The 288,358-nt window shown below is 46.0% G+C and overlaps 3 protein-coding genes and 1 long non-coding RNA gene across 16 annotated transcripts in view; 2 read left to right on the forward strand and 2 right to left on the reverse strand.

Moving 5' to 3' along the window:
• Window positions 1-53,776: 53,776 nt before the first annotated feature.
• On the reverse strand, window positions 53,777-87,885 carry ATP6V0B (ATPase H+ transporting V0 subunit b). Its single transcript, XM_068239553.1, has 8 exons — window positions 87,667-87,885; window positions 81,194-81,242; window positions 71,405-71,488; window positions 65,322-65,399; window positions 62,899-62,968; window positions 59,144-59,195; window positions 56,444-56,634; window positions 53,777-55,293 (listed from the first exon to the last, which is right to left on the reverse strand). Exons 1-8 carry the CDS (start codon window positions 87,731-87,733, stop codon window positions 55,267-55,269), a joined length of 618 nt encoding a protein of 205 aa, XP_068095654.1. The 5' UTR covers window positions 87,734-87,885; the 3' UTR covers window positions 53,777-55,266.
• Window positions 87,886-87,965: 80 nt separating this feature from the next.
• Window positions 87,966-199,547, forward strand: LOC137520947 (uncharacterized). The gene is made up of 3 exons (XR_011021973.1): window positions 87,966-88,035; window positions 157,427-157,452; window positions 199,186-199,547. It is a non-coding gene; the product is annotated as an uncharacterized lncRNA (long non-coding RNA).
• On the reverse strand, window positions 159,715-210,855 carry LOC137520946 (riboflavin-binding protein-like). Its single transcript, XM_068239555.1, has 7 exons — window positions 210,563-210,855; window positions 202,858-203,015; window positions 199,210-199,309; window positions 182,916-183,044; window positions 181,202-181,310; window positions 163,653-163,894; window positions 159,715-160,201 (listed from the first exon to the last, which is right to left on the reverse strand). The coding sequence occupies exons 2-7, from the start codon at window positions 203,000-203,002 to the stop codon at window positions 160,165-160,167; spliced, it is 762 nt and encodes a 253-aa protein (XP_068095656.1). The 5' UTR covers window positions 203,003-203,015; window positions 210,563-210,855; the 3' UTR covers window positions 159,715-160,164.
• A 67,593-nt stretch (window positions 210,856-278,448) lies between these two features.
• MAST2 (microtubule associated serine/threonine kinase 2) overlaps window positions 278,449-288,358 on the forward strand; it is a 292,830-nt gene continuing 282,920 nt past the window's right edge. For all 13 annotated transcript variants that reach the window (XM_068239556.1, XM_068239565.1, XM_068239557.1 and 10 more), the window contains exon 1: window positions 278,449-278,642. In XM_068239556.1, the coding sequence (XP_068095657.1) occupies window positions 278,529-278,642 (114 nt within the window). In that variant the 5' untranslated portion in view covers window positions 278,449-278,528. The remainder of the gene's footprint in view (window positions 278,643-288,358) is intronic.

Below are 288,358 nucleotides of genomic sequence, written 5' to 3' on the forward strand. Positions count from 1 at the left end.
TGGGGTCTGAGGGCATTCTGAGGGTGTGGGCGGGTGATTGAGTGCCCTAGGGGCAGATAGGGGTCTAATCTGATAGGTAGCAGTGACAGGGGGTGATTGATGGGTAATTAGTGGGTGTTTAGGGTAGAGAACAGATGTAAACACTGCACTTGGGAGGTGATCGGACGTCGGATCTGCGAGCGATCTATTGGTGTGGGTGGGTGATCAGATTGCCCGCAAGGGGCAGGTTAGGGGCTGATTGATGGGTGGCAGTGACAGCGGGTGATTGATGGGTGGCAGTGACAGGGGGTGATTGATGGGTGGCAGTGACAGGGGGTGATTGATGGGTGATTGATAGGTGATTGACAGGTGATTGACAGGTAATCAGTGGGTTATTAAAGGGGAGAACAGATGTAAATATTGCACTGGCGAATTGATAAGGGGGGGTCTGAGGGTAATCTGAGCGTGTAGGCGGGTGATTGGGTGCCCGCAAGGGGCAGATTAGGGTCTGATCTGATGGGTAACAGTGACAGGTGGTGATTGATGGGTGATTGATGGGTAATTAGTGGGTGTTTAGAGGAGAGTAAACGCTGCGCTTGGGTGGTGATCTGATGTCGGATCTGCGGGCGATCTATTGGTGTGGGTGGGTAATCAGATTGCCCGCAAGGGGCAGGTTAGGGGCTGATTGTTGGGTGGCAGTGACAGGGGGTGATTGATGGGTGATAGGTGATTGGCAGGTGATTGACAGGTGATCAGTGGGTTATTACAGGGAAGGATAGATGTAAATAATGCCCTGGCGAATTGATAAGGGGGGGGTCTGAGGGTAATCTGAGCGTGTAGGCGGGTGATTGGGTGCCCGCAAGGGGCAGATTAGGGTCTGATCTGATAGGTAACAGTGATAGGGGGTGATTGATGGGTGATTGATGGGTAATTAGTGGGTGTTTAGAGAAGATAACAGATGTAAACAATACATTTGGGAGGTAATCTGACGGCGGGTTTGCGGGCGATCTAATGGTGTGGGTGGGTGATCAGATTGCCCGCAAGGGGCAGGTTAGGGGCTGATTGATGGGTGGCAGTGACAGGGGGTGATTGATGGGTGATAGGTGATTGACAGGTGATCAGTGGGTTATTACAGGGAAGAACAGATGTAATGAATGCACTGGTGAATTGATAAGGGGGGGTCTGAGGGCAATCTGAGCGTGTGGGCGGGTGATTAGGTGCCCGCAAGGGGGAGATTAGGGTCTGATCTGATAGGTAAAAGTGACAGGTGGTGATAGGGGGTGATTGATGGGTGATTGATGGGTAATTAGTGTGTGTTTAGAGGAGAGAATAGATGTAAACAATGGATTTGGGAGGTGATCTGATGTCGGATCTGCGGGCGATCTATTGGTGTGGGGGGGGTGATCAGATTGCCCGCAAGGGGCAGGTTAGGGGCTGATTGATGGGTGGCAGTGACAGGGGGTGATTGATGGGTGATTGATGGGTGATTGACGGGTGATTGACAGGTGATTGACAGGTGATCAGGGGGGATAGATGCATACAGTGCATGGGGGGGGGGGGTCTGGGGGGGGTCTGGGGAGAATCTGGGGGGTGGGGGGTGATCAGGAGGGAGCAGGGGGCAGGGGGGGGGGTATAAAAAAAATAGCGTTGACAGATAGTGACAGGGAGTGATTGATGGGTGATTAGGGGGGTGATTGGGTGCAAACAGGGGTCTGGGGGGTGGGCAGGGGGGGGGTCTGATGGGTGCTGTGGGCGATCTGAGGCGGGGGGGGAGAAAATCAGTGTGCTTGGTACAGACTAGGGTGGCTGCAGCCTGCCCTGGTGGTCCCTCGGACACTGGGACCACCAGGGCAGGAGGCAGCCTGTATAATACACTTTGTAAACATTACAAAGTGTATTATACACTTTGTATGCGGCGATCGTCGGGTTAACATCCCGCCGGCGCTTCCGTATGGCCGGCGGGATGTTGCGGCGAGTGAGCGGCGACAGGCGGAGGCGGAGGATCGCGTCACGGATGACGCGATCGCTCCGCCCATGCCCAAACAAGGACCGCCGCCATTTGTCAATACGGCGGTCCTTGCGGCGTCTGCTTCCCGGCCGCCATTTGTCTATACGGCGGTCGGGAAGTAGTTAAAGAGAATCTGAAGTTAAAATAAAAATAAAAAACAGATAGTCACCTAAGGAGTGGGAAGGCTCTGGGTCCTATAGAGCCGTCCGGTTCTCTTCATGGTCCCCACGTTTTAGCGCTGGATCCCCAGTTCAAATCTCCCGCCGCGGGAGGCTTCAGAAGAGCCGAGTGCTCCCGAAGATCGGCAGCTTTGTGCTGAGCACACGCAAGTGTATAAGAGAGGGCGCTTGTGCGTGCGCAGTACAGAGCGGCCTGAAGCCCACCTGAAGCGAACAAGAGCAGTCTACAACCGATTGGTCATAGACTGCTAACTGGGGAGCCTGCAAAGGAACAAGGGGACCGTGAGGAGACCTGGAAGGCTCTATAGGACTCAGAGCCTTCCCTCTCCTTAGGTATCTGTTTTTTATTTTTATCTTCACTTCAGACTTCCTTTTGTAACGATCGGTGAAGCACAGAGAGGATCTGATTACCAGTGATCTGCAGAACCACTGGGAATACAGATGTATACCAGATTATACGTGATCTGCAGTATCACTGATAATCCGATATACTAGCTAACCTCTGTTCACCTGAGTAGAGTGTAGTGTTTTGATGTAACAGTAACACTTAGAGGACAGGGCCTCAGTACAGTAAGGCGTACTGTACAGATTCCTTCCGCAAACCTGAGCTCTCCAAGGCGGGAGGAGTCAGGCTGCCAGCGGGAAGGATATACTGAAAGTAACCCTCTGGCGGAAGGGTCACTTAACAGAACGAGGAACCGCCTCTAACAGTAAGGTCGGTTCTCGAGGTCGGACAAGCCAGGTCGTACACACACGGACAGATAAAGTACAAGATCAGGAGGCAAAGGCAGAGTCAAAGTACAGGCAGGGTTCAGCAACGGGGTATCAGAAATATCGGGGTACAAAATCAGGAGGCAGAAGCAGAGTCAAGGAACAAGCCGGGGTTCGGCAACAGAGTATCAGAAATATCGAGGTACAAGATCAGAGTTCAAAAGGGTAGTCAAGGCAGGCAAAAGTCATAACAAATAAATACAATCAAACTAGTACTTTAGCTATCAACAGAATCTAGCTAAGTGTAGGATTACAGCTCCAGCTGGTCCCGGCACACTTGCGGATCTGACTACGGATCTGGGTGCTCCCACATATGTGATCGCACGCCAGACAAAGAGCAAGTGAACAACCAGCAGTATATATACTCTAGGACCTTTCCAGGACCTCCCTAATTGCTGGTCCAATGAGAGCAGTGGAATTTGTCAGCTGACCCTTCTAACTGCTATTTAAACTCTGCCTCTGTGCTCGCGCGCGTGTAAGTCTGAATCTTGGTGGACTATCAGTCCCAGCCACACCAGTACTGTCATGCAATGTATCTAGTGCAGGGGCCGCCTCTGATGCGGATTCCGCCGTTACCAATGCGGATTCCGCCGCTCTGCCTAAGCGGCATGCGGCGGTTTTTCCGCGTTGTGACGCGCTGCTGAACGCGGAAACAGCCGCCTCATTGTGAGAGACGGCGGCTCTTCCGCGTTTCCTCACAGTACCCCCCTCCCGAGGAGTGGACCCTGGACAACTCCCACCAGGTTTCTCTGGATGTGAGGCATGAAATTCTCTCCTTAATTCGTCTGCATGCATGCGCGTCCCCGGTACCCATTGCCTCTCCTCAATGCCGTACCCTTTCCAGTGTACGAGATATTGTACTGAGTTTTGCACAACACGTGAATCTAAAATCTTTTCCACCTCATATTCAGGTTGGTCATCTACCAACACAGGGGGAGGAGGAGCGGAACCCACCTGGACCGCAGGTTTGAGTAGGGACACATGAAACGACCTTACGCCCCGCATGCTGGCAGGAAGATCAATGGCGTAAGTCACGTTATTGATTCTTTTAGTCACTGGGAATGGACCCACAAACCTGGGACCCAGTTTGGTAGAAGGCTGCTTCAGGGTCAAGTGACGTGTGGACACCCAGACTAACTCCCCTGGCTGAAACTTCCATTCCACGGATCGTCTTTTGTCTGCTTGACCCTTCTGACTCTGGAACGCCTTCTGCAAATTCCCCTTAACAATTCCCCAATTGTCCCTAAGTGATCTCTGCCAATCCTCCAGTGCTGGAAATGGGGATGCCACGACTGGAAAAGGGGAACATTTGGGTGATCTCCCTGTCACAATCTGGAATGGAGGGAATCCAGATGAGGAATTCTTCAAATTATTTTGTGCAAATTCCGCGAAGGGCAAAAATTTTACCCAGTCAGTCTGTGCTTCCGCAACGTAACATCTTAGGAATTGTTCCAAAGACTGGTTGATACGTTCCGTCTGCCCATTAGTCTGTGGGTGGTAGCCTGACGAAAAAGACAACTTCATGCCCATTTGGCGGCAAAATGCCCTCCAGAAACCAGAGACAAATTGGACTCCCCTATCCGACACAATGTCTTCCGGAATGCCATGCAGCCGGAAGACGTGAATGATGAACAACTCGGCCAGTTCCTGAGCCGAGGGGAGTCCTTTCAGGGGCACAAAATGGGCCATCTTGCTAAAACGGTCGACTACCACCCAAATGACCGACATTCCTTCAGACCTGGGCAATTCTCCCACAAAATCCATGGACAAGTGGGTCCATGGCTCACTCGGGGTGGGCAAAGGCTGCAGCTTACCTACAGATGCCAGCCGGGAGGGTTTACTCTTGGCACAGACCGCACACTCCCTGACATACTCTTTGCAATCTGTTGCCAAAGAAGGCCACCAAGCACACCTGGCAATCAGATCCTGCGTTCTAGCAGCTCCAGGATGACCAGCATTCTTATGGGCGTGAAAGAGGTGCAGGATTTGTAAACGAAAGGGCAAAGGGATAAACATAACCCCTTCGGGTTTTCCCTCAGGAACGTCCTGCTGAAATGGACCCAAAACCTCCGTCCAATCCTCCCAAGTCTCTGTTGCGGCTAACACTAGTTCCCGCGGGATGATAGACTCAGCAGCGGGTGGCTGTGCCGTTTCTGGTTCAAAACACCGGGAGAGGGCATCTGCCTTGACGTTTTTGCTGCCTGGGGTGTACGTGATTATAAACCTAAACCTTGTAAAAAACAAAGACCATCAGGCCTGACGGGGACTCAATCTCTTCGCCCCCTCGATGTATTCCAAGTTCTTATGGTCGGTGTAAACTGTGATCGTGTGTTCTGCCCCCTCTAACCAGTGGCGCCACTCCTCAAATGCCAACTTAATAGCCAGAAGTTCCCGGTTGCCTATATCATAATTTTTTTCTGCAGGTGAAAACCTGCGGGAAAAATGAGCACATGGGTGTAATCTGCCCTGCAACCCAGACCGTTGCGACAGCACCGCCCCCACCCCAACTTCTGAGGCATCAACCTCCACAATGAAGGGAAAGGACGTGTCAACATGTCTCAAAATTGGTGCTGAGCAAAATAATTTTTTCAATAAAGCAAATGCCGCCACGGCTTCAGGAGACCAGTGGTTGGTATCCGCCCCTTTTTTCGTGAGACTGGTAAGGGGGGCAACTAAAGTGGAGTATCCCTTAATGAACCTCCTGTAATAGTTTGCGAACCCCAAAAATCTCTGCAGGGCCTTCAACCCCACTGGCTGTGGCCACTCCAACACGGCTGTGACCTTGGCAGGATCCATTGAGAGGCCCGAGGTGGAAATTACGTATCCCAGAAACGTGACCGTGGTCACTTCAAATATACACTTTTCCACCTTCGCGTAGAGCCTATTCTGTCTTAATTTGTTTAGGACAAATTTTACGTGAACCCTGTGTTCGGAGAGGTTATTGGAATAAATTAGTATGTCATCGAGGTATACCAACACGAATCTACCCAAAACCTCCCGGAATACCTCATTGATTAATTCTTGGAAGACGGCTGGCGCATTGCACAACCCGAAGGGCATCACTAGGTACTTGTAATGCCCGTCGGGTGTGTTGAAGGCCGTCTTCCACTCATCACCCTCTCTGATGCGGATTAGATTGTATGCCCCCCTCAGATCCAATTTAGAGAAGATCTTTGCGGCTGTGACTTGCGTAAATAAATCGTCTATCAAGGGTAACAGATATCGATTTTTTATCGTGATCTTATTGAGGCCCCGATAATCAATACAAGGTCGGAGACCCCCGTCTTTCTTTTTAACGAAAAAGAAACCGGCCCCAGCAGGCGACCGGGAGGGCCGGATGAACCCCTTGGCTAAGTTATCACGAATGTATTCCTGCATAGCCATCTTCTCTGGACCGGATAAGTTATACAGATGACCCCTAGGAGGCATACAACCAGCACGGAGATCAATGGGGCAATCGAACGGGCGATGAGGGGGTAACTGATCAGCAGACTTAGGACAAAATACATCAGAGAACTCTGCATACTCTTCGGGAACCCCCTCCACAAGAATCTTGGTCCGGCCCAATGTCACCTTCCCTAAACACCGTTGGTGACAATGATCGGACCATCTGGTTACCTGACCCGTAGCCCAGTCTATGTGCGGAGAATAGATTTGCAGCCACGGCATGCCTAAGATAATAGTGGAGGTAGACATGCGTAACACAAAAAATCGTAACTGTTCCCCATGCAGTACCCCTATGGCGACCTTCACCTCCGGGGTCTGTGACAGTGGGCGATCCCGTTGCAGAGGGGAATCGTCCACTGCCGTGACCTGAATGGGGGGACTCACTGGAGTGAGGGGAATACCCAACTCCTGAGCAAATTCAAGATCCATAAAATTAGCCGCTGAGCCAGAATCAACAAACGCTTCAGTGGCTACGGACTTATTCTCCCATGTGATAGTACAGGGGAGAAGCAATTTTTTCTCTTTAAGGGGTGAAAATTGTGTGCCTAGGGTGTCACCCCCCACTACTCCTAGGCAAACTCGTTTCCCGACTTGTTAGGGCAGTTTCGCACCCTATGCCCTGCTGCTGCACAATACAGGCACAGCTGTTCCGTCATTCTCCGCCGTCGCTCCACCTGGGTCAACTTCGAATGACCAATCTGCATTGGTTCGGGCGGAGGCAAGGCCGGAGAGGGTGAGACAGGTGGAGAAGGTGTTACTAGGGGTGTAGCGGATGGTGCCGCGTAAGATGTCACCCTGACGCGGTGACTACCCCTAACCTGCTTCTGATGGCGTAACCTACGATCAACTCGAATGGCCGATGATATGGCCTCATCGACTGTCTTGGGCTCGGGTACAGTTAACATTAGATCAGAGACTTCCTCCGACAACCCAGACAGGAAGTAATCCATCAGAGCAAAGTTATCGAATCTAGCGGTGACTGACCACCTACGGAACTCTGCCGCATAATCCTCGACCGAGCCTCTGCCTTGCCGCAAAAGTTTGAGCTTCCGCTCAGAGGGCGCGGCAAGGTCAGGGTCGTCATAAATTATGGCCATGGCCTTAAAGAATTCCTCCACCGAGGTCAGGGCAATATTGGTAGAAGGCAGGTTGTATGCCCATGACTGGGAGTCACCAGCCAGCAAAGTTTTAATAAAGGTGACCCGTTGGGTCTCAGTCCCCGAGGATCGGGGTCTTAATTCGAAATACGATAACACTCTACTCCTGAAATTCCGAAAGTCAGATTTGTGGCCGGAAAATTTATCAGGTACAGGCATGCGAATGTCGTCACTAGGAGGGGATCGCACTGAATCAACTGACGTCTGGAGGGTTCGCACTGAGCCTGATAGGGCATCGATTAAGGCTTTGTGCTGGCCCAGTGCTTGATGGATACTGTCCACCGAAGTGGCAAGCACAGTCAGAGGATCAGCGCGTGATTCCATCTGTTTTTTGGTCTGGCGTTCTGTAACGATCGGTGAAGCACAGAGAGGATCTGATTACCAGTGATCTGCAGAACCACTGGGAATACAGATGTATACCAGATTATACGTGATCTGCAGTATCACTGATAATCCGATATACTAGCTAACCTCTGTTCACCTGAGTAGAGTGTAGTGTTTTGGTGTAACAGTAACACTTAGAGGACAGGGCCTCAGTACAGTAAGGCGTACTGTACAGATTCCTTCCGCAAACCTGAGCTCTCCAAGGCGGGAGGAGTCAGGCTGCCAGCGGGAAGGATATACTGAAAGTAACCCTCTGGCGGAAGGGTCACTTAACAGAACGAGGAACCGCCTCTAACAGTAAGGTCGGTTCTCGAGGTCGGACAAGCCAGGTCGTACACACACGGACAGATAAAGTACAAGATCAGGAGGCAAAGGCGGAGTCAAAGTATAGGCAGGGTTCAGCAACGGGGTATCAGAAATATCGGGGTACAAAATCAGGAGGCAGAAGCAGAGTCAAGGAACGAGCCGGGGTTCGGCAACAGAGTATCAGAAATATTGAGGTACAAGATCAGAGTTCAAAAGGGTAGTCAAGGCAGGCAAAAGTCATAACAAATAAATACAATCAAACTAGTACTTTAGCTATCAACAGAATCTAGCTAAGTGTAGGATTACAGCTCCAGCTGGTCCCGGCACAATTGCGGATCTGACTACGGATCTGGGTGCTCCCACATATGTGATCGCACGCCAGACAAAGAGCAAGTGAACAACCAACAGTATATATACTCTAGGACCTTTCCAGGACCTCCCTAATTGCTGGTCCAATGAGAGCAGTGGAATTTGTCAGCTGACCCAGCTGGTCAGCCGACACCCTTCTAACTGCTATTTAAACTCTGCCTCTGTGCTCGCGCGCGTGTAAGTCTGAATCTTGGTGGACTATCAGTCCCAGCCACACCAGTACTGTCATGCAATGTATCTAGTGCAGGGGCCGCCTCTGATGCGGATTCCGCCGTTACCAATGCGGATTCCGCCGCTCTGCCTAAGCGGCATGCGGCGGTTTTTCCGCGTTGTGACGCGCTGCTGAACGCGGAAACAGCCGCCTCATTGTGAGAGACGGCGGCTCTTCCGCGTTTCCTCACACCTTTAAAGTTTATCCGAGGTGTCTGAAAGCACAAAAAGCAAATCCCTAAGAAGAGGGAAGCTTCTGAATCCTATAAGGCAGAGGTAGGGCACCTATAGGTCGGGAGCCAGTTGTAGCTCTTTTGATGGCTACATCTGGCTCACTTACAAATCAGTAGGGGTTGATTCACTAAGCTACACTGCTCAAGCAGGGCAGCTAAAGGTGGCCATACACTGGTCGATTTGCCATCAGATTCGACCAACAGATAGATCCCTCTCTGATCGAATCTGATCAGAGAGGGATCGTATGGCTACCTTTACAGCAAACAGATTGTGAACCGATTTCAGCCTGAAACCGTTCACAATCTGTTGTGGTGGTGCTGCTGGTGCTGCCCCCGCCCGCCCGCATACATTACCTGCTCCGCCGGCGCGACTGCAGTCTCCCGGTCACCGCTGCTCCGTCTGCGCTCTGGTCTCCAGGTCCGGCATGCCTCACTTCTTTTAGCCCGGCAGGAAGTTTAAACAGTAGAGGGCGCTCTACTGTTTAAACTTCCTGCCGGGCTAGAAGAAGTGAGGCATGCCGGACCTGGAGACCAGAGCGCAGACGGAGCAGCGGTGACCGGGAGACTGCAGTCGCGCCTGGCGGAGCAGGTAATGTATGCGGGCTCTATTGCGTCGGTCGTCGGGCACTCGAACGCCGCTAGCGATGCGCTCTTTACCCGCGGGCGATCGACGGTTATTTTCCGCACGGCACGATCGACGGGATCGGACGAAATGGATCGAAATTCAGCGTGTAGCGTGAACGATTGGCAGCAGATTCGATCCCAGTGATCGAATCTGCTGTCGAAACGGGCGCAAATCGGGCCAGTGTATGGCCAGCTTTAGTGTGACAGCGCAAGTAAAATTTTCAGAGTAAGCATGCTACTGCTGTAACAAGCACTACTGACATACTCGGGCTCCTCAGAAACGGCCACTCCAATTGTCCCACCCTGGATCTTGTCAGGTCCAGTGACTTTGTAGGATGAGATCCCTGCACTTTGATTGGCCCAATAGGCTGCCTGTTACTTGACAAGCACGGCTGTGCTGTGACTGAGCGAGTATGGCAGCGCCTGCACAGTAAGCTGGAGCCGCTTGTGTACAAGCAGTTCCTTGCCACTGTGCAGGTGAGGCAGTACTCACATGAGTGCTTGTGCCGAAAGAAGAGCATGGCCCAATGTTCCGGTGGGTCCCTGGCAGTGGTGGAGGTCCAAAAGACAGCAAGGGAAGCCTCTGGACGCCTGTGCAGTAACGTCCTAATGACGTCAGAGAGACCACGTGATCCGCGCGGTGGAGTGCAGAAGAAGTCAACCCGGAACCCGACCTGGCGAGGATGGCTGTGCCAGCCCAGTGGAGAACACCGGAAGCCACCGGAGCTGCAGCAAGGTCACAGGACGGCTGCCACAGGCTGGAGGAAGCCCCAGGTAAGTGGATCTTTTTTTCTTTAAAACGCTTGGATCACTCCTTTAAGGTTCATTGCTGGGAAGACAACACATTTCAGCACTATGGACAGCAATGATTTCATAATGTAATACAGGGAGCAAGCAGGGCTGAACATCACGATTTTGAGGTCACGAACATCACTACGAACCTATCAATCAGACAGGATGGAAAATCTAGGTTGATTGGGGGCAGGGGAGGAGCGATGGACAATCAATTGGCGATATTGTTGTATTTAATCGAACAGTGTAATGCTGCAGTTAAATCAATTTGCTGCGATCGTGGCGTAGGGGCCATGGTCGCAGCAGTCACCTGTGGGCCCGGGCCCCTGAGGGGCCTGCTCGTCCTCCCCACATCCTGCATGGGGGAGCGCAGATGCACGTGCACCGGCAGCAGCCACTGAGGGGTCATCAATTTCTCACTTCGCCGCGATCCGAGCGATGCATCTACTTACTTTTTCCTGTCTTGCTTCCGCTGTTACTGTGAGATGGAACGCATTGAACAGTAAGTAGTAAGTAGGCGAAGTGAGTAATTAATGACCTCTCAGCGGGTGCTGGTACGTGTGCCGCTGCATTCCCCCTCTGCCTGGCTACCTATACTGAGGTACCTATTCCTGGCTACCTATACTGGGAGCACCTATTCCTGGGTTACCTATACTGGAGCACCTATACCTGGCTACCAAAACTGGGGGCCCCTTTTCCTGGCTACGTATACAGTGGGCACCTATTTCTGGCTACCTATACTGTGGCACCTATTCCTGGCTACCTATACTGGGGCACCTATTCCTGGGTTACCTATACTGGAGCACCTATACTTGGCTACCAAAACTGGGGGCCCCTATTCCTGGCTACCTATACTGGGGCACCTATTCCTGGCTACCTATACTGGGGCACCTATTCCTGGCTACCTATACTGGAGACACCTGTACCTGGCTATGTAATGTAGGGAGTGGGGGGGGGGGGCAGGTCCAAATTCCGCATCAGGGCCCTGAGGTCTCAAGCTGCACCACTGGCTGGAATCTATTAAACAATGATGTGCTGTGTGTGGTAGGAATTGGTTCATTCTGAATTGATTCCTTTCAGGAAAGGAATTGATCGTTTTGGAACACTAGGTGGGAATCGGTATGGGCCAGATATGATGCATACAGAGTCCTTACACAGGGTTTGAACTGAGAATATATGGCATGAGATGAAGTGCAGCGTAGCAAACCTTTTTATCGTCATCTTATTCCCTGTATGATGAGCCATTTACCCAGCTTCTAAGGCCCATGTAGAAGAGTTTTTCTCACTTAAGATGAAATGACTTAGTTTGCCAAGTCTTGGTGGTTTCTTGTCGGCAGACAGCAGAACGCAGACAATCATGTACATCAATTAGTTGTCAGGAACAGCGTCAGGAAAAGATGTTGTTTGTCTTGGTGACAGCTTGGCAGAAAGCTCCCAATTTGTTTTTCATAGGCAGGTGTGTGCAATTACCCTGCAAGAAGAGTCATTCATCATGCAATCCGCATCCACGATTCCTCCTAACAAAATGAGGTTTCGGGGGCCTGGAGGGCTCTGCAGAGCTCTCATCATTTTTAAACAGAGAGCAGGGGTTCTGCTCAACAGAAATTGCACTCCAGAGTCCGACACTTCAGAGGATGCTATCTTCCCGCCACTGCTGGTCCTTCCGTAACTTCCTCCGTCATTTTCCTGTCTCTCTGTCTTGATTTACCGCCATTTATTTATATCATCCGAACAGCTTTCTGCTTGCAGAACACAGCTACGCTCCCTAGATACAGTTTGATTCAGACAGAAATATATAACATCAAAGAACCTCAGACATAAGCAGTGCAACAAATAGTATGACTTAAAATGGACAATCAGAAGCGAATCATTCTGGATTCCATGCAAATTTAATGCAAATGAGCATGACATTGGGCCAATGAAATGCACTTCCTGATTATTTTGATTGGCCCAAGGCAAGCTACATACAGCATGTATAAAATGTGCATGCAAACCAGAATTATTAGCATTTCATGGACCATCTCCAGACATGACTACATGGCTGGAAAAATCAGAAGAATTAGTAATATGTAGTAAATAATGTAAACCGCAGGAACAGAGATGCCAAAATGGTAAAACATAAATGTATATTTAAAATGATAAAAATAAAGGAAAGCAACACTTACCTCCCCATTGAAGAGTCAGTAAGATAGTATCTGTCCGCCACGGAGCCCATGATTGCTATGAGCCAGTAATCAGCTGCTGCTGCTTTTATTTCCTGAAGAAGAGGGCTGCTACCCACGAAACGTGTTGCAACCTTTGGAGTATTTATTAAATGTTTGCTTTGATGATATCATCTTACTGAATCTTCATTGGGGAGGTAAGTGTTACTTCCTCTTTTTTTATCTTTTTAAATAAACATTTATGTTTTACCATTTAGGCGCCTCTTCCTGTGGTTTACATTATCTCCAGTCCACCATCGGTGGAGGGATCTATCCCCATTTCCTCCTTTTCCTGACTACAGAGAGTGGCATTTTAAACCCTTGAGGAGACGGGTATTGGTTTCCCTCCTGTCTGAAAAGTGGTTGCCTTTTCAGTAACCCACACTTGTGAGTATAAAATCTATATACTGTACTTCCTGTCATACCCCCCTTGGCTTTGACATACTGGTCTATAGAGGGCTCTCAAACTCTCTCTCTGTTCCTAATATGTAGTAAATGATGGCAAGGAAAGTTGAACAATGTGAATTGTTTCCAAGCCTTTGACAGTCCGACAAAGGCTTTTTATAAGTCGAAAGCTCACTGTTTATCCATCTCTAAGTTAGCCAATAAATGGTATCATCCTGATTCAAAACTTCTTGCTATTGCTGCAGTGTTAAAGGGACTCCGAGCAGCGCAGAAACTATGGAAAGATGCATATCATTTTAAAGCTCTCTTTCTCCTCCTTCCAATGATATATAAACCGCCGCCCTACGCCTTTTAGTTTTCGCTATTTTCGCGATTGAAATTGCAGCGGCCGCGATTTCGATCACGAAAATAGAGAAAACTAAAAGGCGTAGGGCCGCGGTTTATGTGTCGCCAGAAAGAGGAGAAAGAGAGCTTTAAAATGATATCCATCTTTCCATAGTTACATTGTATTACACCGGGCGACTTTTTGGCAGCTCCATTCAGCAGAAAAAGTCGCCTTGTGTAATACAATGTAACTATGGAAAGAGGAGAAAGAGAGGAGAAAGAGAGCTTTAAAATGATATGCATCTTTCCATAGTTTCTGCACAGCTTGGTGTCCCTTTAAGGTGGCCACACATCAGGTGACTTGGCGGCCAATCGACCATCCAATTTGATTATTATAATCGAACTGGATGAAAGTCGGTGCTGCAAAGTGCATGCCTGACCGACAAAGTGACCAATTTTGGGACAGAAATCGGTCCCATTGTCGATAGAGCATGCTGCAAGATGTCGGGCCAAAGTTGGTTGGTCAGGTGCACGGTGGGAACGGCGTGCAATTTCCCCACGACCGATGAAACCATCCGCCGCCTCGTCACTATGTCCCCCCCAATGCCCACCATGGCAAAGTGCATATATTACCTGTCTGCGGCCTCCGCTTTTCCCCCGCTACTCCGGGTGCATTCTCTTTTTCCACATACACACATGTCCCACATGATTTCCTGGTAAGGGCGGACATGTGACGTCACATAAAAACAAGGAACACCAAGAGCCCCAATAGTGTAATATGTACTGGTAAATGGTTACTAGATAGAGTAAATATTAATACTCACAAACCAGGGTTACCATTAGGCAACCACTGTAAAGGCAGGTGGTGAGATTTTCCTGACCCCACTCAGGAATAAGAAGTCGCTCTCTGTAGATGAGAAAAAGGGGGTTCAACCCTCCACCCAGGGTGGACTCAATATTATGCAGGAGAACAGAGGCGCCAAGAGGATAAAAGGAAGCTAAATGAGCTTAAAAACCAAATTCTTGGTAAATAGAGGAGGTAGTGGTGGACTTACCTCCTCCAAGTAGACACACAACGACTGTAGTAAACACAGTAAATATATTTTATTTATGAACTCCAAATATGCAACGCGTTTCGCAGGTTTGATCCCGCTTCATCAGGCAATAACAACGGAGCAATAGCATATGTGGTCAGTAGAAGAGCCAGGCACTTCTACTGACCACATATGCTATTGCTCCGTTGTTATTGCCTGATGAAGCGGGATCAAACCTGCGAAATGCGTTGCATATTTGGAGTTCATAAATAAAATATATTGACTGTGTTTACTACAGTCGTTGTGTGTCTACTTGGAGGAGGTAAGTCCACCACTACCTCCTCTATTTACCAAGAATTTGGTTTTTAAGCTCATTTAGCTTCCTTTTATCCTTTTGGCGCCTCTGTTCTCCTGCATAATGTGACGTCACATGCGCATCCTTACCAGGAAAGCGCAGCGCACAGGGTCGATTCCGGATCGATTTCAGCATGAAATTGATCGGAAATTTGCCTGTGGTGTATGGGCAGCTGACAGATCTCTCTCAGATTCGATGAGAAAGAGATTTGTCTCTTGGTCGAATCTGCCAATAGATCGCTAGATGCATGGCTACCTTTATTCCACCTATTTAGGCATTCCTGGGAGATCAGGGTAGAAGAAGGCATCATATGCTCAGCCCACTTTATGGCTATGCACAGATATGGGTGTACATATTAGCGCCCCGCCGGTGAGCTGGGCGCAGGATGAGCCAAATGACAGAGGGAGAAGTCATTTGGGGTCTGGCGATCGCCGGATATATTTAGCATTTTATATCCTCTATAATAAAATCTCTGTGTCCCTGCGTGTGCCTCCTGTCTCTGTGTAGCGTTGTCCGTGCTGTTTGCTACTGCGCATGTGCGCTGCACAGACCCACAGACAGGAGGCCGGGGACGGGGCCAGGGAGCCGAGCAGGCGGCGTGTGAGCGGGCGGCCGGGTGTGCGCCGTGTGAGTGGGCGGTCGGATGTGCGGAGGGTGAGCGGTCGCCGGTCGTGCGCCGTGGCGGGTGAGCGGGAGTGCGCTTGCGGCAGCGGGAGGCGGGCGCACGCCCAGAAACACAGACCTAGAGCCCGTTTTTTAATGGGCTTAGGTCTACTAGTATATATATATAAAGAGAGAGAGAGAGAGAGAGCATTACTGCTTGATACATATAATGCTAAGAAAGCTGGGCCTTGGGCAAGGTTGATGACTTGGCTCCCCCTGCTTGCCATCTGACCATCCTAATGGGCAGGGTTCAAGGAGAACATCATGAGCCCACCTCCTTCTCTAGTGGTGAGCGAGGCTGAAGTCCTGCAACTCCTGGCAAGACTAAACACCAGGAAAGCCCCTGGACCGGACGGTGTGTCTCCAGCCTGCCTGAAAACCTGCTCCAGGCAACTCGCTCCCGTTCTCTCCGCCATCTTCACCAAATCACTAAGCGAAGGAATAGTCCCCAGATGCTTCAAGAGGTCGACCATCATACCTGTCCCTAAGAAACGAGCCTCGGAGCTGAACAACTTTAGGCCGGTAGCCCTTACATCCATCATAATGAAAACTCTGGAGCGAGCGGTCCTTTCCAACCTCAAGACCTCCACCCTGCCCTTTCTAGACCCCCATCAGTTCGCGTACAGGGCAAACAGGTCCACTGACGATGCAATAAACATCTGCCTGGAGTCCATCTATGACCACCTGGACAGACCAGACACGTACGCCAGAATACTACTCCTGGACTTTAGCTCGGCGTTTAATACGATTTGCCCACACATTCTACAAGGAGAACTAACCACACTTGGGGTGCACCCAAGCCTGCGCCTCTGGATCACAGACTTTCTCACCAACAGGACCCAATCTGTCAGGCTGGGTGAGATCCACTCACAAATTATGACCACGAACACAGGGGCCCCTCAGGGCTGTGTCTTGTCTCCACTGCTGTTCTCCCTCTACACAAACAATTGTAGATCCAAGGCAGATTTGGTCAAGGTCATTAAGTTCGCCGACGACACCACCATTGTTGGTCTCGTCACCAAGGACAACATCCAGGAGTACTGTCAGCAGGTGGAGAGAATCTGTCACTGGTGCAAGGAGTACAGGCTAGTGCTCAACGCGGCAAAAACTGTCGAGCTAATCGTTGATATCAAGAAATCCGCTCCCACCCCACCTCCAATTCACATTGATGGTACGGAAGTGGCCAGAGTGCCCTGCGCCAGGGGCGGCGCCAGGGGGGTGCTTGGGGGTGCTCGAGCACCCCCTAGAATTGTCCAAGCACCCCCAAAGCACCCCCTGGAGTGAACTGACTTCAGGCGTCTAAAAGACGCCAAGTCAGTTCACACACCGGCAGCACGGAGCAGCAGGCAGGGCTACGGTAAGATGGCCGCCCGGAGCCCTGTTCTGCAGACTTCGGGCGGCCATTTTCCCGTAGCCCTGCTCTCTGCATGCAGGCAGGAAGTCTCGTGGTGACGTCGGGAAGGAAGAGGATCGTGGGCGCGCGGGCGCTGCGCGCCACAATGAGGTCGGGACTCGGGACAGGAGGTCGGGAAAGAAGGTCTTCTGGCTGTAGGTGAGTAAATGGGTTTTTCTTTTCTTTTTCAGGTGATGCGGATTGTGCATATTGGGGTCATATCTGCTACGGATTGTGCATATTGGGGTCATATCTGCTACGGATTGTGCATATTGGGGTCATATCTGCTACGGATTGTGCATATTGGGGTCATATCTGCTACGGATTGTGCATATTGGGGTCATATCTGCTACGGATTGTGCATATTGGGGTCATTTCTGCTACGGATTGTGCATATTGGGGTCATATCTGCTACGGATTGTGCATATTGGGGTCATATCTGCTACGGATTGTGCATATTGGGGTCATTTCTGCTACGGATTGTGCATATTGGGGTCATATCTGCTACGGATTGTGCATTTTGGGGTCATATCTGCTACCGATTGTGCATATTGGGGCCATATCTGCTACCGATTGTGCATATTGGGACCATATCTGCCACCGATTGTGCATATTGGGACCATATCTGCCACCGATTGTGCATATTGGGACCATATCTGCCACCGATTGTGCATATTGGGACCATATCTGCCACCGATTGTGCATATTGGGACCATATCTGCCACCGATTGTGCATATTGGGACCATATCTGCTACCGATTGTGCATATTGGGGCCATATCTGATAACGATTGTGCATATTGGGGCCATGTCTGATAACGATTGTGCATATTGGGGCCATGTCTGATAACGATTGTGCATATTGGGGCCATGTCTGATAACGATTGTGCATATTGGGGCCATGTCTGATAACGATTGTGCATATTGGGGCCATGTCTGATAACGATTGTGCATATTGGGGCCATGTCTGATAACGATTGTGCATATTGGGGCCATGTCTGATAACGATTGTGCATATTGGGGCCATGTCTGATAACGATTGTGCATATTGGGGCCATGTCTGATAACGATTGTGCATATTGGGGCCATATCTGATAACGATTGTGCATATTGGGGTCATATCTGATAACGATTGTGCATATTGGGGTCATTGGACGTGTTTTTTGTTAAAATCTGCTCACATTACGTGTATTTTCTTGAGAAAACCTGCACAATTATGTGAATTTTCTGGGAAAAGGGTCACCAAAACTTGGGCCCTCTGTCTTTGCGTTGCACTTTTAAAGGGAACCCGAGGTGAGAATAATATTGAGGCTGCCATATTTATCTCCCTTTAAGCAATACCAGTTGCCTGGCTGCCGTGCTGGTCCTCTGCCTCTTATTCTTTCAACCATAGACCCTGAACAAGCATGCAGCAGGTCAGGGGTTTCTGACAATATTGTCAGAACTGACAAGATTAGCTGCATGGCTTGTTTCTGGTGTAATTCAGTTCACTACTACAGCCAAATAGATCAGCAGGGCTGCCAGGCAACTAGTATTGTTTAAAAGGAAATAAATATGGCAGCCACCATATCACTCTCACCCTGGGTTCACTTTAAATTACAGTTAGCCCCGCCCTCATCCGGTCATGGCCACACCCATTTTTGGCGCGGCGCGCTTCGCGCGCCGCAGGTCGTCAGCTCCCCCGGAAATTGGTCCAGCACCTGCATAGCACCCCCTAAAAAAAATTCCTGGAGCCGCCACTGCCCTGCGCCCATCTCCTGGGCACCACCATCTCCATCGACCTCAGCTGGAGGCCCAACATCACCGCCAGCCCAACAGACACTCTACCTCCTTCGTCAGCTGAGGAAGTTCGGCATGGCCCCAGAGATCTTGACCAGCTTCTACTCCGCCACCATTGAATCGATTCTCTGCTCTTCCATCCTGGTCTGGTACTCCGGCTCCACCGCCAGTGACAAGCTCACACTTCAGAGGGTCATCAGGGCAGATGAGAGGGTCATCGGAAGACCTCTCCCTGCACTCGACCTCCTACACAAGAGAAGGCTGAGAGTGAGGGTGCTGAGGATCGCTAATGATCCCTCTCACCCAGGCCACCGCTACTTCTGACAGCTCCCATTGGGATGGAGGCTTCGGGCCATCTCCACAAGGACTGCCAGACACAGTAACTCTTTCTTCCCCTCAGCCGTCAGCCTCCTTAATTCCCTTCACATACTCCCTTCAGCCAACAAAAACTAATTGTTGATTGGCCAGTCTATGACTTTTGAAACCGTTACGAGCAATGTGAAACCGCTGGCCTAGTATGTAACGCAATTGTATTACAATAATGTAGATGTAACTGCTTGTCCTCTGTGTATAGTGTTAAGTGTCAACTTTCTGTTCTTGCTGTTCTATACTACCTATCGTTGTTCTCTGAGCTATTATGTGCTGTGCCAAACCCAATTCCGGGCATGACTCAGTCGTGCTTGGCGAAATAAAGAATTCCTGATTCCTGAACTAGGGGGGAGCAGCAGCTGGGACTGCAGGGGGACCCAGAGGTGTGGCCAGGCCCCAACTACTAACCTTCCCTCCAGTGGTATAACTACAAATCATGGGCCCAACCAGAAAAACTTTGATGCCCCCCAATGTTCACACCCATCCTGCAAGGGTTGTAAAACAAGTGTGGACATCATAACCTTGACACAACTGTAGTCACAAAAACACCTGATCTGAAGGATGGATCTCTTTATCGGAGGTAGTGAAATAGTAGATGGGGCCCCCTTACAGCTCTGGGGCCCCCCTGAAGTCGCAGGGGCTGCTCCCCTCTAGTTGCGCCCCTGCTTTCCTCTCTCTGATACGTCAGATCAGAAGATCCTGATGGCCACACTTGTTTTATGACTCTTGTATGATAGACACCCATGCTGTGTGCGTCACCAAGGGGAGGCAAGGAAGTAGTTGTGAACATTAAGGTGGCCCTCATGATTTCTAGTTACACTCCTGCTGATGGAGCAACATGAACTGCCCCAATAAATTTGAGAAGATATGATTGTTTTGATTTAACCATAAAGATACTACCCCATTGGCATCATAGGTGGCTACTGTGTAAATCAGGATGGGCGGTGCACCCACAGTCTTTCATTCTTCTTTTTTGCTGTTTCTTTCCCTCTCCTGCTTTTCTCTCGTCTCTCATGCTGGTTATGTGGTTTACGCACTGTCGGAGGATGTCATGGTCGTTACATTTATATTGGTGTAATATTCTGTTGACAAGCACTGCATGCCAGATACCAGTTACAGGATCTGCTGACGTTCTATCATTTTATATTTTATGTGCTCCTATATATATATATATAAAAGACCACTGTGCTGGTACACCAGAGGTGATATGTAATTTATTGAGATGTGTTATGCTCTTCTGAAATTATCTGGAGCTACATGACCTATTGTTTTTAAAGGATCACTGTAACGGGGGGGGGGGGGGGGGGGATATCCTGTGCCTCCAGTCCCCGCCGCCAGTCTGTCCTGCTGAGCCTGCGCAGTAGCGCTGGATTTCACAGCTCAGCCATCCTGCCCCACCAGGCCACCTAAAGGGAGAAGGGTTATGGCGGCTGACATATTTATTTACTTTTAAACAATACCAGTTGCCTGTCTGTCCTGCTGAGCCTGCGCAGTATGCTCCCGGTGATGTCAGCGGGAACAAGGACGCGTCCGCGCAGGCGCAGTGGTTTGCGACATTCAATTCATAAATTCTGGAAGCTAAAGGGGCACTACAGCGAAAAACTGTAAAATTTAAAATATGTGCAAACATATATAAATAAGAAGTACAATTTTTCCAGAGTAAAATGAGCCATAAATTACTTTTCTCCTATGTTGCTGTCACTTACAGTAGGTAGTAGAAATTTGACAAAAGCGACAGGTTTTGGACTAGTCCATCTCTTCATAGGGGATTCTCAGCAAGGCTTTTATTCTTTATAAAGGATTTAAACAATGATGCTGGCCAGCTTCCCTGCTCCCTATACAGTTTTTTGGCAGTTGGACAGAGCAACTGCCATTCACTAAGTGCTGTTGAAAATAAATATATCCCTGAGAATACCCTATAAAGAGATGGGCTAGTCTAAAACCTGTCGCTTCTGTCAGATTTCTACTACCTACTGTAAGTGACAGCATTATAGGAGAAAAGTAATTTATGGCTCATTTTATTCTGGAAAAATTGTACTTCTTATTTATATATGTTTGCACATATTTTAAATTTTACAGTTTTTCGCTGTAGTGCCCCTTTAGCTTCCAGAATTCATGAATTGAATGTCGCAAACCACTGCGCCTGCGCGGACGCGTCCTTGTTCCCGCTGACATCACCGGGAGCATACTGCGCAGGCTCAGCAGGACAGACAGGCAACTGGTATTGTTTAAAAGTAAATAAATATGTCAGCCGCCATAACCCTTCTCCCTTTAGGTGGCCTGGTGGTGGGGCAGGATGGCTGAGCTGTGAAATCCCGCGGATCCGTTGCAGCATGACAAGTGTCCTATGTATAACAGGCAGGGCCGGTTTAAGCAACAATGGGGCCCCAGGGCAAAATAAACCTGGGGGGCCCCCAACATATACCCCGGAACAAAAATCGGCATTAGGGGACCTTTTTTGCAGCTGGTATAGTCAGGGTGTGAAGTCCCAATCGGTCAGAGCTCCACATTCTGGCTATCCCAGCCTGCATGGGGGACAAGGGGTTAAAAAGTTTCAGGAGGGGGGACCCCACATTTTTTTTTTTTAAATTCCTACACTCTAAACATAAAAAAAAATTGGGAAAATAGGAAAAAATGCCAGGGATCTTCATACAGCCATATTGCGACTGTATAGCGATCCCTGGCCAAAGCACTGCGGCTGCGTATAGACCCCCTGGAAACCCCGTCAGAAAATTTATTGCGCTTTCGTTTGATGCCTGTAAAATGACACTACCGTTAGGTTTGCTACTAAAAGTGACATTTACCGCATTTAAAAGTATACTTTTTTCCTTCTAAACTTTAAAATCGATTTTCTCAAAAACTATAAGGTCTTTTTGAAAAATTGTTTTTTCCTCTTATTCCTAACAATCTCCTTAACATATCCTGCAAATTTAGGGTTTCTAGCATTTAAGGTGGATTTGCTATTAACCATTAAAGTCGACAGGTTTTTAAATGTGTTTTGTTTTTTTCCTTTGAAACTTTAAAATCGATTTTCTCAAAAACTATAAGGCCGATTTGCAAAAATTTTTTTTCCTCTTGTAGCCACTGGGGGCCCCTACAAGCTCTGGGGCCCTGGGGCAGCTGCCTCCTTTGCCTTAATGGTAGCGCCGGCCCTGATAACAGGAGCCATTGATAAGCGTTCTCTGCTTAGCAATGAGTGGAGAACTGACAAAACATGTCCATTCTCCGCTCTAGTGGGAACACAGCCTAATGGCGGAGCATGCAAGCTTTCTTTTGTGTTTAGTCTGTAAATGGTGTTTTTTTTCCCTCCTTTGTGCAGTTGATGTCATCAAAAGACGCTCCATAGAGTTTCAGAAGGCTGAGTCTTCTCTTTACTTATTCATCTTGTATACAGGCCATGAATAATAGAAAGTCTTGCTGCTTTTATCTCTCAGTGATAAAACACAAAGGACAAATAGGCGTAAACACATATGAGCGCGGGAGAGTAGAGTTGGGCCGAACGGTTCGCCGGCGAACGTGGTTCGCGCGAACGTAGGTGGTTCGTGTGCGGGTACCGCACGCGAACCTTTTGCGGAAGAAGTTCGGTTCGCCCCATTATGCACTGAGGGTCAACTTTGACCCTCTACATCACAGTCAGCAGGCCCAGTGTAGCCAATTAGGCTACACTAGCCCCTGGAGCCCCACCCCCCCTTATATAAGGCAGGCAGCGGCGGCCATTACGGCCACTTGTGTGCCTGCATTAGTGAGAGTAGGGCGAGCTGCTGCAGTCTCTCATATAGGGAAAGATTAGTTAGGCTTAACTTCTTCCTGGCTGCATACCTGTTCTGTTCAGTGAGCCCTCAGCCCACTGCATACCTGTACTGTGATCCTGCCACTGCATACCTGTTCAGTGATCCTGCCACTGCATACCTGTTCAGTGATCCTGCCACTGCATACCTGTTCTGTTCAGTGAGCCCTCAGCCCACTGCATACCTGTACTGTGATCCTGCCACTCCATACCTGTTCAGTGATCCTGCCACTGCATACCTGTTCTGTTCAGTGAGCCCTCAGCCCACTGCATACCTGTACTGTGATCCTGCCACTGCATACCTGTTCAGTGATCCTGCCACTGCATACCTGTTCAGTGATCCTGCCACTGCATACCTGCTCTGTTCAGTGAGCCCTCAGCCCACTGCATACCTGTACTGTGATCCTGCCACTCCATACCTGTTCAGTGATCCTGCCACTGCATACCTGTTCTGTTCAGTGAGCCCTCAGCCCACTGCATACCTGTACTGTGATCCTGCCACTCCATACCTGTTCAGTGATCCTGCCACTGCATACCTGTTCAGTTATCCTGCCACTGCATACCTGTTCTGTGAACCCGCCACTGTATACCTGTTCTGTTCAGTGGACCCGCCACTGTATACCTGTTCTGTGAACCCGCCACTGTATACCTGTTCTGTTCAGTGGACCCGCCACTGTATACCTGTTCTGTTCAGTGGACCCGCCACTGTATACCTGTTCTGTTCAGTGGACCCGCCACTGTATACCTGTTCTGTTCAGTGGACCCGCCACTGTATACCTGTTCAGTGAACCCGCCACTGCATACCTGTTGTGTTCAGTGAACCTGCCACTGCATACCTGTTGTGTTCAGTGAACCTGCCACTGCATACCTGTTCTGTGAACCCGCCACTGTATACCTGTTCTGTTCAGTGGACCCACCACTGTATACCTGTTCAGTGAACCCGCCACTGTATACCTGTTCTGTTCAGTGGACCCGCCACTGTATACCTGTTCTGTTCAGTGGACCCGCCACTGTATACCTGTTCTGTGAACCCGCCACTGTATACCTGTTCTGTTCAGTGGACCCGCCACTGTATACCTGTTTAGTGAACACGCCACTGCATACCTATTGTGTTCAGTGATCCTGCCACTGCATACCTGTTCTGTGGACCCGCCACTGTATACCTGTTCTGTTCAGTGGACCCGCCACTGTATACCTGTTCTGTTCAGTGGACCCGCCACTGTATACCTGTTCTGTTCAGTGGACCCGCCACTGTATACCTGTTCTGTTCAGTGGACCTGCCACTGTATACCTGTTCTGTGAACCCGCCACTGTATACCTGTTCTGTTCAGTGGACCCGCCACTGTATACCTGTTTAGTGAACACGCCACTGCATACCTATTGTGTTCAGTGATCCTGCCACTGCATACCTGTTCTGTGGACCCGCCACTGTATACCTGTTCTGTTCAGTGGACCCGCCACTGTATACCTGTTCTGTTCAGTGGACCCGCCACTGTATACCTGTTCTGTTCAGTGGACCCGCCACTGTATACCTGTTCTGTGAACCCGCCACTGTATACCTGTTCTGTTCAGTGGACCCGCCACTGTATACCTGTTTAGTGAACACGCCACTGCATACCTATTGTGTTCAGTGATCCTGCCACTGCATACCTGTTCTGTGGACCCGCCACTGTATACCTGTTCTGTTCAGTGGACCCGCCACTGTATACCTGTTCTGTTCAGTGGACCCGCCACTGTATACCTGTTCTGTTCAGTGGACCCGCCACTGTATACCTGTTCTGTTCAGTGGACCCGCCACTGTATACCTGTTCTGTTCAGTGGACCCGCCACTGTATACCTGTTTAGTGAACACGCCACTGCATACCTATTGTGTTCAGTGATCCTGCCACTGCATACCTGTTCTGTGAACCCGCCACTGTATACCTGTTCTGTTCAGTGGACCCGCCACTGTATACCTGTTCTGTGGACCCGCCACTGTATACCTGTTCTGTTCAGTGGACCCGCCACTGTATACCTGTTCTGTTCAGTGGACCCGCCACTGTATACCTGTTCTGTTCAGTGGACCCGCCACTGTATACCTGTTCTGTTCAGTGGACCCGCCACTGTATACCTGTTCTGTGAACCCGCCACTGTATACCTGTTCTGTTCAGTGGACCCGCCACTGTATACCTGTTTAGTGAACACGCCACTGCATACCTATTGTGTTCAGTGATCCTGCCACTGCATACCTGTTCTGTGAACCCGCCACTGTATACCTGTTCTGTTCAGTGAACCCACCGCATCAGTGCGCATACCTGTGCAGTTAAGTGAACCCACCTACCTACGTGAGTGCACGCAGTGTGATATACCACTCCGTGCATACCCAATATGGACAAAACAGGTAGAGGAAGAGGAAGAGGTAGTGGCAGAGGCAGAGGAAGGCCACCCGGCAGGTCTGCGCGAGGTCGTGTAAATGTAATTTCGTGTGGACCTGGCCCACAGTACAGTGCTCGGAAGAAGGCACGTCCCATCACCTCCCAAGATTGTCAGGACGTGGTTGAGTATTTAGCGACACAGAACACCTCATCTTGCTCAGCCACCAGCGCTACTACTAGCACCACTTCCGCTGCATTTGACACTTCGCAAGAATTATTTAGTGTTGAAATCACTGATGCACAGCCATTGTTGTTACAGCCAGATGAATTTTCACCAGCTAATATGTCTGAGTTACGCGGCAACACTATGGATGTAACGTGTCAGGAGGATGAAGGACCTACTGATGGTGCAAGTTTGGATTTGTCTGAGGCAAGCGAAGCTGGGCAGGATGACTACGATGATGACGGTAATAGGGATCCTCTGTATGTTCCCAATAGAGGAGATGAAGAGGGGGACAGTTCAGAGGGGGAGTCAGAGAGTAGTAGGAGGAGAGAAGTTGCTGAAAGAAGCTGGGGCAGCTCTTCGTCAGAAACAGCTGGTGGCAGAGTCCGGCACCATGTATCGCCACCTATGTACAGCCAGCCAACTTGCCCTTCAGCATCAGCTGCTGAGGTCCCCATAGTGCCCACATCCCAGGGTGGCTCAGCGGTGTGGAAATTTTTTAATGTGTGTGCCTCAGATCGGACCAAAGCCATCTGTTCGCTCTGCCAACAAAAATTGAGCCGTGGAAAGGCCAACACTCACGTAGGGACAAGTGCCTTACGAAGGCACCTGGAGAAAAGGCACAAACAGCAATGGGATGGCCACCTGAGCAAAAGCAGCAGCAGCACACAAAAGAAAAGTCACCCTCCTTCTCCTCTTCCTCCTTCAGGTGCATCATCTGCTTCTGCCGCTTTCTCCCTTGCACCTTCACAGGCACCCTCCTCCACTCCGCCTCTGCCCTTGAGCGGTTCCTGCTCCTCTGCCCACAGCAGCAGTCAGGTGTCCGTGAAGGAAATGTTTGAGCGGAAGAAGCCACTTTTGGCCAGTCACCCCCTTGCCCGGCGTCTGACAGCTGGCGTGGCGGAACTGTTAGCTCGCCAGCTGTTACCATACTGGCTGGTGGACTCTGAGGCCTTCCGTAAATTTGTGGCCATCGGAACACCGCAGTGGAAGATGCCAGGCCGCACTTATTTTTCGAGAAAGGCCATACCCCAACTGCACCGTGAAGTTGAGAGGCAAGTGGTGTCATCTCTTGCGAAGAGCGTTGGGTCAAGAGTACACCTGACCACGGATGGCTGGTCTGCCAAGCACGGGCAGGGCCGCTACATTACCTACACAGCCCATTGGGTGAACCTGGTGGTGAACGATGGCAAGCAGAAAGCGGCGGACCAAATTGTGACACCTCCACGGCTTTCAGGCAGGCCTCCTGCCACCTCCTCTCCTCCTGCTACATGCTCTTCGCTGTCCTCCTCCTCCTCCTTGGCTGAGTGGCAGTTCTCCTCTCCAGCTACACAGCCCCAGCTCCGCAGGGCCTATGCTGCATGCCAGGTACGACGGTGTCACGCCATCTTAGACATGGCTTGTCTCAAAGCGGAGAGTCACACTGGAGCAGCTCTCCTGGCTGCTCTTAAGAAACAGGTGGATGAGTGGCTGACCCCGCACCACCTGGAGATAGGCAACGTGGTGTGCGACAACGGCAGCAATCTGCTTGCCGCTTTGCATATGGGGAAGCTGACACACATACCCTGCATGGCACATGTCATGAATCTAGTGGTTCAAAGATTTGTGGCAAAGTACCCTGGCTTAGCGGATGTCCTGAAGCAGGCCAGGAAGTTCTGTGGGCATTTGAGGCGCTCTTACACAGCCATGGCACGATTTGCAGAAATTCAGCGTAAAAACAACATGCCGGTGAGACGCCTCATTTGCGATAGCCCCACTCGCTGGAACTCGACCCTGCTCATGTTCTCCCGCCTGCTAGAACAGAAGAAAGCCGTCACCCAGTACCTCTACAACTGGAGTAGAACGAAACAGTCTGGGAAGATGGGGATGTTCTGGCCCGACAACTGGACACTGATGAAAAATGCATGCAGGCTCATGCGGCCGTTTGAGGAGGTGACCAACCTCGTGAGCCGCAGTGAGGGCACCATCAGCGACTTAATTCCCTACGCGTACTTCTTGGAGCGTGCTGTGCGTAGAGTGGCGGATGAAGCTGCGAATGAGCGTGACCAGGAACCGTTACGGCAGGAACAGGCATGGGACCAATTTTCATCAGACCCAGCTGTTTCCTCAACACCTGCGGCAGCACAGAGGGGGGAGGAGGAGGAAGAAGAGAGGTCGTGTGCAGAAGACGAGTCAGACTCAGAGGATGATGAGCAAGGTGTTTCTTTGGGGGAGGAGGAGGAGGAGGAGGAGGGGACAGCGGCAGGAGAACAACCGCAGCAGGTGTCGCAGGGGGCTTGTGCTGCTCAACCTTCCCGTGGTATTGTTCGCGGCTGGGGGGAGGAGGTTGACTTACCTGACGTCACTGAGGAAGAGCAAGAGGAGATGGAGGGTACTGGATCCGACTTTGTGCAGATGTCGTCTTTTATGCTGTCCTGCCTGTTGAGGGACCCCCGTATAAAAAACCTCAAGGGGAATGAGCTGTACTGGGTGGCCACACTACTAGACCCTCGGTACAGGCACAAAGTGGCGGACCTGTTACCAACTCACCGGAAGGTGGAAAGGATGCAGCACATGCAGAACCAGCTGTCAACTATGCTTTACAATGCCTTTAAGGGTGATGTGACAGCACAACGCCAGCAAGGTACCACTGCCACTAATCCTCCTCCCGTGTCCACGCAGTCAAAGACAGGACGCTCCAGCGATCTCATGGTGATGTCGGACATGCGGACGTTCTTTAGTCCAACGCCTCGCCGTAGCCCTTCCGGATCCACCCTCCACCAACGCCTCGACCGGCAGGTAGCCGACTACCTGGCCTTAAGTGTGGATGTAGACACTGCTGTGAACAGCGATGAGGAACCCTTGAACTACTGGGTGCGCAGGCTTGACCTGTGGCCAGAGCTGTCCCAATTTGCCATCCAACTTCTCTCCTGCCCTGCCGCAAGCGTCCTCTCAGAAAGGACCTTCAGCGCAGCTGGAGGCATTGTCACAGAGAAGAGAAGTCGCCTAAGTCACAAAAGTGTTAAGTACCTCACCTTTATCAAAATGAATGAGGCATGGATCCCGGAGGGCTGCTGCCCGCCCCAAGACTAAGTCAGTCCCCGCACACACAGCATCTCTGCCTGCACGCCGTGTGACTGGCTGCCTGGCCTGCCCCAAAAAGACTAAGTCGCTCCCAGTCCCTCCACACAGCATGTCTGCCTGCAGGCCGCTTCACTACCTTCTCCGCCACCACCAACAGGGTCCGGGACTCCAGGCGGATTGCTGAATTTTTTAGGCCGCTGCTAGCAGCGGCCGCTGTAATAATTTTTATGGTGCGTGTACATGACTGCCTAATTTTTCTGGCTGCACTGAGGGCAGCTGCAACAACAAAAGAAAAGGCATGTACATGCGCCCATTCCCCTTCGTGATCATTACCTTGCCGTGGTGAAGGGGCTTGCGTATCACAATGAAGCAATGACCGGCGCCTAGATGAGTGTCTCGGGGGGCACACAAAAGATAATAAGGTCGTTGCTTCATTGTGGTCAGACCAAATTTGATCAGCTGGACAGTCACTGTTCTGTCATTCAGCTACATCAGCCAGGCCGACCATATGGGCTGTAAAGCCACCAAAACCTGCACTCTCGCCATGGTGCGCACCAGTCCAGCACGGCCGTCACTAGTACAAACAGCTGTTTGCGGTGCGTTACACGGTGAGTTTGGTGTGTCAGTGTGAAGCAGTACCTTAATTACACTACCTGATTGATGTATACACATGCAAGATGTTTTAAAGCACTTTAGGCCTGTCATTTAGCATTCAATGTGATTTCTGCCCTTAAAACGCTGCTTTGCGTCAAATCCAGATTTTTCCCGGGGACTTTTGGCGTGTATCCCACTCCGCCATGCCCCCCTCCAGGTGTTAGACCTCTTGAAACATCTTTTCCATCACTTTTGTGGCCAGCATAATTATTTTTTTTTTTCAAAGTTCGCATCCCCATTGAAGTCTATTGCGGTTCGCGAACTTTAACGCGAACCGAACGTTCCGCGAAAGTTCGCGAACCCGGTTCGCGAACCTAAAATCGGAGGTTCGGCCCAACTCTACGGGAGAGATTGTGAGGCTTCTGTGTGTGTCCTCTCCTCCCCTCACCCCACAGGTTATCTTGTGAGGAAGTCCCTGGATAAATATCAAATTAATAATTTGGCTGATCATTTTTTTTCATACCTTTTTAATCAATTTTTATTGAGTTTTAGATTTTCAATCAAAATTGAAATCGTATGTTGGAAAGATTGTTGGAAATATATTCACAACATGTTCCAACATAAATTTTATTGTATTGGCTCACATAAGAACTCATGTTTGACAACTCTCTTACACTTGTGGGGGTCTTTTTATTTTACTTTGGTTTTTCGCATGTTGAACTTCTGATGAAGCCCCTCTTTTTGGAGCGAAACATATTAGATTGATGGACTTTAAATTCATTATGATCACTGACTTCACACTGTCCAGCGGACCAGTGTGTTCACTCCTAGCTGGCACTTTGGTAGATGTCAGGGAAGATTAGCCTTTTCTGTGAGTGTCTTACAGACTATACATCAGGGGTGGCCTTAGGCATGTTCCATCTACACGTACACAGGGCCAGCATTCCCACTGTGGTTGGGGTAGCCAGGGGGTCACCACATGCACTAACCTAGGGACGACCTGGACACTACTGCTGCACACATCACTGCAGCGCAGCAGGTCACAGTGATGCCGCTTCCATGTACTGTGCCAGCACCTAGTAAAGGCACTGTCTGCAGTCTAGACATCTATGAGGATTATTTCATTAGCCCAGCAGAAGCAAAAAGGAATTGCAAATTTGAGCAAAAGTTTAATATTTGTGTCATGAGCACAAGGTGGCTATGCAGTGTCCACCATTTATCGTGCATAATTTGCCATACTGAAATTGACGGGCAAAGTGGCCACTGATTTTTTTTCCCTGCCCAGGGCTACCACAAGCCTAGAGCTGCCCCTGCACACATTGTCCAATTTCTAACAGTTTTTGACCCTTTTCTTGCTAGTAGCTTTTTCCTGCATAATTAAGGCTACACGCTGCAGCACTGGTCCTCTGACCATTGGACCTACTCCCATTCAACTTTACAAATTTAGATGCCCGGGCAGGATTAGCCGTTAACAGGCCATTACTGTAGGTTTACAGTGTTTGTATATATTTATTTACTGTGTTGGTCTTTTGCTACTCACAAGATAACAAGTAGGCCTTCTAACTGATTCTCACGTTTTCTCACATTTATCACTTGGTCTATTAGAGCCTTCTAACATTGTTACAATTCAAGTTGTGTTTTATCTCATGTACTTGGGGCAATTCCATGTACTCATAAGGTATTCATTCCCCTAGTACATATTGTCGAAGTGTTTATAGAAATGTATTCAGCTGATTAATTCAACCATTTTCTGAACACCTGTTTTCAGTCAGAAAATGCATTGAGGTAAAGAGGGGTGAGGTTTGTTAGTGGATTGATAATGATATGACCTGTGATCATTGCAAAGTAAAATCAAGGAAATGGCCACTTGAGTGTGATTGGGTGTTTCTTGATTAGCCAGTGTGACACACAGCAGTCTGTGAAGTTTTATCTGATATATTTGTCAGGAAAAAGCTGCAACTAGATAATAAAAACATTCAAAACACTGTGCCTGTACAATTCGTTCTTGGAAGAAAAAATCCTTTTACATACATTCTCACAAATGTGTGAGTACACAAAAGTGAGTACATTATTTTATCATATCTTTTCAAGGGACAAAACTGAAGATCTGCCACTTTGATACAATTTAAAGTAGTCAGTGCACAGCTTGTATGCAACAGTGTCTCTGGGCATGGAGTTCACTTGAGCTTAAAGGGGAACTGAAGTGTAACGATCGGTGTAACACAGAGAGAATCTGATTATTGATGATCTGCAGTATCACCAAAAATACAGATATATACCTGATTATTGATGATCTGCAGAATCATCGATAATACAGATATATCACTAACCTCTGGACACCTGAGCGATATGAGTGTTTGGTGCAACAGTAAGGCAGGGGTCACACTTGTCAGCTTTCATATGTGTTTTCTGCACAGAAAAACTGTTTTCAACTGAGAACTCATGTTAATCAATGAGCTAGGTCACACTTGAATGCAGATTTCGCTCGCAGAAAAAAAACTGACATCTTGCGCAATTTGTCAGTTTTCTCTATAAATTACATTAGCTGTTGTAAGGTAGAGGTCACACTTGTCTTTCAGTTTTCTGAAAAGTGTAGAAACTGAAAGACAAATGTGACCCCTGCCTAATACTTTGAGGAAAGCACCTGAAGAGCAGGTACAAAGGCAGTAAGGAATACTGCACTTAGAGAACCAGGACCTTCCAGTAGCCTGAGAATCTCCCGGGGGGAGGAGTCAGGCTGGGAGTAGTAAGGACCAGAGAGTGAGTGACACCAATGGGTGGATGTCACTGACTGATCTGGGAACTATCTCTAAACTGGGGAGATAGCTCTCAAGGTCGGGCAAGCCAGGTCGGCAACACACAGTCAGATAAAGTACAAAGACAGGAGGCTGATTCGGTAATCCTAAAGCACGCAGGGTTTGGCAACAGAGTATCAGATATAGCGAAGTACCAAATCAGTGATCAGAAGTTTGGTCAGGAAAGCAGAAGGTCATAACAGATAATATACAATGCCTAGTCTTGGGTGTGAGCTCCGTGATCATCAACACCCTGGAACTAGTCTGACATATAACAGGATGGTAACACAAATCCCTAGTCTTGGGTGCGAGTTCCGTGATCATCAACACCCTGGAACTAGTCTGAAGTATAACAGAATGGTAAATACAGATTCTGACAAAAAGGTCTGAGTGCTTCCAGGTAGTGATCGCATAGGCAGACAACCAGTGAATGACCAGCACCCAGTATATATAGCACAGCGCTGTCCAGTGCCTCCCCTAAGTGCTGGACCAATGGGAACTGGTACAAGCGTCAGCTGACCAGCCTGGTCAGCTGATTCCCTTTCTGGTTGTCATAAAAGTTCTGCCTCTCAGCGCGCGCGCGCGTCCTTCTGAACCTGTGTGGACTATCAGTCCCAGCCACACCAGACATATGTTGTGTACCACCCGCCGTGCTGGACACGGGACCAGCCGCACCGCTATCAGGGCATGCGGCGGTTTCTCCGCGTTCGGCCATACTAGCAGATGTAGGCCTACGCGTGCAAACCGCCGCGTTGGACGCGAAATCAGCCGCCTTGTTCTGAGCACATGCGGCGGCTTTTCCGCGTTTTCTCACATGAAGAGAGAAGTATATGGAGGCTGCCATGTTTATTTCCTTTTAAGCAATATCAGTTGCCTGGAAGCCCCGCTGATCCTCTGCCTCTAATACTATTAGCCATAGCCCCTGAACAAACATGCAGCAGATCAGGTGTTTCAGATCTGATAAGACTAGTTGCATGCTTGTTTCTGGTGTTATTCAGATACTACTGCAGAGAAATAGACCAGCAGGGCTGCCAGGCAATTGGTATTGATTAACCAGTGCGGCCTATCTGGACGAGCTTCCTCGTCCAGATAGGCACTGCTGCTCCTGCCGCATGGTGCGCGCGATCGGGCGTGCTCCCGCCGCTGTTGCAATCTTACACTGTAGTGAAGCAAAACTACTTACAGTCGTTCCGAACGATACTTTTAGCCACTCTGCTGTTGAGCTACTCGCACTGGCATTTTCGTACGTTGGGTCAGCTGCGCGCTTTAGGCCAACGTATGACAAACGCCCCCACACACAATTCCCGATTCACCGATCTAACTTCCCCACAGAAAAAATGACGCTTTCTATCCAGAGAGCGCGGTATTTCTGCCCTCAGGAAACTTCTCCTCTGCTTTTTAGTTCCTGGATGCAAGATCGTTCGCATCCAGGACTTTTTTGACTGTAGCCATCTTGTGGCCAAATAGTAAACTGCACCCACATACATTTTTAATTAAACAATTATATTATTTTACATTTAAAATCAGCAGTTTCCCTCCCACACCAAAAATTACCCGCATACATTTTTTATTAAAAAAAAATTAAAAAAAAATACAATAAAAAAAAACAAAAACAACATAGTTACCCAAGGGTCTGAACTTTTTAAATATGCATGTCAAGAGAGTATGTTATTATATTATTTAAAATTATAAGCTTATAAATAGTGATGGACGCAAATTGAAAAAATGCACCTTTATTTCTAAATGAAATATCGGCACCATAAATTGTGATAGGGACATCGTTTGAATGGTGTAATAACCGGGACAGATGGGCAAATAAAATACATGAGTTTTAATTACAGTAGCGTATATTAATTTCAAACTATAATGGCCAAAAACTGAGAAATAATGAATTTTTTTCATTTCTTTCTTAATCTTCCTGTTAAAATGGATTTAGAAAAAAATAATTCTTAGCAAAATGTACTACCCAAAGAAAGCCTAATTAGTGGCAGAAAAAACAAGATATAGATCAATTCATTGTGATAAGTAGCAATAAAGTTATAGGCGAATGAATGGGAGGTGACCGTTGCTCGGATGCGTAAGATTTTTGGCACTGTGGTGCTGAACCGGTTAAAAGGAAATAAATATGGCAGCCTCCATATACCTCTTGCTTCAGTTCCCCTTTAAAGGAATTCTGTGGAGTGCTGGAAAAAAGAAAAACTAACACTTACCTGGGGCTTCTATCAGCCCCCTGTAGCTGTCCTCCTCCTCCGATCACCCGTTCCCCGCCGCCGGCACCGGTCTAATTGCGCTTCTAATGCGACTGCGGCTGCGCATGTGCTCGCTACCGCTCATGTCTCAGGGAGCTTACTGCGCAGGTGCAGTAAGCTCTCGGAGCCGCAAGCAGGAGCGTGCACTAATCGTCTTGTTAGACGAATAATTTACTGGTGCCGGCGGCGGGGAACGGGTGATCGGAGGAGGACGGTGCGGGATATGACAGCTACAGGGGGCTGATAGAAGCCCCAGGTAAGTGTCAGTTTTTCTTTTTTTTTCCAGCACTTCCAGGCCCGGCCCTAGACCATTTGCCGCCTGAGGCAAATTTTAAAGAAGCCGCCGCAGGAAGTGACGTCAGTGGAGCGCACGCTGGAACAAGGAAGGTGAGTGATCCCCGCCCGTTGCCTCTTATAGCTGCAGCCAGCCAGCGACCTAACAAGCTGGAGGGGAGCGGAGGACGGGGGACCCAGGCGAGGGAGGGGGGGGTCCGACCCCCCTCCCCGCCGCTAGGCCCAATACCCCCTTCCTGCCCGCTATCCCCTCCAGTTCGGGCGGCCCCCCCCACCCACGGACGGGCGGGTGCCGCCCCCCCAGAAATGCCGCCTGAGGCAAACGTTTCACCCCGCCTCATGGGCGGGCCGGCCCTGAGCACTCCACAGAACCCCTTTAATGCTAGGTACACACCATACAATTTTCTGGCAGATTTACCTACCAGATCGATTATTTCCAACATGTCCGATCTGAATTTTGTTTGATTTTTCGATTTTCCGATCATTTTTTAAATCGTTTTTTCAATTGATTTTCATTCAGTTCTATGAATATTGATAAAAAAAGATCGGAAAATCAAAAAATCGATTGAAATTCAGATCAGACATGCTGGGAATAATCGATCTGGCAGGTAAATCTGCCAGAAAATTGTATGGTGTGTACCTAGCATCACAGGTTACCACTGGAATCTACAGGGTGGGCCATTTATATGGATACACCTTAATAAAATGGGAATGGTTGGTGATATTAACTTCCTGTTTGTGGCACATTAGTATATGTGAGGGGGGAAACTTTTCAAGATGGGTGGTGACCATGACGGCCATTTTGAAGTCGGCCATTTTGAATCCAACTTTTGTTTTTTCAATAGGAAGAGGGTCATGTGACACATCAAACTTATTGGGAATTTCACAAGAAAAACAATGGTGTGCTTGGTTTTAATGTAACTTTATTCTTTCATACGTTATTTACAAGTTTCTGACCACTTATAAAATGTGTTCAGTGTGCTGTCTAGAGATGTCGCGAACCTCCGATTTTCGGTTCGTGAACCCCGTTCGCGAACCTTCGCGGAAGGTTCGGTTCGCAGAAAAGTTCGCGAACCGCAATAGACTTCAATGGGGATGCGAACTTTGAAAAATAGAAAAAAATATGCTGGACACAAAAGTGCTGAAAAAGATGTTTCAAGGGGTCTAACACCTGGGGGGGGCATGGCGGAGTGGGAAACATGCCCAAAGTCCCGGGGAAAAATCTGGATTTGACGCAAAGCAGCGTTTTAAGGGCAGAAATCACATTGAATGCTAAATTGCAGGCCTAAAGTGCTTTCAAACATCTTGCATGGGTATACATCAATCAGGGAGTGTAATTAGAGTTCTGCTTCACACTGACACACCAAACTCACTGTTTGCGTAGTGACGGCCGTGCTGGACTGGTGCGTGCCGTGGCCAGAGTGTAGGCCGTGGCGTTTTTCAAGCCCATATGGTCGCCGGGCTGTGTTAGCTCAATGATAGAACATTGACTGTCCAGCCCGCAGTGCAGCCAGAAAAATTAGGCAGGCATGTACACGCACCAGAAAAATTAGTGTAGCGGCCGCCGCTAGCAGCGGCCTTAAAAATTCAGGAATACGCCTAGAGTCCTGGGCCCTGTTGGTGGTGGCGGAGAAGGCAAGCGGCCTGCAGGCAGAGATGCTGTGTGTGGGGACTGACTTAGTCTTCGGTCGTGCAGTAGCCCTCCGGGATCCATTCCTCATTCATTTTGATAAAGGTCAGGTACTGAACACTGTCGTGACTTAGGCGACTTCTCTTCTCAATAACTATGTCTCCAGCTGCACTGAAGGTCATTTCTGACAGGACGCTTGCGGCAGGGCAAGAGAGAAGTTGTATGGCAAATTGGGACAGCTCTGGCCACAGGTCAAGCCTGCGCAACCAGTAGTCCAAGGGTTCATCGTCGCTTTTCGCAGTGTCTACATCCACACTCAAGGCCAGGTAGTCGGCTACCTGCCGGTCCAGGCGTTGGTGGAGGGTGGATCCGGAAGGACTATGGCGAGGAGTTGTACTAAAGAATGTCCGCATGTCTGACATCACCCTGAGATCGCTGGAGCGTCCTGTCCTTGCCTGCGTGGACTTGTGAGGAGGAGGGTTACTGCCAGTGGTACCTTGATTGCGTTGTGCAGCCACATCACCCTTAAACGCATTGTAAAGCATCATCGACAGCTTGTTCTGCAACTGCTGCATCCTTTCGGCCTTGTGTTGAGTTGGTAACAGGTCCGCCACTTTGTGCCTGTACCGAGGGTCTAGTAGCGTGGCCAACCAGTACAGGTCATTCGCCTTGAGTTTTTTGATACGGGGGTCCCTCAACAGGCTGGACAACATGAAAGAGGACATCTGCACAAAGCTGGATGCAGACGTACTCTCCATCTCCTCTTGCTCTTCCTCAGTGACGGGACGCAACTCCTCTTCCTCCCCCCAGCCACGAACAATACCACGGGAACGTGGAGCAGCAGAAGCCCCCTGTGACGGCTGCTGCGGTTTTTTCTTCTTTCGCCGCCTCTTCCTCCTCCACAGAAACACCTTCCTCATCATCACTATCATCAGAGTCTGACTCCTCTCCTTCCCCACACGACTCCTCTTCTTCCTCCTCTTCCTCCTCCGCCCTCTGTGCTGCCGCAGGTGTTGTGAAAACATCGGGTTCGGATGTAAATCGCTCTCACGACTCCTGCTGCTGTAACTGTTCTCGTTCATGCTCCTCCACAGCTGTATCCACCACTCTACGCACGGCACTCTCCAGGAAGAAGGCGTAGGGGATCAAATCGCTGATGGTGCCCTCATCGCGACTCACCAGTTTGGTCACCTCCTCAAAGGGCTCCATGACCCTGCATGCATTTCGCATCAGTGTCCAGTTGTTGGGCCACAACATCCCCATCCTCCCAGATTGTGTCCTTGTACTGTAATGATACAGGTACTGGGAGACGGCTTTCTCCTGGTCTAGCAGGCGAGAGAACATCAGCAGGGTGGAATTCCAGCGAGTCGGGCTATCGCAAATCAGGCGTCTCACCGGCAAGTTGTTTCTACGCTGAATGTCCGCAAAGCGTGCCATGGCCTTGTAAGAGCGCCTGAAATGCCCACACAACTTCCTGGCCTGCTTCAGGACGTCCTCTTAGCCTGGGTACTTGGACACAAATCTTTGCACGACCAGCTACCACGAGTCCAGATGTTCCTTCTTCCTGTTCATGAAAGAGAGGACCAGCAGTACATGGATGATACACATGGAAGAGGGGGCTGCACATGGAATGGGATGCAGTTCATGGATGATACACATGGAAGAGGCGGCTGCACATGGAATGGGAGGGGCACTGCTGCACATGAAAGGGGAACCACAACATACATGGCCAAGGGGCACAAAAAGTATAAATTCAGCCTTGCGCATGGTTAAATTCTAGCTTGAGCAGTACAGCTAGGACTACTGATACATCCAGACAAAGTTGTACAGCCTGAGCACATTATGTGACTGCTTTCAATGACAGCTTGGGGTGTTATAGCAATATATAACCCCATGGCTTGGGATTCTTTCTTAGGTTGGGCAAATTCCTTCCCTGACAGGTACTTTACCTACATTTCCTGGTGTATTTCGCTATCTTTTTTCCCTCCAAGTTGTTGCAGTTGTTATACAGTAAACTTGTTAGTTTGCGCCTCCTTGCTCTCGGCAGCCTCTGCTTACAAACTGTAAAGTGCATTGCAAATCCAACCGTCAGCATCTAATGTTGAAATTTGCTATAATTGCCATAATTCATAAGCTTGCAAGCTCTGCTCCTACATTTCTTCAGCAGGTTCTGGGTATGCGTTCCAAACCAAGTGGCCATATTGGTGAAGGTGGCCACTTTAGATTGTGAGCTGTTGAGAATGATCACTAGGGCTTGTTCGCTTTGCTAAACCCAATCACCCGGCGATCTCACAAGATGATTTTTCAGCAATAGTTCTTCGCAATTTCACTCAAGCAATGAGAAACGCATTGCGATTGCTCCAAAAATGCTGCAGTGAGAATACTCACATAAAGGTTACATTGATACAGCGCCCTGCTGATCACCAGTGATCAGCTAAGCCAACCCGCCCCCCCACACACACACCTGAAAAAAACACCCCAGTGTGAACTAGCCCTCCGGAGCCCTCTTTCCATATTGCGCTGCACTCCTCCAGGGCCTGCTGCTCTTCCAGAGCAACGGTCAATTATTGAAATGGCAATGCAATCTACTGTATGCAAAAATCATGCTGGACGTTTTTGCAATGGGTCTATATTAACTGGCCCATAGAAAATCAATGCAGTCCTTAAACCATCCATTTTGAGTCTGCAGCCCAATCTGCCACAATGGGAGGCAGCAGACAGTGTAAACGGGCCTTTTTCATGACTACACGCTCTGCAAAGCACTGTAGAAGAAGCCAACACTGTACACAAACACATATTAATATACCAGGTCATGGTGTTTTCAGGAAAAATAAGATAGTTAGAACCGGACACTTTGTGCTCACTGCTCAGTGCTCCACAAGACAATTCCATAGTTACTGTATGAAACGCCTTAAATTAAGTGAGGGACATTAAATATACAGATAATCCACTTACAAAAGGAAACAGACACTCATTATGCAGGAGTTAATTAAGTGCTGGGCCGAAGGTAAGTATTGTCTTTAATTGCCTGGGTATGAAAGGCAGCATTGTAACATTTTATCTTCCCTGCCCAGGAGTTGTGAACACAGGGAGTGGACTGTCTATACATATGTGTCTGTCTGTGTCTCCCTCACCTCATCTGAACTTGAGGCACCTTTTACATGTACTGCACCACATTGCATTGCTGTACTCTCCCCCGCTGCAGCTCGTCGCAGTGGCCATTAAATTCTCGCCCAGTTGGGCTGCACGCACTCCCGCGGGCCGCCGCCGGCCGTTAGCCCAGCGATCAATGAATGGGATAATAGATCCCATTCATTGATCGAAGCCCCCCGCAGAAAAACAGACAGCTTCTAATCAGAGGCTGCGGTTTTTCTGAGTTACAAAACATTCCCAGTCTTCATTCTTCTTCCTGGAAGCGTAGGATCACGCTTTCCAGGACTTTTTCACTGTGGCCAAATAGTAAAACTACACACACACACACACACACACACACACACACACACATCCATTTTTTAATAAATAAATACATTTTTTTTACATTTAAAATTAGCTGTTCACCTCCCACACCAAAAATCAACCACATACAATTTTTAATACTAAAAAAATTAAAAAAACAAATTAAAACATAAATAGTTACTTAAGGGTCTGAACTTTTTAAATATACATGTCAAAGGAGTAAATTAAAATAATTTTTTTAAGTATGGGCTTGTAAAAAGTGATGGACGCAAATTGAAAAAAATCACCTTTATTTCCAAATAAAATATTGGCGCCATACATTGTGATAGGGACATAATTTAAATGGTGTAATAAGCAGGACAAATGGGCAAATAAAATACATGGGTTTTAATTACAGTGGCATGTATTAATTTCAAACTATAATGGCCAAAAACGGAGAAATAATATTTTTTTTCCATCTCTTTCTTAATATTCCTGTTAAAATGGATTTAGAATAAAATAATTCTAAGCAAAATGTATCACCCAAAGAAAGCCTAATTGGTGGCGGAAAAAAACAAGATACAGACCAATTCATTGTGATGAGTAGTGATAAAGGGGAATTTCTTATCAGTGAGGGTCACACTGTAGTCACTTCCTGTCTGAGTCAGGACTGAGTCAGCCACTTACATACCTGATATTTAACGCTTTCAGGCAGAGAAAGAAAAAAAGGAACACAGCATAGTTATCTGTGTGCTAGGCACTGTACATACACATGTCTATCTCATTATGTCACATTTCAGTTGGGGTATCCTTTAAGTGGTTAAAGTCAGTGAGGCACGACGCACTACCTGCAGTGCGACGCGATAAAAGTCTTCCGGATGCCACAGAGCACAAGCTGCAGTGCCTTACCCCGCGATTGCCGGAAGTGAAGCAGAAGTCGAATGTTAATTTTTCTTCTTCGGTCGCACAGTGGCTATAACGCGCACTATTTCGGCGTGCAGTGGGATTGTTCGGTATTGCACCGTTACTGCAGTGCACAAGTATAAAAGGACCATGAGCTTCTTGTAAAAGCAGCAACATCTTCTACATTAGAAAACAATAAACCATCAATCTTATGTTTTTCTTTGGAAACACCATAACCTAAATACATGAGATAACAGAGATACTGGTTATATGATGCATACAAGTGTAACAAATTAACCTGATTATTTTGAAAACTACTCATCCCTTAAACTCTTTAGGACCATGGTAATTGAAATCTATGCCCTGCTTGGGACCTATTATCCCTGCCAGGGTGTAGATTTCAATTACCGCCCCGCACAGACCTTTCACTACCGCTGATCACGCCGTTCTCCCGTCGCTGCAGGTCACTCACTCTGCCGTCGCAGAGTGGGCTTCATCGATGTGTGACCAGCGAGACATCGGTAAGCCCCATTTTTTAATACCAGCAGTCTCTGGCCCTTAACTGGTTCATGTTCCATGTTTTTTACCTCTTAAAGGAGTTATCAGGGAAAAAGTAAAAATGAGCTTTACTCACCTGAGGCTTTCTCCAGCCCCTTGCAGCCGACTGTTCCATGCTGTCACCTCCGCTCCCTGCCGCTATCCCGCACTCGCCACTCGGTATTCAGGCCGACCGCGTGGTCGGCCTTACTGCAGTAGTTCTGCGCCTGCACAGTTCGCCGCAGCCCACATGGCCATGATTGACAGCAGCGCTTTGCACAGCCGCAGTAAGGCCTGAATACCGAGCGGCAAGAGCAGGACAGCGGCGGGGAGCGGAGGTGACAGCGTTGGACAGTCAGCTACAAGGGGCTGGAGAAAGCCCCAGGTGAGTAAAGCTCATTTCTTCTTTTTTCCCTGATAACTCCTTTAAAGTGAACCTAAAGTCAAGTAAAAAAAATGAGATCAACTCACCTGGGGCTTCCCTCAGCCCCCTGCAGCCGATCGGTGCCCTCGCAGCTCCGCTCCGATGTCCCAGAACCCGCCAACGAACACTTCCGGTTTGGCCGTCACCGGCCGACAGGCATGGGAACGCGAGTGATTTCGCGTTCCCAGCCTGTATATCGCCCCCTATGCTGCTATTGCGGCCAGGAGGAATAGCAGCATAGGGGGCGATATACAGGCTGGGAACGCGAAGAATCACTCGCGTTCCCATGCCTGTCGGCCGGTGACGGCCAAACCGGAAGTGTTCGCCGGCGGGTCCTGGGCCATCGGAGCGGGGCTGCGAGGGCACCGATCGGCTGTAGGGGGCTGAGGGAAGCCCCAGGTGAGTTGATCTCATTTTTTTTTACTTGCCTTTAGGTTCACTTTAAGGTTCCTGACATTGTTGACTCTTAAGCTGTGTCATTTTGATACAGCTGTAACTTTTTAATTACCTATGCCACCTTAGTGATATATATCTTGTTTTTTTCACTACAATCTAAGATTTATTTAGGTAATATTTTTCTCCCAAATCTATTTTATTTTAGTCATTTTATGGGGAAAAATTACTGTATATTCTGGCATATAAGACTACTTTTTAACCCGTGAAAATCTTCAGAAAAATCAGGGGTTGTCTTATATAGAGATGGCTCGAACCTCCAATTTTCGCTTTGCGTACCTCGAACGCCAACTTCCGCAAAAAATTTGGTTCGCGCAAACTTTTTGATCCGCAATAGACTTCAATGGGGAGGCGAACTTTGAAAACTAGAAACATTTATGCTGGCCACAAAAGTGATGGAAAAGATGTTTCAAGGGGTCTAACATCTGAGTTTTTGCATGGCGGAGTGGGATACACGCCAAAAGTCCCAGGGAAAAATCTGGATTTGACGCACAGCAGCGTTTTAAGGGCAGAAATCACATTGTCTTGCATGTGTATACATCAATCAGGGAGTGTAATTAGTGTACTGCAGGGGTGCCCACACTTTTTCGGCTCGCGAGCTACTTTAAAATTTGCCGAGGCCAGGAGATCTACCAACGTCTAGGCACGCCCCCCCCCCACCCCCCGCGTAGGTTAGCCAGGTATATGTGCCTGCAGCATAGGTTACGTGCCCTCAGTATAGGTTAGCCAGGTATATGGGCCCCCAGTGTAGGTTAGCCAGGTATATGGGCCCTCAGTGTAGGTTAGTCAGGCATATGGGCCCTCAGTGTAGGTTAGCCAGGTATATGGGCCCCCAGTGTAGGTTAGCCAGGTATATGGGCCCCCAGTGTAGGTTAGCCAGGTTTATGGGCCCTCAGTGTAGGTTAGCCAGGTATATGGGCCTCAGTGTAGGTTAGCCAGGTATATGGGCCCCCAGTGTAGGTTAGCCAGGTATATGGGCCCCTAGTGTAGGTTAGCCAGGTATATGGGCCCCCAGTGTAGGTTAGCCAGGTATATGGGCCCCCAGTGTAGGTTAGCCAGGTATATGGGCCCCCAGTGTAGGTTAGCCAGGTATATGGGCCCCCAGTGTAGGTTAGCCAGGTATATGGGCCCCCAGTGTAAGTTAGCCAGGTATATGGGCCCCCAGTGTAGGTTAGCCAGGTATATGGGCCCTCAGTGTAGGTTAGCCAGGTATATGGGCCCCCAGTGTAGGTTAGCCAGGTATATGGGCCCCCAGTGTAGGTTAGCCGGGTGTATGGGCCCTCAGTGTAGTTAGCCGGGTGTATGGGCCCTCAGTGTAGTTAGCCGGGTGTATGGGCCCTCAGTGTAGTTAGTCGGGTGTATGGGCCCTCAGTGTAGTTATCCGGGTGTATGGGCCCTCAGTGTAGTTAGCCGGGTGTATGGGCCCTCAGTGTAGTTAGCCGGGTGTATGGGCCCTCAGTGTAGTTAGCCGGGTATATGGGCCCTCAGTGTAGTTAGCCGGGTGTATGGGCCCCCAGTGTAGGCTAGCCAGGTATATGTACCTGCAGGCAGTCAGAGGAGAAGAGGCGGTGAGGAGAGACTCTGGCAGGCCAATGGGATGCAGGGGAGAAGCGGCGGCGAAGAGAGAGGCGGCGCGGCCGCTACGTCATGGCTGGGGGCGGCGCCGGGTACGTTACAAGCACGCATGTTGCAGGCTGCCCGTCGCCGCCCCCAGCCATGACGTAGCGGCCGCGCCGCCTCTCTCCTCCCTCTCTCCTTGCATGCATCCTTATTGGCCAGCAGCTAAACACGAGCTGCTGGCCGCAACAAATTTTATGAGACGCGGCCGAGAGGCCGCGATCTACTAAGAAGGCGGTCGCGATCTACCGGTAGATCGCGATCGACCTATTGGGCAGCCCTGGTGTACTGGTTCACACTGACAGACCAAACTCACTGTGTAACGCACCGCAAACAGCTATTTGTGTAGTGACGGCCGTGCTGGACTGGTGCGCACCATGGCGAGATTGCTCTTCCTCAGTAATATCAGGTAATGTCTGACAGCCTTATCAACTTTTGAAGGTTCTTTTTCTACCATTGTTAAAGCTTACATCTATTTTTTTTTAAATTACTTTTTCTGCAGGCTGTTCAGTACCTTTAATGAGAATCTGTTATGGAGGGCAAGTCTGCTATTCATTCAACTGTGTGAAACTTTCGATGGCACTTTCTTAGTACAATGTTGACCACGGGTAATGGCCGGGGAATCGGTTCGATTCCGGTCCAGAGTGGGAGAAACGGCTACCACCACACATCCAAGGAAGGACCCATTGCGCTGTATAAGTAATGTACCTGCCCTGACCATGCTTTGCAGACCAGGCATCTGTGGTCAGATGGACCCTTGACCCAACGCTGTGTGCCAGAGATGACACCACTTGCCTTTAACGAGAATCTGTTATGGAGGGCAAGTCTGCCATTCATTCAACTATGTGACTGATAAACAAGTTTCCATATTACTTTCTCAGTACCATGGTGACCACGGGTAACGGCCGGGGAATCAGGGTTCGATTCTGGTCCAGAGTGGGAGCCTGAGAAACGGCTACCACCACACATCCAAGGAAGGCAGCAAGCACGCTGTGGGCAAAGGAGCAGGAATGGCTACCACCACACATCCAAGGAAGGCAGCAGGCATGGCATGCAAGTCCCGACTCAGGGAGGTAGTGACGAAAAATAACAATACAGGAGGACTTTCAAGGCCCAGCTCAGGGGTCGAGTGGGGCGTGGACGCGCGTGGACGGCGTCCACTTACTATTTCCCTAGGGTGGACGCCGTCCACGCTGGCTTGTGTGGAGGGAGCAGCGCAGTGGAAGGAGAGCTGTGAGCAGCGGTGGAGAAGGGGGCAATCTCCCCCCTTCTCTCACCTCAGGGCTCTCCTTCCCTCGCTCTCCCCTCCACAAGTAATGTGCGGGCAGCCGGCAGCGGGCGGCACTTACCTCTCCTCGTTCCGGCGCCGGATCTGCGTGCCGCTGCTCTGGTCTGAACCAGACCAGACTTGCGGCATGCAGATCCGGTGTTCCGAAGACGAGGAGAGGTAAGTCCCGCCCGCTGCCGGCTGCCCGCACATTACTTGTGGAGGGGAGAGCGAGGGAAGGAGAGCCCCGAGGTGAGAGAAGGGGGGAGATTGCCCCCTTCTCCACCGCTGCTCACAGCTCTCCGTCTTCTCTGCGCTGCTCTCCTCCTGCTGGGGGACACCTGGCTACCTATTCTGGCACATATACCCCCTGACTACATATACTGGGCACATATACCCCCTGACTACATATACTGGGCACATATACCCCCTGGTTACATATACTGGGCACATATACCCCCTGCCTACATATACTGGGCACATATACCCCCTGGCTACATATACTGGACACATATACCCCCTGACTACATATACTGGGACATATACCCCCTGACTACATATACTGGGGACATATACCCCCTGACTACATATACTGGGCACATATACTGGGGACATATACTCCCTGGCTACATATACTGGGCACATATACCCCCTGGCTACATATACTGGGCACATATACCCCCTGGCTACATATACTGGGCACATATACCCCCTGGCTACATATACTGGGGACATATACCCCCTGACTACATATACTGGGCACATATACCCCCTGGCTACATATACTGGGCACATATACCCCCTGGCTACATATACCCCCTGGCTACATATACTGGACACATATACCCCGACTACATATACTGGGGACATATACCCCCTGACTACATATACTGGGCACATAAACCCCCTGACTACATATACTGGGCACATAAACCCCCTGACTACATATACTGGGACATATACCCCTGATTACTCATACTGGGCACGTATACCCCTGGCTACATATACTGGGCACGTATACCCCTGGCTACATATACTGGGGACATATACCCCTGGCTACATATACTAGGCACATATACCTCTGGCTACATATACTGGGGACTACTATACTCATGGCTACTTATACTGGGGACACCTATAGACCTGGCTACCTATGCTGGGGGTACCTATTTTGGGGGAACTGCTGTCAGATTATCTGCATTTTTGTGGAACTGCTGTTATGTATTTTGGGGGACTGGCTGCCAGATTATGTGTATGTTAGGGGAACGGCTGCTGCCAGATTACGTGTATTTTGGGGAACAGCTGCCAGATTATGTGTATGTTACGGGAACGGCTGCTGCCAGATTATGCGTATTTTGGGGAAATGCTGCCAGATTGTGTATGTTTGGGGGACCACTGCTGCCAGATTATATGTATTTTGGGTGTTCCGCTGCCAGGTTTTGCATATTTTGCGGAACGGCTTCCAAATTGTGTATGTTGGGGGAACTGCTGCTGCCACATTATCTATTTTGGGGGAACCACTGCCATATTATCTGTATTTTGGAGGAACTTCTACCAGATTATGTGTCTTTTTGGTGAAATGCTGTCAGATTACATCTATTTTGGGGGGATACACTACGGCAGAGCTCTAGCTCTAACGAGAATCTGTTATGTAGGTCAAGTCTGCCATCCATTCAAGTGAAAGGTATGCACTGACTGCCAGGTATAATACAATGCACAGTCACAGATGCAGTGAAAGGTATGCAGTGATTGATATTACAAATGTGCAGCTGTCACACACACAGGTACCATGAACAGGTGCAGTGACTGGTATATAATATAACACTACGTGCGCTCACGTAGGTAGGTGCACTGAACAGGTAGGTATGCAGTAACTGGTATCAATACAATGTGCAGCTGTCACACACACACCCAGGTACCGTGAACAGGTGCAGTGACAAGTGGTATATAACACTGCGTGCGCTTATGTAGATAGGTGCACTAAACAGGTAGGTATGCAGTAATTGGTATTACAAATGTGCAGCTGTCACACACACATGTACCGTGAACAGGTACAGCGACTTACTGGTATATAATATAACACTGCTTGCGGTCACGTAGGTAGGTGCACTACTGAACAGGTATGCATGGATTGGTATTACAAATGTGCAGCTGTCACACACACAAGTAGTCACTGAATGTGCTGGGCCTGGCAGTGGCACAGTAGGAATTACCAAGGGGCCAAGGTCCAGCAGCTGCGAGTGACTGACAGGGCTATATACTGTATATGCGACACAAGTGTCTGTGGGACACACACACACACACACACACACAAAAGAGCTGTTGAGGATGAGGAGTGCTTTTTAGCAATAAGTATCAGCAAGGAGCAAGCTAACAAGCCTAACACAAGAATCTAACCAAGCTTTCCCTATGTCCATACAGCAGGTTCTCTCCCTTCTCTAATTACTGCAGCCGCACGAGTGAGTGAAAAGGCTGACGCTGCCTGCCTTTTATAAGGGGGCTCCAGGAGGGAGTGTAGCCTGACTGGCTACCCTGTGTCTGCTGACTGATGTAGAGGGTCAAAGTTGACCCTAATGAGGTAGTATAGGGGGCGGGTTGAACTCGCATATAGTTCGCGGTTCACCGCGAACCACCGCAGTTTGCGCGAATCGGTTCATGGTTGAACTGTTCGGGACATCTCTAGTCTTATACGCCGGGTGTCTTTTGCTGCTGGGTGATACGCGATGCGCATATGGGACATGCCGATGTTTACGCGATGCTGATACATGATGAGCATGCGTGACATGCTGATGATTAATTACCGGGTGCTGGAGATTCGGCGGTCGCTGCGTATGCTTGGGAAAGCTCATCGCTCACGCTGCAAGGTCTGGGACGCCCAGGGTATGGAAGAAAGAGATCACGTTGTGACTATAAAACATGTGTCTTTCACCCAGCTGGCCCGCCCTATCCTGTTACCGCCTCTCAGATCTCGCTGCTGAGGACTGTAGTGAAGCAGTGCAGGCGCACACGTGCGAGATCTTAGAAGCAAAGAAGGTAAATAGGATACAAGGGCGGGCCAGACGAGTGAAAGAGGCGTGTTTTATGGGCCATTAAATTTGGCCCTCAAGTGGTTTCCCCACTTTACATTATATTTGGCCCTCTCTGGACCACCAGGGAAGCTATATTGGAGGTGAAGCCCTAGAACACCAGGGTAGCAATGTGGAAGAGGTAGGGGGAAAGTACTAAACACTAGGGAACTGTATAGGGGAGAGTTGGGGTCTCTAGACACCAGGGAACTGTTTAGAGGAGGGAGAACCACTAGACACCAGGGTACTGTATAGAGGTTGTAGGGGGGCCACTAGGCACCAGGAAACTGTATAGGGGTTGAAAGAGGACCATAACACACCAGGGAACTTTATAAGGGAGGAAGATCACCAGTAGACATTGAGGTTGGCCTGCGACTAGGTCCCTGTGTACAATTTCAGCCCACTTTGCATTTGAGTTTGACACCCCTGCACTAGCAAGACTCCCCCCGTCATCCGCTGTCACCACGTTACAAAGTGCCTGTACCACATGGTAGAGCACTCCTGGTAATGTGGGTGACAGCGGAGGACGCCGGGAGTCGTGCCAGAGGGACAAGTGAGAATTTATAGAGCACGGGCAACCAGCGTGATATTTTACACTTGCCGAGGGCCAGGCAGGCGGTGGAGGCAGCGTTGTTAGGCCAATTCCAGATAGCTTTCAAGCTGAAATCTACTGGGAATCAGTCTGTGGAATGGGAAGGCAACAGATATCTCTCTGATCAGATTCGAACATAAAGAGATCTGTCTCATGATCGATTTGCCCATCATCACTAGACGAATGGGCATCATTAGAAGCAAATGATCAACAGGAAAAGCCTAGCAATATGCATAGTTTAAAAAGAAATAAATATGTCAGTCTCCATACTTCTTTAATTTCAGGTGCGATTATCCAGGACCATCAGAACAGCACTGCTCAGGACAGGAAACAAATCAGTCAGCTCTGATCAATACACTGTATCACTGAGAGGCTATAGCGCCATCTAGCGTTAAAGAGCTTCACAAAGGTAGCTGATCTAAACAGTTCTAAGGGCCCATTCACACCTAAAATCACTAAACGCAAGCGCTAAGCAATTTTCTGGCGTTTTCCAATCGATTTTTCACTGTAAAGAAAGCGTTTTTTCAGTGATTAGCTAATAGCTGATACTTAACATTGCAACGGCAATCGCTCAGAAAATGCTGCATGCTACGCTTGTGCGTTTCAGCGAAACGTTAAACGCTTAGATGAGAACAGTACCATAAACAATACATTGAACAAGCGCTTTTTGAAACGCTAGCGCTTTTGAGTAATGCGGAAAGCGCTAGTAAATCGCACAAATTGCAGGGACGGATCTAGGGGTGGGGGGGGGGGGCGCTTCAAGCGGGTATCTTGCCCCAGGCGCAGTTTGTTGAATTCTTAAAAAGGCGGAAAAATGAATGGCAGTTTAGGCGCCAAAACCTGACCTTTAGGCGCCAAAACCTGACCTTGCCCCAGGTGCAACTTGGTCTTGATCCCTCCCTGCGCACAAGTGTGAACGGGCCCTAAGTACAGTAAAGTTGGATGGATGTTACCTAAAATGATCTTTGGTGATAGTTTTAGTTGACTTTTATTATTATTAATAGCCTTTATTGGGTCCCAGAGATAAAAGTTGTCTACACCGTGCAAGTATGCAACTACTTGAACAGCTGAAACTGAAGAGTGGAGATGCCTGTCTCTCTAACCACTCTGTCCTAAGTATGTAAATTGTTCAGAACATTGGTATCCCACAATGCAATGCATGTCTCAGTGGCATATAAAATCATCATTGTAGGTTATCACACTTTGCCAGATAAGTTTCTTAGATCAACACATGGTTATGACCTGCTGATAAACCATTTCCTACAATATAGACAGTATGAAACCCCACTGTTACATACAGCTCTACTGAATCCATTGTATGGTAGGCACAATACAGTCTGTCCTTATGTGGACAGCACAATGTTTTTGTGGGTTTCCAGCAGGTGCTCGGTTTTCCTTCCACATCCCAAAAATATACGGAAAGGTTAATTAGTTCCAGCAGTCTATGAAGGCACCAAAGGAGGCACTACGCTGTGCAGGGGTCGAGAATACCCAACTCTCTCTAGAACTGCACACTATTCTGCCAATTAGGATGCTTTAAGTTGTAGACATTGCTTTGATTGGAAAACTGTTCCCTTTGGACTTTTGCACTCATTCACCTCAACCATAATAGCTCCTACAACTTTTGATGGCATACATGGGTAGCCTACAAGAAAAAAAAAAATATCAAACAGATACTTACCAAAGGAGAGGGAAGGCTCTGGGTCCTATAGAGCCTAGTTCCCCAACCATATTCTCAAGGCCCACCGATAGTACACATTTTGCAGGAAACCACACACATGCACAGGTGAGGTAATTAAGCTGATTAACTACCTCTGTGGATTTCCACAAAACATCCACTGTTGGTGGTACTTGAGGACAGGGTTGGGGAACACTGCTTATAGAGCCATCCTGCTCCTCTCACGTTCCCCACATTCCAGCTGCCTCTGACCCATTGAATAATGCTCTCTGCTGCCGCAAGAAGCTTTAGAGGTGCTCCCAAAGCCACCCCCCCCCCCCACAGTGGGGGATTCAAACGGTGGAGCTTGCAAGGGAAGGAGTGGACCATGAGAGGTATGGGAAGACTATAGGAACCAGGGCCTTCCCTCTTCTTAGGTTTTTTTTTTTTTTTTTTTGCCTCCCAATTTATACTTACCCAAGTGTTCAAAAATGAGGTCCAGTCATAGTTTATGCACAGAACTACTGCGCAGGCCCAGAACAATTCCAGCCGCAGGAGTGCAAGGGGGGCACTGAAGAAGATACCAGAGGTGATCCTGGGACAATGGAGCAGCTGGGGAGGACAGCAAGGGAGCCCATGATCCTCATGGGGCCGGAAGAAGCACCATATAAGTATAAATTGCCCCTAATCATTCATCTCAGGGTCCCTTGAGGCTTTGTTCACATTGCGTTCCGTTTGCGTGTCCATCCGTGTTGGGGTTTTTTTTTTAAGCGTGTTTTTTTTCCCCTCTATTCCAGTCACTTGGGTGGGGAATTCATGTTTGTGCTTAGCGGTTTTCTAGGTATTTTTTTTTCCGAGCGGTTTTGTAAATCATTCCATGACGCATATCAGGAAGTTAACTCTTTGGCCCGGAAAATAATACCGTATATACTCGCATATAAGCCGACCCCCAACGTTTACCTAAAAAAAAAAAACAGGGAAAAATAATTGACCCCCATATAAGCCAGGAGTAGGAAATGCTGGATTGGTGCAGGCCGCGTGATCCCCCTAGTGTGTCCCAGTATAACTAGTATAGTGCCCAGTATGGGTAGGTAGTGCCTCGGTATAGCTAGTATAGCTAGTTGCTGTTGCTAGTCGCTGCTGTGATACACTGATACGCATGATGGAGAGCAGAGCGAGAGGGACACCCGGATTAGAGGAAGCGGCCACCGGCTGAACAGGTAATAGCAGTGGTGGCCGCGGAGGGAGCCCAAGACTCGCATACAAGCCGACCCCTCAACTTTTGGCCCCCTTTTTGGGGGTCAAAAATGCAGCTTGTATGCGAGTATATACAGTAAATACAATGTATTTATTCTTAACAACGCGAGCACAATCACCGTTCGCCGATTTTCCTATACCTTCCATTGAGGCAGAATCGCCCCGAAAATGGAACACACCGCTTTCCTAGCCGCACCGCACAAGACCCGTGCTGATTTGAACCTTCTCATAGACATTCATTGGCCACGCAGTCGGGGGGTGTTTTTAAAAAACGTAGGCAGACAAAAAAAAGCAGAAACCATGTGCAGTGTGAACAAGCCCTTAAAGAGATTCATTGTTTCGTAACTAACTGATGCATCAAACAAGTGTTCCTGTTTTATTTGATGGTAGGACTACAGTATACCAATTATTCTGAAGCCAATACACTGTATAGTAATAAGTAATATACAGTATAATGGTTGACCACGCCGTCTGATTACTCCAGTCCTGATGCGCCGCTATAATAGAGGGGCCTCCTCCATGCGGATGCTGACTATCCAGCCTGGTCACGTGAGTCCCTGCGTTATCCATGGTGTGCAATAGGAGTCTGAGGTTAGACACTATATGTGTCTGTAATGAGAGCGTATATGCTTTTTGCATAGAGGCGTGCTTTGTACCTTTCAAGCACACGGGTGGTGCAAGTATCTGGATGCAAGACTTTGTGCCATCAACGGAGTAGCGCCTATAAATTGGCTTATGACTTATTGGGCCCGAAGATTATATGCACTGACATGTCAGTTCCGATTTTTTCATAGGAGTGCACTCCAGTAGGAACGATTTTGGCCTAGATTAGGAGCTTACCATAGCCAGTTCATTGCTTGTTTTTAAAGGGGGTGTGTATGTATGTTACCATATGTAGTTTTGCACAATAAAGATTTTCTACTTTTTTATAACCAGCCTAGAGCTCCCTATACTCAATCTACTAATATACAGTATAATGGTTGACCACTAAAACAAGGATCAAAAATACAAGATAAAAAAAACTGTAATTAAACCAAGAAGTGCATGGAATAAGCAAGACTGGTCGATTCATCAGTACTGAAGTTGCTGGGTGTTGGCCATGTTATTTAGGTTATTCCTTCATAAGAAAAAAAAAATATTGTATGTAATGGATTACATACAACTTTAATTTGGTCCTGGAGATTAAAGATGCATACACCATGCCAGGATCCAACTTCCATACAGTACAGAGGAAACTACAGTTAGGTTTTAATCTCAAAGCCTAGAAAACACACAACCTCCTAATACAGTCACCTCACCGCAGTACACGATTAGACTAGGTTCACACTAGGTCCGTGACAGATCGGATCCGTTTTAAACTGATCCGGTTTGGTATTCCCCCCCCCCCCCCTTTTAAAAAACAATGTATTTGGAGAATATATTTCCAGTCCGTGGAAACGTATGCCCAGGCGGAGGTGGGGTTGCCAAAGTGAAGGGGGAATCAGTAAGGATGGGGATGGCAGCAGTTGGCAGGGAGGAGGGTCTTTTCCCCCCTCCCTCACCTGGGTTCCCCCCTCGCCCCCCTCCCTCACCTGGGTTCCCCCCGTCCCCGCTACCCCTCCAGCTATTTGCGCAAATTGCTAAAATATAATGTCAGCAGCGAGCGGGAAAGATTACCTTCTCTCCACTTCCACCGCTTGCTGCTAGACTTCCTGCATTGTCGCCTTCTATACTTTGGAGGGTATATATACACTTCGCGGCTAGCAGAGGAAGTAGAGAGATGGTAATCTTCCCCGCTCACTGCAGACATTATATCTTAACAATTTGCACAAATAGCTGAAGGGGTAGTGGGGACGGGAACGACTGGCTGCTTTCCCCTCTAGCATGGCAATCCCCTCTCCCAAAGGCTGTGACACAGAAACGGATACGTTCTGTGTTACGGTTCAGTACTTTTGTTACAGTGCTTTCCTATACTTAACATTGAGGCTGAATTGCCTCAGAGATCAGCAGAAATGCTACAGGACCCGCATTTGCATTTGGGAGAAAATCACATCGCTCTAGTGTGATCCATCACATTCAAATACATTAGCCAAGAGCTTTTCAAAGCAGTGGCGTTTTTAAGTGCTCAGAAGCGCTCTTGGTATGCACCAGCCCTTCAGAAGAGTGACCCCTCAGGAAGGGAGCACACTTAGCAGAATTGCATGAGTTTTGCTCTATGAGCTATGGGGAAACCACATACATTCCTGCTAAGTGTGCTCCCTGCCTTAAAACTCAAATCCATAGAAGTTCCATAAAAGACATTTACAATCCCCGTTTTGTTGCAATGCGTATGCAGGTTGAAACTGAACCAATTAAAAACTGTCAACAATTATGTTTGATTGTTTCAATTTCAATCGGCATACAAACTACAAAACAGTTTGCACCCAGCTGAAAAAAAATAAATTGATCACCTCTGCTACAAGCTACTAATCTGTACTGTGAAATCAGCTTCGGGGAGGGGCTTTGCCCAAGCACAAAAACAGAAAAAAAAGGTAGTGGGCAGAACTGATGTTGCACGTGTATCACAGGACAGGCTGAGCAGAATAAAAGGTTATATGTAGGTATCACATTTCACACACACTGTTTTTCCAACTCTTTATTCAGCTAAGTGTCCAGCTTCAAGAGATGAATTCTTTATAAAGACACTCAAGTTTCATTCACTTTATTATCCCCCAAAGTTTGCCGGTATGTGCTCTTACCCATCTGCATACACAGGTATCGGGGGCCTAGTGCTTACAGAAGCAAGTGTGCAGTTAGGTTACTTACCACATGTTTGTGTGGAACAAGATACAGTTTCCCCAAAATGAAGACAACCACTGAAAGTAAGCCCTAGCAGTAGTAAGGGGACAAAGTTTGGCAACTTGTGTTATTACTGTAGCCAATAGTCTCACGGGTTGGACCATGGCACGGTCATTGGGCCAATCACTGCTACTCAGTGAGTAGTCCCCATAAGTTGAAGGTCAGGAACTCAGCAGCATAGACCTGGGGGGAAGAAGAGGATGCAGGGGGACATCTGGGGATAGGGGACAGTGCAACATGGAGCTGGGGGTAAGAGGAGGATTCAGGGGGACATTGGAGGACATGGGGACACCAGGAGGACAGTGAAAGACATGGGACAAAAGACAGGGGCTAGTGGGGGACACCAAGAGGACAAAAAAGTACAAGGTGGACACTGGGGAACATAAAAGGAGTATCCAGCAGAGAAAGAGGCGGCACAGGGGGAAGGCAGGACGACACAAGGCACAGAAACGTGTGTGTTCATACAAATGTAAGACTCCCCCTGAAAACAAGCCTTAGCACAGCTTTTGGTGCAAAAATTAATAAAAAGACACCGTCTTGTTTTTGGGGAAACAGTACCTCTTGGACTTTGTGGCCCTTTCTTGGGAGGGGGGGGGGGTCACTATATGGGGCACATAGGATAAGTATACTTATCCATTCACTTTTTTTTAATTAATATAGAAATTACATTTAAAAATAAAAGCTGATCACAACTGCAAGTAGCCAGCCGAAACTGTAATTAGATACCATTTGGAAATTCTGCACCTACAGGCGATATTGTGTGACGTCATAGTGCTATGAATACTCACATTCACAACAAGGTATATACAGCTATACACAAATATACACGATTACTGATGGGCTCTCCCCTCGCAGTTTATAAATAATTTCTGGAAACAGGAATGCCTTGTCGGTGCAGTTGGGCAAGGGACTCTGCACACACCAGTAATGGGCCTATACAGTTGCATGAAATGGTCACATGATCAGCATCCAGGGACGGGATAACACTCTGCTTTTGTTCAAAAAGGAACACCTTGTTCAACAGACCTCCACAAAACAAATATATTTTATCATTCTCACAAGTTCCTAAAACAGGGTGACATCCGAGGAGTAAAATTATATACACCATCTTTACAGCACATTTGAAAAATTCAAATAAAAATACAACTGGCTGGGAAAGAAGGAATAAATCATCTGACAGCGTCAGACATGAGCACATGGAATAAATAAATCGTCTCTTCTGGTCTTCTGATTGGAAGACGAAACAGCGGTATGGAGCGCCCCCTCCTTCGCTCAGTCCCCCATCTTCACTTTTGAAGTCTGAAACAGACAAGAAAGGGAAGGTCACAACAGTAACAACCGTTCTCAGTAGTCACATCAACTCTGTTCCTCCATAACTGCCCTATACAGAGAATACCATTTCCCAAGTGGAGATCTTCCTTGAGATGAAAAGTGAAAAGTCTTGGTGAAAAGTTTCAAGTGTATGCAGGTGCTCACACTGTCACTGAGGAGGCTCGCTGATGCGGTTAGATTGATAAGATCTGACAGGACGGATCTCCACACCGCCGATTCCCTGCTCGCGAGGAGACAATAGCAGGGAATCGAGCGGACGACGAGCGGGGAATCTAATCCGGCGCACGCGCGGCGAGCGGGGACGCGGAAGAGGCGATCCGGCGGCTTATCGAGCCGCCGGATCGCAGCCTCATCTACCCGTGTAGATGAGGCTTAAAACGTATCGGAGCAGCTGTACACATGCTATATTCTTGCCCAGATTGCCCGCGAACAGTCACATGTCTAGCCTAGCGAGTTTTACCTAGCATCTGCATGCAGATTTAGTTTTGCTGCGTATTACACTTGATTAAAGGTAATTCGGTGTTCCGGCGGTTGCCAGATCCCAAATTACATCTCTATCCGAGTTGCTACAACTTGGATGGGGGAATAGCATTTAAAGCCGCCAGGGAGTTTTGCAGCAGCAGGGAGAGCCATCAGTCGGCTTGCCCTGCGCCCAACTCACCGGTGACATGTACATACGTACGTAAGCGTTCCAAAGTCTTCAGAGGAGTCTCAAAGGCACCACATTTGAACAGAAGACAGTGGGGGAACTAGGAGACAGAGTGAGGACCGGGAAACTATAGAATCCAGAGCTTTCCCTCTAAATAGGCAAGTATCTGACTTTATTAAAGTTCACTTCAGGTTTGCTTTAATAATTTTTAGTATAGTAACTCTTATGCAGTGCTACAACTTTTTGCTTGCATTACTTATGATTGTGGCTGCAGATTCAGATTGTTTCATAGCGGGTTTAGATGTTCTCACAATATAAGCCTGTTACTTGCTGGAATATTGCGTCCTTGTGGTGGTGCAGCGTTAATAGTGCCTCATCTAGTAGTGTGTAGACGTGCAAACAAGGAAGACAGTGGTAAATAGCAATCAGCAGTGTGTCTGTATTGCTCCAAAGGCATAATGCGCTTACCTGCAAAATTGCTACAATAACGCCAAACAGGCCGATGGCACTGCCAAAGATCTCCACAATCAGAATCTTCACAAACAGACTGGGATTCTGAGCATCTGCCAGCGCTGCGCCACTGCCAACAATACCCACACAGATCCCACAGAAAAGGTTTGAAAAGCCCACCGTGAGGCCTGCGCCAAACATGGAAAACCCTGAAAGCAAAAAAAAAATAATAATAATGTAAAGCCAAATCCTTAACTGTGCAAGTTAATTTACATCAAAAGCATGATCACAAATGCCTAGTGTTCACAGAAATATCTCAAGATGCCTATAAAATGGTGTTATCTCGCCGTGTCAGAATAGAAGCAGTCATCTGAGAGGAAAGACATGTGAGAAACACATTCCATTCGTTCTTATCCACAGACTTCCCAGACAGAATGGAGGATTATGGGAGAATCATTCAAGAATGTTTGCTAAAAGCCCACACAAAGAGGACATTGTGGTACATCACAGCTAGAAATTATATTACAACATCGCCATCTTGTGGACACACTGTACAATGCAGATTACTGATTACAGCACAGCATAACATTATAGAGCCATCTTGCGGCCACAAATCAGAATGCAGATTTTGGAAAAGGACGATGACGAGCACTGTGTACTGTTGTCAATCAGTTAAAGAAGTTTTTGAGTAAGGCTAATGGCTAACACAAATTAAGAAAGCAAGCTTGTAAATACATTTAGAAAGTTGTTTTACCAATGAATGAGCCATCATTACTGAAAACCTTTTTCTTAAAGCGGACCTAAACCCAGGACTTCCTCTCTGCTCTAAAGGTAATTCTGCGGTTTCTTATCTTATATAGAAAAACATTTTGTTACAGCTAACAGAACAACTTGCAGAAAATGGCCTATATCTTTACTATCTCTGGTATAGAAAAGGCCAGGGCAATTTTCTGCAGGGGACAGATCTATGCACTGGAGCTCAGCAGATACAGGGTTCCAATGAATATTATTGGACAATGTGTTGAGCCATTCTAACATCTAAGCATTAGTGTACATTATAGCATCCAAGTACATTTCTTCCAAAGTAAAGTGCACTATAAATTGCTCATCTCCTATGTTGTGGGCAATACAAATCTGACAAGTTTTGAACTCCGCATGGGGGATTTCAGTATTTACTTTATTTTTTACAAAATCTCTGGAAAGGATCAATACAGACATGTTAGCCAGCCCCCTACTTGCTTGCAACTATTGGTTCTTGGACTAAGCAACTGCAGTTCAGGAAGTGGTTTTGAAAAAAAAAAAATCCCTAGGAATCCTCCAGAAGGAAATGGACTATTCCAAAACCGGTCAGATTTTTCAACCCATTGTAAGTGACAGGAACATGGTAAAAAAATAGATTGCGTCTTTTACTCTGGAACAAAATGTACATTTTATACATATGCATTTTAAAATTGTACAATATTTTGTGATGGTGGTCCTTGAACTGCTAGCTTCAGCTTCCCCCAGTGTGATAACATCAGAGGGCTGAGGGGAAGTAGATCTCATCGCACACGCTCGCTCCTCCCTCGTAGTGGTGCATGACCATGGCAATAGATGATGCTCAACACATAAAAGGATCTCAAATGCATAGCTTTCCACAGGCCCGAACACACCGACGCTAGGGAATGAGTGTGTTCAGGCCAATGAATGCCATGCAGTTTGGGCCCAATAATTTGTGTTGCATCAGCTGTTGCCATGGTGATGCCTCACTACTTTGGTTGTATTGGTGGGAGGAGAGAGAAGAAAACGCACTCCCACAGTTTTCTGAGCTCTCATTCAGTGAACAAGGGAAGCAGAGGTGGAAAAATCTTGGAAACTGTCCAAATACTATAAAGGGTACCTGAGATGGCATCAGAGATTATTTATGCTTACCTGGTGCTTTTGCAAAGCCCTATGAGTTGCCGGGGGGGGTCTCTCGCTGTCCTCTCAGACTCCTCCATTCACTTGTAATAGCTCCCAGTAATCTGGCAGTTGTGCGTTTCTGCGCATGTGCATCCCAGCTGCGCACACACCTTTGCCACACTCACGTTCCCGGGAGAGCGTGCAGCCGGCATGATTACCGGGAGCTATTGCAAGAGAAAAGAGGAGCTGGAGAGGACATCGAAGGACCCCTCGCATCTCATAGGGCTGGAGGAAGCCCCAGGCAAGTATAAATACAACCCAAGATGCCATCTTATGTTCACTTTAAAACAGATCGGGAAGATTTGCAGGTTAGTATAATTTTTTTGCTCAACAGTACTCTATCTCACTCCAGACACATTTCTCTTTGCCACCATTACACTCTCATCCTTCTTCCTGCTGGCACCACTATTTCCCAGCATGCTTTCTAACCCCTCTTGTGACCCATCACGTTGTCTCACCCTAATCATTCACTCACCATTCCCCTGCCACTGGTTGCCCTTTCCTCCTCCTGCCACTGAATGCACTCTATAAGTCTTCACTCGCTACTTCTGACAAACCTGCTCCTCCGTTTTTTTTTTCTATTTAACCAATGCCTTTGGGGACACTTGATAGCAATGAGGAAAAAAAAAACAAAAATCTACCCACAACTAAAACAGTGTCAATCTGCCCTCCAAACTTGCAAAAAAGGAAGAAGTGCAGCTTCCATTATGCTGTTCCAGGCAGCAGTGGTCCATATCTGGATTAGCTGCAATTCTGTACAGAAGGCATGCGACTGACCTGCGTGGTAGTTCCGGCTGCCAATGGTCTCTGGAGTGGTTCCTGAGAAACGCTGGAACACAGAATATATTTCATCAGGTTATCTCAGAATCAGAAACTTGGAATTGAGCAGATAATCACTGCTATAATGTGTAATTAACTTATAAAAGCACGCCAAAAGTGTCCATACTTTGGACACTCCAATATACAATAACCTATTCTGAAAACATGATAAAACATCACTCCACTCCTCTCCTCTCTAAACTTCTTTAACCTTCCTGGCAGTAACCCAGAGTCAGGTTAGGAGTGAAAAAAAAGCAGCCAGGAGTGGTAATCCCAAGACTCGGGGAGACAGCAGCAGCATGGCAGCATTTCAACTCACCTCCCCTGGGATCCTGATGCCGGCAGCTATTCTTCTTCCGGTCACTGGGAGGCTCTGGATCCCTTGGGTGAGATCATTGGTTACAGCGCCACCCGGAGGGAGAATTGCATTGCTGGATCCCAGGGAGACGAGTAAGTGCAGGGGCTGCTGCAGATCTCTCTGTCCTGGAGCGCTGCAGGGAAGAGAAGCACGGGGTACAGTCCTGATGTATAGTCGGCTCACACAGGGGCGTCCTTGATCAGGATCTAGCATATGCACGTGTTTCTTTTGTGCCCATACACACACCCCTTACCTCCATGAGCCATAATTCCTCCACGCCCGTTAACCTAAGGATGACCCTGGAAGTCATTTATTTGACTGAGGGTATAAAATAGAGTCCAGTGTGCCTGCAGGGAAGTTAAATGACGAAGGCGTGGACACGCCGAAACGCGTCTTGACATTGCCTGCACATGGTTACCCCACAGGAGACGCCTTGAGTCCACCTTCCATCTGGACCCCCCCCCCTGCCGCTGGCCACTGCAGCCTCAGGTCGTTTCTCTGTTGGGACGTCCTCTTCTGGGCTATATGCCTAACCAAATGACTGCTTATTTCATGTATCTAGTAAGTGCAACTTTTATTACGCATTTTTAACTTTTATTAAAAGTTATCACACTACGGAGCGCTCCTCCCATCTTGTCTTATCCTAGTAGTCCACTCAGGCCTGGTGCACACTAAAACCCGCTAACAGATCCGCAAAATGCTAGCAGATTTTGAAACGCTTTTTGTTATTTTTCTATGGCGTTTTGCAGATTGCTGCAGCGGATTTCAGTATAGTAGATTTCATATATTGTTACAGTAAAGCTGTTACTGAACAGCTTCTGTAACAAAAACGCCGGCAAAACCACTCTGAACAGGCGTTTTTCAGAGCGGTTGGCGTTTTTCCTATACTTAACATTGAGGCAGAAACGCACCCGCAATCCAAAAAATGCCTCACCCCGGCATTTTTCGTTTCTGCAAAATGCCTCCTGCTCTGGTGTGCACCACCCCATTGAGATACATTGACCAAGCGGATCCGCAGCCGCAAGCGGCTGCAGAAACGCTGAAAAAGCCGCTCGGTGTGCACCAGCCCTTACAGCCGAGTGCTTGAGGAGATGCTAGAGTGTGATTGTATTCTGGTCCACATTGACCTTTGACCTCCAGCAGCGCAAGATTTCACATCTGTTTTTTATATATTGGCTAAAAGTAAGGTATTTATACTGAAAATGTGGGCTAAAAGTTTGCAGCTAGGATTATTGGAGTAAAAATCCATATCTGGCTTATGTGCAAGTCCTCACACTGGAGGCATGTATTTGATTGAGTGTTGAGCCCAGGTCCCTTTATATTGTGCTTGGTGTATGTGCCCAGCCCTGTGAGCTCCTCATATGATGGTTATTAGCCTGACTGAGCGACTACCATTTTTTGCAGTGTATTGTTTGGCATGTGCAGAGGCAAAGGGGGAATCTGCTGATGCCCCCCCCCCCCCCCCCCACCTTATGTCAGACTGCACTCTACAAGGTTAGGGGCTCATGGCCCTGCGGACAACCTTAGGTAAGTCTGTTCTCAGGCTTTTTACCGTATAGGTGACGTATTCAACAATCGTGGATATGCTCATTGTATGTGTAGGATACCGATACATCCATCATAAGCGTAAGGACCCCTCTAGCAGATTGGCCTTGACGCCGGCAGAGAGGCTTAAACCACACGCCTGTTGGATACGTGGCACCAACAATCTTGTTTATTTTGGGATGTTGTGTTAAAGAGGAACTCCAGTGAAAATAATCTAATAAAAAAAGTGCTTCATTTTTACAATAATTATGTATACATGATTTAGTCAGTGTTTGCTCATTGTAAAATCTTTCCTCTCCCCGATTTACATTCTGACATTACATGGTGACATTTTTACTGTGGGCAGGTTATGTAGCTGCTGCTTGCTGTTTTGGCAGTTGGAGACAGCTGCAAACAGCTATTTCCCACAATGTAACAAGGTTCACAGACAGGAAACTGCCAACTACCTCGGTCCTCAGAGCTCCTTGTGGGAGGAGTTTCACCACAATATCAGTCATACAGCGCCCCTGATGGTCTGTTTGTGAAAAGCAATAGATTTGTGAGCGCCTAATATGATGGTTATTAGCCTAATTGAGCGACTACCATTTTTTGCTGTGTGCTGCACATTACTTGATGGAAACAGGGCCCTCAAGTATTGCTACTTCTCCAGGCTCCAGCAGTCCTTATGTCTCCCTGCAGCTTCAAACGCATAGGTAAGTTTAGGGGGTGGAGGGGACTGGTTCCGAGAATCCCCCCTCAGACCGATGCAAGGTCTGGGGACAGGCACAAGTTAAGACTCCAGAATATCTGCAGGGGGCGTCTGCACTGTCTCCCCGCCCCTGTTCTTTCCCTGCTACAGGTTTTGTTTTTTTTTGTTTTTTTTTTGGGGGGGGGGGGGTTTATAACAGCAGAGAGTGTAGAGCATGGAGCAGCTCTGGGGAACTTAACAGAGCACAGAGGCATGCATCAGTGCAGTCTGTGCCCCTGCTGTATGGTAGTACAGAAGGAACCTCGCAGAATGCTTCACTTTCCCCTTTATTACAGATGTCGGCTGTCATAATTATCTGTATCTAAACTGCTCCCGATCTATCCCATTGTCAATTGGGAGCAGATTGGGCATGTCGTAAATAATCTGATCCCGTCAATTGGACAGGAAATTGCATAGTGTATACCCAGTATTGAAGTCCTACCATATTATTGTAATGTGCATTGCTGAGGAAGACCTTTCAGGAATCACCCTGAAAATCCTGGGTTTGCCCCTGAAACTCCCCGCAAGAGCTTATACGAGCCGTCATGTGACCGCAGTGGTGCCCAAGATTTCTCATGAGTAGTTCTAAGCTGCAGGGAAAATGTGAGGATTGCTGCCGGAGCCAGGTGAGGTAAGTATATTAATATGCACTCTTCCAATGCATTTCTGCTGGAAATACACGCTTCCAATGTACATTCAGGGGTGCTGGGCTTATGCACAGATTGCCCTATGTGGGAGTGTATACATAATGAATACTTCACTTTGTAGAGTCATACGGTAGTACACACCTGTGACACATATACTGTACCACTGAATGAAACATTACATTAAGGAAAAGAGGATTTTGGATGGATGTCATTTGTGACCATTAACTGAAGTATATAGGTCCGTACACACGCCGGACTGCAGGCAACGACGGGTCTGTCGCCGGGCGGATTGCTCAGAAACAGCCATATCAGTCTGCAGACACACTGTACACACGCCGGACTGTCGCTGGAACGCCCACCCAGCGGGAGGTGACGACAGACCCGTCGTTGCCTGCAGTCCGGCGTGTGTACGGACCTTTAGAGCAAAGAACCTTACCTCAGCCATATTACTGATTACAATGGCCATGATGATGCCATAGATCGCCACTGCCTCACAGAAGATAATGCTGGAAGTCAGAAAAGAGCAGGCATTAAACGCAAAACAACCCAGTACTGTGTGAATAAAGTGACGATGGGGACGCATTAAAGCAAACCTGCAGGCAGTCACACCTATCAGATAGCAGCTGCTATAGAAACATGAGCTTCCTGGAGAAGCATAGTCACCCCCTTGCCTTCCAGGCATCATATGAAACCGGTTTTCTAGTTGAAAATGTAATTGGGGCTGGTAGGGGAATGATTGTCCTGGAATCAGACAAGTTGGTGGGGGAAGGTGCCTAGGTAGCTTTGCCTCAGGTAGTAACCTTAAAGGGAACCTGAGATGGTCCCAATGCATTTATTTATACTTGCCTAGGGCTTCCTCCAGCCCCTTGAGGTGCATGGCTTCCCTCGCCATCCTCTCCGTTCACTCTGGTCTGTAATCTGGATAGCCGCATGCACACCTCCTGCAGCACTACCATGCCTGGGAGCATACGGCACAGGCACTCCCAGGTACAGGAGTGCGGCGCACGCAGCCGAGCATTCGCACAGGCCCATGACTGCTGGAGACTGAATGAATTACTAATTATTTTAAGCAACACCAGTTGCCTGGCTATCCTGCTGATCCTCTGCCTCTAATGCTTTTAGCCATAGACCCTGAACAAGCATATACAGATCAAGTGTTTGACATTAGATTAGCTGCATGTTTGTTTCTGGTGTGATTCAGACACTACTGCAGCCAAATAGATTAGCAGAGCTGGCAGGCATCTGGTATTGTTTAAAATGGAAATAAATATGGCAGCCTGCATATACTTTTCACTTCAGTTGTCCTTTACTGAATATAGCTTTGTGAATAAAATGGCTTATTTTTAACAATATTACTTCAGAAATTGTTTAATCAATGTCTGCCTATTGTAAAATCTTTCCTCACCCCGATTTACACAGGCCAGGCAGGACCAGCGGAAAACTTATCACAGTGATTATTCCTTCGATTAAAAGGGGGTCCTATAGGTCCCAAACCTTAACCTTTATAAGATGCATTAAAATGAGAACTTGTGACAGGACAAACAATTGTATACAGTTAGCTTTGCATCTGAGCTTGTAAGCACACTGAGCCCCTCACAATTTCCTAAATCAGATGCTTGGTAATCCAGCAAATGTCTGCTGAGACAAATTGGCATACTTCTAGTGAAACAGAAAATACACTGCTTCCACAAGATGTCTGATGCTAGAGAGAGTGGCAATTATTGTTTTAATTGTCAGTAGAGAAAGTTACCCTCGGCTCTGCCTGTTCAGTAAGCCAGCACCTATTCAATAGGAGACCTTAGGCAAGTTTCCCTAACACTGCTACTGCCTATAGAGCGCGCCCTAGTGGCTGCAGCTCTGGCGCTTTTGAGTCCGCCAGGAGAAAAGCGCGATATAAATGTTATTTGTCTTGCCTTAAAAGTGTACATTCTGTGCACTAATAAGAATGACACACACACACACACACACACACACACACACACACACACACACACACACACACACCTAAGTAATGGTACAAACGTGCACAGAACTGATTGGCGCTGACTCAGTCACAGAGACATCCATCATCTGCTTAATAGTGGGTCACTGCTCAGAACATGCATATATTACACATATGAATCGTCTCAGATATTAGTGTACTACTTGCAAATGCTAGCTATGTGTAAGAGCAAACGACCCTAAACTATCAACATGTTTCACCCCAAAATGGGCTTCGTCAGGATAAATAAGGTGTTTGTGCAAGGTGCATTCAAAATCGTAACTGAATTAAAAATAATAAAATGTATTATTTTTCACGCACTTATGGAGACTGGAGATTGATTCTGCCTTCTGATTGCATAGTGTTTGATTAGCATTAGGACTGCATTACTAGTTATGTTACTAGGAGAGAAGCCCAAGGTCTCCTGTCTTCAGAAACTTCTGCCTATGTAGCCACGGCCCACCCTCAGCTCGGTAGCTACTAATCAGGCCACAGTTGCCAAGCTGAGAGAACAAAAAGAAAGGGGGGGGGGGGCAGCAAAAACAAAAAAAAAAAAAAAAAAAAACAGTTCCTGTATATGTGTACCAAATCTGTAGATATGCTTTATGATTGGAGGTGTCCTTAAATTATCAGATTTGTGGCACAAGTAACGTTAGAATTTTAGAGATATTTTGAGGGGGAAATAGGAGAATTTAAATTCAAATATGTAACCAATATCACTTATACACCTTGTGTATAACAAAAATTAGAAGTACAGCCTTTAAGGGCATTCTGAAATGCTGTTATGTGTATGTTTGGAGATTTTGGCAAGCTAAACAGGTGGCGGTATTTTGGAAGTGACATCTGGAGCTCAATGTCACATACCAGTAAACTCTTACCTGACCAGGTTCTTTGTCTTAATGCGTGGGGCCTTCACTCCTCCACCCAGAATACTTGAACCGGTGATGTAGATGCCCCTGGAAGAAGGAATGATACAGAAATATTACTGAACAGGGAACAGTTTACATCAAAAGATGTGCTTGTGTGGTGGAGGACATAACCCTTACATCCCTTTGAGACCACTTTTATTTGCTTAATTATTACAATTATTCAACATAGGATAAATGAGACATACCAACTTGCATCAATCTTTTTTTTTCCCCAATTCCTCCTGTGCCAAGTGTCTATTCAATAAAATAGCCGGGGCTCTACTCCTATCGATTTTCCTAAGTGGTAACGCTGATAAACTGAGGTGTAGGGGTGGGCGGGGGCTTTTAATCTTCTTGGCTTGTGTTTCCACAGATCAGGTGATCATCACCTGATTCTTGACTTATCTCAGATACTAGTTAGAGAAACATGGTCACCAGTTGAGGCACAGAAGTGGGTGACAGAGGTGCGGGAGTCAAGGTTTCACACTGCAATAAGTGCTTCTTCAAGCAGTCTTGAAGAAGTCCTTATTGCAGAGCGAAACATCAACCCCTGCATTTTCGCACTATCGCAGAAGTGGAGATCTGTCTCCAGCAGACAGCAATAAATAAAAACTCCCCCCCCCCAACCCCCTTTTTTGGGGGAGGCTGTGGTAGAGTTAGATACTATTGCAATGCCTCACTTCCTGTCAAAGGGCCTACAAGCTTTCAAATTTATTTTAAAGAAACCCAAGTTGAGAGGGATATGGAGGCCGTCATATTTATTTCCTTTTAAAGGGAACCTTTACTGAGAGGGATAGGGAAGTTTCCTTTTAAACAATACCTGTCGCCTGGCTGTCCTGCTGATCTCTTTGGCTGCAGTAGTGGCTGAATCACACCTGAAACAAGCATGCAGCTAATCCAGTCTGACTTCAGTCAGAGCACCTGATTTGCATGCTGGCTGAGGGGCTGTGGCTAAAAGTATTAGAGAGACAGGATCAGCAGGAGAGTCATGCAACTGGTATTATTTTAAAAGGAAAAATCCATATTCTTCTCAGTTTAGGTTCCCTTTAAAGTGTACCGGAGACGAAATTGATTAAAGCATTTATACTTGCCTGGGGCCTCCTTCAGCCATCTTTAGGCCGTTGCCTCCCTCACCGCTCTGATCATCCGCTGGTCGGCCTGGTCTCTTCTTGCTGTGCATGCCTGCCCCATTGTGCTTTCGTTGCCTGGAGCATTCTGCTCCCGTGCTGTAGTACTGCACAATTGCAGAACGCTTCGGGCTGCAAGATGGGTGTATGCACAGCCACCCTGCACAGTACAATAGGTCTTGCAGCGACTGGAAGAAGAGACTGGGGTTGGCCAGCTGCTGATCTGAGTGGCCTAGGAGGACGATAAGGGAGCCAACTGCCTAAATGGGGCTGAAGTAGGTATAAATGCTTTACTTAAATCCCTCTCAGGTTTCCTTTAAAACTATGCACATCGCCAGACAGACCTGCTGACCATCTGTTTATAATACTTTTAGCCATAGACCCTGCACAAACATGCACTTTAGGTTATCTGACTGACGTGTGACTAGATTAGCTGCATGCCTGTTTTAGGTGTGTGATTCAGACACCAGCAGGACAGGCAGGCAACTAGAATTTTTTTTTTTTTAAAGGAGAAATATTTCAGCCTCTATATCTCTCTCACCTCAGGTTCCTTCCAATCCACAAAGGTTCATGGAAGACTCAGGAACAGGGCGCAAGGTGAAATCTCAAAATAAATAAATAAAAAAAAGGCACAGAAAAAAAATAAATCTTGCAATGTGTTTTGAAGCCGAGACGGTGCGAGGGGGAAGATGGGACACTTGTGTTCTGCCTCATGACATGCCTCTGTGTCACCCAGACGCCACTCTCTGCCACTTCACCGCCGCTCTATAGCTCCCCGAAGTTAGCGACAATAATTGTTACTATGTTGGAGTGTAATGGGAGAAGAGGGATTCCCTGCACAAAACGCCACTAGGGGCCTTTCTGCAGGCTTTCCCCAGCTGCCACTAAGCAGCTCTCTTTCTCTGGCCACGCCCCCCTGCCACTCCACCGTCCCCCTGCATGCTGGGAGAGAATCTCTCTCTCCTTCCAGGGGTCACAAAAGTGAAAGTAACATGCTGCAGGCCAACAGAGCGGCGGAGAGTGGCTACCTGATCTGCAAAGCTGCCCTCAGGTAGCCTGCATTTTACTTTTTTTTATTTTAGGCTCTCTTTAAAGGGACGCATAAGTCAAAAAAAAAAAAAAAATGAGTTTTACTCACCTAGGGCTTCCAATAGCCCCCTGCAGCTGTCCGGTGCCCTCGCCGTCTCCCTCCGATCCTCCTGGCCCCACCGGCAGCCACTTCCTGTTTCGGTGACAGGAGCTGACAGGCTGGGGACGCGAGTGATTCTTCGCATTCCCAGACACATTAGCACCCTCTATGCTGCTATATGGTATATGATATAGCAGCATAGATGGCGCTATTGTGACCAGGAACGCAAAGAATCACTCGCTTCACCAGCCTGTCAGCTCCTGTCACCAAAACAGGAAGTGGCTGCTGGCGGGGCCAGGAGGATCGGAGGGAGTCAGCGAGGGCACCGGGCAGCTGCAGGGGGCTATTGGAAGCCCCAGGTGAGTAAAACTCATTTTTTTTTTACTTAAGTGTCCCTTTAAAGGATTTGCGAGGTAAAAAAAAATAATTGTAGCTTAACTTACCTGGGGCTTCTTCCAGCCCCTAGTAGTCATTTGTGTCCCTCACCGCAGCTCCAGTCTTCACCTGGGTCCAGCCGGCAGCATCTGAAGAATTGACGACCCATACTACTGCGCTGGTGCAGTACGCTCCCGGTGACGTGGGCATGTTTTCCTTCAGAGGCAGCCAGCGGGGCCCAGGAGAAGACCACAGCTGCAGCATGGCGAATGACTTCTAGGGGCTGGTGGAAGCCCCAGGTAAGTAAAGCTAAATTTATTTTTTTCACCTCGATATTCTTTTAAGACTGTGCATCCATAAGCCACAGATGTCTGAAGACTAGTTTATTATAAGACTACTTCCACCTGCCACTGATATCTATAGGAGTTTTCGTTTCCCCATATTGTGCCACAGATGTCTGAAGGTGTTTAGTACAAAGGTTTGATTTCTACTTGGCTTGAAACATGCAAATAACTCAAGCTGATGCAGAAGGATGCAAATGGTAAATCTATGCAACTTGAAAATATCAAATGCTTTCACTGCAAAATTTGATTAGTACATTTACAATAGAAATTCATAATTGGCATACTTCTAAGTTATTTCAAATTTATTTGTTCCTCAATGACGATCTCTACTAACTACTGGGGACTTTGGTAGAAGTCAATTTTGGCAAGGCATTTAATACAACACATTGATGACACTGGCAGTAAAATAAAAAGCGGTTTCTATTTATGTATTTTATTCTGGTATAGAGAGAACAGCAACATGTACTTTACACAGCATTACAGTATGCTGCAGCTTAAGGCCCGGTTCACATTAGCGTTTTTTGCGTATCGGAACCAGAACATATACTATACAAACGGAACAGATGTGAATGGATCCAATGTTAACCTATGGATCCAGTCACATGCGTCCGTTGGTACGGATACGTTCCGCACATTCCGGTCTGCGGATCGAAAAAATGCTGTAGGCACTAATTTTCCGGACCATTCTGCCCAGCGGAACGGATCCGGACAAGAAATGCAGCAGCATTGGGGGCAATGGAAAATGGAACGTTTCTTCACACTAGTGAAGAATCGGACCACTCCACGGGGGATGGGGGCATGCGACAACGCAAATCTAGCAACGGGAGGGTGCAGCAGCTGGGCGGGTGGGCGAGGGAGGGTTTATACATACCAAATCTTCCGTAGCAGCCGGCGGTAGAGGCTTCAGTCCTCTTCCGCGTCATGTGACTAGTCACATGACTGTGTAATCACAGCGGAAGAAGAGGAAGCCTCTACCGCCGGCTGCTGCAGAAGATTATATATTTGCTGAGAGAAAATGGATCTGATCAATCATTGATCGGATCCGTTTTCACTATATGAACAGGGCCACGGACGAGCCATCCGGATCCGGCGAAGCGGACACTGGATCCACTCACCGGATCCTTAAGGCTCAAAAACGCAATGTGAACCAGGCCTAACTGGGTAGCTTGCAAGTTATTATCTATAGTGAGATGTAGCCATCTGCTTCTGTACATAAAAAGCCAGTTGTTTGGCTTTAGTAGTTTCTATGCAGCCACTGGAGTCAGAAGATCTACAGGTGTGAGCACTAAACTGTGTAAAGTTTTATGCCTGGTACATACCATGCAATTGCACGTCAGATTGCGGGTCGGCTCGATAATTTGACAGATCCGATCAGATTTTGGATTGTTTTTCTGATCAACTTTCCGATCACTTTTGTACAAAATCTATCAGAAAATTGTCACAAATCAGATCGGACCTGTTGGAAATTATCGTTTTGCCCCAAAATCTGACAGGAAATTGCATGGTGCGTCCCAGACATTACACAGTATGAGTAGAGTATAATGCATTGCATATAATGTATTGCATTGTGCTCTACTGATTTTGCAGTAAGACTATGCATGTTATTCTGCTTAATGCAATTTAGCGCATACACTCACTACTCACTTATGCTAAGTGACGCAACACTGAAGATTTTTTTTTTGTTTTCTTTAAAGCCACGGCAGTTAAACAAAAGTAGAAAGAGTCATCCATTGCATTAAAAATTCCACTGTAACAGCATTTGAGGCTTGAATTAAATTTTAAATACTGGTTTGTGGTTGATTTTACTTAACCTCTTAAGAACCATGTGAATTTTCATTGATCTGAGCTAGGTGGGCTCTTCAGGTTTGAAACAAGGCGATCAGACTCCCCCCCCCCCCCCCACTTTTCCCCACTAGGGGGATGTCCTGCTGGGGGGGGGGGATCTGATCGCCGCCGCCTGTTTGTGTGTAGCGGGGGGGGCTCCTCAAAGCCCCCCTCCGCAGCGCTATTCCCCACTCCCTCTCCTTCCCCTGCTCTCCTCCTTTCTATGGGCGGTGCAGGACGGCGATCCGTCCTGTACCGCCTCTGATAGGCTTCAGCCTATCAGGCGGCGGCGATCCCCGGCCAATCAGGGGTCGGGGATCGCCGATCTGCTTTACGGTGCTGCTGCAACAACAGCGCCGTAGAATGTAAACACAGGGGATTTCTTCCCCGCGTGTTTACATTTCGCCTGCAAGCCGTGATCGGAGGCTCGCAGGCTGTTCACGGAGACACCCTCCGTGAACTGACATGGAACGGCCGCTCAAACGAGTGGCCGTGTCCATGGAAACTCACAAACGACCAGCCGCCGTCTATCGGCGTTAGGCGGTCGTTATGTGGTTAAAACAGCTGTATTAGCCATTTACTTATTGGATCTGCCTACCTACAAAGTCAAGGCCAGGCCATGCGCTGCACTTTTTTATATTGCAGCTCTAAAACTGACTGGCCCGAATAAAGGCAAGACTGAGGGCCCTTTCAAACTGACACGGTGCATTGCGGCAAATTGCCGTACTGCTACCGCAGCTTAATGAAACCCTATGGGGAAGGTCATACTTCCCATGTTGCGGTACACTGCGCCAGAAGTGCCGATTTAGTGCTAGCACATACCTACGTTACCGCGTGGCTCCTGCGTCGGCCCGGAAGTCATGTTAGGTATGCGGAAGTGCATTGTAAAAATATGTTTGCGTGACGCCAACTTCTGTAAAGAAGCCTGTGCCGCCATAGACTGAGGCTGGAAGTGACCGCAAGCGAGCGTTACTTCCTGCTTGGCGAATGCCAGACAGTGTACTAACACGGTGTTCCCTGAAGGCCTGTTTTTGGCGGTGCAGTGGGCGTGACGCACCGCAACACTAATGTCAATTCACAGTGTGAAACCAGCCTGAGATTTTCTCTCTATAAAACCTTCACTGTGTTCACATGAAAATAAATTGCCAGTATGAAAGCGCAGACCAAGAAGGACTTTATGGGTGAATTGGGATTAACATTATAGATAAGGGAATGGCCAAGATCACTACAACAGCAATGCCAACTGTCACTTACCAGGCCGCTCCTACCACAGACAGCGAGATGGCCAAACCGATGCCGAGATTTGCCCACATGTATGGCGAGGTCTCCGTCAGGAACCTAGGGGACACAATAGCCAATCAGATACACTTATCAATAATCAATCCTTCACGTTACATTATTCTGATGTGAAACGCAAACCCCAAACTTTTTGTTCTTGAGATCACAGCAGTTTGTTTGAATATTATTGTGTAGATCTTGCTAATATAGACCAGCGAATAGAAAGCGGCTCCTTGTGGGGTAATCTAAAGCTGGACATACTGTAGACCAGAACATTTTGAGTGTACAATATTTTTGTATCTATGCATTATGATGGACTACCTAAAGTGTCTATTCAAAGTATATTCAGTAAGTTTTCTTATGTACTACATATTTACATTTACATTTGGTAAAACTGGAGAACATCATACAATTAAGATTGCATAGGGTATGGGTAACTTAAAGTAAACCAGAGAAGAAGCACCCTCGTGTATTTCACCATATTTATCAGTGGGAACATTACAGAAAACACCTACCCTGCTCTCTGTTTCATTCTTCACTGCTCAGCCTGCTTGTTATCAGCCCTGATAAAATGCCAGACTGAGCATTCAGTCTGGCTTTTCTCAGGAATCATTATAACGGAGTCATTATGGCAGAGCCAGAAGGGGGCGGGCTTGGGCTTGAAAAGACATCAGAGAAGACAGACTCTGCTTTATTGATTCCTGAGCAAAGCCAGACTGAATGCTCAGTCAGGGATTTTATCAGGGTTGATAAGAAGCAGGCTGAACAGTGAAGAATGAAACCGAGCAGGGTAGGTGTTTTCTCTGAGGGTGCTTCATCTTTGGTTCACTTTAAATGCTATATTAGGGACAATCAACCAATTCCCTAAAGAAAAAATTACAATCAGATAGTGTATATCCGAGAAAGGAAAGCTGTGCTTTAGGTCAACGTTTCTTTGTTTTTCATCAGCACTGTGATTGACATTACCAAGAATCCAATATTGCGTGTGCAAACACAAAAATCTTTTGTTCCCTTTTGTCCCCTTTGTTCACCCTCAGCAACGCTCTTTAAGCATGCACAGTACTTCCTGCAGTGGAAGCAGCAGCTGTTCTCACCTACTTCTGGCGTGAGCAGCTCCACGATGAGCGATCTCTCTCCCTCCTAGTGTCGGGTGTCACGGAATGGTGCGATCAGTAAACGCCAGCACTAGGGGGAAGCAGCGAGGGAGAGAGGAGATCGCTCATCATGGAGGTGTCCCCGTGACTGCATGACGGCCATTGGTATCAGTGGGTCATTCGCACGGCAAATGTTCGTAAGTTAGGACTCCCTATATAATGAAAGACTGGGCCTTGAACACAATGGTCTCTATACAAATATAAATAATCTCCAGACTCTGGTGACATTAGCCAACCTGCAAATTCTACCATGATTTATCTAGTTACCATAAAGGAAGGTAAACTACAAGGGCTGTACACTCAGCAGATGTTCTATCTGCATCACCCACTAGCCAGCAACCAACGATCCTCCACAACAAGGCCATACATGGAAAGGAAAAAAATATTAGACTTGTTATTATCAGCCACTGTATACAGCTTGTTAATCGGATTTTAAATACTGGTTTGCTTTGACGGAGGAATAAAACAGTAAAAAAATAAATCCACATTTTGATTTTTAATGGATATGGATTGGAAATGCCCAGAAGGAAACATGTATGGACACTATGAAGGAATATTCCTAAGTAACATGAAGGTCACATGAGGAGTGTATTAAAAAAAAAAGAAACAAAGTAGAGTCTGTCAGGATGCCGGATAGGTAGATCTACACCGTGTAATTTATCATCAGCCAGGTGTGACGGAGCTAGCTTCAATGACTGGATACAGAAGACCAGGTACTGAAAGTGTATATGCACACAACTAACGTGTCCCCAGGTTGCTGCAACACATTTTTAAATATCCACCATAATTTACCACCAAACTATTACAAAAAAAAACAAAAAACAAAACAAAACATATTCCTTTTAATCACATATTAGTGGATGAAGGTATAAAGCCCCTTGACAATATATTTTGTTGAATTAAAGGGACTCCAAGCACCTCTCATGGCTTTAACCTCTTGCCGACCGCGTCACGCCGATGGGCGTGGCCGCGGCAGCAGCCCCAGGACCGCCTAACGCCGATTGCCGTAAAGTCCTGGGGCCAGCTAATACAGGAGATCGCGCGCATCTCCTGCTTGGGGGGCGGAGCTCCATCCCGCATTCTGTTAGACCGCGTGATCGCCGTCTATTTAGGTGTACAGCGCTGTGATCGGCAGCAGCGTTGTACTGGGGACAGCCGTGTGACACAGCTGTCCCCCTGGGACACTGGAGAGCGATCGGCTCTCATAGGCAGAAGCCTATGACAGCCGATCGCCACAATTGGCTGGCTGTGGGGAGGGAATCTATTAAAGGAACATACTTTTTTTTTTTTTTTTTTTAATAAAACCAGGAACAAAAATATTTGTAAAAAAATAAATAATTAATTAATAATAAAAAAAATAAATAAAATCTGGGGGCGATCAGACCCCACCAACAGAGAGCTGTGTTGGTGGTGGGGTGGGGGGAAATCACTTGTGTGCTATGTTGTGCGGCCCTGCAGCTTAGCCTTAAAGCTGCAGTGGCACATTTTACTTAAAATTGCCTGGTCACTAGGGGGGGGGGGGGGGGGGGGGGGTAGCACTGCGGTCCTCAAGAGCTCATAGTTAGCAGGGGCACGTGTGCCCCTGCTATACTGCCGCTATAGCGCCGCTAAACGGGGGTCCCTTAACCCCCAAACCCCCCACTGCCACACTTGGTCGCAGACTTGGTCGCTCCTGGAGGCAGGGCTAACGGCTGCAGCCCTGCCTCCAGTCGCGTCTGTCAGCGGCGCATCGCCGCCTCTCCACCGCCCCTCTCAGTGAAGGAAGACTGAGAGGGGCGGGGGAGAGGCGGAGATACGTGCTGACAGACGCGCGTGGGGCAGGGCTGCGGCAGTTAGCCCTGCCCCAACCAGGAAGCGCTCCCCCGCATTACGGAGGGGATTTGGGGGATCAGGGACCCCCGTTAAGCCATGGGATAGCGGCGGTTTAGCAGGGGCACACGTGCCCCTGCTATCTATGAGGTCTGAAGCGAGATTTATTCTCGTTTCAGACTCTTTAAAGATGCATACCTTTCTGTAGCTTGTGCTCTCTTTCATTCGATGCCTGAATCGCCGCTCTACACCAAATCGTTTTTGTTCGATTTCAATTTAAAAATCGTGGCTGCCATCTTGGCTATGTTATATCTTCCGGGTCACCCCTGTCTTCTCTGTTAGAGAAGTGCATCACTCAATGAAGCAGGAAGAGGAAGTGACACGCATGGCCATTGCAAGAGGCTCCTCCAGAGGGGTCATAGCACGACTTTGTTGGAAGTCGTATGGCTTAAAGGCATGCCCATGAGAGGTGCTCAAAGTCCCTTTAAAGGGAACGTGAAGCGAGGAAAATTATTTAAAATAAACACATGACGTAGCTGCAAATGAATATTACAAACTAACCTCACCGTCCCTTCCTCTCAGAAGCTCACCATTTTCTTCCTACAGTGATCCCTTCCAGTTCTGACCATATTTTGTCAGAACTGAAATATACTAGGTGCTGTCAGATATATATCAGCAGCTGTCAGTTACAACTGAATGTGCAAGGTAAGGTCCATGTTTCCCTATGGCTCAAGTGGGCGATATTACAGTTTAAAGCAGACCCAAACCAAACATTTTTTTTAATTAAAAATAGTAGCTCTGTGGCTGTAATAGTGGCTGAATCACACCCTGAACCAAGCATGCAACTAATCCAGTCTGACTTCAGTCAGAGCACCTGATATGCATGCTTGTTCAGGGGCTGTGGCTAAATGTATTAGAGACACAGGATCAGCAGGCGATTCAGGCAACTGGTATTATTTTAAAAGGAAAAATCCATATCCTCAGTTTAGGTTCCTAAGGGTGTTAATTCAAGAAAGACTTCACATCTTTTCAATCCAATCCTCTTTGGTGTAAACACAAACCATTTAAAATAGAAATACATCTTTAAATGGTTCCTGAGATTGTTCCTTTAGGCTGGTTTCACAGTGGGACGTCAAAGTCCCACGTTACAGCTGCCAGTAACGCAGCCTAACTCACAGCACTATAAAATCAATGTGCTTGTTCACAGTGTACACGTTGCCTTACATTGTAATGCAGCACGTTTAAACAAAGTGCTGCATGCTGTACGCTATACGCGGCTAAGCCACGTTAGACTGTTTGCACATGCTCAGTAATGTTGGAGGAGGTCTAATATTCACTGCACTGCAGAGACTCGTGGTGTGACTGTAGTGTTGTCCAGATCATGAACAAATCGTTCATTTCATCCGGATCTTTTTTTGTGAGTCGAATCATCCGGATCACCACAATGAAAGATTCGGTTTACAGTGGATGTCTGTCTGGAAGAAACAGAAACATACAGAATGTACAGTGCAGGGAAAATCCTGTCCTGCTAGTCATTTCACCCCCAGTCTGCTTCCCTAGTAAAATTATTCAAATGATTCGGTTCAAAGATCCGGATCTTTTCAATGATCTGATTCAAATGATCTGAATACTTAAAAAGATCCGGACTTCCTATCACTAACCTGGAGCGGCTGCTTTGAGAGCTGCATAACGCAGCTCAATCTGACGTCCAACTACAACACCACCATACGTTGCGTTAGGGGCACGTTATGTGACCATAACGTCCTCTAAAACGCAACGTCTTGGTGGGAAAGTAGCCTTAAAGTGGACCTCAACTCCTGCACAGGACTGAAGAAATACATAGAGAAATGCACCCTGTATGTATTTAGAGAGAGTTTAGCCTGTTTCATTCCCCCTTATTTGTGTCTAATCACAAGTTGTAATCTGATCTCTCCGTGTCACATGACTGCCTATTGCAAAGATGCCAGATAAGGGCATTTGAAAGCACAGGAGGTTGACAACATGTCTGCTTTCATGAATCAGGAAGTAGAAACAGTGCAGATTTATTTTAGAATTTGTATCAGGTGCAACAAAGAAATGTTTTTTCTTTAAAGGTTAATATGCTTTTGCATAGCTTTTAGAGCAGAGAGGATTTCGGGCCTGCTTTAAAAATGTGACCACCTATTAACCTCCTTGGCGGTAATGATGAGCTCAGCTCGTCCATTACCGCCGGAGGGCGCCGCTCAGGTCCTGGTGGGACGATTTACATAATTTTTTTTTTCTTACACGCAGCTAGCACATTGCTAGCTGCGTGTCTAACCTGATCACCGCTACCCGCCGCATTAGAGCCCCCTCAAGGCCCCCCACCCCCCCGAACCCCATGCGCAGCCTGGCCAATCAGTGCCAGGCAGCGCTGAGGGGTGGATCGGGACTCCCGATGAAGACATCACAATCGTCGCCATGGCGACAGGGGAAGCCCTAAAGGGAACGGGATTTCCTTATGGGAATACGCGCCAGCGGCGATCGGAAGGGTGGGAGGGATGCGGAAGGGAGGGGGGAATCATGTAGCTAACACTAGGCTAGCTACATGATAGAAAAAAAATAAAATAAAGAAAAAGTGCTGCGCATCCACCCTGGCACATTTAATAGAAATAGCCAGGGTGGTTAATGGGTGTGAATTCTGTGCTGACGATATTAATGTTTATTCTGACTGTTAGCACCTGACAAAGGATTGAATGAAGCCCTTGTGCATCTGTACTATGATGTGCAATGAAGAAGACAAGACAATTTACAAGACAAGACATTTAAATTGCACTTTTCTCATGGTGGACTCAACGCCAGGGCTGCAGCCAGTAGGGCACGCACTATAGGCAGTAGCAGTGTTAGGGAGTCTTGCACAAGGTCTCCTTACAGAATGGGCACTGGCTTACTGAACAGGAAGAGCCAAGATTCAAACCCAGGCTAGGTTCACACAGTCATCATGGACTGTCACAGTGGATTTGATGCATGAACTACTATGACTGTCCAATATGTCTGTTAAAGAGTAACTGTCGGGCATAAAATCAAAAATAAAAAAAAATCTTTATTTTTATCTGGTAAACAATATTGATGCTAACCAGGCAATACAAAAGTGAAAATCTCTATTACATTTCTTGTTGATAAATGATCATTCCCCAGTTTACCTGACTTAATTGGTACAACACAGAATTTGGTATGCAAAAAAGGAAGTTGCAGGGCATGCTGGGTTGTCCTTTGTTTCTCTACTTTCCCCTCAGACTTAACTAATGCAGCCCGATTGGCTGAAGCCTCTTTCCCTCCTTTTTTCCGCTCCCATACCTCTGTTCCTCTCGGATACAATGCACTTTCTATAGTGAAGGGCTGGCAAATCAGGCAGAGGAGAGTAAGGGAGGAAACGACATCAGAATTGGCTTCAAACTAGCCACACTTAAAATGGGAAATGCTAAAAAGGATTTTCTTTTTATTTACTGTAGAAACATTTACTGAAATCAAAACATGGACAGTGCAATACATACAGTATGTTATCTAAGTAGAGCAAGTATCTATGTATGTATGTTTTTTTTTCTGAGATAGTATGGCTGACAGCACCTCTTTAAGGGATACATCATAGAGAGCATGCCATCTATGACGAGGAAGAACAAATGGTCATTGTGCACGAGTGTTTAGCCAAAAGGATATTACTCCTGCCAGAGTATGGTGTAAATGCAGATCACAATCTGAGCAGAGACTTTTTCAAATACAGCTCCAGCAGCGAGTAATTGTTCAGGTGCAATAAAAATATGGAGAACACTATAGTGAAGTGCGCTTTTAGTAAGCACCTTCAACAAGCATGAAGATCAGATGTCTCAGTTTGAAGTCTGACTGGAGTAGCCACATGCTTGTTTCAGGTGTGTGATTTAGACACTACTGAAGCAAAAGAGGTCAGCAGGGCTGCCACTGCCAGGCAACTGGTATTGTTTAAAAGGAAATACCGGTAAATATGTCAGCCTCCACATCCGGTGTCCTTTAATAAGACAGCTTCTGCAATAATATGCACTTACATAATCCCTATGGTAAGATTGCATGTGTTAGAGCAGACCAGCAATGGGTCCTTCTCTCCTCAGTGCTCACCATGGCCTGCCGCTGATCCGGTCCCAAGAGTTTCCAGTGGGTTGGGTGCAGGTCACTGGGGGACCTCTTGTCATATAGATTATGTACTGTATATACACTCGCACCCTAATTTTTCAGCACAAAAATTGTGCAAGATAGCCCCTCGGCTTATATGCGAGTCAGTGAAGCAGAACAGATGATGAAGATTTTTTTTTACTGGAGGAGAAGCATAAGGATCATGCACTAGTGAACCTGCTCTTGCCAGCTGGCTCCCTGCTGTATTCATGCCCCATCCCCTGTAACATGGTGTGATTAGTGCACTGCTCTAGGCTACCTGTGTCCCCTGGGCTTGTGGAGCAGAGCGTGCAAGCAACGCGTCAGAGGTGCAATGATTGGGGATTCTTTCTGTGTGGCAATCGCTGTGTCTCATATGTATATGCCATCTAGTGGCATTTTAAGACACTGTTTCATCCTTGAGGCACATATGGCTATGAGGAGGGGGGCTATACTGAGGAGGGGGCTTATACGTGAGTCAAATCACTTTTTCCTGGTTTTTTTTTTTAGGGAAAAGTGGGTACCTCGGCTTCTACACGGGTCGACTTATATACACACACACACACACACACACACACACACACACACACACACACACACATATGAGTATATACGGTAAGTGCATATTATTGCTGAAGTGGCCTTATTAAAAAGGTACGTTACCACAGAGCACTCCATCTTTTTGGTTTTTAATGCTGTGACAAGTGTGACTTCTGTTTGGTTTCTGGAAAAGTCATGCAGAGAGGGATTTCGCACTGCAAAAATACATATATCTGAACATGGATCCTATAGATAACGTAAGATATGTCAAAATGTCTGTTTGTGCTTCGTGGACCATTCTGGAAAATAGCACAACTTAAGGCCTGCACACACTGGCTGCACTGCTTTGCGATTTCAAAATAGCAAAGCCTTCCTGAAATTATATATTTAAAAAAAAAAAAAAAAAAAAAAAAAAAAAAAAAAAAAAAAAAAAATCGCATTGCACCAGTGTGTACACTGTGCAGTGCTTCGGCATTTGATTTTCATGAATGCTTTGCGATTAAAAAAAAAAAAAAATCACATGCATTTCTAAAATTGCAACACAAAGCAGTCTAGTGTGAGCTTGGCATACACATTGGTACACTCTTTTTTTTTTACTATCTAGGTCTGATAGCTTTGAAGTGATGAAGAATATCTCTTACAACTGGATTTCAAAATAACAAAGGGACAATTCTGCTGCAGAGCTTTGAAGGCTAAGGAAAATGATTGGCACGGGCAGCATATGGTGCTTCTGAGCAGGCTGCAGCCTTCCGATAAACATTACTATACAAGCTACTTTACAGTTACCCTACAGAATGACAAACACAGACACACCAGTGGTTACAGATACTGTCACTCGGCTGCATTAACCAGCGACTGAATGGCACTTGATGGTTCAGTTTCAGGAAACAGAATTAGAGTCTGGCCAGAAGATGTAAACACGTCAATGAACTACAGCTCCAGGCATGCATCCCGACTTGCATTGTGGATGCCAGGGATATAGGGAGTAGCTGCAGGTATTTCAACCTGCAGCACAAGGACACAGAAGATGGAAACTTCCCTAGCTTCCCTGAGCTATGGAGCAGCGCTCCCCCCCCCCCCCCCCCTCCCCACATCAACAAAAGTTCTTTTAAGAAGTCGTTTGCAATCTGGAGACTCAGGTGCTCCGTATACTTTAACATACAGAAAAGAGAACCTGTTCAAATAATACTAAACACCCAGGAACCAGGTTCGACCTGCTCTGTTATGAATGTAAACACACAGGAGCTGACACTACAAATACAAGGCAGAAAGGAATGTTTTGGGAAACACAAAAATAAAAGACTTCTTAACACAGCCCTTCATGATTCACCAGCAACACAAGACTTTCCTAACAAATAAAAGAAGACTACAAGTGAAAACAAAGGGCACCCTGCAATAACCGGGGCCCATACAGCAATATCTATATGTACACCAATGTATGCATCTTCCGAGCTTCCCAGAATTCCAGCATTAGGTCTCTAAGACTGAACTGTGCTGAAGAAAAACTCTGTTGCTTTGCCTTTGGCGGGGGTGCACATGGCCGACTTCAGGCCAAAGTCACCAAATAACGGAGTCGCCAGCGTGGCCAGGAGAGGAGCCAGGAGGACCCCGGGGACTTTGCAAGGCTAGTGGGGCTGGAGGAAGCCCCAGGTAAGTCCAATTGCAATTTTAGGCAAAGCTCAGGTTCCCTTAAAAAAATTTTAACTTTTTTTTTAAATGCTAACGGGTTAAACTATGCCATTTTCCTGGCTATTTTGCTTATCCTGTGTCGCTAATTCTTTCAGCCACTGACCCAGAATGAGTGAGATCAGGTGCTGTTATTAAAGTCTGGCTATATTAGCTGCATGCTTATTTCAGGTGTGTGATTCAGAAACTACAGCAGCCAAAAGGATCTGCAAGACTGCCAGGTAATGGGGATTCTTTAAAAATGAAACATATATCGGAGCCTTTATAGCCCTCTACGCAAGTGCCCCTTAAACCACTCCCAGTATCCTCCCCAAGATGGAAGCCAGTCACTTCCCCCAGAAACGATGCCCACCAATAAAAACCAAGCACAAATTACATTGTTATACTAGAAGACTCAGATAACCGAACTAATTTGTCAAAATGAATATTCACTTACCATGCTACATCAAATCGAAATCCTAGATCAAATATTGTGTACAAGGTTCCTGAAAGAAAGAAAAACACACTAGTTAGATGTTTGTGACATTTAAAAGCTTTACCTTAAAAAAAAAAAAAAAAAACAAAAAAAAAAACAAAACACGTTTTTAAAATTTTGTTTCGCAAAGTTCATTTGCACCTCGGTGAAAGAGTAAATGTGCAGAAATGGTGGACATGAAGCCCCCTTATGCCTGGTACACACCATGCAATTTCTCGCCAGACAGATGGTCCGATAGATACGGTAACTTCCGACGGGTCCGATCTGATTTCCGACCGATTTTCAAATCACTTCTTTACAAAATCAATCAGAAAAATGATCTGTCGGAAAGTATTTATTGGACCATCTATCTGAAATTGCATGGTGTGTACCATTACAAACGTTTGTGCAAAATCATTATGCAGTATAAACAGATATATTTGTTCACTATTAAAAAGGGGAGCAACTTATAAAAGGTGTATAAATACACTGTTAAAACTTAGAATCTATAGGTGGTGCGCAATCCACAAGAGCTAGGCTAGCTACATGATTAAAAAAAAAAAAAAAAATTAGGCTTAAAAAAAAAAATCTCCTGCGGCCGTACAGCCGCAGAACAATTGACCGCCAGGAGGGTTAAAAAGAAATAAATATGGCAGCCGGCATATCCCTTTTCGCTTCAGTTGTCCTTTAAAAAGAGTAACTGTTAGGCATTAAATACAAAATTAATTCTCTAATGCAGGCTGTTACAAGAATAAAAAGGATGCTAACCACGCAATTCAAAACGTTAAAAAATCAAGCTTACTCTTTTTTCCCAATAAGGTATTCTCTCCCCATGCCCCCAGGCTCTATACTGGTACACAGACGCAAAAGAGAAGTGACATGGCATGCAGAATCAGTGTGATTGGCTGAAGCCTCTGTCACTCATCTCTCTGCTCTGTGATTGGTCGCCTGGTCTCCCCTTCACTGTCGATGTTGCAGCCGCTGTTAAAACCGCAAGTAGGTGGGGCCAGAGGCTATCTCCTGTCATTGTCATAGTGTAACTTATGACATTTTTGTTCGAGCTCCTAAAATTAAGCCGTGATCCATAGAATCCTTTGAACGACTCAAGAAACATGTTCATTAACCATAATAGAAGAACTAATTATCAAGATGAGACACAGCATAATGTCTAAGTGCCTGTTACCACTACAGCCGCATTCACAACGCATCCCTGTATGCGAGTCGGACAGGCAAACGCTGCCTATTCAATCATATGATTGAATCCCCATAGCAGTGCATGGCAATAGCGATTTAGCTGCGGCTTTGCAAAAGAACAGGTGACTTGTCTGATTCAGAAAATGATGTGGCATTCCAGTGGAAACCGGCCCTAAAGAAACCAAGAACAAACCAACAATCCAACCTGTAGGGACTTATATGGACAAAACCAGGTAGTAAAAAACATCAGACCTGTAATCAACCACAATTTCATTTTTTTATTATTATTTCTAAACTGCTAACAACCTCTTTGTCAGGGTAAGTTTACAGACAGACTTCTAGAACGGTCTGTCTATGGAAAGGAGTTAAATACTGATCTTCCATGAATGTATGTAGACAATTCAGGAATCACAGACAACCCTGGAATCACAAAAACTGAGAAAGAAGGAGTCACTTTTCCTACTGGGTAACAACTGAAGTGAGAGGTACATAGACGCTGTCATATTTGTTTCCTTTTAAACAATATCATGTGCCTGGCAGCCCTGCTGGGCTATTTGGCTGCGTTAGTGTCTGAATCTCCCCAGAAACAAGCATGCAGCTACTCGTCAGATTTGACAAAAATGTCAGAAACGCCTGATCTGCTGCATGCTTCTGCAGGGTCTATAGCTGAAAGGCCCGGTTCACATCTGCATTCATTGGCAGATCAGGCCGTATGGATCTGGGAAAACTGTCTATTTTACAGCCAGTGTGCTGTTTTATAGTTTCCTATTGTGCTGCAAAACCTTCCGTTTCCATTCCGCTGAGCGAAACGGTCCGGAAAATTAGGTCCTGCAGCATTTTGTTGTCCGTTCAGCAGAACGGAAACCAGAACCGTACGGCCGGATCCACAGCTAAAGTCTAATGTGAACTGGGCCATACATCTAGAGATTTGGCTGTACCATTCGATTCAATAATTTTATAGAATCGCGAGAGAATAGAGTGTGTTCCACAATTCCCAATCGATGAAAAGCGGCTGATTTCATGTTGAATCGACCAGCTTGGTCGATCGAGCAGGATGCAAGATATCGGTCGATCGCACAGGAATCCGCTACTATTCACATGTCATTTGATCGAGACACAACATTGGTCAGACTGAATGTGAATTGCATAGGATATTGCTTGTAGTGTGTGGGTCACTAGTCGATCAACTATCGATCTGAAGTCGATTCCTTAATAAAGTTGATTGCTTGGTCGATGGAATCAGAGTTGCTACATGTATGGCTACCTTTAGAGGCAGAGGATCAGCAGGATAGCCAGACAACTAGCATTGCTTAAAAGGAAATAAATATGGCAACCTCCATAAACCTCTCATTTGAGTCCTTTAATGCTGCACGCTGTTAGCAGTCCTTGCCCTGGTGAGCCGCCCGTACCATGTCAGAAGCAGAAATTACAATTGGGGAAGTGTAAAATCTTTTAGAATGACAAAATTACTCAATCAGCACACAGAGGAAGCAAGCATTTTGAAATAACACTTGCTCGAGGCAGCTGGAAAATCAGTGTAGTTGGCAAAGCTCACCCAAATATTCACAACAAAATTCAAGCATGTAAAATAGCAACATAACTACGGTAGATCTAGTAACTGACCAAAAATGAAAGCATGAACTCAACAAAAACATTATAAATTATTTTCAATAATGAGACTTCATCAGGGTATCAAAAACTGTTCTGAATACTCAGATACAGTATGCCACTACACTTATATTTCAAAACTTCAGTATGCCATTCTCCGAATCATGAACCAGCAAATAGGCAGTCTAGTAGCTGGTTCATGGTTTCATGCTGTAGTAGATAAGGAGGTGAATATACCATTAAAACCCACAGAAATGTCATTTCGAGACCTTCATGAATTCAAGGAACAGATCAAACTAGACTTCTCCAGCTCAAACCTAAAGTGTAGGAGTCACAATGTTTACCCCCAAACACTACAAAGCAGCTTGTCAACTCCTCCCCCACTATGTCACTGGAATAATCAGAAAGATTGTGGACTGAACAACATCTCATTGTAAACCCTTGACAAAGTCATAGAGAGACAAATAACTACATGTGGGCAGCCACAAAAACAAAACTAAATAACTGATCTCCCAATCATGCCGCAGAAGTAGAGCCCCCCCCCCCCCAATCATGCCGCAGGAGTAGAGTCCCCCCCAATCATGCCGCAGACGTAGAGCCCCCCCCCCCAATCATGCCACAGGAGTAGAGTCCCCCCCAATCATGCCGCAGGAGTAGAGTCCCCCCCAATCATGCCGCAGGAGTAGAGTTCCCCCCCCACCCAATCATGCCGCAGGAGTAGAGTTCCCCCCCCACCCAATCATGCCGCAGGAGTAGAGTTCCCCCCCCACCCAATCATGCCGCAGGAGTAGAGTCCCCCCCCCCCCCCAATCATGCCGCAGTAGTAGAGTTCCCCCCCCAATCATGCCGCAGGAGTAGAGTCCCCCCCCCCAATCATGCCGCAGGAGTAGAGTTCCCCCCCCCAATCATGCCGCAGGAGTAGAGTTCCCCCCCCCAATCATGCCGCAGGAGTAGAGTTCCCCCCCCAATCATGCCGCAGGAGTAGAGTTCCCCCCCCAATCATGCCGCAGGAGTAGAGTTCCCCCCCCAATCATGCCGCAGGAGTAGAGTTCCCCCCCCAATCATGCCGCAGGAGTAGAGTTCCCCCCCCAATCATGCCGCAGGAGTTCCCCCCCCCCCAATCATGCCGCAGGAGTAGAGTTCCCCCCCCCAATCATGCCGCAGGAGTAGAGTTCCCCCCCCCCAATCATGCCGCAGGAGTAGAGTTCCCCCCCAATCATGCCGCAGGAGTAGAGTTCCCCCCCCCCCAATCATGCCGCAGGAGTAGAGTTCCCCCCCCCAATCATGCCGCAGGAGTAGAGTTCCCCCCCCCCCAATCATGCCGCAGGAGTAGAGTCCCCCCCCCCCAATCATGCCGCAGGAGTAGAGTTCCCCCCCCCCAATCATGCCGCAGGAGTAGAGTTCCCCCCCCAATCATGCCGCAGGAGTAGAGTTCCCCCCCCAATCATGCCACAGGAGTAGAGTTCCCCCCCCCAATCATGCCACAGGAGTAGAGTCCCCCCCCCCCCCAATCATGCCACAGGAGTAGAGTTCCCCCCCCAATCATGCCGCAGGAGTAGAGTTCCCCCCCCCCCCAATCATGCCGCAGGAGTAGAGTTCCCCCCCCAATCATGCCGCAGGAGTAGAGTTCCCCCCCCCAATCATGCCGCAGGAGTAGAGTCCCCCCCCCCCCCCCAATCATGCCGCAGGAGTAGAGTTCCCCCCCCAATCATGCCGCAGGAGTAGAGTTCCCCCCAATCATGCCGCAGGAGTAGAGTTCCCCCCAATCATGCCTCAGGAGTAGAGTTCCCCCCAATCATGCCACAGGAGTAGAGTTCCCCCCAATCATGCCACAGGAGTAGAGTTCCCCCCAATCATGCCGCAGGAGTAGAGTTCCCCCCAATCATGCCGCAGGAGTAGAGTTCCCCCCAATCATGCCGCAGGAGTAGAGTTCCCCCCAATCATGCCGCAGGAGTAGAGTTCCCCCCAATCATGCCGCAGGAATAGAGTTCCCCCCAATCATGCCGCAGGAATAGAGTTCCCCCCAATCATGCCGCAGGAATAGAGTTCCCCCCAATCATGCCGCAGGAATAGAGTTCCCCCCCAATCAAGCCGCAGGAATAGAGTTCCCCCCAATCATGCTGCAGGAATAGAGTTCCCCCCCAATCAAGCCGCAGGAATAGAGTTCCCCCCCAATCATGCTGCAGGAATAGAGTTCCCCCAATCATGCTGCAGGAATAGAGTTATCTATTGCAGTTGCTCTACAATTTTCTTCCATCTAGAAATAAAGAATCACAAGATATTAGAATTAATGGAAACTATGACTGACTTCCCACTTCAACGTGACACTTCCTCAAATCTCAAGGGCTAAAAAACAGTTACAAGGTTACACTAAACAAAATACCCCTAAGCATAGATACAGCGTGCAGATTTGAATTCACATTTGCACACTGCCATTATAAGGAATTTGGAAAACAACTGGAATGGCAAATTGCTATTGAGGATATCTGAATTACAGGGAGTATTTATTAATCATACACAAGGAAGGCTCTTGCATCACCTGCATGATGCTTTCAGGATAGGAGGGAGAAGAAGAAACAAAATATATGCAGTGTTTTAGCATTGTATCATAGTAATGAGAAAGCATAGAAGAACAGATGGAGTCAAGAAGGAAAAAAGGAACAAGCGAATGAGTCGATTCTTGCTTTGAGGACAAGTTAGGGCAACAAGATACCGACAAGTCTGAAAAGGAGTAGCTGCCGGAAGATGTTAGATACAGATAGTGGGGTGCTAGAGATACGGCAAACTGTCCTTATACCTACAATGATAAGGTAGAGACAAGTATTTCATTCGACCAAGCAGAATGTTTCTGCTCTACAGAAACCAGAACTAGTATAGCAGAATCCGAATCTTGGCAACAGTTTAGGGGACCCAGCAGGAAACAGTATGTATATATATATATATATATATATATATATATATATATATATATATATATATATATATATATATATATATATATATATATATATTTTTTTTTTTTAATAGATAGCGCCAGCATATTTCACAGTGCTTTACAAAGCACAATAAAGTTATCCAGTCACAGTACCCTCTCGCAGCTCATTGCATTGTGATTGGCCAAATAGTGCAGGCGTAGTTTACTACAACCTATTGGAAACTTAGCAGTTCGAGAGGGTGCCTTCCACCCAACCACGTTAGCTGAATTTCCCTATGAGGTGTTTTTCTGGGTCCCCTAAAGTAGATGTTACCCAACTGCAAATTTTCAATTCATGACCCATTCATCCTGGTTTCTGTATAAGGAAAAAATGACATGTCAACAGAGGTGCAGCATTTCTACAGGACACAAAGGTGATCCACAAACCAGAAACTATGATGTGAAGATTTCAGGAATGGGAATGAGATAGGATGAATGATCTTCTTATCTCCAGGATACGGGTGATCAAGGATTGTATATTGACACCTCAAAGGAAGGAGATTCTGGGAGGCAGAAGCTAATGAGGATAGGGACAGACAGACTGTGATAATAATGGGGTTTCTGCTCTCACATAGATGATGGTGGGGCAGAAGACCAGGGTGACCCCGGTGCAAAGCAGCAGATGGGGGAAAAGGAGGTAAGGGGAGGGAAGAGGATGATGGAGGTGGAGTCCTCTTACCAACAATGATAAGGGTGGCCCAGAAGGCCAGGGAGACCCCCGAGTACAGCAGCAAGTGTCCGTTCATGGCGGAGCTCTCCTCCTCTCTTGGCCTCTGGATGTTACACTGATCCGGGAGGGGGGAAGAGATGAGCTGAACGACACCGGCCACAGATCAGCTGACTCCCACCTTCCAATCACCTGACCGCTCACCACATGACCATCCCTTCCCCCCGTCAGGCGTCAGCAGCCTTCCGCTCCGTACAGCGTCACCTAACGCAAGCACGTCCAATTCGGAGTCTTGTACGCTTTACCGCCGCCATCTTTACTACTGGCATTTTCCTCTCACACATCTGTAGGAGTCTGGAGGGCGAGCGGCTGTGGAATGGGGTAAACCGAATCATGTAATAAGCATAAAAATAAACAAAAAATTACACACTACTGGGTTATTGTTCATTTCTATTCTGCTACTCTAGCATGTTCTGTAGCACTGCATGGAGAACACTGACCCATTCAAATCGGTTATTAAATGTAAAAGGGCAATCCCTTCTAAATCAGTATGCCAGTGTATTATATTAAAAGGGCAATCCCTTCTAAATCAGTATGCCAGTTTATTATATTATGGCTGCTGGTGACTTAAAAACAGTGATAGATCTTATTGAATTGAAGTGCACTTGTCACAAACTTGGACAACTCAAGTGTACCCAAGCCAAAGCTTGGGTACACAAAAATCAGATATTAAGAGAGGCTACCATTCATAAAGCAATACCGCATGCGGTAATGCAGAAAACAGCTGACTCTACCGAGCACTTAGCAAAATTCCCGAGCAGAGGTAAATTACCGACTTGTGCGGTAATTACCTCAACACATGTCAGTAAATGTCAATTCATAAAGATTAGAGAGCAGGCGGTAATGGCACAGAACATACTGTCTGCTTTGAAGAAGTGATAAGAGAGCGATAACAGCAAAGTTAATGGAGACAGATCTCCCAGGCAGTAGCAGAGGAATCGGAACAAACAAGGCTTCCTATAAATACCCCAGGCTGTGTTTTTAACCTCTTTGGTACCTGTTTTCAGATGTATTCACTTCAGAAAGCATGGCATATGTAAAGTTTCTTGAAGTTCTTCTAAGCTGTGGCAATTAGATAGATTGTTTAGAAAGACTAAAGGTGCGTACACACATGCGACTATAGTCGTTTGAAACGATCTTTCCCCAATCATTTCAAACGACGATCGTTTAAAAAAAAGCAGCCAACGACCATTAAGTCTAACGACGGACGAGCTAAATCGTTAAAAACGAACGATCTAGCTTGGCGGATTTTTCCCAACGACGATCGTTTGCAAAAGTAGTACATCGTTGGAAACGGTCGTTCGTACTAGGCTTGATATGCGCATTTCACTATTTCTCCATGGAACTTTTCATTTTTATGCACAGGCGCAATAGGTGCTTTTACGTGATGTAACGTTCGTTCTAACGATGTGATCGTTACACACCTTTTAAAACTAACTTTACGTAGGTCGTTCTTTCGTCAATTAAAAGTTTGTTCGTCGTTGACAACGAACGATCGTTGTCGCATGTGTGTACGTAGCATTAGACAGATACAGAGCAGATTCAGGGTAAGGAGAGGCAGTAAAAAATGCGCATCAAAAGACAGTGGCATAGCTAAGGACCTGTGGGCTCCGATGCAAGTTTTACAAGAGCTTCCATAGGAAAAAGTTGGCAATTGCCCCAGGGCCCCAGAGCATGTAGGGGCCCCCAAGGTGTCCCTCCTAGAGTTGAGCTGAAATTTTCGTAATTTCGCATTACTATAATTACGCATGCGAAATTTGCGATTACGATGCGAAATTAGCGTACCGAAATTGCCATTAAAATCGTAATTGAAAATACCATAAGCGTAATTTTCAACGCGAAATTTCGCGTTTCGTTCATGCCGTAATTTCGCATTAAACGCTACCGTAATTTCGCGTTAAACCGTAACGCTCCGTATAATATAAAAAAGCCGCCGACTTTAAGGGTTAATAGCAAAGCCCCCTTAAATGCTAAGAGCCTCAAATTTGGAGAATATATTAAGGAGATCAGGAGGAATAAGAGGAAAAAATTTTTTTTTCAAAAAGACCTTATAGTTTTTGAGAAAATCGATGTTAAAGTTTCAAAGTAAAAATGTATACATTTAAAAACCCGCCGACTTTAACGGTTAATAGCAAAGCCTGCTTAAAGTTTAGGAACACCAAATTCCTAGGGTATATTAACCACTTGCCGACCGCCCACAGCCCATGGGCGGCGGCAAAGTGGACGCCTAAAGGACCGCAATACGCCTTCAGGCGGCGCGTCCTTTAGGCATGCCGGGGGAGCGATCGCGTCATTGATGACGCGCGCTTCCCCTGGCAACTGGCTCCGCCCACCCGCCGTAACATCCCGCCGGCCATACGGAAGCGCCGGCGGGATGTTAACCCCGCGATCGCCGCTACAAAGTGTATAATACACTTTGTAATGTATACAAAGTGTATTATACAGGCTGCCTCCTGCCCTGGTGATCCCAGTGTCCAAGGGACCACCAGGGCAGGCTGCAGCCACCCTAGTCTGCACCCAAACACACTGATCTGCCCCCCCCCCGCCCACTGATCGCCCACAGCACCCCTCAGACCCCCCCCCCCCCTGCCCACCCCCCAGACCCCTGTTTGCACCCAATCACCCCCCTAATAACCCATCAATCACTCCCTGTCACTATCTGTCAACGCTATTTTTTTTTTTATCCCCCCCCCTGCCCCCTGCCCCCTCCTGATCACCCCCCACCCCTCAGATTCTCCCCAGACCCCCCCCCCCCCCTGTGTACTGTATGCATCTATCTTCCCTGATAACCTGTCAATCACCCGTCAATCACCCATCAATCACCCATCAATCACCCATCAATCACCCCCTGTCACTGCCACCCAACAATCAGCCCCTAACCTGCCCCTTGCGGGCAATCTGATCACCCACCCACACCAATAGATCGCCCGCAGATCCGACATCAGATCACCTCCCAAATCCATTGTTTACATCTATTCTCTCCTCTAAACACCCACTAATTACCCATCAATCACCCATCAATCACCCCCTATCACCACCTGTCACTTTTACCTATCAGATCAGACCCTAACCTGCCCCTTGCGGGCACCCAATCACCCGCCAACACGCTCAGATTGCCCTCTGACCCCCCCTTATCAATTCGCCAGTGCATTAATTACATCTGTTCTTCCCTGTAATAACCCACTGATCACCTGTCAATCACCTGCCAATCACCTATCACCCATCAATCACCCCCTGTCACCCCCTGTCACTGCCACCCATCAATCAGCCCCTAACCTGCCCCTTGCGGGCAATCTGATCACCCACCCACACCATTAGATCGCCCGCAAACCCGCCGTCAGATTACCTCCCAAATGTATTGTTTACATCTGTTATCTTCTCTAAACACCCACTAATTACCCATCAATCACCCCCTATCACCACCTGTCACTGTTACCTATCAGATCAGACCCTAAGCTGCCCCTTGCGGGCACCCAATCACCCGCCCACACGCTCAGATTGCCCTCAGACCCCCCCCCCCCCCCTTATCAATTCACCAGTGCATTAATTACATCTGTCCTTCCCTGTAATAACCCACTGATCACCTGTCAATCACCTGCCAATCACCTATCACCCATCAATCACCCCCTGTCACTGCCACCCAACAATCAGCCCCTAACCCGCCCTTGCGGGCAAACTGATCACCCACCCACACCAATAGATCGCCCGCAGATCCGACATCAGATCACCACCCAAGCGCAGTGTTTCCATCTATTCTCTCCTCTAAACACCCACTAATTACCCATCAATCACCCCCTATCACCACCTGTCACTGTTACCCATCAGATCAGACCCTAATCTGCCCCTTGCGGGCACCCAATCACCCGCCTACACGCTCAGATTGCCCTCAGACCCCCCCTTATCAATTCGCCAGGGCATTATTTACATCTGTCCTTCCCTGTAATAACCCACTGATCACCTGTCAATCACCTGTCAATCACCCCCTGTCACTGCCACCCATCAATCACCCCTGTCACTGCCACCCATCAATCAGCCCCTAACCTGCCCCTTGCGGGCAAACTGATCACCCACCCACACCAATAGATCGCCCGCAGATCCGACATCAGATCACCACCCAAGCGCAGTGTTTCCATCTATTCTCTCCTCTAAACACCCACTAATTACCCATCAATCACCCCCTATCACCACCTGTCACTGTTACCCATCAGATCAGACCCTAATCTGCCCCTTGCGGGCACCCAATCACCCGCCTACACGCTCAGATTGCCCTCAGACCCCCCCTTATCAATTCGCCAGGGCATTATTTACATCTGTCCTTCCCTGTAATAACCCACTGATCACCTGTCAATCACCTATCAATCACCCATCAATCACCCCCTGTCACTGCCACCCATCAATCACCCGCTGTCACTGCCACCCATCAATCAGCCCCTAACCTGCCCCTTGCGGGCAATCTGATCACCCACCCACACCAATAGATCGCCCGCAGATCCGACGTCCGATCACCTCCCAAGTGCAGTGTTCACATCTGTTCTCTACCCTAAACACCCACTAATTACCCATCAATCACCCCCTGTCACTGCTACCTATCAGATTAGACCCCTATCTGCCCCTAGGGCACTCAATCACCCGCCCACACCCTCAGAATGCCCTCAGACCCCAGCCCTGATCACCTCGCCAGTGCATTGCTTGCATCTATTCCCCCCTCTAATCACACCTTGAGACACCCATCAATCACCTCCTGTCACCCCCTAGCACACCTACCCATCAGATCAGGCCCTAATTTGCCCCGTGTGGGCTCCTGATCACTCGGCCAAACCCTCAGATCCCCCTCAGACCCCCTTCCGATCACCTCCCCAGTGCATTGATTGCATCTATTTTCCCCTCTAACCACCCCCTGAGACACCCATCAATCACCTCCTGTCACCCCCCTAGCACTCCTATCCATCAGATCAGGCCCAATACAACCTGTCATCTAAAAGGCCACCCTGCTTATGACCGGTTCCACAAAATTCGCCCCCTCATAGACCACCTGTCATCAAAATTTGCAGATGCTTATACCCCTGAACAGTCATTTTGAGACATTTGGTTTCCAGACTACTCACGGTTTTGGGCCCGTAAAATGCCAGGGCGGTATAGGAACCCCACAAGTGACCCCATTTTAGAAAAAAAGACACCCCAAGGTATTCTGTTAGGTGTATGACGAGTTCATAGAAGATTTTATTTTTTGTCAAAAGTTAGCGGAAATTGATTTTTATTGGGTTTTTTTCACAAAGTGTCATTTTTCACTAACTTGTGACAAAAAATAAAATCTTCTATGAACTCGCCATACACCTAACGGAATACCTTGGGGTGTCTTCTTTCTAAAATGGGGTCACTTGTGGGGTTCCTATACTGCCCTGGCATTTTAGGGGCCCTAAACCGCGAGGAGTAGTCTAGAAAACAAATGCCTCAAAATGACCCGTGAATAGGACGTTGGGCCCCTTAGCGCACCTAGGCTGCAAAAAAGTGTCACACATGTGGTACCGCCGTACTCAGGAAAAGTAGTATAATGTGTTTTGGGGTGTATTTTTACACATACCCATGCTGGGTGGGAGAAATTTCTATGTAAATGGTCAATTGTGTGTAAAACAAATCAAACAATTGTCATTTACAGAGATATTTCTCCCACTTAGCATGGGTATGTGTAAAAATACACCCCAAAACACATTATACTACTTCTCCTGAGTACGGCGGTACCACATGTGTGGCACTTTTTTACACCCTAAGTACGCTAAGGGGCCCAAAGTCCAATGAGTACCTTTAGGATTTCACAGGTCATTTTGCGACATTTGGTTTCAAGACTACTCCTCACGGTTTAGGGCCCCTAAAATGCCAGGGCAGTATAGTAACCCCACAAATGACCCCATTCTAGAAAGAAGACACCCAAAGGTATTCCGTTAGGAGTATGGTGAGTTCATAGAAGATTTTATTTTTTGTCAAAAGTTAGCGGAAAATTGATTTTTATTGTTTTTTTCACAAAGTGTCATTTTCCACTAACTTTTGACAAAAAATAAAATCTTCTATGAACTCACCATACTCCTAACGGAATACCTTGGGGTGTCTTCTTTCTAAAATGGGGTCATTTGTGGGGTTCCTATACTGAACTGGCATTTTAGGGGCCCTAAACCGTGAGGAGTAGTCTGGAAATCAAATTTCGCAAAATGACCTGTGAAATCCTAAAGGTACTCATTGGACTTTGGGCCCTTTAGCGCAGTTAGGGTGCAAAAAAGTGCCACACATGTGGTATTGCCATACTCGGGAGAAGTAGTACAATGTGTTTTGGGGTGTATTTTTACACATACCCATGCTGGGTGGGAGAAATACCTCTGTAAATGACAATCTTTTGATTTTTTTACACACAATTGTGCATTTACAGAGTTATTTCTCCCACCCAGCATGGGTATGTGTAAAAATACACCCCAAAACACATTGTACTACTTCTCCCGAGTACGGCGATACCACATGTGTGGCACTTTTTTGCACCCTAACTGCGCTAAAGGGCCCAAAGTCCAATGAGTACCTTTAGGATTTCACAGGTCATTTTGCGGAATTTGATTTCCAGACTACTCCTCACGGTTTAGGGCCCCTAAAATGCCAGGGCAGTATAGGAACCCCACAAATGACCCCATTTTAGAAAGAAGACACCTCAAGGTATTCCGTTAGGAGTATGGTGAGTTCATAGAAGATTTTATTTTTTGTCACAAGTTAGTGGAAAATGACACTTTGTGAAAAAAACAATAAAAATCAATTTTCCGCTAACTTTTGACAAAAAATAAAATCTTCTATGAACTCACCATACTCCTAACGGAATACCTTGGGGTGTCTTCTTTCTAAAATGGGGTCATTTGTGGGGTTCCTATACTGCCCTGGCATTTTAGGGGCCCTAAACCGTGAGGAGTAGTCTGGAAATCAAATTCCGCAAAATGACTTGTGAAATCCTAAAGGTACTCATTGGACTTTGGGCCCTTTAGCGCAGTTAGGGTGCAAAAAAGTGCCACACATGTGGTATCGCCGTACTCGGGAGAAGTAGTACAATGTGTTTTGGGGTGTATTTTTACACATACCCATGCTGGGTGGGAGAAATAACTCTGTAAATGGACAATTGTGTGTAAAAAAAATGAAAAAATTGTCATTTACAGAGATATTTCTCCCACCCAGCATGGGTATGTGTAAAAATACACCCCAAAACACATTCTACTACTTCTCTTGAGTACGGCAATACCACATGTGTGGCACTTTTTTGCAGCCTAACTGCGCTAAGGGGCCCAAAGTCCAATGAGCACCTTTAGGCTTTACAGGGGTGCTTACAAATTAGCACCCCCCAAAATGCGAGGACAGTAAACACACCCCACAAATGACCCCATTTTGGAAAGTAGACACTTCAAGGTATTCAGAGAGGGGCATGGTGAGTCCGTGGCAGATTTCATTTTTTTTTGTCGCAAGTTAGAAGAAATGGATTCTTTTTTTTTTTCTTTTTTTTTGTCACAAAGTGTCATTTTCCGCTTACTTGTGACAAAAAATAATATCTTCTATGAACTCACTATGCCTCTCAGTGAATACTTTGGGATGTCTTCTTTCCAAAATGGGGTCATTTGGGGGGTATTTATACTATCCTGGAATTCTAGCCCCTCATGAAACATGACAGGGGGTCAGAAAAGTCATAGATGCTTGAAAATGGCAAAATTCACTTTTTGCACCATAGTTTGTAAACGCTATAACTTTTACCCAAACCAATAAATATACACTGAATGGTTTTTTTTTTATCAAAAACATGTTTGTCCACATTTTTCGCGCTGCATGTATACAGAAATTTTACTTTATTTGAAAATTGTCAGCACAGAAAGTTAAAAAAATCATTTTTTTGCCAAAATTCATGTCTTTTTTGATGAATATAATAAAAAGTAAAAATCGCAGGAGCAATCAAATAGCACCAAAAGAAAGCTTTATTAGTGACAAGAAAAGGAGCCAAAATTCATTTAGGTGGTAGGTTGTATGAGCGAGCAATAAACCGTGAAAGCTGCAGTGGTCTGAATGGAAAAAAAGTGGCCGGTCCTTAAGGGGTAGAAAGACTGTGGTCCTCAAGTGGTTAAGGGGATCAGTGGGAATAAGAGGAGAAATTTTTTTTTCAAAAAGACCTTATAGTTTTTGAGAAAATCGATTTTTAAGTTTCAAGGGCAAAAATGTCTTTTAAATGCGGAAAATGTCAGTTTTTTTTGCACAGGTAACAATAGTGTATTATTTTCATAGATTCCCCCAAGTGGGAAGAGTTTTACTTACTTCGTTCTGAGTGTGGGAAATATAAAAAAAAAACGACGTGGGGTCCCCCCTCCCAGACCTCTTTAACCCCTTGTCCCCCATGCAGGCTGGGATAGCCAGAATGCGGAGCACCGGCCGCGTGGGGCTCCGCACCCTGACTATACCAGCCCACATGGTCCATGGATTGGGGGGTCTCGGAAGGGGAGGGGCAGCCAAGCTTTCCCCTCCCCCTCCGAGCCCTTGTCCAATCCAAGGACAAGGGGCTCTTCTCCACATCCGATGGGCGGTGGAGGTGGAGGCCGCGATTTCCTGGGTGGGGGGTTCATGGTGGAATCTGGGAGTCCCCTTTAAAAAGGGGTCCCCCAGATGCCCACCCCCCCTCCCAGGAGAAATGAGTATAGAGGTACTTGTACCCCTTACCCATTTCCTTTAAGAGTTAAAAGTAAATAAACACACAAACACATAGAAAAAGTATTTTAATTGAACAAAAAACTTAATCAACCATTAATACTTACCTGTCCCTTTAAATAAATGATCCCACGCAATATCCTCGGAAATGTTCTATCAGTTACAATGTAACAAAGTTATTACAATGTAACAACTTTGTTACATTGTAACTACGCCGCACCCGACGTCACTCACCGCCGCCGCCGCCGCCGCGTCTGTGCTGCAGGACCCGACAGAGCTCTGAGCTATAGCTCAGAGCTCTCGAAAGCATCTTTGTATTTGGGCTCCAAGGAGCCCCATTGGTCCTTAGCAGACCAATGGGGTTCCTTCTGATTCGAAGGAACCCCATTGGTCTGCTAAGGACCAATGGGGCTCCTTGGAGCCCAAATACAAAGATGCTTTAGAGAGCTCTGAGCTATATAGCTCAGAGCTCTGTCGGGTCCGTGCAGGACGCTAAGTCCCGCCGGCTCCGCTGCCCTCCCCGCCTCTCCCACATGTCACCCACATGTCACCCACATGTGGGTGACAGATGTGGGCGGGGTGGACAGCGGGTCCTGCACGGACGCGTATGCGGCGGCTGAGCGGCGAGTGGCGTCGGGTGCGGCGTAGTTACAATGTAACAAAGTTGTTACATTGTAATAACTTTGTTACATTGTAACTGATAGAACATTTCCGAGGATATTGCGTGGGATCATTTATTTAAAGGGACAGGTAAGTATTAATGGTTAATTAAGAATATTAAAGGACTTTTTTCGTGGTTATGTTTTGTGTTCAATTAAAATACTTTTTCTATGTGTTTGTGTGTTTATTTACTTTTAACTCTTAAAGGAAATGGGTAAGGGGTACAAGTACCTCTATACTCATTTCTCCTGGGAGGGGGGGTGGGCATCTGGGGGACCCCTTTTTAAAGGAGACTCCCAGATTCCACCATGAACCCCCCACCCAGGAAATCGCGGCCTCCACCTCCACCGCCCATCGGAGGTGGAGAAGAGCCCCTTGTCCTTGGATTGGACAAGGGCTCGGAGGGGGAGGGGAAAGCTTGGCTGCCCCTCCCCTTCCGAGACTCCCCAATCCATGGACCATGCGGGCTGGTATAGTCAGGGTGCGGAGCCCCACGCGGCCGGTGCTCCGCATTCTGGCTATCCCAGCCTGCATGGGGGACAAGGGGTTAAAGAGGTCTGGGAGGGGGGACCCCACGTCGTTTTTTTTTTTATATTTCCCACACTCAGAACGAAGTAAGTAAAACTCTTCCCACTTGGGGGAATCTATGAAAATAATACACTATTGTTACCTGTGAAAAAAAACTGACATTTTCCGCATCTAAAAGACATTTTTGCCCTTGAAACTTAAAAATCGATTTTCTCAAAAACTATAAGGTCTTTTTGAAAAAAATTTTTTCCTCTTATTCCCACTGATCCCCTTAATATACCCTAGGAATTTGGTGTTCCTAAACTTTAAGCAGGCTTTGCTATTAACCGTTAAAGTCGGCGGGTTTTTAAATGTATACATTTTTACTTTGAAACTTTAACATCGATTTTCTCAAAAACTATAAGGTCTTTTTGAAAAAAAAATTGTTCCTCTTATTCCTCCTGATCTCCTTAATATATTCTCCAAATTTGAGGCTCTTAGCATTTAAGGGGGCTTTGCTATTAACCCTTAAAGTCGGCGGCTTTTTTATATTATACGGAGCGTTACAGTTTAACGCGAAATTACGGTAGCGTTTAAAATGCGAAATTACGGCATGAACAAATAACCATTGTAATGCGAAAATTACGCGAAAATTACGCTTACGCGAAATTTCGCGAAATCCTTCTTCATTACGATTATGTACTTACGGCCATAATCGTAATTACACTAATTACGCGAAATTTCGCGAAATCGTAATTAGGTCATTACGCTCATCTCTAGTCCCTCCCCCATTTTAACTGTTGCTCCCCAGGGACTCTGCAGAGTCTGTTAAGTTGGGAGGTGATTGGGGGAGGGTAAGCAGCCAGCTCTTGGGCCCAGGAGGAAAATTTGGCTGCAACAAAGGGCCTCTAATGACGATTTTTTGTCTGTTGGGGGGCCCCCATGCTAATTTTGCCCTAGGCAAGCACTCTATACATAACAATTGATACGGTGCATCAAAACCTGCCAATGGCAATTACAGTGTCAGAAGTACAAGAAGGGGGTGGGGGAGCACTTTGTTATTGATGGATGGAAAATGCCGGCCAATCTCTAACGCAAGCGATTTGGCCAGCGGTGCCATTGTTCTCTATGGCAGAGTTTCCCTGCGCGATTTGCCTGCAGAGAAACTCTGCGGATTCGGAGCGAAAACCGATCCAGTGGAAACGGGCCCTAAAACCGCTCTGATCTAGCGTTTTTCAGAGCGGTTTGAGCTTTTCCTATACATTACATTGAGGCAGAAACGCATTTGCAAACCGCAAAAATGCTGCAGGACCCACGTTTGCGGTTTGCTAAAAATTGAGATACATTAATCAAGCGTTTTCAGAAGCGGCAGCGTTTTTGAAAACGCTACCAAAACCGCTCGGTGTGCACTAGGCCACAGAAGTCTAATATACCGAATGCGGTATTTTCCCGCCCAGATTTTTTTTACTGTACATGCTTTTATGAATGATAGCCAAAGCCTCGGGATCCTAATGAGGCTTCCCTCCCTACTCTGTGGTCTCCCGTCGCCGAGCGCAGCCCCCCCCCCCCCAGAACATTAGCGACAATGCGATGTCACTAATCACATCTGGGCCGCAATGGCCGACTGAGTGCACAGTAGCACGGATCTTCGTGCTACTGAGCATGCACACTCAGTACTGCACATGTGCGGACGGGCAAGCTCGGCCATTGTGCACACTTAAACCAGGAAGTGGAGCTGCGCATCCGGTGAAGGGGGGGCCGCACTCAGCGATGGGGGCTTGGAACAACCGAGGGGAGCCTCCTTAGGATTCTGAGGCTTCCCTCTCTAAGAAATAAGTGTTAGATTTGAATGTATTAGAAAAAAAATTGTTACCATATACCTACACATGTAATCTGCATTTTGAAATGATTAGCAGTGTTTCCAAGGGTTCAGGTTCAGAAGTGACACTTTTATTTTTATTGTAAAATGGGGACCTTGCCTTCTCCACTTCCACTTGGTGTTGTGAACTCCTTCCTTTAAATACGACGCATTTATTATACAGGTTTTGTGGTTAGTTAGATGCAGTCTAGGCAATAATTATGTCAGTAGCTCCACAACCTGTATAACTTGTGCAGGGCAGCACGGTGACGGTTAGCAACCTTGCCTTGAAGCTCTGGGTCCCCGTCTCAAATCCCAGCCAGAGCGCAATCTGCACATAGTTTGTATGTTCGTCCCGCGTCTGTGTGGGTTTTCCCCAGGCACTCCGATTTCCTTTCACATCCCAAAAACATAGATAATTGGCGTCCCCCTAAAATTGGCCCTAGATTACAATATACACCCCAACATTTTTTCAGCTGTGTGGAAGGAAAATGTAGCTGGGTGGAGCGGGACAGCAAAGTAGTTCATCTGGGTGCACGCGCGGAGGTGCAATTCGTCAGCTGCTGGTGCGGCTATAGCTGCAATGCTATAGTCTGCACCCCACGTAAGGGTAATTTGGGGTTCCAGCGATCACCGGACCCCAAATTAATTTTCCCTCCGAGTTGCTACAACTCAGAGAGCGAATACTATTTAATGCCGCCCGATGATTAAGCTGCAGTAGGGTGCGCCATCATTTTGTCTTGGGATCACTTTAAAGGGAACCTAAAGTGAGAAGAATAGGGAGGCTGCCATAGTAATTTCCTTTTAAACAATACCAGTTGCCTGGCAGTCCTGCTGATCCTCTGCCTCTAATACTTTTAGCCATAGACTCTGAACAAGCAAGTAGATCAGAGGTTAAGGCTGCTTTCACAGTGGGACGTTAAAGTCCCACGTTCCAGCAACCTGTAATTAGATTGACCAGACGACCCGGACTGCCTGGGACGCGTCCCGGATTCGGGGTCCGCTGTCCCAGGCAGCATGAGGTCCCGGGAAACGTCCCGCTTTCAGCAGCGGGACATCCCGGCCTCGGGACTCTGGCCACTCTCTCCTCATGAACTGGCAGCGGCGTCTATAGACGCCGTGCCAGTTCATTGCCTGCAGCCTCGCTCCAGCCTCCTTAGTCTTCCGGTGTCTGTTCCGACACCGGCAGGCGAGCAGGGCTGCGGCAAGATGGCTGCCGAAGCCCTGTACTGGAGACTATGTCTCCAGTACAGGGCTTCGGGCGCCATCTTGTCGTAGCCCTGTCAGCGCGGGAGACGAGCAGGAGGAAGTTGGTCCCGGGAGCAGCGCGCCAGAGGCCGGAGACTTCTGCCAGGTGAGTAAATGCTTTCTTTTCCAGGTGAAATGTGCTACCATTGCATTTATTTTCTGGTGAAATGTTTGCCCACATTGCGTTTATTTTCTGGTGAAATGTTTCCCCGCATTGCATTTATTTTCTGGTGAAATGTTTGCCCGCATTGCGTTAATTTTCTGGTGAAATGTTTGCCCGCATTGCATTTATTTTCTGCTGACATGTTGCCCACATTGCGTTTATTTTGTACTGACATGTTTGCCCGCATTGCGTTTATTTTGTACTGACATGTTTGCCCGCATTGCGTTTATTGTCTGGTGAAATGTTTGCCCGCATTGCGTTAATTTTCTGGTGAAATGTTTGCCCGCATTACGTTAATTTTCTGGTGAAATGTTTGCCCGCATGGCGTTTATTTTGTACTGACATGTTGCCCGCATTGCGTTTATTTTGTACTGACATGTTTGCCCGCATTGCGTTTATTTTGTACTGACATGTTTGCCCGCATTGCGTTTATTTTGTACTGACATGTTTGCCCGCATTGCGTTTATTTTGTACTGACATGTTTGCCCGCATTGCGTTTATTGTCTGGTGAAATGTTTGCCCGCATTGCGTTTATTTTCTGGTGAAATGTTTGCCCGCATTGCGTTAATTTTCTGGTGAAGTGTTTGCCTGCATTACGTTAATTTTCTGGTAGAAACAACAGTTCAGGAGCACCCAGAAAAAAGGACTTTCCAAGATAAAGGTGTGCCAGGTCCTCACCCCTGTACCTAGGGGTCAAACAATCTCAAAATCACAAAGGTCCGGCACCACACAAGGTGAATAAAGCTCAGTGGTTGTTTATTGCAACATCAAGCAATAAATACAAAGGCAACGACAGCCCGCTGTTTCGGCCTATAAGGCCTTTGTCAAGTTGCACAAAAGACACATAGTGACCATACACAAGTATATACACATAAAGCCCCGCCTCCTTGGGACATGAGCCAATCCAGAGCGGAGGAGCGAGCGGACCTGATGGGAGACAGTCTCCGTGCAAATGCACCAACAAACAAATGACAAAAAACACTTTTGAAAAAAGGAGACTCACCAATCAGGGAGCGCCGTAGGTCAGTGTAATGTCCTCACGAGTGGCCACACCGTATACCGTATAGTGAGTATGCGGCTCTTGTTGATATATACATGTTGCTTGGCAACGCTTGCCGCTCCGCCCACCGCTGACTGTTCAGAGTGTTTGGGTCTTGCTGGGCAACCTGGCGGCGCGCGTGATTGGACGCTGGAGTCATGTGCTTTACACACATGACTCTGATGTCATCATTGCAGCCTCCCATTGAAGGGGTTGGCGGCGTGAACTTGATGCGCTGTCTGTGGCCGCTCGTGAGGACATTACACTGACCTACGGCGCTCCCTGATTGGTGAGTCTCCTTTTTTCAAAAGTGTTTTTTGTCATTTGTTTGTTGGTGCATTTGCACGGAGACTGTCTCCCATCAGGTCCGCTCGCTCCTCCGCTCTGGATTGGCTCATGTCCCAAGGAGGCGGGGCTTTATGTGTATATACTTGTGTATGGTCACTATGTGTCTTTTGTGCAACTTGACAAAGGCCTTATAGGCCGAAACAGCGGGCTGTCGTTGCCTTTGTATTTATTGCTTGATGTTGCAATAAACAACCACTGAGCTTTATTCACCTTGTGTGGTGTCGGACCTTTGTGATTTTGAGAGTTAATTTTCTGGTGAAATGTTTGCCCGCATTGCGTTTATTTTGTACTGACATGTTGCCCGCATTGCGTTTATTTTGTACTGACATGCTGCCCGCATTGCGTTTATTTTGTACTGACATGTTTGCCCGCATTGCGTTTATTTTGTACTGACATGTTGCCCGCATTGTATTTATTTTATACTGACATGTTGCCCGCATTGCGTTTATTTTGTGCTGACATGTTGCCCATTGCGTTTATTTTCTGGTGTCTGGGGTAACTGTTACTGCATTTATTATTTAATGGTCATAGATGGCTATGTTTGCTGTTTTGTGGTTACGGTATACATCACACAGTTTCTGCACACCCATGATGCAAAGTCTCGTTTGACCACATCATGGCGTAAACACTGCTTTCTTATGCTTCGCTGTTACATCATTACGTTAGCTCCGCCCATACAATGTCAGAGCCACCCCCCCCCGGCCCCCTCCCCGTCCCAGGTTGGACCCACAAAAATCTGGTCACTCTACTGTAACGCAGCCTAACTCACAGAAATGAAAAATCAATGTGCTGTTCAGAGTGCCCATGTTGCGTTACATTGTAACAGTACACGTTGAATGAAAGTGCAGCATGCTGTGTGTTATTCTGGGCTTTAGCTGCGTTAGACTGCTTGCATATGCTCAGTGACTAGCCACATGGCTAATTAATATTCACTGCACTGTGGTGATAACCTGGACTGGTAGTGTTGTCCGGATCATGAATGAATCGGTCATTTGATTCGGATCTTTTTTGTGAGTCGAATCATCTGGATCACCACAATGAACGATTCGGTTCACAGTGGATGTCTGTCTGGAAGAAACAGGAACATACAGAATGTACAGTGCAGGGAAAGGCCTGTCCTGCTAGTCATTTCACCCCCAGTCTGCTTCCCTAGTAAAATGATTTAAATGATTAGTTTCAAAGATCCGGATCTTTTCAATGATCCGATTCGAATCATCCGAATCCTTGAAAATATCCGGACTTCCCATCACTATCCTGGAGCGGCTGTTCTATCAGTATAGATAGAACGAAAACAGCGCACCAAGAGCTGCATAACGCGGCTCAATCTGACGTCCAACTTCAACACCACCATGCGTTGCGATAGGGGCACGTTATGCGACCTTAACCCTAAAACACAACGTCTTGGTGTGAAAGAGGCCTTATGTCAAAAATCTGTTAAGATTAGCTGTATACTTATTTTAGGTCTGTGATTCAGACACTATTATAGCAGGACTGACCGGCAACTGATATTATGTAAAACAAATATGGCAGCTTCTGTATACCTCTCATTTCAGGTTTCCTTTAAAGCGAACCTGATCTCAGAACTTCTTCTCTTCTCTAAAATACACACAACATAATAATAACCTTTCAAGAAAAACATTTCTTTGTTACAGCTGATACTAATCCTGCTATAAATCGGCAGTGTATCTACTTCCTGCTTTCACGGAAGCAGACATATTGTTAACATCCTGTGCTTTCAAATTAGCCTCTCTGTCATGACAGTCAGCTGACACAGCTGAGGGATCAAATTACAACTTGTGATTACACACAGATGAGGGGGAATTAGACAGGCTAAACTCTCTAAATACATACAGGGTGCATTTCTCTGTGCTTTCCTTCTGTCCTGTGCAAGAGTTTGATTCCACTTTAAAGGAATGATTTGGCGATCTTGCAAGTTCCACTATAGTTTTGAGTAGAGCATAAAAGGATTAGAACAGCCAGGCCATAGCTCACAACTATCTCTCTTTTTGGATAGAAATTGTCCTGTCCATTGTTTAGCTATTTGATGCCCCAGAGAATGCAGTCTGAATCATCTCCCCCCAAACACCACCATCACAGTGTCTCCCACAACATGCTATTAAGGGCTCGTTTCCACTATCGCGAATCTGCATGCGTCCAACGCATGCAGATCCGCACATGTAATACAAGTGGATGGGCCTGTTTCCACTGTAGCGTTGTTGAGGTGTGTTTTTTTCAGCGTGAAAAAAACGCACAAAAGAGCCAACGATTTCGCCTGCGTCGGGAATCCGTGCGAATCGCCGCTAATGTATTTAATAGTAAAAACGCATGCGTTTGTTACATGCGTTTTTACCCGCGATTTCGCGTGCGATTTCGCACCTTTTTCAATTTTATTTAGCCCTGGCAGTGTCATGGTTAATTTCGCATGGCACCCTGCCATGCGAAATCGCATGCGAAATCGCGGGTAAAAACGCATGTGGAAACGCATCCGCATGCGTTTTTACAAGCGTCGGAATGCGGCCGAAATCGCGTCGCAACAGTGGGAACGAGCCCTATTCAACTATAAAAAATACATTTCTATAAGATAAAATAAGGACCAAACAATGTAGTTGGGGTACTGGGTGCATGTGGTTACTAAGTGATACTTGATACCATGTAGATGCTGGGTGTGGGCCATAGGTTGGTTCTAAGTGAAATGTGGGTGCAGGCCACAGATGGGTACTGGATGCCAAGTATGTGTTAAGTGGTAGTGTTTTTTTTTTCCGCTTTTAATACCATCTGCCAAGACATTCTGTACGCCAGCCTTGAACTACTTGATATCGACCTCACTTTATGTCCGTGGATCAGGGACTTACAAACAGAACGCAATTTCTCAAGCTCAACAGCTGCTCCTCTCAGGAAAGAATCACCAACTCAGGTGGCCCGCAGGGGTGTATTCTGTCTCCTTTCATGTTTTCCATGTACACGAACAGTTGCTCCTCATCCGCCAACTCTGCAAGTCATCAAATTTGCGGATGACACCACCATCCTCGGCCTCATTGGCAGCGACGCAGAGGTGGCATACAGGAATGAGATTGAGCGAATCTGTAAATGGTGCAGGGAGAATAAACTCGTTCTTAATGCAGCGAAAACAATGGAACTGGTTGTGGATTTAAGGAAGCGCCCTCCTACACCCACCCCCATCACCATCGAGGGATCTGAGGTCCCCAGAGTGTCAAGTGTTCGCTTGTTAGGCACCACCATCAGGAACGATCTTTGGTGGGGGGAGAACACCAGCATAATCCAGAGGAAGGTTCAACAAAGACTGTTCTTCCTGAGACAATTGAGGAAGTTTATCATGCCACGGGAACTGCTGACTTGCTTCTATTCCGCCACCATTGAGTCCATCCTCTGCTGTTCCATTGTCATTTGGGGTGCATCTGCAAGTGATCGGTTCAAACTTCAAAGAGTCATCAACAATGCGGAGAGAATCATCGGATCAGCCCTGCTGCCTCTGGACCTCCTGCACACTACCTGGCTGTGGTCCAGGGCAAACAAAATACTAAATGACTCCACCCACCCTGGCAGGCTATTCTTCAACCAACTCCCCTTGGTTTGCCACCTTAAAATGATCTCCACTAGAACCACTAGGCACAGGAATTCTTTCTTCCCTCAGGCCGTCCTTCTCCTGAACTCATGCTCCCTCTTAAGGGGCCCATACACTGGTCGATTTCAGCCATCGATCGATCAATTCGATACTATAGAATCGATTGATCGATCAGAAATCGATTCTTTTAAATCAGTAAATCGATCGTTTTTTATCAATTTCGATCGATTTGACTATCTGACAGAATGGAAAATCTAGATCGATCTGCTGGCAGCAGATCGATGGCCCATAGAGTTGCATTGGATCTAATGGTACAATAATGCATTTAGATTAATGTTCAATAGATTTCCAATAGATTTCATTCTATTGGAAATCTGTTCCTAGTGTGTGCACACATCAGACAGGCATCTGACAGAGATCTATCTAATGGTTAAATCTGCTGCAAATCTATAAGTGTATGGCCACTATCAGACATAGGTCCCCAGCTGCCCACCCCCACTGCCGAGTAGCCTCTGTGCCCTGTCTCTGCAAGGTTAACCCTCCCTGTTATCCATATGTCATATGCCTGTAATCTGTACTGTATGCCTTATGCCTGTTATCTGTACTTTATGTCATATGCCTGTTCAACTGTATGTTATCTACTTCACCATCTTGTGCCATGTGTATTACAAGCAATTCCTGGTGCGACCTGGTTGCACCTTGTGAATAAAGTTGATTACTATTACGATTAATGGTACTGGGTGCGGGCCATGGGTGAGTACTGGATGCCATGTAGGTACTGGGTGGGGGTGTTGGGTGCCAAATAGTACTGGGTACCATGTGAGTGAATAGTATTGAGTACCACGTGGATATGTAGAACTGGGTGCCATGTTGTTGCTGGCTGCAGGCCATGGGTTTGTGCTGGGTTCCATGTAGGTGCTAATTGGTTCTGGGTGATATGTGAATAAATAGCAGTGAATGTCATGTGAGTGCTGGATGAGGGCCATGGGTGAGTGCTGAGGGGCACTTAGTCCCATGTAGGGTTGGGTGTGGACCATTGGTGAGTACTGGATGCCATGTGGGTGCTACGAGGTGCAATGTTGGTGCTAAATGCTGCTATGAGTGCCATATGGATGCCACCGACTCCACAGCCATGGTATTTATCCTACAATTTTACATTGAAAAATGTTCCTCTTACTCATCTACAAAAATTGAGGTATGCCAAAGCCAAAAGCCCAATCACAATTGAAGCTTAGAATACCTGAAATGATTTTGTGATAATTTCAATGTGTATACAGGCCTTTACGAAAGCCAGACAACCTGTATTTTTCTTCACTACTGGCACAAGTAGTTCAATCCTGATCATCCTCCCTCCCCTTTCCATACAGCAGAACACCTTGTTCAGGAGAGAACTGAGCACCATGGTTGTACCGGAAAAGGCCATACAGAATGATCAGTTCGGGCACCCAATATTGGCAGTGTTTACCAAGAGCTGTTGCTAGGCACAGGTCGTCCAGGCATGTGTGTGGAGTGCAATTTCATGTACAGTGTGTGATATTGTGTTGTGCTCATTCCTTATGCTCTTAAGATAGTCCTCTGCATTGTGCTGCTGCCTGCGTGATGTGTATGGCCACACAGTGCACCCACCCACTCTCCTGCTGTGCTCTGCTGACTATTTTGCGTTATTTTGATCTCCAGACTCAGGTGTGTGTTAACTAGTGCCCCTTTTTCTCCCCACTCCTGTGTCCCACATGTACATGCCAACATTCACTCCAGGGCCGTTTCTTGGGCAGTGTGAGCAGAGCGACCGCCCTGGGCGCAGACCAGCAAGTAGAAGAAGGGGGGGCGCAGACAGAAGGACATAACCGCTAGAGATATGGTGACGCGCGGTGCAGCCAAATGGAAGAAGAAAGAAGATTACCAGTGTGATCACCTTCCTTGACTCCTTCTAGGCTGCCTGCATCCAACTTGAAGTCATCATCACATCACCACTGCATGACGACATCTGATGTCCTGTAGCGGTACTGCAGGCTGTCAGTGCGCAACGCCCGTGGAGGAATGGCCTTTCCGGGCTCTCTTGGCCTGTGTGTTTTCCTGGTCCCTGCTTCCTCCTGGATGAGCGGCTGGTCACTAGTAAGTAAGCAGCTCTACTTGTGACCTCTGGCTATGTGACTGTCCCTAAAGAGTAAGGGTTTGCGAGTCCACGGGGTGGGTGTGCAATTTTTACACCCTCGCCCTGAGTGCAATGAAGCGTAGAAACTGCCCTTATTCACTCATCTGTCTCTGGGCAGCAAAAGAGGAGCAGAAACACTCACAGCCATTCTCACTGCTGCCTGTGTCACCTGGGTGCTCTATAGCTGTGTTTCTTAACAATATTACAGCATGTTGTGTGCAGTAGTACTAGTCACTGAGGCAGGATAACTGAAACTAGGTTTATTTACAGGATTGACCAACTCTCTACATAAGCAGAATCTTCACTGTGTATCAACCCAGCAGAAAACCATGGACCAACAACCTACAACAGTCTAGATAACCTTATGAATTACAGAAAAATAACAGTGCCATCTACAGGCCAGATGGGTTCCTGCATCTGTAGATCTTGTAGTCCCTGCACATGTACATCTTGTAGTCCCTGCATCTGTAGATCTTGTAGTTCCTGCACACGTAGATCTTGTAGATCCTGCACATGTACTGTAGATCTTTTAGTCCCTGCATCTGCAGATCTTGTAGTTCCTGCATCTGTAGATCATGTAGTTTCTGCAACTGTAGATCTTGTAGTTCCTGCACATGTACATCTTGTAGTCCCTGCATCTGTAGATCTTGTAGTACCTGCATCTGTAGATCTTGTAGTACCTGCATCTGTAGATCTTGTAGTACCTGCATCTGTAGATCTTGTAGTACCTGCATCTGTAGATCTTGTAGTTCCTGCACATGTACATCTTGTGGTTCCTGCATCGGTAGATCTTGTAGTTCCTGCATCTGTAGATATTGTAGTACCTACATCTGTAGTTCTTGTAGTACCTGCATCTGTAGATCTTGTAGTTCCTGCATCTGCAGATCTTGTGGCTCCTGCATCTGTAGATCTTGCAGTCCCTGCATCTGTTGATCTTGTGGTTCCTACATCTGTAGATCTTGTAGTCCCTGCATCTGTAGATCTTGTGGTTCATGCATCTGTAGATCTTGTAGTCCCTGCATCTGTAGATCTTGTGGTTCCTGCATCTGTAGATCTTGTGGTTCCTGCATCTGTAGCTCTTGTGGTTTCTGCATCTGTAGATCTTGTAGTTCCTGTATTTGTACGAACGGAGAGGCAGAAGAGGATGGCATGGGATCAATCAGGCCGGTGGGGCCTGGAGGAAGCCCCAGATATGTATATTTTCTTTATAATCCCACATCTCAGGTGCACTTTAAAGAGGACCTGTAACTTAAAAAATGTCCCTTTGGGGGTACTTACCTCGGGAGGGGGAAGCCTCTGGATGCTATCGAGGCTTTCCCATCCTCCGCCCCACAGTGGCATCGCTAGGGGTCCCTGAACAGTGACTGTGGCGAACATTGCGGAAAGTCGTGCGCAATCGCCAACGATTTTCGTATGGTCCTGCACAATTACTGTCAGTCCTGGGTAGAATAAAATACAAATATCTTTCCTTTGCTCTCTTCCACTGACAGCACAGCCCCTCACCCCCACATCCTGTGTCAGGTCAGGAAAGAATTTCACACGTGGCCAACCCCCCTGGGCAGGGCCACACAGCTCATGTCTCCAAGCCAGCTCAAACTGGCTGAGATAAAAGTTCCCTCCAAGCTCATAGACTCAAACAAAGAGAACTTTAATTTATTAATAATTCAAAATAGGTTTGGCACAGCAAGGCAAAAATTACATTTCCTGATACCTAGAAAACTGTTCTATCATTCACCTGAATTACAATTTTCTAGCTATCAGGAATCAGTAGAGAAACCACTTTATCTGGCCTGCGTAGAGCGAATGCAATAGAATAGGCATGTATAGCCTCAGTTAATACAGGGTCGCAGGCCGCTTATGAATATAGTCTCGGATTTGCGATGCGCCAATCTGGGGCGGAGTCACACAGATTATTAATAATTGGTACATTTCTTGCTCTGAGTCTGGAGGTGGCAACCTTGCTGCCAGGGATAACCCTGCCTTAAACACACCTACTTTCCAGGTAGTGACGGCCCCAAAACTCAGGTCCTATAAAAGTGGGGCGGGACCAAACCTGCGCAGTTCTCCAAATTTCATCGATCAAGAAGGTCCAGGCATGCGTTCAAAGGAGGACTAGCGCATGCTGGGTTCAAGGACTCTTCACCTTAATGCCTACTTTTAAACTGGACTCTGTTTCTTCATTCTCCAAATGGACTATCAGCCATAACTAAGTAAGAATTTTCTGATTTTATTCCTTTTTATTTTTAAGCTCTGTGTGTATATGTTAATTGGTGTATATAACTGTATGTAATGCATTTTTGTGATTAAACATTTTAAAAATCGTTTAGCGGTTATGACTTGTTGCTGAACATACACAATCGTACTTATTCTCCTGAACTCGCTACCCTGTGTTTAATAGAAGTATACATTTATAACCCGTATGCGTGAATCCGGCTCAGATAGTCCGATCTGACCCAGATTCCTGCATACCGCAAAGGGTTAACAGAGCGTTCTCGAAGTCCTAGTATAATTACAGTAGCGGGCTGTGTAACTCGCTTGGTGGCAGATCTTTGAATTGTATGTGTGAGGTGAATGCGTTGGCATCCGAACGCTCCCTTCGCGAGTCAGTTCATCAAATTGCGAACTCGGGTTACCCTTCGTGATGAACAAAATGACCGTGTGAGAGGATTTCTGACACTGATCGATTGACCCCCATCCGCAGACCGGCCTTGCAGTCTGTGACAGTGACCATGTAAATATTTACCTTTTCCGGGTCCAGCACAGTAGTGGCTCTCCGCTCTGGGTCAGTTGTGGCCTCTTGGATGAGTTTTCTCTGCACTCTTGGGGTAATATTGGTCAGCCGACCACTCCTGGGAAGGTTCATCACTGTTCCATGTTTTTGCCATTTGTGGATAATGGCTCTTACTGTGGTTCGCTGGAGTCCCAACCCTTTAGAAATGGCTCTATAACCTTTACCAGACTGATAGATCTCAATTACAGTACTTTTGTTCTCATTTGTTCCTGAATTTCTTTGGATCTTGGCATGATGTCTAGCTTTTGAGGTGCTTTTGGTCTACTTCTGTGTGTCATCTCCTATTTAAGTGATTTCTTGATTGAAACAGGTGTGGCAGTAATCAGGCCTGGGGGTGACTACAGAAATTGAACTCAGGTGTGATAAACCACAGTTATTTTTTAACAAGGGGGGCAATCACTTTTTCACACAGGGCCATGTAGATTTGGAGTTTTTTTCCTCACTAAATATTAAAAACCATCATTTAAAACTGCATTTTGTGTTCAATTATGTTATCTTTGACTAATAGTTAATGGTTTTTGATGAGCAGAAACATTTAAGTGTGACAAACATGCAAAAGAATAAGAAATCAGGAAGGGGGCAAATAGTTTTTCACACCACTGTATACCCCAGGGGACGTTTTTAAAGTTACAGAGTCTCTTTAAGGCAGTGCTGGATAGTAATGGTGGACACACAATATACTGTATTGACAAATAGGGCAGAATGTTTACATTCTTCACTTTGGGGTGTACTCTCTTTGGTTGCCAGTGGTTTAAATGAATGGCTGTGTGTTTACTTATTTTAATTGGACAGCAAATGTACACTGTCATGCAAGCTATACACTGACTACTCTACATTATGGGCCTGTTTCCACTAGGTGCGAGTTTGTGCATTTTTTTTAGCACACAAATTCTCACACCAATGAATTCCTGTGTGCCTGTTTCCATTGAAGGGAATCTGAACTGAAAATAAACTTATGATATAATGAATTGTATGTGTAATACAGTGAAGAAATAGAATATAAGTAGCAAAGATTTGAGTCCCATATTATTTTCCAGTACAGGAAGAGTTAAGAAACTTCACTTGTTAAATATGCAAACAAGCTTCTCTGTGCTCTCTGACTAATTTAGTTGGCTACAGTGCTATTTTCTGAAGCACATACTGTATATATATATATATATATATATATATATATATATATAAGACATTGAAAGACAACTGCAGGGAAGTTCCAAGGGTCATTAGTTCTGCTCTGTTTCATAGTTTAAAATGCAGAGTGTAGTTTGTAAACTGCAAATATTAGAGAATAATGCAATGTTATTAAAAAAAAACTAACTGAAAATAAAATCATGAGACTTTTTCTTTGCTACTCCTGTTCTATTAATAATCGTATTACACATACAATTCATTATTTTATAAGTTTTGTTAGTTTTTTTTTGTTTCAGTGTCACTTTAAATGTGAAATTCTCATCCAGAAAAAAATGGACAGCAGGGTTACTATGTTTCAGATGCCGCATGCTGTTTTTTGAATTTTTTGCGCATTTTTGCATTTGTGATCAATAATGTATGCAAGTTTTGCATCTGAAAAATTACATGCAAGCCGCATGCTTGTAGTGGAAAAGTACCCTATATCAAAGTATCATACCTTCAGTCGAGTCCCATTAAAATATATAATAAAATATTTACAAACATGTGAGAGTTGTACTCACTTTTGTGAGTTACTATATATATTAATATGAGTTTAAATGCAATTTTATGTAGGGGTTCCCTGAGATCCCCAAATTTTCCAAAGAGTTCCTCCAGAGGAAAAATGTTGAGAACTACCTTAGAGTTGCATGTTTTCCACTTTCATGTATGATGCATTGCTGACCTGTTCAATTGTGATTTCTCTGTAACCAGTGGCGTAACAATAGGGGATGCAGCCTCTGCACCCGCGGTGGGGCCCAGGGCCCTCTCAGGGACGTTTTTGGGGGGCCGGAGGGGTTGAAGTATGAGGAGAGAGCATGGGCACACATCGCGGAGAAGGGGGGACAGTCCCCCCCCCTCCCTTACCTCAGGCTCTCCCCTCAAGCATCTATCAGCGGCAGCAGGCTGCGGGCAGGAACACATATCTTCATTCGTTCCACCGCTGGAGGTTCCTCTAAGTGTCTGACGCTACTTCCTGTTTAAACAGGAAGTAGCATGAGGCACTTAGAGCTCGGACCTCCATGGTGGATGGAGGTATGTGTTCCTGCCCGCTCTGCTGCCGCTAATAGATGCTGGAGGGGAGTGCTGAGGGGAGAGCCTGAGGTGAGGGACTGTCCCCCCTCCCCGCCGATGTGTGCCCATGCTATCTCCTCATGCTGCATCCCCTCCGGCCCCCCAAAACTGCCCTGAGCGTGCTGGGGGGACCCATCCAAATTTTTGCAGGGGGGCCCGGTGATTTCTAGTTACGCCCCTGTCTGTAACCCATTGCCTTGTAACTCTCTGTACTGTGTGTTCTCTATTATAAAGCACCACTGAAGATGCTGTTGCTATATAAATCCATAAAAATAATCAATCAATATGTGACATTTACTCTGTTGTATTTGAATATCAGTAACTTTTGATAAACTGCTGGTTTACTGCCACATAGATGATAAGTGGCTCCTGGGCCCCGGCATACCCAGTGATAGCTCAGGGACTGGCATTTAGCAGTTGTGATATGCGTCAGACAGCTCTGGAATGTCACAGCATAGTGACAAACCTTCTGCCAGAGCCAAAATGGCTTCAAACAGCTTGTTACTCCATCTAAGCAGAAGTAACACAATCCCTGTTTAAATGTGGTAGTCAGATCACACAGCAAGCCTTGATACTTATTGAGTGTTGTGGCAACTCTAAATTGAAATAGAAAAAAAATTTAAAAAATAAGTAAGCATCTGCACAAGTACAAGACTGTTTACTTATTAATAAATGTGCACCATTTTTCATAATCTGATCAGTCATAGTACAGTAACTATGTTGTATTGCATAGAACTGATCACTGGTTTGCAGGCCTGGATTTACCTCACAGGAGCCTATAGGCACAGATGTCCTGGCACCCTAGACTTTGCCCTCCATGAACCTACAAACCCCCACCGAACAGCACCACAAGTGTGCTGCCTGGCCCAGCTGTCACTTCTCCCTTACTCCCCTTGCCTATCACAGGAAGCTACAGGTGCCCCTTAGTATTAGGTAGCCACTAGCCAGAAGTACCTTCAATATTAAGTAGCTAGAGGTGGCCTAAGTGTTAGGTAGCTAGAAGAACCTCAGTATATACTCAAGTATAAGTCTATAAATGTAGGTCTGATTCACTTCATAAAAGTATAGTGGTCGACTTATACACGAGTCACGGGCAACTCTGAGCACACTGAGTAATGTGTGTACTAATAGTGACATTCCCATTTGAAGCAATTTACCCTGTGGTAAGTGATACTTTGAGGAAAGGAAATGTCAAGAAAACACAGGTCTGAAAGTCCTGGCCACAAAAATTAACAAGGAAGGGGAGGGGGGGGGGGGGGAGGAGAATACTGGGCTGCATAAAAAGGAGTGAATAATTGAAACACTTGGGGGTCTGGAGGAGGTATTGTGTGCACTTAAGGGACAGGAGGGGTTAATGGCTGCAATACTGTATGCAGTGCAGTCATTAACCCCTCCTGAGCAGTGCAGCCATTAACTTTGCTGGGTAGTCTTATACTTGAGTCAATAAAAAAAAGGGTTGAATATTGGAGTCGACTTGTATTGAAACCCGGGCAGAGGCATAATTACAAGTATGACCACACCTACTGTGCCAATATCTCAGTTTGTAGAAAATGGACAGCACAGATTGCTTAACCGCTTAAGACGAAAAGAAGTATCTCCCACGTCATAAATGGCTGATGCTAGGGACGCCACAGCGTAGGAGCTACGTCCACTGTTTGATTGCCCGCTGCGAACGACCGCGCGCGTGCACACATACATGTCCGCTGTGCTTCCGATCGGGGCAAGGGACCAGGTGGTCCCTCTACCCGATCGGCTCCCCCCGAAGCCGCAATGATAGCTGTTACAGCGCTGTAACAGCTATCATAGTAAACCGCCGTAATTACTTCCTGTAAACGCACATGCGCGCGCGGGTCATCGCGTGTGCACGTGCACATGACCTGCACCACTGATTGGTTAAAGGGATCATATGATCCCTTGATCCTTGTGGCTGCAGTGATTGGTCCAAGGAATTATGGGATTTCTTGGCCAATCAGTGTCCTCCCAGCCCTCAATGAACACTGTCTCTGCTAGAGACAGTGTTCATTGATAAAAAAAAGTAGTAAAAAATAATTTAAAGTGTCACAAATTAATTAAAAAAAAAGTGTTTCAAAAATAATAATAATAAAAGACAGTGTTCATGTCCCCCTAGGTAATGATTGGTGCAAGGGAACCAATCAGTGTGCCTGAAGGTTCGTACCCACAATGCTATGTTTGCGGCGACTTTTTTTGCGACTGGCAGCTTTTTCGCAATCTATTTTTTTCGCGATATCGCGATATCGCATAATATCTTTTAACAAAAATTAAACATTGTTTAGCAATGTGCAGCGTTTGCGACCGCCGTGACGGATCACTGAGCGACTGATCGCTCAGATCGCCTTTGCCCGCAGTAATCATTTTATTGCGATTAAACAATTGTTTGCATCTTTGTTACCATGGTAGTGAAGATGGATTGGTTAACGATCGCTGTTCGCCGATGATCCCCGATCCATCTTCGAGTCGATAGTTAGCTTATATTTGAATGACGACTGTTACAGCCAGTAATAAGTCATCATTCATAAAAACAATTAACAATGTTAGGCAAATAGTAAAGATTTGTTGAAAAACACGTGCGATTTTGCGCAATGCAAAATTGCACATAATGCAATGGCTACGCGCACATTTTCCGGGCTGCAATTCGCAGAAGTAAAAAAAATTATTCCCAGCCGCATGAAATCGAAACATACGTTCAATTCCCATAGACTGCTAGCAGGTGCTGGCAGTCTATGGTGGATGACGCGTGCGCAACAACGCGAAAAAGGACATGAAAAATTGACCCTGGGAAAACGCCAGTGTTTTACGCAGGAAAAAGTGTGGCCTCTTTCTTACTGTCTCTCTATCACAGCAGTTCTCTGTTACCTCACATCTGTGTTTTGAGGTGGCAGGAGCTGCTGTGAGGGGTCACCTAAATTTGGACGCAGTCCGCACTGATAAATTTGGGTGCCCTTTGTTAAGCATAAACAAGTCATATCTATAATCGTCCCTGAGGAAAAATTGGCGCAAAAATTACGGTAATGGGCATAAATAGGAATAGGAATAGTTTATTTCGCTAAGCATGACTGGGTCATGCCCGAATTGGGTTTGGCACAGTACATTTGGCTCAGAAGAAACATCAATCGATAGCATAGAGCAACAGGAACAGAAATTTACAATTACACATGTCAAAAAAACAGTAATAGAATAGCAGTAATTTTACTGATATTCTATTATCCACTATAGTAGAATATCGGTAATTTAACCGATATTATGCTATCACCCATTTTCCCCTAATTCTTACCTGAACCCTCTGCTAACTAAGCCTTACCCTAACCACCCCTCAATTACTCCTAACCCTACCCACCCACCGCCTACTCCTAACACTAACCAGTCCCTATCTAAAAGAACTGCAAAAAAGCCATAGACGCTCCTTGAGAATAATGGATTGCTGTTCATCCAGTTTGTTATCAAATCACCTATATGTGACATCCTTTTAATCATAATGAGTTGTAGAATAAATGTTGATGTGTTTTATAGCTCGAGTCAATGTCACATAAAAAATAGATAGGGACAAACTCAATCCATCATAAAAAAATATATATAATTTTCAAAATTATGATCAAACTTGGCAAAGTTTCAACAAAACTACACAGGTCAGTTGCTTACAAAATACCCACTTTTGAATAGCCTTGGTTGTTAGCTTTCCATAATAGTGACATTTGTGGCCTTTTTTTGAAGTCTTGACTCTTCTGGGGCAATGCAAAGAGAGAATGACTTGTAACAATAAGTGTAAAAAAAAATGGCTTGCAATAAAGCCATAGGCGCACCTTGAGAATAATGGATTGCTGTGCATCCAGTTTGTTATCATATGACATATATGTGACCTCATTTCAATCATGAGTGGTAGAATACATTTTTATGTATTCTACCACCATTATGAGAAAAGAACGTCATTTTTAAAGTGATATATATATATATATCAAACTTGGGAAAGTTTCAGCAAAATTACACGAGTCAGTAACTTACAAAACATACACTTTTGAATAGCCCTGGTTGTTAGCGTTCCATAATGATGACATTTCTTTTGTGGCTTTTTTTCTGCTGTCCACACTCTTCTGGGGCAATGCACACAAAGTATGGCCCTAAAATACTTGGTGGAAAAAAATGGCCTGTACAAAGCCACACAGACACTTTGTCGTTAATGGCATGCTAGATGCCCAGATAGTTATCAGATGACAAATATGGGGTATCCTTTTAACCCTGACAAGTTGTAGAATAGATTTTAGGTTTTTTGGGGGTTGAGCGGTCGAATAACGCTACGGGGGAGCCAGGACAGCAGCGGGCCCTGGGAGAGGAGAGGGAATGCTCTATGGGACCCAGAGCCTCCCTCTCCTTAGGTTAGTATCTGACTTTTTTTAAACGGTTCCCATTAGCTTTAAGGACTCAATGTTTTTAATATGTGTGCCATGAGGGTATATTACTGTTATTTTTGCAAACAAGGGCTTGTAATTATTGCTAGGAAAAAATTGTAAAAACAAGAAACAACACAGAAAGAAATACACCTCTACTTCCAAATAATATATTATCCCCATACATTGCACTAGGGACATAATTTAAATGTTGGGATTACCAAGACAAATGGACAAATAAAATGTGTGGTTTTTATTTACGGTAGTGTTGTTTTTTTTGCAACCATAGTGGATGGAAATGGAGAAATAGTGTATTTTTTCATTTTTTCCCTCATTTTTCCTTTTAAAATGCATAGAAAATAAAGTAATTATGGAAAACAAATACCACCCCCAAAAAGCCTTATTGGTGGCAAAAAAACAAGATATTGATTATTTACATGTGATGAGTAGTGATACAGTTATTAGCGAATGAATAGGAGGAGCGCTGAAATGTGAAAATTGCTCGGATGCATAAGGTGAAAAAACACTGAAGGCTGAAGTGGTTAAAGACATTCCACAACATTTATTTACTATCAAATCTACTTCTAGTTTATTGAATGTCAAATCTTTTTACCAGATATACTCCATAAGGATAGATTTCTATCATCTTCAGCAAACCAAAGCTAAAAGGCATAAACCTAGAACTTCCTCTCTGCGCTAAAAGATAAGCAACAGTATAATAACCTTTACAGAAAAAAACTTTCCTTGTAACAACTTATAGAGCTCCTTCAGAGATGCTGCAGTGTAGTTACTTCCTGTATTGCTGGGAGCGCACAAAGGGTTAAACTCCTGTATTTACATACAGTATAGCCTGTCTGAACAGCACACCCATGGCACATATCAGACAGAGATGACAGCTCAAATTACAGTGGCTCATTACTTCCAGATAGTGCTTCTGGGTCATCCAGAGCTTCTTTGGTATTCTGTTGTGCAATCCCTGCCATGCACTTATGAGGACCAAAAATCTGAAATAGGCTGTCTGCATGTGTGGTTGGTGTGGCTTTGTAAAATGTAAAGCTATAGACTGGCTATACACCAGCAGTTCTGTATGTAAGTCTGGCTTCAGGGGCATAAAGAGATGATTTGCATATTCAGTAGTGATGCATTGTGGGAAATCACAGTTGCTCACTTAAAGCTTATTTGTCGGGCTTGTCTGGCTACTTGCTATAGGTCAGATTGTATGCTCATATGACTGACCTATAACCCAGCCCTAACACCTACGTAAACCCCTGCCTAATAACAAACTACAATACCCTGCAGGTAGATGTAGCATACAACCTGGCATATAGCATTCAAACACAGCAAGGTAATGCATACACAGTATACTTGAATAGTCACCTGAGGCCTATGGGCTGAGGCAATCCAGACGAAAGTGTAATCACAATACAGATGCGTAGTCAAAACAGGCCGGGATCAGGGCAGGCAGCGTTCATGCAAGGTCCTTTAACAATCAGAGGTTGGCAACAGGAAGTCCAGTAAGATGCAAGGTCAGGTACAAGCTGGGTCAATAACAGGTGATCAGAAGAAACGTAGTCAGGTACAATCCAGGTCGGCAACTGGTAATCCAATCTACAAGAAGCTTGGTCAAGAGACAGACAGAAATCTGCAGCTAGACAAGGCACTTGCTGTGAGGTGAGTGCAATCTCAGCTACAAGCCTAGCATAGGCTATCACGGGCGAAGACTGAGGGTGCTCACCTTTCTCTTATACTGGTCCGTGGGACGTTTGCAGTTGGGCCGTGGGACTGTCCTCTTAGAGAGGGCACACACGCAAGAGAGGGGAATATAAGGAAGCAGCCGCTGGCTAAGGTAATAACAGCAGCGGCTGCGGGGGCGGCTATACTGGGGCACTACCTACCCATACTGGGGCGCTATACTGGGCACTATACTATCTATACTGGGCACTATTCTAGCCATACTGGGCACTATACTAGCTATACTGGGGCACTATACTAGCTATACTGGGTACTATATTAGCTATACTGGGGCACTATACTAGCCATACTGGGCACTGTACTAGCTATACTGGGGCGCTATACTGGGCACTATACTAGCTATACTGGGCACTATACTACCCATACTGGAGCGCTATGCTGAGCACTATACTAGCTATACTGGGCACTATACTAGCTATACTGGGGCACCATACTAGCCATACTGGGCACTATACTAACTATACTGGGGCACTGCCTACCCATACTGGGGCGCTAAACTGGGCACTATACCAGCTATACTGGGCACTACCTACCTATACTGGGCACTATACTAGCTATACTGGGCACTATACTAGCTATACTGGGGCACTACTTACCCATACTGGGCACTATACTGGGCACTATACTAGCTATACTGGGCACTATACTGGGGCACTACCTACCCATACTGGGCACTATACTAGCTATACTGGGCACTATACTAGCTACACTGGGGCACTACCTACCCATACTGGGCACCATACTGGCTATACTGGTCACTGTACTAGCTATACTGGGACACTATACTAGCTATACTGGGGCACCATGCTAGCTATACTGGGGCACTATACTAGCTATACTGGGGTAACTATACTAGCCATACTGGGGCAATTAAACTCCCTATACTGGGGCAACTATGCCAGCTATGCCGCCGCACCCCAGCCCCCCTCCCCCCCCCCCCCCGTAACCCGCTGTGCACGACACTGTCCACTAGTACGCGCAAACACCACTATCCCCCCCCGGGTCCCGGGACAAAAATTTGGTCAGAAATTGGTCCTCGGGCCGGAAAAGGTTGGGGACCCCGGCTTTAAAAGCCACAACAGCCTTAGGATTACAATTTGCCGCGTCAGCCCCTTTTTTACTGAGATCTGTAAGTGGAGCCATTAAGTGGAGAAATAATCGTTGCCAGGCTCTAAGGCTGTTTGGCTGGGGCCAATCTAATACAGCTTTGACCTTTTCTTGGTCCATCGTTAAACCTGTATCAGAGATTACATAACCCAGGTGTAACGATCGGTGAAGCACAGAGAGGATCTGATTACCAGTGATCTGCAGAATCACTGGGAATACAGATGTATACCGGATTATACGTGATCTGCAGTATCACTGATAATCCGATATACTAGCTAACCTCTGTTCACCTGAGTAGAGTGTAGTGTTAGGTGTAACAGTAACACTTAGAGGACTAGGCCTCAGTGCAGCAAGGGGTACTGCACAGATTCCTTCCGCAGACCTGAGCTCTCCAAGACGGGAGGAGTCAGACTGACAGTAGGAAGGACAGACTGGAAGTAACCTTCAGGAGGAAGGATTACTAACAGAGCGAGGAACCGCCTCTAACAGTAAGGTCGGTTCTCGAGGTCGGACAAGCCAGGTCGTACACACACGGACAGATAAAGTACAAGATCAGGAGGCAAAGGCGGAGTCAAAGTACAGGCAGGGTTCAGCAACGGGGTATCAGATATATCGGGGTACAAAATCAGGAGGCAGAAGCAGAGTCAAGGAACAAGCCGGGGTTCGGCAACAGAGTATCAGAAATATCGAGGTACAAGATCAGAGTTCCGAAGGGTAGTCAAGGCAGGCAAAAGTCATAACAGATAATCACAATCAAACTAGTACTTTAGCTATCAACAGAATCTAGCTAAGTGTAGGATTACAGCTCCAGCTGGTCCCGGCACACTTGCGGATCTGACTACGGATCTGGGTGCTCCCACATATGTGATCGCACGCCAGACAAAGAGCAAGTGAACAACCAGCAGTATATATACTCTAGGACCTTTCCAGGACCTGCCTAATTGCTGGTCCAATGAGAGCAGTGGAAATTGTCAGCTGACCCAGCTGGTCAGCCGACTCCCTTCTAACAGTTATTTAAACTCTGCCTCTGTGCTCGCGCGCGTGTAAGTCTGAATCTTGGTGGACCATCAGTCCCAGCCACACCAGTACTGTCATGCAATGTATCTAGTGCGGGGGCCGCCTCTGATGCGGATTCCGCCGTTACCAATGCGGATTCCGCCGCACTGCCTATGCGGCATGCAGCGTTTTTTCCGCGTTGTGACGCCATGCTGGACCCGGAAACAGCCGCCTCACCTTGAGAGACGGCGGCCTTTCCGCGTTTCCTTACAGTACCCCCCCCCCCCCCCCCCCCCCCCCCGAGGAGTGGACTCCGGACAACTCCCACCAGGTTTTTTGGGGTGTAAGGCATGAAACTCCCTCACCAACTCATCCGCATGCATACGGTTCCCAGGTACCCATTGCCTCTCCTCGATGCCATACCCTTTCCAATGCACGAGGTACTGTACCGAGTTTTGTACCTTGCGAGAATCTAATATTTTTTCCACTTCATATTCGGGTTGGGTATCTACCAACACGGGAGGAGGAGGAGTGGGACCCACCTGGACTGCTGGTTTAAGGAGGGACACATGAAAAGATCTTACGCCCCGCATGCTGGACGGAAGATCAACGGCATAAGTGACGTTGTTGATCTTTTTGGTCACAGAAAACGGACCCACAAACCTGGGGCCCAATTTGGCAGAAGGCTGCTTCAGGGCCAAGTGACGTGTGGACACCCAGACTAAATCCCCTGGCCGAAACCTCCATTCCATGGAACGTCTCTTGTCTGCTTGACCCTTTTGACTTTGGAACGCTTTCTCCAAATTATCTCTAACAATTCCCCAATTGTCCCTGAGTGACCTCTGCCAATCCTCCAGCGCTGGGAACGGAGAAGAGGCAACTGGCAAAGGGGAGAACTTGGGCGACCTCCCTGTCACAATCTGGAACAGGGAAAAACCAGAAGAAGAACTCTTTAAATTATTTTGCTCGAATTCTGCAAAAGCCAGAAACTTCACCCAGTCATTCTGTGCCTCCGCAACGCAACATCTTAAGAACTGTTCTAAAGATTGGTTAATTCGTTCAGTCTGCCCATTGGTCTGTGGGTGGTAGCCTGACGAGAAAGACAGCTTCATGCCCATTTGGTGGCAAAATGCCCTCCAGAATTTAGAGATAAATTGGACTCCCCGATCGGACACAATGTTCTCCGGAATGCCGTGCAGCCGGAAAATGTGGATGATAAATAGGTCAGCCAATTCTTGGGCCGAGGGGAGTCCTTTCAAAAGGCACGAAATGGGCCATTTTGCTGAAGCGGTCGAATACCACCCAAATGACCGACATGCCTTCAGACCTGGGGAGCTCACCCACAAAATCCATGGACAAGTGGGTCCATGGTTCACTCGGGGCGGGCAAAGGCTGTAAGGTACCGACAGGTGCCTGCCGGGAGGGTTTACTTTTGGCACATACCGCACATTCCCTGACATATTCCTTTCAGTCTGTTGCCATAGAAGGCCACCAAGCACACCTGGCAATCAGATCCTGCGTTCTAGCAGCACCAGGGTGACCAGCACTCTTATGGGCGTGAAACATTTGTAAGACCTGTAGACAAAAAAACAGTGGGATAAACAAGACCCCCTCCGGTTTTCCCTCAGGGACATCCTGCTGAAAGGGACCCAAAACCTTTGTCCAATCCTCCCAGGTCTCTGTGGCTGCTAACACCAGCCTCTGCGGGATGATGGACTCAGGAGCGGGGGGCTGTGCTGTCTCTAATTCGAAACATCTGGACAGGGCATCTGCCTTGATGTTTTTGCTGCCTGGAGTGTATGTGATAATAAATCTGAACCTCGTAAAAAATAACGACCAACGGGCCTGTCGGACTTAGTCTCTTAGCCCCCTCGATGTATTCCAGATTCTTGTGATCAGTATACACCGTGATCGTGTGTTCTGCCCCTTCTAACCAGTGGCGCCATTCTTCAAATGCCAATTTAATGGCCAGAAGTTCCCGGTTGCCTATGTCATAGTTTTTCTCTGCCGGTGAAAACCTCTGAGAAAAATAGGCACACGGGTGCAACCTCCCCTGCAGCCCAGAGCGTTGAGACAGCACAGCCCCTACTCCAACTTCTGAGGCATCTACCTCAACAATGAATGGGTAAGAGGTGTCTACATGTCTCAATATGGGTGCAGAGCAAAACAATTTTTTCAAGTGAGAAAAAGCTGCCACAGCCTCAGGAGACCAGTGGTTGGTATCTGCCCCCTTTTTTGTGAGACTGGTAAGAGGGGCAATCATCGTGGAGTATCCCTTTATGAACCTCCTATAGTAATTTGCAAAACCTAAAAATCTTTGCAGGGGTTTCAACCCCACTGGCTGTGGCCATTCCAGGACAGCTGTGACCTTGGCAGGATCCATTGACAGGCCTGAGGTGGAGATCACATACCCTAAAAATGTGACAGTGGTCACCTCGAAAATACATTTCTCCACCTTAGCATACAGCATATTTTGCCTCAATTTGTCCAACACGAATTTAACGTGGGCCCTGTGCTCGGGGAGGTTGTTGGAATAGATTAGTATATCGTCAAGGTATACTAGTACAAATCTACCCAACACCTCCCTGAATACCTCGTTGATTAATTCTTGAAAGACGGCTGGCGCATTGCACAACCCGAAGGGCATCACTAAGTACTCGTAATGCCCGTCGGGAGTGTTGAAGGCCGTCTTCCATTCATCACCCTTTCTAATGCGGACCAGGTTGTATGCACCCCTCAGATCTAATTTTGAAAAGATCTTAGCGTTCGTGACTTGCATAAATAAATCGTCTATCAACGGTAACGGATAACGATTCTTCACCGTGATTTTATTCAGGCCACGGCAGTCGATGCATGGTCGCAGCCCTCCGTCTTTTTTCTTAACAAAAAAGAAACCGGCCCCTGCAGGCGACCGGGAGGGGCGAATGAACCCTTTGACTAAATTGTCACGAATGTACTCCTGCATCGCTATTTTCTCTGGTCCAGACAGATTATACAGTTGACCCCTAGGGGGCATACAACCGGCACGGAGATCGATGGGGCAATCGAAAGGGCGATGAGGAGGTAACTTGTCAGCAGCCTTGGGACAGAATACATCCGAGAACTCGGAGTATTGCTCGGGAACCCCCTTCACATGCAACTTGGTCTGACCTAAAGTCACCTTCCCTAGACACTGTTGGGAACAGAAGTCTGACCAACTAGTTAATTGTCCTGTGGCCCAATTAATCTGTGGCGAATGGAGCTGCAGCCAGGGCATTCCTAAAACAATTGTGGAGGTGGTCATGTGTAATACAAAGAAACTTAGACTTTAGTTATGCAGAACCCCAATAGTGACTTCCACCTCTGGTGCCTGAGACAGCGGACGGTCCCTTTGCAGCGGGGAGTCGTCCACAGCAGTAACCTGTATAGGTGGGTTTACTGGGGTGAGCGGAATGCCCAACTTTTCTGCGAACTCTGAGCTCATAAAGTTAGCCGCGGAGCCTGAATCAACAAAGGCCTCTGTGGCTTCAGATTTGTCCCCCCATGTAATCATACATGGAAGGAGCAAACGTTTTTCGTTTAAGGGTATGAGCCGGGCACCTAGGGTGCTACCCCCTACCACTCCTAAATGGTAGCATCTTCCCGGCTTATTAAGGCAGTTCTGTACTATATGCCCCCCTTCAGCACAGTACAGACACAGCTGTTCGGTCATTCTCCGTCTTCGCTCTACCTGGGTCAATTTTGACCGAGCAATCTGTATCGGCTCGGATGGAGGCAAGACGGGAGAAGGTGAAATAGTAGGAGGTGGAGTCACTGGGACCGTAGTGTAAGATACCCCTCTGACACGGGAACTACCCCTGGTCTGTTTTTGGTAGCGCAGCCTGCGGTCGATTCGGATGGCCGCTGAGATGGCCTCATCGACTGTTCTGGGCTCGGGCTGGCTTAACATCAAATCAGAGACCTCTTCGGACAGCCCTGACAAGAAACGATCTAATAGGGCATAAGTGTCCCACCTGGCCGTAACTGACCACCTCCTAAACTCGGCCGCGTAATCTTCGACCGGACCTTCGCCTTGACGCAAAAGCTTGAGCTTCCGCTCAGAAGTCGAAGCAAGGTCTGAATCGTCGTAAATTACTGCCATAGCTTTAAAGAATTCCTCTACAGAGGTAAGAGCTTTGTCTCCGGCGGGCAGGCTATATGCCCAAGACTGGGAGTCGCCGGACAACAAAGTCTTTATAAACGTGACCCTCTGGGTCTCAGTACCCGAAGATTGGGGTCTCAACTCAAAATAGGACAATACTCTACTCCTAAAATTCTGGAAGTCAGATCTGTGACCGGAAAAGCTTTCAGGTACAGGCATACGTATGTCAGAGCTAGGAGAGGATCGCACATGATCCACTGATGTCTGGAGGGTTTGTACAGACCCTGATAGGGCATCAATAAGAGTCATGTGGGTACCCAGTACTTGATTGATGTTGTCCACCGAAGTGGCAAGTACACCCAGACAATCAGTGTTTGCGTCCATTTTGTATTTGGTCTGGCGTTCTGTAACGATCGGTGAAGCACAGAGAGGATCTGATTACCAGTGATCTGCAGAATCACTGGGAATACAGATGTATACCAGATTATACGTGATCTGCAGTATCACTGATAATCCGATATACTAGCTAACCTCTGTTCACCTGAGTAGAGTGTAGTGTTAGGTGTAACGGTAACACTTAGAGGACTAGGCCTTAGTGCAGCAAGGGGTACTGCACAGATTCCTTCCGCAGACCTGAGCTCTCCAAGACGGGGGGAGTCAGACTGACAGTAGGAAGGACAGACTGGAAGTAACCTTCAGGAGGAAGGATTACTAACAGAGCGAGGAACCGCCTCTAACAGTAAGGTCGGTTCTCGAGGTCGGACAAGCCAGGTCGTACACACACGGACAGATAAAGTACAAGATCAGGAGGCAAAGGCGGAGTCAAAGTACAGGCAGGGTTCAGCAACGGGGTATCAGATATATCGGGGTACAAAATCAGGAGGCAGAAGCAGAGTCAAGGAACGAGCCGGGGTTCGGCAACAGAGTATCAGAAATATCGAGGTACAAGATCAGAGTTCCGAAGGGTAGTCAAGGCAGGCAAAAGTCATAACAGATAATCACAATCAAACTAGTACTTTAGCTATCAACAGAATCTAGCTAAGTGTAGGATTACAGCTCCAGCTGGTCCCGGCACACTTGCGGATCTGACTACGGATCTGGGTGCTCCCACATATGTGATCGCACGCCAGACAAAGAGCAAGTGAACAACCAGCAGTATATATACTCTAGGACCTTTCCAGGACCTCCCTAATTGCTGGTCCAATGAGAGCAGTGGAAATTGTCAGCTGACCCAGCTGGTCAGCCGACTCCCTTCTAACAGTTATTTAAACTCTGCCTCTGTGCTCGCGCGCGTGTAAGTCTGAATCTTGGTGGACCATCAGTCCCAGCCACACCAGTACTGTCATGCAATGTATCTAGTGCGGGGGCCGCCTCTGATGCGGATTCCGCCGTTACCAATGCGGCTTCCGCCGCACTGCCTATGCGGCATGCGGCGTTTTTTCCGCGTTGTGACGCCATGCTGGACGCGGAAACAGCCGCCTCACCTTGAGAGACGGCGGCCTTTCCGCGTTTCCTTACACCAGGAATGTGACTTGATTCACCTCAAATAAACATTTTTCCAACTTGGCATATAATCGATTTTCTCACAACTTTGTTAACCATCCTGGTGGTATGGACGAGCTCAGCTCGTCCATTACCGCTGGAGGCTGCCGCTCAGGCCCTGCTGGGCCGATTTTTTTCAAATAAAAAGCAGCACACGCAGCCGGCACTTTGCCAGCCGTGTGTGCTACCTGATCGCCGCCGAAGCGCGGCGATCCGCCGCGTGTAGCGGCGAAAGAGGGTCCCCCCAGCCCAGCAAATAGTTCCGGCCAGCGCTAAGGGCTGGATCGGAGGCGGCTGACGTTTTTAAAAAAAAACCTCCCGCAGCCGCCCTGGCGATCTTAATAGAACGCCAGGGTGGTTAATACTCTCTTAACATGATCACGATGCTCAGACAAAGAGGAAGAAAAAAAAAATCTAAATATCATCGAGATATACCACCATAAATTTACCCAGGAACTTACTGAATACAACATTAACAAAGTGCTGAAAGACTGCTGAAGCGTTACATAAACCAAAAGGCATAACCAGATACTCATAGTGACCATCTTGGTATTAAATGCAGTCTTCCATTCATCATTTTCTCTGATATGGATAAGATTATAAGCCCCTCTTAGATCTAACTTAGAAAATATCTTGGCTCCAACCACCTGTGAGAATAAATCATCAATCAAAGGTAAAGGTGTAATGAATAGTGACATGTCAGCTGCAGTACCACCGCAGCTGCTTCTGGTTCCCTGCCTGCCAGTCTCCCCGCACCTCGGGTGTCTAGCACGCCGAGGACGGGTGTGGGGAATAGCCACATGTCAGCTGCGGTGGATGGTGGGTCCACCGCGGTCATTGCTCAGTCCCTGCCTGCTGGTTTCTCCGCGCCTCGGGTGTCTAGCACGCCGAGGACGGTTGTCTCTGCTGTTCTCAGGGGGACATAAGCGCGTGCGCGCGCTCACCGACAGGATCTTTATGCCAGGAGGAGGCACGTCGGTCGGCTGACGTCAGAGGACACGCTCGCCGCTCCTGATTGGCCGAAGGCGGTGGGCGTGCCTTGGGGGTCTTCTCTGCTTCTTAAGCCTCTCAGCTTCACTTGCAAACTGTCTACTGTTGCGAATACTTCGTGTTAGCGCTCAGACCTTAGTCAGTTCCCTAGTGTGTTAGAACCAGCAGGAGCTGGGAATTCACACTAAAGTTAGAATCGACTTGATAGCTTAATATTACTAAAACTGTTTATTATCTGTGTATGACTCTGGCTAGTTCTGACCAATCTTGCTCTTAGTGATTCTGTACCTTGCCTATCTGATCCTGTTGCCAACTCAGCCTGAGTATCGTTCTGTCTCTGTCTTCTGATTTTGTACCTCTGCCCATCTGATCTTGCTGCCAACCCTGCCTGACATTCGTTCTGCCTCTGTCTGTCGATTCTGTACCTGACCTGCCTGTCTGTAGCCAAACTGATCTGTCTGACCACTCTACTCTCACCAGGGAGCCCTTGTCTCTGGTGAGAGGTGTAGTACTGGTAGTACCCACCAGCTCCTCTGGTGAGATATTGCTAAAAATATCAGTACTTACTGTTGCACCAATCACTACACTCAGTACATTTAAGTGTGACTAGGTCACGTTACTTCTTTGTGTCTATTAGTATTGTTAGCTAACACATCAGTATCTATATATATGTATTATTGGTGATTCTGCAGATCATCATATAATCAGGTATATATCTGCATTGTAGGTGATACTGCAGATCACCTGATAATCAGAACTCTGTTCTTGCTAACACCAATCGTTACAGAACAGCAGACCAATAATGTCTATGGAGGCACTGTGCAGCCAAGTTGAACTGTTAACCACGGCCGTTAACGGCCTAACCAACACGGTTAACGCTCAACAGACACAGATCAACCAGTTATCTGAGGTGGTGCAGGCCCTCCAGGCAACTAATGCACCAGTACCATCCCCTGTGGTTATGGAACCTAGGATACCTCTCCCTGAAAAGTTTTCAGGGCATAGGTCGGATTTTCAGAATTTTAGGAACCGCCGCCTTTCCTATTTTGAGTTACGACCTACATCATCAGGGTCAGAAAGCCAGAGAGTGACATTTATCAAAACTATTATCCGGGGATTCGCAGACATGGGCTTACAGTCTTCCCACTGGTCATGAGGCCTTGACCTCTGTACAGCAATTTTTTAAGACCATGGCAATTATATATGACGATCCAGATATTGCGGTTACTGCAGAAAGGAAACTTAAAACCCTCAGGCAGGGGCATAACACCGTTGAGGTATATGCTGCTGAGTTTAGAAGGTTGGCTGTGTCAGCTAGATGAGGACAGTTTGCCTTACTGGACTGTTTTTTAACAGGGTTATCTGATGCGGTGGCGGATCTCATGTTAAGTCACCCTGAACCTAAGACCATTGATGACGCGATCTCATTGGCGGTTAAGATAGATCGCCGGGTCCGTTATCAGAGGCAAACTCGAAGTAGACTCTCGGGGAGATCCATTCCTGCTGCCGTTTCTTCACCTTCTCCTTCTCTTCCTCGGGATGAGCCGATGCAGATCGGACATTCTAAGTTGTCGGAGGTGAAGACGAGTTGGAGACGAACTGAGGAACTTTGTCTGTATTGTGCAGAGAAGGGCTATGTGGTACAGAATTGCCGCAAGAAGGCGGAACACTCTGCCGCCTAGGTGTAGCTAGAGGTACTACCCTAGGCGAGCCTGTCTTACCTCTAAAAGAAAACCGTCTACTTCTCCCGTGTTCTATTACCTGGGAAAATCGAGTCTCATCTACCCAGGCATTCATAGACTCGGGCTCTGCAGCTAATTTCATTGACTCTGATTTTGCTATGAAGTTGGGAATTCCCATTGTTTCCCTAAACAGTAACTGCAGTGGATGACTCTCCACTTCAGGGGAAACAACCTCTGTCACAGACTCCTGTATTGTTATGTCAAGTGGGGGTACTTCATAAAGAACAAATACAGTTCTTTGTGCTCAAAATGGCCACTTCCACAGTGATCCTTGGTATGCCATGGCTGCAAAAACATTCCCCCCAAATTGACTGGAGTTCCGGTCAGCTATTAACCACTTGAGGACCTAGGGCTTTCTACCCCTTAAGGACCGGCCACTTTTTTTCCATTCAGACCACTGCAGCTTTCACGGTTTATTGCTCGCTCATACAACCTACCACCTAAATGAATTTTGGCTCCTTTTCTTGTCACTAATAAAGCTTTCTTTTGGTGCTATTTGATTGCTCCTGCGATTTTTACTTTTTATTATATTCAGCAAAAAAGACATGAATTTTGGCAAAAAAATGATTTTTTTAACTTTCTGTGCTGACAGTTTTCAAATAAAGTAAAATTTCTGTATACATGCAGCGCGAAAAATGTGGACAAACATGTTTTGGATAAAAAAAAACCCATTCAGCGTATATTTATTGGTTTGGGTAAAAGTTATAGCGTTTACAAACTATGGTGCAAAAAGTGAATTTTCCCATTTTCAAGCATCTATGACTTTTCTGACCCCCTGTCATGTTTCATGAGGAGCTAGAATTCCAGGATAGTATAAATACCCCCCAAATGACCCCATTTTGGAAAGAAGACATCCCAAAGTATTCACTGAGAGGCATAGTGAGTTCATAGAAGATATTATTTTTTGTCACAAGTAAGCGGAAAATGACACTTTGTGAGAAAAAAAAAAAAAAAAAAAAGTTTCCATTTCTTCTAACTTGCGACAAAAAAAAATGAAATCTGCCACGGACTCACCATGCCCCTCTCTGAATACCTTGAAGGGTCTACTTTCCAAAATGGGGTCATTTGTGGGGTGTGTTTACTGTCCTGACATTTTGGGGGGTGCTAAATTGTAAGCACCCCTGTAAAGCTTACAGGTGCTCATTGGACTTTGGACCCCTTAGCGCAGTTAGGCTGCAAAAAAGTGCCACACATGTGGTATTGCCGTACTCAGGAGAAGTAGTATAATGTGTTTTGGGGTGTATTTTTACACATACCCATGCTGGGTGGGAGAAATAGCTCTGTAAATGACAATTTTTTAATTTTTTTTACACACAATTGTCCATTTACAGAGTTATTTCTCCCACCCAGCATGGGTATGTGTAAAAATACACCCCAAAACACATTGTACTACTTCTCCCGAGTACGGCGATACCACATGTGTGGCACTTTTTTGCACCCTAACTGCGCTAAAGGGCCTAAAGTCCAATGAGCACCTTTAGGCTTTCACAGGTCATTTTGCGGAATTTGATTTCCAGACTACTCCTCACGGTTTAGGGCCCCTAAAATGCCAGGGCAGTATAGGAACCCCACAAATGACCCCATTTTAGAAAGAAGACACCCCAAGGTATTCCGTTAGTAGCATAGCGAGTTCATAGAAGATTTTATTTTTTGTCAAAAGTTAGTGGAAAATGACACTTTGTGAAAAAAAACTATAAAAATCAATTTTCCGCTAACTTTTGACAAAAAATAAAATCTTCTATGAACTCGCTATGCTACTAACGGAATACCTTGGGGTGTCTTCTTTCTAAAATGGGGTCATTTGTGGGGTTCCTATACTGCCCTGGCATTTTAGGGGCCCTAAACCGTGAGGAGTAGTCTGGAAATCAAATTCCGCAAAATGACCTGTGAAAGCCTAAAGGTGCTCATTGGACTTTGGGCCCTTTAGCGCAGTTAGGGTGCAAAAAAGTGCCACACATGTGGTATCGCCGTACTCGGGAGAAGTAGTACAATGTGTTTTGGGGTGTATTTTTACACATACCTATGCTGGGTGGGAGAAATACCTCTGTAAATGACAATCTTTTGATTTTTTTACACACAATTGTCCATTTACAGAGATATTTCTCCCACCCAGCATGGGTATGTGTAAAAATTCACCCCAAAACACATTGTACTACTTCTCCCGAGTACGGTGATACCACATGTGTGGCACTTTTTTGCACCCTAACTGCGCTAAAGAGCCCAAAGTCCAATGAGCACCTTTAGGCTTTCACAGGTCATTTTGCGGAATTTGATTTCCAGACTACTCCTCACGGTTTAGGGCCCCTAAAATGCCAGGGCAGTATAGGAACCCCACAAATGACCCCATTTTAGAAAGAAGACACCCCAAGGTATTCCGTTAGTAGCATAGCGAGTTCATAGAAGATTTTATTTTTTGTCAAAAGTTAGCGGAAAATTGATTTTTATTGTTTTTTTCACAAAGTGTCATTTTCCACTAACTTTTGACAAAAAGTAAAAACTTCTATGAACTCGCTATGCTACTAACGGAATACCTTGGGGTGTCTTCTTTCTAAAATGGGGTCATTTGTGGGGTTCCTATACTGCCCTGGCATTTTAGGGGCCCTAAACCGTGAGGAGTAGTCTGGAAATCAAATTCCGCAAAATGACCTGTGAAAGCCTAAAGGTGCTCATTGGACTTTGGGCCCTTTAGCGCAGTTAGGGTGCAAAAAAGTGCCACACATGTGGTATCGCCGTACTCGGGAGAAGTAGTACAATGTGTTTTGGGGTGTATTTTTACACATACCTATGCTGGGTGGGAGAAATACCTCTGTAAATGACAATCTTTTGATTTTTTTACACACAATTGTCCATTTACAGAGATATTTCTCCCACCCAGCATGGGTATGTGTAAAAATTCACCCCAAAACACATTGTACTACTTCTCCCGAGTACGGCGATACCACATGTGTGGCACTTTTTTGCACCCTAACTGCTCTAAGGGGCCCAGAGTCCAATGAGTACCTTTAGGCTTTACAGGGGTGCTCACAATTTAGCACCCCGCCCACTTGCCAGGACAGTTAGCAAACCCCACAAATGACCCCATTTTGGAAAGAATACACAACAAGGTATTCCATGAGGGTAATGGTGAGGTCATTGAAAATTTTATTTTTTGTCACAAGTAAACGGAAAATGACACTTTGTTAAAAAAAAAAATAAAAAAAAAATTCTGCTAACTTGTGACAAAAACTAAAATCTTTTATGAACTCACCGTGCACCTCACATAATACTTTAGGGTGTCCTCTTTCCAAAATGGGGTCATTTGTGGAGTCTGTCCTGGCATTTTAGGGTCTCTGCAATCATTACATGTATGGCCAGTATTAGGAGTTTCTGCTATACTCCTTATATTGGGTATACAAGTAATGCACTCTGGGCTGAAAGGAAAAATGAACGGCAAACATACCTTGCTCCACATCAATGGCAGTGATAACCTCAGGAGAGAGACACCCCGTGCCACCCTGCACTCAGGGTGAGCCACCAACTTATGTGACTGGGCCTCAGAACTTTAGTGTACAGCATTATGCCTGTAGGATACAGCAATATGCCTGCCAATAGAGATGACTCTGTGTGGCATTAAAGCATCATCATAGGCCCAAATCACATATAAACCGGGGGTGTCCACACTCAAGGGAAATTCAAACATGCCGTCTTATATCGCCAACCCAGGACAGATCAGCAATATCAAGCATGGAAACCGATCCTTCTTCCGACTTTTATGCTTACCCGTTTGGTTTTCAAGCTTACCTCTCCTCTCCCTGCGACAATGTGCGAAAGACCACTGAGTGTGTGCCTACTCCTGTGTCTGGAGTTCCCTAGGTTCTAATAGTGTACCTGCTCGTGGTACCTCTCAAAACACGGCCCTACGCATAGGCCAGGCTGGTCAGGACAGCGGGGACAATAAAAACTGGTGTCATTCCTTCTTCCAGTCCTGCTGCAGACACGACAACGTTTTCTTCGGATGCGTTGACCTGGGGCACACGGAATCTGATAGGCGTAATGCCTACCATGCAGTCGGCTAGTTGCATCTGGGGGGGGGGGCCTGGCACCTCCTGGATACAGGATGTCCAGAATGATCTGTTCCTGAAATTGGAGGAAAGATCCAGTTCTCCCAGCCTTACTGTAGAGAACAAAGCTGTTGTAAACTGCCAATTGAATCAGATAAAAAGACACTTTCTTATACCAGCGTCTTGTTTTCCGGGTAACTAAATAGGGCGCTAACCTCTGGTCATTGAAGTCCACCCCTCCCATGTTGACATTATATTCGTGGACGACAAGGGGCTTTTCAATGACCTTAGTTGCCCGTGTAATTTGGACTGTCGTGTCTGTGTGAATGGTGGACAGAAAGTAAACGTCCCTCTTGTCCTTCCATTTCACCGCGAGCAGGTCTTCAGTACGCAAGGCGGCCCTCTGCCCCCGTTGAAGTCTGGTGGTAACGAGCCGTTGGGGGAAGCCCTGGCGACTAGGCCGCGCAGTGCCACAGCATCGGATTCCTTCTAACTTTAAGTGCTGAAAGAGGGCCACACTTGTGTAATAATTGTCCACAAAAAGATGGTACCCCTTCCGGAACAAGGGTGACACCAAGTCCCACACAACCTTTCCACTGCTCCCCAGGTAGTCAGGGCATCCGACCGGCTCCAATTTTGAGTCTTTTCCCTCATAGACCCTAAAACGACATGTATAGCCTGTGGCCCTTTCACAGAGCTTATACAGTTTCACCCCATACCGGGCGCGCTTGCTTGGGATGTACTGTTTGATGCCAAGGCGCCCGGTAAAGCGTAAGAGGGACTCGTCTACGCAGATGTTCTGTTCAGGGATATAAGCATCTGCAAATGTTGAGGACAGGTGGTCTATGAGGGGCCGAATTTTGTGGAGCCGGTCATAAGCAGGGTCTCCCCTTTCAAGACAGGTTTCGTCGTCGTTGAAGTGCAGGAAGCGCAGGATGGACTCAAATCGTGTCCTGGACATGGCAGCAGGGTACAAGGGAACATGATGTACTGGGTTCGTAGACCAATACGACCGCAATACATTTTGTTTCATTAGTCCCAAGTGAAGGATAAGGGCCAAAAAGATTTTAATGTCGGAAACTTGGACTGGTTTCCACCCGAAAGGCTGGGCATACATGCTCTCCGGGTGCTCGGTGATGAATTGTGTGGCTTTACGATTGGTCTCAACCACAATTAAGTCCAGGAGAACCTGGGTGATGAACAGCTGCAAAAAGTCTAGGGCCGTTCCTAGATGAGCTGTCGCCACCTGGACTCCAGACTGGGCGGTGAAAGGGGGCACTACGGGTGCGGCGGAATCAGGGGATTGCCAATCTGGTTGTGCCAGCACCTCTGGGAGTCTATGGGTACTACGGGCCCGTCTTCTTCTTGGTGGCTGCGACGGGGGTACTACTGCACTTGCCACCGTACCAGTTTCCACTTCCATGCTGACGCTCACCACTTCGCCAGGGTCTACGGAAGCACTGGCACTAAGTCCAGGAGATGCTGCGCTGCTGGTGCCTGCCTCACCAAGAAAACTATCAACAGCGCTAGCACCACCCTGCTGCCCTTGAGGCGGATCCTGCGCCACCTGCGGTCTAACGACTTGGGGTCTGGTACGCCTGGCTCTAGCCGGGACCATAGCCTCGTCATCACTATCGGTCAGGGAACCACTGCTTTCTACAGGTTCAAATTCGGACCCGGAAGATTCGACGGATGATTCTTCCCAAAAGAACTCATCCGACTGGTCCATGTACCTGTATACCTCGTCATCGGAAAGCCCCCTTCTTGCCATTTTGGATTGCTAAATTTATGGGGTTTTCCTCCGAGACTACCCAGAAAAAAAGAGCACCTACCTAGCAAAAAGGGAGTATTTGAGAGGTATTGGGGTTGGTGGGAAGTGGGGTCTCAGAGGACAATCAAATACAATTACAGCACAATCAACTCCAATCACAGCCCAATCAAATCTGATGCACTCGGAAGGTGATGGGGGGAGGGTGGGATTGGGTGTGGCGGGAAGTGGGGTCTCAGGCAATCAAACAATCACGGGGCAATCGAAGCCGATCACGGGACAATCAAATACAATTACAGCACAATCGACTCCAATCACAGCCCAATCAAATCTGATGCACTCGGAAGGTGATGGGGGGAGGGTGGGATTGGGTGTGGCGGGAAGTGGGGTCTCAGGCAATCAAACAATCACGGGGCAATCGAAGCCGATCACGGGACAATCAAATACAATTACAGCACAATCGACTCCAATCACAGCACAAGCAAATCTGATGCACTCGGAAGGTGGTGGTTGGAGGTGGTGGGGGGAGGGTGGGGTTGGGTGTGGTGGGGGGGGGGGGGGGTTGGGTGTGGTGGGAAGTGGGGTCTCAGGCAATCAAACAATCACGGGACAATCGAAGCAGATCACGGGACAATCAAATACAATCGCAGCCCAATCAAATACAAGCGCAGCACAATCGAATACAAGCGCAGCACAGTCAAATACAATGCACTTGGACGGTGATTAGGGGGGGGGTCTGAGGGCGATTTGAGGGGGTGGGGGGTTGATCAGGAGCCTGCACGGGGCAGACTGAGTCCTGATCTGATGAGAGGCAGACACAGGGGGTTACTGATCGCAGATCAGTTAGTGATTGCTGGGGAGGACAGATGTAAACAAAGAGCAGGGGATGTAATCAGAAGGGGGGTATGAGGGCAATCGAGGGCCTGGGCAGGTGATCGGTTACCCCCGCGGGGCAGTTAGGGTCTGCTCTGATGGGTGGGGGTGCCAAGGGGTGATGGACAGGTGATAGACAGGTGATCAGAGGGGGATCAGAGGGGGATCAGAGGGTAAGGTAGCTGTATACAGATGTATACAGTATACAGGGGGGTAGTCTGGGATGGGGTCTGGGGGTGATCTAAAGGTAGGGGGGGGGGATCAGGGGTGACTAGGAGGCAGTTAGGGACCTAACGCAGGGGATAGCGTTTAAAGTTAGTGATAGGTGGGGGGGTTGGGGTTTTTAAAGGGGTGCAAGGGTGCTGGCAGGGGTCTGCTGGGGTGATCAGGGGGGGTATGAGGCCTGGGGTGGGAGATCAGGGGGGCTAGGTACAAAAATAGGCAGTGTGGCTTGTAACTTACAAAGTGCTTCCTCCTCGCTGGTGGTCTCTGCAACAATGAGACCACGAGGCGAGGAGGAAGCACGTATAAGGCACTTTGTTTACTTAACAAAGTGCCTTATACCTTCTGATTGGCGGATCCCGGAGATCCCTCCGCTCGCCGGCGCTGCTAAGTGGCCGGCGAGCAGAGGCAAAATGCCAGGCTTCCGATTCCCGGCGGAGGATCGCGTCACGGATGACGCGATCGCTCCGCCCACGCCCATACAAGGACCGCCGCATTTTGTCTATACGGCGGTCCTTGCGGCGTCAGCTTCCCCGCCGCCATTTGTCTATATGGCGGTCGGGAAGCAGTTAAGCTGGTAATCTCACTGTGATCAGCATTGTTTGGAGAAAGTTGCCGTTTGTGCTACCAAGGTTCAAATGGAAGGATTGCGACCTTAATCTCATCCATGACCCCCTTATGGACAGACTCAAGCCCTCTAGCAAAGACACATTAATACTAAGACAATGGCTAGATGCATACAGTTTATCAGATGTCTGGAGAGGGAAGCACCCTACTACTAGAGCCTATTCTTGTCACTCGGCCTCCCATGGCACTTTTTCAAAGATTGACCTAGCTCTTGCCTCAAATGAAATGCTGCCTCTAGTTAACGCCTCTTACTTCCTACCCAGAGGTATCTCAGATCATGCACCTCTAGCAGTAATAATCCAAGGGGGTATAAAACGAGGGGACAAAGTATGGAGAATATCTCCGCACTGGATAGCCGACCCTACGATAGATGACATTATTAAAAGACGAATTAGGCAATACTGGGAGGAAAATAATGGATCCTCTTCCCCCCAAATGGTATGGGCTAACAAGGCTGTATTGAGAGGTCACTATGCTGGAGCCATAAAAAATCGCCAGAGAACAGGTGTACGCTTCAGTACAATGGAGGGAAAAAATTGCTTCAGACCTAAAGGCGGAGTTTATTAATGATAGGAATACTAATACCTATAAGAAATGGCAAGCGGCATTATAAAACTTAGAACTTTACAGAAAAGATGCTACCAAAAAGAGCTTACTTGACCTAAGACAAAAAATCTTTGAACACGGAGATCGAGCTGGGAAAATGCTGGCCTGGCTCTCTAAAGATTTCCGAAGCATGACTAGAATTTCGCAAATTTCCTCTGACTCTCACAATAATATTACTGACCCAGTAGAAATTAACAACACCTTTCTCCAGTACTATTCTAAATTATACTCTAGTTGCCTTCAAAAATCGGCTGTGGACTTAGAAAACTACCTGGAAACAATAGAACTGCCCACACTGCCCATAGAGGATGCTGAAGCACTCGAAGCTCCAATCACCCTCAATGAAGTAATAGATGCCATTGCTAGTATGCAGACTGGCAAAACTCCAGGTCTGGACGGATTCCCCATAGAATTCTATAAGCAATACTCCAAACTAATAGCCCTCAACCTAAAAACTACTCTTCAACAATCCTTTGAAACAAACTCCCTGCCACCTTCTATGGCAGAAGCCTTAATAATAGTAATCCCAAAACCAGGAAAAGATCCTAGTAAATGCTCCTCCTACAGACCAATTTCCCTCCTGAACTCAGACGCGAAGATGTTAGCCAAGATTTTAGCCACTAGACTAAATATGTGCATACTTAAACTGATACATCACGACCAATCAGGCTTTATGCCTGGTAAAGGTACAGATATCAACATTCGTAGGCTGCTGACCAATATTGTCGCCTCTCATTCTAATGTGGGCCAGAGGGTAATAGCGTCCTTAGACGCTGAAAAAGCATTCGACTCAGTTGAATGGGACTATCTGTGGGCGGTGCTAAGTAAATTTGGATTCGGTACTAACTTTACCAAGTGGATCCAATTACTCTACAACTCACCTAAAGCTAAAATTAAAACCGGGAACATAATCTCACAGTTCTTCTGTTTGCGGAGGGGAACCAGAAAGGGCTGCCCCCTGTTGCCAGGCCTATTTGCATTGGCCATGGAGCCCATTGCGGCAAAAATCAGACAATGCAACCTGGTACAGGGTCTGAAGATTGGCAACCTACACCAAAAAATATCCCTTTATGCAGACGACGTACTTCTTTATTTAAACGACTCCTCTTCCTCGCTGGATGAAGCTCTCCATCTATTTGAGGAATTTGGGGACATGTCGGGTATTAAAATTAATTGGGATAAATCACTACTGTTTCATATAGATGCTGCGCCCAATTCACAACTTAGACTAAATTCTCCATTATCAATAGTGAACCAATTCAAATATTTGGGGGTACAAGTGACCAGTGACCTTACTACATATCAGAACCTTAATATAGACCCGGTCATATGTCAACTTGAATCCAGGTGCACAGTCTGGAATAAACTTCCACTCTCGCTGATAGGTAGGATCAACCTACTTAAAATGATCTTCTTACCTAAGTTTACATACTTCTTTCGCCAATGCCCTGTCTGGCTCCCCGCAGCTCTTTTTAAGAAAATTGATAAAATTATCCTTACCTTCATTTGGGCAGGCAAACAACCCAGGATAGCACTGGATGTACTACAGCTCCCCAAATCCAGGGGTGGATTAGCCCTCCCACACCTTCAAAAGTATTACTGGGCCTCCCTTCTCGTTACCGTCAGATGGTGGTTCTCGCAAGAAGCCACGAACCCAGCAGTGAACGTAGAGGCGGCAATGTTAGGCTCATATGAACAGCTTACAAATCTACCTTACAGGGGCCCTAAAGCTAACCCTCAAACCACGCTCTCTATGGCAACTACATGGAAGGCTTGGAACACAGCTAGAGCCTCATTCATAGTCTCAGGCACTATCTCCCCTTTCACACCTCTGTGGGGCAACCCTTCCCTTCAACACTTCACCACAATTCCTGATCCAATCCTATGGGCAAGATGTGGTATAAAAAATATCTCTCATATACAGTATGAACAATCTATTCGTACCTTTAATACGCTTAAAAAACAATATGACCTCCCAAACAAGTACTTGTTTAGATACTTACAGCTGCACCATGCTTATAGGTCACAATTTGGCTCTCAACCACCCGACCTGCAAACAGATAAGTTAGAACAACTCCTACTGACAAAAAATCTCTAAAAGACCCTTTCTGCTATATACTCCGAACTACTAAACTCTAGTAACCCCAGACTGGAAAAATGTTATCATAAATGGAAGGAAGATATCCCCTCCCTCAGTGATAAAGAATGGGATATAATATTAGAGGAGTTTCCTTCCACTGTGATATCATCGAGCGACCACCTTGTTCAAACAAAGTTCATACACAGGATATACCTAACCCCTGTACGACTGAACAGAATGAATACTACTCAGTGTTCTCCCCAGGCTTTTTTAGCCGGGTGCTCCACCCGGCTAGATTTGGTGACCACCCGGCTGTCATCAGCTCACCTCCTCACCTCCTCCTATGCTGTAAACAGAGTTGCCCTGCATTTTCATCTCGCCCCACCCGGCTGCTTTTTCATGCCACCCGGCTACTATTTCATGCCACCCGGCTGGAAAAAAATTCTGGGGAGAACACTGCTACTCATTCAGATCGCTGCTGGAGATGTATAGTACATCGTGGGGACTTTATTCACATATTCTGGTCCTGCCCGATAATCATACCCTTCTGGGAAAGCATACTCTCAATCATTAATAACTTGCTAGAGATTGTCCTTCCCTTGGACATTGGTCTATTACTCCTGGGCAAACTGGAGACAGTTAATATTTCAAAACACAAGCAACTGCTGCTCAAAATATTATGCTTTCAAGCAAGGAAAGAGATCTTAAAGTCTTGGAAGAAGGCCTCTGCCCCAACGGTAGGTACCTGGGCCAAGTCAATTAACACTGCCTTGCCACTATATAGAATCACATATTTAAACAGGAAAAGCCCCAAAAAATTTAATAAAGTGTGGGGTATTTGGGAGGGGGTGGGTGGTGGGCTTTTTTTCACTTCTTCCTCTCTCCTCTTCTCTTTTCTTCTCTACGGGCCAAGTATCTTTGGATGCGCCTCAATTAAGGCCCTTTCTCTACTTCCTTTCCCCAGTGCGAACTGGCTCCCCGTTTACTGGAAAATATGTCTAAAATGTTTCATTGAGATTTTTCTGTTATAATCCTCAATGTTAATGTATTTTGCTGTACCATTGCCCAGTGTATAAACATACATGATATAATGCTGCACTTTTTATTATGGGGGAAACTGAATTTGCACTGTCTGCTAATCTTTTCTTGTTATGTAAACTTTAACAAAAATCAATAAAAATTAACTGTTAAAAAAAAATAAAATGGAAGGATTGCCCGCACATTATACTGACTTCGTTGATGTCTTTTGTCCCAAAGCTGCAGATAAACTTCCTCCGCATAGAAGTTTTGACTGTGCTATTGAGTTGAGGTCAGGTTGTATGCCCCCTAGAGGCCATTTATATAACTTGTCTGGCCCTGAGAAACTTGCTATGCAGGATTACATAAAAGAAAATTTGGCTAAAGGGTTCATCCGTCCTTCACTGTCTCCGGCCGGAGCAGGTTTCTTTTTTGTGCAAAAAAGGACGGTGGCCTTCGGCCATGTCACGATTACAGAGGTTTAAACAAGATTACGGTAAAGAATCGTTATCCACTCCCTTTAATAGATGACTTGTTCTCCCAGTGTTACTAATGCAAGTATCTTCTCTAAACTCGATCTAAGAGGGGCATACAACCTGGTACGCATAAGGGATGGTGACGAATGGAAGACGGCGTTCCACACGCCCGACGGGCATTACGAATATTTGGTTATGCCCTTCGGGTTATGTAACGCTCCAGCCGTCTTCCAGGAGTTGATCAATGAGGTCTTCCGGGAGGTTTTAGGGCGGTTCGTCCTCGTTTATTTAGACGACATACTCATTTTCTCACCTAGTTTGGCTGAACACAGGGAACATGTGAAGTATGTGTTAAAACTGAGACAGAACTCTTTATATGCAAAACTAGAGAAATGCCTCTTTGAAGTTTCTGAAGTTCCCTTCTTGGGTTATGTCATTTCAACCACTGGTCTCTCCATGGACCCCAGTAAAGTATCTGCTGTGCTGGAGTGGCCACAACCTTTGGGGTTGAAGGCACTCCAGAGGTTCCTTGGTTTCGCCAACTACTATAGGAAGTTTATTAAAGGATTTTCTTCTGTGGTGTCACCTCTCACAGAACTTACCAAGAGGGGGCTCAGACACTTACAATTGGTCAGCAGAAGCACATGCTGCTTTTGCCACATTGAAGGAGTTTTTTGTTCCGCTCCCATTTTGCGGCATGTTGATATCACTCTTTATTGTGGAGGTAGATGCATCAGAAGTAGGGGTTGGGGTTGTACTGTCTCAACACTCAGGGCTTCAAGGCAGATTGCATCCGTGCGCATTTTTCTCCCGGAAGTTCTCCCCAGCCGAGAGAAATTACGATATTGGGAATCGCGAGCTCTTGGCAGTCAAACTCGCCTTTGAGGAATGGCGCCATTGGCTTGAAGGAGCAGAGCATACGATTACGGTCTATACAGACCATAAGAATTTAGAATATATCGAGGGTGCCAAGAGACTTAGTCCCCGACAAGCCTGTTGGTCCTTGTTTTTCTCAAGGTTCAGATTTGTCATTACTTACAAGCCAGGAAGTAAAAACATCAAGGCAGACGCACTGTCTAGATGTTTTGAGCCTGAGACAGTGCAGCCACCAGCCCCGGAGAACATCCTGCCCCGAGAAAGTTGTCATAGCAGCCACCGACACGTGGGAGGATTGGTTGTCTACATTGGGTCCTTATCAACAGGAGGTTCCAGAAGGGAAACCAGATGGGGTACTGTTCGTCCCTTTGCATTTCCACTTGCAGATTTTGCAGTTGTTTCATGCACATAAAAATGCAGGGCATCCTGGAGTGGCTAGAACGCAGGACTTGCTTACTAGATGTGTGTGGTGGCCGTCCCTAGTAACAGATTGTAAGGAGTTTGTCAGAGATTGTTCGGTTTGTTCCAGGAACAAACCTTTCAGACAGGCTCAGGTGGGCACACTCAAGTCTTTACCAATGCCTGAGCAACCATATACTCATTTGTCCATGAGACACTGTAAAGAGACACTGAAGCGAAAAAAAATGATAATATTATGATTTGTATGTGTAGTACAGCTAAGAAATAAAACATTAAGATCAGATATATCAGTCTAATTGTTTCCAGTACAGGAAGAGTTAAGAAACTCTAGTTGTTATCTCTATGCAAAAAAGCCATAAGCTCTACGACTTTCAAAGTCGTGGAGAGGGCTGTTTTCTGACTTTTATTATCTCAACTGTAAGTGAACTAATTACTTTTTCTCTGCCAGAGGAGAGGTCATTAGTTCACAGACTGCTCTGAAAGAATCATTTTGAATGCTGAGTGTTGTGTAATCTGCACATATTATAGAATGATGCAAAGTTAGAAAAAACACTGTATACCTGAAAATAAAAATATGAGAATATTTTCTTTGCTGCTAATCTTCTAGTAATTTTCATAGTACACAACCAATTCACTATATCATATATATTTTTTTCGCTTCAGTGTTTCTTTAAGCCTCTCGGCTTCACTTGCAAACTGCCTGCTGTTGCGTATACTTCGTGTTAGCGCTCAGACCTTAGTCAGTTCCCTAGTGTGTAGAACCAGCAGGAGCTGGGAAATCACACTAAAGTTAGAATCGACTTGATAGCTTAATATTACTAAAACTGTTTATTATCTGTGTATGACTCTGGCTAGTTCTGACCAATCTTGCTCTTAGTGATTCTGTACCTTGCCTATCTGATCCTGTTGCCAACTCAGCCTGATTATCATTCTGTCTCTGTCTTCTGATTTTGTACCTCTGCTCATCTGATCTTGCTGCCAACCCTGCCTGATATTCGTTCTGCCTCTGTCTGTCGATTCTGTACCTGACCTGCCTGTCTTTTGCCGAACTGATCTGTCTGACCACTCTACTCTCACCAGGGAGCCCTTGTCTCTGGTGAGAGGTGTAGTACTAGTAGTACCCACCAGCTCCTCTGGTGAGGTATTGCTAAAACTATCAGTACTTACTGTTGCACCAATCACTACACTCAGTACATTTAAGTGTGACTAGGTCATGTTACTTCTTTGTGTCTATTAGTATTGTTAGCTAACACATCAGTATCTATATATCTGTATTATTGGTGATTCTGCAGATCATCATATAATCAGGTATATATCTGCATTATAGGTGATACTGCAGATCACCTGATAATCAGAACTCTGTTCTTGCTAACACCAATCGTTACAAAAGGGTAACGATTTTATTACAGTGACCTTATTCAAACCCCTATAATCAATACAAGGTGTCAATCCACCATAATTTTCTCCACAAAAAAAACCTCTGCACCAGCTGGTGAGAAAGAGGTTCTAATGAACCCCTTTTTTAGATTTTCTTGGATGTATTCTCTCATAGCCTGCTCCTCAGGTCTGGTCAGGTTGTACAACCAACCTCGGGGAGGCATACTACCAGAGAGTAAATCAATAGCACAATCATAAGGCCTATACGGAGGTAACACATCCGCTGCTTTTGGAGCAAATTATTGGTAAGCTTTAGGCAATTTACGTTCAATGAGTTTAGTACAATTTAACACCACTTTTTGCAAACATTCATCTTTACACTGGATAGACCAACTAATCAGTTGACCAGAATATCAATCAAACAGTGGGTTATGTTTTCTTAACCACGGTAACCCAAGAATGATTGGATACAAAGGCAAATGCAAACAATAGAACTTCCTGATTTCAAAATGTAAGACTCCTACCTGTAAAAAACGTAATCGGTTATTCTTAACCCTTGATTCTGTTGTAACACGGTATCATCAACTGCAGTGATGCGTATCGATTCAGACACTGCAGTTGTCTGAATGGATAATGTTTCCGCTAGGGAAATGTCCATAAAGTTGCCTACAGCTCCATAGTCAATTAAGGCCTGACAATTGTACACAATTTCATCTTTGATTATAGAAACTGGTAACATAATGAGATCTTTATCTGGAGAGAAGTTCTGATTGCTTAGCTGGATTCTCTCCACTCCAGCTAAGCACTGGCTTTTTCCGGCTTCCTAACTTTGTTAGGACAGGATTGGACTACATGCCCAGACTCTCCACAATAGAAGCATACTTTCTCAGACCTTCTTCGTTCTTTCTCTGCCAGTGAAAGTGTCGAAAAACCTAATTGCATTGGTTCTTCAGTGGTAGTGGTAACGTTACTGGAAGGAGCAGTTGCAGCAAGAGATATATGAGACCGCCCCTGGCAGCGTTGTCTGACACGCCTATTAACACAGATTGCCAAAGTAATAGCATCTTCAAGAGAAGCAGGTACTGGATGACTGACAAGGATATCATTAACAGTATCTGAGAGTCCAAACAGAAAGTGATCCATGAGAGCAGAATCATTTCAATTAGTAGATACAGACCATCATCTAAATTCTGTGGCATACTCCTCTACTGTCTGGCGACCTTGTCGCAAGTTCCTTAACTTTTGAGCTGCAGTAGAGGTAACATCAGGATCAGAGTACAAGACAGACATTGCTTTAAACAAATTCTCTACTGAAGATAAAGTTTCATGCTCAGCAGGTAGGCTGTAAGCCCAAGATTGCAGATCTCCTTGCAATAGAGATATGACAAATGACACTTTTTGAGATTCTGAACCAGAGGATTGGAAACGGACTTTGAAATATGTTAAACAGTTGTTCATGAAATTGCTGAATTGAGATCTGGTGCCAGATCATTTATCCGGTATAGGCATTTTTGAATCCATAGAAGCTCTTAATACTGGAGCAGATGGAGCTATTTGATCAGATGACTCAGTACGCTGTATGGCATTGGCCAAATGAATCAATTCAGCCTGCTGAGCAGTTACTTGTTCAGTGAGGGCATTAACAGCCCCTGTTAGAAGCAGTATTTGTTTTTGCAAGTCCTCCATGATGGAGACCCCGTTAGTCTCCTTGATTTAGGGGATATTCGGCCCGTGATACTGTCAGGCTTGTCTGGCTACTTGCTTTAGGTCAGACTGTATGCTCATATGACTAACCTATAGCCCAGCCCTAACACCTGCGTAAACTCCTGCCTAATAACAAACTACAATACCCTGGCCTGCAGGTAGATGTAGCATACAACCTGGCATATAGCATTCACCAAACACAGCAAGGTAATGCATACACAGTATACTTGAATAGTCACCTGAGGCCTATGGGCTTAGGCAATCCAGATGAAAGTGTAATCACAATACAGATGCGTAGTCAAAACAGGCCGGGATCAGGGCAGGCAATGTTCATGCAAGGTCATGCAAGGTCATGCAAGGTACAATCTGAGGTTGGCAACGGGAAGTCCAGTAAGATGCACGGTCAGGTACAAGCCAGGTCAATAACAAGTGATCAGAAGAAACGTAGTCAGGTACAATCCGGGTCGGCAACAGGTAATCCAATCTATAAGAAGCTTGGTCAAGAGACAGACAGAAATCTGCATCAAGACAAGGCACTTGATGTTCACGCAATCTCAGCTACAAGCCCAGCATAGGCTATCACGGGCGAAGACTGAGGACACTCACCTTTCTCTAATACTAAGACTAACTAATCAAGAGTAACAGAATCCAAAACAACCAATCATTCTGTGGCATGTTAGCAAGTCAGCTGACATGCCGGTACGCATGCTGCTACTGTTTACAGCGCCGGAGCGCGTACTGAGGACGTGTCCACCGCTTGGCCAATAGGGAAGGAGCGCCATGCACTATACTGACATCAGAGCTTCGCCGAGACCCAGAGGCTTGTGCCTCAGTGTGGGTCTCGGCGTTCTAAAGCTATATGTGGCAAGGTTTTACATTATTATTGCAAATACCTTCTGTTTTAAGAAGGCACATTACACTGAGCGTTGCTTTTTAGTAGAAGGGCTTTCAGTCTCTTAGTCCTCTATACTTTCCTTGTGGTTCTGGGTCACCTCAAGCTGCTTGCGTGTTCTTTTTTACTTCCAGATAATGGAGAATTAGGCAGGCTGTTACCTCTAAATACACCTAAATACACACATGGTGGGTTTCTCTGTGTTTTCCTTCTCTCCCATGGAAGAGTTTAGGTCATCTTTATAGGAAACCTGAGATGATGAAGGATTCCATCTGGTTCCCTCTGTTCTTTCTGATATGAGGCCATGCTTGAGCAGTCTGGGCAAGCGCTGTTAAGACCTCCTTTTTTAATGGTTTTATTTTTATTGGGTGCCTCGCACTGCTTCAGTACCATATATGCACAAATCTAGCATCTATTTGTAGCTTATGTGCAACCTCCCATTGTTCATACATTTCAAGCATGCAGTATGTCATTCACCACCAGGTGGAGACAAAGACCTATCACTGAGTTCATCACCAGAATCTGTCTCTGTTAAATAACTGAGAATTTTTCAGTTGAGTGTGACGATCTGCTTAAAGAGACTCTGTAACAAAAATTGCATCCTGTTTTTTATCATCCTATAAGTTCCAAAAGCTATTCTAATGTGTTCTGGCTTACTGCAGCACGTTCTACTATCACCACCTTTGTAATAGATCAACTTATCTCTCTCTTGTCAGACTTGTCAGCCTGTCTGGAAGGCTGCCAAGTTCTTCAGTGTTGTGGTTCTGTGATGCATCTCCCCCCTCCAGGCCCCTCTCTGCACACTGCCTGTGTATTATTTAGATTAGGGCAGCTTCTCTCTTCTCTCTTATCTTTTACAAGCTGGATAAATCCTCCTCTGAGCTGGCTGGGCTTTCACATACTGATGAATTACATACGGGCAGAGTTGTCTGCACTCTGCAGGAAGAAACAGCCTGACACTTCAGTGGAAGATAGCTGCAGGGGGAAAGAAACACACAAATGATCTCTTGAGATTCAAAAGGAAGGGTGTATACAGCCTGCTTGTGTATGAATGTATTTTCTATGTGTGGACATACTGTACATCAACCTACTTCCTGTTTTGGTGGCCATTTTGTTTGTTTATAAACAAACTTTTTAAAACTGTTTTTAACCACTTTTAATGCGGCGAGGAGCGAAATTGTGACAGAGGGTAATAGGAGATGTCCCCTAACGCACTGGTATGTTTACTTTTGTGCGATTTTAACAATACAGATTCTCTTTAAAGTGGGTGTATTTAAATGACAACTAAAGTGAGAATAATATGGAGGCTGCCATATTTGTTTCCTATTAAACAATAACAGCTACCTGGCAGCCCTGCTGATCTATTTGACTGCTGTAGTGTCTGAACACCAGAAACCAGCATGCGGCTAATCTTGTCAGATTTGACAATAATGTCAGAAACACCTGATATGCTGCATGCTTGGTCAGGGTTTATGGCTAAAAGTATTGGAGGCAGAGGATCAGCAGGACAGCCAGGCAACTGGTATTACTAAAAAGGAAATAAATATGCCAGCCTCCACATAACTCTCGCTGCAGTTGTCCTTTAAATGTTGCAATATTTGCGAAAACTTGTTATTGTTCTATACATAGTTGTCCAATGTGGTTTACAGAGCAAATTTATTCAAGTCAAATTCCACTTATGTTTCTTTTGTTTAAAACGTCTCCCAAGTATTTATGAAGTTCAAAATTTTCAAAAAAATATGTTTTAGTTTTTAACCAGCTATGACTTCAAACTGCACTTCATTCAGGAAACCTAAAAGTGGGAGGCATATGGAGGATGCCATATTTACTGTATTTGGTTGGCTTCCTGCTGGTCTTTCGTGCATCAGTAATGTTTGAATCACTCACCTGAAACAAGCATGCTTAAAATCCAGCCACACTTCAGTCAAACATCTGATCTGCATGCTTGTTCAAGGTCTATGGCTCAAAGTATTAGAGGCAGAAGAGCAGCAAGACAGCCAGGCAATGTGCATTGTTTAAAAGAAAATAAATATGGCAGCCTCCCTATCCCTCACATCAGCTGTCCTTTAAGTCTGAACTCCATTTGGACAATGGTGTGCTTGCAAGTTCCTGCTTTTTCCTAGAGCAGTGATCTGCAAACTTGGCTCTCCAGCTGTTAAGGAACTACAAGTCCCACAATGCATTTGCCTGTATGAATCATGTATGTGGCTGTCAGACTCCTGCAATGCATTGTGGGACTTGTAGTTCCTTAACAGCTGGAGAGCCAAGTTTGCAGATCACTGCCGTAGAGCAATTAGCTGTATTGAGAGGTAACCCTTATACCCCTATTACACTTACCATGGTGAGATGCATTGCGGTACTCTCCCCCGCCACAGCTCGTCCCGGTGGCCATTATAGTCAATGAGATATGACACACTGCGGTGCGACACGATGTGATGGAAGTCCTCCGCACATCGCAGAGTAACACACAAGTGCTGCAGTGCATTACTGTTCCTCTTCCGCTGTAATCCTGGAGGTGCACCGGAAGTCATGTGTTAATTTGTTTTCTTCTTCGTTTAAAAACAAGCCCCAGATTTTCGACAGCCAATAAAGGTGACTGTACTATTACTTATGCAATTTTATTAGTTGATGCTGCCATTCAAGAGGAATACCCTTTGATTTATTAGTCATGTGACCCAGAGAGCCAGAAAGCATGAGGCTGGCAGCAGAGAGGGACGTATGTTTGTAAGTGTAAATTTTGTTTTTATCACCTCAGGATCCCTTTAAAGTATATCTGAACTCTTGCACAGGACAGAAGGAAAGCATAGAGAAATGCACCCTGTATGTATTTAGAGAGTTTAGCCTGTCTAATTCCACCTAGTGTCTAATCAGAAGTTGTAATTTCATCTCTGCTGTGTCACATGACTGCCATGGCAGATAAGCTCATTTGAAAGCACTGGATGATAACAATATGTCTGCTTCCATGAAAACAGGAAGTAGAAACACTGCAGATTTATTGCAGGATTTGTATCAGCTGTAACAAAGAAATGGTTTTCTTTAAAGGTTATTATGCTAATAGACAGACAAGTGACAGCGCTCAAGGATGCATCTGAATTGTAAGCCAACAGAGGCAATGCTGAGCCCCTCTGGAACTAGCAGCACCGTGCAGCACCGGGCAGCACGGTGGCGTAGTGGTTAGCTCTCTCGCCTTGCAGCGCTGGGTCCCTGGTTCGAATCCCAGCCAGGGCACTATCTGCAAAGAGTTTGTATGTTCTCTCCGTGTCTGCGTGGGTTTCCTCCGGTCACTCCGGTTTCCTCCCACATTCCAAAAACATACAGATAAGTTAATTGGCTCCCCCTAAAATTGGCCCTAGACTACAGTACTTACACTACATAATATAGACATATGGCAATGGTAGGCATTAGATTGTGAGCTCCTTTGAGGGACAGTTAGTGACAAGATATATATATACATTGTACAGCGCTGCGTAATATGTCGGCGCTATATAAATACTAAATAATAATAATAACTAAATACATGCTTTGAATGCAAAACAGATGCAAATTGTGTGCTAATTCTTATCTAAGACTTATTGAAAGTGAATTTAAAACAGTGAATGCAGCTGGCCACTAGTATACTTACATTCAATTTGCTCAGTGGGAGACATGGCAGCGCTTTCAAACTGAACTTATACCTGAATGATTTGTTTGCATTGATGTGCAGAGCTCCAATACCTACTGGGCTAAATTACACACCTAACACTCATTACAGGCAAGGGGGGGGGGGGGGGTGTTAGCTTTAGTGATAATATGTGCACAGATTATTACATAATAGACTTCCCCACGGCGGTGACGTACCCCCTCGGGGAAGACCTAACGCTAATCTAACGATAAAAACACAATATTCCTTGTGCTGCCAGTCATAAAAATGGTATACACATTTCATAAAACAAATAGACAGACAAGTGACAGCGCTCAAGGATGCATCTGAATTGTAAGCCAACAGAGGCAATGCCGAGCAGAGCTGATCAAATCCGGATCCGGGAGACATCCGGATAGTTCTATCTGGATATCTCCCAGTTATCTGGGCGGGGGGGTCAATCTTACCTGTCTGGCGTCTTCTTCGGTCCGTCCCTCGGCGCCTCCCTCGATGCGGTCCAAGCGGCAGTCACGTGATTACAAACACTTCCTCCTTCCGGTTTGAAGGAGGAAGTGTTTGTAATCATGTGACACGCGTGGAGCGCATCGTGGGAGGCGCCAAGGGACGGAGCGAAGAAGACGTCAGACAGGTAAGATTGACCCCCCCGCCCACCCCGCACAGGTAACTGGGAGATACCCGGATAGCAACTATCCGGGTATCTCCTGGTTCCGGATTTGAGCAGCTCTGATGCTGAGCCCCTCTGGAACTAAATACATGCCTTGAATGCAAAACAGATGCAAATTGTGTGCTAATTATAATCTAAGACTTATTGAAAGTGAATTTAAAACAGTGAATGCAGCTGGCCACTAGTATACTTACATTCAGTAGTTATTGGCGCTCTGCACATCAATGCAAACAAATCATTCAGGTATAAGTTCTGTTGGAAAGCGCTGCCATGTCTCCCGCTGTGCAAAAGGTTATTATGCTGTTGTGTATCTTTTAGAGCAGAGAGAAAGTTCTGAGTTCAGGTCCGCTTTAATTTGAGTGCTGGAGAGTTTGATAGAATATTCAACTTTACTATAGTATTTGGTTGGGATTTATGGCATGCTTTCCCCTTGGTGGGTTCTCCCTAAACAATTATTTTCTTCCTTATGCCTGACCCTAACCTCCCCTTCATCATACAGTCTTTTATTTTGCATAACCTTAAAGTGAACTGAGCAGTATTTTAGCCCATTAGACTTTTACCACATTAAATCCATACTAACAATGTGACTCATGACAAAAAAAAAAATCGACCTCTTCTTTTTAAATTTAAATATTTATTAGAGGCTTGTATTGCTCTACTTCCGCAGCCTGCCATCTGCATAAAGAACAGACAGATATAAGATGTGATACCATGCAACCGTTGCATGGTATCACGCGCATCGGGAGCAGTTCAGTGGATGCAGCAAAGCAGCCAGCGTCTGCAAGAAGTGAAGAGGACCGCTTGCTGTAGGGGGGGTTAGTGATACACTGAGAACCCCACTTACTTAAACTCTCAAACAACCAGAACTGACACTAAAGGTGCGTACACACATGCGACTATAGTCGTTTGAAACGATTGTTCCCCGATCATTTCAAACGACGATCGTTTAAAAAAAACAGCCAACGATCATTAAGTCAAACAATGGACGAGCTAGATCTGTCCTGGCGGATTTTTTCCAACAACGATCGTTTGCAAAAGTAGTACATCGTTGGAAAACGGTAGTTCGTACTAGGCTTGACATGCGCATTTCGCTATTTCTCCATGGAACTTTTCATTTTTATGTGCAAGCGCAATAGTTGCTTTACGTGATGTAAAGTTCATTCTAAGGCCTGGTTCACATTAGCGTTCGCTGTCCGGATCCGCCTGATCGGATCCGGACCGTATACTGTACAAACGGAACGTACGTTCCGCCTAGCAATGCAAAGTCTATGCGGACGTTCACATGCGTACGTTCCGTACAGAACGGAGCCGGATCGGATCCGGACTCCGGACAGTTTTCCAACTTGCGCTATTTTTCGGGTCCGGTCATCCGGCCCACGCACCCGGGCCGGATCCTGACCCGAACATGTGGCCATGCTGTGCAATGAGAAATGGATGTTTCTCATCACACTGGCAATAGGACCGGATGCTTCCAGCACCGGTCCTATGCCACTTGGGGGGCCCGGACTACACGCCGGTATCCCCCAAGCTTGCGGTGCCTTTCTGGCACTGCAATGTATCTAGTTCCGGCTACTTTATTGTAGCCGGAACTGATACATTCCGGATCCGCAACTGGTGGCAACTTGTGGCCACCGCAGAGACCCGTACTGTCTCTTTGCGGCCCCCGGACCCGGACCCCCGGACACTTGCGGACTCGAACCGCAAGTGTGAATGGGGCCTAACGATCACATCGTTACACACCTTTAAAAGCTAACTTTACTTAGGTCGTTCTTTTGTCAATTAAAAATGTGTTCGTCGTTCACAACAACCGATCGTTGTCGTATGTGTGTACGTAGCTTAAGGCCCAGTGCACACCAAAAACCTCTAGCAGATCTGCAAAACGCTAGAGGTTTTTGAAGCAGATTTCTGAGCCATTCTAGGCATGTTTCGAGACGTTTTCTAAACATGCCTAGCATTTTTTGGAGCGTTTTTGTGTAGCAGATTACAAATATTGTTACAGTGAAGCTGTTACTGAATAGCTAATGTAACAAAAACGCCTGGAAAACATCTCTGATCTAGCATTTTTCAGAGCTGTTTGAGCTTTTCGTACACTTTACATTGAGGCAGAAACTGCAGGACCCACGTTTGCAGTTTGCTAAAAATCTCAAATCTCTGGTGTGCACCATCCCATTAAAATACATTAGCCAAGCGTCTTCACAGGCGGAAGCGGTTTGCGGAACGCTGTAAAAACCGCTCGGTGTGCACCAGGCCATATTCGGCAACAAGCAGTTCCTGCCTGTGCTGGAAAGATGAGATCCTAATGTACTTATCTTGGTAGAGGGAAAGATCTGGATGGTCATCCTTGACGCCACCATTACCACGCTTGGACCCTCTGAACATGCATCCATCTGAAAATGGCGCCTGCGAATAATGGCGCACGGTGTTGCCGCTAATCCGTTTGCCGCTTATCGCTATTTAACGTTAAAGCCTTATTGTTATTTAACGTTAAAGCCTTATTGTTATTTACCGTTAACACACAGAACCCTCTCTGTACCTATCCCTAACCCCTAAACCCCCCTGGTGGTGCCTAACCCTAACCACCCCCTGGTGGTGCCTAACCCTAACCACCCCCTGGTGGTGCCTAACCCTAAGACCCCCCTGGTGGTGCCTAACCCTAAGACCCCCCTGGTGGTGCCTAACCCTAAGACCCCCCTGGTGGTGCCTAACCCTAAGACGCCCCTGGTGGTGCCTAACCCTAAGACCCCCCTGGTTGGTGCCTAACCCTAAGACCCCCCTGGTGGTGCCTAACCCTAAGACCCCCCCAGTGGTGCCTAACCCTAACCTTGACAGTGTTACATTAAATCCATTCCCCGTTTTGCAGTTAAATAACGTCTGCAGTTTGGCTTATGTAGGGCGCTATTGATAAATAACGTTAGTGTGTGCCACTATTGAAAAATAACGTTAGTGTGTGCCGGTTTTCTTCTTTTTTCCCTGCGCGCCATTATTATGCAGTACTAACGATAAATAGCGATAAGCGTATATTTTTAATGCGGCGCCATTTTTATGCGTAGGCGCTGTGCGCCATTATTCACTGATCCCTCTGAACATATCCAACTAGAGCTTGCTGGATATGCTGTCACGGCCACGTTCCCCTTCACAAATGAGCATAGCCATACTGCGCAAGCATAAGTATGCCCGCAACTGCGCAGTAAGTTTAAGCTGCTCAGCTGTGCTAGCGTGCAATAAAAAAGTTTTCCTCGCTAAAAATAAATAATTCCGCGTATTTTGCCATAAAAATAAAGGTTTTTTTTGCGTTTTTTACAAATGCGTTTCCTTTGACCATTTTTGAAAATACAATTTTTTTTCGAGAATATTTTCTAAAAAATAAAATTAGCATTTCTGATGCGAAAATGACTTTGGTAAAAATTTGCAAGCAGCACTGCGGTGCTCGTTCACAAAAGGGAGAGCTGTCACAGGGTCCCAACCAGCGACGGTGGTGTGGAGGAGGATAGAGGAAGCCTATAGAAATCTTTTCAATACAATCCTGTTATATTTTAAATACATGTAAGGATTCCCAGGATGTGTTCAGTATATGGAATATGCAGTGTGTTACTTGTCAAAGCTTTGTCCTGTTATGATGAACTTGTCAGCAGTGTCTCCCTCTGACTGAGAAGCTATGGATTGGAAGTAAGATCACAATTATCTCTGTGTCAGTAGAGTAGATGATTTGCAGCAGATGCACCGCTCTGGCCCAGCTTTGTCTCTTCTCCTCTCCTCACCGCCTGCTGTAAACTAACTTCCTCTCACAAGTTATGAGGAATATTTTCCACATATTCGCTGGCGGCGCAGATGGTAATATTTGCGTGACAAGTTTTTCGGCAGAGGGATGGGAATGTAAATTTGGGATCATTTCTGGCCTCTATGTTCTGTAAACAATTAACTCTGGGATTTCTTCATCTGAGATGCTGTATGACCCATCATCCACCATCTGTAATGTCAGTGCCCCCTACTGTCCCTTCTGCCTCATTACATGACCCTTGTCTACTGTCCCTGAAGTGGTGCCATTGGGTTCATGGTCAGGACAAGAGAAATGACCTCACCTCGGGACTATTTGGCACCCTGCTGAGGATGAGGTTGAGCAGTTGCCCAGGGCTGACACCCACTTTCCTCAGCTGAATAAACAGCACAGAACTTCCACCACACTATTGACTTACCTAAAGTGAATAACTTCCTTCTTATTTAGAGGGTATCTCTTTTTTTAAGCAATATGGACATGAGTAATCTAATACATCCTTTTCATTTTATCTTCACGTTAAAGGCTACATAACTTATCATGCTGCTTATCCGCCAGTCCTGGCTCTCCACATAAGGGGTGTAGTCTAGCTATGGACTCTGGAATGGGGCCTGGTCTGGTTCCTGGGGATGCAGCCAGTTTTTTTTTCTGGTCTACATAATGATGTAATGTGAACTGTGCACCACAGCATGAAGTACACAACATAGCACCCCCTAGAGGCAGACTTTTATAGGACTGTATAAAATAATCTGTATTTACTGTGTAGTGGATGTAAATTCTTGCACTGGACAGAAAAAAAGCAGAGAGAAATGCACCTTGTATGTATTTAGAGCATATGGCCTGTCTAATTCCCCCTCATCTGTGACTTATCACAAGTTGTAATTTGATCCCTCAGCTGGCTGCCTCACAAAGCAGCTAATTTGTAAACACAGGATGTTAACCCTATGTCTGATTCCATCAAAGCAGGAAGTAGATACACTGCAGATTTATTGCAGGATTTGTATTGGCTGTAACAAAGAAATGTTTTCCTTTACAGGTTATTATGCTGATGCTTATCTTTTAGGGCAAAGAGGAACGTCTGAGTTTAGGTCCGCTTTAAAGAGCAACTTTAAGCCTAATTAAAGGTCTTGCAATTTTCAGATTTCAGTACCAAGAGAAACAAAGGTTTGCTTTCCTAAAACAGAAAGAATTTGCGATAATTCAGGTTGGAGTGAGCTCGAGATGTCTCCCAGAGCAACACTGCTGAATATATGCAAATTAACCATTGTACCCTTAGAAGCTAAACACACCTCCAGAACCGCTGGAATGCAATGGTGTGTCAGCTTGTTAAATTGTACAGAGCCATAATAATCCAACATGCATACAGGCTGTTTCGGATTGTTTGATCCTCATCAGTGCATGGCATGGATTAATTTGGCTCTATGGAGTAGGGCTTGTAAGTACCAAGAGGAAAGGATTCTTTATTGTGATCTGTGTTCCTTTGAAGTGAGTGAGATTTCATCAACAGGGCACAGACAGCAAAAAAACAAAAAGGGGAGGTTTTTTCATTCCATTCTATATCCCAATTGAATAAATTTCATAGCAGAGATTTTAACCCATTGCAATCATTTCCTAATCCTTAAAAAGTTTTGTTGGGCTTTATCTATAAGCTAATCTAAAACAGAACAGGGAATAGAAATTGCAGGGGGAGTATTGATGCCCATACACTTATAGATTTACGGTAGATTTTTACCATTCTAATTGAATCTGCCAGTAAACAATGCCCCAACAGGTCAGATCGACCATAATTTGAGCGATTTTTCCATGATAATCAAGATTTTCGAGCTGACCTGACTGGAGATCTCGATCAAACACAGGGAGGAGCAGTAGTGGCTGTAGATCGATGGCTCATAGCATTGCACTGCATCAAGGTTAGATTTATTTTCAGTAGATTTCATGCCAAAATCTGTTGAATATCTATGGGAAGTATGTGGGTGGAATAGAGCCGTCTTTGATCAGATTCAGATCTAAGAGGGATCTATCTTTTTGCTACATCAAGTGGTAATGTATGAGTACCTTAACCATGTCATCAGTTAAGAGAATAAGGTTTTCCTTGTATTCTAGTATCCTCTATAAAAATAGAAAGACCAGCAGCCAAATGGTGCAGTATCTTTGGACAGTAGGAAATCTTACAAATGTGTACTCACAAAGGTAGGTTGCAACGACCGTCAGAGCCTGCAAGGAGATAACCTTCCCTGCTCGGTTTTCCCAGGTTTTGTAGAATAGGAACTGGATGGTCACACTTTTTAGGGCCAAGCTAAAAAACTACAACCTCCCAAGTTACAACTAGGCCAGTGTTTACTGGAAAGAAGTTTATCCAAGCACTTAAATAGACAACGCGTTTTGCGGGATCCTACCAGCTTCTACAGGTCAATATCACAGCAGTATCTATTTAACTATTTTACACATACCGGGTGCCTTTGACAGTTTTTTGTATGTAAAGCTTAGACATGTCATGTCCATGCTCTGTGTGTACTGCAGATTATATGTGACTCTATTTTGATATGTCTAGGCAAATCCATGGAAGAGCAAAAGGGAGGACATCATCACACAAATGTACCCTGGGCTATGTGTCCTGTAACATTTTTTACTATGGGGTCCCATGATTTGTAAGTCTGTAGCTGTATGACTTGGAGCCATGGTCATCTCAAAATCTGTGTTTTCTTTTTCTTTTCAGAAAAGGTTGTTGGATTTGTGAATCAGGTAAGTCTTCTTCATGGGTTATTGTTTGTAGACTACAGAATAGTGCTCAGATTCTAACTTTAGGAGCTGAGGCTGACTCGTGGATGTCTGTGGAGCGCTGTGAAGTCACTTGGTTATACTGATGTAGCCTGTAAGATGTTCTGGACCTGCCCCTCTGAGTGAAATAGCAGGAAGCTGAGGTCAGGTTAGGTGGATGGCTTAAAGGGAATCTGAACTGAGTAAAATGATTTAAAATAAACACGAGGTAACTTCAAATTACCATTACATAGTTACCTTGCCATCATTACCTCTCAGAAGCTCACCATTTTCTCCTGACAACTCTTCCTTCCAGTTCTGACAACATTTTGTCAGAACTGAAATATATCAGTTGCTGTCAGTTATAGCTGAGAGGACAACGGATGTGCCGGGTAATGTCTATGTTTCCCTATGGCTCAAGTGGGTGATGTTACAGTTTAACAGTGTGCTGACCAGAAAGCTGTTATGGGGTAATGGCCATTTTCAAATGGAGGATGGAGAATACCATTAATCACAGTGGACAAACGGCGCAGGTGAGGGTTGTAGTCACAGCGCAGGAGATTTGGGCACACCCTGAGTAACTTCGGCGCCGTCAGAAGACGGAGCAGAAGTTACATTTTAAGACACTGATTTGGCCTCCAGCAATAGCTGGAAGCCGAATTATATCATTCCCCACCATCCACGTGGACCTAGAGAGGGAATAGTAATTAACGCCACCGGTAACTTGTGCAGCAGCAGGATAAGCCATATACCGGCTGTATCCTGCGCCCAAGTCTCCCAGCGGCGATTACATATGTATGCGGCGCAGGAGAGGAAAAAGATTGACAAGTAGACTACACAGGAGGTAACTATGACTTGTGTATGTTTATTTTGACTTTTAAATTTCAGTTCAGGTTTTCTTTAAAGAGAATCTGTATTGTTAAAATCGCACAAAAGTAAACATACCAGTGCGTTAGGGGACATCTCCTATTACCCTCTGTCACAATTTCGCCGCTCCTCGCCGCATTAAAAGTGGTTAAAAACAGTTTTAAAAAGTTTGTTTATAAACAAACAAAATGGCCACCAAAACAGGAAGTAGGTTGATGTACAGTATTTCCACACATAGAAAATACATCCATACACAAGCAGGCTGTATACACCCTTCCTTTTGAATCTCAAGAGATCATTTGTGTGTTTCTTTCCCCCTGTTCTCATGCACTGAAGTTTCAGGCTGCTTGTTTCTTCCTGCAAACAGCTTTGCCCTTGTCTGTAATTCTTCAGTATGTGAAAGCCCAGCCAGCTCAGAGGACGATTTATCCAGCTTGTAAAAGATAAGAGAGAAGCTGCTCTAATCCTAAATAACACACAGGCAGTGTGCAGAGAGGGGCCTGGAAGGGGGAGTTCATAGCAGAACCACAACACTGAAGAACTTGGCAGCCTTCCAGACACAGGCTGACAAGTCTGACAAGGGAAAGATACATTGATTTATTACAGAGACAGTGATAGTATAAAGTGCTGCAGTAAGCCAGAACACATTAGAATAGCTTTTTGAACTTGTAGGATGATAAAAAACAGGATGCAATTTTTGTTACGGAGTCTCTTTAAGGATCATACACTTGTGCAACTTTTCCGCCCAACTATTGTTCCAACTTGTCTGTTGGACGATAGGTTGGGCATGTGTACAATTGGTAAATGACTAGACAACCAAGTTATAACGGGAAGTTTGCCCGATCCAACCAGCGGATCAACTGACCAACTATCGTGCAGGATCAAAGTCATTTGAAGGACATGCTATTTTTTCAAATGAGGGGTATGGTACGTGCACAGTATTTAAATGAGTTGGTTGTTGAGGTGGTCAGCACGTGATGGTCATCCAAAAAAGTTGGGTGGTTGGTCGTGCATTAAGTTGCATGTGTGTATGTACCGGTACCTTTAAGATCCTGCCCCCATACACCTTAGTATCAGAGCTGGGAATTGTCATTTCTAGCCAGAAAATCAGAACTGTGCAGCGGATAATATTTAATCTGCTTGGCCTTGAATGTCTGCATCATTATCCAGTGTGCAGATCATCTCATTAGCTGTTCACCAGGCAGCTGAGCCCTTACACAGCTACATGTTCAAAGCTGTTCTCCTCAAAGAGCGCAGTAACCCCTACAGCTAAGATAAAAGTAATAAATCACAGAAATCAAGCTTGTTTGTCCAGAGAATATGTCATGGTGACATGTGACATCCCCACTTCCTGCTTCTCAATACAGACAGAGATTCAACTCATGCAGAAGCTCTTTATTGTAAAATATTTCATTTATGAGAGACTTGCAACTGAGAAGGCAGGTTACTTACATATACACCAAGCAACATTACTAAGCAGTATAGGTGTGTATTCATCAAAGAATGGTGATGTTACCAAGCGCAGGGAGCGAGCGAGCGACAACTTTACCGACAATCCGACAATTAGCGCGACCCATGTTACATTACCAGGGTACAGCGCATGGCAACTTTACTGAATACACCCCAATTTGTCTAGCTACAGCTTTGGTTGTATGTTCGGAGGGATGTGGCAACTATGGCACCAGTTGATTTCTGTGTGCATTTAATTAAAGTGTGATGTACAGCCTTTATGCTACAGCGGCTGTGAGAATTAAACTCCTCTGTATCGCATATAGAATTATTTCCTTCACAAAATGGTGATTCTTCAGTAAGAAATGTAGGTGTTGTGCATCATTTTCTTCCCCACCCTCTCAGGTTCTTCTCGTGCCTATAGAGAGAAAGAGTATTTACATTGGTATGCTGTCTGAAACTTCATACCTATCTGCTTAGACTAGGCCATGGGTCATGCTAGTCAGACACTTCATCTTCTTATCAAGTAATAAAAAACATGTATATGGGGCTATTCCAAAGTTCTAGACAATATTGTGTTCTAAATACACACACACACACACACACACACACACACACACACACACACACACACACACACACACACACACACACACACACACACACACACACACACACACACACACACACACACACACACACACACACACACACACACACACATATTTACACATGCTCATTTATAAATGTATACATAGCCAATGATACACTAGTCTAGGATGCCTGCGGCTCACCAGGGAATGGACTTGGGGCAGCAGGGGAGTGGTGAAAACTGAGATGGAGCAGCTTGCCTTACAGGACAACTGAAGTGAGAGGGATATGGAGGCTGCTATATTTATTTCCTTTTAAGCAATACCAGTTACCTGGCTATCCTGCTAATCTTCTGCCTCTAATATGTTCAGCCGTAAACCCTGAACAAGAATATGCAAATCAGGTGTTTCTGGCATTATTGTTGGATCTGACAAGATTAGCTGCATGCTTGTTTCAGGTGTTATTCAGATACTACTGCAGTCTGGGCAACTGGTATGGTTTAAAAAGGAAATAAATATGGCAGCCTCCATATTGCTCTTGCTATGGTGCAGCTCCCTCATAGTGCCCATATCAGAGTGCTGCCTGATTTATCATTCCTCTAATTAAAGTGCTGCCCCATTTGTTGATGTTTCTCCCCTCAATGAATTTAGCAGATTGTGCGGATGGTATGATAGTTGCCTGATCACATGATCCTGTCCTGACTCCCAGGCGGAGGTGTCACCAGCATAATGATCATGTGACCATTCATACTGCCACTTTACTTTATAAATTGACTCTTTTAGAACACCATTTATATATATAATGATCATTGATTGGCAGCTCTGTCATTTGAATGGAGTAACAGATTGCCAGCCAAAACCATAATTTTGTGCTAGAAGAAGTAGAGGGTTAATGATTGCTTGTAGTAGTACTTCGGGTATGCCTTTTGTGGCAGCCATGTGCCCCGTCTTCCTAAAGTGGTGGTCAGCAGCAAAATCATCAAATAGGACTTAAAGGACAACTGTAGTGAGTATATGGAAGCTACCATATTTATTTCCTCTTAAACAATACCAGTTGCCTGGTAGCCTGCTGATCTGTTTGGCTGCGGTAGTGTCTGGATAACGCCAGCAACAAGCCTGCAGCTAAGCATGTCAGATCTGACAATCACAACACCTGATCTGCATGCTTGTTCAGGGTCAGAGACAGAGGATCAGCAGGATAGCCAGGCAACTGGTATTGCTTATAATGAAATAAATATGGCAGCCTCCATATGCCCCTCTCTTCAGTTGTCCTTGAATACCGATAAAAAAAAACAAAAATCACTTCCACTCTGTTCTGTTAAAGCCTGTTGTATTCAAAATAACCAAAGTGGTACATTTATTTATATTGATTTATTGTATTTATAAAGCGCCAACATATTAACCACTTCCGGGTTCCGGGTGGTTTTGCTGATCTGTGCTGCGTGGGCTCTCCAGCAGGCAGCACCGATCAGATAGCAGCCAGGCCGATCAGACTTCCCCCCTTTTTTCCCCACTAGGGGGATGTCCTGCTGGGGGGGTCTGATCGCCGCCGGCTGCTTGCTCTTGCGGGGGGGGGGGGCTCTTCAAAGCCCCCCTCCGCAGCGCTTCCTGGCCTCCTTCCCCTTCCCTCCCTCTCCCTCCCCCTGTGAGCGGCGCAGGACGGATTTCCGTCCTGCGCCGCCTCAGATAGGCTTTAGCCTATCAGATGCCGGTGATCCCCGGCATCCGCCGATCTCCTCTACGGCGCTGCTGCGCAGCAGTGCCGTATATATGTAAACACCGGGGAAGATCTTCCCCGTGTGTTTACATTTACCCTGCAAGCCGCGATCGGAGGCTCGCAGGGTGTTCACGGAGACACCCTCCGTGAACTGACATGGAACGGCCGCTCGCGCGGCCTTTTTCCATGGAAACCACTTCAGGATTCAGGGGCGTACTTAAGTTTACGCAGAATCCTGAAGTGGTTAATGCTATGTAATTACCTATAAATTGTCTGTTCACTGCTTTGGGGCCAGTTCACACTGGGGCATTCTGCGGGGATTTTCTGGTGATCAGCCAAGCATATTCATATGGGATCATTCACACTGCAGCGTTGGCGATTCGCAGAAATCGTAAACGTGATGCATGCAACATTTGCCATCGCTAGTGTCTATGGACCCCTATAAACCTGGTGATCATTACTTATTGCAAGTAATTATGGGCATTTATGAGTAATCAGTGGCGTAGCAATAGGGGGTGCAGAGGTAGCAACCACATCGGGGCCTTTGGGCCAGAGGGGCCCCGTGGGGCCCACCCTCAACCACGTATTAGCTCTTTATTGGTCCTGTGCTGATAATATTCACTTCTATAGATGCTTTGAATAGTAGTAACTATTAACAAAGTGTTCCTCATCCCCTTCTTGCACCTCTGACACTGTGGATGTCCTTTATTGGTTTTGGAGAACCGTATCAATTGCTATGTATAGCATGCTTGGGGGACACGAATGCAAAACTTGCACCGGGCACATAGCTCCTTAACTACGCCACAATCCCTTCTAAAAGTGTTGGTCATTTTACTGGCCACTGCAGCATAGTGCGCCTACAAGCCACACTGGCAGTACTAAAGCATATCTGTACATAGGCACATAAGTTCTGTTTGATCCTCAAAGGGCATAAAAAAAATTTGAACCCCTTAACCGAAATGTCTGAATACAGAAATGTAGTCACTGCAGTTCATGCTGAAAGTTAGAAACAATTGTGATGTCATTTCCTGTCTACCCAAAGAAGCTAGGAGAAGGACTGAAGGCAGTTTTTCAGGTGGGTTGTTTGTTTATGCTTTAAAGGGAAGGTTCAGGGAGGGGATTAAAAAAATAAAAATAAATTTCCACTTACCTGGGGCTTCCTCCAGCCCGTGGCAGGCAGGAGGTGCCCTCGCCGCCGCTCCGCAGGCTCCCGGTGGTCTACGGTGCCCGACCCGACCTGGCCAGGCCGGCTGCCAGGTCGGGCTCTTCTGCGCTCCATTTCCTGGCACTTCTGCGTCCCACGCCGGCGCGCTGACGTCATCGGACGTCCGCCGGGCTGTACTGCGCATGCGCAGAACTACTGCGCCTGCGCAGTACAGCCCGGCGGACGTCCGATGACGTCAGCGCGCCGGCGTGGGACGCAGAAGGTCAAAAACGGGGAAAACGCATGGTATGTATCCCAGATATTTTCCCAAACTCTAATGTATTAACATTCTGGAAACTCCCTCATTCAATGAACTTTTAGTTAATTCACTGACAAGTAATGAGTTACGATACTGTACCTGTTGGTAGTCTTCTTCCTTGACCAGGCTTTTTCTGTTTCAAGGTCTTTGAATCGGGACTTACAGGCTTTTTTCAATTCACTCTCTTCCTCTCCACTCTCTTCCGAATGCTTATCGTGCAAGATGTACTTAATGACTTTCTTGTCCGTAGGTGTCATGTCCAGGCAGCGGCATGGACAAGAGCTCACTCTAAACGAGAAGCCCCAAGCGCTCTCACACAAGTCCGTACCGTTTACATACATCTGAAGAGTAAGCACACAAGACAGCAATTCACACGCTTGACTGGGCACGTGACAAGGAAATGTATGGTGTTTTTATATACAGTGCATTAGTTCTGTCATACATTTGTATGACACCAATACTTTTTCCACAGCTCCTAACAAAGTTTGAATTATTCTCGTCAATTACAGTCCCCCAGTGGGGCTCAAAATGGCCTTCATTCATTAACAAAGTTATATGTGTGGCTACCATGCCTGGAAGTGTATTTGAACCATTGCACAATGTTTTCTGCATGATGAAACCCAGAGCATAAAGAAGTGCATCAGTTAGGTGGCAATCAAAGATGAGGCAGCAGCAGGCATGGAAGAACGACCATGTAGAGGAAATGCTATGGCAAGACAAGACCCTGCAGAGGATGTAATCGCTATACACAACAAAACGCTTGAGGAAGGGCTACAAGCACAAAGTGTTGTACCTCCTGTAACCCAGCATGCTACAAGTTGCATTAAAGGACCACTATCGCGAAAAAAAAGTAGGCAGTTCAAATCTGACAGAATGGACAGATTTTGGGCCATTCCATCTCCTCATGGGGGATTCTCAGGGTTTTCTTTGTTTTCAACAGCATTTCCTGAACAGCAGTTTAACTGCCAAAATAGTAAGATACCAGCCAGCCTCCATACTCACTTGCACACTATTTTGTCAGTTAGATTTTGCAACTGCTGTTCAGTGCTTTTATCTCTGGTGATGGTCACCTTGTTTTTATGAACACTGGGTGGCATCTCCTAGGTGACATTTTCACACCTTGTCAATAATATGCCCCTTAAGCCACCAGCAAGCAAGAAAACACTCAAAATAATTTTGATAGTACTTTTTCACCTACTTTTTTGATATTTTTTTCGATTGCAAAGTGCTGAAAATGTTGTGTTGAATAAGGGCCCCTGTGTCATGTGGCAAAAGCTGGAGGTCTAACACTAGAGGTCCACAGTATATACATGCTGGCCCTCTAGTGTTTGACTTCCAGCTTTTGTCATTACACAGGAAGAGAAGACACGGGGTAGGAGCACTGCATCATGGAGAAATGCCACTGGACACGGGAGGAGGAACACCGGCGGGACAGGTAAGAGTTAGCTCTGAGGCCAACACCCTGATCAAGGAAAAAAAATTCCATACAGTGCAATTTTCTGAATCAAATGACCCTTAGATGGGCCCTCATTAATAAAATATACATACCTGGGGCATCCACCAGCCTGATCACTCCCATGGAGTCTTCTTCTGACTTCCCATTCTTCCACAATTGGCCCCGTAAAGTCCAGTCCGGGGCCAACTGCGCATGTGCGGCCCAGCCAGGCATCTGCTCCTACCATTTTCACGCCGATAGCACCTGCACAGTACTACTGCGCAAGCGCAGAACGCACCCATCGAGGCAGGGGAGCGTGCCTGGTTGGACTGCGCCTGCGCCAACCGGCCCCGACTGACCGATTTTCCGGGGCCAGTAGCGGGCAGACAGGCAGTCAGAAGAGGACGCTGTGGGAGCAATCAGGCTGGAGGGGGCTGGAGGAAGCCACATGTATGTATATTTTATTAATGTGGCCCCGTCTCAGGTACACTTTAAGGTCACCCACTACGTGATGGCATTATCTGCAGCTGGATATATATTGAGCATATATATATTGATTGCTTTACCACCTTGCAACACATGATCTTTATAAGATTTCATTCAGAAAACACTGAGTTGCAGGACAGCTCCCTACAGAGATCATCTGGTGGAGTGTAAGGAGACACGTGGTGGCTACGGAAGTGCCCCCCTGACACAAAGGATAAGAATAAACACACAAGTACACATTATAATGCAAAATAGATCTGCTGGTCCTCTGCTTGCCGGGTGACATTACCGCACACGGCAGTTCTGGCACCCGCATAAGTTATTTTGGTCTGGCAGAGCAGCCAAAGATCACAACACATTTCCTTTGCTTCTGAATCGTGCACCTCCACACCCTGCTGCCTCTGTGGACTCTGGAGTAATTACACAGCCATTACGTATCATTTTATACAAGTTTTGCTTTTCTCTGTCTCAAATATACCTCTCCTCACACCCTGCCTCCCCTCCTCTGTAGGCTACACATATACTATGCTTGTTCTCCAATATATGGCTCTACCCTTACAATCTAATTCTGTAGGTCCCCTGAAAATGTACAGGACTAATGTGGATATGTATATAGCATTCTGGCCACAGTGATGTAACTAAGGAGCTTGGGGCCCCAGTGCGAACATTACATGGGGCCCTAAGCACTCTATTGATATGGAGCCCCAAAACCTACCAAGGACAGTTTCTGTGTCAGAGAGGTGTATTTAGAGCAGGGGTCTCAAACTCGCGGCCCGCGGGCCATTTGCGGCCCTCGATACAATATTTTGTGGCCCCAGAGCTTGTAGGGGCCCCCAGTGGCTACAAGAGGTAAAAACATTTTTTCAAATCGGCCTTATAGTTTTTGAGAAAATCGATTTTAAAGTTGAAAAGGAAAAAAATACACATTTAAAAACCCGCCAACTTTAATGGTTAATAGCAAATCCACCTTAAATGCTAGAAACCCTAAATTTGCAGGATATGTTAAGGAGATCATTAGGAATAAGAGGAAAAAACAATTTTTCAAAAAGACCTTATAGTTTTTGAGAAAATCGATTTTAAAGTTTCGAAGGAAAATAGTATACTTTTAAATGCGGTAAATGTCACTTTTAGTAGCAAGCCTAACGGTAGTGTAATTTTACATGTATCAAAAGAAAGAGCAATACATTTCCTGACAGGGTTTCCAGAGGGTCCATACGCAGCGCTTTGGCCAAGGATCGTTATACAGCTGCAATATGGCTGTATGAAGATTCCTGGCATTTTTTCCTATTTTCCCAATTTTTTTTTATGTTTAGAGTGTGAGAATTTTTTTTTTTAAATTATGTGGGGTCCCCCCTCCTGAAACTTTTTAACCCCTTGTCCCCCATGCAGGCTGGGGTAGCCAGAATGTGGAGTTCCGACTGATTGGGGCTTTACACCCTGACTATACCAGCTGCAAAAAAGGTCACCTTAATGCCGATTTTTGTTCCAGGGTATCTGTTGGGGGGGGGGGTCAGGTTTATTTTGCTCTGGGGCCCCATTGTTGCTTAAACCGGCCCTGCCTGCGGCAAAAGCAAAAGAGACACGGAAGCGAACTATGTTTGCCTATTTTACCTTATAGTTCGCTTCAGTGCTCCCAAGTAATCCGACGCATCCCCGCCGCTAAACAAGGGCTGCAGACCCCCAAATCCCCCGCGTAAACATCCACGACTGCGCTGAGGGGCAGAGCTTCCAGCTGTAGCTCTGCCCCTCCTGACGTCAATCGCCGAATGGATCGCCGCCTCTCCCCCGCCCCTCTCTGTGAAGGAAGAGTGAAAGGGGCGGGCAGAGGCGGCGATCCGCCGCGACTGACGTCAGAAGGGTCAGAGCTGAAGCTGAAAGCTCTGCCCCTTCCAGGAAATGCCGGCGGATTACCCCCGGGGCGATTTGGGGGCTCTGCAGCCCACGTTTTGCGGCGGGGACACGTGAACTCCCTTATGCGGCCCAGCCTCATCCTGACTTTGCCTCCTGCGGCCCCCGGGTAAATTGAGTTTGAGACCCCTGATTTAGAGTAAGACAACAATTTGTTAAGGATTACCACTATGCAATGCACATATAGAGCTGTTCATTACCAGCATACCGTGTTTCCCTGAATAGTCACTGTCTTATATTAATTTCCCCCCCAAAAGATGTTCTAGAGCTTATTTCCAGTGGGGGGGGGGGGCTTATATTCTCAAGAGGGGTAAACGCTATGTTAGTGTATGGGGAGGTGTGTAGTCTCTTACCGCACCTCCTTTGTGGCTGCATCCCCTTCTCTTTACCTGTAACGGCTCCAGTATCCTATTTAAGATGGTCTCTGATTCCCGCGCCCCATCCCTGCCCTCTGTCCCAGCCTGTCCGCTTTGTCCCCCAGATGTCCGCACATACATGAAGAAGAATGCTGCCTGCGTTGTTCCCTCTCATGCAGGCTGCATAGGAAACCCAATGCTCTGTATGCTCATTGGAGCCAACAGTCTTTCGGGTGGGACCACAGCTCGTCATTGGGGCCAGTCACAGCACTCAGAGTAGCAGACCATGCTTCAGATTTAACACATTTTGTGATTGAGCAGTAGGAGAACAGAGGCGCCAGCAGGATAAAAATGGATAAAACGTCTAAAATTTGCTTGGAGGGAGTTACCTCTTACTTCCAGAAAGCAGACACAAAATACTCTGTTCTCCTACTGCTATATCGTGTCCACCCTTGGTGGAGGGGTGACCTACCCCTTTTTTCCTATCTACAGAGAGCGACTTCTTCATCCTGAGTGAGGACAGGCTTAATCTCCTCACCTGATTATACAGTGGCTGCCCGTGTTTGTGAGTATACATATCTCACTAATTATCATTTTCTATTGTTTTAACATACACCATATTGGGCTCTCGGTTTTTCCTATTCTCATTTTGTTATTGAGTTTGACACCCCTGGGTTAAGGGTTAGTAACTGGTAGGGGAAGCTGTGAACATGGTGGTGGTGGGTGGCAAGTTTAGTGTCTTGGACGAGGTCATATGCCTGCCTGAAGAGGTGAGCTTTCAGGTTGCTTAGCAAGGGTAAAGGATATCCTATAAATTAGCACCAGGCCAGAGGTAATTAAAAAATTCTAAATTATCTTTATAGACAATCACAAAACTGCAGTTTAGTGCATACACCCCATAGATTAGGAGTGATCAGTAGCAGTGCCTCTAGAAATCTTGGTGAATTAGTGCAGGTGAAGATTCTAAAGCCCACGCAGATAAATAAAGCACACGCTTACTGTAGGGCCCTTATTATTGTCTTCTATCCTCAGGCCGCTCCAGTGGAGGAGGATTTATAAGGTAACACAGGGGTGAGGAATGCAACATGTTCTGGTTTGTACAGGTAGCATTATGCTGTAAAATGTACTTTTTTTCTGCTGACGTGTTGCTATAAATCTTTTTATAGAGAAACTGATTCTCTTATCTCAGCAGCCTTTCTCAGCCATTATTTGTCTAATGTGAATTTATAGCTTTTCATATTTTTTAAATTAATTAAAAAAATTAACCGATTAATGTAAATAATTTTCATGGAGAGTTGTTTGTGCTGTCATCTGTATATATGGATCAGCTTTATTTGATCATTGTGCATGCAGAGTATGCAGACATTGGGCCGAATGCACTAAGGGGTATATTGACTAATCTGCGGTAATCAGAATAGCTTGCATAAAATTTGACTCATAAGGGCAGAACAGTACGTATAATGCAATAATAATATCGTGCGTACCTGGTGGGAAAAAACCTTCCGTAAATTGAGACACTAGTTAAGCAATTGTATCTATCCACCTACAGTACTTCTAAAAGCGACTTTTATATATCATACAGTTTTAGGCCATGTTCACAGTGCCTAGTTGCATTGCAGAATAATTATGCATGTCAACTCACTGTCCATACAATTCTATGGGGCTGTTCACAGTACTGTGTTATAAATGATTACGCTATTCTAACTCCCTACATGCAGGCTTTGTATTTAAGTCTATGTCCGGTCTCCATAACAACACATTATAATGTGTGCATTATGCAACTGACCTTAGGCTAGGTTCACAGTGCTCAGTTGCGTTGCAGAAAAATTCTGCATGTCAGCTTACTGCCCATACAATTCTATGAGCCTGTTCACAGTAACGGATCGCATTATTCTAACTTGCTGCATGCAGGCTTTGCATTAAAGAGAACTCGAGGTGGGATTTAATTATGCTAGTGGGGCACAGAGGCTGGTTGTGCACACTATCACCAGCCTCTGTTGCCCCATGGTGTGCCTCCAGGACCCCCCTGCGCGCCGCTATACCCCCCGCAGTGCTGGCGACACACAGCGTGTCGCCAGCTCAATGTTTACCTGTGCGCTGTCTGTCAGCACCGCTCCCCCGCCTCCTCCGTATCGGCGCTACCCGCCCGCGTCACTTCCCTCCAATCAGCGGGAGGGAAGGGACCCGGGCGGGTAGCGGCGATACGGAGGAGGCGGGAGAGCGGCGCTAACAGACAGGCATAGGTAAACATTGTGCTGGCGACACGCTGTGTGTCGCCAGCACTGCGGGGGGTATAGTGGCGCACAGGGGGGACATGGAGGCACACCATGGGGCAACAGAGGCTGGTGTTAGTGTGCACAACCAGCCTCTGTGCCCCACTAGCATAAGTAAATCCCACCTCGGGTTCTCTTTAAAGTCTATGTCCAGTCTCATGTGCAGTTCACACACATTTTAACACGTACGTTATGTGACTGACCACTGTGAATCCAGCCTAATAGGGCTTAACCACACTATAAGCACTTTTCTGAGCGCTTGTGATTAATTAGCTCTTTCTGAGCGCTTTTTAAAAATCACTACCATTCACTTTCATTAAAATCGCGGTAAAAATTGCTGCGATTTTACATTTACTCGATCACATGGATTTTACCGCGATTTTAATGAATCAATCAATCAATCACAAGGACTCAGTTATGTTGCATCAAGTTGGAGGTTTTTTAACTGAGAATATTTCACAGCAATGAAAAGTTGATGCGACGTTCACAGTGCATGCGGTGCGATGCGCGTCAATGGGGTGCGTAAAAATAACGCAGAGCCTGCTCTGCGTTTATGCAAATTAGTCTATGGTAACGCTTGCATGTTTGATTTTTTTTGGGGCTGCATCACACTACGTTATAGCCATTGCACATGCGCACATCTGTTTTTAAAAAAGCGGGGCTTTATACTCTCAAATGTGCGACATAAACGTCACACTCCTATGATGCTATTTTCATTCTCATTCCTTCCATTACATCGCACGCCACTGCAACACATTACTTGCTTCTTTGCGGTGCGTTTTATCTTCGTTGTGTAGCAACACAACATGCGTTGGCACTGTGAATGAAGCCTAAAGTTATGTTTAAAAAAATAAGAAAGTAGATTGAGGCCCTGTTCACAGTGGTCTGTTGTGTTGCAGACTAATTCTGCATGTCAACTCACTGCCCATACAATCCTTTGGGCCTGTTCACAGTAACGGATCGTGTTATTGTAACTCGCTGCATGCAGGCTTCGTATTGAAGTCTATGTCCAGTCTCCATTGCAGTTCACAGTCATTATAACACGTGAGTTATGTAACTGACCACTGTGAACCTAACCTTATTGTCTTCTCCGTGCCAAAATTTATGAACCATTGACTTTTTTATCCATCTCCTGCTCTCAGATACCCAGTTCTCTGACAGGGAAGTATTTTATGGCTGTAGTTCCTAATCGGTGAGGGACGCTATGGTCCGACTGGAGAAAAACTATCAGTTGCATAGCTGTATATTAACTCTTTCAGGCAGAGAAAAAAGAAAAGCAACAGAGCATATTTATTTGTGTGATTATCACTGTACATACACGTCTATCTCATCATGTTACATGCCATTTAAGCAGGGGCGTAGCAATAGGGGTTGCAGAGGTAGCGACCGCATCGGGGCCCTTGGGCCAGAGGGGCCCCGAAGGGCCCTCCCTCAACTACAGTATTAGCTCTCTATTGGTCCTGTGCTCATAATAATCACTTCTATAGATACTTTGAATAGTGGTAATCAATAACAAGCTATTCCCCATCCCCTTCTTGCACCTCTGACACTGTTGTTGCCATTGGCAGGTTTTGGTGCGCCGTATCAATTGTTACGTATAGAGTGCTTGGGGGCCCCATTGTAAAACTTGCATCGGGGCCCACAGCTCCTTAGCTACGCCACTGCATTTAAGCTTACATTTAAAGGGAACCTAAACTGAGAGGGATATGGATGTTTCCTTTTAAACAATACCAGTTGCTTGTCAGTCCAGCTGATCTCTCTTGCTGCAGTAGAGACTAAATGACACACCTGCAACAAGCATGCAGCTAATCCAGTCTGACTTCAGTCAGAGCACCTGATCTGCATGCTTGTCGAGGGGCTGTGGCTAAAAGTATTAGAGACAGGACTGCTCAAATCCGGAACCGGGAGACATCCAGATGGTTCTATCCGGATATCTCCCAGTTACCTGGGCGGGGTGGGCGGGGGGTCAATCTTATCTGTCTGACGTCTTCTTCGGTCCAACCCTCGGCGCCTCCCACGATGCGGTCCAAGCGGCAGTCACGTGATTACAAAGACTTCTTCCTTCCGGGTTGAAGGAGGAGGTGTTTGTAATCACGTGACGTGCGTGGAGCGCATTGTGGGAGGCGCCGAGGGTTGGACCGAAGAAGACGTCAGACAGGTAAGATTGCCCCCCCCCCCCCCCCCCCCCCCCGCCCAGGTTTACTGGGAGATATCAGGATAGCAACTATCCTGGTATCTCCCGGTTCCAGATTTGAGCAGCTCTAATTAGAGACACAGGATCAGCAGGAGAGTCAGGCAACTTCTTGCCTATGTATGAAGTTGAAAATGTTTAATACCATGAAACGCTTCTTAAAGTGAACCCAAGGCAGCAATAAAAAAAAGTTAGATACAGTACTTGCCTAGGTAGAGGGAAACCCCTAGATAGCCCGTGACCTCACTCTTGCAGCACTCCGAATTTTTAGAATACATCCAGCAAGAGCTTGTTGGAAATGTTCCTTGTGGCTGCACTCCCACTGTGTATAAGCATGACTGTACTGTGCTTGCGCAGTAAGCCAAAGCCGTTTGTACACAAAGGGGAGCACAGCAACAACCTAAGAGAGAGTCCCAGCCCACGGCGGAAGTAGGAAGCCTAAGGACCCAGAGTCTTCCCTCCCTGTGCTCTTCTTAGGTAAGTATCAAACTCATTTTTTAATTTGGCTCGGGTTTTTAATGTCGGCTCGGGTTGTTCTAATCCTTTTATGCTGTACACAAAACTATAGTGGAACTTGCAAGGTTGCTAAATCACCCCTTTAAAGTGGACCTGAACTCTTGCACAGGACAGATGGAAAATATTGAGAAATGCACCCTATTATGGCCAAAAACTGAGAAATAATACTTTTTTTCCATTTCTTTCTTAATCTTCCTGTTAAAATGCATTTAGAATAAAATAATTCTTAGCAAAATGTACCCTCCAAAGAAAGCCTAATTAGTGGCGGAAAAAACAAGATATAGATCATTTCAGTGTGATAAGTACTGATAAAGTTATTGGCGAATTAATGGGAGGTGAAAGTTGCTCGGATGCATAAAGTTAACAACCCTTTGAGCTGAAGTGGTTAAAGCAGACGCGTTGCGACTTTAACGTTGCATTAAAACGCAACGTCCCACTGTGAATACAGCCTAAAGGTTATTCCTTCCAGAGAGGAAGTTCTGAGTTTAGGTCTGCTTTAAAGCGCCGTTACAGAGGGAGGTGGGTTGCGTGATTGCTGTTCTCCTCACAAGTCCTCCCCAGACCACAGAGCTGCCAATGTTGTTCCTCTGTAATGGATATACAGGGAAGAAATCATTAATTCTCATAATTAGCAGCTAACACCTGCTTGGTAGAGGCTCAGCGTTTCAGTAATACTCTAATCATCTCAACAAGCTAAATGAACCAATCTAACAAACGCAGCATTCAGGGCTGGTGCACACCAAAACCCACTAGCAGATCCGCAAAATGCTAGCAGATTTTTAAACGCTTTTTTTTATTTTTATGAGGCGTTTTGCTAGCGTTTTGCGGATTGCTGCTGCGGTTTTCAGTATAGTAGATTTCATATATTGTTACAGTAAAGCTGTTACTGAACAGCTTCTGTAACAAAAACGCCTGCAAAACCGCTCTGAAGTGCCGTTTTTCAGAGCGGTTTGCGTTTTTCCTATACTTAACATTGAGGCAGAAACGCATCCGCAATCCAAAAAATGCCTCACCCAGGCATTTTTCGTTTCTGCAAAACGCCTGCCGCTCTGGTGTGCACCACCCCATTGAGATACATTGACCAAGCAGATCCGCAGCCGCAAGCGGATCTGAAAACGCCCAAAAAGCCGCTCGGTGTGCACCAGCCCTCAGTACAGATCACAGCAATCTCACTGACACTCACTAGAGACTGTACTATTCTGCTGGCAGTATCACCTGTGCTGCTTCCAGTACCTGCCCTGTCTCATTATATAGAGTACAGAAACTTAAAGGATTCAGATATACATGTTCTTCCACATATGCTAGCATTAGTCATAATCTACTGAATATAACGATATGCTTCATACAGGACACAGGGTGCAGAGCATTATTATACAGATCCCTGGAGACATCAGCTATAGAATGATGTGCAGCAGAAGTCTGTGATTAAGAGCCCGTTTCCACTTGCGCGGTTTCCGAGCCAAATCCGCAGAGTTTCCTCGCTGGCAAATTGCGCGGTGAAACTCTGCCATAGGGAACAATGGCTGAATTGCTTGCGTTAGCGATTCGGCCGGCATTTCCATCCGAAATGGTGCGAATCCCATAGCCATGCATGGCACGGCTGATGCCGCCGTGTGTCTCGCAGACACGTGCGGCACAAGAGGAAACGAGCCCTTAGGGTAGGAACACACTAGGCAGAATCGCATATGCGCTTTCCACGTTGTGCTATGGAAACACATATGCTATTCTGCCTAGTGTGTTCCGTCCCAAACAGAATGGGCCACGCCAAAAACCGCTAGGCATGTTCAGAAAATCGCTCTAAACATTATTATTATTATTTAGTATTTATATAGCGCCAATATCTTCCACAGCGCTGTACAGACTATATATAGTGTTGTCACTAACTGTCCCTCGAAGGAGCTCACAATCTAGTCCCTACCATAGTCATATGTCTATGTATGTATTGTGTAGTGCATGTATATTTTTAGTTCTAGGGCCAATTTAGGGGGAAGTCAATTAACATATCTGTATGTTTTTTGGGATATGGGAGGAAACCGGAGTGCCTGGAGGAAACCCACACAGACACAGGGAGAACATACAAACTCACTGCGGATGTTAACCTGGCTGGGATTTGAACCGGGGACCCAGCGATGCAAGGCAAGAGCGCTAACCACTACGCCATGCCTAGAATTGCTCTGAAAAAACGCTTCAAAAACCGCTAGCGTTTGAGGATCCACTAACGGTTTTTGAAGCGGTTTTTCAGAGCGATTCTAGCCATGTTTAGAGCGATTTCTAAACATGCCTAGCGTTTTTTGGGAGTGTTTTGGAGCAAGAAAGCTGTAACTGAACAGCTTCTGTAACAAAAACTCTTAGGAAATCGCTCTGATCTAGTGCTTTTCTGAGTGGTTTTCCACTTTCCTATACTTTTCATTGAGGCAGAAACGCCTCAGAAATCCGCAAAAATGCTGCAGGACCCGAGTTTGAGTTTGAAAAAACGAACCGCTCTGGTGTGCTCCATCCCATTGAAATACATTAGCAAAGCGGTTTTCACCCTGTAAATGTTTTTAAAAACGCTCAGAACCGCTCTTGGTGTGCACCAGCCCTAACATGTAAATCTTTACTGATTCAGGAAAGGAACTAGTTTAGCCAACCAGAACCACTAGGTGCTGGTTAGTTGACAAGCTGCTACTAATTGACTGTGAGCTGCTGGCTTAAAGAGAACCTGAGACAAATGAATGCCTTAATGTGAGGGAGCGCTCGTTAACAAGTAGAGTGGCTGCTATGCATGCCTTACATAGCAGCGCTCGCTGCTATGCAAGAAGCGTGCCTTCCTTTGTTACGCGCATTGCTTACATAGCAATGTATGTAACTTTAAATTTGGGTGGTCTTGTGAAGTGTCACAATCGCGATACATAACTAGCGTCCGGTACTATGTTAATTAACATAGATACTTCACAGGACCACCCACATATAAAGCTACGCGCGTTGCTATGTAAGCAACGTGCGTAACTAAGGAAGGTGCGCTCCTTGCATAGCAGCGTGCGCTGCTATGTAAGGCGTGCATTGCGGGCGCTCTTCTTGTTAACGAGCGCTCCCTCACATTAAGCTGCGCTGCTTTAGAAGTGCACCTTAATGAATCAAGGCCTAAGTCTCAGGTTTTAGGCCTGGAACCCACTACAAAACGCTATCGCTAATCGCAATCGCTAGTGTTTTGTATGAGGGTTTTGTAAGTGATTTCATGAGCGATTTTGGTAGCGTTTTTAAAAAGTGTCAGCTTTTTGCCAGCGATTGTGTAGCAATTAGCGTTTTTAATTCTGATAGGTTCTTTCAATTAATTTGAACTTATTTACAGTGTGCAGTAATGTAAAAACGCTAGCAAAATCGTTCTGTGTAGGTTTTGACGAGTGATTATGCCAGCGTTTATATACTTTACATTGTGGAAAAGCTAACGCTAATCGCTAAATGTTTATTAGTCAGCCTCCACAGTGATCCTGTGATGTCATCTGGATGTCAATGACTCTGGTGTCTGTTATTGGTGGAGATATAGTGGTGGAGATATAGTTTTCAGATTGCTGGCAGCACAGATGCTGCCATGGTGTCTGGTGACAGTGGCAGTATGTCAGAGCAGCATGTCTGTGTCTCTGACTTTCAGCAAAAACATGTGAAATGAAAGGGCTGCAGGAGTCATAATTAGTCAGGCCCTGGGTATGATCTGGACTGGCATGGCTTCCGGCTCTGCCATTAATAGCAGTCTCCCCCGCCTGGTTTAGACCCCACTCCCGGATGACTGAGTGACACTCCTCTGTAGTCAGCACTGCACCCTTCGTGTGACTCAGGACTCTGCTATTCACAGTACAGAGGATGGCTCCACATAAGGCATTGTGTATCTACTGCTGTATACATCCTCATTGTTGAATGGGGACTCTCTGGGAAATATAAAACACACCATCTGTGAAATCATTCCATTGCTTTTAGCAGAACTCTAGACTTTTAGGCCTCGTTCACATTGTGTTCAGCTTGCGTAAGCGTTCGCGTTGGGCTTTTTTTGATGCAATTTTTTGTTTGATTCCTGGCGCTTGGGTAAGCGTTGCGCTTTTCTAAGCGCTGTTCCCGAGCATTTTTTTTAATTCACTCCCTGACGCATGTCAGGAAGTGAACTCTTTGACTGGGAAAATAATAAATACAATGTATTTATTCTTAAAACGTGAACACAATCGCTGCACAAAGCAATTTTGGGAGCGTTTGCGTTTTTCCTATACCTTCCATTGAGGCAAAATCGGCCCAAAAATGGTATAAGCACCGCTTTGCTGTACGCACAGCACATGACCCATGCTGATATGAACCTTCTCATAGAGATTCATTGCACAAGTGTTTTGTGAGTGATTTTAAGAATCGCCTGCGCTTGAAAAAAGGCTGAAAACACCCCTAGTGTGAACGAGCTCTTAAAGTGATATTGGAGACAAGGAAAAAAAGTCATATACTCACCTATGGAGAGGGAAGGCTCTGGATCCTTTAGAGCCTTCACTGTCCTTGCTTGGTCCCCTCGTCCACAGCTGTCATCCCTGTTGCACATACTCTACCAACTGGTTGAATACGCCCTTTGGGTACTTGAAAGCACTCGGCTGTAAGAAGAGATACAGTGGAGCGCGGATAAACTGGGGACGGGGGTAACTACAGGGGCCTAGAGCTGTGGGGGGCCCCCAACTACTACCCTTCCCTTCCTCCAATAAAGAGCTCCATCCTTCAGATCAGCTGGCTACACTTGTTATGGGTGTGAAGATCACGATGGGCACATTTGTTTTGTGACCTTTGCAAGATGGGCCCCTAGGCCAGGGGTGTCAAAACTTTTCAGGCCAGGGATTATATCACCGTTCTTGAGAGTGCTAGGGGCCGAACAAGCAAAATTAAACACAGTTTTTGTGGATTGGAATTAGGCACACAATGCTTGTGACTTTTAGTCAAAAGAAACATTTCCATGGGAAATAGCCTAAATACTGTGTGAGAATAGCATGTCCCGTTCAGTATGCTGGCGAAGTACTGCTGGCACAGTGGCAGCTACTAATTAGTGGCAGCTACTGTGGTGACTGATAACCTACAGGAGAGTAAAGGAGGAGACATAACGGCTACATAAGGTGGCCCCTGCATGCTGCCCCACAGCTATGGTCTGCAGGCCACATGGCATTAACTGTAGAGAGCTTTGGAGGCCACCAGAAATGGCTCGGTAGGCCACATTTGACCCCCGGGTTGGACTTTGGACATGCATGCCCTAGGCTTTGAGGGTCACCAAGGAGGAGGCAAGGGAAGGGGCCCATTTAGGAACGAGTTTCTGTTTTTCAGGGGAGGTTAGGGTTAGCATAAGGAGTTACAATAGGGTGTTAAGTTTAGGGGCCAGGAAGTAGAAGGGCTTCGTTTTGGGATAGGAGATTGACAGGAAACAGAACCAAAAACACCAGCAAAACTTCCATCGCAAGGCTGATAGTTGAGTATTGATTACAGAACATTACCGATATTCTAAGTATCAGCATCACTTGGCGCCCATATTAACAGATGGCTCTTTTAAATGTATACTTATGTGGACATATAAGTGCCCAGCAAACAAAGCACTTATACGTCCACTTTAAGACCTTAACCTTTTGGGGCCCGCTGCATGTAAATCCTATGCCACACTTGAGGATGTGTAAGCCTGATGCAGCGTAGGAATTACGCCGTGTGCCGTTTCTGCTCCTGATGCGATTGTGCACACCCGAGAGGGAAGATTAAGCTGTCATATGACATGACTGACGCTCTGGCCAGCATCCCAGCTCGCTATGACGTAATTGTTGTGTCCCGGCTTCATAACGTCATCAAGCTGCAACCTGGAACTTAACGTCAGTGCGAGTGAGGATGCCAGCGAGAGCGAAAGGGCCTACAGCTGCTCATCGTTTGAGCCTGGAAGGTGAGTAAAGGCTGCAGGCTATACGGGGGACACCGGGCTACACATTGGACACCATGCCCACCTATCAACACTAGGGATCCGGCTGCTTGATCCCCCCAAATGCCCCCCCCCCCCCTCGCATGTAAAATGGCCTGGTCCTTAAAGGGAACCTAAACCCTAACAAAAAAGTGAGTTTCACTTACCTGGGGCTTTTACCAGCCCCCTGCAGCCACCCTGTGCCCTCAATGTCACTCCTGGATCCCCTGGTCCCTCGCCGGCAGCTAGTTTCATTTTTGCCAACTCGGAGTCGGCAGCCACCACGCGTGTCATTGGACGGCAAAAATGAACTAGTTCAAAAACGTACCCCCCAAAGAAAGCCTAATTGGTGGCGAAGAAAAACAAGATATAGATTGCTTGGTTATGATAAGTAGTAATAAAGTTATAGGCGAATGAATGGAAGGAGTGCTGAAAGGTGAAAATTGCTCTGGTTTTTTAAGGGGAAAAACCCTTCGAGGTGAAGTAGTTAAACACAGTAACTGTGAAAGTGTTCTCTTACATAGGACCTCATCAGAACTGTGAAAGTGTTCTCTTACATAGGACCTCATCAGAACTGTGAAAGTGTTCTCTTACATAGGACCTCATCAGAACTGTGAAAGTGTTCTCTTACATAGGACCTCATCATAACTGTGAAAGTGTTCTCTTACATAGGACCTCATCAGAACTGTGAAAGTGTTCTCTTACATAGGACCTTATCAGAACTGTGAAAGTGTTCTCTTACATAGGACCTCATCAGAACTGTGAAAGTGTTCTCTTACATAGGACCTAATCAGAACTGTGAAAGTGTTCTCTTACATAGGACCTCATCAGAACTGTGAAAGTGTTCTCTTACATAGGACCTTATCAGAACTGTGAAAGTGTTCTCTTACATAGGACCTCCTCAGAACTGTGAAAGTGTTCTCTTACATAGGACCTCCTCAGAACTGTACATGCTCTGGCACAGAAGATTTAGTATTTATATAGTAAGTATTTAGTAAAACCCCTATTGGGTCACTTTGTATTTTTAGTCATTGTGGACTTTCATATAATGTTCTGAATGATGGCGATGACTCACTGTGGTAGAGCGAGAGGCTGAACTGTGCAGCAATAAAGCACAAGAGATACAGAGCAGGGAATGAATGATCTCACTGAGTATTTCCGGGGTTACTGCGCTGAGGAAGTGGGGAGTTCCAGGAACTGCCCACACCATACTACACACTTCAGCCATTATGCTGCATTCTGTACCAACCACAACAAGGCACCACTCCCACAACTTTCCATTTCATAAATGTTTTCTTCAGGGCACACGGTTGCTCAGTGATGTCACTGTGCTCTCTAGGTCACCACAGACAAGAAACTGTTTATCATTAACAGTTTATGTGTTTGTGTGTTCAATAAAACACACCAGAATCACTAAAGGCAATAATACTGTCTCTCTTATGTTTATAACAGGATGACTATTAGTCTGGCCATAACAATTAAAGAGGAACTTTATCCCAGGATTGTGCTTCACCCCAATCAGCAGCTAAGACCCCATTTCCTCATGAGAAATCTTTACCTTTTCTTGAATAGATCACAAGGGTGGTCTGTGTGGCTGATATTGAGGTGAAACCCCTCCCACAGTGTGATGTCAGGTACATGGTCACGACAGTTTCCTGTCGGTGAACTTCAATGCATTGTGGGAGGTAATAGCTGTTACTAACTGCGAAGCAAGCAGTAGCTCCCTCTGTGTGTGTGTGTGTGTGTGTACAATATATATATATATATATATATATATATATATATATATATATATATATATATATACACACACTGTATATCTATATTATATATATGTATGCATATACATACTCGTAGCTAAGAGTAAATATTCTCTATACTCTTTAACATTGGTTGCAGACTTTCTTGATTTCAGGAAATATAATGTTCATATTACATCTTCTACTTCTAAATACTGTAGATCCTCTATAGTGCTACCCGTTATAGTGTCCAGTGCAGAGCCGGGACAAGGTCCGCCAGCACCCAAGGCTGAGACCCAAAGTGCACCCCTCCATCCCTCCCACCCCAGCTGTGACACACTGATTGCTATTAGAGTAAGAGCCGCCCCTGGGACCCCAACCTCCCCAACACCTTAATCTCTAGTTATCTGGCTGCAGTCACTGTCATGTATCCATTTTTCTTCTTTATCTCTGCTTCAAACACAATAGGGGAATTAGAGCTGAGTGAGTTTTGCACCCCCTCCTACACTGCGTCCGGAGGCTGGAGCCTCTCTCGCCTCTGCCTCGGCCCAGCCCTGGTCTAGTGTCTTTATTGCACTGTGTCCACTGTTTTAGTGCACTTCATTATAGTGTCCTGTGACATTATAATTGATTGAGTCCAGTGTTACAGTTCATAAAAGCTTTGTAAATTAGCTCCCAGTCTGTCATAGGACTGTGGTTTCAGATAGTACTGTGTTTACTATTCATACTTCAGAAGAGGTCCACAGATATCTTGCACTGGTCACTCAATAATGTAATTCGATGGCTTATATGAATATTAATTTCTATACACTTACCTGCTCAAATGGAATGCAGTCATTCTTACAGTGGTTTCCACTCTCATCAATGGTCCAGTCTGTGATAAGGTTGTGAGCACACACCAGATCAGACCGACAAGCTTCAAACCTGAGAGTAATGCACAATATCAGTAGGCCTGATAGGAAACTACCAATCAGTATACTTTATTGTCAACACAATAGTAAGAACATCAGTATCCTAGAGAGTAGCATTGTGAAAATGTACCAACTACATTAACAAGGTTTTACCCAACTGCAACATTTCCCTAATTTGGTGCATTTCCCAACTCTGAGATAATGATACTGATGACTAGTGTTGAGTGCAATGCACAGCAGGAAACAAAAGTGTTCACATGATTATCCAAACATGAGCTGTCAATTATCTGCTAGCGAGCAGAAACGTATTTGGCAACCTTCGTCAGTATTCGGCAATTGCGTCACATTTTAACCGGCGCGGGGGACAAGGAAGTGCCATGGTGAGCCAATCCTGAATACTACAAGTACCGTCCAGGATGAAATGAGACGATTGGAAACTACATGATCATGAGCGGCGTTTGCGTAAACAATCCTACCGACAGCTGTCCATTTATTTGAATGGACAATGATAAAGCAAACCTAAAGCGAAAATAAACCTATGAGATAATGAATTGTATGTGTAGTACAGCTAAGAAATAGAACATTAGCAGCAAAGAAGAAAATCTCCTTGTTTTCCAGTACAGGAAGAGTTAAAAAAAAACCTTCAGTTATCTATGCAAAAGAGCCTTTCTGAGCTCTTCAACCCACTGGGTAGAATACAGTCCTGTTTTCTGAACCACTTAAACATTGAGAGACAGCTTGAGATAAGGTTCTACAGCAGGATCTTTCAAAGGGTCATTATTTCTGCTTTATTTTATAGTTTACAGAAAACCTGTAACAAAAAAAAACCTCCCCTGGGGGGTACTAACCTCGGGGGGGGGGGGGAGCCTCCGGATCCTATTGAGGCTTCTCCCGTCCTCCTCGGTCCCACGACGGCGGCGATAAAACTCCCCGAACAGCGGGAATGTAAATATTTACCTTACCGGCTCCAGCGCAGGCGCAGTATCGGCTCGGAGATAGGCGGAAATAGCTGATCGCTGTCAGTTCACTCTAATGCGTAGTCGCAAGTCTCCTGCGCCCGGACAGAGACCCGACGGAGATCGGCTATTTTCACCTATCTCCACGCGGAGAGCCACAATAACGCCCCGCTGGAGCCAGGAAAGGTAAATAAATCAGCGCTTGTCAGGCTTGTTGAGGGAGGATTGCCAGGCACTTCGGGGGAGCCAGCGCTGGACTGCCTGCAGCTACAGGGGTGGGGGAAGACTCGTTGGGACCCTGAGGCTTCCCCCTCCCAAGGTGAGTACCCCCCAGGGGAACTTTTTTTTGTTACAGGTTCTCTTTAAGAGACCGTGTGGTTGCTAAACTGCAAATATGACAGAATGATGCAATTTTATAAAAAAAACAAAAAAACAAAACTATATAACTGAAAATAAAAATACAAGACTCCTTTCTTTGCTACTAATGTTCTATTCACTATCACATAGAATTCATTATATTATGTGTAATTTTTTTTTTTTTGCCTCAGGTTTGCTTTAAATGACGAGCACCATGGCCATGTAGACGTCCGTGTGAACTGGCCCTGATTCTCCTAAGCATGGAGGGATATTGTAATACTGTAGTAAGCCCACTGTCCACTTACCAGCTGTCACAGAAGTCCCGGCACACGGGCACATGCTGTATGGCAACAGACATGTTGGGGTGAACCCAGTGAGCGGCTGATGGGGAACATTGATAGAAGCACTCAATCTTCTTCATGTAATTCTCACAGCTGCAAAATATAATCAACAGGTACACAGCTACATGGTGAGTATAAGCAGGCCTACTGACAATCCACACAGAGCTACTCATATCAGTCAAAATCATTATAATGATTAATCACATTATTATTTTTATGAAAATAGAGTTCTTCCCTACTATCAATAAAAATGCTGTTTGTGACAGTGCTGGTCGTAATGGAGAAAGCTACGCTTACGGATCATTACGCGTAATTTTACGCTATTACGCATTACGAAATTACGCTTACGGCATAGACATTCAATTTCGGTACATGTCTATAATTACGCATAGCACTTACGCAATTACGCGTAAGTATACCGTAATTCAGGTTATTACGTTATAGGCTTACGCGTAAAAACCTACTAGCAATTAATGCGTAAGGTCATGCTGCCAAGCGGAAAAGTTGACGCATGGATCAATGTTAGGTAGCCGCCGACTTTAAGGGTTAATAGCAAAGCCCCCTTAAGTGCTAAGAACCTCAAATTTGGAGAATATATTAAGGAGATCAGAAGGAATAAGAGGAAATTTTTTTTTTTCAAAAAGACCTTATAGTTTTTGAGAAAATCGATGTTAAAGTTTCAAAGGAAAAATATATACATTTAAAAACCTGCTGACTTTAACGGTTAATAGCAAAGCCTGCTTAAAATTTAGGAACACCAAATTCACAGGGTATATTAAGGGGATCAGTGGGAATAAGAGGAAATTTTTTTTTTTCAAAAAGACCTTATAGTTTTTGAGAAAATCGATTTTTAAGTTTCAAGGGCGAAAATGTCTTTTAAATGCGGAAAATGTCAGGTTTTTTTTGCACAGGTAACAATAGTGTGTTATTTTCATAGATTCCCTGAAGTGGGAAGAGTTTTACTTACTTCGTTCTGAGTGTGGGAAATATAAAAAAAAAACGACATGGGGTCCCCCCTCCCAGACCTCTTTAACCCCTTGTCCCCCATGCAGACTGGGATAGCCAGAATGCGGAGCACCGGCCGCGTGGGGCTCCGCACCCTGACTATACCAGCCCGCATGGTCCATGGATTGGGGGGTCTCGGAAGGGGAGGGGCAGCCAAGCTTTCCCCTCCCCCTCCAAGCCCTTGTCCAATCCAAGGACAAGGGGTTCTTCTCCACCTCCGATGGGCGGTGGAGGTGGAGGCCGCGATTTCCTAGGGAGGGGTTCATGGTGGCATCTGGGAGTCCCCTTTAAAAAGGGGTCCCCCAGATGCCCACCCCCCTCCCAGGAGAAATGAGTATAGAGGTACTTGTACCCCTTACCCATTTCCTTTAAGAGTTAAAAGTAAATAAACACACAAACACATAGAAAAAGTATTTTAATTGAACAAAAAACATAACCACGAAAAAAGTCCTTTAATATTCTTAATTAACCATTAATACTTACCTGTCCCTTTAAAAGCCAGTTCCCACGCAATATCCTCGGAAATATACTAATCAGTTACAATGTAACAAAGTTATTACAATATAAAAACTTTGTTACTTTGTAACACCACCGCACCCGACGTCACTCGCCGCTCACCCGCCGGCCGCCGCATACACGCTAGTCCCCGCCGGCTCCCGCCGTCCACTCCGCCCACACCTGTCACTCATATACATGCTGGCACCCATGGGTGCCAGCATGTATATAGGTGACATGTGGGAGAGGCGGGGAGGGCAGCGGAGCCGGCGGGGACTTAGCGTCCCTTCACCCGACAGAGCTCTGAGCTAATCTCGAAAGCATCTTTGTATTTGGGCTCCAAGGAGCCCCATTGGTCCTTAGCAGACCAATGGGGTTCCTTCAAATCAGAAGGAACCCCATTGGTCTGCTAAGGACCAATGGGGCTCCTTGGAGCCCAAATACAAAGATGCTTAGAGAGCTCTGAGCTATAGCTCAGAGCTCTGTCGGGTCCTGCAGCACAGACGCGGCGGCGGCGGTGAGTGACGTCGGGTGCGGCGTAGTTACAATGTAACAAAGTTGTTACATTGTAATAACTTTGTTACATTGTAACTGATTAGTATATTTCCGAGGATATTGCGTGGGAACTGGCTTTTAAAGGGACAGGTAAGTATTAATGGTTAATTAAGAATATTAAAGGACTTTTTTCGTGGTTATGTTTTTTGTTCAATTAAAATACTTTTTCTATGTGTTTGTGTGTTTATTTACTTTTAACTCTTAAAGGAAATGGGTAAGGGGTACAAGTACCTCTATACTAATTTCTCCTGGGAGGGGGGTGGGCATCTGGGGGACCCCTTTTTAAAGGGGACTCCCAGATGTCACCATGAACCCCTCCCCAGGAAATCGCGGCCTCCACCTCCACCGCCCATCGGAGGTGGAGAAGAGCCCCTTGTCCTTGGATTGGACAAGGGCTCGGAGGGGGAGGGGAAAGCTTGGCTGCCCCTCCCCTTCCGAGACCCCCTAATCCATGGACCATGCGGGCTGGTATAGTCAGGGTGCGGAGCCCCACGCGGCCGGTGCTCCGCATTCTGGCTATCCCAGTCTGCATGGGGGACAAGGGGTTAAAGAGGTCTGGGAGGGGGGACCCCACGTCGTTTTTTTTTTATATATCCCACACTCAGAACGAAGTAAGTAAAACTCTTCCCACTTGGGGGAATCTATGAAAATAAAACACTATTGTTACCTGTGCAAAAAAAAACTGACATTTTCCGCATTTAAAAGACATTTTCACCCTTGAAACTTAAAAATCGATTTTCTCAAAAACTATAAGGTCTTTTTGAAAAAAAAATTTTCCTCTTATTCCCACTGATCCCCTTAATATACCCTGTGAATTTGGTGTTCCTAAATTTTAAAGAGAACCAGAGATGAAGCACCCTCATGTATTTTATTACATTTATCAGTGGGAACATGACAGTAAACAGCTACCCTGCTTTTAGTTTCATTGTTATCTGCTTAATTAGTCTATTAGCAGCTGTGATAAGAATCCACCGACTATTCAGTCGAGGTTTGACCTGGAATCATTTTAGCTGAGTCACTTTTCTGTGGAGTCTTTTCAAGCCCAAGCCTCCCCCCTCCTGGCTCAAATTTCATGCTTTACATACTGAGAGCTGTGATGACACAGGAGCTGCTGCAGGAAAAATCTCTGTCTAGCAGACAGTGTGGCTGTGTGATCTGTGTGCTCTGTGTGTGCAGCCTGTCATTATTATCTACTGTATGCAGTTTCATTACTATGAGAGACACTTCCTACAGGCAGCCACACTGTATTCCAGAATATGAAGTTGAAAGCACACAGATGAAAGCCTACAGCAGCCCTTCTTGTCTATAGTCTCATATAGCTTAGACAGCACATCCAGAACACCTCATAACCTGGAAACAGAAGGAATATAAGCCGGCGGCCATATTGGATATTTCCTGGAGCAATAATGGATAAAAAGCACTCAAAAAGGCACACCAGAGTGGCAAAATTGTCGGGTAGAGCATTTATTCTTTACAAGCTATCAACTGATATGTTTATTTTGTGTGAATCGTTCATCTCTGGTTCCCTTTAAGCAGGCTTTGCTATTAACTGTTAAAGTCGGCGGGTTTTTAAATGTATATATTTTTCCTTTGAAACTTTAACATCGATTTTCTCAAAAACTATAAGGTCTTTTTGAAAAAAAAATTTTTCCTCTTATTCCTTCTGATCTCCTTAATATATTCTCCAAATTTGAGGCTATTAGCACTTAAGGGGGCTTTGCTATTAACCCTTAAAGTCAGCGGCTTTTTTATATTATACGGGAGCGTAATATTACGCGATTACGGCAGACTGTGTAATTTCAATGGGAGTTTACTGTCTTACGCGTAATTTGTTACGCGTAAAACGTAACCTTACGGTCTACGCGTAATTAATTACGCGTAATACCGTAACCTTACACGTAACGCTTACGGTGCATTTGTAGTGAATTACGATGCGTAATTACGCTAATGCGTAATTTCGGCCCAGCACTGGTTTGTGAGCACCAGCTTCTGTATGCCAGGACACCAGAAGAAGCTAACAGATGAAGGCTATGCAAGGTACGTGGGGCATTGTGTCTCACGTTATGGATGATTTTAAAAAGCTGTTCTGATCCATCGGAGCAAAGATCGATAGTCCCCCCCCCCCCCCATTAAAATATCAATTGTGGTGTGCCAACTGGTGCCATACAGCATAGAGTAAGTCTAGGAATCGGTGGCGTAGCTAGAGATGGGGCCCCATAGCAAAACTCTCATGGGGCCCTCAGATGGAGGCACTTTTAAGTAGTGCCACATGCCCCTACCCTATGGATTTGAGTTAATGGGGCAATTTACATTGCCATTTAATCAGCACGACACATAGTTCATGGGCACTGAGACAAAGGCAGAGGGTGGAGGAACACAAAAAAATTAATGTTAAATACATTAAGTAACACCAAGGCCCCCATATGATCCAGGGCCCTATAGCAGCTGCTATGGTTGCTATGGCTATTGCTACCCCCCTGCTAAGAATCACTGAAACTTGAAACTGTACTGCATGGGATGGGGAAAGAGTTGAGCAGTGCTGGGTTTCAAAAACATACAATAGGAGAGAGAGATTGTACATAGGGGTGGTGAGCAGAGCAAAACAGGGGCTGCTTAGGAGAGAGTTGCAGAGTAGCAGATGCATAATAGAGTGCAGCAGCTGCAATAAGGAGGAGCTGAGCATTGGCTGCATGGGGGGGGGCAGAGTTTGCCTAGAAAAGAGTGCAGGGGATTGACTCTATGAGAAGAGGGAAGTGCGGAGAAGTGGCTGCATAAGGGCAGTGCAGTAGTAGATGGACTGGAGATTGATCGCTCATTGGCTCACTGTAGGTTCCCAGATCCATCTTCTGCTAGTCTTGTGGTGGGTACTCAGCTTTATAAATTACAGTGATAAATTAAACACGATTAACAAAATGTATAACAAATTCCAAGACACAAAAGGGTGAGAGAGCCGTATAGCAAGATCTGCATAAGGGATGGAGTGCAGAGCACTGGCTGAATAGGGGAGGTAAGAGGTGCATAGCAGAGTTTGCATAGGGGACGGGGGAAGAGCAAAGCAGTGGCATGTGGTAATATAAAGGATAGGGAGTGGTACGTGTTACCAGTGGCATAGCTAAGGAGCTTTGGGCCTTGGTGCAAATTTTACATGGGGCCCCCCCCAAGCACAATTGATACAGCGCATCAAAACCTGCCAATGATTTCCACAGTTTCAGTGATGCAAGTAGGGGATGGGAAACAGTTTGTTAATGATTACTACTATCTAAAGCACCTATAGAAGTGATTATTACCAGCACAGGACAGCCCATAGAGAGCTAATATTGTGCTTGAGGGAGGGCCCCTCAGGGCCCCTCTGACCCAAGGGCCCCAATACGGTCGCTACATTTGCACCCCCTATGGATACACCCCTGCATGTTACAAAAAAATAGTACTATATACCTTCCAGATTGATACAGATGAAGCATAATGAGTAGCAGTGAAGTAATTTTCATTTGCAAATTCTTGGAGGCTTACCATTTGCAGATGTCCCAGCAGACACTGAAAAAAACTATCTGCCAGGGCCAACAGATTATGGGGGTCATTTCCCTTCAGGACAAAGTGATATGGTGATTATGCTGTTTAACCCCCCCCCCCCCCCCTTCCAACAAATCCATAAGGTTTACTTTGGGAATGGAGTAACAGCAGTCAGCAGCCAAGGATGCACATAGTCAGATGTCTGGTTCCTAATAAAAATGTGTTAATAATTTGGGTTACCTCCTTCTTTATAGAGGTAAGCCATTTTTATATGCCCTTTTCCACATCCACACGATTACATTCTCTTCCCCCGTCCCAGTTATATCCCTGACCAGCCCCCCCCCCCCCCCCCCCATCCTGGGGTGCTGGTCGTGTTTTGTAGGTTCTTTTTAACCCTCATACTGTATTCTTTTTTGGTGTCATCAAAGTGACAAGAACCCGAGTTAGGATGGGTTTTCCTCACCGGCAAATATACTGGTCTTGCAATCCACCTTTCAGAGTATCCTGCACATCTGTTGTGTAGCCCATAGCCCCAGTATACTACACTATCAGGAATTCCTGGCCTCCCTGCCTCGTTTTTTGTCTCCTCTGGAAGGTCCTTGAACTCCATTGGTTTCCACACCTCCCACATAACCAAGGATACATGTGTTTTAGATCTCATTATCAGATTGCACAAGAAATATATAAACCCAATTGTGCATATGCTTGCTATTCTTTCATAAGATGTGCAAAGACTGACCCTTTAGTTGAGAATAAGTTATGTAAAGGAAACCTTTAGATTGTAAGCCTTTGGTAGGGGTTCCCCTCCCCCCTCCTTAGTGTGTCTTTCTTGATCTTGCAACCTAAGCTATGACACCCTTCCCATGGATCAACTCAGGCTTAAATTGCTGGGTCTCTGTAAAATCACATGATCATGCATCTTATACGGTTTGCATGGACAACCTTGTGCTATGTTGTATTGGTTTGCTACCTCTCTGTCTGTCACCCCTTGTTTACATTGTATGTATCCCTATTTACTGTCCAGCACTGCGTAATATGTTGGTGCTTTATAAATACAATAAATAATAATCATAATAAAGGGATATGGAGGCTGACATATTTATTCAATTTTAAACAATGCACATTGCCTGGCTGTCCTGCTGATCCTCTGCCTCTAACACTTTTAGCCATAGACCCTGAACAAACCTGCAGATAAGATGTTTGTGACAAAAATCTGACAAATATGAACTACGTTTGTTTCAGGTGTGTGATTCAGATACTACTGCATTGCCAGTATGATCAACAGGACTACCAGGCAACCGGTATTGTTCAAAAATAAATTATGGCAACTTTCATATACCTCTAGCTTTAGGCTCCCTTTCAATGTACATTTGGCTGATTTTCCATTGACTTTCTTTGTATGTGTGTGCAGGGCCGGGCCGAGGCATAGGCTGGAGAGGCTCCAGCCTCAGGGCGCAGTGTAGGAGGGGGCGCAGAATTCATTCAGCTGTCATTCCTAATTGTGTTTGAAGCAGAAAGAAATAAGAAAAGGGGATACATGGCAGTGACTGCAAGCCAGATAACTAGATATTAACGATCTACACCACTTCACCATGCACGGTGGTTTGACAGCTCACTAAAGGACCTAAAGAAAGAAGTGCGCAGACTAGAAAGGAAGTGGCGAAAATCTCAGAATTCAAAAGATAAACACACCCTTGTCTCTCACCGGGAAAGCTACCAAAATGCGATCACCAAGAAAAAATCCTCCTACCTATCACAGGAGATCGCAAAGGCCGCCAACAGACCAGCCCAACTATTCCGCACAGTTGATAGACTATGTAATCCATCCTGTCTAAAACCCACTATAACTCCCTCAAAGGAGCTATGTGAGAAATTTGCCTGCTACTTTGCTGACAAAGTATCTTCTATTCGGTCTCTCATTCAGTCCACAGCACCCAAGACTCATGCAACTAATGGAAATAGCTGCAAAAACAACCTAACACCCTGGACTGATTTCAAAAGTATTAGTGAGGAAGAGATCTCAGACACCCTCTGTCGTCTCCACCAGACAACCTGTGACCTGGACCCTGGACCAACTAAACATATGCTGAAATGCCCTGACCTGCTTGGTCCAGCATTTCACAAAATAGTAAATTGCTCTCTGCAAGCAGGGAGGTTTCCTACCTCTCTAAAAGAAGGAATCATCAAGCCCCTTCTCAAAAAACCTTCCATGGATCCAGATGCTATGAGCAGCTACAGACCTGTCTCCAACCTCCCCTTCTTAGGTAAAGTTATTGAAAAGGCTGTCTATCTGCAACTTGAAACCAGGCTGTCAGTAAACAACATCCTGGACCCTCTACAATCTGGCTTTAAGAAACACCACAGCTGTGAAACAGCCCTCATCCAAGTCTGCAACGATCTGCTCATGGCAAGGGACAGAGGGGAATGCTCCATCCTAATCCTGTTGGATCTCTCAGCTGCTTTTGATACAGTTGACCATGAAATCCTGCTTAACAGACTGCAGGAGTACTGTGGCATCAGTGGATCAGTCCTCCAGTGGTTCAGATCATTCCTGACTGACAGAACACAGAGAGTATCCCTAGGACCTATAATGTCCAAACCTGCACCTCTACAATTCGGAGTGCCACAAGGATCAATCCTATCCCCTCTGCTGTTTGCAATCTACATGTTGCCACTCGGTACACTTATCCAACGACATGGCCTGACGTACCACTGCTACGCCGATGACACACAGCTATACCTGTCCTTCAAACCTGGTGGAACAGACCCTACCCCAAAAATAAACTCTTGCTTAGCTGAGCTTCAGGCATGGATGAATGATAACTGGTTGAAACTGAATGCTGACAAAACTGAGGTCCTGTTTGTCCAAAGCCAGTGCTCGCCATCAAAACAGCTCTATCCTAAAGCAACACCAATCAGGATTGGGAATTCAGACATAAACAGCTCCAACCTTGTGCGCAGCCTTGGCGTACTAATCGATGGGGAATTGAGTTTCAGAAACCAAATTTCATCTGTAGTTAAATCTTCCTTCTTTCATCTGAAGAACATTGCAAAGATTAAACATCTGATTCCCCCAGAGGATCTTCAAACCCTAGTCCACGCCTTCATCACATCACGGCTGGACTACTGCAATGCCCTTTATGCTGGCCTCCCCAAAAAAGACTTGCGTCGCCTGCAATTAGTGCAGAATGCTGCTGCCAGATTGCTAACAAACCAGCCTCGCCACTGTCACATTACACCGATCCTTCGCTCACTGCACTGGCTACCAGTAGAATGGAGAATACTCTTCAAGATTGGACTGCTGGCATTCAAATCCCTGCACAATCTGGGCCCTGGATACATGAAGGACTTGCTGAAGCTGCACCACACCTCTCACAACCTCAGATCAGCAAGTTCTATAAACTTGGTCACTCCCAGAGTGCACCTCAAAAAATCTGGAGACAGAGCCTTCTGTCATGCTGCCCCTACTCTTTGGAACTCCCTACCACACCCAGTAAAGACAGCACCATCCCTGGAGCTATTCAAATCCAGACTGAAAAGCCACCTGTTTAGCCTGGCATTTCCAGATTTATAAAATTCTTCCCCTGTACCACGATGGTCGGAGCCATGCTTATGCGCTTTGAGTCCCACGGGAGAAAAGCGTTTTACAAATGTTATTTGTTGTTGTTGTTGTTATTAAGGTGTTGGGGAGGTTGTGGGCCCATGGGGGCCTCTTAGTCTAATAGCAATCTGTGTGTGACAGCTGGGGTGGGAGGGATGGAGGGGCGCATTTTGGTGTCTCAGCCTTGGGTGCTGGAGGACCTTGTCCCGGCTCTGTGTGTGTGCTGCGCAAGCCTACAGATCTATATTACAGGAAAGCAGTGTAGCAAGCTGCTGCATTAGTGATGTGGAAGAGACAAATCACTAATCCCGGATCAAATGGCGAATGAGGTCAGAAGAGAACAGAAGGTTCAGGTCATAGCTCACCAGAATAAAGCTCCACAGTGACTGGCATCAGACAAAAAAACTAAATGCAGAAGGCAGTGCAAAGTACAAAGGCCATCTGGGTCACCAGGCCACTACCTTCAGTGTGGACAGAATAGAGCACCAAAGCTGTCCACAATTGGTGACTGTCGCATGTGCAGAGAAAAAAAACAGTGATCAGCTGGCAACATCTGTGAACAACATAAAGACATGCTTATTCGACAGGTGAGGGGTGAGCAGGGGCGTTACAATAGACCCTGCAGGGGATGCAGGCAGCTGCAGGGGGGCCCCGTGAGGAGAGAAGTTTCTTTTCCCTGTCCTAAGAGACTGACAACTAGGGGCACGGAGAGTAAAAAAAAACGTTCTGCTCTCTGCACAATTATTCTAATGACTGCATCTGCTCAGCCACTGATAAGGAATCATACAAAGTTTTGCAGACAAAGATTTGTAGACAGTCCTTATTCAGTGTTCAGCAGGTTCTTGTGTACAACGCTGCTCTGTCCCCAGCCTCTCTGCCCCTCCCCAAGTGCTGTGTACTGTAGTGATGCTGGAAAAGTCTGCAAAGCCAGTTTTGCTTACTCCATCAGAGATGAACAGAGTGAGTGTAATAAGCTAAGGCTGAGAGCACACTCATCTGTGTCTGTGTGAAAACATGCATGTTTTATCACAGAAGTGAATGTAATTGATAGAGAAAATGCCTGCTATGTTTTTATCTGCATGGAGAAAACGCATTCATGTGTGCACTGCACCAGCCAATTGAATAACATTGGTTCTCCGTCTACTTGTGCAGAAAGCGGGAAAGGGGGGACGACCAAAGTTTTGCAGGGTGGCCCAATTTTTTGTAGTTACACCCCTGGGGGTGAGCGAGGATGTACCTTCTTAGGAGGGAGGTGAGGAATGGGAGACCTTCCAGTGCATTTTATCTCAGTAGAATACAGCAGTATACAGGCACAAGAAGCCCAACATTGATGCTCAACTCTCCAAGAACTGTTATATGGGGAACTCTTGACATGGTCAGGTACACCTACCCCTTGTGGTGTCTACAAAGTATTGAGGTCTCACAATGGGACAATTAAAATTGTCGCATTGGCCCCGCGGTGTATTGCGTTCCATCATAATAATGCAAGCCACGCTATGCCCTACCTCACACACACGTTGCCACAAGCCGCCTGTGCAGTAGAGTAGACCCGATGGGCTTGGCTCTTACCACCGGGAGCTAAGCAGAGAGCAGGTAGTGCGCCTGCACAGGCAGACCACTGTAAATATCATTGCTGTCAGGGCTGGATTTGTACGCTTTACAGCCCAAGGCCACTGTCACCTGCCACTCCTCCAGTAAAGGTAGCCAGATGACCCCTCCCCCCTTTCCCTCCTGTATGGGTAGCCAGGTGACTCCCTTAATCCCTCCTTTTCCCACTCCCCCCCCCCCCCTTTCAGTATAGGTAGCCAGCTCGCCTTCATACTGCAGCAGTCATCAGTGTCACTCATTTCTCTGCTCGACTCCAGTGTTGAAGCTTCCTCTTCCCCTCTGTCTCCAATGCTGTCCAAGTCCATAGCCGCCCGCCACAATGCAAACATGCACAGAGAGCATGGTGGTCGCTGGCAGCAGATTACCATGGTCAGGCGCTTGCCTGATCTCCCTGCATTGCAGCAAATGCACGCTTGCAAATGCTGCATAAGTTCAGCCTGCTGCTTTGGTGCCCTTGCTCCTGTGCTGCCCTAGGCCATGGCCTAGTGGCCTTGGCCTAAATCCGGCCCTGATTGCTGTTGTTGACTCCAGGGTCCCAGCACTGGAACAAGCTGCTCGAGGAACCAGAGGCTTCCCCCTCCTGAGGCAAGTACCCCCCAGGGGCACTTTGTCCCTACAGGTTTACTTTAAAGAGACTCCGTAACAAAAATTGCATCCTGTTTTTAATCATCCTACATGTTCCAAAAGCTATTTTAATGTGTTCTGGCTAACTGCAGCACTTTCTACTATGACAGTCTCTGTAATAAATCAATGTATCTTTCCCCTGTCAGACTTGTCGGCCTGTGTCTGGAAGGCTGCCAAGTTCTTCAGTGTTGTGGTTCTGCTATGAACTCACCCTTCCTGGCCCCTCTATGCATACTGCCTGTGTGTTATTTAGATAAGAGAGAAGAGAGAAGCTGCTCTAATCAGCTGGATAAATCGTCCTCTGAGCTGGCTGGGCTTTCACATACTGAGGAATTACAAACAAGGGCAAAGCTGTTTGTAGGAAGAAAAGAGCAGCCTGAAACTTCAGTGCATGGGGGAAAGAAACACACAAATGATCTCTTGAGATTCAAAAGGAATGCTGTATACAGCCTGCTTATGTATGGATGTATTTTCTATGTGTAGACATACTGTACATCAACCTACTTCCTGTTTTGGTGGCCATTTTGTTTGTTTACAAACAAACTTTTTAAAACTGTTTTTAACCACTTTTAATGCGGCGAGGAGCGGCGAAATTGTGACAGAGGGTAATAGGAGATGTCCCCTAACGCACTGGTATGTTTACTTTTGAGCGATTTTAACAATACAGATTCTCTTTAAAGAAATAAGGCCAGAGTGTTAACTAAAAGGACTTGATACTACTATTAAAACTTAAATGCTTTGGTCACATATTGAGAAGACCCAATTATTTTGAGAAATCCTTGGAAAAACTGAGGGCAAAAGAAGAAGAGGATGGCATGGGCTAAGATGGATAGACAGTACATGTGAAGCTATGAACATGTCTATGCAAGAGCTGAAAGAAGCAATGATTGACAGACACATCTGGCATGCAAAAGTTCATATGGTCGCAAAGAGTTGGATTCAACTAAATAAATGTGGAGGAGGAGGATGTAAGTGACTTCCCCGTCAGGCAATGTGATGCCAGCTGATATAAGTAGTGAGATCTGCACATGTAAGCCCTCTTTCCGTATACAGTGCAGTCAGGCACAGCCTCTGATGTGTGGAGCTCTGAGGTAGACTGCGGTTTCTGCACATTGTGGCCACCCGCCTGCTGAGTGCATTGTATCCTGTGTGCTAACTGCAGCCGCACAAAGCCAAGGATCACAAACTGCAATCCCTCAGCCTCATAAATCAGGCCCTTAATGTTTATCTGGAGTTCAGATTCAAATAGGAGAAGTGTGTGATCAGCTGTGTATGAATGCAGTGTAATGAAGCTATAAAATGTAGAATGCCGTATGGTATGACTGCTGGGGGGCCTGGGAGCAGGAGGAGGGAAAGGGGGGGGGGGTGTCTATGCTGTATGTCTGCACAATTATTTAAGTAGGTAGGATTACATGTGAAATAAGTTAGGTTAAAGCAGAAATAATAGAGTAGATACAATTTCCACTGGAAATCGCAAACTCATACCAGGAAATTGCGTTTTTTTTAAAGAATTTGCACTTGTGATTCAGTAATCAGAAGGGCTAACACAGGCATAATTTGAATTGTGCAAAAATGTGTTTGCAATACTACAAAAATCGCATTGAAAAAATGGAAAGTGTCGTTCATGATTTCTATTTTATAGTGCATACTCTTGCGATTTACAGACCGCATGCGTTTTGCGAATCCAATCAAATCACTTCTAGTGGAAATGCACCCTAAGTCCATTGCATTGCATCGCAAGGGACAATATCATTACATAGAAACATGATGCAATGATATTCCTAAGGGGCTTTCACATTAAGTACAGTGGGCTCTGAAATAGTAATGCACAGCATGCTGTTGGTTAACCTCATAATGCATGCATTTACAGTGGCAGTGAAGCATACTTTATTGTACTGTTTGCTTCACTGTATAGTCAAATCGCAATTTGTATTGTATTTTATGATTGTATCGCAATGCAATCTGCACAGCGTGAAAGGACCCTAAAAAAACAAAAACAAAAATTCTAGTTTAAAGATACTAATATTCATTTATGCTTGACACAAATTCATCAGACCTAAAGGTGGCCATACATGGTACAATTTTTCAATTAGATAATTTAGTTCAATTATTCCGTTAGATCGAATATAAAGATTTTTCCAGCATGTCCGATCATTTTTCCCGAAAAAACTGGATAATCGTTCGAATTTCTTGATCGAAAAAAAAAAATATTTTCAACTTTCATTCAATTCGATCATTTAGATCGAATAAACGGGAAAATCGAACATTTTTATTGTACCGTGTATGGCCACCATAAAACAAACATTTATCCAATTAGATTTTCTTGAATGATCAATTAGCTCGAGTATATCATCAATCCTGTTTTCATTATTGCCTAATTTGTTTTTTTGGTTTTTTTTTAAGACAGCCACTCAATAATGGATTGAAAACCTTCACTTGTTTCTTCATCGCTCTTTCTACAATTTTTTTTATCAACAACTTGATTATATGTCAGTCTGAAGCCATCATTCAATCCAGAAAATACTGTACAATCAGAATCAGTGTAAAATCCTACTAGAATCTGTTTCATGTCTCCAGCCAGTCCGATCAACTGGTGATCAAATGGATTTTGTTAATGAATGAATATAGAATAATTGAATGGCTTGAACACCCAGACTATACAATGTCTGGCCAGATTCACAATAACTCATAGTATAAGGGTAAGTTCACACTATGCACATTGCTTAGTTTTGCACTGGTGCATGTGAACACACTCATGAAGCAGAGAATGTTATGCAAATGCTCTTTCTAAAGTGCGGTTTCTGGATAACGTAAGTGATAACAAGCATGTTGCATTGCAATTCTTCATGCTAGGAAAAATAATGTGCGGGCTGTAACGTGCAGATTGTGCTCTATATTATTCGCTGGGCGTATGGTGTGAAATAAACCTAAGGCAAGATTTTACACGTGTTTCACCCATCCTCTGGAATACCCTTCCACAACACATCCGTCACTCTCCAACCTTTGATATCTTTAAACACTCCACTTTTTCCAACAAGCATACGCTCTACCTTAGGCCATTCCCTCTTTGACCTAAGGCCAAGTTGCATTGCTACTAGATATTGTAAAAACATGTTTGTTTATTGTATACTACCCAACCTCTTGTTACCCCCCACCCCCCAAGACAAATTCCAAGACACAAAAGGGTGAGAGAGCCCTGCCCTTGCAAGCTTACAATCTAAAGGAATGGGCATTCCTTTCCATTGTAAGCTTGCAAGGGCAGGGCTCTTTCAATTGTTTGTGTCTTGGAATTTGTTATACTTTTTATTTATCATGTTACTTTTGTCACTGTAATTACCAATTCTGTATTTTGTACCAATTCAGTATATATAATATATATATATATATATATAATATATATATATATATATATATATATATATACATATATATATATATATACATATATATATATATATATATATATATATATATATATACTATAAAGAGTGTTGTACTAATTGTCTGGGAGGAATGTCTCAGAGGCGGTGGTGGGGGGCTGCTCTCTGGTCTGTACTCAGTACTTCTTCCTGTGGCTCATGAATGATGGCTGGTGGGGAATTGCAAGCCTGAGATTCTGTAACTCGAGGCCGGCTTCATCATTGTTTTCCCTTCCCATGTGTTCTGCACTTCACAATATTTATGACTTCCAGAGCCAACATGAGATATGCAGGGAAACCGCACAGGCCTCTGGGGGCGGATTATGGCTGCCCGCCTGGATACGCTTCATTAATATCTGATGGGATATGTTATCCTTCCAGAAGAATTAACCACTCCATTGCTGTTCCCCTGGAAGTTGCAGGGTCATGTGACCTAGAGATCTAAAGGCCGTCATTCTGTCCATACATGGAGTAGTCTGATTGTACTAGTATTATTACTGTTTATTTATAGTACTATAATGTTTGCAGCTCAGGCTATGAAAAGAAACGTAGGGAGCCTTAGGCCCAGTTCACACTGGGAATTAAAGAGACACTGAAGTCTCTTAAAAATTATTTTTTTATTCTAAAATATTGTTTAATATATTAGCCCTAACTAAACCGCCGCATCCCTGCCGCTGTACACTATCTAAATCCTCCCCAAACTCGCCCTCCCTCTCCCCTGCAAAATCCACGACTTTCTTGGTCATGGATTTTGCTGCCCTGTGCGCTTCCGTGTGAGACAGAGCTAAGAGCTGCAGCTCTGCCTCACACGCGCCTGTCAGCGTGTATCTCCGCCTCTCCCCCACCCCTCTCAGTGAAGGAAGACTGAGAGGGGCGGGGGAGAGGCGGCGATCCGGGCTGATAGACACGCTGAAAGGCAGAGCTGCAGCTCATAGCTCTGCCTCTCACGGAAGCGCTTCCCGGGGAGTTTGGGGGGATTTAGATAGTGTACAGCGGCGGGGATGCGGCGGGGATGCGGCGGTTTAGTTAGGGCTAATATGTTAAACAATATTTTGGGATAAAAAAAGGATTTTTAAGAGATTTCAGAGTATGGAAGATGAAGCCCTGCATTAGTGAATTCAAAATTAGATTTTACCCATAAGGTAAATTATCAAACGTTCGATAAAGTGTTTGATAAAGCTTAGTAAATTGAGGCCATGTGTTTCTTTAAGCCACCAGCAAACAAGTTAATACTCTGAATAATTTTGACATTACTTTTTTACCTATTTGTTTGTCCCTTTTCAATTATAGGGTTCAAAAACAAGGTGAGAAATGATCTCTTAGACCCCTTGTATTTGACTATAAAGAAATCTACCTTTCATACCATTGTTTATCAATGTTGGAATTAATCAGCCAAAACCTTTTTGTGTATTTCCAGCTGAACTCTATGATATATACTCACGCCTTGCTGAGGTTCCCACATCTGTTCCAGTAGAAATTATCTACTTTGATGACTGGAGAAGAGGAGATTTGCTTTGTGAAGTTGGCGTGACAGCAAGAGGCTGGTGGTGACAAATGAGAGAATTTTGCCATCAAGCACAATGTAAACATGCGGATAATGGAAGATGTGATAAATGAACTCTACAGGAGAGTGATTAACATGGCGCACTGTTAAAAAATGAATCCTCTGGACCTATCTCCATCAATCTGTGAATACTCATAGGAGTCTGACTGACTGGATAAAAAATTCTACATTTCTAGTTCACTACATCCAATCCAGTATTTGCATGGTAAAAAAATTAAATGAATTAAATGTTGATCTATCAGATTTTCTACCTATTTTTCAATGTTACTGGTTTACATGTTGCAGCATAAAATATCAAAAGTGGATATCCAGGGTAATAATGTGGCCACTAACAGTACAATTTGGTGAACAATCGTTTATGAATTATTCTTTGTATGAACAATCGGAAATTATCACTTGGGACCATAAATGGAAAAAAATCTCTTAACCATTCTGATCAGATTAACCTCCCTGGCAGTATGATTATTTCCAGATTTTAGGCTCTTTTCAGCATGTTTCAGACCCTAAACTCAGGAAAAAAGCATGCCGCCATAATGCCTGCAGCAGCCCAAGCGCTAACTCACCTCCCTGGAATCCAGCGCTACAATTTTCCCTCCATCTCCGGTTGGTGATGTAACCCTGTAGTGAGATCGCCAACGGTGATCTAACCAGAGCGATTCAGAGCCTCAGAGGACAGAAAGGAGAATAGCTACCAAAGTCTGGATCCCCCGGGAGGTGAGTAAAAACACCCGCTGTGCGCCATTGCTCTGCATAGAGCTCCCAGTGGCTAGTTCGAGCGAAGCTCTGGGTTACCGCCAGGGTGGTTAATAAAATCAATCAAATTTTCAGATCAATCCTGTCAATCTGATCAGATTGGTTAGGACATTTTTGTCCATTAGTGGTCCCAAACAATAATTTCCGATCATGTATGTGGAGAATCGTTCATAAACGATTGGCAAATTATTGTATCATTAGTGGCCACCTATTCAAGTGATCCTCTTATCCTGGAAAATTATACTAACCTGGCGGGTCTTCTTATTGTGAATCAGACCCGGAGCTCCGTGTCCGGCAACTTCTGGCACGTAGCCCAGCCCCCGCCAAAAAACGCCATTGGGTTTTCTCCACTGAAGATAGAGAAAACTCAATGGCATTTTTCAGTGGGGGCGTGGCTACGTGCCAGAAGTTGGTAGACACGGAGCCCTGGAGGCTGGGACTGATTCAGAAGAGGAAGACCGGGCTGGTAATTATAACTTTACAGGTAAAGATGATTCGTTGCATATGTGATATATTTTGGTTAACCACTTTAAAGTCAAGATTTACTTTAAAAATTTTAATTTTTGTAAAATGAAAGGGAACATACATGCTGCAGTAATTCCTCTTCTTCTCAGAGACCTCTAGCTGCCTGCTCACACTCAGCTGGTCTGAACAATTTCCAGTTTAGTCACATGGGCATTCAGAGGGAGAGTGATTGCTCTGTAAGCTGAAGCCACGCCTCCCTGCTTACTCATAGCCAATCAGGAAGTGTGGTTTCAGACTGAGTCTGAGTCTGTACAGGCGTTATATGGGGTATTGTGATAAATTCTTAAAACAATTCTTAAAACAATGACTGATAAGTACATTGCTTACAGTAACCATTCCTGTGTTACTGCAGCTTTTAGGGACCTATTTATAAGGAAGTGGTATAGTTTCCTGATGACCACTTCCTTGTGATCAGATTGCTTCCACAAGACTATAAATTCATAAAGGAATATAGTATGATTACCATATTTAAAGTGGCAATCTATGTTCTTATTACCTACCACAATAACCCTCAGTGGGTATTTGAAGCTACATTCAGTTGACCAGAGCAACAGATTACCTCAGCAAACTGAGGCATAACTGCTGCAGGAAAGTCAGGGCATCACGTAGTTTTGTGGCCCGCGAGAGATGCACCTTTAGGCCTCGTTCACATCAGGGCTGTTTCTGTGCGCTTTTCACAGCGCACTGCCCTGTGCGATCAGCAAGGTATTGATTTTCCCCTGTAACTAAATGTAGCTGGTTCACATCTATGCGCTGCACTGAGCAGCGTTACAAAAACGTAGTGTTGCATGCATTTCTGTGCGCTGAGCTGTAAAGCACACATCAATGCAAGTTAATGGGTGCGCGTACAAACGCATAGAAGCGCATGCGTTTTTTACCCCTAATTGAAGAAAAAAATACATTTACATACAAAAACAAAGTTTTATTGACAACTGCTGCTGCTACAGTAAGCAAAACGTGTTTTAAAGAAGCGCAACGCACAGAAACGCGCACTAAAGCGCGCACAAGCGCATTCGTTTTTTACAACGCGCTTTCACACGTTTTTCAGCGCAGCAGATGTGAACGAGGCCTAAGTCTGGTTGTCTGCCTGGTAAAACCAGAGACACTTCTTTAGCTGCCAGGTCATCTGCTAGCTAAAAAGTTGTCTCCAAGGTGCCAGGCGTAGAATCAGATTGGAGACCGCAAATAGTGATGATCTCTTGTTCTGAATAGGTCTGTGCCGCTCCATACAACACCCTTGGCACAGGGGTAACTCTTGGGGGATCAGCTCAGGATTGTGTGGGTGCCCAAATTATGAACCCTTCCTTCCTTCCTCCAATACAGGGGTCCAGCCTCCAGGTCAGGTGCTGTTGTGGCCACACTTGTAATGGTTGGGGCAATTATGATGGCCACTCTTGTTATATGAACCCTGGTCAGACTGTGGGGGTCACCAAATGTATAGCTCCCAACTGTCCCTCTTTTGGTGGGACAGTCCCTCTTTTGGAACCCAATCCCTCTTTCTTCCTCCTTTGTCCCTATTTCAGGACTGATGTAAGATCTATGTAAATATGTGTATTCAAACAGAGAGGGGGGAAGGAATCTGAATGGTGGGTGGGAGAGTGTGTCCCACTCCCTTCAAAGTTATTGGGGGGGCATAATTTGTAGTTATGCCCTTGCGTGCATCGAATGGCACCACTGCCTGAGTGGACCCGCCCTTACAGACCCTAACTTTTTTATATGACTTTTTATGTTTCATTAAAACTGTAATAGTTTAAAGCAGAAATGAGTACCCAGGAGCCAGGACATGTGGGGCAGGTATAGTTACATCATATTTATCAAAAAACAGGACAAATATTTTCTTTTTAAAATAGATGAATTTGAAGGTCTACAAAACCTCATGCAGTTGTAGTCTAGTAGTAGTGCGCTGTCACCCCCTCCCCAGCCTGCTATTGTTACTGGGTGGATGGAACACCAACCACAGAAATGCAGTTGTTCTCTTGTTTCTCTTTTCAGATGACATAGCATCACTAGGTTTTTATTTATATTGTATTCATGTAGAGCTGACATCTCCTCACATGTCCATCATAGTCTATTGCCAGTTTTTGTGGGACATGTGGGATGAAACTGGAAACCTTCTCAATCGTGGCTCATCAGAAGGTGCAGAAAGTATGCTCATAAAGGTTTGTAATAGTTTCTAGTCACCTGGTGATTTATATTGTTGTACAGTTTGGCTTTACATTACATGTAATGTTCCCTGTTCCCACTTACAGTCAGAGTAAAGCTGACATTCCAGCATGCCATGCTCGGGGCTTGGAGCAGCCTTGTGATGTGTCCCATGCAGGCAGCTCTTCTTCAGACAGAATCCTCCCAAGAGGAGGGCCAGAGAAAACGTAATCAGCAGCATTAACTTCATGTTTCCTGAACACCTGTGGGAGCACAGAGAGTTCTGTTTATTATCTGTTGTCATAGTTTAATATGTCCTAAGAGTGCCCATACATTGCTTGCTTTTGCGGGATGACTGACCTTCCATTCTGATAATTTTAGCAAATTGGAGGAAGGTAAATACAAGATATATAACGCTGGGCTAGAATGGTTGAGGAGGCGCCCAAGGGATATGATGGGTTAATAAGACTTAACTCCTATGGTATAAATAATAGGGAGGTGCCTTACCTCCAATTAAGACTCACATAGATGGAAAAGGGAAGTCTTTATTATAAAACACAGTTAGGCGCCCACGCATCACACGGCTCTGCTATAAGGTCATCTGTTTGTATTGACCTGAGGAAGCAGGCTGAGACCCGTGGAATGCGTTGTCTACAGTATAACGTGTTTTATAATAAAGACTTACCTTTTCCATCTATGAGAGTCTTCATTGGAGGTAAGACACCTCCCTATTATTTATACCATAGGAGTTAATTCTCATTAACCCATCATATCCCTTGGGCGCCTCCCCAATCATTCTAGCCCAGTGTTTCCCCACAACTTGTAGACTTGATCGACGTGTGGAAAGGACCATAGGAGGAGAGCGACCACCCAGATCTAGTGGATCCGGGATACTGAGCGGGAACACTACATTTCCGCAAGCCTCTACGGTGGTTGCAGGACTGCAACCCGCCTTTGTGAGTATTAACTACCCAGACATTCTGTCCTTCATCTGCACCTAACGATACTGCACTATTGGGCTCCCGGTCTCCCCCTCTTTTGTCTATAGGATTCAGGACCTCTTGTGAAGTTATATCCCGAGACCTGCATTGCACTATTACTAAGATAGGGCGCTGTACCGGAAGTACCCTATCTAACGCGAGCACATATCTATGTTACTGTGCGGCTCCTGTGGCGACCTGCATGCGCAGGAGTGTATTTTAGCAATACACTTCCGCACACGTGATTGATTCGCCAACAGGAAGTGAACGTCACTTCCTGCTTGGCCTGCTGCCAGACAGGGATTGCTGCCAATATTCAGTGTGAAAGGAGCCTGAGAGTCTAGCTTAATTACTGCAAACATTGTGGCCACTGTAGGTTTGGGACTGAGGCTTATAAACAGAAACTCCCTCTATTTCCTTATCAAGTGCTCCCTGTACTGGATTCGCTTCACCTCTTGAGCTGGCCCTATTCAATCAGGGTTGCTGTAATACTCACAGCATACTCAAGTAGCTCCAGGTGACCCAAAACCTCAAGGAAAGTATAGAGGACCGAAAGAGACCGAAAAGCCCTCATTCTAAAAAAAGCAATGCTTATTATGGTAATTCACGGCTGGGATGCCAGGACAGCAAGGACATGTGAGTATTACATAGTGTGGTTTGCCTTCTTACAACAGAAGGTATTTACAATAATTCATATTTAAGTATGCAACTGGGAATTTGCATATTCAACAGTGGTGCATTGTGGGTAAGCACAGTTACACACTTAAATCTGAATGATCACAAATACCTTCTGTTGTAGGAAGACAAACCACACTGTAAGGCCCGGTGCACACCAAAAACCACTAGCAGATCCGCAAAATGCTAGCAGATTTTGAAACGCTTTTTCTTATTTTTCTGCAGCGTTTCAGCTAGCGTTTTGCGGTTTTGTGTAGCGGTTTTGGTATAGTAGATTTCATGTATTGTTACAGTAAAGCTGTTACTGAACAGCTACTGTAACAAAAAACGCCTGGCAAACCGCTCTGAAGTGCCGTTTTTCAGAGCGGTTTGCGGTTTTCCTATACTTAACATTGAGGCAGAAACGCATCCGCAATCCAAAATCTGCAGCAGCCCGGGAGTATGCGTTTCTGCAAAACGTCTCCCGCTCTGGTGTGCACCAGCCCATTGAAATACATTACCCTAGCGGATCCGCACCCGCAAGTAGATCGCAAACCGCGGCGGAAACGCTCCGGTGTGCACTAGCCCTAATACTCATTTGTCCTTGCTGTCCTGGCATCCCGCCCTCTCCGTGGGCGCACCGCCTGCCGTGGATTGATGATGATGGCGGGGGGACATGCGCATATTTGTGCATAGCAGCGAAGGTCTTTGCGAGACATTTGATGCACGCGATCACACAGGCGCATGCACATAGGATTTTGCACCTAAACACAGTATAAAAAAGCCCCTTCAGCCATAGCTCAGTGCTGTTCATACTGTCAGCTAGTGGTTCCACCTGACCATACCTGTGCTTTTGGCTTACCCTATACTTGTTCTGTCCGCCTATTATCGACCTGGTTCGCCTGACTATTCTCGATCTCAAACCCTGTGGTTTTGACTCGGCCTGTTTACTCAACCTGACTGATTGCGGCCTGGTTCCTGATTATCATTTATATAATATTTAAAGAGACACTGAAGTGAAAAAAAATGATATAATGATTTGTATGTGTGGTACAGCTAAGAAATAAAACATTAGGAGCAGAGACATAAGTCTAATGTTGTTTCCAGTACAGGAAGAGTTAAAAAAACGCCAGTTGTTATCTATGCAAATTGCCATTGAGCTCCACGACTTTCAAAGTCGCAGAGTGCTCTGTGTTCTGAAGCTTGTTATCTGAAGTGTCTGTCAGGGCTTGTTCACACTGCAGGTATTTTCGTTTTTTTTTTATAGCTGCCTGCGGTTTTTAAAAACACCCCCGACTGCATGGCCAATGAATGTCTATGAGAAGGTTCATATCAACGCGGGTTGTGTGTGGTGCGGCTAGGAAAGTGGGGCGATTCCGCCTCAATGGAAGGTATACAAAAATCAGCGAATGCGTACAAAAACGCGTAATAAGGCGATTGCGCTCACGTTTTTAAGAATAAATACATTGTATTTATTATTTTCCAGGACAAAGAGTTCACTTCCTGACTTGCGTCAGGGAGTGAATTACAAAACTGCTCGGAAAAAAACGCTTAGAAAACGGCACACCCAAACGCCGGGAATCAGACAAAAAAAAGAAGACGCCTCAAAAATAGCCCAACGCGGACAGACACGCGAACGGAACACAATGTTCAAATTATTTTCTTTTTCTGGACAGAGAAGGGTTCAAAAGTTCACAGACTGCTCTGTAAAATCATATAGAATGCTGAGTATTGTGTAGACTGCAAATATTAGAGAATGATGCAAAGTTATGAAAAAAAACGATATAACTGATAATAAAAATATGAGAATATTTTCTTTGCTACGAATGTTCTAGTAATTATCCGTACTACACAACCAATTCATTATATCATAATTTGTTTTCCGCTTCAGTGTCTCTTTAAGCACCAGGTCCTGGAAAGACATAAGCTGCCCATCAGCTACAACATGGTTCAAGAACTGGGGATCTGGGATAGTTTTACACTTCTGAAGTCTAAAGTTTCTGATGTCTCCAGGAACCGCACAGTGGAGGACATCCAGATTTATTTATTTTTAATTGGGGAATTACAATCAATACTTTGATTGATTTTAACAATTGAAACATCTGGCCAATGGATCACACTCCTGTGTTACATTTTTCCCCAATTATGAAAAAAAAAAAGACTGAAAATGAATAATCTACACTCAGGGCCGGCCGAGGCAGAGGCGAGAGAGGTTCCAGCCTCAGGGCGCAGTCTAGGAGGGGGCGCACAACTCATTTAGCTGTCATTCCTAATTGTGTTTGAAGCAGAAAGAAATAAGAAAAGGGGATACATAGCAGTGACTGCAAGCCAGATAACTATATATTAAGGTGTTGGGGAGGTTGTGGGCCCTGTGGCACCTTTTAGTCTAATAGCAATCAATGTGTGACGGCAGGGGTGGGGAGGATGGGGGGGCGCACTTTGGTGTCTCAGCCTTGGGCGCTGGAGGACCTTGTCCCGCCTCTGTCTACACTACACCATTCAATTCTTATAAAAATCGATCAGAAAAATCCACCAACTTATATTGAAAACAAAACAGAAATTCAGTCAGATTTCTTGAAGCTTTCAATATTTTTGTACTACTGATCATTTTTTATCGAATTGCATACAATTTAATCGTTTTATTGTATCGTGTTCATGTGTGGCCCCCTGAGGGAGGGCATTGACAGTAGTGATAAATCTCCATTGATCAGACACAATATGATGAAGTTTTGTTCACATTTCTGCTTAAATGCGATTGAGATTAAATATATGAAGCATTGATCATCACTCTTAAGGTGCCCCTACACGATACAATAAAAATGTTAAATTTTCCCGTTTATTCGACCAAAACGATCGAATCAAATTAAAGTTTAAAACAATCTCTTTTTCTATCAAGAAAAAAGAATCGATTATCCCGTTTTTTCAATAAAAATCCGATCGGACATGTTGGAAAAACCTTTATATTAGATCTAACGGAATAATCGAACAAAATTATCTAATTGAAAAAAAATAAAAAAAATTGTACCATGTATGGGCACCATTAGATCAATATTAAGGTACCCATACATGGTACAATAAAAACATTTGATTTTTTTTGGACCATAACGATTAAATCTAATGAAAGTTGAAAAGAATCTTTTTTTTTCGATCAAGAAAAACGAACGATTATCCCTTTTTTTCTATAAAAATCTGATCAGACATGTTGGAAAAATCTTTATATTCGATCTAATGGAATGATCGAGCTAAATTATCTAATCGAAAAAAAATGGAAAATTGTACCATGTATGGGCATCTTTACAATCAAAAAGTATTACTTAACTGATAATGTCACTTATTGGCCCATGTCACTGGCAGCAAAGGCCACAACACCTGTTGTACGTTTAACATGGACCTTTAACCTATGTGTGACATTTATAACACCTAACCTTCACTCTACTCCCACAATATCCTTTCTAAATTGAGATCATATCACCCGGTCATTATCAGCAGCAACATAAACCATTGACTGCTATTAATACTCATTTCCAAAAATGTAGAGGCAGAAATGTTTCCAATCAGCCGATGACCTTCCTGTGAAAGCATCAGCGTTCCTGCCCAGCAACTATTCCCTACCGTAAACGTGTGCTGTGAATGCTGGTGGAATCCGGCTGTAGTGTCCGCACTGATCCTGAGCTCTTTTTATGGACAGTTTCTGAGATTTTACAACTTTTGCTTCTCTTCTCTACATAACATGGATTTAGAAAACGAATTACCTAATTTCTATTTTGGTTTCCCAAAATCACAATTGTATGATCTCAGCAGACTCCAGAAAACGTCTTCATGGGAGTGTCCCTTTCTGACTTCCTTTTCTGTCATTTCTTTGTAAGCTAGAAAGACTTATTACAGGAAGAGCAGATGAGAGGCAGAGACAGTTCTTTAAACTAGAGATAACCCTGAGAGGTGATGCTAACAGTACATCGCTGTGGCACTGTAGCCCAAAAAGATCATTAGAGCATGATTATTATAGCATGTACCCCTTCATTAATGACAGCATTGGTCAAACACCCTACCATTGGTAACCCTACCTCTAGTACCCCTCTATAATTGTGTATTAATGTTTTTAAACAATCATTCATGCTTTTAATTCACTTTAAATACTGATACTTACGGTATACAGATTTGTTTATAAATGATTTATCTGGTAATCTCAATACTTACTCTAATGGACTGAATTTAAAGTACTCCATCAACCCAATTTAAAGTAAGTCTGAAATGAGGATACTCGCCTTAGCAGAGGGAAGGCCAGGGCTGGCAAGGGCCGGCTTAAGAGGCTCCAGGGCCCTGGGACAAATTGAACAGGGGGGCCCCCTACCCGAACACTCCCTCCCCCCCTTCCCGGCGATTAACTCTGCTCCCCGGGGCCCTTGCTAACAAACTGCAGCAGCAATTACTCACCTCTTACGGCGGAAGGCACAGTCTGGGCACTCTTGCCATGTTGTCCTCCACCACCTCTATGATCTGACGCGCTGGGTCATAGAGGAGGTGGAGGACAACGTGGCAAGAGTGCCAGGACTATGCCGTCCGCTGGAGGAGGTGAGGATTTGCTGCTGCAGTTTGTTAGCAAGGGCCCCGGGGAGCAGAGCGAGCGGGGGAGCAGGCAGCATTTAGCAGGGCGCAGGGTGGGCCTAGGGCCTCTGCAGAGGTCGGGGGCCCTAGGGCAAATGCCCCCTTTGCCTCTATGGGAGCGCCGACCCTGGGGAAGCCTCTGGATATGAAAGAGCCTTCCTGTTTCACTGTTCTGGTCGTCCTTCCCGTGCTACCTAAATGACTCCAGTGTATGATCTGGCATTGTGTGTCCTCTTATTACCTTTATAGTCTGTCACCCTTATTATCATAGTCTGTAACTTTATTGATTGTAAAGTGCTGCATAATATGTTGGCAATATATAAATCCAATAAATAATAATAATCATAACCTGGAGGAAACCAAGGAACCTGTTAGGCTACAGAGACTGGAAGAAGCCCCGGGTATATATGATAGAACGTGTCCCTTCTGAAGCACACTTTAAGTGTACCTATGGTGAAAAAAGTGTCCCTAGGGGATAGTTACCTCGAGAGGGGGAAGCCTCTGGATCCTAAAGAAGCTTCACCCCTTCCTCCTCAGCAGAGGGAATTCAGAGCTGGGACCTCCAAAGATCCACTTGTCACTGCTTGTTGGGAGCCTTGCACAGGCACACTGGTGGCTCTCCACTCAGGCTCTGGGGGAAATAGACAAGCCAGATCGGGTTGGCTCTACTGCACAGGCTATTTCCATTACAGCCTAAGCAGAGAGGTGTTAGTAAGGAAGGAGAATGGGGAAGCCTCATTAGTATCCAGAGGCTTCCCCCTCCTGAGTGTAGTACCCCCCCCCCCCCCCCCCCCCCCCCCCAAGGATTATGCCCTAGGGTTCAATATTCGTGTTTTAAAAAACCTAGGCATTTTTTGGACATCAGTTTTATGTTGAGCTCTGTAGAAACATGCTGCACTTTTTTGGAGGAAGGGGGAAATATATGAGTGCCACCCCACTGCAGGACTTTCTTCAATTTTCTTTAAAGCTACTGCAAGAACAATAGACATGGGTAGAGGACGATTTGTCTTGGAGGATTGCTGAAGAGGAGGTCAACAATGTTAGGTGACACCTGTACACTCTTTTGATCTCAGTAAAAAAAAAAAAACAGCAGTAATGATCATTTCCCCCAAGGAAAATGTAAAGTGTGTACATAACGTTAGGCTTAGTTTACATGGATGGTTGTGAACCGGCCCCAAAGGAGCTAAGGTTGTTGTCAGGCAACAAGACAGGAGACACTCATACAGCAATTTCAGGAAAGAATAAAAAAAAAATCGAATAACTACGTCAGCCTGATCTCATGGAAAGCAATATAGTCAGATATCTGTGCAAATACACTTCAAATTACGGTAATCCCTTACCCAGACTGGTTCATTTACATATACTAGAATATTATCATAGAAAGCTTACAGAGGACAAAAGACAGACCTGAATCTAAGAAGAAAATCAAACTTTGGTGGAGGAATATTTGGAAACACTTACTTTTCCTGGAAGGCTGACAAAACTATTATAAATAAGTCAAAATGTACAAAACATTATTTCCCTGGAAGAAAAAAACGAAAGCATTATGCACCCTTCCCCATATTTCTTACCGTTGTTGCTCGTCCACTAAGTGTGTGCCTTCTGAGCCCTTCTCTCCAGCTCTCTTATTTATACCTGAGAATGAGGATGCTTGTTGTCCATCACATGAATACGAATGTTTGTTCTCTTTATCAGTCAATGTGCACCTTGTCCGGGGCTGTTTGATGGGACTGCCTGAGAGTGGACACTGGCCCAATTCTGCAGGTCACGTGTTCAACTTAGGCTTTAAAGTTTGTCAACAAAGTCTGATGACCTGTGGCCTTCCACAGTATATTGCTGGCAGCAAAGTCTAGAACTGGTAATCCCCGTGCAGCTACAAATTCAATACCTGTAATGGATAGAACATAGGACAACATTTAATATTTTATTGCTGTATCTCGTTTCCTGTTCCTGAATCTCAGAAGGGTCATATTAAAACCATAGAGGTCCAAGGGATAGGAAATGAGGAAAAGTGTACCAAGTGGGGACACAGACAGAAGTAACTACCAGAGACCAAAGTCATAACCCTTCTGTTCATCATCAAAACTGACAAAAACAATTTGTAAGAAGCTGTAAAAGAAAAGCACATTTGGGTGGCGTAAGAAGTAGTTTGAACGTATTGGAAACTCTTGCTGTTTGTGTTCATACTGGGCAGATTTTCCACCTACTCTTACCAGTAACCAGACACCACAGGAATTGATTGGAGAACTCTCCATTTAATTGTTATTTTAGTGTTTTGATTATGCAGTGAAGGTAGGTATGATGAAGCCCATTTATACCACCAAAATTGTCAGTAAAAACATTAACCTACGTTGAGGAGAGAAACCCCTAAAAAAACTATGTTCCTTCCATTTCCCACTTCCTTGTTCCTGTGTGGGGCTTCCACGAAAAAAAGCCCTCTCTGAACATCCAGAGGTGAGTCTCTTACCAAATGTTCACTGAAACAAGTTAAAATTATCAACTTCACTTTTTTCCAGCACACTCTTACTCCAGCCCAAAGTAGCTCCTTAGCAAAAAGAAGCAAATTGCAAAGTATTTCTGTAAGGCACCCAGAGGTCTGGTATATAACATTTACGACCGTTTGGGACTGAGTGTCTTCAAATGTGGTCCCTCTTAGGGAATTGTCTGACCTGTTTGTTTTTCCCATTCCACTAATTTATGTTCGGTAGCCTCAGGATGGCTGGATATTGCAGCATGAGTTTGAATTTATGATTAAATAGGGTATAACATATCTTGTTGAAAGCCTGTCATCACCTTGGTTCCTCAAAAGAGTAGTCTCCACAATTCCTGATGGGTGTCTCCTGAAACACCAATGGCTCTCGCCTGGAATTATATGCAGTCAGGATTTTATTTTTCGTGGTTAAATTCAAGTATCTTGCCATTATCATTCTTGGCGAAGCAAGAGGGAAGCGGCCAAGCGGGCAGTCAACGTATTAGAACAAAGAGCGTCCCACACTGTGTGCTTTGTGGTGTTCATACATCTTACCTGTAGATGTCACTGTTCTTCTGGGCTACTGCATATGATTATCTATATTGGTGTGGGTCATTGGTTCCTGTTCTGTCCTGGCTAGAGCCATGCAGAGAAGACGCTTTATGTGTAGATAGTTGCTGAATCCCATCAGTTAAGGTAGCCATACATCTAGAGATTCTGATTCAATCGACAAATCGATAGACTTTATCAAGGAATTGACTTCAGTGTGGTTGATTGAAAGTCGATTGACTAGTGACCCACACACTACAAAGAATATCCTATGCGATTCACCTTCACATTCGATCTAACTGATGTGTCTCCATGCTCTGAATGCAAAAATTGATTCAGAGTCGATCAAATGACATGTGAACAGTAGCCGTAGCTGTGTGATTGACTGATATCTTACAATTGACTAAACTGGAAGATTCATCATGAAATCAGCCACTTTTCATCGATTGGGAATTCTGGAACACACTCGATTCTATCTCGATTCTATAAAATGATTGAAGCGAATGGTCGATCGTACAGTCAAATCACTATGTATGGCTACCTTTATTCTGCCTCTGTGACTACTGAACACCATAAGCTCTCTCTGTTCAATGAGTACCATCCAGGCCCAGCAACTGTGGCAGTGTGGTTTCGCACCATGTTTGCAGCATACTGGGCTTATGTTGCTCCGTCAGGCCAACAATCCACAGTTTGTTTCATCTTGTTCTGTTGTTGACATCCTCCAAACGCTCATAATGTATCTTTTTGTGTCTGCTGCAATCTGCGAGATCTTATGTGGCTTTGTCTAATTCATCCTAACATTGCTTTATACACTGCTCTGCTTCATCATCCAATCTGTCAGATTATTTTTTCAGCTCCTGCTGCATATTAACTATGGATGCAGTGACAACCGCGTCCACTATTAGTCGCAGGTCAGGCGATATTTTGTTTACCACCTCTTTTGCTAGCCTGTGATAATTGAAGCAGACCCAAACCAAACATTATTTTTTAATTAAAAATATTTAGTTGCACCACTCTGACACATACAAAGATAAATAAACACTCCTTCAAGCCTATGAGCATTTCAGTGCATGCTTTTCACCCTTCTCTTTTTATAACTAGGATTATACTGGGGGCAGCCATTAGCAATTCCTCCATTGCTGGACACCTCCTACTTCACCAGTTTGCCGGATTTTGTCCCGGCAATTTGAAAGGAAGGGAGGGGTTCCTCCAATAAATGTAAAATATTTGATATTTGTCATCATGCAGCTGAAAAAAGGGTGCCATTTATTATTATAATTTAGAAAATATATTTTATTTCTGAAATCTTGTATTTTTAATTTGGGTCCATTTTAATGGCCTTTTCTCAGTGTTTTTCTCACCTGCACTTCTGCTTTCCACACTGTCTGTCAGAGGCCCAGCCTGTGTTCTCCTGACTACTGCCTGGGCTCTTGCTGCGCTGTTTCTTTGGCAGCATTATCTTGGCTAATGTGCGCGCTGTCCAGGGGTCCCTGATTTTCCACGATGACCAAGTTAAATACCAGTCCATATGGCTGGGTGACTCCCAATCATGTCTTTGGTCCATTCAGCTCTCCCGCTTCTCTTCTCTTGGTGGGAGGCCGATTTCTGGAGTAGCTGCCTGGACGGAGCGCTTCTTGATGCAGGATGACTGCATTTGTGCATGAAGAGGAGCACGGTTGTGATCTTCAGGAGGCTCCTGAGCTCCTGGGCAGCACTGATGGTCTCCAGGAGGACATGGGAAGCCTCTGGAGGGTCCTCTTCTTAGGTAAGTATCTACTTTTTCACCTTAGGTTTGCCTTGGGTTTACTTTAATACTGTACTAGTATATTACATAGCAAGAATCAGGTTGTATCAGCAGTGGTTAAAAAAACTTGTTTCCTTATCGTGTATTTCCTATTAATGAAGACCTGTCCTCCATGTGTCATCTCCTGTTTCCTGTTTCCACAATGAATCTTTCTTGCGTGATTAAAGCTCATCTATTCAGACAGTGTTCATCCCACCAGTGTCAAAGCTATAAAATATTCCCGTCTTCTCATTAACCCCTATTTCCTGGAAGACATAGAGAAATGGAAGTGGTGCACTGACTACAAATGATACAGCTATGTTTTATCATTTGAAACCTAGGTTCTTAACACATACAGTAGTACATGCAGCACAGGGTACTTTAGTTGGGCTTAGGTCATATTTGCTCCATTAGAGTAAGTATTGAGATTAAAAAAAAAAATGTAAGTATTTATATTTAAAGGAAACATAAAGCCCTCCCACCCCTCCAAATATACATAGTTTAACTTACCTGGTGCTTCTACCAGCCCTCTGCAGCCTTCCTGTGCCTGCGCAGCCACTCTGTGATGCTCCTATCATCCGAAGCTCTCCTCTTTCAGCTGGATGCATGGCCCCAGTCTACACACCTCCTGATCATGCTCCCGTGTACGGGTGCGCTCTGCACATGCACAGTATGGAAAAATCTTAACTGCGCATGCGCAGAACACTCCCAATGACAGAAGCGCAATCGAGGACACACACAGCTGAAAGAGGGGTGCCGCGAGGGACTGGCGCATCGCGCAGTAACAGAAGGGCTGCAGGGGGCTGGTAGAAGCCCCAGGTTAGTTAAACTATATTGTTTTTTGGGGGTGTTAGTTTCACTTTAAAAAGAACCTTAGGAGTCATATGTTGGAGGGATATGGAGGCTATGATATTTATTTCCTTGTAAAGAGATCTGAGCACACCTCGTTTACAAAATATAAATAAAACAATCCTCCCCCTAAGAGAGGTTCGTAAATAAAGTGTGGTGTGTGTGTACACACGGGGTGTTTAGCTGGAATTACCTCCAGGGGCTGCTCACAAAACCCCTTCCCCCTACTTTTTGGTACCATCCATCTTCTTTCAGAAAGACCTGCAGGTGCTGCAGATTGAAGCTCCCAGTTGTGCGTCCTCGATCACTGCAATGTTTGCCGGAAGATGTGCTCCCATCGAAGTATGCAGTTTTGCTCCAATTTTCCTTGCACTGGTCTTGTTAAATCTGCCCTTATGTTTTAGTAGTTCAGTTCTATGCTTTGTCCAGAGTGTACGTATAGCTATGCCACCGGCTTACCCTACTGCCGCTCAAATTCTCAGTGGCATTAAATACTATTCTCCCTCTGAGTCATTCCTACAGTACTGTCAAAACCAAGATATCTAATTTGAAGAAAAATTGTAACTTTAAAAATGTCCCCTGGGGGGTATTTACCTCGGGAGGGGGAAGCCTCTGGATTCTAACAGGGTTTTCTCGTTCTCCTCGATATCCCAGATACTGTACAATCTCGCAGGAGTGTGTCGAGTTTGTTATCACCACTCTCTTAGACATGCACACACTTTCAGGGAAGTGGGTGCCAAAATATTTGAGCAGTGACCAGAAAACGGGACAAGTTAGAGCATCCAAAGCCATTTTTGCCCATTTTCAGAATCAGAATCATGTTTATTCGCCAAGCACGACTAGGTCGTGCCCGGAATTGGTTTTGACATTTACATAGCTCAGAGCAGAAACATGTATATAGCTAGAACACAGATCACAAGAAATAAAAAACATCAGTGACACCAAGACATCTGAAAGCAGTCTGCATGGATCAGTGGCTGCACCCTCAGGGTGGAAAGAAAGTGGTGGTAGTATGCGCTAGAGGTGGGAGGGTATGGGGGGAGTTCAAGAGGTTGATTGCCCAGGGGAAGAAAGAGTTCCTATGCCTTGAAGTTATGGTGGAGATGACCCGAACCCTGCAGCCTAATGGTAGACAACTGAAGGAGCAGTGGCCAGGGTGAGAAGGGTTGTTAGCAATCCTCATCGCTCTGGTGCGTAGTCAGGAGTTGTGGATAAGTTCGAGTGAGGGGAGCACAGACTACTTACCTCAGGACTCTAATATCACTGGATAGTATTATTCTAACCTCCTGGACAAGTTGTGGGAGGCAATTAAGATGAAATGCCGTGGAAAGTTGACCAAAGGGATCCTTCTTTTGCAGGACAATGCACCTGCACACATGGCCAACGCTGTGGATGCCAAATTGAACCCTCTGGATTTCCAAAAACTTGCAATAAAAAACAAAAAACAATTGGTTACCATCCCCCCTACTCACCTGACATGGTCAATGGTGTGTGTTTGTGCCATGTCCACTCACAGAAGTGAGCACGGTAGCTAGGTCATTGCAATGATTGACTGTGCACTTTCAGAAATTGATGAAGAACCATATGTAAGCACTCAAACCCTAGCATGATATCATTGCTGAAACGTCATGGGTCCAGGTGGTAATATTTGGGGAAATTGGGAGGAGTGTTGCCCACCGCAGTCTTGTGGGGGTGGGAAAGCAGGTGGCACGAACTTGTTATATCAATTTATACATATGTATATATAACAATGTAAGTGGGCTGACTTGACAAAGGAATGTAAGAAGTAATACATTGAGTATAATGTGACTGCATAGCTTGTCTGCAATCACCACATTACATCCCTAATGGTGCTCACATTTACTTTGCTATTAAAGTGAAATATAGCTTGTTTCATTAAAGTTATCCAAAATAAAACCAGTTCCCTTAAGTATGGGTAATAGTAATCCCCACTTTTTGCCTGTTCGGAGCCAAATAAAGAAACAGGCAGAGCCATAGGCATGGAAATAGCTTTGCACCTCACAGTTTATGGAACAAAGCAATAATAGTGATCAAGCATGTTGAAAGATCGAGCAGGTGACAGGAAACTGATGCATTGTATTGCAGCAGAGGCAGTACGGCTTTTATCTGTGAGCCACACTTCACTACTTAGAGAGTTGTGCGCTTCGAATACCAAACTCAGGTGCTCCAGGTACTAGAATTAAGTAACCATCATGTGATCCCAGGTACCAGTTTTAAGTAATCATTGTGACCTCAAATAAAAAGAATTAAGTAGCCATCTGCCCCATCAACCCTGCCATATTCCCCTTCTGATACTTCCCTTCTCAAGTGATTTCTTTCCCAGTGCAGAGTAAGCAGTGAGTGGATCATGGAGTATGTTCCTTACCTTTCCTACTACTGCATCATTCTTTCCTCCTCTCGTCAATGTCACATTCCAGTGGGTCACAGGAACAGTGGGAAGCCATGGAGACCAGAGAAGCTGATCTGACAGAAAGAAGGGGGAACAAGCAGGAGGATAGGTGAGCTATATCTATCATTCTCCACTTGAAGTCAAAGCTCTACATTAGGGTGCCCCATACAGGGTATTTACAGTTGTAGGCCTCATGGAGACTCATGCTGATGCACATGTGGAGGGTCTAGCCCTCTGCCAGGTCTGGAAAGATGGGTGACCACTACTAATTCAAAAAGGGGGAAGCATTACAGAGAATCCTGAGCGTATTGTTACCTTCTTGGATCTTGCACTGGAAGTTGCTCCATCGAACGCCATGCCATTGTCCTCCTTCCACTCTTATAGAAACAGTACATGTCACTTTGCTATACACTGCTCAGTACTGTTGTGATGATCGCTGCTGCAGCAGCTGTTGCTGGAAGTAGTAGTGCTGCAGCTCAGGCAGTTCTGATCTATTTCCATGCAAACTGCATAGCTTTGTCTGTCTTTCCCTGCTGTCAGCTTGTGACTGATTATCATTCACCTGTGTGGGAATCTGCATGTCTGCTCCCATTGGATGACCTCAGTATAAAGATCTGCTTCCTGCAGGGTTTCCTTGGGTTTTTATAGCTTCAGCTTAAGCCTGTCTTGCTGTCGCTTTAGCCCCCGATCGTGTTTCTTGTTATAAAGATACTTTGCTGGTCTTTGCATCATATATTGGTTCATTGCCAATATATATGCATACCAGCACGTTTATTATTTTCCTTGTATTTGTGTTACGTTGATACATCAGTGTCGCTGATGTATACGTACACGAACTGTTTATATCCTGTGTGCAGTTAGTCAGCTTTCCAGCACGTTTTGGTAGGTTGCGCGTACCGTGACCACCCGTGCTGAGGTAGTTACCCTGCTCCTGGTTCTGTTTGTGGATTGCGTTCATCTCTGCGAAGAGATAACTAATCCTTCTGAATCCTGTTCTGTTACTGTTTGTGGATTGCGTTCATCTCTGCGAAGAGATAACGAATCCTTCTGAATCCTGTTCTGTTACCGTTTGTGGATTGCGTTCATCTCTGCGAAGAGATAGCGAATCCTTCTGAGTCCTGTTCCCTGTGTTACTCCATTCCTAGTCAGCGTTCCTGCTTATGTCATATATCGGTTCATTGCCGATATATACATATGTTAGTCAGACGTTACAAATAGTTTCATTGATAGCTGTAATTGTAATACGCTAGGAAAACATTCTTATTGTATATTTATCTGTGTTACGTTCATCTATCTTAATCCTGCTATTTTCTGACTATCCTGTCCTGTCTTTGTGAGGCACGCCATCGCCGCATCGCATTGGCTGCCTCATTCCAGTCTGTCTGGTTTTGGACGCTTGCTGTCGCTAAGTAGCCGCTAGCTAGCAAGCATTCATTCTGTCTACCTGTCCTGATCTCCTCAGTTCTGGTTTATGCGCTCAGCGCTACTTTGCGCTGAGACGTTATAACGAAAGCATTGTTTGTGGCTGTCAGATCTGCACCGGCTCTGTGCGCCACAATCTCCTATTGGAGTCAGTCCTCCCCTCCACTATACTAGGGATAGCCTGTTTCCTTGTGCTGGTGTGTGTACCTCCTCCACGCCAGCTCATGCGTTGCATGCTGACTGTGGAGAATACACCACCAAGCCTTACAACTGTCCAGAAGATTGACGTAAGATGAGAATCATCTAGTGTGTGTACAATGTGGGGGAATTAATCAAGTACTCAAGTTTTATGTTCAGGACAGGAGGGAAGTTAGATACAGCTATTCAGGAAGTCAGGCTGATGTCAGTGCTATGCTAGGTAAGGAGATTAGAAATAAGAAGCGTGGTCCCAAAAACTTTATATTGGAGGAACGTTTGCACTGGAATGGTTCGCCAGTCAACAGCAAAGAATAAATGAGTAAGCACGCCTGTTCTGTTGTCCCAATCTCAACTCTGCTGTGATACTGCTGAACACAAGGCAAATATTTGAATTTATTGATAACTGAGAGAATGTAATTATCCAGCATTCATCTATCACAATTCAATTACAAATTCACTAAAGATCCACTAAAAATTGTTGTTCCTTCCATGGGAAAAATGGTTTACTCTGTGGTATTGTAAAGTAAAATGATGTAGAGACTAGAGAGAGGCGGGGCCACCAAGAGGATTCCAGGCAGGGAAGCCTAGATGATGTGACTAGGTGAGTCCATCTGGCCTGGGGTCTTTTTTAGCAGTGTGAGAATCTGCTTGTAACCAGAATCTGCCTTTCACTTCATTTAGCTGTCGCTAGAATTGTATACTATTTCATCCTGTCACTAGAGTCTGATTATTACTTCCCCTGCCTTTCACTAGAATCTGTCACTTAAAGTGGACCTGAACTCTTGCAGAGAACAAAAGGAATGCTTGGTGAAATGTGCCTTCTTAAAACAGAAGTAAATTTGCAATAATTCAGCTGTAAACATTTGTGGTTACCCACAATGCACCACTACTTGCTATACACCAGTGGTTCTGGATGCTTGTCTGGCTTACAGGGGTGAAAAGAGATAATTTGCATATTCAGTAGTGGTGCCTTGTGGGTAACCACAAATGTTCACTTAGCTGAATTATTGCAAATATACTTCTGTTTTAAGAAGGCAAATTTCACCAAGCATTGCTTATTGGCTTTTCAGTCTCTTTTATCCCCCTATACAATCCTAGTGGTTTGGGTCACCCCGAGCTGCTTGGTTACTCTGTTGTACTGGTCCAAGCCCTATCTCATACAGCCATATCAATCCCTGCCATGTACTGATGAGGGCCAAAAAATAAAATATTTTCTATCCATGATTTACATTCTGACATTTACCACATGGTGACAGTTTTTACTGTTGGCAGGTGATGTCAGTGAAAGGAGATGCTGCTGCTTTTTTGGCACTTGGACCCAGCTGTAAACAGCTGTTATTTCCCACAATGCAATGAGGTTCACAGACAGAAAACTTGAAGGACCTTGGTCCTGACATCCCACTGTGGGAGGGGTTTCACCAGAATATCAGCCATACAGAGCCCCCTGATGATCCGTTTGTGAAAAGGAAAAGATTTCTCATGGGAAAGGGGCTATCAGCTACTGATTGGGATGAAGTTCAATTCTTGGTCACGGTTTCTCTTTAAAATGCTGCAATGCTGTTCTAGCAGAGGGATACAATGCAGCACTAGTGATGCTTCTCATCGCATAGTCAGCACATTTAGCTAGCGGGTCTCAGCTGTTATATTACAGTTATCTGGAGTATATAGTGCATTGTTCAGCAGTTCAGGTCTGCATTGTGAGACTCAATGACAAATTATTGTATGCGCAGGGGGGCATCCAGCTTGCTCATTAATTTGCAGCTGTTGTAACGAGCCCGAAATTGTGTTGACAGATGTCTGGCAGGAATCCTGAGCACACACGAGGGAGCACAGGAGAACACGGTTATGTAAAATGCTGTTTGGATGGCGGCATTCGTGCAATATGCTTACAGCTCTCAATTAAAAGACAGACATGGACAGATCTGTCCGTACCCCCCTATGAAAAGGGGGAGAAGCAACAATTGTCTCTGAAATAACTTGAAACAGGCAAAAGCAATTAGAAGCTATTATTGTTTAGACTGTATTCAACAAAAATCAGGCTCTGCTGTAGCCTTTTGTTCTAGACTAGGGCACATGATGAGAAGTGTAGGCCGGGCTCTGCCACTACCCGGGACCCCCACTCCACATGCAAGACAAAAAAGGGCAGCCCTGGTCGACCCCAGTTTTCCCACAATTGGGGGAATCACCCCTTCCCTTTTCAGCTCCCAGTGACAGGTCAGTTGGTAATTGCTGCAATTGACTGGTTAATCACTCAGGCATGCATCATCTCTATTAGACTGAAAGTGCATGCCCTGCATCCAAAACAAATGCTACATTTATTATACTATGGAGGAACTTTGCCTTCCACTATAGTTTGCATGCAAAGTATAATATACTGGACACTTGCGCCACGGTGAGGCAGACCTCCAGGCAAGTGGTCTAACCTAAATTAAAAAAAAAACACATGTATAACCTTGGGAGCAGCTAAGCAAAAATGTGTAACTTATATTTTAATGGACAGCGAGGAGAGGGCCAGCGCATACCACAAAGGCTGCATCTGAAATGACCAACAGCTCACATGTGCAGCACCTCCAATAGGCTATCTGCACACTTCACATTCAATTCAGATGCAAATCATGTGCATAACTACTATTACTTACCATGCAAACGGGAAACTCAGGAATACAGGCTGGGAGCAGCTAACCTGGTAGTAACATACTAGCAAAATTATGAAAAGAGGGGGTTGCGCATCCCTAAAAACATGCTGCAATTGACTGGTTAATCGCTCAGGCATGCATCACCTCTATTAGGCTGAAAATGCATGCCCTGCGTCCAAAACAAATGCTACATTTATTATACTATGGAGGAACTTTGGCTTCCACTATAGTTTGCATGCAAAGTATAATGTACTGGACACTTGCGCCACGGTGAGGCAGACCTCCGGGCAAGTGGCCTAACCTAAATTAAAAATAACATATGTATAACCTTTGGAGCAGCTAAGCAAAAATGTGTAACTTACATTTTAATGGACAGCGAGGAGAGGTCAGTTGGTAGATAGGGAGACTTTGGAGAGGGATACCTGCACGCGTGGCCCCCTGCTGGTTACATCATCTATGATTGTGTACAACTGAGCTCTCTCTCTCCTGTCTATGGCCGTCTGTTTCAGCTCTTGCTAGATTTGGTACTGCAGTCACAGGTGCATATATTTGCATCTAGTGAGCATTCGCTTCAGAGGCAATCACTTTAAACAAGTGATTCCTGCAGCTCTCAATAAACTTGATTCACAAACGTTATCGTGCTCCTCAGCGCGAGTTAATTTTACCATGCACAGCGCAATAATGTTTGTGAATCAAGCCGCATGATGTATATTCACTAAACTGTGGTACACAGTAGAGTGCGTGAAGGCTTCCGCATGATACCTAGAACTTAGTCCAATACAGTAATACCACATACACACATTAATCTAACCTCCTTGGCTGTATTCCTGACCCAGGCTTTGGATGAAAAAAAGATGTTGCTAACGGTAATCCGGAGCCGGGGTCAGAGTAGCCGCTGGGAGAAAACTGCAGAGAGCACAGCGGATTGGCGTTTAGATCTCACCTTCCCGAGATCTGGACACTCGCAGAAGTCTCCTTCGGGTCTTCATCTCTTGGGTGAGATCATCTGTCACATGACAACAGATGATGATCTCACCATGGAGATAAAGCACCACCTGTAGAAAAGGAGGAAGAAATGCAGCGCTGGATCCTGGGGAGGTGAGTTCTGTGCAGGGGCTGCTAGAGAATCTCTCTGGGGTATGATTCCTTGTAGATTTTAGGGTCCAAAAGCACAAAATAAGAAATTGCATCGCTTTTAGACACTAACACCTGGAAATAATCATACGACCAAGGAGGTTAATGTGGTTTAAAGCTTGGAATGATAATATACATACCGCATATGTAAATTGTATGCAGTCGGTGCAAATACACCTAACTGAGGCATGAGTTAAGTCCCTGTTCGTGCATTTTTTATATACGGTATGTAATGTATTACCACACATTAGTACTGAACCTTTAACAGCTTACAAGTTTAAATACCCTGCATTGCATGTTTATAGCTTGAGAGTTTACTGTAGTTTAGTGAATATACCCAAATGCAACGTGTATGCCCATCAGTAAGTAGTTCAGGCCACACCTCTTTAGCAAGAGGTTATTACTAAAGAGGTTATTACCTTGACAAAGGGGACCGAAACAAATTGTTGGTCTATGGAATGGATTTGTGTCACACATTTATTGAATAAAAACAGACTTGGTCTACAAGTGAGTGTGCGGACCTTCTGGATTTGCTACTGACTGTGTTTATGGTCCTGCACCTCCATACTGGTGTGCAATTCTTCTTCTGGTCCCTTTTTAGCAAACTGCTCCAGCTGTATCAAGTGTCAAAAGACAGTATGTTGCAATTCTTTCCATGGAAGTTGTATAGAATTCATATATGGATTTGTACAAGGGGATTTCAGAATGTTTTATTGTTAGCCAACCTTGGATGGTTATATCTATGTGTTTTGGGTCACTGTCCTGTTGGAGGATGAATGACCGGTGACTGGGTCAGCATTCTAATACTAGGTGTTGAGCTTTACTTCAAAATATCTTGATAGTCTTATTATTTTATTGTTCCCATGCAGGCTGGAGAAAGCACCCTTCAAACCTGGACCAGGAGAATAGGCCAAACTTCCTGCTGACAGGTGCAGAAGTCTACAAAAATTGCTTGTCTGCAGCCATTGCCTCTGTGTTCAGAGATGTAATCACACATTATGGGACCATGTATTTTGTAGTATATACAGGCGCTGATCCAAACTTTATCTCATGTGTATGTTCCACCAGCTGCTCAGGATAAACCACATCCACAATCGGTTCCAAGAAAAATGCATACAAATCCACAGCGCTTGGTACTCAAATCGGCATCTGCAGTAACCCCACAGTGCTCAAAAGCATATTTCCACTGTGACCATCACCAGAAATAAATTGAGAAAGGTCACTTCTCCATCCAAGAATCACATAAACATTTATTAGAAGCTGAATCTACATCACATATACAATGACTTACTTCCAGGGTCCTTTTGACAGGGACCCTTAGTAGTTAAAAGCTTATAGTGTAACCCAGTACACATTTAAAATCCAAAAAAACGATCTCATATAAGTTGCCCAGTCTCCAGTTCCTCCCGGTTTCGGCCTTGCGCCGTTATCAGGGAACCTGGCACACACACACAAGTTCTCAAACTTAAAGTGCATCCGAGATGAACTTTTACTCATTGCATAATTGTGTTCCTTTCCTATAGTTTATAGGGCATTCCTTGAATCCTCAAGCCAAATACTTTTTTGTTTTTGTTTCAATACTCGAATTCCCTATAAACTAAATAAGCCCCACCCACAGTTTTCAGAGAGCCTTGGCAGTAGCAAGGGCTCATGGGAGCTCAGTCTGGGCAGTAGTAGGGGAAGGTATTACTAGCCAGAGATGTCAGAGGCAGAGGGGAGGAGGGAGGAGGAGTGGGGATTAGTTTTTTTTCAGTCTGAGTGCTGAAGGTGCAGATAAGCCTGCCTCTGTGTAATGTTTACAAACAACATGGCTGCTGTCGTATCACAGGAAGAAATAATCATATTCTATTAAAGCAGTATGCAGACAGATTTGATGTTTAAACCATCTAAACTGTTAGATATATAGACAAGTTACTTGTTATAGTTAGTTTTTCATCTTGGATCCGCTTTAAAGAGAACCCGAGGTGGGTTTAAAGAATATTATCTGCATACAGAGGCTGGATCTGTCTATACAGCCCAGGCTCTGTTGCTATCCCAAACCCCGCTAAGGTCCCCCTGCACTCTGCAATCCCTCATAAATCACAGCCACACTGCTGACAAACAGCTTGTCAGAGCTGGCTGTGTTTATCTCTATAGTGTCAGTCTGCTGCTCTTCCCGCCTCCTGCAGAACTCCAGTCCCCGCCTGCATCCCTTCCCTCCCTGCTGATTGGAGGGAAGGGACGGGGGCAGGCACTGGAGCTATGCAGGAGGCGGGGGAGCAGCTGAGACTGACACTACAGATGTAAACACAGCCTCACAGCACGGCTGTGATTTATGAGGGATTGCAGAGTGCAGGGGGACCTTAGTGGGGTTTGGGATAGCAACAGAGGCTGGGCTGTATAGGCAGATCCAGCCTCTGTATGCAGATAACATTCTTTAAACACACCTCGGGTTCTCTTTAAAGTACCCCTGACCTCGTTTTTAAATAAAATGTCTTTAATGCTATTTTTAGAGTTCAATACATTTTTATTGAAGAGAAAAGAAATAAGCAGGTGATGTTACAACAAAAGCAACATAGATCGTACATCCAGTAGTTATACAATGTCATATAGCAATAAACAGAGAACAGGATAAGTAGGCACTTTAGTAAAACTAATACAACATAGCGAATTCCTACATATATGGTTAGAAAAATCTGAGCTTTGGGCGAGATAATGGGACCAATACCTAAAAAGGCGTCACAAAGGTCCCCTTTACAGGATCTATCCATATAACCCTCACCTACGAGTATCCTGCCTTCAGGTTCTGTTATCGCATAATAACAATAAGGCTACTTGAAACAGACCCACTTATTTTGCAGAAAGGGGTTGCAGAGGACTAATATAGAGGAAAAGAGAAGAAGAAGAAAGAAAAAGAAAAGATAAAGAGGAAAGAGAGAGAAAAGAAAGAAAGAGGTGGCGTCTCCCCCCCCCCCCCCCCCCCACACACACACACCCCAAGCGCTCCCCTAGATATTAACTCTAGATAGATTTCCCCTCTTCAGATTCAGTAAAAATATTCCACATTAGCCAGGAATTCTGATGGTTAAGAAGCCTGGTGCGAGATTCTTGTATAATCCCTTCCATAGCTCTAATGTTTTCCATCTCCGCCAGCCAATCCGCCAGAATAGGGGACCTCGTGGACTTCCACAGTTTGGGAATTGATAGTCTCGCCGCGACCAATATGTGTCTAAGTAGGGATTTTTTAAACTTTCTAATAGGGCCTGGGATCATTAACAGGAGGATCAATTCCGGTGTAAGGTCTATCCTAATATCTAGGCATTTTTCTATGATTGATTGTATTGATCCCCAAAAATGCTTTAACACTGGGCAAGATAGCCAGATATGTATCATATCACCGACTGCCTGATGACAACGCCAGCAGGTATCAGGGTTATCTGGGTATAATATGTGGAGTTGCTTTGGAGTTCTATACCACCTGGAGATGATCTTATAGGCATTCTCCTTACCTCTACCTGCAAGGGACGAGATATTGGAATAAATAAATGCTTTTTTCCATTGCTCCTGGGAAAATTCTTTATCGAGGTCCCTATGCCACTTATCTACAAAGGCAGGGGGTTTGTCAAATATAGTAGACAGGAGAAGGGAATAATATACTGTGATTGTCTTACTAGCTGGCGGAGATACAAAACAAGCTATTTCTAGTAGGTTTTTTTCCCTCGAAATATCTCCATAATCCAGTGCTTTTTTAAGGAAGTGGGCTAGCTGAAGGTACTCAAACAGTGGGATGTTCTGTTCAGTTCCTCTATTCTCCAATAATTCTTTGGTTGGAATATTCCCACCGGAAAGTAGGGGGCCGAGCGTACAGTTCTCCCCCAGGGCTTTCCTGATCTTATATTGTTTGGTCATTCCAGGAGGAAAAGCTGGGTTATCCCATAGGGGAGTTAGTGCACTCAGGTATGAGGATATCCTATGCTGAGTAAGGAACCTGTCCCACAACTTCAATGTGACAGCTGTAGGCCAAGGTATTGAAAAGGCCGGGGTATGTCTAGATTTGGGAGGAACCCACAGGAGGGACCTCAAAGAGCTATGAACCAATTGGTTTTCCAATGTGACCCACTGTCTAGTTCCATCAGACAGAGCCCAGTCCCTCAGTCTCGTAAAATGGCAGGCTAGATGGTACACTCTAGGACAGGGAAGAGCAAGACCTCCGTCTTCCTTAGCTTTAAACAGGACACTAGCAGCAATTCTGGGCCTGCGTCTCCTCCAGACATATTTGGTCCACATCGCTTGCAGAGCTCTCCAAAATGTGACAGGTATATGAATAGGCAAGGTCTGCAAGGGATAAAGGAGTCGTGGCATGAGATTCATTTTAATTACATTAATTCTCCCTGTCCAAGAGTGCGCCAAGCCCGCCCACCTCTCCAAGTCCCTTTCAAATTGACTCAACAATGGTAACAAACAGGGCCGGCCTTAGGTTTCACAGCGCCCTGAGCGTAACCAGATTTTCGTGCCCCCCCCCCATTCATCCTCTTCACACACACACCCGCCAATGTGCAAGATTCCCTTTAGTGTATATAGGCAGAGCCCCTCTTTTGGTGTATATGGGCAGATTCCCCCCTTTAGAGTATAAAAGCAGTTCCCCCTTTAGTGTGTGTGTCACACACACACACACACACACACACACACACGCAGATCAATTACACACTCAGATCACACAGACGTAGACCACACACACAGACGCAGATCACACACACACAAACACACATGCAGGTCACACACAAGCAGATCACACATGGCCTCCCCTCTCGCAGAACGTCTCCCTGGAGTCAAATAAGAGGTGCCTGCTGCACCGCTTCCCTCCCTAAAATTAAAATATCTCCCCCTGGCACAGAGCTTCTTTCCCTCCAATAAAAGTGTCTTCCCCGCCGCACAGCTTCCCTCCCTCCGATTAATGTCCCCCGCTCTGAGCTCCTCTCAGTTCCCTTCCCTCCCTCCATCCGATCAGGGCCGGTTCTAGCTACAATGGGGCCCTGGGACAAAAGTAACCGGGGGGCCCCCTGACCCACCCTTCCTGGCAGCAAATTCACCCCCCAGGGTCCCCAAACTGGCTGTCGAAGTGCCCCCTCTCCAGGCCTTCTGATCCCAGGGCCCACTGCAAAGTTTTTGGCAACACAGCAACTCACTTGTCTCTGTAGGTGTGCTGCTCAATTAGTCTGAGCTCTCGTCTTCATCCTCGCAGGGACGCCTCTTCTCAATGGCCTGGCGCATGTTATTACATAATGACATGTGCCAGGTCACTGAGAAGATGCATCTAATTAGGATGAAGACATGTAGCAGGGACTAATGAAGCAGTGCCATTCGGGACAGGCGAGTTGTTGCTATGTTGTCAAAAACTTTGCAGGGGCCCCAGGGTGCACAAGTCGGGGGAAGGGCAGCTGTGTGCAATTGTGTGGGCATTATGCCTTTCATGTAACACATGCTTTCATAATGTCCCTATTACATGAAGGGCAGCCACAATGCTCACCACTACATGTAGTGCAGCTGTGGTGTCCCATCCAATGCAAAGAAAGAGGGATGTAAAACAGGAAGAGACTGCAGAGAATCCACTAATAGGGTCATGACAGATTTTACACACCTCCAGGGAAGTGCAGGAGATCTGCAGCCAGTCCCTTCTCTGAATGAGTGTCCTGCTCATGTTTGCAGCCTCCTGTACATCTTTTCAGCCTTGTACACGGTGGTCCCTCTGCCCCTACCCCCCTCAGTTACTTAACTATTCCCAGCATGAAGGCAGCTCTCTCTCTCTTCGTTCCTCAGTCCGTCCAACCCCCATTCCTGCTGCTTTTGCCGTGTGTGTGTGTGTGTGTGTGTGTGTGTGTGTGTGTGTGTGTGTGTGTGTGTGTGTGTGTGTGTGTGTGTGTGTGTGTGTGTGTGTGTGTGTGTGTGTGTGTGTGTGTGTGTGTGTGTGTGTGTGTGTGTGTGTGTGTGTGTGTGTGTGTGTGTGTGTGTGTGTGTGTGTGTGTGTGTGTGTGTGTGTGTGTGTGTGTGTGTGTGTGTGTGTGTGTGTGTGTGTGTGTGTGTGTGTGTGTGTGTGTGAATTACAGGCAGCTCTCTCTTCCTTCTCCATACACCCCTCCCCTACCCAAGCGTGCAGTGTGGAAGTACAGCAGCATCTCTTACCGTGGATGCAGCTGCTAAGGACTCCACACTCCTTCTGCTTCCTACTACAGCACAGCACCTTCTTTCTTAAATTACATCATGTGCCTGCTGTGCAGGGGCGTCGCTGTCACTAGGCAACAATAGATTTTGGCCTAGAGCGCCATGTGTGGGCGTGGGCGCTCTCTCGCCGCGGTGTTTTTTTTTTTATTATTAACAGGTCACGCAGCTGGCTGACAGGCAGCTCAGCCTGTCCCACCTACTGATCCACCCCCTCCCTCTCCCAGAGCGAGCAGCCGCACGCTAGTCAGCTTTTACGTGCGGTGCTGCCGCCTACTAGTCCGCCCCCCTCTCCCTGCAGAGCAAGCGGCCACACGCTAGTTTGTTTATATGTGCGGCGCCGCCCCTAACTCCGCCCCCTGCCTGTCACACACGCTGGAACGATGCTTGTGACTGATAGTGTGTGTGACGGTGCAGTGCAGTCAGCCTGTGTTCAGAACTCAGACAGTACCACCAGGTGCTTTTATCTATTCCTATTATTTGACTACCACGTGTTTGAGAAAGATCTGCACAGTAGAACATAAAAGTATTCGAGCAAGACATACTCCTGCTGTTATCACCTAATTCCCAGCAAGACAAAGTCAAAAGCCACTATGATTTTCTTTGGTGTATTAGAGCGTGCTCCATACACACTTATGTAGTACTTCCTGTATCGTGTTGCATTGTGGGAAGTGTAGTTCAGTTCATAGCCAAGGACGTGTAGACCAGAAAGAGAAGCTGCTCAGGTAAAGAGAGGTTCGACTTTCATTCTTGCATCAGAGAAGTGAAGTCACAAGGTACAGCCGTTGCTGTCCCTAGGGCATAGTAGTTCTACTATAGATTATACAGCATATCCTGTGTGTATATTTGGTGAAGAAGGCTGATTGTGTACTACTGTGAAGCAGCTGATTTTCTCTACAGCAGACCCATGACACTTCAAGCAGCGGTGGAAGAATGTTCTTCTATCAGCATCAGTTATAATGTAAGCAGTGCTTCAGCTAGGTATATGGGAGAGCAGCATCACCCACAGCTCCCAACTATCCCTTTTTTTTTTCTTTTAAGTTGGAAGGAGTCACGCTGGCCACATTACGATTATTTCCCGGTGAACGCTGCCACATTACGATTATTTCCCGGTGAACGCTGCCACATTAAGATTATTTCCCGGTGAACGCTGCCACATTACGATTATTTCCTGGTGAACGCTGGCCACATTACGATTATTTCCCGGTGAACGCTGCCACATTACGATTATTTCCTGGTGAACGCTGCCACATTACGATTATTTCCCGGTGAACGCTGCCACATTACGATTATTTCCTGGTGAACGCTGCCACATTACGATTATTTCCTGGTGAACGCTGCCACATTACGATTATTTCCTGGTGAACACTGCCACATTACGATTATTTCCCGGTGAACGCTGCCACATTACGATTATTTCCTGGTGAACACTGCCACATTACGATTATTTCCTGGTGAACACTGGCCACGTTACGATTATTTCCTGGTGAACGCTGCCACATTACGATTATTTCCTGGTGAACGCTGCCACATTACGATTATTTCCTGGTGAACGCTGGCCACATTACGATTATTTCCTGGTGAACGCTGGCCACATTACGATTATTTCCTGGTGAATGCTGGCCACATTGCGATTATTTCCTGGTGAATGCTGGCCACATTACGATTATTTCCTGGTAAACACTGGCCACGTTACGATTATTTCCTGGTGAACACTGGCCACGTTAAGATTATTTCCTGGTGAACGCTGCCCACATTACGATTATTTTATGGTGAATCATTACTGCGTTATGATTATTTTATGGTGAATCATTTCTGCGTTATGGTTATTTTCTGGTGAAAGATTGCCGCATTACTTTTATCGTATGGTGAAACATTGCTGCGCTACGATTATTTTCATCAGGGGGCACCCCACCGGGGGGGGGCGCCACAGGTTTTCTCGCCTAGAGTGACAAAATGGCTAGAGACGCCCCTGCTGCTGTGCTCTCAAGGAGGGAACCGTGGCAGGATCAGGTCGGGTCGGGGAGGCAGGACAGAGTGGCAATGCTGCAAAGTAAGCTGATACACACAGAGCATGTTCCCCCTGCTTCCCCTGCCTGCTGCTGCTGCTGCCTGTCTCCTACCGTCACACATGCGCTCCGGTTATATTACTCTGCCTAGATTAAATTTTAAAAGGGGCAATGGGGAAGCCTGGGAGCCTCTTCAGACCCTGGGGCATATACCCCATTTACCTTTATTGTAGTAGCCCTCCTTCCGATGTAGAGACCAGTGCTGGCAGTGGCTCACCATCCATCTCGAAAACACCTGCTTTGCTCAGCTCCCGGGGCATTCTTCTGAACTGTGGCTTTAAGGGTCCTCGCTTGATGAGGTCATCAAGCAAAGCCCTTCTAATTCAGAAGAATGCCCCGGAGCTGAACAATGCAGGTGTTTTCGAGATGGACGGTGAGCCACTGCCAGCACTGGTCTCTACATCGGAGGGAGAGGAACTGAGAGGAGCTCAGAGCGGGGGAGCGAGCAACATTAATCAGAGGAAGGGAAGCTGTGCGGTGGGGAAAGCACTTATCGGAGGGAGGGAAGCGATGCCTTAAGTGACTCCAGGGGGACGTGCGCCCCCTGGAAGCCGACGCCCTGAGCGACCGCTCCGGTCGCTCAGGTCAAAGGCCGGCCATGGTAACAAATTAGACTTAAAGAGCTGAGCAGGGTGTTTAGTAATATTAATCCCCAGGTATGTAATATGATCTTCACGACAGATGAAGGGGAATGAAGCTTTAATAAGAGCAATGTCTTTGGGGGGGAGTGATAGGTTTAGAATCTGACTCTTGGTGGTATTCACCTTAAAATAGCTCACCTTGCCAAAATCCCGGAAGGCTGTCAAGAGATTAGGGCGTGAGACTTTAGGATTGGTCACATATAAGAGCAGGTCATCTGCAAACATGGCTGCCTTATAGTGGTCTGGTCCAACTCGTATTCCAGCAATGTCCGGAGAGGATCTTATGGCTACAGCAAGATGTTCCATGGTAATAATGTACAACAAAGGGGAAAGGGGGCACCCCTGTCGAGTTCCATTCCTAATTTCCACCCCAGTCGATAATATCCCATTCACCCTGATTTTCGCCAATGGATTTGTGTATAAAGCCATCACTTTGTCATAGAAGCCTGTCCCCTGAATCAGTCCCAGGTGTGCGAGCGATCGGCGCAGGAAGGACCACGACAAACGATCGAAGGCCTTCTCTGCGTCGACCGCCAGCAAAAGCGCCGGGATCTCCCTCTTCCTGATGTGTTGGGCCAGCAAGAGTGTTTTGATGGTATTGTCCCTTGCTTCTCTGCCAGATACAAACCCCACCTGATCAGTGGATATAAAATTAGGGATAAACTGGGCCAATCTATCTGCCATAATTTTTGCTAATATCTTAAGATCCACGTTGATCAAAGATATTGGTCTATAGTTAGAGTGAATGAGGGGGTCTTTTCCCGCTTTTGGGATGAGGGAGATGTGTGCTAATGATGCTTCTGCGGGAAGAGTTGTACCTTGGGTAATACTATTAAAGGCTTTTGTAAAAAGGGGAGCCAGAGAACTGGAAAAGGATTTGTAATATTCAACAATGAAGCCGTCAGGCCCAGGAGCTTTGGAAGGTTTCATCTTTCTAACAGCCATAATGAAATCTGATTCAGATATTGGATCATTAAGCAGTTCTAGCTGGTCTGACGTAAATTGAGGCAAGGGATTTTTCCTAATGTATGCATCGATTAGGCCTTCATCTACAGGTGAGTGGGATTTCCCGATGTTGTACAATTTACTATAATAAGCATGGAACACCTCGGCTATATCCTCGGATTTGGAGGCCCTCTGTCCTTTGGAGTCAAGCACAGCTGGAATATAGGTGGATGCCCTCTTATGTCTCAGAGAGGCGGCCAACATACTACTGCACTTATTATTAAATTCATAGCTCACAGCTTTATATCGTTGCGCATTCTGTAATCTATTGCTTTCCAGATGATCCCTCAAAGATTTTCTACGTGCCAACAAGGTCTCATACACTTTAGGGCATAATGAATGCTTGTGGTTGGTCTCCAGTTGGTGTATCTGCTCTAACAGAAGTGTAGTGTGTTTAGCAAATTCTTTCTTGCGCCTGGCGCCCCATTTAATAAAATGACCTCTCATAACACACTTATGTGCGTACCATGTTGAAAGATTAGAGACCCCCTCTGTGTCCATGGGGTTGAGTGATATGTAATCTTGGAGAGCAACGTCCAGGTGTTTCTTGACTTCGCTGTCCTGGAGAAGTCTATTATTAACTCGCCAGGTTGGGGCTTGACTACCTAGAGGCGGAACAGACAAATTCAAGTATACTGGGGAGTGATCCGACCATATCTGTGTACCTATATCGGAATCTGCTTGCCAGGATAAAAGTGAGTGAGAAACTAGAAAAAGATCTAGTCTGCTATAGCTCTGGTGGGGGGCAGAAAAATGAGTATAATCCTTGACACCTGACCTGGATGTAGAACTCGCCATATATCCACCAACTGGAAATCAAACAGGAGCTTTTTAAAAGTTTTGCATGCTTTATAGGAAGTGCTAGAGGTCCCTTTCGAGCAGTCTATCAACGGTTCCAGAGTGAAGTTCACATCCCCACCCAGTACAGTGTGTCCCTCCCGGAAGGCATCTAGTTTTAACAGAGCTCTGGTAGTAGCTGCGATCTGATCAGTGTTAGGCATATAAAGTCCAGCTATAGTAAGGTTAGTGCCAGCTATGCTAAGTTTTAAAAACAGGTACCTTCCTTGTTTGTCTGTTAGGACATCTGTAACTTCCGCAACTAGGGATCAATGCAATGCAATGGCCACCCCTCGTGATTTTTATTTGTCATAATTAGAGAAAAACCAAGTTTTATAGTATTTATTATGTGACACGTCTGGGGCCTTGCCTTCTTGGAAGTGCGTTTCCTGCAGGATCAGGATGTGAACTCTCTCCAAGTGACATTTATACAACACATGAGACCTTTTTCTGGGCTCATTGAACCCATTTACATTAAGAGTGCAGATTTTCACCATTTTTCAACTGGAGTAAGAGCAAAGAGATATTACGCATAAAGACAAGCTGAGGTTGAGACCATGGCACGTGCGCATAGTTGAGAAGTGCCAGGGGAAAAGGGCACAGGGTCCACATGGAGACAAGGGGAGGAGGGGAGAGAAAGAAAAAAGAGGAAAGAAAAAAGAAGAGCCAAAGAAAAGGAAGAATATAGGAGTGGGGACAGGAGAGTCCACTCCAATCAAAAGAAAGTGCGGTCAACAACAGAACCATAGCAGCCATAAACCACCTCCGAACAGCTGCTCCTACGCTTGGGGGAAAGCAGTTGGATCAGGCGCTAGCTAACCACCTGCGGCTCCCCCCCCCCAGCCTCCAAACCTTGGATATGCATATATATATGTTACCCCACAACAGAAATTAAACAATTAGAGGAACCGTAGAAGTGCAATATATGGAAATATATATAATTTCCATACCCCAGAGCCCGCTGTCCCTTAACCCTTGATAACGTCTCACTCTCCCCTAACGATAATGGCTCCCCCTCCCTCCAAGTATAGAACAGCGAGTTGTCTCCCCTTTATGTCTTAATGGACAAAAACATTAACAAGGAACCCTAGTAATCAAACATCAACAGATCATTTGTTTAAGAGCCCGATGACATGATCGCTTTATGTTAAATGGACAGTCACTGTGACATTCAAAATCACATATGCAATCCCAACACGTGTATAGGCCTCTGATGGCATGGGGAGAGGTCAGAAATGTGCATGTTTTCCTCTGGGTAAACACTTGTTCTGGATAGTGTTCTGAAAAAGGTAGAGACAAACATGTAGCATAAAGTGCAAAAATGGTGGAGGGAGGGGAGAAGAAAAGGAAACAATTCCGGGGAGCCGAACTGCCAGAAACATTAAGGCATCTAAGTAAAAATAAACAGTTCTCTTGCATGGGAGACTGAACAGGTCCCTCAGTTATCAAATGTGAAAAAAGACCCGGTGCAGAAGGGAACTGCTTTCCTCACTAGGTCTGGGCTCCAGGGCATAGTCAATAGCTACAAAAATCACATGGACAAGGTAGAGGGGCTCATAGCCCGTTACTCATCTCTCTCCGGATCGTTAGTTGGAACCGTCACTGGTCCGACTTGTGATGCGGTCCTCCGCCCCCTTCCGCGCCCGGATCCCACTGTCTGCCAGCGCTCTCTCTGCGGCAGAGGTGGGGGGGGGGAGTTTAGGCGTGGCCACTCCGGTAGCGGCATGGCTGCGATGTCCAGAAGATCACATACTTTAGGCAGGTCTGGGAGGCCTTGGAAGACACAGGATTGGCCATCCTTTTTAACGATCAGTCTGAAAGGGAACCCCCAGGAGTATTGTGCTCCGTTGGAGCGGATCGCTTCTAGTAAGGGCTTCAGCGCTCTTCTAAGGGAGAGAGTAAATCTGGAGAGGTCAGGATAAAGTTGCAGAGCGGCCCCGTCAAAGTCTATGGTGCCCTTTTCCCGCGTCGCCGCCATGACAGCCTCTTTGATGGCGTAGTTGTGAATGCGGCAGATCACATCGCATGGGGCATTATTGCGTGGGGCACTAAATGCTCTGTGGGCCCGGTCAAATTCAATGGGGAAGTTGTCTCCCGCGTTCAGTAAAAGTCTGAAAATACCTTGTAGCGACGGTATCAGGTCCTCCTGGCTGGATGCCTCAGGCAGGCCTCTAATCCGCACGTTGTTGCGCCTGCTGCGGTTTTCAAGATCATCCATCTTGAAGACATGATCTTGTAGGGCTTGGTCTTGTACTCTGGCTTTCTCCACCAGTTCCGCAATCTTGGCTGACATTTCTTCTTGAGATTTCTCCAGGTTGTCTACCCTATCTCCCACGTGCTGTAGGTCTTGCCTTACTGCTTGGATGTCTTGTGTGTATGCCGATTCGATTCTCTGAGCTAGGATCTCAAAGTCCTTTTTGGTCGGAATGGACTTCAGCAGCGTCTTCAGGTCTACCCGCTCCTCTGTATCAGACAAGTCTGGTGAGAATGAGTGCACTGCACTTTGCGTGGCGGAGAGGAGGGCGCGGAGTGCATTATGGGTAGTTCCGGCCTAGCCGCATCTGAAGCCGCGGCCTCTGGTGACTCTCGTGCCGTTCTAGTATCGGTCCGGAGAAAGTAGTTACCAATTTCCACGTTGGTTTCGGCTGGTTTCTTGCCAGCTTTGTTGCCCGTTCCTCTCTTACTTGATGAGGCTGCCATTTGTGGAAAAGAGCGTGCTGAAAGGCTTAAAAAAGCTGGGGAGGTTACGGAGCTCGATCAGGCACGTCCGCTCAGCGCCATTACCAGACCACGCCCCCTTTAATGCTCTTTTCATATGCTGTGCTGTAACATAATAGATCAGGTAAACAATCAATATCTTCCAAGAATTGATAGTTTACTTGGCCTACCACTTTCCACCAGTCGATATCTTGTCTAATTCTTGTCTAATATTGATTGTAGCTCTGCAGGTTTTCACTTACACCCCCCCCCCCCCCCCCGGGTCCCCCATATCAATCAAGCAAAGACTAGTCTATCTGTAATTGATTGCAAAATATTGATTGCAACTCAAATAGCTGATAAGCTGATAAGCTGACATGCTTCGACTCTCTTCCCAATGCTTTGGAGCAGTAGGCGGTGACACTTTGGTACCATCCCTACCCATAGTTGTTGGTTTAGCCATCCATGGTGAGATTCATCATATCCCTGTCAGTATATTCCAACAACAGAATAAGGCCTGGGCCACACTAGCTCCGGGTGCGGGACGCATCCGCGGTCCGGGCTCCGATTTTCAAAACCCGGAACGCAAACGGATCCGTGCTGCCTTTTTTGCAGCACACGTTTTGGATCCGCTTGCGTTTTTTGTTTTTTTTTTTGCTAGAGGGGGTAGCAGCCAGGACGGGGGGCTGCGGGCAAAGCGGCGGCCAGGGGGGTCACATCCCCCCCCCCCTTGCTCACCTGGGTGCCCCCCGTCCCCGCTCCCCCTCCAGCTCGCATATAATGTAATAATTTGTACCTAATGAAGTTCGGCGAGCCGGGCACTTCCGCCCACACCGCTCGCCGTCACTTCCTGCAATGTCGCCCTCTGTATTTCAGTGGGCGGCATCGCAGGAAGTGACGGCGAGCGGTGTGGGCGGAAGTGCCCGGCTCGCCGAACTTCATTAGGTACAAATTATTACATTATATGCGAGCTGGAGGGGGAGCGGGGAGGGGGGCACCCAGGTGAGCAAGGGGGGGGTGGATGTGACCCCCCCTGGCCGCCGCTTTGCCCGCAGCCCCCCGTCCTGGCTGCTACCCCCTTCAGCATGGCGGCCCCCTCCTTCACCATGGGACACTGGAAACTGATCCGTTTCCAGTGTCCCAAAATGTCAGTGAAGAGGGGGGCCCGTTTCCCCATTGATTTTCACTACCCGTACGTGTATACGGGTCCGTGAAAAATGCTGCAAGTCCGGACTCAGCGTTCCGGGTTTAAAAACGTATTCCGCGGATCGCACGCGGATACGTTTTTAACTTGAGTGTGTGCTGTTCCTATTTTTAACATTGGTATCCGTGGCTACGTTTTTCGTCCGGGACAAAAAACGTAGCTACGGATACGTTTTTAAATTAAGTGTGAACTAGCCCTAACATGGTCATACCCATGCTGATAAAGAGCATAGATGGCCAACCTGATAAAGTAATGGTAGCTGGAGATCTGTATCTGTGACACAACTTAGCTCAGAAGTTGTCAAAAGGGGACTCTATCCCTCAACCAATAGGGCAACTGCTGCTGAGCCAGAAACTCTGTCAGGACCCCATTTAGTCTTCAGATTTGTGTGTGTGACTAGAGCCTCTTCCACGAGAGGGGGCCAAGGACAGAGGGTTGGCAGGGGTTGGAATGGGGAGAAAAAGATGCAGAAGAGGGCACTGATGCCAAGGAACTGCTGCTGTGACCAGTCTAGCATGAAAAGGGAATGGTGGGGGAAGAGTGAGTTTGACTCAGATGGACCTGGACAGAGGAATGGATTTGTGTCACATTCATTGAATAAAAACAGACTTGCTCTACAAGTGGGAGTAAACTCCCCCCCCCCCAAATGTCCACGAACTGCTAACTCACTGCACCCCCACCCCATCCCATGTCCCTCATTCTCCCTGCTTTGGCAATGCCTGTATTGAAGCTTCGTCATGCCAATAAAGCTATTTTTTATTTGATTTGATTTGAGTGTGCGGACCTTCTGGATTTGCTACTGACTGTATTTAGGGTCCTGCACCTCCATAGTGATGTGCGATTCTTCTTCTGGTCCCTCTTTAGCAAACTGCTCCAGCTGTATCAAATGTCAAAGGACAGTATGTTGCAATTCTTTCCATGGAAGTTGTATAGAATTTATATATGGATTTGTACAAGGGGATTACAAAATGTTTTGTTGTTAGCCAACCTTGGATGGTTATATCTATGTGTTTTGGGTCACTGTCCTGTTGGAGGATCAATGACCGCTGACTGAGTCAGCCTTCTAATACTTGGTGTTGAGCTTTACTTCAAAATATCTTGATAGTCTTATTATTTTATTGTTCCCATGCAGGCTGGAGAAAGCACCCTTCACACCTGGACCAGGAGAATAGGCCAAACTTCCTACTGACAGGTGCAAAAGTCTATAGAAACTTCTTGTTTTCAGCCATTCTTCAGCAGAAACAGGAAATGTGGGCGTCCGCTAGTGGCTGAAGTTTGGGTGCCTCCATAGGGGCCCATTGAATTATCGGTAAAGAGGGGAAATTGTGGCCACAACTCCTGATATTATTTAAGACACTGCAGGCACCCAAATTTCCCTTCTTTACCTATTATTCAATGGGCTCCTATGGCGGCACTCAAGAATTAAAATTTTGGCTGTTCTTTTAATGCAGTGGCAGGGATGGTTAATGTTAGCCATGGGAGGGGGGTTTAAGGTTAGCTGTGCAGGGTGGGTGGTTTAGGTTAGTTGTCAGGGAGAGGGTTAAGGTTAGCCATGGGGGGTAAGGTTAAGGTTAGCTGTGCGGGGTGGGTAGTTAAGATTAGCCGTGTGTGTGTGTGTTTAAGGTCAGCCAAAGGAAAGGGCTGGGGGAGAGAGTGTGGCGTTGATCGGGAAAGGGAGGAGGAGCTGTATCAGAGGGAGGAAATAAGTCAGTATCCCCTCCCACCCAATTATATCTCTACGGCAAAGTCTGTTTTTTTTTGTTATAGTTGGAATATACATATATGGATGCCAATTATTTTTGGCAGTTCCAAGTTATGTGTAACGATCTGTAAAGATCAGTGTCACACCCAGGGCCTTGATTATTGGTGATTCGCAGAATCACCAATAATGCAAGGATTGGCCCGATTATATAGCAATCTGCGGAATTGCTAATAATGTGAGCTGATCAAAAAGGTAGTAGACACACGAAACAAATGTAGCAATATACAATACAGTGTAAATTCGCAAGTATGTGGAAATGTCCACCACACAGTAATTCCTCAGAGGTGTGGTTACCTCTGAATGGGAACCCCGTGTGTGAGATCCTCCAAGGGAAGCAGTGGAGGAGTCTCAGCCTCTGGCAGTAACGGTCTGCTAGGGGCGGGCGTCTCAGAGAGGCAAGCCTCAGATAGCGACCCTACAGTGGGAGGCGTTCCACTGAAGGGAGAAAGGTCAGACAGATAGAGGTTCGGCAACAGTTCGGGCGGCAACAGTACAGAAACGTGAGACAAGAGAATAGTCAGAAACCAAGCCAATAGTCGATAACGGTACGGGCTGGCAAAGTACAGAATCAGAAAGACAGGAGAATAGTCAAGACAGGCACAGAGTCATACACAATAAATCAATACGGTTTAATATGCGTATATACTGGCGATAAACCAGTATATGACGCAATATCAAATACAAGACTGGCTAAGTGTGACAAGAGCCGGGGTCCTGCCGGATTATCACACGGGAACTGCCTAGGTCTGAGTGCTGACACAGGGTATCGCAAACACAGACGAAGTGTGACTGAAAAGCACTTCCTTAAATACTGCCTGGAAGAGAGGACTCCACCCCAAGCAGCAACCAATCAGGGCAGGCTAAAACGTCAGCTGACACGCTTTCTAGAGGTATAAAGGCGTGCCTGGCGCGTGCGCGCACCCCCTATAGGTAAGATGGCAGAGCCCTGATGAGCAGCACGCTGGTGAGTTTGGCGCGGTGTGCTCGGCGGATGCGGACAAATTTCCACATTCCGCATTGGAAAGTCCGCCTGCCGGAACGGATGCGACCATATTTCCGCAATCCGTCCGGCGTCGTTGAATTTTCGTTACAGTACCCCTTCCTCTAGACGTGGACTCCGGACACATCCCATCTGGCCTGTCAGGATGAAGCTCATGGAACCGTCTTTCCTCAAGACCGTACCCTCTCCAATACACCAAATACTGCAGCGAGCCACGGACTCGTCTGGAGTCCAAAATCTCCTCAACCTCCCACTCAGGCTCACCATTAACCATGACCGGGTGAGGAGGGGGGGAATCCACCTGAACAGCCGGCTTCAAGAGCGACACATGAAAAGCTCTCCCCACCTTTAGAGAATGAGGTAAACTGACTCTGTAAGTAACGTGATTAACCCTTTCGGAAATTGGATATGGTCCAATATACCTGGGCCCCAGTTTCGCGGACGATTGTCTCAGAGCTATATGACGAGTTGATATCCAAACTTTGTCTCCTGGTTTAAACTCCCACTCCGCAGATCGTCTCTTATCTGCCTGCCTCTTCTGTATGCAAAAAGCCTTTTTTAAATTTTCCCGACCTTAGCCCAAATCCTCTTAAAAGATTCCTGCCACTCCTCCAGAACAGGGAACGGAGAGGCCGTCACAGGCAAGGGAGAAAATTTGGGAGACCTCCCATTGACTATCTGAAAAGGCGCATACCCAGAGGACTCATTCCTGAGATTGTTATGTGCGAACTCTGCAAATGGTAGAAACTCCGCCCACTGGTGTTGGGCGTCCGCCACATAACATCTCAGGAACTGTTCCAAGGACTTATTGGTCCTTTCCGTCTGACCATTGGTCTGCGGATGGTAACCCGATGAAAAAGATAATGACATACCCATCCCCTTACAGAAGTCCCCCCAGAATCTCGAGACAAATTGGACCCCTCTGTCCGAGACAACATTTTCCGGAATGCCGTGTAATTTAAAGATATTTTGAATAAAAAGATCTGCTAATTCGTGAGCAGTAGGGAAACCATTCAAAGACACAAAGTGGGCCATCTTACTGAATCTGTCTGTGACTACCCATATGACAGTCTTCCCATTGGAAACCGGAAGTTCTCCCACAAAGTCCATGGAAATGTGCGTCCATGGCTCCTGAGGGTAGGGCAGAGACTGTAAAGTTCCGACTGGAGCTAGTCGGGAGGGTTTGCTTCTGGCACAGACGGTACAGGCTTTAACAAATTCCCTGCAATCTGGTTGTAATGATGGCCACCAGACAGATCTACACAACAACTCTTGGGTTCTGGTAATGCCAGGATGTCCAGCATTCTTATGTCCATGAAACAATTGCAGAACTTTGGGATGCAATTGACAAGGGACATACAGAACCCCTTCTGGTTTCCCTTCTGGGACTTCTAATTGAAAAGGATTTAGAAGGCTAGCAAGATCTTCAACTATTTCAGTGGCTGCCAGGATGATCTCTTTTGACAAAATATTCTCTGGAGAAGGAGATGGAGCAGTTTCAGGCTCAAAACAACGAGAAAGGGCATCTGCTTTAACGTTCTTACTCCCTGGTGTAAATGTAATTATGAAATTAAAACGAGAAAAAAAGAGAGCCCATCTAGCCTGTCTGGGGGTGAGTCTTTTAGCCTTTTTAATGTACTGTAAATTTTTATGATCCTTGTACACAGTTATTACATGCTCTGCCCCCTCCAACCAGTGACGCCACTCCTCAAAAGCAAGCTTGATGGCCAATAATTCCCTGTTTCCAACATCATAATTTCTCTGGGCAGGGGAGAACTTTCTAGAAAAAAAAGCACAGGGATGAAGCTTGTTTTGAAGTCCTGAACGTTGAGACAATACTGCTCCAACTCCAACCTCTGAGGCATCCACCTCCACTATGAATGGATAAGCAACATCTACATGACGTAATATAGGAGCAGAACAGAATGCCTCTTTCAGAGAGAAAAATGCTGCACATGCTTCTTCTGACCAATGAGTGGAATCAGCCCCTTTTTTTGTCAAATTAGTAAGCGGAGTCACCACAGAAGAGAAACCCTTGATAAACTTCCTATAATAGTTTGCGAATCCCAAGAATCTCTGTAGTGCTTTAAGCCCAGATGGTTGTGGCCAATCCCTCACAGCAGAGACCTTCTTGGGTTCCATGGACAACCCTGTCATGGAGATAATGTATCTAAGAAAGGCAATCTCCTTTACCTCGAAAACACATTTTTCTAATTTTGCAAATAATTGATTCTCCCTGAGTTTTTGTAGCACATACTTCACATGTTGGCGATGTTCAGTGAGATTTTTAGAAAATATCAAGATATCATCTAAATAGACAATTACAAAGTGACCCAGTACCTCTCTGAAAATCTTGTTAACACACTCCTGAAAAACTGCAGGAGCGTTACACAACCCAAAAGGCATCACCAAGTATTCGTAATGCCCCTTGGGAGTGTTGAACGCCGTCTTCCATTCGTCTTGTTCCCTAATACAGATCAAGTTATAGGCCCCTCTCAGATCTAATTTTGTGAATACAGAAGCCTCAGAAACTTGTGTAAACAGATCATCGATTAGCGGCAGTGGATAACAATTCTTAATCGTGATCTTATTTAGACCCCTGTAGTCAATACAGGGGCACAAACCTCCGTCTTTTTTCTGAACAAAAAAGAATCCCGCCCCCGCAGGAGATCTCGAAGGGCGGATGAAACACTTCTGTAGATTTTCTTGAATATAATCATCCATGGCCAGTTTTTCCGGGGGAGAGAGATTATATAGGTGGCCCCTAGGAGGCATGGTTCCTGGCTTCAAATCTATTGGGCAGTCAAAAGGTCTATGTGGGGGGGAAGGGGGGGTAATTTATCTGCTGCCTGAGGACAAAAAAACATCAGAATATTCTAGATATTGTGGAGGCACTACTTCCACATGAACCTTAGAACACTAAGCTATACTCTGTAGACAATACTGTGAACAATAAGGAGACCAAGTAGTCAACTGCCCATCCCTCCAATCAAACTGAGGAGAATGTAACCTTAACCAGGGTAAACCTAATATCACCGTAGAGGTAGACATTTTCAAAACAAAGAACTGTATGACCTCCTTGTGCAGAGCTCCTACTCGAAGCGAGAGAGGAGGTGTCTGACACAGTGGGGACTTTCCTTGTAAAGGATAGTCATCGATTGCTGTAACGTACAAATGTTTTTCTACAGGAAGAACAGGAATATTTAAACTTAAAGCAAAACTAAAATCTAAAACGTTGGCAGTCGACCCAGAATCCAGAAATGCTGTAGTAGGAAAATTTATGGAGCAGGGCAATAACATTTTTCTTGTTTTGGAGGTGAAACTAGTCCTCTTAGGGTGATACCCCCAACCACACCTAAGCTGAAGAGTTTCCCGACTTCCTACCACAGTTTTGTGCAATGTGACCCCTTTCTCCGCAGTACATGCAGAGACCCTCTCTGCGTCTTCTTGTTCTTTCAGCCTCCGTGAGGCGCCCGTGGCCTAGCTGCATAGGCTCCTCAGTCTCAACTGTTGCCGAGCTAGTAGCACCTGAAGCCCTAGGATACAGAGGGTACCTGCCATTCTTATTGTACCTAAGGCGTCTATCTATTCTGATAGATAACGTTATAGCCTCATCTAGATCTTTAGGCTCTGGATGGCTAACCATCACGTCGGTTACCGCTTCTGACAACCCATCTAGGTATCTATCAAGAAGTGCATATCGCTCCCATCTAGAGGATACAGCCCATTTCCTGAATTCTTTCTGACGCATATTCTTCTGCTGTACTGCGTCCCTGTCTAAGGTTTATAAGGTTGCGTTCGGCCGTGGCGGCACTATCCGGATCATCATAGATGACCGGCATGGCCTTAAAAAACTCTTGGACAGACGAAAGGGCAGGATGCTCATCAGGTAAGCCGTAAGCCCAAGTTTGGGAATCTGCATGCAACAGAGTCTTAATAAGAGTGACCTTCTGAACCTCGGTTCCCGAGGACACAGGTTTCATCTGAAAATATGACAGAACTCTGTGGCGGGAAATTCTGAAAGTGTGACCTAGTGCCTGAAAATTTCTCAGGAATTTTCATTTTTGGCTCACTAGGAGCTGGGGGAGGTAGGACGTTAAGTGGTGGTTGCAGCCTCTGGACAGTTTCAGTCAGCTGGGTAATCTGGGCCTGCTGTGTAGTCACAGTAACCTCCAGCTGTTCTAACTCTGCCCTTACGGTCTGAAGCTGATAGACCACCCCCTCCATCTCACTTCTTTATGGTCTGTGTTTATGTAACGATCTGTAAAGATCAGTGTCACACCCAGGGCCTTGATTATTGGTGATCTGCAAAATCACCAATAATGCAAGGATTGGCCCGATTATATAGCAATCTGCAGAACTGCTAATAATGCAAGCTGATCAAAAAGGTAGTAGACACACAAAACAAATGAAGCAAGATAAAATACAGTGTAAATTCGCAAGTATGTGGAAATGTGTCCACCGCACAGTAATTCCTCAGAGGTGTGGTTACCTCTGAATGGGAACCCCGTGTGTGAGATCCTCCAAGGGAAGCAGTGGAGGAGTCTCAGCCTCTGGCAGTAACGGTCTGCTAGGGGCGGGTGTCTCAGAGAGGCAAGCCTCAGATAGCGACCCTACAGTGGGAGACGTTCCACTGAAGGGAGAAAGGTCAGACAGATAGAGGTTCGGCAACAGTTCGGGCGGCAACAGTACAGAAACGTGAGACAAGAGAATAGTCAGAAACCAAGCCAATAGTCGATAACGGTACGGGCTGGCAAAGTACAGAATCAGAAAGACAGGAGAATAGTCAAGACAGGCACAGAGTCATACACAATAAATCAATACTGTTCAATATGCGTATATACTGGCGATAAACCAGTATATGACGCAATATCAAATACAAGACTGGCTAAGTGTGACAAGATTATCACACGGGAACTGACTAGGTCTGAGTGCTGACACAGTGTATCGCAAACACAGACAAAGTGTGACTGAAAAGCACTTCCTTAAATAGTGCCTGGAAGAGAAGTCTCCACCCCAAGCAGCAACCAATCATGGCAGGCTAAAAACGTCAGCTGACCTCCAGGTCAGCTGATACACTTTTTTGTTTGCGGTAGGTTACCAACAAATGTGTACACGTCTGTAACACTGACACCCACACACAAGTTCTCAAACTTAAAGTGCATCCGAGATGAACTTTTACTCATTGCTTAACCATTTCCGCCGCCCGGACGTGAAGCTCACGTCCGGGCGGCAGCTCTGCAGCGCTCCCGCGCTTGGGCGCGCTCCCGCCCGCAATCGCGGGCGCGCCCCCGCATCCCCGCTGTGCCGCCCGGTAGCCCTGGGATCAGTGAAAGGGAACATGGTTCCCGATCACCGATCCCTTTCCCCCGCAGAAAAACCTTAGCGCTCACCTGTGAGGCTTCAGTTCTTCTGCCCGGAGAGAGTTCCGCATCGCCCTTGTACTTCCGCTTAGCAGGAAGTACAAGGATTGAAAACAAAAATGAAGGTGGCCATCTTGTGGCCAAATAGTAAAACTACAGCAAAACATTTAAACATTACAATTTACACAGAGAACAACATTAAAAATTAACTGTTTATGCCCCACACCAAAATATTCCCCAAATAAAAATTTTAATGGAAAAAAAAAAAATTACAATTAAAAAAAAAAAAAAAAAAAAGACATAAATAGTTACCAAAAGGTCTGAACTTTTTAAATATGCATTTGAAGGGGGTATACTACAAACATTTTTTAAATTATAAGCTTGTAAATAGCGATGAACGCAAAACGGAAACAATGCACCTTTATTTCCAAATAAAATATTGTCGCCATACATTGTGATAGGGACAAAATTTAAATGGTATAATAACCGAGACATACGAGCAAATAAAATACATAGGTTTTAATTATGGTAGCGTGGATTATTTTAAAGCTATAAAGGCCGAAAACTGAGAAATAATGAATTTTTTTCAATTTTTTTCTTATTAATCCTGTTAAAATGCATTTACGGTAAAGTGGCTCTTAGCAAAATTTACCACCCACAGAAAGCCTAATTAGTGGCGGAAAAAACAAGATATAGATCAATAAATTGTGATAAGTAGTGATAAAGTTATTAGCGAATTAATGGGAGGTGAAAATTGCTCCGATGCATAAGGTGAAAAATCCCCGCGGGCTGAAATGGTTAATTGTGTTCCTTTCCTATAGTTTATAGGACATTCCTCGAATCCTCAAGCCAAATACTTTTTTGTTTTTGTTCTAATACTCTAGTTCCCTATAAACTAAATAAGCCCCACCCACAGTTTTCAGAGAGCCTTGGCAGTAGCAAGGGCTCATGGGAGCTCAGTCTGGGCAGGAGGAGGGGGAGGTATGACTAGTCAGAGATTTCAGAGGCAGAGGGGAGGAGGGAGGAGGAGGGGGGATTAGTTTTTTTTCAGTCTGAGTGCTGATGGTGCAGATAAGCCTGTCTCTGTGTAATGTTTACAAACAGCATGGCTGCTGTCATTGTATCACAGGAAGAAATAATCAAATCCTTTTAAAGCAGTATGCAGACAGATTTGATGTTTAAACCATCTAAACTGTACATAAGATATATAGACAAGTTACTTGTTATACTTAGTTTTTCATCTTGGATCCGCTTTAAAGTACCCCTGACCTTGTTTTTAAATAAAATGTTTTTTTTTTTTTTAAATAAAATGTCTTTAATGCCCTTTTCATATGCTGTGCTGTAACATAATAGATCAGGTAAACAATTAATATCTTCCAAGAATTGATTGTTTACTTGGCCTACCACTTTCCACCAGTAGATATCTTGTCTAATTCTTGTCTAATATTGATTGTACCTCTGCAGGTTTTCACTCCCCCCCCCCCCCTCATATCAATCAAGCAAAGACTAGCCTATCTGTTATTGATTGCAAAATATTGATTGCAACTCAAATTTAACTCTGCATCTGTTCCTGGGGGGCTTTTAAGTGCAATATGTCACCTCTCTTTTTGGGACATGAGTCTCACCCCCACCTGTCATCACTGATACTTGTCCGTTTGCTGGGAAGTTACATAGTGTACTGAATGGAAACACAGGTTGAAGCAGAAAGGTGTCATATGGAGTCATGATAAGCTGACATGCTGCGACTCTCTTCCCAATGCTTTGGAGCAGTAGGCGGTGACACTTTGGTACCATCCCTATCCATAGTTGCTGGTTTAGCCATCCATGGTGAGATTCATCATATCCCTGTCAGTATATTCCAACAACAGAATAATGTGGTCATACCCATGCTGATAAAGAGCATAGATGGCCAACCTGATAAAGTAATGGTAGCTGGAGATCTGTTTCTGTGACACAACTTAGCTCAGAAGTTGTCAAAAGGGGACTCTATCCCTCAACCAATAGGGCAACTGCTGCTGAGCCAGAAACTCTGTCAGGACCCCATTTAGTCTTCAGATTTGTGTGTGTGACTAGAGCCTCTTCCACGAGAGGGGGCCAAGGAGAGAGGGTTGGCAGGGGTTGGAATGGGGAGAAAAAGATGCAGAAGAGGGCACTGATGCCAAGGAACTGCTGCTGTGACCAGTCTAGCATGCAAAGGGAATGGTGGGGGAAGAGTGAGTTTGACTCAGATGGACCTGGACAGAGAAATGGATTTGTGTCACATTCATTGAATAAAAACAGACTTGCTCTACAAGTGAGAGTAAACTCCTCCCCCCCTCCCCCCCCAAATGTCCACGAACTGCTAACTCACTGCACCCCCACCCCATCCCATGTCCCTCATTCCCCCTGCTTTGGCAATGCCTGTATTGAAGCTTGGTCATGCCAATAAAGCTATTTTTTATTTGATTTGATTTGAGTGTGCGGACCTTCTGGATTTGCTACTGACTGTATTTAGGGTCCTGCACCTCCATAGTGGTGTGCGATTCTTCTTCTGGTCCCTCTTTAGCAAACTGCTCCAGCTGTATCAAGTGTCAAAGGACAGTATGTTGCAATTCTTTCCATGGAAGTTGTATAGAATTTATATATGGATTTGTACAAGGGGATTACAAAATGCTTTGTTGTTAGCCAACCTTGGATGGTTATATCTATGTGTTTTGGGTCACTGTCCTGTTGGAGGATCAATGACCGCTGACTGAGTCAGCCTTCTAATACTTGGTGTTGAGCTTTACTTCAAAATATCTTGATAGTCTTATTAATTTATTGTTCCCATGCAGGCTAGAGAAAGCACCCTTCACACCTGGACCAGGAGAATAGGCCAAACGTCCTGCTGACAGGTGCAGAAGTCTATAGAAACCTCTTGTTTTCAGCCATTGCCTCTGTGTGCAGAGATGTAATCACACATTATGGGGCCACCCAATGAAACTTAGATGGGGTCTTCCTCCCTACCCCCCCCCCCCCCCATGGTGACTCCCTGAGGCCAGTGTAGCCACTATGACACCTTTACCCCATAGAAGATAAGGCCAGCATGACTTCTTCCATCCATAGCAGGGGCGTAACAATAGACCCTGCAAGGGATGCAGCCGCAGGGGGCCCAGAAGCCGCAGGGGCCCCACGGGGGTAGAAGTTTATTTTCCCTTTGCTGGGAGACTGACAGCTAAGGATATGACGAGAAAAAGCTTTCTGCTCTCTGCACAATTGACTGCCTCTGCTCAATCACTGATAAGGAAGACAAAGATTTGCAGACAGTCCCTATTCAGTGTTCAGCAGGGTCTTGTGTAGAGTGAGTGTAATATGAAGCTGAGGCTGGGGCACATTTGTCTGTCCGTTGTGTGCACACCATGGGCTTGATTCAGTAAACCGTGATAAAACAAATATCACACCTTATCAAAGATATCACACGTTATCAAAACTTATCACACGTTATCAAAGTTAACACGCCGTATCAGAGTAGCATAGCGAGCGCTACGAGCCTGCAGGGGCTCAGGGCGGGATGAGTGCCATTGCCAATTAGCAGGCATAAGTTCGTAGTGTTCGCTATGCTACTTTGATAAGGCGTGTTCATTTTGATAACATGCGATAACCTTTGATAAGGTTTAATAACTTTGATAACTAAGTTATAACTTTTGATAACGTGTGATATCTTTGATAAGGTGTTATATATGTCTTATCACGGTTTATTGAATCAAGCCCCATGTGTGTCTGTAAGTGTGAAAACATGCACATTTTAACAGCTTGCATGTTGCATGTGAGCTTGCATGTGAAAAATGTTGTGCGCAAAACGCAAGCGCGAGTGTGATAAAAGTTATCACGGTTTAATGAATCAAGCCCCATGTGTGTCTGTATGTGTAAAAACAACAGAGAAGCTAATGTAATTGATAGAGAAAATGTGTGCAGTGCTTCACTGCTGTCTGTTTTTATCTGCATGGGGAAAACATATTGTAGAATACACAAGCCAATTGCCTAACATTGGTTCTCAGTTTACCTGTGCAGAAAGCGCAGGGGGGCCCATCCAAAATTTCACAGGGGGCCCACTGCCCAGTGATTTCTAGTTACGCCTCTAATCCATAGCAAGACTGACCACCTTTCAATGGTTATTAAGGGCTCTGCCTCTGACACAGGAGACCTGGGTTCAAATCTCGGCTCTGCCTGTTCAGTAAGCCTGCACCTATTTCAGTAAGGAGTTTCTTGGGCAAGTCTCCTTAACACTGCTACTGCCTACTGAGTACGCTCTAGTGGGTGCCTCCCAAGCGCTTTGAGTCCGACAGGAGAAAGGCGCTATACAAATACTGCAATTATTATTATTATTAATAATAATAACTCTTCTCCTTTAATATGGACTGCCATCCATTCTTCAGCAGAAGCAGGAAATGTGGGCGTCCGCTAGTGGCTGAAGTTTGGGTGCCACCATAGGGGCCCATTGAATTATCGGTAAAGAGGATTAAATTGTGGCCACAACTCCTGATATTAACCTTCCTGGCGGTAAGCCCGAACTGAGTTCGGGCTATGCCGCCGGAAGGCACCGCTCAGGCCCCGCTGGGCCGATTTGCATAATTTTTTTTTTGCTGCACGCAGCTAGCACTTTGCTAGCTGCGTGCAGTGCCCGATCGCCGCCGCTACCCGCCGATCCGCCGCAATTCCTCTCGCCGCGGCCGCCCCCCCCCCCCAGACCCCGTGCGCTGCCTGGCCAATCAGTGCCAGGCAGCGCTATGGGGCAGATCGGAGTCCCCTCTGACGTCACGACGTCGATGACGTCATCCCGCCCGTCGCCATGGCGACGGGGGAAGCCCTCCAGGAGATCCCGTTCTTTGAACGGGATCTCCGGATCTCCGATCGCCGGCGGCGATCGGAGGGGCTGGGGGGATGCCGCTGAGCAGCGGCTATCATGTAGCGAGACTTTGTCTCGCTACATGAAAAAAAAAAAAAAAATTTAAAAAAAAAGATTTGCTGCCCCCTGGCGATTTTTTTGCAAACCGCCAGGAGGGTTAATCAGACACTGCAGGCACCCAAATTTCCCTTCTTTACCTATTATTCAATGGGCTCCTATAGCGGCACTCAAGAATTACAATTTTGGCTGTTCTTTTAATGCAGTGGCAGGGATGGTTAATGTTAGCCGTGGGAGGGGGGTTTAAGGTTAGCTGTGCAGGGTGGGTGGTTAAGGTTAGTTGTCAGGGGGAGGGTTAAGGTTAGCCATGGGGGGTAAGGTTAAGGTTAGCTGTGCGGGGTGGGTAGTTAAGATTAGCCGTGTGGGGGGTTAAGGTCAGCCATGGGGAGTGGTTAAGGTTTTGGCAAGAGCAGAAGGAAGTTGAGCAGGTGGAGGACGGACTAGATCTAGCACTGGAGGAGGTAATATAGTCACCGCACCACCACTGGTTGCAAAACTCTGCATAAGTAATGATTTGGAACAGTGGCTACTGGGAAACGGCTGGGGGAGAGAGTGTGGCGGTGATCGGGAAAGGGAGGAGGAGCTGTATCAGAGGGAGGAAATAAGCCAGTATCCCCTCCCACCCAATTATATCTCTACAGCAAAGTCTGTTTTTTTTTGTTATAGTTGGAATAAATAATTATGGATGCCAATTATTTTTGGCAGTTCCAAGTTATGTCAGTGACTGATGTGAGTAATTTTTTGTTTGCAGTAGGTTACCAACAAATGTGTACACGTCTGTAACACTGACACCCACACACGTTCTCAAACCTAAAGTACCCCTGACCTCGTTTTTAAATAAAATGTTTTTGTTTTTAAATAAAATGTTTTTAATGCTCTTTTTGTTTGCTGTGCTGTAACATAATAGATCAGGTAAATAATCAATTTCTTCCAAGAATTGATAGTTTACTTGGCCTACCACTTTCCACCAGTAGATATCTTGTCTAATTCTTGTCTAATATTGATTGTACCTCTGCAGGTTTTCACTTACACCCCCCCCCCCGTCCCCTATATCAATCAATCAAGCAAAGACTAGCCTATCAGTTATTGATTGCAAAATATTGATTGCAACTGAAATTGAACTCTACATCTATTCCTGTGGGGCTTTTAAGTGCAATATGTCACCTCTCTTTTTGGGACACGAGTCTCACCCCCACCTGTCATCACTGATACTTGGCCGTTTGCTGGGAAGTTACATAGTGTACTGAACGGAAACGCAGGATGAAGCAGAAAGGTGTCATGTGGTGTGGAGTCATGATAAGCTGACTTGCTGTCACTCTTTTCCCAATGTTTTGGAGCAGTAGGCGGTGACACTTTGGTACCATCCCTATCCATAGTTGCTGGTTTAGCCATCTATGGTGAGATTCACCATATCACTGTCAGTATATTCCAATAACAGAATAACGTGGTCATACCCATGCTGATAAAGGGCATAGATGGCCAACCTGATAAAGTAATGGTAGCTGGAGATCTGTCTCTGTGACACATCTTAGCTCAGAAGTTGTCAAAAGGGGACTCTATCCCTCAACCAATAGGGCAACTGCTGCTGAGCCAGAAATTCTGCCAGGACCCCATTTAATCTTCAGATTTGTGTGTGTGACTAGAGCCTCTTTAGAGGGGCCAAGGACAGAGGGTTGGCAGGGGGTGGAATGGGGGGAAGAAGATGCAGAAGAGGGCACTGATGCCAAGGAACTGCTGCTGTGACCAGTCTATCATGCAAAGGGAATGGTGGGGGAAGAGTGAGTTTGACTCAGATGGACCTGGACAGAGTAAGACAGAGTAGGAAGAATGGGGTACTCTGCAAAGGGGAGTGAAAGCATGGGGAAGATGGGGGTGGGGGGGCATGTGACATGAAATAGGAGGCGGAGGTACGCACAAAGCAAGAGGTGGAAAATAGGGGAGGCACAGGTTGAAAGATGGAGCAGGAAACATGGAGAGATACATACAGTAGATGGAGACATGGGGCATGGGATGGAAGAAAAGAAAGGCATGAGACATGGAGTAAGAAGCAGAGGGATGAAATAAAGCATGTGGTAAAACAATTGGAGTGCACAAGGAATTGGGTGAAAGAATAGGAAGGTGTGAGGGACAAGTGTAAAGTAGAGGAAGGGATGAGGTACAGGGCGTAAGAAGGGGAAAGGTTGAGGAACGGGGTGAGAGACTTGTGAAGCATGAGATGGAAGGCGAAGGCATGTATGACACTGAGTAGGAGGCATGCAGCACAGAGTGTAAGAAGGGTAAGACATGAAGAATGAGGTGGATGAAGTGAAAGCAGAGGGAGGCATAAACTTTAAAACAGAAGGCAAAAGGACTCATGAAGAAGAAGGGGAGACTCAATCAGGGCCGGTTCTAGACTTTTTGCTGCGTGAGGCAAACTTGGGAGGATGCACCCCCTCCCTAAATTTGGAATGATCGCACAGCACCTGATAATTTACTCTTCTTCCAGTGGCGTAGCTAAGGAGCTGTGGGCCCCGATGCAAGTTTTACAATGGGGCCCCCCGAGCACTCTATACATAACAATTGATACGGCGCACCAAAACCTGCTAATGGCAACTACAGTGTCAGAGGTGCAAGAAGGGGATGGGGAACAGTTTGTTAATGATTACCACTATTCAAAGTATCTATAGAAGTCATTATTATGAGCACAGGACCAATAGAGAGATAATATTGTAGTTGAGGGAGGGCCCTTTGGGGCCCCTCTGGCCAAAGGGCCCCGATGCGGTCGCTACCTCTGCACCCCTATTGCTACGCCCCTGTGACTTCTTCATTTAATGTACTCACGTGATTCTGAATCTGACATGCTGCAGCTCAACACAATAGCACACTGGCTGGCTGTCAGTCTGTGACCAACAAACTGCTCAACCTCAGCCACTCCATTCCTCCTCAGTCAGGACATCAGTGCCACCTTCTCCCTGCTGCTGTGCAAGTCAAATGAAACTGCTGCTCTGCTGCCCCCCCCCCCCCCCCCCACCACCACCACCACCACCACACACACACACACACTCACTGTAAGTATTCCTGACCCAGGCTCGGGATGTAAAAAATATGTTGCTAACGGTAATCCGAAGCCTGAGTCGGAGTAGCCGCTGGGAGAAAACTGCAGAGAGCACAGTGGATTGGCGTTTGGATCTCACCTCCCCGAGATCTGGACACTTGCAGCTGTTTCTTTCGGGTCTTCATCTCTTGGGTGAGATCATCTGTCACATGACAACAGATGATGATCTCATCATGGAGATGAAGCACAAGGCGGAGGAAATGCAGCACTGGATCCTGGGGAGGTGAGTTCTGTGCAGGGGCTGCTAGAGAATATCTCTGGGGTATGATTCCTTCTAGATTTTAGGGTCCAAAAGCACAAGATAAAAAATTTGCATTGCTTTTAGACACTAAAATCCGGAAATAATCATACCACCAAGGTTTAAAGCTTGGAATGATAATATACATACCGCATATGTAAATTGTATGCAGTCGGTGCAAATACACCTAACTGAGGCATGAGTTAAGTCCCTGTTCGTGCACATTTTATATACGGTTTACATAATGTATTAGAATCAGAATCAGAATCTTTTATTTCGCCAAGCACGACTGGGCCGTGCCCGGAATTGGGTTTGGCAAGTACAGGGCTAGGTGAGAACAAGCAGGACATAACGATACATATATGTAAGCAGACAGACAATATAAAGGGTACAGTTACAGCGTTTGAACACATTTGAACACGTATATATGAAGTGTGCAGCCATGTCAGGCAGGGTGCTACTAGATACCACTTGTCGTGGTAGGATGAGGAGGGATCTAAGAGTTCAGATAATTCACGGCTGAGGGGAAGAAACTGTTCCTGTGTCTAGTGGTCCTGGTGTAGATGGATCGGAATCTCCGGCCTAGGGGGAGCTTACTAAAGAAGCGGAAACCTGGGTGGGACGGGTCATTAGCGATTTTTTGAGCTCTGGAGCGCAGTCTAGAGTTGAAGATCTGGGCGAGAGAGGGGAGTGGTTTCCCGATGATTCTCTCCGCTGATCTGATGACCCTCTGCAGTTTGTGTCTGTCGCTGGCGGAGGATCCAGCATACCAGACCAGGATGGAGGAGCAAAGGACAGATTCAATTGTGGCAGTGTAGAAGCTCGTCAGAAGCTCGCGGGCCATACCGAACTTCTTTAGTTGGCGTAGGAAAAATAGCCTCTGCTGGGCTTTTTTCTGGGTTGAGGTAGTGTTGGCTTTCCACGTCAGGTCCTTAGAGATTGTCGTGCCAAGGAGGCGTGCACAGGGGACGTTCTCAACTACCGTGCCGTCAATGCTGATCGGGGGTGGGGTGGTGGCGCGTTTCCTAAAATCTACAATCATCTCAACTGTTTTTGTAGTGTTCAGGACCAGCCCGTTCTCCCTACACCAGTAGCAAATTCTATCACATTAGTACTAAACCTTAAACAGTTTACACATTTAAATACTGTGCATTGCATGTTTATAGCTTGAGGCCTGGAACCCACTGAAAACCGCAAACGCAAAACGCAACCGCTAGCGTTTTGTCTGCGCGGTTTGCAAGCGGATTCATGCGCGTTTTGGGTCGTGTTTTGCAACATTGTATTTTTTCCCCCAGCGGGTGCCTAGCGTTTTGATCCTGATTGGTCCTGTGAATTATTTTTCATTTTGTTACAGTGTGCTGAACCGCAAAACGCTAGCAAAACCGCTCGGTTTAGGTTTTGCTGAGCGTTTCCGCTAGCGGTTCAATACTTTACATTGAAGCGCTAACGCTCCCAAAATGCTGCAAATTCCCATCCTTTAAATTGATGTATTACTAATTTTAAAATGTTACTATGAAGGAAATGAACCAGGATAGAAAGGACCAGTGAGGTTTGAATTATAAAACAACATATTTTTCTTTTGAAATCTTTATGGTATGCGTGACTAGGGGCGTGGTGGGATCGTGACCAGGGGTGTGGCATGGGCGTGGCTTAAGTGTCCCTTTTTTCTCATCTCAAAAAGTTGGGAGGTATGATAGTGGTGTGCGATTCTTCTTCTGGTCCCTCTTTAGCAAACTGCTCCAGCTGTATCAAGTGTCAAAGGACAGTATGTTGAAATAATTTCAATGGAAGTTGTATAGAATTCATATATGGATTTGTACAAGGGGATTTCAGAATGTTTTGTTGTTAGCCAACCTTGGATGGTTATATCTATGTGTTTTGGGTCACTGTCCTGTTGGAGGATCAATGACCGGTGACTGGGTCAGCATTCTAATACTTGGTGTTGAGCTTTACTTCAAAATATCTTGATAGTCTTATTCTTTTATTGTTCCCATGTGTGCAGAGATGTAACCACACATTATGGGGCCACCCAATGAAACTTAGATGGGGTATTCCTCCCTGCATAAATCCTCGAATGGTGACTCGCCGAGGCCAGTGTAGCCAAGATGACACCTTCGCCCCATAGAAGATGAGACCAGAATGACTTCTTCCATCCACAGCAGGGCGTAACAATAGACCCGGCAAGGGATGCAGCCGCAGGGGGCCCCATGGGGTTAGACGTTTCTTTTCACTGTGCTGAGAGACTGACAGCTAAGGACATGACGAGAAAAAGCTTTCTGCTCTCTGCACAATTGTTCTAATGACTGCCTCTGCTCAGCCGCTGATAAGGAATCATACAGAGTTTTGCAGACAAAGATTTGTAGACAGTCCCTATTCAGTGTTCAGCAGGGTCTTGTGTAGAGTGAGTGTAATATGAAGCTGAGGCTGGGGCACATTTGTCTGTCCGTTGTCTGCACACCATGCCCTTGATCCACTATACCGTGATAACTATTATCATGGTAGCGCTAGCATTTTGCACGCGTTATAATGCGCGTACCGATTTTTGCGCGCAAACGCAAAATCGCGGCCTTTTTCGCGTGCAAATTCTCGTTAGCGCAAAACGCTAGCGCGAGTGTGATAAAACTTATCATGGTTTAGTGAATCAAGCCCCATGTGTGTCTGCAGGTGTAAAAACAACACAGAAGCTAATGTAATTGATAGAGAAAATGTGTGCAGTGCTTCACTGCTGTCTGTTTTTATCTGCATGGGGAAAACATATTCAAAAATACACTAGCCAATTGCCTAACATTGGTTCTCAGTTTACCTGTGCAGAAAGCGGATGGGGGCCCATCCAAAGTTTCGCAAGGGTGACCAGTGATTTCTAGTTACACCCCTGCCCTGATCCATAGCAAGAGTGACCACCTTTCAACTCTTCCGGCTAAACAGGAAACAGCGTGTGTATCCGCATCTATGTAAAGAGAGAAGACAGGCGGCGAGAGAGCAGCGCTTGGAGCCAGGCAGGTGAGTTGTATACAGCGCTTCCTGGCTGCTCGCTCTGCAACTGAGGGGGGAGCACAGAGGGCGCCCGGGAGAGGAGAGGGAGGGAGAGGTCGGGCTGCCTTCCCCGCGGCTGCGGCTCCCCCCTCCATTATAGGGGACAGCTACCTATCTAACCTATCCTGGGGGCACCTACCTAATCTTACCTACGCTGGGGGGCAGCTACCTAATCTAACCTACACTGGGGGGCAGCTACCTATCTAACCTATACTGGGGGGCACCTACCTAATCCAACATACACTGGGGGCAGCTACCTAATCTAAGATACACTGGGGGGCAGCTACTTATCTAACCTACACTGGGGGGCACCTACCTAATCTAACCTACACTGGGGGGCACCTACCTGATCTAACCTACACTGGGGGGCTTCTACCTAATCTAACCTATACTGAGGGGCACCTACCTAATCTAACCTATACTGGGGGGCACCTACCTAATCTAACCTAAACTGGGGGGCACCTACCTGATCTAACCTACACTGGGGGGCTTCTACCTAATCTAACCTATACTGAGGGGCACCTACCTAATCTAACCTACACTGGGGGGCTTCTACCTAATCTAACCTATACTGAGGGGCACCTACCTAATCTAACATACACTGGGGGGCAGCTACCTAATCTAACCTACACTGGGGGGTAGCTACCTAATCTAACCTACACTGCCCCCCAGTGTAGGTTAGATAGGTAGCTTCCCCCCAGTGTAGACTGGGGGGCAGCTACCTATCTAACCTACACTGGGGGGCAGCTACCTAATCTAACCTATACTGGGGGCACTTATCTAACCTGTATTGGTGGCACCTACCTAGCTAGCCTATACAGGTAGCAACTATACTGGCTACCTATATTGCAGGCACCTACCTAAATAACCTATACTGGGGGCACCTACCTATCTAACCTATGCTGGGGGGAACTATTCTGGCTACCTATATTAGAGGCACCCACCTAGCTAACCTGTACTGGGGCACCTACCTATCTAACGTATACCGGGGGCGCCTGCCTCTCTAACCTATACTGGGGGCAACTATACTGGCTACCTATACTGGAGGCACCTACCTGGCTAACCTATAGTGGGGGCAACTATACTGGCTCACCTATGCCTGGCTACCTATACTGGGGTACCTATTCTTGGCTACCTATACTGGGGGACCTATACTAAGTGCAACTAGACCTGGCTAACCTATACTGCGGGCACCCATACCAATTTTTACACCCTCGCCCTGGGTGCATTTTAGCCTAGAAACTGCACTGACCATCCCTATCCAAAGCTGCTGGTTTAGCCATCTATGGTGAGATAGATTGCACCCAGGACATGTTGGGGGCAGGGGCCCGCCTAAAATAGGGCTAGCAACGCCCCTGACTCCAGCTGTATCAAGTGTCAAAGGACAGTATGTTGCAATTCTTTCCATGGAAGTTGTATAGAATTCATATATGGATTTGTACAAGGGGATTGCAGAATGTTTTGTTGTTAGCCAACCATGGATGGTTATATCTATGTGTTTTGGGTCACTGTCCTGTTGGAGGATCAATGACCGCTGACTGAGTCAGCCTTCTAATACTAGGTGTTGAGCTTTACTTCAAAATATCTTGATAGTCTTATTATTTTATTGTTCCCATGCAGGCTGGAGAAAGCACCCTTCACACCTGAACCAGGAGAATTGGCCAAACTTCCTGCTGACAGGTGCAGAAGTCTACAAAAATTGCTTGTCTGCAGCCATTGCCTCTGTGTGCAGAGATGTAATCACACATTATGGGGCCACCCAATGAAACTTAGATGGGGTCTTCCACCCTCCCCCCCCTCCCCCATGGTGACTCCCTGAGGCCAGTGTAGCCACAATAACACCTTCACCCCATAGAAGATGAGGCCAGCATGACTTCTTCCATCCATAGCAGGGGCGTAACAATAGACCCTGCAAGGGATGCAGGGTAGACCTTTCTTTTCACTGTGCTGAAAGACTGACCGCTAAGGACATGACGAGAAAAAGCTTTCTGCTCTCTGCACAATTGTTCTAATGACGGCATCTGTTCAGCCACTGATAAGGAATCATACAAAGTTTTGCAGACAAAGATTTGTAGACAGTCCCTATTCAGTGTTCAGCAGGGTCTTGTGTAGAGAGTGTAATATGAAGCTGAGGCTGGTGCACATTTGTCTGTCCGTTGTCTGCACACCATGGGCTTGATTCACTAAACGTGATAAGAGAAATATCACACATTATCAAAAGTATCACACGTTATCAAAAATTATCACACGTTATCAAAGTTAACACGCCTTATCAGAGTAGTATATAGAGCGCTACGAACCCGCAGGGGCTTAGCGCAGGACAAGTGCCATTGCCAATTAGCTGGCATAAGTTTGTAGCGCTTGCTATACTACTCTGATAGGTGTGTTAACTTTGATGACATGTGATAACTTTTGATAACGTTGAATCTTGATAAGGTGTTATATTTGTCTTATCACGGTTTTAGTGAATTCAAGCCCCCATGTATGTCTGTAGGTGTGAAAACATGCACATTTAAAACACAGAAGCTAATGTAATTGATAGAGAAAATGCATGCAGTGCTTTACTGCTGTCTGTTTTTATCTGCATGGGGAAACATATTGTAGAATACACTAGCCAATTTGCCTAACATTGGTTCTCCAGTTTACCTGTGTAGAAAGCGGAGGGGGGCTTATTCAAAGTTTTGCAGTGGGTGACCCGTGGATTTCTTGTTACACCCTCCTGCACTATGGATCACCTTCAACTCTTCTTTTAATATAGACTGCCATCATCTATTCTTTAGAGAAGAAGCATGAATCTGGGCGTCCGCTAGTGGCTGAAGTTTGGGTGCCACCATAGGGGCCCATTGAATTATCGGTAAAGAGGAGAAATTGTGCCCACAACTCCTGACACATGTAGCACTGCAGACCCAAATTTCCCTTCTTTACCAATTATATAAAGGGTCTCCTATGATGGCACTCGAGAATTACATTTTGGCTGGTTTTTAATGCAGTGACAGGATGGTTAAGAGACTCTGGTAACAACAAAAACCTCCCCTGGGGGTACTCTCCCCTCGGGTGGGGGGAAGCCTCCCGGATCCTAATGAGCTTCCCACGCCGTCTCTTCCCAACGGGGGTCTCGCCGCAGCCCTGCCGAACAGCCGGCGACTGTGCCGACTGTCAGTTCAATATTTACCTTTGCTGCTCCAGCGGGGGCGCTGTGGCGACTTTCGGCACGGAAATAGACGGAAATACCCGATATCCGTCGGGTCCGCTCTACTGCGCAGGCGCCGGAAACTTGCGCCTGCGCAGTAGAGCAGACCCACGGCGATCGGGTATTTCCGCCTACTTCGGCGCCGAGAGGCATCAGAGCGCCTGCGCAGGAGCCAGGAAGGTAAATATTGCGTCACCGCTGTACGGAGGGCTACAGCGGGACCCCCGAGGGACGCAGGACGGCGTGGGAAGCCTCATTAGGATCCTGAGGCTTCCCCACCCAAGGTGAGTACCCCCCAGGGGCCGTTTTGTCGTTACAGTTCTCTTTAAGGTTAGCCGTGGAAGGGGGGTTTAAAGAGGAACTCCAGTGAAAATAATGTAATAAAAAAAATGCTTAATTTTTACAATAATTATGTATAAATGATTTAGTCAGTGTTTGCCCATTGTAAAATATTTTAAATCCTGATTTATATTCTGACATTTATCACATGGTGACATTTTTACTGCTGGCAAGTGATGTAGCTGCTGCTTGCTGTTTTGGCAGTTGGAAACAGCTGTAAACAGCTATTTCCCACAATGCAACAGGGTTCACAGCCAGGGAAACTGCCAAGAGTACGTACTCAGACTTTCTTTGTGGGAGGGGTTTCACCACAATATCAGCCATACAGCGCCCCCTGACGGTCTGTTTGTGAAAAGGAATAGATTTCTCATCTAAAAGAGGGTATCAGCTACTGATTGGGATAAAGTTCAATTCTTGGTCAGAGTTTCTCTTTAAGGTTAGCTGTGCAGGGTGAGTAGTTAAGGTTAGCCATGGGGGCAAAGGGTTAAGGTTAGCTGTGCGGGGTGGGTAGTTGAGATTAGCCGTGGGGGGGGGGGGGAGTTAAGGTCAGCCATGGGGAGTGGTTAAGGTTTGGCAAGAGGCAGAAGGAAGCTGAGCAGGTGGAGGATGGACTAGATCTAGCACTGAGGAGGTAATATAGTCACCGCACCACCATTGGTTGAAAAACTCTGCATAATAATGATTTGGAACAGTGGCTACTGGGAAAGGGCTGGGGGAGAGAGTGTGGCGGTGATCGGGAAGGGAAGGAGGAGCTGTATCAGAGGAGGGAAATAAGTCAGTATCCCCTCCCACCCAATTATATCTCTACAGCAAAGTCTGTTTTTTTTGTTATAGTTGGAATAAATAATTATGGATGCCAATTATTTTTGGAAGTTCCAAGTTATGTAAGTGACTGATGTGAGTTATATTTTGTTTGCGGTAGGTTACCAACAAATGTGTACACGTCTGTAACACTGGCACCCACACACAAGTTCTCTAACTTAAAGTACCCCAGACCTCGTTTAAAATAAAAATGTTTTCGTTTTTGAATAAAATGTTGTTTAATGCCTTTTTTATATGCTGTGCTGTAACAGAATAGATCAGGTAAACAATCAATGGGCCTGATTCACAAAGCGGTGATAACTCAGTTATCACGCCTAAAAGACTTTAGGCGTGATAACCTTTGCACCGCTGAGTTAGCACCGCTTTGTGCTGATTATCGCGCGCAAAGTCCCGCGCGCAAAGTTTTGCGCGCGCAAAGTCCCACTTAATGGGCGCTGCGCGCGAAGCAAAACGTTGCGCACGGAAAATTCATGCGAGTTTCTTCTTATCATGCCTTAACTGAGTTTAGGCGTGATAAAGGGCTTTTCACTGGCGTGCAAACACTTTGCACCGCTTTGTGAATCAGGCCTAATATCTTCCAAGAATTGATTGTTTACTTGGCCTACCACTTTCCACCAGTAGATATCTTGTCTAATTCTTTTCTAATATTGATTGTACCTCTGCATATTTTCACTTACACCCCCCCCTCGCCCCCCCCCCCCCCCCGTATCAATCAAGCAAAGACTGACCTATCTGTTATTGATTGCAAAATATTGATTGCAACTCAAATTCAACTCTGCATCTGTTCCTAGAGGGCTTTTAAGTGCAATATGTCACCTCTCTTTTTGGGACATGAGTCTCACCCCCACCTGTCAGCTCTGATACTTGTCCGTTTGCGGGGAGGCTACATAGTGTACTGAATGGAAACACAGAATGAAGCAGAAAGGTGTCATATGAAGTCATGATAAGCTGACATGCTGCCACTATCTTCCCAATGCTTTGGAGCAGTAGGCGGTGACACTTTGGTACCATCCCTATCCATAGCTGCTGGTTTAGCCATCTATGGTGATATTCATCATATCACTGTCAGTATATTCCAACAACAGAATAACATGGTCATACCCATGCTGATAAAGGGCATAGATGGCCAACCTGATAAAGTAATGGTAGCTGGAGATCTGTCTCTGTGACACAACCTAGCTCAGAAGTTGTCAAAAGGGGACTCTATCCCTCAACCAATAGGGCAACTGCTGCTGAGCCAGAAACTCTGTCAGGACCCCATTTAGTCTTCACATGTGTGTGTGTGACTAGAGCCTCTTCCACGAGAGGGGGCCAAGGACAGAGGGTTGGCAGGGGGTGGGATGGGGGGAAGAATATGCAGAAGAGGGCACTGATGCCAAGGAACTACAGCTGTGACCAGTCTAACATGCAAAGGGAATGGTGGGGGAAGAGTGAGTTTGACTCAGATGGACCTGGACAGAGTAAGTCAGTGGTCCTCAAACTAAGGCCCGCGGGCCAAATGCGGCCTCCTGAGGCTTTTTTTACTGCCCCCCCCCCCCCACCCCCCCCCCCCCCCCCACACACACACAATGTTTTATTTATAGATGCGGTCGGCTGCATCTTTAAATATTGGTGGCCCGCATATAGAATGGCAGTTCTGGCACCACCCTTCCACATTGAAGCCAGAAAGCAGTCATTTGCTGGCTTCTGGGTTACTGGGTGGAGGGAATGACTTGTAACAAGCATAATCTCATATACTGTATTTTGGTCAGTGCTGTGCAGAAATGTTATGGTTCCTTTGCAAAGGGGAAATGAATGGTTGTGCTGTATACGTTGCTACAGTGTATGGGTGAGATTGTGCTGCAGACTTTTGTAGGCCATTGGGTGACATTATGGCTCACATATGACTTGCTATGTTAGGGTCACAATATCTGCACTGTGTGTGTGGCATACTATCTGCATAAGCTGCGTTGGAGGGCATACTATCTGCACAAGCTGTGTTAGGGGGATACTATCTGCACAATCTGAGTTAAAGGGATACTATCTGCACATGCTGTGTTGGGGGATACTATCTGCACAAGCTGCGTTGAAGGGCATACTATCTGCACAAGCTGCGTTGGAGGGCATACTATCTGCACAAGCTGTGTTGGGGGATACTATCTGCACAAGCTGCGTTGGTGGGCATACTATCTGCACAAGCTGTGTTGGGGGGATACTATCTGCACATGCTGTGTTGGGGGATACTATCTGCACATGCTGTGTTGGAGGGGATACTATCTGCACATGCTGTGTTGGGGGCATGACATCTGCTCTGGTTAAATGGGAGACATGAGGGCTGCCCATGTTAATAGGCGCTGTCTACAATAGCTAGGCTCAATGTTATGTTTTTCTACATCATTTTATGCATACTCCGGCACCTCAACAGTCTAAAGTATGTTGCTCCGGTCCTTGACCGAAAACATTTGGGGACCCCTGGAGTAAGTGAAGAGTAGGAAGCATGGGGTACTCTTCAAAGGGGAGTGAAAGCATGGGGAAGATGGGGGTGGGGGGCATGTGACATGAAATAGGAGGCGGAGGTACACACAAAGCAAGAGGTGGAAAATAGGGGAGGCACGAGTTGAAAGATGGAGCAGGAAACATGGAGAGATACATACAGTAGATGGAGACATGGGGCATGGGATGGAAGAAAAGAAAGGCATGAGACATGGAGTAAGAAGCAGAGGGATGTATAATAAAGCATGTGGTAAAACAATTGGAGTGCACAAGGAATTGGGTGAAAGAATAGGAAGGTGTGAGGGACAAGTGTAAAGTAGAGGAAGGGATGAGGTACAGGGCGTAAGAAGGGGAAAGGTTGAGGAATGGGGTGAGAGACTTGTGAAGCATGAGATGGAAGGAGAAGGCATGTATGGCACTGAGTAGGAGGCATGCAGCACAGAGTGTAAGAAGGGTAAGACATGAGGAATGAGGTGGATGAAGTGAAAGCAGAGGGAGGCATAAACTCTAAAACAGAAGGCAAAAGGACTCATGAAGCAGAAGGGGAGACTCAATCAGGGCCGGTTCTAGACTTTTTGCTGCCTGAGGCAAACTTGGGAGGAGGCGCCCCCTCCTAGTCAGGGCCGGCCTTAGGTTTCACAGCGCCCTGAGCGAAATCTGATTTTGGTGCCCCCCCCCCCCCCCGTTTCAGCCTCTTTGCACGTGCGGTTGCGCGTACACACACACTTTGATCTGCCCCCCATCCCCTCCACTAGGCAATCCACCACAAACAATGCTGGGAATACACGGTTTGTTTTTGAGCCATTTAGATGACTTAATAGATAATTTCCGACATGTCCGATCTCCCGCCCGATCGTTTCGCTGCTCGATTTGTGACAGCAGTGAATGGAAAAGATAATAAAAACAAGCAGAAGATAAGAGAATCGACTGCAGAATCAAGCGGCGAAACGATCGAGTGGCAAAAACAAGCCGTGTATGCCCAGCATAATGCAAGCACCCCCAGCCACAAAACAGAAAACAGGCAGACAGCAGATCCATGCACGTATGCACGCACACACACACACTACACACTCACACTATACACACAGCCACACGCACACAATCTATATACACGGCCACACGCACACAATCTATATACACGGCCACATGCTACACACAGTCTATATACACAGCTACACACACAGTCTATATACACAGCTACACACACAGTCTATATACACAGCTACACACACAGTCTATATACACAGCTACACACACTACACATACACAGCTACACACACACACACACAGTCTATATACACAGTCTATATACACAGCTACACACACAGTCTATATACACAGCTACACACACACACACACAGTCTATATACACAGCTACACACACAGTCTATATACACAGCTACACACACAGTCTATATACACAGCTACACACACTACACATACACAGCTACACACACACACACAGTCTATATACACAGTCTATATACACAGCTACACACACAGTCTATATACACAGCTACACACACAGTCTAGCTACACACACACAGTCTATATACACAGCTACACACACACAGTCTATATACACAGCTACACACACACAGTCTATATACACAGCTACACACAGTCTATATACACAGCTACACACAGTCTATATACACAGCTACACACACACAGTCTATATACACAGCTACACACACACAGTCTAGCTACACACACACACACACACACACACACACACACACAGTCTATATACACAGCTACACACACAGTCTATATACACAGCTACACACACTACACATACACAGCTACACACACACACACAGTCTATATACACAGTCTATATACACAGCTACACACACAGTCTATATACACAGCTACACACACACAGTCTATATACACAGCTACACACACTACACATACACAGCTACACACACACACAGTCTATATACACAGTCTATATACACAGCTACACACACAGTCTATATACACAGTCTATATACACACACACACACACACACACACACACACACACACACACACACACACACACACACACACACACACACACACACAGTCTATATACACAGCTACACACACAGTCTATATACACAGCTACACACACTACACATACACAGCTACACACACACACACAGTCTATATACACAGTCTATATACACAGCTACACACACAGTCTATATACACAGCTACACACACACAGTCTATATACACAGCTACACACACTACACATACACAGCTACACACACACACAGTCTATATACACAGTCTATATACACAGCTACACACACAGTCTATATACACAGTCTATATACACAGACACACACACAGACACACACACAGACACACACACACACACACACACACACACACACACACACACACACACACACACACACACACACACACACACACAGTCTATATACACACAGCTACACACACAGTCTATATACACAGCTGAGCTACACACACTACATCCTATCAGCGGCAGACAGGACAAGACAGACCCTGTTTCTTCCAGAAAGAAAGCGAAACAAAGTCTAACAGCCCACAAGGGGATTAGCTCGCCACCTCGGACTGCTCCTCTATCCATCCCAGAGTGCTTGAGGGGGCGGGGAGGGGGGCCGATAAGGAAGTCCGAGCAGGAGGTTGGAGACGTATGTCTTCTTCAGGTCCTAGTGCCCGCTGCTGCCCCAGACAACAGCCAGGCTGCTCTGCTCGCAATTCGCAAACAGTTTGTACCCTACTCCCCTGCTTGTTATTGTCAGAGGCAGGAGCGCCCCCCTGGAAGCCGGCGCCCTGAGCGATCGCTCCGGTCGCTCAGGTCAAAGGCCGGCCCTGCTCCTAGTGTTGAGCAGAAATTTTCGTAATTTCGTGTTTCCTTAATTATGGACGCAAATTTTGCGTTTCGGCGCAAATTTGTGTGTAACGCAAATTTTCATAATTTCATGTCTTTTATAAAAACAAAGTTCTTTTAGTTACGAAAATGGACGTAATTTTGTTTCTAATAGTAATTATGCAAATTTAGGTAATGACTAAACTCAGGAAAGTCACTCAGTGATTGCAATTACTGATAATGCAAAGGCCCCTGCACATGCTGTCTCTTTAAATGTATCAGCAGGCTCTATCTGCAGCCACTTCTAAAACAGGTGCTCTTTGCCATGGTGCACTTAGCAGTCATGTGAGACACTTGGTTTTGGGCCTTGCAATATCTGATAATGCATGGGTCCCTGCACGTGCTGTTATTTATATGCATCAGGAGGCTCTACCCGCAGCCACTTCTGCGACAGGTGCCCTTTGTAAAGATGCACTTAGCAGTCATGCATGCTGAGACACTTGGCTTTGGGCCTTCGAATATCTGATAACGCAAAAGTTCCTGCACATGCTGTTGCTTTAAATGTATCAGGAGGCTGTACCTGCAGCCACTTGGAAGACTGGTGCTCTTTGTCAAGGGGCACTTAGTGGTCATGCATGCTGAGACACTTGGTTTTGGGCCTTGGAATATCTGATAACGCAAAAGTCCCTGCACGTGCTGTTGCTTTAAATGTATCAGGAGGCTCTGGACAGGAACACAATTTTGAGAACGGACGACTGTCCCAAATTCTGATTTGTTTGTGTTCTGTAAACGATCGTAATTATGAAATTCCCCATAAGCAAAATTTTGTGTGATTTAGTGGAATTCACGAAATTTCGATTACAGCCATAGTTGTAATTTCGTGAATTATGCAAAATTTTGCGTAATCGTAATTAGGTCATTACGCTCATCGCTACCCCCTTCCCCAATTTGGTATGGTCGCACAGTACCTGATAATTTACTCTGCTTCATTTAATGTTCTCACGTGACATGCTGCAGTTCAACACAATCGCACACTGGCTGGCTGTGACAAACAAACTGCTTACCCTCAGCCACTCATTCCTCCTCAGTCAGGACAGCAGTACCACCTCAACCCTTCTGCTGTGCAAGTCAAATGAAACACTGCTGCTCTCCTGCCCCCCCCCCCCCCCCCCACACACACACACACACTCACTGCCAGACTCCTCACACAGCACAACAAGCTACTTTTCCTCAATGATGACTTATTCACCTCGATTGTTCTCTCGCTTCTTCTCTTACTCTGACTGCATGCTGTTAGTACAAAAATTCTGCCCCTGTAATCTATGCGCCTGATGCTAATGTTTCACCTTGCTTCATGAGATAACTGGTCCTGGACACAATGCATGAGGTGGAAGAAATAAGAGGCATGATACATGGGGTAAAAGATGGGAGAGGCATAACCCAGGATTGAACGTCATCTCAATCAGTAGCCAATATCCCCTTTAACTAAATAAATCTTAACCTTTTCTCGAATAGATCATAAGGCACATCTGTATGGCTGATATTGTGGTGGAACCCCTCCTACAGTGGGATGTCAGAGTTATGGCCCTGACAGTTTACTGTCTGTGAACCTTGTTGCACTGTGGGAAATAACAGCTGTTTCCAACTGCCAAGCAATGCATAGAACTTTCAGTAAATGGACATTCCACAGAGATCACCTGGCAGGATAAAAGATGTCAACACCTGTGGTGAATTCTAGAATGTAAATCTGGGTGAGGAAAAATGTTACAATGGGCAAACACTGACGAAATTATTTCGAAATAAATACTGTAAAAAATAAGCAACAGTATTCATTGTGTTCGCTACAGTTCCTTTAATGCATGGAAGAAAGGGGAGGCATGATGCATGGGGCGGAAGATAGGGGAAGCATGGCACATGGGATAAATGAGGGGGCAGAATAACGCGGGAAGTGGAAGAAGGGGAATGGTGTAGAAAAAGGGGGAGTCATCATGCATGAGGTGGGGTGAGGGGTCCAGACATTAGATATGAAATAGGGAGCAAAAGAGGAGATGTGAAATCTGGACTAGAGGGCCAAGATACACCCAAAGCAAAAGAAAAGGAGAAAGGGAGGAGGGAAGGTATAAGAGGTGGGATGGAGGATGTGGAGGCATATGTTGTAAGGGGAATGCTTGGGGCATAAAGTCGAAGAATCAATCAGAACTATTTATTTTGCCAAGTACTAACGGGAGTTTGTACCCGGAATTGGTTTTGGCTCATACAGGTTCTGGAAGGATGGGGGGGGGGGGGGGGGGGGGGAATAATGTCCAATCAAGAGCCGCAGCTGCCATACTATGGCGCCACCAGTCGCACTTGGCAATCATCTGTCATCCCTAAGGGGGGGGGGCAGAGGGAGGCGCGAAGGTTCAGCAGTGATGACCCAAGGAGGGAAAGGACAAAGACAAGGAATGATTGAAGGGGTAGCACAATGCATGGACAGGGATGAGCCTGGGGTGCCTGGCACCTGGGTGCTAGATTTTCTCTGGCACCTATGGGAGTGGTTAAATTATCTGCGCCCAACCACATAGCCACACCCATGTCCTGCCTAATTACACCCACACCTTCCACCTCTTTACGCATGCATGTGATACCCCATTCCTATCCCTCTTCCATGCATAGCAATGACTCAATCCATTTTCCAATCCAAAGATAAATAAACTGAGTAGACAGACATTACCATGTTCAAAACAAAGAAAACTTTTTTTTTATAACAAAAATGTAAACAAAAAGCATATACCAACATTGTGAGGTGGTGCCGATCCATCCCTACTCATATAAACTGATGTTCCAGCGGATGTATGGAACCTATTTAGGATCATAGCACGCCATACTTCTCCGGTGGGTGCCTTCCCTGCTCTTGGTCTACTATATGGAATCAGATTCGCAATATGAGAAGGAGAAGTAGTTTGGCTGGCACTCGATGCAGGCTGACCTACAGCAACCTGCCTCCTGAATATGTCGTGTGCACCAGCTTCAACAATTTGCAACACAGAAGTAGGAAAAACAGCGCTGGGCACTACGTACATATACAGTGGCTTGCAAAAGTATTCGGCCCCCTTGAAGTTTTCCACATTTTGTCATACTACTGCCACAAACATGAATCAATTTTATTGGAATTCCACATGAAAGACCAACACAAAGTGGTGTACACATGAGAAGTGGAACGAAAATCATACGATTCCAAACATTTTTTTTACAAATAAATAACTGCAAAGTGGTGTGTGCATAATTATTCGGCCCCCTTCGATCTTAGTGCAGTCAGTTGCTTATAGACATTGCCTGATGAGTGCTAATGACTAAATAGAGTGCACCTGTGTGTAATCTAATGTCAGTACAAATACAGCTGCTCTGTGAGGGCCTCAGAGGTTGTCTAAGAGAATATTGGGAGCAACAACACCGTGAAGTCCAAAGAACACACAAGACAGGTCAGGGATCAAGTTATTGAGAAATTTAAAGCAGGCTTAGGCTACAAAAAGATTTCCAAAGCCTTGAACATCCCAAGGAGCACTGTTCAAGCGATCATTCAGAAATGGAAGGAGTATGGCACAACCGTAAACCTACCAAGACAAGGCCATCCACCTAAACTCACAGGCCGAACAAGGAGAGCGCTGATCAGAAATGCAGTCAAGAGGCCCATGGTGACTCTGGACGAGCTGCAGAGATCTACAGCTCAGGTGGGAGACTCTGTCCATAGGACAACTATTAGTAATGCACTGTACAAAGTTGGCCTTTATGGAAGAGTGGCAAGAAGAAAGGCATTGTTAACAGAAAGCATAAGAAGTCCCGTTTGCAGTTTGCCACAAGCCATGTGGGGGACACAGCAACCATGTGGAAGAAGGCTTTCTGGTCAGATGAGACCAAAATGGAACTTTTTGGCCAAAATGCAAAACGCTATGTGTGGCAGAAAACTAACACTGCACATCACTCTGAACACACCATCCCCACTGTCAAATATGGTGGTGGCAGCATCATGCTCGGGGGGTGGATCACTTCAGCAGGGACAGGGAAGCTGGTCAGAGTTGATGGGAAGATGGATGGAGCCAAATACAGGGCAAACTTGGAAGAAAACCTCTTGGAGACTGCAAAAGACTGGGGCGGAGGTTCACCTTCCAGCTAGGGCCGGTTTAAAGAGGAACTGAAGAGAGAGGTATATAGAGGTTGTCATGTTTATTTCCTTTTAATCAATACCAGTTGCCTGGCAGCCCTGCTGGTCTATTTCTCTGCAGTAGTATCTGATGAAAACCAGAAACAAGCATGCAGCTAGTCTTGTCAGATCAGACTTATAAGTCTGAACCACTGAAACACCTGATCTGCTGCATGCTTGTTCAGGGGCTATGGCTAATAGTATTAGAGGCAGAGGATCAGCAGGGCTGCCAGGCAACTGGTGTTGTCTAAAAGGAAATAAACATGACAGCCTCCATATACCTCTCTCTTCAGTTCCCCTTTAAGCCCCAGGGCAAAATAAACCTGGAGGGCCCCCCCAACAGATACCCCAGAACAAAAATCGGCATTAAGTGACCTTTTTTGCAGCTGGTAGAGTCAGGGTGTGAAACCCCAATCGGTCGGAGCTCCACATTCTGGCTACCCCAGCCTGCATGGGGGACAAGGGGTTAAAAAGTTTGAGGAAGGGGGACCCCACATAATTTTAAAAAAAAATCCCACACTCTAAACATAAAAAAAAATTGGGTACATAGGAAAAAATGCCAGGGATCTTCATACAGCCATATTGCGGCTGTATAGCGATCCCAGGCCAAATCGCTGCGGCTGCGTATGGGCCCCCTGGAAACCCCGTCAGGAAATTTATTGCTCTTTCTTTTGATACATGTAAAATTACACTACCGTTAGGTTTGCTACTAAAAGTGTCATTTACCGCATTTAAAAGTATACTTTTTTCCTTCGAAACGTTAAAATCGATTTTTTTTTAAAAACTATAAAGTCTTTTTGAAAAATTGTTTTTTCCTCTTATTCCCAATGATCTCCTTAACATATCTGGCAAATGTAGGGTTTCTAGCTTTTAAGGTGGATTTGCTATTAACCATTAAAGTCGGCTGGTTTTTAAATGTGTATTTTTTTCCTTTGAAACTTTAAAATCGATTTTCTCAAAAACTATAAGGTCGTTTTGAAATATTTTTTTCCTCTTGTAGCCACTGGGGGCCCCTACAAGCTCTGGGGCCCTGGGGCAATTGCCCCCTTTGCCTCTATGGTAGCGCCGGCCCTGCTTCCAGCAGGACAATGACCCTAAACATGAAGCCAGGGCAACAATGGAATGGTTTAAAACAAAACATATCTATGTGTTAGAATGGCCCAGTCAAAGTCAAGATCTAAATCCAATCGAGAATCTGTGGCAAGATCTGAAAACTGCTGTTCACAAACGCTGTCCATCTAATCTGACTGAGGTGGAGCTGTTTTGCAAAGAAGAATGGGCAAGGATTTCAGTCTCTAGATGTCAGGGCCGGCCCTAGACTTTTTGCCGCCTGAGGCAAATTTAATAGAAAATTGCATCCGCCCCCCCCCCCGCCCATCCGTGGGTGCAGGGGGGGCCGGCCGGCGAGCCGGAGGGGTAGCGGGCAGGTCGGGGGTATTGGGCCTAGCGGTGGGGAGGGGGGTCGGACCCCCCCCCCCCTCGCCTGGGTCCCCCGATCTGCGCTCCCCTTCAGCTGTAATTAGGAAGCAGCCGCTTGCAGATCGTAAGAGGCACGGGCGGGGAGGACTCACCTTATCCGCGTTCCATCGTGCGCTCCACTGACGTCACTTCCTGCATCGCCGTCCACTTACAATACAGTGGGCGGCGATGCAAGAAGAGACGTCAGTGGAGCGCTCGCTGGAACGCGGAAAAGGTGAGTCCTCCCCGCCCGTTGCCTCTTACGATCTGCAAGCAGCTGCTTCCTAATTACAGCTGGAGGGGAGCGCAGATCGGGGGACCCAGGCGAGGGAGGGGGGGTCCGACCCCCCTCCCCACCACTAGACCCAATACCCCCGACCTGCCTGCTACCCCTCCGGCTCGGCGGCCGCCCCTCCCGGGCGGGTGCCACCCCTAGAAGATTGCCGCCTGAGGCAAATGTTTCACCCCGCCTCATGAGCGGGCCGGCCCTGCTAGATGTGCAAAGCTGGTAGAGACATACCCTAAAAGACTGGCAGCTGTAATTGCAGCAAAAGGTGGATCTACAAAGTATTCACTCAGGGGGCCGAATAATTACGCACACCCCACTTTGCAGTTATTTATTTGTAAAAAATGTTTGGAGTCATGTATGATTTTCGTTCCACTTCTCACATGTACACCACTTTGTATTGTTCTTTCATGTGGAATTCCAATAAAATTTATGCATGTTTGTGGCAGTAATGTGACAAAATGTGGAAAACATCAAGGGGGCCGAATACTTTTGAAACCCACTGTACTTCCAGTGAAAATTTCTTTGCAGGTATACATCCAGATACAGATTTCAAGTCAAGGGGGTAACAGATCTAACAGCCGTTTCGCGGAAAACCGCTTCCTCAAAAGGATCTCTGAGGAAGCGGTTTTCCGCAAAATGGCTGTTAGATCTGTTACCCCCTTGGCTTGAAATCTGTATGTATACCTGCAAATACATTTTCACTGGAAGCATATGTACGTAGTGCCCAGTGCTGTTTTTCCTACTTCTGTGTTGCAATCAGATTCGCAGAAGATTTTAGATTTCCCCACAAATGCAACCAGATTGTCAGCAGATATCCTCACAAACAGTCAGTCAAATGGGCCACAGACAGTCAAATGAATGAGCTGCCTTTCATGGAAAGGATAACAGTAGTATGCGGCAATGTCAAGCACGGTCTCTGTCAGCCTGTCACACTCACACAGCCACATTCTACTGTGTTATCCTTTCCATAAAAGTCAGCTCATTCATTTGACTGTGGGGGATGCATCTGTACTTTGGACAAGCCAAGCAGTATACTGACAGGGACCCCCATTTAGGCAGTGAGAGACAGGGACCCCCGTTTAGGCAGTGAGAGACAGGGACCCCCGTTTAGGCAGTGAGGCCTAGTGCACACCAGAGCGTTTCCGCTGCGGTTTGCGATCCGCCTGCGGGTGCAGATCCGCTAGGGTAATGTATGTCAATGGGCTGGTGCACACCAGAGCGGGAGGCGTTTTGCAGAAACGCATACTCCCGGGCTGCAGCAGATTTTGGATTGCGGGTGCGTTTCTGCCTCAATGTTAAGTATAGGAAAAACGCAAACCGCTCTGAAAAACGCCTGTCCAGAGCGGTTTTGCCGGCGTTTTTGTTACAGAAGCTGTTCAGTAACAGCTTTACTGTAACAATATATGAAATCTACTATACTGAAATCCGCTGCAGCAATCCGCAAAACGCTAGCAAAACGCCATAGAAAAATAACAAAAAGCATTTCAAAATCTGCTAGCATTTTGCGGATCTGCTAGCGGTTTTTGGTGTGCACCAGGCCTGAGTGACAGGGACCCCCGTTTAGGTAGTGAGAGACAGGGAACCCTGTTTAGGTAGTGAGTGACAGGGACCCCGTTTAGGCAGTGAGTGATAGGGACCCCCGTTTAGGTAGTGAGAGACAGGGACCTCCGTTTAGGCAGTGAGTGACCCCTGCCGCTCCCCCTTCACCTTGGGGTTAGTCAGACCTCAATCAGCGGGCGACCCGACCAGTAAGAGCGGGCGCCGGACGCACCCGCTCTATATGCGGAAGTGATGTCACTTCCGCATATCAGTGCGGTGTGCTAGGCCCTAGCGCCCGCACTATTGGTTGCCACCTGATCGAGGTCTAGAGGGTGGGAGGGAGCGGCGGCTAGAGGGGGTGAGCGGCAGCCGGGCGGCGCCTGTCAGAGAGAGGCGCCTGGGTGCAATGCACCCGCAGCACCCGCCCAGGCGCGGCCCTGTGCATGGAGCATGTGGTATGAAGTAAGCAGCACAAGAGGAAGAATGAAAACTAAACTAAAAGTCAAAAGAGAAACATGAGGCAGAAGAAAGGAGCAATGAGTTAGGCAGGGGAAGTACGAGTCATGGCAGATGAGAAGACATGTCATTGAAGATGGGGCATGAGATTAGGCAGGTAGCACAGAGCGGGGGATGATTTGGAGAAATAATTAGTATGGAGTTGAAGTTCGGGGACATTCGGCATATGGAGAAGGATGCATACATGCAGTGTGATATGGATAGACATAAAGGACAGGTTAAGAAAAAGGTATGGCGGCATAGATGAGGCAGGAAGAAGAACCTGGTGGAATACAATATTCAATAACATTTGTAAAGTGCTTTTCTCCCACGGGTCTCATAAGACTGTGTTACAGAGGAATTAGTCAGGTGTTTGTAAATGCTAGACCAAACAGATGGCTTTTCAGTTTGCACTAATGCTTCCAGAATTGGGGATGTCCTGATTGGGTGTGGGAAGGAGTTCCAAAGTGTAGGGGCAGCGTGACAAAAAGGCTCTGTCTCCAAAGGCACTTTTTCTAACCCTAACACACAATTACTGTACTCAATGACCTAGTTTGTGAGCTTTGCGGTCTTTGGCATCAATAATTTGTATTGAAAAAATCTGATTGGCTGTGACTCCACTCTCTTTTCTGAATTTGAACCCCAGTCACCCAATGACCAACCGTACTAGGCTCGAGGCTTGTGCCATTAACAGTGCAAGAATGGCAGCAATTAAGTATTCCCCTTGAAAATCAATAGGTGAATTTTGATTGGCTTTTGTAGGCTCCACCTACTCCATCCACTTTTCTGAATATTAATCCCAGTCACCCAGTGACTAACTGTGCAAGGTTTGAGAACCCTGCAATTAAAGAGAAACCATAACCAAGAATTGAACTTCATCCCAATCAGTAGCCGATACCCCCTTTCCCATGAGAAATCTATTCCTTTCCTCAAATGGATCATCAGGGGGTCTGTATGGCTAATATTGTGGTGAAACTGCTCACACAGTGAGATGTCAGGACTATGGTCCTGGCAGTTTCCTGTCTGTGAACCTCTTTGCACTGTGGGAAATAGCTGTTTACAGCTGTTTCCAACTGCCAAAAAAGCAATCAGAATCTCCTTCAACTGACATCACCTGCCAGCAGTAAAAATGTCACCATGTGAAAAATGTCAAGAATGTAAATCAGGGAGAGGAAGATTTTACAATGGAAAAACGATGACTAAATCATTTATACATAATTATTGTAAAAATGAAGCACTTTTTTATTACATTATTTTCACTGGAGTTCCTCTTTAACAGTGGGAGAATGGCTGCAGTTTACATTTTTCCAGTGAAATTTGTATTTGTCTCCACCCACTTTTTGGTTATGGGGATAACAAGTATCCTATATGTTATGCTAGGTAATGTATTATGTGTGCCAAATTTCATTAAAATCCGTTCAGCAATTGTTGATTGAGTAACAAACATCCAAAATTTCCCATTTATAATATTAGTGAGATTCTTCAGGTATGATATATGGATAGGAAGCTTGAGGCAGGAGGTGGAAGATAAGGGGACAGCAGGAGGTGGAAGATAAGGGGACAGCAGGTGGAGGCTGATAAGGGAATGAGGGCTGGAACCCACTAGAGCGATTTTGTGAGCGTTTAGGGAGCAATTCACCACTGCTAGTGATTTCCCTAAACACTCAGCCCTGAGCTAAATGGGCCAAATTCCACTGGAGCGAGTGCGATTACCAAAATTGCAAACGCAGGACATGCAACATTTTTAGCAGTTAGCGTTATACAGTGGCGGCTCCAGGAAATTTTTTTAAGGGGTGCTATGCAGGTGCTGGACCAATTTCTGGGGGAGCTGACGACTTCGCGCGCCGCAGCAAAAAATGGGTGTGGCTACAACCTGCGGCGCACGAAGCGTGCCGCGGCGAAAAAATGGGTGTGGTCATGACCGGATGAGGGCGGGGCTAACTGTAATTTAAAGTGAACCCAGGGTGAGAGTGATATGGTGGTTGCCATATTTATTTCCTTTTAAACAATTCTAGTTGCCTGGCAGCCCTGCTGATCTATTTGGCTGTAGTAGTGAACTGAATTACACCAGAAACAAGCATGCAGCTAATCTTGTCAGTTCTGACAATATTGTCAGAAACCCCTGACCTGCTGCATGCTTGTTCAGGGTCTATGGTTGAAAGAATTAGAGGCAGAGGACCAACACGGCAGCCAGGCAGCTGGTATTACTTAAAAGGAGATAAATATGGCAGCCTCAATATTATTCTCACCTCGGGTTCCCTTTAAAAGTGCAACGCAAAGACAGAGGGCCCAAGTTTTGGTGACCCTTTCCCCAGAAAATTCACATAATTGTGCAGGTTTTCTCAAGAAAATACACGTAATGTGAGCAGATTTTAACAAAAAACACATCCAATGACCCCAATATGCACAATCGGTAGCAGATATGGCCCCAATATGCACAATCGGTAGCAGATATGGCCCCAATATGCACAATCGGTAGCAGATATGGCCCCAATATGCACAATCGGTAGCAGATATGGCCCCAATATGCACAATCGGTAGCAGATATGGCCCCAATATGCACAATCGGTAGCAGATATGGCCCCAATATGCACAATCTGTAGCAGATATGGCCCCAATATGCACAATCGGTAGCAGATATGGCCCCAATATGCACAATCGGTAGCAGATATGGCCCCAATATGCACAATCGGTAGCAGATATGGCCCCAATATGCACAATCTGTAGCAGATATGACCCCAATATGCACAATCGGTAGCAGATATGACCCCAATATGCACAATCTGTAGCAGATATGACCCCAATATGCACAATCTGTAGCAGATATGACCCCAATATGCACAATCTGTAGCAGATATGACCCCAATATGCACAATCTGTAGCAGATATGACCCCAATATGCACAATCTGTAGCAGATATGACCCCAATATGCACAATCTGTAGCAGATATGACCCCAATATGCACAATCTGTAGCAGATATGACCCCAATATGCACAATCTGTAGCAGATATGACCCCAATATGCACAATCTGTAGCAGATATGACCCCAATATGCACAATCTGTAGCAGATATGACCCCAATATGCACAATCTGTAGCAGATATGACCCCAATATGCACAATCTGTAGCAGATATGACCCCAATATGCACAATCCGTAGCAGATATGACCCCAATATGCACAATCGGTAGCAGATATGACCCCAATATGCACAATCGGTAGCAGATATGACCCCAATATGCACAATCCGTAGCAGATATGACCCCAATATGCACAATCCGTAGCAGATATGACCCCAATATGCACAATCCGTAGCAGAAATGACCCCAATATGCACAATCCGTAGCAGATATGACCCCAATATGCACAATCCGTAGCAGATATGACCCCAATATGCACAATCCGTAGCAGATATGACCCCAATATGCACAATCCGTAGCAGATATGACCCCAATAAGCACCACCTGAAAAAGAAAAGAAAAACCCATTTACTCACCTACAGCCGAAGACCTTCTTTCCCGACCTCCTGTCCCGACCTCCTTGTGGCGCACAGCGCCCGCGCGCCCACGGTCCTCTTCCTTCCTGACGTCACGACGAGACTTCCTGCCTGCATGCAGAGAGCAGGGCTACGGGAAAATGGCCGCCCGAAGTCTGCAGAGCAGGGCTCCGGGCGGCCATCTTACCGTAGCCCTGCCTGCTGCTCCGTGCTGCCGCTGTGTGAACTGACTTGGCGTCTTTTAGACGCCTGAAGTCAGTTCACTCCAGGGGGTGCTTTGGGGGTGCTTGGACAATTCTAGTGGGTGCTCGAGCACCCCCTTGCACCCCCCTGGCGCCGCCCCTGGCGTTATACAATGTAAAGTATATAAACGCTGGCATAATCCCTCGTCAAAACCTACACAGAGCGATTTTGCTAGCGTTTTTACATTACTGCACACTGTAAAAAAGTTAAAATTAATTGAAAGGCTACCAAAATCGCCCATGAAATCGCTTACAAACCGCTCATACAAAATGCTAGCGATTGCGATTAGCGATAGCGTTTTGTAGTGGGTTCCAGCCAGGCCAAGATGTGGAGGTGGAGGAATGAGGCACCAGTTAGAGGTACACAGAGGTGGAAGCTAAGGTAGTGGCAGTAAGAGATATGAGGCACGGGGTGGCACTGTTGTTCTCTTCTTATTGAAGCTCAGCGTTGAGGTGACGAAGAGGCATCAGCAGCGAATCAGGGCGAAGGCAGGAGCGAGTTGCTAGGCGCAATGTCTCGCCCCTTGTGTACGTCGAAGTTCCCGCCCCCTGCTGCAGTAGCGGTGACAGGATGGGAAGTAGTTCCGGCTGGCGGGCAGCGGAGTGATCTTACTAAGCGGCAGACATGGTGCCCGCCGGGTGAGAGCGGCAAGATGAGGAAAGCCCGGGTCAGTCAGGAGAAGCCGGGCACCGAGGGGGGCACTCGGCTCACCCATGCGGGAGGGAGGAGTGAGGAGAAGGCGACACCGGGGGGCGCCAAGGAGCAGGTAATGACCGGATAGCTTATTCGTCTCATACCCACTGATAACCTGCCCTTTATCTTCCCCATATGGACATTCCCTCAGCAGGCGGTAGTACAGAGTGATGGGGTTATCTCGCCTTAGTCTGTATTGAATACAGTACTGGTCCCTATTATTTCTTATAGTCCTATATACAGTATGTGCTCTTTACAACCCCATATATGTCCTGCATTACTCTTATACATCATCCCCATGTATGTTCCTCCCCATTCACTGTCATACTTCCTCTACCCCCCAACCAGAACCCGTCCTCCCCCCCACCCAAATCATCCCCCTCCACCCTCCGCTACCCTTATCTACACTACCCTCAACCACAGGGTTGCCAAATCATCCCTTTAAATACTGACACATCTAAGTTATACAGGTTCTGGGGCTTCGCACACATAATCAATGCCTAAACTCCATCTAGCTAGCCACAAGACATGTATAATTCATAAGCGTCTGTATTTAAAGCGATGAGTTGGCAACACTGCTCAACCCATGTACAATATGTCTCTCTATCTTTATTTTCTTCCTCAGCCCCATATATGCCCTCCACTATTCTCCATGCACACATACATTCCTCCATGCCTCCACCCATCAACCCCAAATCCCTCCTCTGCTTATGCTCCATCATCACCCATCTGTAAACCCCCATTACTACTTTAGTGTCTGTCCATCATCCCCATGTATGTTCTTCCCCACTCTTGTCATTTTTTTTAATTACATATACGGTATATCAGTGACTTTAAAAACGAGCTAGGTCTGTCACTAATACTGCTGCGTGCATGCGCGCGCCCGCTGTGCACCCATCTCGCACGCGCACCTGCCTGCACGCACACGCCTGCCCCTTCTGGGCAACAGTGCACCAACAGTGCATGTTTTGTGGAAATCCACAGAGGTAGTTAATCAGCTCTGCTGAGACACTAATTACCTCACCTGTGCATGTTTGTGGTTTTCTGCAAAACATGTACTGTTGGTGGGCCCTGAGGACAGGGTTGGGGAACACTACCCTAAGACATATCCGTAAGTTTCTAACTTTTATCCTCATGTCTCTCTCCCTTATACTTCCTGATCACCCCATCTATTACCTCTATATTTGTTCTTTTAGACCAGGCATGGGCAAACTTGGCCCTCCAGCTGTTAAGGAACTACAAATCCCACAATGCATTTGCCCTTGAGTCATGACTGTGGCTGTCAGACTCCTGCAATGCATTGTGGGACTTGTAGTTCCTCAACAGCTGGAGGGCCAAGTTTGCCCATGCCTGTTGTAGACACTCTCCCACATAGACCAGCACCTTTGAGTTGTAGACAGTATGTTAGGATAATGCAGTCCTTTGCCGTGCAGAAATGTGAATAAGCCCATTGAGTTGTATGGGCTGTGTGTTTGCATGTGCCAGCTAACACATAATTCTTTATCCAATTAACTTTTTCTACTGAATTTTCTCTCAGGAGATAAGTTCTAATTTTATTTAAAAAATAACTTTTCAGCACCTCGCAAATAAAAAAAAAAAAAAAAAAAAAAGTACTAAAATGTAGGTCAAAAGTAATATAAAACTTACTTTCTTGCATGGTGTGAGCTTTAAAGTTATTTTATTAGTAAAGTTTGAAAATATCTCCTGGAACAAACTCAGGAGAAAAGCTAGTAGGCTATGGGCCATTGTGTTCTTGTACAACACAACAGGCATAGTGTGAACAAGGCTTTAGAGATGAGCTTTTTGATAAGTCCATAAGGCCCGGTACACATCGCATAAAGCCAACAGATCAAGCTAAACTGATCTGGTACAGCAGATCCGGTCTCCGCTTCACTGGATAAGGATGGCTTGGTGCACACTGGCAAACGGATCTGATCATCGATCGGATCGGTTTTCACTCCGTTTGCCAGGTGGGTGAGGGAGGGTGCAGCAGCCGGGTGGGTGGGTGAGTGAGGGTTAAAACGTACCGAATGTTCTATTGATGCCGGCGGTAGAGAGGGTTTTAGGCTTTGTCTTCTTCCGCATCATGTGACTACAAGACGCGTCATGTGACTAGTCACATGACGCGTCTTGTAGTCACATGACGCGGAATAAGACTGATGCCTGAAACCCTCTCTACCACCGGCTTCAATAGACCATTCGGTATGTTTCAACCCTCGCTCACCCATCCGGCTGCTGCACCTTCGCTCACCCACCTGCCTGGCTGCTGCACCCTCCCTCACCCGCCCGCTCAGGTTTGCGTCCCCACATCCCTCCCACCCCCCGTGGATGCCCTCTGAACTAGTGTGAAGAAACGTTCCGTTTCCCAATGCAGGGCTTTTTCTTCTGTTTCTGGTATGCTAAGCTCAGCAGTCAGGAATATTTGGTACTGCAGCAAATTTGTGGTCCGTCCAGCGGAATGTACGGAACGGATCCGTATGAACTGACGCATGTGAATGGTTCCATTGGTTAACATTGGATCCGTTTGCATCCACTCCGTTTGTACAGCATACGTTCCGCTTTTTAACGCTAATGTGAACCGGGTTTTAGTATTTCTGTCATCTCCAGGAAACTATATAAGTACAGGTCTTTGCACAGAGCTGATCAGCTTTGGGACCAACATTTTAAACCGAATGTTAATTAATCAGCAGCTCCCAAATCTGATATCCCCATGCTATGTTGCAATTCAGTCCCTTCTTAGGCCCCATTCGCACTTCCAAAACGCTAGCGTTTTTGCTAGCGTTTTGCCCTGGCAATTTTTGGCGATTAATGGCAAAAATCGCCATTCACACTTGGGGCGATTTTCCGCGATCGCGATTAGCGTTTCTGTAGCTCTGAACGCGATACCTGGAAAATCGCCTGAAAATGGTGCAGGATACAAATTTTTTTTTGAGCAATTTGCGTTAATTGCCCAAGTGAGAACGGGCCCATAGGTTTCTATTGCAATAGCGCTTTCAAAAGCGCTAGCGCTTGAGCGTTTTGCCGACGATTTCGGAGTGAACGGGGCCTTATAGTTCTTCAGACTGAAAAAAAAAATAGATTTGAAGAAAAAAAAAAAACCTTTCTGTTTTTCCTCCATAACCGTTCAACCTTTTCTCCCATATCCCCATGTGTGGGAAATCTCCCTGTAATATGTGAAAGTAATCCTGTTTCCTAAACTCCCACCCACCTCTATTGTCTTAATGGTGCAACTTCCCTTTACCCCTAAATTGCAGCCGCTCTCCATGCTTTTGAAACAAAATCCTATCCCTCTTGGCTCAAATGTAAAACTGTGAATAAATACATTTGTCTGTACTGTGATTAAGTCTATGCCTAGTTTCCAAATTATTGTTGCATTTCTTCATTAAAGGTACTAATATGGGGGAACAGTATTGTTGCCTGAAATGGTTAGTATATCATGTAAATAAAATTGTCTGCAGTTCATAAATTCTTTAGTTCAGAGGCTCTTAATCTCCTCATTGACCCCACAGTTGCCAAGCATGGGCCCTCTGACAAGGGCTTGTTAGTATGCTCTTGTGACCCCGCTCCCCTTTGTGAGCGAGCGCAGCAGTGCTGAGTCTGTGAGAGTATGGGTGCGCCTGTGCAGTGAGCCAAAGCCGCTTGTCCTTGAGCAGCTCTATGCTACTGCTCAGACGCAGCCTAATTTGCGCAGGCACAGTGCAGCCATTCTCGTTTACAAAGGGGAGTTAAGCCCAGAACTTTCAGAGGGTCCCGGGCAGCAGCATGCTGTCGAGGAGGACACATGAAGCCGCTGGACTGTCCAGAGGCTTCACTCTATCTAGGTAAATTTCCTCTTTTTTTTTCCTTTTTTTTTTTTTTTTTTTTTTTAAGGTTTACTTGAAATGTGAGTCTTGTGTTGCTTTGATAGCAGGTTTAGAGTAAACATTTTCATGTGAAAAGCTCCTCTCTTTTTCATCTCAGACGATTGAGTATAATCCCATCGATACATAAATATCTCCATTTCCCTATGTAATCACAGATCTAGAGATGGTCAATGATGGGATTTTAGTAATGTAGATTTTGTGCAGAGTGGGACTGGGCAGGCCTAAATGGTCAGGAAGTGCCTTTGATGGGCCCAATTCCAAGCTGCATATCATTTGCTTAGCACAGTGGTGCTCAACCTTTTTTTGCCCGAGGGCCGATCTTCAAATCAAGAAAAATCTCGAGGGCCGGAACACATGCATACAAAATTTGATGTAAAACTTTTAACATTTTTCTAGTAACAGTTAACATGGCGTTGGAAATGGAATGAAAACGACAATATAAGAATTGTTGTACTCACCATTTGATGCGCATTTTCTTAATGAAAAGTTTGTGGCAAATTAATGCAGCAATGGTATCAGAGTCCAGTACGGTACCTGGGTGTATGCACAGGGCAGATTAATGCAGCAATGGTATCAGAGTCCAGCCTGTAGTGTGCTGGCTGAGGAGGCTGTCAGCTCTGCTGAGGAGGAACAGGCCTAATTACCCACATGTGGCCTGCCTGTAGTGTGCTGGCTGAGGGGGCGGTCAGCTCTGTGTGGGGCAGAGGGGGCTGTCAGCTCTGTGTGGGGCTGAGGGGGCTGTCAGCTCTGTGTGGGGCTGAGGGGGCTGTCTGCTCTGCCTGGGGCTGAGGGGGCTGTCTGCTCTGCCTGGAGCTGAGGGGGCTGTCGGCTCTGCCTGGGGCTGAGGGGGCTGTCGGCTCTGCCTGGGGCTGAGGGGGCTGTCGGCTCTGCCTGGGGCTGAGGGGGCTGTCGGCTCTGCCTGGGGCTGAGGGGGCTGTCGGCTCTGCCTGGGGCTGAGGGGGCTGTCGGCTCTGCCTGGGGCTGAGGGGGCTGCCCGAGGTGTCCTGCGGAGGGGGAGAGGATCAGGTGGTATTGCGTAGTTATAGTATCGGCGTTCGCCCGCGCATACACCAGCATGTGCTCCGTATTCAGCCCCGGGTAGCGCTGGGATTGTTAGAAAGCCTCGCTCATTGGTTACTGCAGGAACCTTCCTCCAATAGGAATTAGGCTGATTCCTATTGGAGGAAGGTTCCTGCAGTAACCAATGAGCGAGGCTTTCTAACTATCCTAGCGCTACCCGGGGCTGAATACGAGCACACGCTGGTGTATGCGCGGGACTACGCCGATACTATAACTACGCAATACCACCTGATCCTCTCCCCCTCCGCAAGACACCGCCGCGCGGGCCACAGAAACTGGCCTCGCGGGCCACAAATGGCCCGCGGGCCGTAGTTTGGGCACAGCTGGCTTAGCATATGATTTTCCTTCATGTATAGGACTCTATACTTCTTCTCAAGCAAAAAGTGCTGAGCTCCTGCTGAGATGCTAAAATCTTGCGGCTTTTCTCTTGATAATATGTGAAATGTAATTGCCACAATTGATCTGTCCACTGCAGTGTTTTTTTTTTTTTTCTGTCTTCGGAATGCAGCAGCCCTTCCTTTTTTAAGTGGGGTGGAGACTATTTCTGGAATATGCATTTATCATTGTGAATGCTTTATTTTTTTTACCCCCCTCGTATCTGGATTACCCATTCTCTATATTTGCATTGATCATCTCCAAGGCTTTGTGTGAGTTCAGGCGCTGGATTCAAAAGCTTGCCATCTTTTGTCAAAACTGTGGCCATCTGTTGGCTCTGAGGTCTGAATGACGATTGCTTGATATTCTTTGCATTGTTGCCTTTATGGTGTGTACACACTTGAAAGATTAATGAAAGATCTTAGTACAATTTTACCACCTTCCATGTAGTATGAGAGCCTTGCCTACACAGTGTATTCTATTTAGCTGAACTCCCCATCAGATACAAATCTTTGCAAAATGCTGTACACATTCAAAAGATCTGTTCCTGCAAAATGCATTCATAGTCTATATCCTCTGCAGATCCTCATACACACCTTGTTTAACAGACATTCATCTGCATATCTGACAATCCTCTGCAGATCTGAAGATCCATCCTGGTGGATCGCATCTGCAGATGAATGTCTGTTAAACAAGGTGTGTATGAGGATCTGCAGATATTTTGCAGGAACAGATCTTTTGAATGTGTACAGCATCTTTCTGTTCAGCATCTTGCAAAGATTTTTATCTGATGGGGAGTTCAGCTAAATAGAATAGACTGTGTAGAGTATGGCTTTCATACTACATGCAAGGGGGTAAAACCGGTCTAAGATCTTTCATTAATCTTTCAAGTGTGTACACACCATTAGAAATGCATGTTTAAGTGTTCTTATTTTGAGCACCTTGCAACATGTGAAAAATGCACAGAGCTCCATCCATATGCAGATATTCCTGTTGTATACAAAACACCTTCCAAAATAAACCTACGCAAAACCTTATGGATTCTTCAATCTTTTGTAGACCTTTTATCAATTTTGTCTTTTGCAAATATTTTTTTACTAGTTTGCTGTTAATGGTTTTGGCTTTGTAGTGTGCAGGCTCTAGGTACTACAGAGCGAGACAGGCGAAAAGGGCTCTGGAAATTTGGGCGCACCATGCGCTGCCATATGCAACAATGTGAATTACGGCTGTAGCAGTGCTCAGACAGTAATAACATAAAAACTGCGTAATTTTGCCACCAGCAATAGCTGAAAGCCGAATTAAGTATTTCCCGTGTCCATGGCGACCTGGAGGGGGATTATTAATTAACTCCGTTGGGACTTTTGCGGGAGCAGGGTGAACTGTTTTTTGCTTCACCCTGCGCCCAAATTTCCTGGCGCCACAGACACATGGAAGTATCAAACTTGCATCTGCGGGGATCACAGATGATTTCCCATTTTGACGTACAATTGTGAGTTGCAGAGCGTTTTAATACAATGTGGTGTGGATTTGCTCAAGTGTGAAATCCAGAAGCAAATTTAAAAAATAAAAAATGATCTGAGGCAAATCCTGTTTGCGTGCAGCGTGCATGAATTGGGGGTGGTATGGATCAGATGCCTCTGCTATATAAAATATGTGGCAGGGAAGTATGATTTGCAGAGTGACAGACTGTGTAGATCAGTGTATCAGTTTTTATATTTTATATAATCTATGGATGTAGAGTCATAGGCCCCATTGTCCGCCCCAAAAATGTATTGCGAAGCTGTTGCTCAGTAGTTAAAGGAGAACTGTAGTGAGAGGGATATGGAGGCTGCCATACTTATTTCCTTTTAAGCAATACCAGTTACCTGGTAGCCTTGCTGATCTATTTGGCTGAAGAAGTATCTGAATCACACCAGAAACAAGCATGCAGCTAATCTTGTCATATCTGTCAAAATTGTCAGAAAAACCCTGATCTGCTGCATGCTTGTTCAGGGGCTATTGCTGAAAGTATTAGAGGCAGAGGATCAGCAGGATAACCAGGTAACTGGTATTGCTTAAATGGAAATAAATATGGCAGCCTCCATACACCTCTCTCTACAGTTCTCCTTTAAGTTGGAGTCTTGCGTTTTCATTTCATTTTTGAGGAGTCTGAGTTGGATGATTTTTGTACAAAAATCCACAGCTCTGGTAAGTATTAGGCTAAGGAGTCGGAGCCATTTTGGGTACCTGGAGTTGGAGTCGGCGGTTTCATAAATGGAGGAGTTGGATGATTTTTGTACCGATTCCAAAGCCCTGGTTAAGTGTAGTCAATATTGGGAAACTCTTCATAAGACTTTGGTGGTCAGAAAGAAAAAAAGCAAGGTCTTGTATTCAGCAAAAAGTATAGAGCTTAGATGTTCTGACTTCTCAAGCTGAAATATCGGTCATTCAAAAGAAGCATTAGCAGCAGCTTATTTTCTTAGCGTAACACTGGCCAAAAACTACATCGATGTTGCAGAAAGTATGTCTAGTCCCATTCCTTACCGAGTTCATGTTTTGTAGATGTCCTTGGAAAAGTGGCCTGGAAAACTTGTTCTAACAGGGCCTCAGGAAAACCGTGAATTGTGCACAGTGAGGCCTGAGGACAGGTGTTTTAAAAATTAGATCTAAAGCATACACCACTTTTTGTACAGTAATGGATTTTATCTAGTCCATAGGAATTGATAGGAATACAACCTGTATTTTTTAAATGATTGTGTTGTGGTAGCTCCACGTATTGAAGGCCCATTCACATTGGAAGCTCTGACTGGTGCTTTTGCAGGACCTGCTTGATGCTGACTGGTGTTTTTAGCAGGTGTTTTACCAGCTCTGACTGACGCTTTTAGCAGTCACTGAGGGCTCGTTTCCACTGTTGCGGTGCGGAATCACTTGCATTCCACCGCGGACGAAATCGCATGCGGGTGCGATTCCGCATGTGGTTTTGCCGCGATTTCGCATGCGATTCCGCATAGGTAAGGGTATGTGTGAATTTAACCATGTCACTGCCTGTGTAAATTAACATTATACCTATGCGAAATCGCGGCAAAAACCGCATGCTCAACCCGCATGCAGTTTCCCTATTTAAAAGCATTAGCAGCGATTCGTGTGCATTCCTCTCGCACGCGAAATCTGACGGCTCTGCCGCACTAAAAAACGCTCCCGCAGCCGCACAAGTGGAAACAGCCCCATCCACTTACATTGCCTATGTGAATCCAGATTCGCTATAGTGGAAACGAGCCCTGACTTGACACTGCCTCAATTCACTAAGCTTATCTCCTGTCTTTAATAACTGTTCTAGAGTTGTTACCATGGTGATAAGGCATGTAGTATTCAGGAAACATTTTACCTCATGCAAACCTAAAGTTAACTCTTCTGTCTTTAAGTTAACTCTTCAATCCTTAAAATAACTCCAGAGTTAAAGACAGGCTGTTCATTAACTGCATGTGAAAATAACTACAGAGGAGGTAAATGAACTACAGAGGAGGTAAATGAACTACAGAGGAGGGAAATGAACTACAGAGGAGGTAAATGAACTACAGAGGAGGTAAATTGAACTACAGAGGAGGTAACGTAAGGAATGAAGAGATAAGATAACTCTCTCACTATGTGGAGGTAAGTTTTCTCTTGCCTTATCTCCAGCATGATCTTAGTAAATTGAGGCCAATGAGTTGTTGACTGCTTCTTGCTAGTGATTTTGCTTTGCCTATGGAGGTCGGATCACTAGTCTGCTCTGCACCACCAAAAAGCTTGAAGCAGGACTTGTAGAGAAGAGCCAGCCAGCACCAAGATTGTTGTGTGTTCAGGCCTTGCTGAGAACGTGGCATTTCACATTCTGTCGTATTGCTAGAGCTGTATAGCTCCATCAGACTCCAGGAATATCATGTAGTATGATGAACTAACTCTTATTGTATCTCCAAATTTGCATTGCTGAAAGTGAGGAACAAAAATCTACATTACACAAAGATGTCAGTCAAAATGTAATGAGTATGTGCATTGACTTGCTAGCATTCATGAACATGCATTATACAATGTTCCTCTGTGGCAGACACACATTTCCACATGCAGACTGGTGTGAAAAACACAGGCATTTGTAAATGTGTGAATGAAGCCTTCCTGTCAAATCTGCATTGCTAACATGTTAATTCATTCCTCTTGATGCTCTTTCACTTGAGTGAATAATTACTGGGAGGCCAGTTGATGAAAAAATAAATTAATCTAGGAAAATTGTCCAATTCATCTAGATGAGGGTGAATGAAAAGTGGATGTTGGAGGAAACTAGACACGCCCTTCCATAGACAGCCCTGAGTCTCCTGTCATGCAAAGTATATTAAAGGGATGAGAAAGTGTTTAATCTTCCCCCCCCCCCCCCCAAGTTACAATTGCAGTGCAGGCTTGGCAGAAGATTGTGAATGGGTTGCTATCCTTTGCTGTGTATACTCTTCTCTACGGCCTA

Source organism: Hyperolius riggenbachi, chromosome 6 (genome assembly GCF_040937935.1).
Source record: "Hyperolius riggenbachi isolate aHypRig1 chromosome 6, aHypRig1.pri, whole genome shotgun sequence".
Classification (NCBI taxonomy): domain Eukaryota; kingdom Metazoa; phylum Chordata; class Amphibia; order Anura; family Hyperoliidae; genus Hyperolius; species Hyperolius riggenbachi.

Coding starts and splice junctions, on each gene's coding strand:
- ATP6V0B (XM_068239553.1), bottom strand. CDS start 87,733: ATGAACGGACACTTGCTGCTGTACTCGGGGGTCTCCCTGGCCTTCTGG. Junction 71,489..81,193: donor TTTCGATTTGATGTAGCATG/GTAAGTGAATAT, acceptor TGTGTCCCCTAG/GTTCCTGACGGAGACCTCGC. Junction 65,400..71,404: donor TCTGTGGTAGGAGCGGCCTG/GTAAGTGACAGT, acceptor TCCTTCTTCCAG/GGGCATCTACATCACCGGTT.
- LOC137520946 (XM_068239555.1), bottom strand. CDS start 203,002: ATGAAGTTAATGCTGCTGATTACGTTTTCTCTGGCCCTCCTCTTGGGA. Junction 181,311..182,915: donor CGGGACTTCTGTGACAGCTG/GTAAGTGGACAG, acceptor CATTACTCTCAG/GTTTGAAGCTTGTCGGTCTG. Junction 163,895..181,201: donor ACTGCATTCCATTTGAGCAG/GTAAGTGTATAG, acceptor CTTACTCTTCAG/ATGTATGTAAACGGTACGGA.